Below are 288,358 nucleotides of genomic sequence, written 5' to 3' on the forward strand. Positions count from 1 at the left end.
AATATCTGCTGCTGAAAATATATATCGCTGGCAATCGGGCCAGAGTGACCAAGACACAGACCCCCGAGGATAAGTATTTGAAACGCGTATTTTGATTTAGGGATTTTTTGCATAGGGAATAATAGCATTGTGTTATACCCAGCACTGGGAGTTTCCGGTGTGTCTATCTCGGACTCTGGTGTGTACCTGGGATTCAAACTATTGTTGTGCCCAATATTAATGCTGATCCCGAATGTATATCTGCAAAAACACTGTGCTATGTTCATGAAACTTAACAGTGTTCAATGTTTAATACGTTTTTAATACACACGGTGGGGCTTTTCACAGTGGTGATTTACCCCTGTTTTTAGTGAGTTACAAATAAAAGGTATTTTTTACTCTATTGTCACTTCAGTGAATTTACTGAAATTCCTATATTGTGGGAGCACAATTATATTTATCCAAATTAATACAGTGATGGCATAGTGCTGACAAATTCTACTTACGTTCAATTCACTATATGAACACTCCTCCTGCAGCGATAGTTACCAATTAGTGTTGTCCAATCACCAACACTTCGTAATTACCAACGATGCATATCAAGTAGGCAAAACACAAAGGGCACTCACATTTTCTGCCATGACTAAGAGCACTGCACGTGCTCGAAACGCGTAGGCTTGGGCTATCAGCCTGCTACTACACTCCATCTTGAGACTGCGTCTCCTTTCCGTTTTTTAATCATATCTCCAATAAAATTGGGAATTGCATTTCCATTTTAAAATCCGACAGCGCTGGATCGTCCTTTCCTCTTTTCAGCCCTGGGATCCTTCGATGGACCCTGGACTGTCTGGCCGTACAAGTTATGGGCTTTGATGGCATCACAGTTATTTTCTGTGACGCGATCAAAGTGCAGTCCCCCCTCCTTGAACGACACGATCAGCTTTTATCACGGCATTCAAGGTGTTAACGGCGGAGAGAGGATGTTTCTCTTCTCTCCGCGGTTAGAGCGGGCCCGTGGCTGTGTATTACAGCCGTTGCCCCGCTCTCGATCGCGCGCACAGATGGCTGTCACACAGGACAAGAATGCTCGTCCTAATGCGCGAAGTACCCGCCGCTCAGGATGAGAATTTGTGTGGTTAAAGACGTGATTGAGAACACGAGGTCTAGGAAGAATAATCTAGCAATTTCATCAATAGACTTTGAGAAAGCATTTGACCGCGTCTCTCACTTTTAGTTGTTTAAGGTTTTAGAGAGTATGGGTATACCTGAAGGATTTTTATTATCCATCAAAGCCTTTTATAAGAATTCTACTAGTAAGATTTTAGTAAATGGTTTTAAGACACAGGACATATTTTTAAACTATGGGATGAAGCAGGGGTGCTTTTTATATGTGCACTAGAGCCTCTATTATGCGCAATTCGCCGAGACAAACACATATGTGGAGTCCCCCTGCCAGGGGGCGGCAGCATAGAGGCTAAAGCAGTGGGGTACATGGATGATGTAGCGGTTTTATGTAGGGACACCCTGTCGCTTCAGAAAGCCCTCAAGCAAATAGTTTTATTGCTGTGCTTCCGGTTTTAAGATAAACTTTAGCAAGAGTAGTATTTTAAGCATTGGTTGCATGGTTTTTAGAGACATACCTGTTCCTGTGTCGGATAATATTAAACCTTTAGGAGTCTGCGTCAGTGAGTACGACAATGGTTTTATCAGTTGGGACATGGTGGCGCAGAAAGTAAACAAGAAGATATCTATGTGGAATATGAGGAAGCTTACTGTGAAGGGAAACAATTTAAATTATTAAGATGGTAATTTTACCCCTGCTTTTATATCTAAGTATGGTTTTCCCTCCTCCCACGGTTTTACTGAGAAAAATAACTAAAGTTTGTTTTAGTTTCTTTTGGAGTTCCAGAATGGAGAAATTGAAATAGTGATGAAGTCCAAACCAAAGGGTAGCAAAGACTTTCCTAATTTTAATTGGTTTCTTTTACTAAAAATGTTTAGCTTCTGTTTTAATTCCCTTTTAAAAAAAAGCACTATTGGTCGTTTTAGTTACGTTTTAATACAGGATTTTTTCTGCGAAGGTGTGGGTGGTTTGAGATTTTTTTAACCTCACCATATGCTTTTAATTTACCCACACATTACATCATTTTAGAAAAAATAGTAGCTTTATTTAAATTAAAAGGAAAAAGTATTAATGAACTCAAAAACAGCAAGAAGCTCATAATAGACCTAAAAGGAGATGATGTGACCAGCAGAATAGACAATTTTAATGAAAAACACTGTTTTTAATTGGAAGATGTCGAACATGGTTTCTCTCTTTAACCCCTTCACGACCACCCCACGTAGATTAACGGGTTGCAAAGCTGGTCGTTGTGCCTGCAGCCCGTTAATCCACGTGTGCTCCTAACAGAGCACACAGACGCTCCCCGCAGCCCGGCATCTCCCAGTACAGGCTGCTACTAGCAGCCTTAGTACTGGGGGATAACATCGGGTCGGATCACAGCGGTGATCCGAACCGATTAACCCCTTAATTGCGGCAGTCAATAGTGACCGCCGCATTTAAGTTCTTATAGCAACATCGGCACCCCGCTATGCGATTGCGGGGGCCAATTGTTGCGGGGGGGCGATTGCTATGGCAAATGGAAGCCTAACAAAGGCTTCCTATCTACCATTACGTTAGCCGATTAGGCCCCGCCCGGAGGCGGAGCCTGATCGGCTTGCTGTCAGTGAACAACTGACAGTTCTAATACATTGCACTACATGGGTAGTGCAATGTATTAGAACATCAAACAAACAGTTGGACCTTCAAGTCCCCTAGTGGGACTAAAGAAAAGTGTAAAAAAAAAGTGTAAAAATAAAAGTTGTAAAAATACAATAAAAGTTTCAAATAATAACACAAAACACAATCGCCCTTTTTCCTTTATCAAGTCATTTATTATTGAAAAAAATAATAAAGCCATACATATTTGGTATCGCTGCGACCGTAACGACCTGAACTATAAAAATATAATGTTATTTATTCCGCACAGTGAACGCCGTAAAAAAAAACTAAAAAATACTGACATAATTGCTATTTTTTGGTCACTTTGTCTTCCAAAAATTGAAATAAAAAGTGATCAAAAAGTCGCATGTACCCAAAAATGGTACCTATAAAAACTATAACTCGTCTCGCTGAAAATAAGCCGTCATACAGCTCCGTCAACGAAAAAAATTAAAACCGTTATGGCTCTCACAACATGGCGACAGAAAAAATCCATTCTCTTTACAAAGGTTATTTTATTGTGCAAAAAGTTGTAAAACATAAAAAAGTTCTATAAATTAGGTATCACCGGAATCGGACTGACCCGCAGAATAAAGGTAACGTGTAATTTATAACGCATGGTGAACGCTGTATAAAAAGAATTAAAAAAATAATGTCAGAATTGCTGTTTTTTGGTCACCTGGCCTCCCAAAAAAAAAAAGGATAACGTGATCAAAAAGTCGCATGTACCCCAAAATGGTACCAATAAAAGCTACAGCTCGTCCCGCAAAAAAAACAGCCCTCATACCACTACGTCTATGAAAAAATAAAATTAGTTAAGGCTCCAATAAGCCAGGAAATAAAAATATGCAGTTGTGCCGGCCCGAGGGAAACATTTCTTCTGTTTCAAGTGGCGAATTATCAAGGCCCCTAAAATTAGGGAACCAGGAAGGGGAGGGCCCAAACATATCTGCTGAAAGCGAGGGTGCCCGTATTATACCAGGACAACACTTTTCAGCAAAATTCCTCAAACTGCAAAGGTGAGGAGTGTGGACCAAAAGGGGGATAAGAAAGGACACAGTTTATCAGTGCGACACCGGCCTGTGCAGAAAGGATTGTGTCACAGCGTAACACACATCTATGGATTATTTTATTGTTTTGTTTACCCCATTATTATACCACCTGACTATGCCCCTTATATACTCCGCCCGGCTTACATGTACCCCCACATTATAAACGGAAACACCAGTAAGACTCAATACAAGACTACTACAAGAAAAATCCACACTCCAAAAGCCAAATGGCGCTACCTCCCTTCTGAACCCTACAGTGTGCCCAAACAGCAGTTTACTTCCACATATATGGCATCGCCATACCCGGGAGAACCCTTTTAACAATTTTTGGGGTGTGTGTCTCCAGTGGCACAAGCTGGGCGCCACATATTGGCATATATATAGAAAAAAAATCCCATTTTCACTCTGCAACATCGAGTGCACACCAATTTCTGCCAATCACCTGTGGTGTTAATATGCTCACTACACCCCTAAGTGAATACCTTGAGGGATGTAGTTTCCAAAATGGGGTCACTTCTGGGGGGGATCCACTGTTTTGGTCCCACAGGGACTTTGCAAATGCGACATAGCGCCCAGAAACCAATCCAGCAAAATCTGTACTCCAAAAGCCAAATGGCGCTCCTTCCCTTCTGAGGCCTACTGTGTGCCCAAACAGCAGTTTATGACCACATATGTGGTATTGCCGTACACAGGAGAAGTTGCTTTACAAGTGTTGTGGTGCTTTTTTTCATTTATTTGTTGAGAAAATGAAACATTTTCAGCTAAAACTACGTCTTATTGAAGAAAAAGGATTTTTTTTAATTTTCACTGCCCAATTCTAATAAAATCTATGAAACACCTGTGGGGTCAAAATGCTCACTACACCCCTAGATGAATTCCTCAAGGGGTGTAGTTTTGTGAATGGAATCACTTTTGTTGAGTTTCCACTGTACTGCCACCTTAGGAGCTTTGCAATAGTGACATGGTGTCAAGAAACCAATCCAGCAAAATCTGTGCTCCAAAAGCCAAATGGCGCTCCTTCTCTTCAGATCCTTGCCGTGTGCCCAAACAGCAGTTTATGACCACAAATGGGGTATTGCCGTACTCCAGAGAAGTTGCTTTACAAATGTTGTGTTTTTTATTATTCCTTTATTTGTTGAGAAAATGAAAAATTTTGAGCTAAAGCTACGTCTTATTGGAAAAAAAGTATTTTTTTTATCTTCACTGCCCAATTCTAATAAAATCTATGAAACCCCTGTGGGTTCAAAATGCTCACTACACCCCTAGATGGATTCTTCAAGGGGTGTAGTTTTCTAAATGGAGTCACTTTTTTGGTGTTTTCACTGTTTTGGTCCCTTAGGGGCTTTGCAAATGCGACGTGGTCTCCGCAAACCATTCCTGCTAAATTTGAGCTGCAAAAACCAAATGTCGCTCTTTCCATTCTAAGCCCTGCCGTGTGTCCAAACAACCGTTTATTACCACATGTGGGGTACTGTTTTACTCGGGAGAAATTGCTTTCCAAATGTAGTGGTGCATTTTCTCCTTTTAGCCCTTGTGGAAATTAGAAAAAATTAGCTAAACCTACATTTTCTTTGAAAGAATGTAGATTTTCATTTTCACTGCCTACTTCCAATAATTTCTCCAAAAAACCTGCGGGGTCAAAATGCTCACTATACCCCTAGATAATATCCTCAAGGGGTATAGTTTCCGAAATGGGGTCACTTTTGGGGGATTTCCACTGTTTTGGCGCCGCAAGAGCCTTTCAGACCCGACATGGAGCCTAAAATATTTTCTAATAAAAAAGGAGGCCCCAAAATCCTCCAGGTGCTCCTTTGCTTCTGAGGCTGGTGCTGCAGTCAATAAGTGCACTAGGGCCACATGTGGGGTATTTCTAAAAACTGCAGAATCTGGGCAATAGATATTGAGTTGCGTTTCTCTGGTAAACCTTTCTGTGTTACAAAAAAAATAGATGAAAAATTAATTTCTGCAAAAAAAAAAAGAAATTTGAAAATTTCACATCTATGTTGCCTTAATTCCTGTGAAACATCTAAAGGGTTAAGAAACTTTCTAAATGCTGTTTTGAATACTTTGAGGGGTGAAGTTTTTAAAATGGGGTGACTTATCGAGGGTTTCTAATATATAAGGCCCTAAAATCCACTTCACAACTGAACTGGCCCCTGTAAAAATAGCCTTTTGAAATTTTCTTGAAAATGTGAGAAATTGCTGCTAAAGTTCTAAGCCTTGTGATGTCATAGAAAAATAAAAGGATGTTCAAAAAACAATGCCAATCTAAAGTAGACATATGGGGGATGTTAATTAGCAACAATTTTGTGTGGTATTACCATCTGTCTTACAAGCAGATACATATAAATTTAGAAAAATGCTAATTTTTGCAATTTTTCGCTAAATTTTGGTGTTTTTCACAATTAAATACTTAATGTATCGAGCAAATTTTGCCAGTAACATAAAGTCCAATGTGTCACGAGAAAACAATCTCAGAATCGCTTGGATAGGTAAAAGCATTCCGAAGTTATTACCACATAAAGTGAAACATGTCAGATTTGAAAAAATTGGCTGCGTCCTGAAGGCCAAAACAGGCTGTGTCCTGAAGGGGTTAATAAACAAAAGGACCTGGCCTGCAGCCGCATTCATTGTCTTGCATGCCGGGCATTCCAATACAGAAGAAGATTCGTGAGGTCTGCAGTCTGCCCGAGGGAAGGCTGCCAAGCGGAGGAGACAGTGCGTTACATTTTTTGGACTTGTGATTTTGCACAACGTTTTAGAAAAAGATATTCCCTCTAATGGAAAAGATGGCAGACCTAAAAGACTTATGATGATATTTTATATGGACTATTTGGGTACCCGACCGCGAATCAGAAGATTATGGCATGGAAGACTTTGAATTACGTACTGAATTACGCCAAAGAAGCTCTGTGGAAGGCCAGGAACATCCTTTTTAAACATGACGTTTTAGTTCTATGTTTTAGTGAAATGTTCAAAAATTGGCACAATGTGAATCTAAATGGATTTGGACTCTCAACACCATGCACCCACAGGGTTTGAATGAAGTTCTCAGTTTCGCGCCATTTCTCTGACCATGGATCTCCAGCGGATCCATTTTTTATCCGATTCCATAAAGCTATTTATGGATCTTTTTATATGTTTTTAACTCTTGTTTCACTAGTTAGATAGACAGACGGAGTTGAGATTACATTCTTTTTAACTGGAATTATGGATGTGGACATTGAGAGATGACCTTTCGGAAGAAAAACACGGACTCTGGATAGAATCTTCATAATACTTGACAATTATATAATATTAATTACTGCTCCTGTCCATGTGTGTGTGAATCAAATTTTCGTCCTATTTTGGATTCAAGTCCATACACTTTATTATAATATATACATGTTTCTTTACAATTTTTTACAGTGTTTATTGTAATTAAATTGAAGGTCATAACTCATATGATGTACCATGTGTGCTTATATATGTACATATGATAATGACAGTTGCTATATTCGTTATATACTATATAGTATTCACTTCATTTAAATATGTGCTATCACTCATTATTTATTATTCTTCCTATATCAGCAATCACTTTTTTTCTTTACGCACAGGTCCATTTCGGCGCCTGCATTTATCACTGATATATTTTCTTCCCACAAAAACACATTCCTATCCCATATTTTTGTATAATACATTCCACACACAATTATAGTTATATATTTATTTTTATTGTTTCTTTCATCATTAACCCCTTCCCGACATTTGACGTACATGTACGTCATGGAAAGCATTGACTTCCCGCAAAATGCCGTACATGTACGTCAAATGTTTGGCACCGGCTCAGAAACTGAGTCGGTGCCATCATCACCGGATCTCAGCTGTATCTTACAGCTGACATCCGACTGTAACGGCGGGGACCGAAATTAGCTTCGATCCCCGCCATTAACCCCTTAAGTGCAGCGCTCAAACGCGATCGCTGCACTTAAGGTGTTTGCAGCTCATCGGAGCCCCAGCAATGAAATTGCCGGGGTTCCGGTGGCTGCAATGGCAACCGGAGGCCTAATACTGGCCTCCCGGTCTGCCTAGCACCGAAGCCGGTCAAGATCCGCCCGGCGGCGGAGCCTGATCGGCTTCCGTAGCTGCCGGCAAGATGGCGCCGGGTCAGGAGCTGATCCGGCGTCATCAGCGGTGGATGTCAGCTGTACTGTACAGCTGACATCCACCTGTAACGGCAGGAACCGGAGCTAGCTCCGATCCCTGCCATTAACCCCTTCGATGCAGCAATCGAAAGCGATTGCTGCATCGTAGCGGTTACTAGCAGATCGCCAGCCCTGACAGGCAATCGGGACTGGCGACTGCTGTTATGGCAACAGGAGACACAATGGTCTCCTGCTCTGCCATTACGGAAGCCTATTAGGTCCCGCCGGGAGGCGAAGCCTAATCGGCTTGCTGTCAGTGAATGACTGACAGATCTAATACATTGCACTACATAGGTAGTGCAATGTATTAGAAAAAAAAAAATCTGACCGTTGGACCTTCAAGTCCCCTAGTGGGACTTGAAGAAAAGTGTAAAAAAAGTGTAAAAAAAAGTGCAAAAAATAAAAGTTTGAAAACAATAAAAGTTTCAAGTAATCAAATAAAACACAATCCCCCTTTTACTCTTATCAAGTCCTTTATTATTGAAAAATAATAATAAACCATATGTATTTGGTATCGCCACGACCGTAACGACCTGAGGTATCAAAATATTGTATTATTTATTGCACGCGGTGAACAGCGTAAAAAAAAACGTAAAAAACGTTACCAGAGTTTCTGTTTTTTAGTCACTTTGCCCTACAAATATTAGAATAAAAAGTGATCAAAAAGTCGCACGTATCCAAAAATGGTACCTATAAAAACTATAGCTCGTCCCGCAAAAAACAAGCCCTCATACACCTCCGTCGACAAAAAAATTAAAACGTTATGGTTCTCACAACTTTGCGACAGAAAAAAAATACATTCTTTTTACAAAAGTAATTTTATTGTGAAAAAAGTTGTAAAACATTAAAAAATGCTATAAATTAGGTATCGCCAGAATCGTACTGACCCGCAGAATAAAGTTAACATGTAGTTTATAACGCATGGTGAACGCTGTATAAAAAAACCGAAAGAAAGCTGTGCCAGAATTGCATTTTTTTGTTTACCTGGCATCCCAAAAAATAGGATAAAAGGTGATCAAAAAGTCACATGAACCCCAAAATGGTACCAATAATAACTACAGCTCATCCCGCAACAAACCAGCCCTCATACCGCTACGTCTATGAAAAATAAAATTAGTTATGGCTCCAATAAGTCAGGAAATAAAAAAATATGCAGTTGTGCCCGAGGGGAACATTTCTTCTGTTTGAAGAGGCGATTTATCAAGGACCTAAAATTAGGGAACCAGGAAAGGGAGGGCCCAAACATATCCGCTGGAAGCGACGGTGCCCGTATTATACCAGGACAACACTTCCCAGCAAAATTCCCCAAACTACAAAGGTGCGGTGTGTGGACCAAAAGGAGGATAAGAAATGACACCATTTATCAGTGCGACACCGGCCTGTGCGGAAAGGATTGCTTCACAGCGTAACACACATCTATGGATTATTATTATTTTTTCATACCACCTGACTATGCCCCTTATATACTCCGCCCCGCTTACATGTACCCCCACATTATAAAACACCAGCAATACTCAAACAAATTTAGTACCAAGCAAAATCCGCTCTCCAAAAGCCAAATGGTGCTCCCTCGGCTCTGAACCCTACAGCGTGCCCAAACAGCAGTTTCCTTCCACATATATGGCATCGTCATACCCGGGAGAACCCTTTTAGCAATTTTTGGGATGTGTGTCTCCAGTGGCATAAGCTTGGCATGACATATTTGCCACTGAATGGCATATCTAGGGAAAAATATAAATTTTTAATTTGCACCATCCGCAGTGCATTCATTTATGGAAAAGACCTGTTGGGTGAAAATGCTCACTACACCCCTTAATAAATGCCTTGACGGGTGCAGTTTCCATAATGGGGTCACTTCTCAGGGGTTTCTTTTTATTATTTCACATCTGAGCCTCTGCAGTTGTGAACCAACACTTTGTAAATCGCCAAATTAGGCCTCCACTCCGCATGGTCCTCTTCACTCCTGAGCCCTGTCTTATGTCCAGGCAAAAGATTAGGGCCACATGTAGGGTGTTTCTAAAACCGGGAAACACCGCATAATAATTAGAGGGCTGTCTTGTTATGGTGGCACAAGCCGGGCACCACATATTGGCATATCTATGGAAGAAAATCCCATTTTCACTCTGCAACATCGAGTGAACACTAATTTCTACAAAACACCTGCAGGGTTAAAATGCTTACTACACCCCTTGGTAAATGCATTGAGGGGTGTCGTTTCCAAAATGGGGTCACTTCTGGGGGGGTTTCCACTGTTTTGGGCCCACAGGCGCCCAGAAACCAATCCAGCAACATCTGCACTCCAAATTGCGGTCCTTTCCTTCTGAGCCCTGCCGTTTGCCCAAACAGCAGTTTATGACCACATATGGGGTATTGCCGTACTCGGGAGAAATTGCTTTACAAATTTTGGGTTCTTTTTTTCCTTTATTTGTTGAGAAAATGAAAAAATTTGCGCTAAAGCTACGTCTTATTGAAGAAAAAGGACTGTTTTTATTTTCACTGCCTAATTCTAATAAATTCTATGAAACGTCTGTGGGGTCAAAATGCTCACAATACACCTAGATGAATTCCTCAAGAGGTGTAGTTTCCTAAATGGAGTCCCTTTTTGGGCGTTTTCATTGTTTTGTCCCCTCAGGGGCTTTGCAAATGTGACATGGCCTCCGCAAACCATTCCTGCTAAATGTGATCTCAAAAAGCCAAATAGTGCTGTTTCCCTTCTAAGCCCTGCCGTGTGTCCAAACAGCCATTTATTACCACATGTGGGGTATTATTTTACTCGGGAGAAATTGCTTTACAAATTTTGTGGTGCTTTTTCTCCTTCAGTCCTTCTGGAAATGAGAAAAAATTAGCTAAACCTAGATTTTTTTTTAAAAAATGTAGATTATTATTTTCAGGGCCTACTTCCAATATTTTCTGCAAAAAAACTGTGGGGTCAAATCGCTCACTATACCCCTAGATAATTTCCTCAATGGGTGTAGTCTCCAAAATGGGGTCACTTGTGGGGGGTTTCCACTGTTTTGTCCCCTCAGGGGCTTCGTAAATGTGACATGGCCTCCGCAAACCATTCCTGCTAAATGTGGACTCCAAAAGCCAAATGGCGCTCTTTCCCTTCTAAGCCCTGCCGTGTGTCCAAACAACCGTTTATTACCACATGTGGGGTATTGTTTTACTCGGGAGAAATTGCTTTACAAATTTTGCGGTGCTTTTTCTCCTTCAGTCCTTGTGGAAATGAGAATAAATTAGCTAAACCTACATTTTCTTTGAAAAAATTTAGATGATCATTTTCACAGCCTACTTCCAATAATTTATGCAAAAAACCTGTGGGGTCAAAACGCTCACTATACCCCTAGATAATTTCCTCAATGGGTGTAGTTTCCGAAATGGGGTCACTTGTGGGGGGTTTCCACTGTTTTGTCCCCTCAGGGGCTTTGTAAATGTGACATGGCCTCTCAAACCATTCCTGCTAAATTTGAGCTCCAAAAGCCAAACGGCGCTCTTTCCCTTCTAAGCCCTGCCGTGTGTCCAAATATCCATTTATTACCACATGTGGGGTAGTGTTTTACTCGGGAGAAATTGCTTTACAAATTTTGTGATGCTTTTTCTCCTTTAGTCCTTGTGGAAATGAGAAAAAAAATCGCTAAACCTACATTTTCTTTGAAGAAATGTTGATTTTAATTTTCACGGCCTACTTCCAATAATTTCTGTAAAAAACCTGTGCGGTCAAAATGCTCACTACACCCCTAGATAATTTCCTTGAGGTGTCTAGTTTCCCAGATGGGGTCACTTTTGGGGGATTTTCACTGTTTTGGCACCGCAAGAGCCCTTCAAACCTGACATGGTGCCTAAAATATATTCTAACAAAAATAAGGCCCCAAAATCCACTAGGTGCTCCTTTGCTTCTGAGGCCGGTGCTTCATTCCAGTAGCACGCTACGGCCACATGTGGGATATTTCCAAAAACTGCAGAAACTGGGCAACAAATATTGAGTTGCATTTCTCTGGTAAAACCTTCTGTGTTATAAAAAAAATTGTATTAAAAATTAATTTCTGCCCAAAAATATGAAATTTGTAAATTTCACCTCTACTTTGCTTTAATTCCTGTGAAATGTGTAAAGGGTTAAGACATTTTCTAAATGCTGTTTTGAATACTTTGAGGGGTGAAGTTTTTAAAATGGGGTGACTTTTTGGGGGTTTCTAATATATAAGGCCCTCAAAGCCACTTCACAACTGAACTGGCCCCTGTAAAAATAGCCTTTTGAAATTTTCTTGAAAATGTGAGAAATTGCTGCTAAAGTTCTAAGCCTTGTGAGGTCATAGAAAAATAAAAGGATGTTCAAAAAACGATGTCAATCTAAAGTAGACATATGGGGGATGTTAATTAGCAACAATTTTGTGTGGGATTACTGCCTGTCTTACAAGCAGATACATTTAAATTGTGAAAAATGCTAATTTTTGCAATTTTTCACTATATTTTCGTGTTTTTCACAATTAAATACTGAATGTATCGACCAAATTTTACCACTATCTTAAAGTCCAATGTGTCACGAGAAAACAATCTCAGAATCGCCCGGATAGGTGAAAGCATTTCAACGTTATTACCACATAAAGTGAAACATGCCAGATTTGAAAAATGAGGCTCTGTCAGGAAGGTCAAAAGTGGCTAAAGAGGGAAGGGGTTAATTATTTCCTTACACAATTGAAATTTTCTTCTTTTTATCGCTATAACACAGTTCTATTTGCACACCTCACGCTGTATGCAATTCACTTTACACACTGACATTCTCTATATATCCATATCTCATATACTTTCTGTGCGATCTTTCCAGCCTAGTATAATAGTGAGAGCTCGTTTCTCCAGATCCGTCTCTACTCCAGTTCAATCCCTCCTAGCTGTATCTGTCCAATCGTGTTTGGGATAACATATGTTTTCTACCTCCAGGGATTAGCTGAGCGCTTATGGCCTCGTGGCTTTATGTGGATGGCCAGAGTTGGAGTGACCCCTCCGGATGACGTGGCGCCGGAAGTGCATCGCTGGACGTCTCTGTACCTTACGTATGTCGCCCTATAGAGGCTATTCCTGAATAATTAGCTTTTTACACCTCCCCACACATGATTGGATAATGGCCATTTAAATACCCGCTTCCGCTGGAGAGACACCACACCCGGACGAAGGTATTTCGCCGAAACGCGCATCGGGCTGGTGTCTCTGCAGTGCGGGAGTTACAACATGGGTAAGTGACCTGCTGGTTCTAATTGGCTACGAATAAATGGTTTAGCTGTACATATATTGTCACTAAGGTCTTTATACATTAGATGTATTGATCCATTGATGTGTTACCTATGACGACCACTGTGTTTTGACTTAAGCATATACACTACCGTTCAAAAGTTTAGGGTCACTTAGAAATTTCCTTATTTTTGAAAGAAAAGCACAGTTTTTTTCAATGAAGATAACATTAAATTAATCAGAAATACACGCTATACATTGTTAATGTGCTAAATGACTATTCTAGCTGCAAACGTCTGGTTTTTAATGCAATATCTACATAGGTGTATAGAGGCCCATTTCCAGCAATCACTCCAGTGTTCTAATGGTACATTGTGTTTGCGAACTGTGTTAGAAGGCTAATGGATGATTAGAAAACACTTGAAAACCCTTGTGCAATTATGTTAGCACCACTGTAAACAGTTTTGCTGTTTAGAGGAGCTATGAAACTGATCTTCCTTTGAGCTAGTTGAGAATCTGGAGCATTACATTTGTGGGTTCGATTAAACTCTCCAAATGGCTAGAAAAAGAGAGCTTTCATGTGAAACTCGACAGTCTATTCTTGTTCTTAGAAATGAAGGCTATTCCATGCGAGAAATTGCCAAGAAACTGAAGATTTCCTACAACGGTGTGTACTACTCCCTTCAGAGGACAGCACAAACAGGCTCTAACCAGAGTAGAAAGAGAAGTGGGAGGCCCCGCTGCACAACTGAGCAACAAGACAAGTACATTAGAGTCTCTAGTTTGAGAAATAGACGCCTCACAGGTCCTCAACTGGCAGCTTCATTAAATAGTACCCGCAAAACGCCAGTGTCAACATCTACAGTGAAGAGGCGACTCCGGGATGCTGGCCTTCAGGGCAGAGTGGCAAAGAAAAAGCCATACCTGAGACTTGGCTAATAAAAGGAAAAGATTAATATGGGCAAAAGCACACAGACATTGGACAGAGGAAGATTGGAAAAAAGTGTTATGGACAGACGAATCGAAGTTTGAGGCGTTTGGATCACACAGAAGAACATTTGTGAGACGCAGAACAACTGAAAAGATGCTGGAAGAGTGCCTGACGCCATCTGTCAAGCATGGTGGAGGTAATGTGATGGTCTGGGGTTGCTTTGGTGCTGGTAAAATGGGAGATTTGTACAAGGTAAAAGGGATTTTGAATAAGGAAGGCTATCACTCCATTTTGCAACGCCATGCCATACCCTGTGGACAGCGCTTGATTGGAGCCAATTTCATCCTACAACAGGACAATGACCCAAAGCACACCTCCAAATTATGCAAGAACTATTTAGGGAAGAAGCAGGCAGCTGCCATTCTATCTGTAATTGAGTGGCCAGCGCAGTCACCAGATCTTAACCCCATAGAGCAGTTGTGGGAGCAGCTTGACCGTATGGTACGCAAGAAGTGCCCATCAAGCCAATCCAACTTGTGGGAGGGGCTTCTGGAAGCATGGGGTGAAATTTCTCCCGATTACCTCAGCAAATTAACAGCTAGAATGCCAAAGATCTGCAATGCTGTAATTGCTGCAAATGGAGCATTCTTTGACGAAAGCAAAGCTTGAAGGAGAAAATTATTATTTCAAATATTTCTAACCTTGTCAATGTCTTGACTATATTTTCTAGTCATTTTGCAACTCATTTGATAAATATAAGTGTGAGTTTTCATGGAAAACACAAAATTGTCTGGGTGACCCCAAACTTTTGAACGGTAGTGTATTTGTGGGTGTTTCTGCCCACACAAAACAGCACACACGTGGTTACCACTACTCTTATGTGGCCCATACCTATCTTCATATGCATTGTATGTATACCCATGTGTCTCTTGCCTTGTAGGACACCGTGTTATTGCATTGTGTGTTTCATTTTTAAACTGTATTGTCTCATATTTGTTAATAATAAAGTATATATCTTTTACACTTTCTCTAAACAATTGTGTTAATAGCCTACAAAGAAGGTCAATATCTTGAATTTAAGAGGTCAATGCACCAAGTTTGTACTTGGCTATATACTAAATCTTTTGGTCTGATTTTCAGTCAACAAAAAAAGATTTGCTCCTGAATGTACCAATAGGTGATATTTCATAATTTATGCTGTGTTTCTCACAGATACAAGTGCACCTGGCGCTCCCAAATGGATCAGGTTTTTAATAATGAATTATCTTTGCATGTTTTTAATGGTCAGGGAAATATAAGCGAACTTCAAAATAAATATAAAAACCTACTCCACCGCAGAATGAAGATCTGGTGGAATAAAGTTTTTAGAGAACTATATACAAAGAAAACTTATCCCTAGAGGGTTGAGTGTCCAAATCTTTCCATCCTTTCAGATCAATGACGAAGTTTTTGTTACCCAATGGGAGGATGTGTGTAATAAGGGCTCGCAAAAATTTATGGAACTTCTTGTGGGACTTGATACAAAATTGTTGGCAGAATTAGATAATGAAATCGAACATATACAGTCACAATTGTCTTCTAAAATGTCAATAGAGAGTTGGGCATCGTTTAACCATACCCTCGACGAGCAGTTCCTTGACTAGGAAAAAGAGATCCAAGATATAAAATAAAAAAAACTCAGCAGAGATACAACTGATTTCACACACAAAAGGGTATATAGATGGAGCAAAAGCAAACACCCCACTTCTCTATATCGTTCCTCTTCTGTTCCTTCACTATCCTCCCAAAGTGAATCAGAGGGTATATCCTGCCAGCGATCATACCAACCATATAGCACGAGGTCAAAATGGAAAATGACGCAAAAACGGGACAAATAAGAGAAAACCTCAGAGGGAGGAACCCTCCAGCAGCCTCAAGGTAATCAATCTATCCATGTCATGAATTTTCCAAGTCTGATCTGGCGGTACTGAAAAAGGGGTTAACATTTTCCCCCTGTGCCAGATTTGACACTTTTACCACAATTAAAGATTTACACATTTTTGGTAGGCTGCTGATTTATAAGAAATTCTTCCATAGACCCGAATATGACAACATCTTTACCACCTTGGAAGAACAACAAACTATACATGCTTTGGAAGAACTTTTGAATGAAAAGGACACCCATACACTAGGTAAAGTACCCTTACCCCTGAGAATAAAATCAAAACGGTTTACATCATTGGCGTTATGTACAGCGGTGGATAGGTTTGTCAAGTCTGTAAGCAGGGAATTTGAGAAGATATCTAATAATGTCAAAGGTGATAATCTCACAAATCTTGAACGACAATGTCTCAAGAAAATGTAAAAAATGGATGATGTGGTCTTTAAAGCGGCCGATAAAGGTGGAAATATAGTTGTTTGGCCTTGTAATATGTACGAGGCTGAGGTCTACCGACAATTGCATAATGTAAATTGCTATAAAAAAATGACTTTCAATCCTTTGTCTGCTTACAGACTTGATTTACAGAAAATACTAAATGAAGTGGTGCAGAATAACACCATATAAAAAGAACTGAATGAAGCACTAACTGTATCTGAACCAACCATTCCAACTTTGTACCTTCTTCCTAAAATCCACAAAAACACCACAACTACACCTGGTCGACCAATCATTTCAGGTAGGGGAAGTCTAACGGAAAAAATCTGCTTGTTCATCGATTACCATCTTAAAAGGTATTGTTAAGAATCTACCATCGTATATACGAGATACAGCAGATCTTTTACAAAAGATCGACGGTATTAGCATTAATGAGGACATGTTACTAGTCACCTGTCATGTCGAATCACTATACACGAGTATTCGAGACACAGATGGCTTACGGGCAGTAGCCTACTTTATGACCATGGAGAACATGGAAACATGGCTTAGCAATCTAACGCTCAGTCTTTTAGAATATGTCCTAACGCATAATTTTTTCATATTCAATGGGTCTTTTTACCTGCAGCTCTAGGGAACAGCAATGGGGGCAGCATGCGCTCCCTCATATGCCAACCTGTTCCTGGGTCTGTGGGAGAGGGTCCTTTTGGATAATGGTCTGGATGTCTCAATGGACCAGGTCATATTTTGGGCCACGTACATCGATGACATCCTGATCATCTGGAAGGGCAACCCAGTATCTTTGGAGAATTTCATTAACAATCTAAATAAAAAACAATCTGAATGTTAAACTGACATACCAATACGACAAAAATCAAATAGATTTTTTGGAAGTCAGATTATTTAAGGATTCACAAGGCTTCCTTCAAACTGACGTTTTTAGAAAATCAACTGCAGTAAATGCATTTCTCCATGCGTCCTCCTCTCATCCTATACAGACGATACGAGCTGTACCCATGGGACAATTTCTCAGGATCAGAAGGATATGCTCTTCAGAAAAAAAAATTGAAAAACAAGCCCATGATCTCACAAATCGTTTTTTGAGCCGTGGATATAGTAAGAGATCCATAAAGAAGGCTTATCATCACGCAAAAACTACTCCAAGAGAAAACCTTCTATTCCCCAAGAATGAGAAATTAATGGACTCACGGGTAAGATTTACCACCAATTATCACTCACGGTGGTCCCAGATAAGTAAAATTTTGAGAGAGTTTTGGCCTATTCTTTCAGATCCCACCTTTGAAAGATACATCACCAAATTCCCATGCATCTCTGCCCGTCGTTCGCGTAATCTGAGAGATTACATTGTCAGAAGTCACTATCAATCTAAGAACTCGAAATTTCCCTTTGGGACGAAGGGCCCCAAATGGGGTTGTATCCCATGTGGACATTGCATTGCTTGTCCGAATATTGAAAGGGCAACCACCTTTGTGGATGCAAAAGGTGAGAAAACTTACGATATCACACATCATATTAACTGTTCCACAAAGGCGGTTGTATATTATGCCACATGTCCCTGCCCTAAAATATATATCGGCCTTACATCTAAGGAACTTAAGGTACGATATATTGTAGGAGCAGCTGAAGTTGAATCCATAGACAAATTGAAACCCATAGCTCGTCATTTCAAGACGCATCATGCCTGCAACCCCAAAAATTTAAAGGTAAGGGGGATTGATTGCATTAAGGTTGGCATTCGGATGGGTGACATTTGCCAAAAATTGGCACAATGTGAATCCAAATGGATTTGGATTCTCAACACCATGCATCCATAGGGTTTGAATGAAGTTCTCAGTTTCGCGCCATTTCTCTGACCATGGATCTCGAGCGTATCCATTTTTTATCTGATTCCATACAGCTATTTATTGATTTTTTTATATGTTTTTAACTCGTTTCTTTCTTTCTCCTTTTTTCACTAGTTAGATAGACAGACGGAGTTGAGATTACATTCTTTTTTACTGGAATGATGGATGTGGACATTGAGAGACGACCTTTCGGAAGAAAAACATGGACTCTGGATAGAATCTTCATAATACAATATTAATTACTGCTCCTGTCCATGAGTGTGATAATCAAATTTTCGTCCTATTTTGGATTCAAGTCCATACACTTTATTATAATATATACATGTTTCTTTACAATTTTTTACCGTGTTTATTGTAATTAAATTGAAGTTCATAACTCATATGATGTACCATGTGTGCTTATATATGCACATATGATAATGACACAGTTGCTATATTCGTTATATACTATATAGTATTCACTTCATTTAAATATGTGCTATCACTCATTATTTATTATTCGTCATATTATCAGCAATCACTTTTTTTCTTTACGCACAATTTTTTTCACATTTTTTCACATTGAAATTTTTTCTTTTCACATGACATAACAGGTCCATTTCGGCGCCTGCATTTATCACTGATATAATATTTTCTTCCCACAAAAACACATTCCTACCCCATATTTTTGTATAATACATTCCACACACAATTATAGTTATATATATATTATTATTGTTTCTTTCATCATTAATTATTTCCTTACACAATTGAAATTGTCTTCTCACTTTTTATCGCTATAACACAGTTATATTTGCACACCTCACGCTGTATACAATTCACTTTACACACTGACATTCTCTATATATCCATATCTCATATACTTTCTGTGTGATCTTTCCAGCCTGGTATAATAGTGAGAGTTCGTTTCTCCAGATCCATCTCTACTCCAGTTCTGTCTCTCCTAGCTGTATCTGTCCAATCGTGTTTGGGATAACATATGTTTTCTACCTCCAGGGATTAGCTGAACGCTTACGTCGGGGGGAAATGTTCGTGATGCCTTGCGGCCACGTGGCTTTATGTGGATGGGCGGAGTTGGAGTGACGTGTGCACTCCTGCTGTGACCCCTCCGGATGACGCGGCGCCGGAAGTGCATCGCTGGACGTCTATGTACCTTACGTATGTCGCCCTATAGAGGCTATTCCAGAATAATTTGCCTTTTACACCTCCCCATGATTGGATAACGGCCATTTAAATACCCGCTTCCGCTGGAGAGACACCACCCCCGGACGAAGGCATTTCACCGAAACACGCATCGGGCTGGCGTCTCTGCAGTGCAGGAGTTACAACATGGGTAAGAGACCTGCTGGTTCTAATTGGCTACGAATAAATGGTTTAGCTGTACATATATTGTCACGAAGGTCTTTATACATTAGATGTATTGATCCATTGATGTGTTACCTATGACGACCATTGTGTTTTGACGTAAGCATATATATGTGGGTGTTTCTGCCCACACAAAACAGCACACACCTGGTTACCGCTACTCTTATGTGGCCCATACCTATATTCATATGCATTGTATGTATACCCATGTGTCTCCTGCCTTGTAGGACACCATGTTATTGCATTGTGTGTTTCATTTTTAAACTGTATTGTTTCATATTTGTTAATAATAAAGTATATATATTTTACACTTTCTCTAAACAATTGTGTTAATAGCCTACAAAGAAGGTCAATATCCTGAATGTACCAATAGGTGATATTCCAATACAGAAGAAGATTCGTGAGGTCTGCAGACTGCCCGAGGGAAGGCTGCCAGGCCGAGGAGACAGTGTGTCACATTTTTTGGACTTGCGATTTTGCACAACATTTTGGAAAAAGATATTCCCTCTAATAGAAAAGATGGCAGACCTAAAAGACTTATGATGATATTTTATATGGACTATTTGGGTACCCGACCGCGAATCAGAAGATTATGGCATGGAAGACTATGAATTGTGCCAAAGAAACTCTGTGGAAGGCTAGGAACATCCTTCTTTTTAAACATGATGTTTTATCAACTGATGATGTTTTAGTTCTATGTTTTAGTGAAATGTATTTATATTATTTGACAGGAAAGCAAATGCCACCCTTCTAAGCAAATGGTTTGTGACTGTGTAGGCTGCGGCTTGGCAGGATGTTCTGTTTGTATGTTAACCTGATGTATTCTGACATTTACAGCACTGTGTTGGTTAATGTCTGGAAGAATGACCGCTTTCCGGTTTTGTCGGGGGTTAGACAAGGCTGTCCTCTTTCACCTCTCCTTTTTGTTTGTGTTATAGAGCTCTTCGCAGAGGCTATCCGGCAGAATGGAGAGATCAGAGGGATTACCGCACCAGGTCCAGGACACTTAGAGGTCAAGTGCTTGCTGTACATGGATGACCGTCTTCTGCGCTGACCAGCGTTCGGTGACTGCAAGTGTCCAGACCTGCGAGGAGTTCGGACAACTGCAGGAAGTCAGAAGCTATGCTCTTCGGGAACTGGTACCTGTCTTCTGCCACCTTCCCATTTACCATCAAGCCGGACTTCATCAAAATTCTGGGAGTCTGGTTCGGGAAGGAAGTTACAGCCCTAAAGTCGTGGGAAGAACGCTTGACCAAAGTCAATCAGAGAATCAGACTGTGGAGCCTCAGACAACTCACTATTGAGGGTGTTGTGGATAATTAAAAGTCAAACAGTTGCTCCAGATTCATTCATATTTATTTCCTCAAGAGAAGGTTTCCCAGCAGTGTCATAATGATGTCACTCAGCAAGTGATGGCAGACTGCATGTTCCATACATTATGAGTGGGTTTATATACAGATTTTTAGACTGAACTTTCACTACATAAGCTATAATATTTTCTCTTGATTTGCACAAAACAAATTACATTCACAATATTTTCCTATCAAGTCAGTAAATGGTAAGTCCTTATCATCTTCTGTATTCTGTAAGGAGCGCGTAGAGGGTGGGGTCTTGAGTCATCAATTTTCCCTCAGCCTTTATTCTTGCTGATTCAATTCCTTAACACAGCAAAAACAGAAATACATTCTCTCAAAACGTCATTCTTATATTTAAGTAAAAATGGCGGTATAGAATAGAAGACAAAATGGTGGAATTAGTTCATTTCTTTCACATTTCACCCTTTTGATATCATTATCACACATATATATTATTATTATTTTCACTAACTATCATCCTTCCTATCCTGGAAACCACCCCCGAGACAGTCCGTACTTCACAGAGTATACAGATAAGCTGCATAGACCATGAGATGTCAAACATCTATTCTTCACTGTTTCTTGGTAGCGATTTCCACTAAATCGTCCATACATTGACTTATCTCCACTCTTTACCCTGTCCTTTGTATGTGAAGGCTGCACTTGTATTAGGATATAACTATTCATCTGTATCATTAGACACTGTGCCCTTGTCTCATATTTTGGACCCAGATTATTTATTTACCTTGCCCTGGATTATTCCTGGGAGTTTCTCCTGTTGTGCTGTTTTGGAACTACAGAGTCCTTTTGTAATTTTTTTACATTTTATGTGTATTTATGTGTCAATAAAGATATTTAATTTTATTACAATTGTCTATTTAGCTCCTTCATCTCCTTTTGTTTATATATGTATCTATAGGAGTTGCCCTTTCTTGGTATTTAGGGAGGATGCTTTAACCATTTAGCACCTAGCCCCTTACTTCAGTTGCCATATGAGCCCCCTTTTTGTGTATTTAATATTGTATTCTGTGTTTCTCACAGCAACCGGCTGTCAGCAAAAGATGAACTTCAGAGCACGTGATGAATCATGGCTGATACAATTGGACCAAATATTTAATGAGGACCCTGCTTTAGTCCCAGTAATTGGTGGTAGGGATAGTAGAGAGCTTTTTAACAAACTAAAGCTCCTTTTGAATAAGAGAATAAAAATTTGGTGGAACAAAGCTTTCCTTGCCAAATATATTTCTAGGGGTTTGATTCCCAGAGGTTTGAGGGTTCAAGTGTTCCCTTCCTTTAATGTAGAACATGACGATATAAAAAAAAACCGTGGGAGTCCCTAGCCGACACCTGTTCTAGGGGTTTTATGGACCTCCTGGTTCAATCCAATATCAACACACCCTTTTTGAACTAGAAAAAGATATTGAAGATGTCCAGGCAATTTTGAAAAAAGACTTTTCAAATGAGATACAGACCAAGATACAAGAGGATGTAGATAGGGAACACGCTAAATGGGAGAAGGATATATGTACGACCAAATCAGGGAAATTCAAAAGAGACTTGCTGGACTATACATCCAATAAAGTCTATAGATGGCATATGAGACAAGGTCGTTCTAGATCTAGATCCTTTTCCCATTCTAGATCCTCATCTACATCATCTCGAATTTCAGGTGATGATAGCTACAAGATTAGGAACATTAATGTCAATACTAATGCTGGGACTAATCAGGGACTCCCCGTTTCAAGACGGCACTATGACAGAAATGCCAAACAAAAAAATATACGACAACACCAGCAGGATAAGAACCCAGCGAATAAATTGGAGGTAATTAACCTATCCTCTCACACTCTCTCTGATGCCCAAATTGAGGTCCTGAGCAAGGAATTGACTTTTTCACCTACCAACTCTTTCAACTTTTTTACAGCACTAAAAGATATTCACCTATTTGCGCGCAAATTGGTTCTAAAAAAAGCTATACAACAGGAGCTCAGACACCTTAACGATCACTAGTGAGATGGAAAGAGAGGCTTTACAAGCCTTAGAGGATTTGTTGCGTGAACAGACGGCAGAGGTAATGGGCTAATTTCCAAAATCTGTGCTGCCCAGGTCCACGAGGTTTCCCCCTTTGTCTCTGTGCCCTCAAGTGGAGATCTTTACCAAAGTGGTAATAAATGAATTAAAAAAACTATCCACAATTAGAGGAGTGGATAATCTTACACGCACGCAGAGGAAAGCATTGAGTGATTTACAATCCTTGGATGACGTTGTAATAAAACCAGCAGATAAAGGGGGGAACATCGTGATCTGGCCGGCACTTTAATACGAAAAAGAAGCTTTTAAACAACTACGTGACAAACAGACTTGCGTTAAACTTACACATAGCCCTCTGTCTGTTTTTTCCTCAGACCTAGTCAAGATCCTTGACAAAGCCCTGGATAGGGGAACTATCCCAAAGAAATATATGAGGGACTTGTCATAGAAGAGCCAAAGATCCCTACACTTTACCTCCTACCCAAAGTGCATAAGAATCTTTTGGACCCCCCGGGACGTCCGATCGTGTAAGGTATGGGTGGTCTCTGTGACCCAATTTGTTGATCACTATCTTAAACCTTTGGTCGCTGAGCTACCCTCATACGTAAAAGACACGACGGAGGTCCTGGGGAGGTCAGATGGAATTCAAATAGAGTCAGACATGCTATTGGTTACGGCTGACGTAGAGTCTTTGTATACATGCATACGGCATTGCGACGGTTTGGAGGCGGTCCGCTTTTTCCTGGAGATGAGCAACCGGGATGGCGATATGTCCAAATTCATCCTGGAACTTCTTCAGTACATTCTGACCCATAACTTTTTTGTATTTAAGGACCACTACTATTTACAAACTAGAGGCACTGCGATGGGCGCGGCCTGTGCGCCATCCTATGCGAACCTGTTTCTTGGCCTCTGGGAGAGGCAGGTTTTTCATGGGGATGGCGCTCGGGCCGCTGAACATGTACAGTGTTGGTTTCGATATATAGATGACATTCTATTTATTTGGCAGGGGTCAGAATGTAGTTTGGCTGAATTCATGTAGCAGTTAAATTCAAATTCTTACAACATCAAATTAACGTACAAATCCCATAGACAACAGATAGATTTTCTTGATATAGGGATTTTTGCTGATGGTGATGGTTTCCTCCAGACTGATGTCTTCCGGAAATCCACTGTTAGGGATCTGCCAGGTACTACGTCTAGGTATACTCCTGGGATTAATCAATCCACACCTGAGGCCAGACCTGTTAGACTGACACCGTCTCCCACCAACCAGGGTGGCAGGCACAGGAGTGGGAGAGCCTATTGCGGCCTGGTCAGTCGGAGTTAGCTCCGCCCCCTGTCCTTTATTACCTGCCGTGTTCTCTTCCTCAGTGCTTGTAATTCTTCTGGATTTCTGGCCCCACTGCTGCTTGCTCCAGCCTGCTTCTGCCGTGCTTCTGCCTTGCTGCAGTTCCGCTTAACCTGCTTCGCTTTGCCCCTGGCTTGCTTCCTTCTCCATGCTCACGTTGGTATACTCCACTTCATCCTGGTCCTGACTATTCATTTACCGCTCCGTTTCCTCGCGGCGTTCCGTGGGCTACTGCCCCTTCCCTTGCGTGTTCCCTGTTTGTTCTCCCGTGCACTTAGACAGCGTAGGGACCGCCGCCCTTCACCTCCTTCCTGCCATTACATAATTACAAGCCCATACCTAGTCTACCATTCTCCTACGCTGACGCTATCATGGACCCCCTTGAGACCCTGACCCAGCAGATGCAGGGCCTCTCCCTACAGGTCCAGCCCCTGGCCCAGAGGGTCAACCAGGGTGACGCTGCCTTAGTAGTACCCCTCACCTCTAGAACCCGACCTCCAGTTACCTGACCGATTCTCAGGGGACCGTAAGACGTTTCTCTCCTTCCGGGAGAGTTGCAGACTGTATTTCCGCCTAAAACCCCACTCCTCAGGTTCCGAGAACCAGCGGGTGGGTATCATCATATCCCGACTCCAGGAAGGGCCCCAAGAGTGGGCCTTCTCCTTGGCTCCTGACGCCCCTGAACTTTCCTCTGTTGATCGTTTTTTCTCTGCCCTCGGACTCATTTACGACGAGACTGACAGGACTGCTTTAGCCGAGAGTCAGCTGGTGACCTTACGTCAGGGTAGGAGACCGGTTGAGGAATACTGTTCTGATTTTAGAAAGTGGTGCGTAGCTTCTCGGTGGAACGATCCGGCCCTAAGGTGCCAGTTTAGGTTAGGATTATCTGACGCCCTGAAGGATCTGCTGGTTAGCTACCCCTCTTCTGACTCCCTTGGCCAGGTTATGGCCCTAGCACAGACATGGGCAAACTACGGCCCGCGGGCCACATACGGCCCGTTAGGCTTTTTAATCCGGCCCGCCGAACTTGTCCAAATAATAGTAAAAACCTCCTTTTTTTTCCCCTTTCCCTGCAATGCCCACGTTTTCCCAATAGATGGCGCACTCAAAACACATTGACCGTTGTTAACCCCTTAACGCCGAAGGACGGATATATCCGTCCTCAGCAGCTGCTAGTTCGCGCAGGAGGACGGATATATCCGTCCTGTGATCGCGCGGGTACTTACAGTTTACCCACGCGATCAGCGGCAGGAGCACGGCTGTTATACACAGCCTGGCTCCTGCTGCAACTGCCGGAATCGAAGCACGCGCCGATTCCGACAGTTTAACCCATTAAATGCCGCTGTCAACAGTGACAGCGGCATTTAATGTGTTTGACAGAGGGGGGAACTCCCTCTGTCTCCCGATCGGCGCCCCCGCAAACAAATCGCGGGTCGCCGTCGGGTTTCCATGACAGCCGGGGGTCTAACAAAGACCCCCAGGTCTGTCTTCAGCATCTGCCTGTTAGGCGATGCCAGAGGCATGACCTAACAGGTTGCCTGTCAGTTTTACACTGACAGGCAATAATGCTTTGGTATACGAAGTATACCAAAGCATTATATATGCGATCGGCATATCGCATAGTGAAGTCCCCTGGTGGGACTAAAAAAAAAAAAGTAAAACCGTTAAATAAAGTTTGTGAAAAAAAAAATAAAAAAAATTACAGTCAAAGTAAAATAAAACTACTTTTTTGCCCCAAAAAGTGGTTTTATTTAATAAAACGGTCAAAACAAATCACACATACACATATATGGTATCCCCGCGATCGTAACAACTTGACCAATAAAATCAACACATTAATTAAACCGCCGGATGAACGGCGTCCAAAGAAAACGCAAAAAACAACGGCAAAATTCTCTCTTTTCTCCCATTCCCCCCATAAAAAATAAAATAAAAGTTCATCTATAAGTCCTATGTACCCCAAAATAGTACTAATGAAAACTACACATTGTCCCGCAAAAATCAATCCCACGTACGGCCACATCGACGGAAAAATAAAAAAATTACGCCTCTTGGAACGCGGCGATGCAAAAACAAGTAATTTTTTTTCTAAAAGGGTTTTTATTGTGCAAACGTAGAAAAAACATATAAAACCTTTACACATTTGGTATCCCTGTAATCGTGCCGACCCATAGAATAAAGTTAACATGTTATTTACGCTGCATAGTAAACGGCGTAAATTTATAACGTGAAAATTAATGCTGGAATAGCTGCTTATTTTCAATTCTCTCCTAAAATAAAGTTAATAAAAGTTAATCAATATGTTATAAGCATCTAAAAATGGTACAATTACAAAATACAACTCGTCCCGGAAAAAACAAGCCCTTATACGGCTATGTCGACGGAATAAAAAAAGAGTTACGACTCTTGGAATGCGACCGTGGAAAAACAAAAAATAATCCTTGGTCATTAACGTGCAAAATGGCCCGGTCATTAAGGGGTTAATGTGGCGCGTATTTCTCTTTATTTCACTTTAATTTTCACTTCGTTTCATGTCACCATTAAGCCCTTCGGTTTTCAAAGAGTACAATATCAGCCGTCACTTTGCCACGAAGCATGCAAACTATGCTAGCAAGCAGTCAACACAAGAACGGGCGGCTACTGCTCAGAGGTTGGCAGCTAATTTACAGAGTCAACAGAACTTTTTTCTTGATAAATCACAGTGCGTATGTTATTTTAATCTATTTACATTTCCTTCTCCCAGTATCTGCGAAATAGTATGTAAATGCCATATCTTGCATATTCCTTGAGACAAATTTATTAACTGATAAGGGCTATTTTTCACATTTGAAAGACAGTTAATAAATTGGGTTGTAGTGTTCTTACTGTGCTATGAGGTTTGCACACACTACATTTAATGCTTTAGTATATCCGGCCCAAACACTCCCTCCAAATGCTCCTGGCCCGGCCCCTCTGTCAAATTTTAGAACCCATTGTGGCCCGCGAGTCAAAAAGTTTGCCCACCCCTGCCCTAGCAGTACGACTTGACCGACGTCTCAGGGAACGTCAGCTTGAACGTTTCTATGTGCTCCCCTCTGACTTTTCTGCGATCCCCCCCCCCCGAGGTCCCGTCTCCTCGCCCCTCCACGGAGGACTCGGAGGTACCTATGCAACTCGGGGCCTCCATGTCCCCTCGACAACGTAGGGAGTTTCGCAGAATGAATGGTCTCTGCTTCTACTGTGGGGACGACAAGCATCTACTGAACACCTGTCCCAGGCGCAAGAATAAGCAGCCGGAAAACTTCCGCGCCTAAGTGATCATCGGGGAGGTCACTTGGGCGCACAGGTATTTCCCGTTAATGTGAAACGCAATAAAATTTTGCTTCCCTTTCAGGTCTCGTTTGCTGGCCGGTCTGCCACGGGCAGTGCTTTCGTGGATTCTGGCTCATCTGCTAATATCATGTCTGTGGAATTTGCTATGTCTCTAAAGATGCCTTTTATTGATTTACCTTATCCTATCCCTGTAGTAGGTATCGACTCAACCCCCCTTGCTAATGGTTATTTTACTCAGCATACTCCTGTTTTTGAACTCCTGGTTGGCTCCATGCATTTGGAGCAGTGCTCTGTACTGGTGATGCAGGGATTATCGTCTGATCTGGTATTAGGTCTTCCCTGGTTGCAGTTGCATAATCCCACGTTTGATTGGAATACTGGGGAGCTTACCAAATGGGGTAATGAATGTCTTTTGTCATGTCTTTCTGTTAACTCTATTTCTCCCCGGGAGGAGGTAAACACGCTTCCTGAATTTGTTCAGGACTTCGCCGATGTGTTTTCTAAGGAGGCCTCCGAGGTGTTGCCCCCCCATAGAGATTACGATTGCGCCATCGATTTGGTGCCTGGTGCCAAGCTTCCTAAGGGTAGGATATTTAATCTTTCATGTCCTGAACGTGAAGCTATGAGGGTGTATATCCAAGAATGCCTGGCCAAGGGTTTCATTCGCCCCTCGACTTCTCCTGTAGGTGCTGGCTTCTTCTTCGTGGGGAAGAAGGATGGTGGTCTTAGGCCGTGCATTGATTATCGTAACCTGAATAAGGTCACCGTAAGGAACCAGTACCCACTTCCTTTGATTCCGGATCTTTTTAATCAGGTTCAGAGAGCCCAATGGTTTTCTAAGTTCGATCTACGGGGGGCATATAACCTTATCCGCATCAAAGAGGGGGATGAGTGGAAAACTGCGTTCAACACACCCGAGGGTCATTTAGAATACCTGGTCATGCCCTTTGGGTTGTGTAATGCCCCTGCTGTCTTCCAGAATTTTATTAATGAAATCCTGAGAGATTACCTGGGTAATTTTCTTGTTGTGTACCTTGATGACATACTGGTGTTTTCCAAGGACTGGTCCTCCCACGTGGAGCATGTCAGGAAGGTGCTCCAGGTCCTTCGGGAGAATAATCTGTTTGCTAAGACTGAAAAATGTGTCTTTGGGGTACAGGAGATACCATTTTTAGGGCAAATCCTCACTCCTCATGAATTCCGCATGGACCCTGCCAAGGTTCAAGCTGTGGCGGAATGGGTCCAACCTGCCTCCCTTAAGGCGTTACAGTGATTTTTAGGGTTCGCCAACTATTACAGGAGATTTATTGCCAACTTCTCGGTCGTCGCTAAGCCTCTTACGGACCTTACTCGCAAGGGTGCTGATGTCCTCCATTGGCCCCCTGAGGCCGTCCAGGCCTTTGAGACCCTCAAGAAGTGCTTTATCTCGGCCCCCGTGCTGATTCAGCCCAACCAAGAGGAGCCATTTATTGTGGAGGGTGACGCATCCGAGGTGGGAGTGGGGGCCGTCTTGTCCCAGGGTACCAGCTCCCTCACCCATCTCCGCCCCTGTGCTTACTTCTCTAGGAAGTTTTCGCCCACGGAGAGTAACTGTGATATCGGCAACCGCGAACTTCTAGCCATTAAATGGGCTTTTGAAGAGTGGCGACACTTCCTGGAGGGGGCCAGACACCAGGTAACGGTCCTTACGGATCACAAGAATCTGGTTTTCCTAGAATCGGCCCGGAGGCTTAATCCTAGACAAGCTCGGTGGGCACTATTCTTTACCAGATTTAATTTCTTGGTTACCTATAGGGCTGGGTCCAAGAATATTAAGGCTGATGCTCTGTCACGTAGTTTCATGGCCAATCCTCCTTCCGAGAAGGATCCTGCTTGTATTTTACCCCCTGGTATAATCGTTTCTGCCACGGATTCTGATTTAGCTTCTGATATTGCGGCTGATCAGGGTTCAGCTCCCGGGAACGTCCCTGGGGACAAACTGTTTGTTCCCCTGCAATACCGGCTAAGGGTACTCAGGGAAAACCATGACTCCGCTCTATCTGGTCATCCTGGCATCTTGGGCACCAAACACCTCATTACCAGAAACTATTGGTGGCCTGGGTTGCCTAAAGACGTTAGGGCTTACGTCGCCGCTTGTGAGGTTTGCGCTAGGTCCAAAACCCCTAGGTCCCGACCTGCGGGCCTACTACGTTCCTTGCCCATTCCCCAGAGACCTTGGACCCATATCTCCATGGATTTTATCACCGATTTGCCCCCATCTCAGTGCAAGTCGGTGGTGTGGGTGGTAGTAGACCGCTTCAGCAAGATGTGCCACTTTGTGCCCCTTAAGAAGCTACCTAACGCCAAGACGTTAGCTTCTTTGTTTGTTTAACACATCCTGCGTCTCCATGGGGCCCCAGTCAATATCGTTTCTGACAGAGGGGTACAATTTGTTTCCTTATTTTGGAGAGCTTTTTGTAAAAAGTTGGAGATTGATCTGTCCTCCTCCGCCTTCCATCCCGAAACTAATGGCCAAACGGAAAGGACTAACCAATCCCTGGAACAATATTTAAGGTGTTTCATCTCTGACTGTCAATTCGATTGGGTCTCATTCCTTCCCCTTGCTGAATTTTCCCTGAATAACCGGGTCAGTAACTCGTCAGGGGTCTCCCCGTTTTTCTGTAATTTCGGGTTTAACCCAAGGTTCTCCTCCGTTTCCCCTGGTTGTTCCAATAATCCTGAGGTAGAGGATGTTCATCGGGAACTGTGCACTGTCTGGGCCCAGGTTCAGAAGAACCTAGAGGCGTCCCAGAGCGCACAAAAGATTCAGGCTGATAGTAGACGTTCTGCTAACCCCCGGTTTGTCGTCGGGGATTTGGTCTGGTTGTCGTCCAGGAACTTGCGCCTTAAGGTCCCGTCCAGGAAGTTTGCTCCCCGATTTATTGGACCTTATAAGATCATTGAAGTCCTCAACCCTGTATCCTTCCGTCTGGAGCTGCCCCCATCCTTTCGCATACATGACGTCTTCCATGCCTCCCTCCTCAAACGCTGCTCCCCGTCCTGGTCCCCCTCGAGGAAACCTCCTGTTCCCGTTCTCACCCCTGAGAGGGTGGAATTCGAGGTGGCCAAGATTATGGACAGTAGGATGGTCCAGGGCTCCCTCCAGTACCTGGTCCATTGGAGAGGATACGGGCCGGAGGAGAGGACTTGGGTACCTGCCCGCGATGTTCACGCTGGGGTATTGATCAGGAGGTTCTACCTTCTCTTCCCTACTAAACCGGGTCCTCTTAGTAAGGGTCAGGTGGCCCCTCATAAAAGGGGGAGTAATGTTAGGGATCTGCCAGGTACTACGTCTAGGTATACTCCTGGGATTAATCAATCCACACCTGAGGCCAGACCTGTTAGACTGACACCGTCTCCCACCAACCAGGGTGGCAGGCTCAGGAGTGGGAGAGCCTATCGCGGCCTGGTCAGTCGGAGTTAGCTCCGCCCCCTGTCCTTTATTACCTGCCGTGTTCTCTTCCTCAGTGCTTGTAATTCTTCTGGATTCCTGGCCCCACTGCTGCTTGCTCCAGCCTGCTTCTGCCGTGCTTCTGCCTTGCTGCAGTTCCGCTTAACCTGCTTCGCTTTGCCCCTGGCTTGCTTCCTTCTCCATGCTCACGTTGGTATACTCCACTTCATCCTGGTCCTGACTATTCATTTACCGCTCCGTTTCCTCGCGGCGTTCCGTGGGCTACTGCCCCTTCCCTTGCGTGTTCCCTGTTTGTTCTCCCGTGCACTTAGACAGCGTAGGGACCGCCGCCCAGTTGTACCCCGTCGCCTAGGGCGGGTCGTTTCAAGTAGGCAGGGACAGGGCGGTGGGTAGATTAGGGCTCACTTTCCCTTCACCTCCTTCCTGCCATTACATCCACATCGGTAAATTCACTGCTGCATGCTACGTCTTTCCATACACGGTCTACTGTTAAAGCCATCCCGGTTGGGCAGTTCATCAGGATGAAGCGGATCTGCTCTACCAATAAGTTATTTGAAAAGCAGTCAGGCGATCTCAAAACCAGATTTGAGGATAGAGGGTATAGCACACGCCTTATCAATCAGGGTATAATCGAGCTAGAAAAACACCACGAATCGATCTATTGCGTACGAAAACACCCCCAATTGTAGATAACAATGTTCGATTTATCACAACGCACAATAGTCAATGGGATAAAATGAGGTCAATTCTCGGACAACATTGGCCCATTTTGAGATCGGAACCCGTTTTAGCACAATGCCTACCCTCAAAACCGATGATGACAGCAAAAAGAAGTAAAAACCTCAAAGATCTCCTCACCAAAAGCCATTATATACTGAAACACTTTAACCCTTTCAGTTCTCGCGAACCTAGAACCGGATGTTACCCATGTGGTGACTGCAGTGCATGCCCCAATACCAGTAGAGCCACCGATTTTTTGACTGCGGATGGTATGAGAACATTCAAAATTAGAGATTACATCTCTTGCAGCACTACACATGTAGTCTATTACGCACTTTGTGGATGTCCTAAAATTTATATAGGTTTAACGTCCAGACAGTTGCGGATACGCATCAGAGAACACGTACGCGATATCATCGGAGCTAAGAGAATAAGCGACTATACACAACATAAAACATTGCCTAGACATGTCAAACAATACCATGACTGTAATCCCAAGTCTCTTATGATTCGCGGAATTGACCGCATACACTGTGGCATCAGAGCGGGTGATCTGAGGAAGGTATTGGCTCAAAAAAAGTGTATGTGGATCGTGAAACTCGGAACTATGACCCCTAGTGGGCTTAATGAACAACTACATTTCGCCCCCTTTCTATAAATCTCTTTACCACCATTTGCTTTTAATGTAATTTTATTCTAATTGTTGTGTCTTGACTTTGCTACATAGGCATTTGATACATTAACTCTGTGACAGCATTTATCTCTGACGAGACCCTGAAATTCATCACTGGATCCTACTATCAAGATGAAAGAAGAAAACATTGTAATATCAGAAATACATGTACAGTGAAGGAAATAAGTATTTGATCCCTTGCTGATTTTGTAAGTTTGCCCACTGTCAAAGTCATGAACAGTCTAGAATTTTTAGGCTAGGTTAATTTTACCAGTGAGAGATAGATTATATATAAAAAAAAAAAAAAAAAGAAAATCACAGTCAAAATGATATATAATTATTTGCATTGTGCACAGAGAAATAAGTATTTGATCCCATACCAACCATTAAGAGTTCAGCCTCCTCCAGACCAGTTACACGCTCCAAATCAACTTGGTGCCTGCATTAAAGACAGCTGTCTTACATGGTCACCTGTATAAAAGACTCCTGTCCACAGACTCAATTAATCAGTCTGACTCTAACCTCTACAACATGGGCAAGACCAAAGAGCTATCTAAGGATGTCAGGGACAAGATCATAGACCTGCACAAAGCTGGAAAGGGCTACAAAACCATAAGTAAGACGCTGGGTGAGAAGGAGACAACTGTTGGTGCAATGGTAAGAAAATGGAAGACATAGAAAATGACTGTCAATCGACATAGATCTGGGGCTCCATGCAAAATCTCACCTCGTGGGGTATCCTTGATCCTGAGGAAGGTGAGAGCTCAGCCGAAAACTACACGGGGGGAACTTGTTAATGATCTCAAGGCAGCTGGGACCACAGTCACCAAGAAAACCATTGGTAACACATTACACCGTAATGGATTAAAATCCTGCAGTGCCCGCAAAGTCCCCCTGCTCAAGAAGGCACATGTACAGGCCCATCTGAAGTTTGCAAATGAACATCTGGATGATTCTGAGAGTGATTGGGAGAAGGTGCTGTGGTCAGATGAGTCTAAAATTGAGCTCTTTGGCATTAACTCAACTCGCCGTGATTGGAGGAAGAGAAATGCTGCCTATGACCCAAAGAACACCGTCCCCACTGTCAAGCATGGAGGTGGAAACATTATGTTTTGGGGGTGTTTCTCTGCTAAGGGCACAGGACTACTTCACCGCATCAATGGGAGAATGGATGGAGCCATGTACCGTCAAATCCTGGTTGACAACCTCCTTCCCTCCACCAGGACATTAAAAATGGCTCGTGGCTGGGTCTTCCAGCACGACAATGACCCGAAACATACAGCCAAGGCAACAAAGGAGTGGCTCAAAAAGAAGCACATTAAGGTCATGGAGTGGCCTAGCCAGTCTCCAGACCTTAATCCCATCGAAAACGTATGGAGGGAGCTGAAGATCCGAGTTGCCAAGCGACAGCCTCGAAATCTTCATGATTTACAGATGATCTGCAAAGAGGAGTGGGCCAAAATTCCAACTAACATGTGTGCAAACCTCATCATCAACTACAAAAAAAGTCTGACTGCTGTGCTTGCCAACAAGGGTTTTGCCACCAAGTATTAAGTCTTGTTTGGCAAAGGGATCAAATACTTATTTCTCTGTGCACAATGCAAATAAATATATATAATTTTGACAATGTGATTTTCTGTTTGTTTTTTTATATATAATCTATCTCTCACTGGTAAAATTAACCTAGCCTAAAAATTCTAGACTGTTCATGTCTTTGACAGTGGGCAAACTTACAAAATAAGCAAGGGATCAAATACTTATTTCCTTCACTGTATATGTCTTTCTGTATACTCTCTATCTATGTACTGACCACAATATATGTGTTTAAGACAGCAATAGCTTTGTATTTCACCTTGCTGTTCTCTTGTATTGTTAACACTTATCTTTCTGATCAGTGCCTATGGTTATATTTGGCTGACAGTTCGTTCCATGTCCTTTTTTTGAAAACTAACATTGTATACCCATATGTTAATTACGCTACTGCAATGTTTGCACTATATATACAGATATTGGTTTATGTGATTTTATCCCTGCATTTCTCCTTTTTTACCTATTTTCTTGTCACTCTCTTTAATATGAGACTTAGTGTCTCTCTTATATCTGCGGACATAGACTGTATCTTTCTGTGCCTTCAGTCTTAATTCAACTTCGTTCTTCTAACCACGACCAATGTTTAGGATTTCCTATACATAACCATATTTAAATGTTAATGTTACTATTTGAGTACTATATGTATTTTTCCAATTGCCAATTACTTATTTCAATGTTTTCGGTATCACACTCTCATTACCTATTTTTACCTATTTATCATTCCACATTGATGGCTTTGATCTACACGTTTTATATATGTCACTTACTTTCTCTGGCAGTGCATCGTTTCTTTTCTCTTCTCTCCACCTTCCAATGAGGTGCGCGCATCTCCTGTACGACTCCGCTGTGTGGCTTTACCTCGCTCCTGCCCCCCTTGGCGCACTGCACATGCTCGGGCTTCCTGTACGCGTCGGGGATTCAGGACGTGCGCTACAGCGCCGGGGGCTGGAAGTGGGGCAAGTCTCGCTTCCGGTTTTCGGCAGGGAATGCGCGCCGTTGTTCATTGGAGGGTGGTAATTGAACCAGTGAAGAACACCTGTTGCCTACTATATATAATGCTGTCTCATTCTTTGATACATCACACCGCTTGAGGAAGCAGACCGCGAAACACGCGTTGGGGTTCAACAGCACACTTGATCGATTCTCCCGGTCCATTTACTATGGGTAAGACAAGTTTTTTGAATAGAGGAGTGGTGACTGACTTTTCAGTCTGTGGACCTGTTTTTTCAGGTGACTTATCTCCACTCTTTACCCTGTCCTTTGTATGTGAAGGCTGCACTTGTATTAGGATATAACTATTCATCCGTATCATTAGACACTGTGCCCTTGTCTCATATTTTGGACCCAGATTCTTTATTTACCTTGCCCTGGATTATTCCTGGGAGTTTCTCCTGTTGTGCAGTTTTGGAACTACAGAGTCCTTTTGTCCTTTTGTAATTTTTTAATATTTTATGTGTATTTATGTGTCAATAAAGATATTTAATTTTATTACAATTGGCTATTTAGCTCCTTTATCTCCTTTTGTTTATGAATAAATGGTTTAGCTGTAGATATATTGTCACAAAGGTCTTTATACATTAGATGTATTGATCCATTGATGTGTTACCTATGACGACCACTGTGCTTTGACGTAAGCATATATATGTGGGTGTTTCTGCCAACACAAAACAGCACACACCTGGTTACCGCTACTCTTATGTGGCCCATACCTATCTTCATATGCATTGTATGTATACCCATGTGTCTCCTGCCTTGTAGGACACCATGTTATTGCATTGTGTGTTTCATTTTTAAACTGTATTGTCTCATATTTGTTAATAATAAAGTATATATCTTTTACACTTTCTCTAAACAATTGTGTTAATAGCCTACAAAGAAGGTCAATATCTTGGATTTAAGAGGTCAATGCACTAAGTTTGTACTTGGTTATATACTAAATCTTTTGGTCTGATTTTCAGTCAACAAAAAAAGATTTGCTCCTGAATGTACCAATAGGTGATATTCCAATACAGAAGAAGATTCATGAGGTCTGCAGACCGCCCGAGGGAAGGCTGCCAGGCCGAGGAGAGTGTGTCACATTTTTTGGACTTGCGATTTTGCACAACATTTTGGAAAAAGATATTCCCTCTAATGGAAAAGATGGCAGACCTAAAAGACTTATGATGATATTTTATATGGACTATTTGGGTACCCGACCGCGAATCAGAAGATTATGGCATGGAAGACTTTGAATTGTGCAGGAAAGCAAATGCCACCCTTCTAAGCAAATGGTTTGTGACTGTGTAGGCTGGGGCTTGGCAGGATGTTCTGTTTGTATGTTAACCTGATGTATTCTGACATTTACAGCACTGTGTTGGTTAATGTCTGGAAGAATGACCGCTTTCCGGTTTTGTCGGGGGTTAGACAAGGCTGTCCTCTTTCACCTCTCCTTTTTGTTTGTGTTATAGAGCTCTTCGCAGAGGCTATCCGGCAGAATGGAGAGATCAGAGGGATTACCGCACCAGGTCCAGGACACTTAGAGGTCAAGTGCTTGCTGTACATGGATGACCGTCTTCTGCGCTGACCAGCGTTCGGTGACTGCAAGTGTCCAGACCTGCGAGGAGTTCGGACAACTGCAGGAAGTCAGAAGCTATGCTCTTCGGGAACTGGTACCTGTCTTCTGCCACCTTCCCATTTACCATCAAGCCGGACTTCATCAAAATTCTGGGAGTCTGGTTCGGGAAGGAAGTTACAGCCCTAAAGTCGTGGGAAGAACGCTTGACCAAAGTCAATCAGAGAATCAGACTGTGGAGCCTCAGACAACTCACTATTGAGGGTGTTGTGGATAATTAAAAGTCAAACAGTTGCTCCAGATTCATTCATATTTATTTCCTCAAGAGAAGGTTTCCCAGCAGTGTCATAATGATGTCACTCAGCAAGTGATGGCAGACTGCATGTTCCATACATTATGAGTGGGTTTATATACAGATTTTTAGACTGAACTTTCACTACATTGAATCATCTTGAGTCATCAATTTTCCCTCAGCCTTTATTCTTGCTGATTCAATTCCTTAACACAGCAAAAACAGAAATACATTCTCTCAAAACGTCATTCTTATATTGAAGTTAAAATGGCGGTATAGAATAGAAGACAAAATGGTGGAATTAGTTAATTTCTTTCACATTTCACCCTTTTGATATCATTATCACACATATATATTATTATTATTTTCACTAACTATCATCCTTCCTATCCTGGAAACCACCCCCGAGACAGTCCGTACTTCACAGAGTATACAGATAAGCTGCATAGACCATGAGATGTCAAACATCTATTCTTCACTGTTTCTTGGTAGCGATTTCCACTAAATCATCCATACATTGACTTATCTCCACTCTTTACCCTGTCCTTTGTATGTGAAGGCTGCACTTGTATTAGGATATAACTATTCATCCGTATCATTAGACACTGTGCCCGTGTCTCATATTTTGGACCCAGATTATTTATTTACCTTGCCCTGGATTATTCCTGGGAGTTTCTCCTGTTGTGCTGTTTTGGAACTACAGAGTCCTTTTGTAATTTTTTAACATTTTATGTGTATTTATGTGTCAATAAAGATATTTAATTTTATTACAATTGTCTATTTAGCTCCTTTATCTCCTTTTGTTTATATATGTATCTATAGGAGTTGCCCTTTCTTGGTATTTAGGGAGGATGCTTTAACCATATAGCACCTAGCCCCTTACTTCAGTTGCCATATGAGCCCCCTTTTTGTGTATTTAATATTGTATTCTGTGTTTCTCACAGCAACCGGCTCTCAGCAAAAGATGAACTTCAGAGCATGTGATGAATCATGGCTCATACAATTGGACCAAATATTTAATGAGGACCCTGCTTTAGTCCCAGTAATTGGTGGTAGGGATAGTAGAGAGCTTTTTAACAAACTAAAGCTCCTTTTGAATAAGAGAATAAAAATTTGGTGGAACAAAGCTTTCCTTGCCAAATATATTTCTAGGAGTTTGATTCCCAGAGGTTTGAGGGTTCAAGTGTTCCCTTCCTTTAATGTAGAACATGAAGATTTAAAAAAAAAATATTATTATATATATTATTATTATTATTATTATTATTTTCACTAACTATCATCCTTCCTATCCTGGAAACCACCCCCGAGACAGTTCGTACTTCACAGAGTATACAGATAAGCTGCATAGACCATAAGATGTCAAACATCTATTCTTGACTGTTTCTTGGTAGAGATTTCCACTAAATCGTCCATACATTGTATCGATAGCAAACACACACACACACAAACTCTTTTCTAACTACTGTAGATGACAACAGCTCGCCAGAGATGCATCACATCACAAGGACCACCCCAGAGAAATCCCTGATGAAATCACTCTCAGAGCATTAACTCTTCTTTAAGGGTGGTGCTCAAACTGCTGGTGTGCATCTGTGGGACCCTCTTCTCAGAGATGATGTCCTCCACCCTACTCTCTAACAGCTGAGGGGTCTTCAGGAGAGACAGGTAGTTGATATGGGCTGTCAGACGATCAACTCTGTAGCTGTTTTGTCATCATGCTTAGAGAATAGTTGTATCCACATCTTTACTGCAACGAGAAACACAACACATTAATAATTTCCAGGCAATTAATAGCATTAAAATTAGTCCTATCACTATCACTATGGGTTTCAGCAATCCAGAAAGCATATTGTTAAACCAAACACCAATAGATCCCATCCAAGAAAAGGGATTCCATCCCTCCTTAGATATATCTCTAGCTTTTTTCTGCAATTCCTTTACTTTATTCATGTGTGCTTCTATGGGGTCATGTGAGTCTTCAATCCAGGTGCAACATTCTTCACCTATAACAGCACAAGTTCCACCTTCTATTGCTAACAGATAATCTAGAGCCGTTCTATTTTGGAGGGCGACTTTCCTAACTTGGGCCAACTCTTCATTGATAGCATGGATAGAATTGGAGGTCTCATTAATTATCCCATCCATAATACTATCATATTTGTTTAACTTATTCGCTAGTTCGATTCCCCAGCCTGTCCAAGAGGGGAACCACATCCAAGCTTTATCTGCTTCTGTAAACAACTCTCGGTTATATCTAGTCTCTTTAGAGTACATTTCATAAATGTCAGAAATTGAGATGTTTGGACGTTGTCTGATGTCTGGAACAACTCTTCCTTTAGCGCAATTTCCCCATGCTCGCATTGGAAGCCAAGAATAGGCTCAGTTACCACAAATATAATATAGCCCTGGTGTTATCACCCTAGGAACTATTTTACCATGATTCCCCAACCAACTTTGAAACTATCTCATATTGTCATGCACTTTAGTCTTACAGTCCCATTCGTCATCATCTCCTTTGTCAGGACAGGAACACCTGGGGGCACAAGACGCTGTCATAGTTGCACACCAACATTGGTTATTACATTTGCCGTGTACCTCATCACATTTTACATCATACTTCATATTGAACAGTAATGTGGCATTTTTACAATCTGTTTCTCCAACGTGTACCTTAGGTAAATTGACTTTGCGCCCATTAATTTTGGCTATGTGATCAGCATACATAGGCCCTATGCACAGATTGGGTGGATTTAGTAGGCCAGCAATTTCTAAGTATGTTCCTTGGTCTGAGAGAGCATTGTGAGCAGTGTGATTTACATCTATTTCAACATCATAGCTATAGTCTGTGAGATTGAGATCATTCATAGATATTGGCACACCAATTAAAGGGATTCCTTTATGATTTGCTGGAGCATGAGAACAGATCCAACAGTCAGTTATGTCGGGTTGCATGTTGATGTAGAAGCCAAATAGAGTTCTTCCGCCGTTCTCCATTCACCTGTGTACAATAGCATAAGATACAAAGGAACAGGCAAGACCGCAAATGTATTTTTTACATTTTCCTATAGTCAATCCTCCTTTCTCTGAGTGGCCTCACCCTTTTTACACAGATCTTCGTCACCTGACCTGAAAGTTCACCTTTTTACAGTGAGAAGCGTGAATCCAGTTGGGTTTCCCCTCTACTTTCACTGAGGTAGAAGTGGTCTGTAGTACTTGGTACGGACCATCAAATCTGGATTCCAGATGTTTCCTCACGTATCTTCTTATCACGACCCAATCTCCAGGTTGTAGGTGGTGAGTTCCAATTTTGTCTCGTGGGTCTGGTAAAGAAGAAAAGACTAAGCCATGCAAATTAGTCAGCTGCTTATGGAGCTGGACAACATAGTCAGTTAGAGAAGCATACTGTCCATGTAATTCCTGTGGAAAGAAAAGTCCTGTCAGCGGTGGCCTGCCAAACAGTACTTCGAACGGTGAAAGTCCAGGCGTTCCCTTTGGTGTATGCCTCATTGCAAATAGAGCTAATGGTAGGGCTTGTACCCAAGTCATTTTTGTTTGCTCACAGATTTTAGCTATCTTACTTTTTAAGATGCCATTCGCTCTCTCAACATTCCCTGATGACTGTGGGTGACATGGCGTATGTAGCGGTTGATTAATTTGCAACCCTTTCAACATTTCTGCAAATACCTGTCCCGTGAAATGTGTCCCACGGTCAGACTCTACCGTCTCAGGTAGGCCATATCTGCACACAATATCAGATATTATTTTCTTAGCTGTCACTACATCTGTTGCCTTAGCAACAGGCTATGCTTCTACCAAAGAGGAGAACATATCCACACATACTAAGACATACTCATAGACACCACATTTAGGTAGTTGAATGTAGTCTATCTGCAGTCTCTGGAATGGGTAGTCAGGTTTTACAAGGTGTTTCATCTGTACCCTAGTCATTTTGCCTGGATTGTGCTTGGCACATATCATGCATTTCTTGCACCATTGTGTTGCAACCCAAAATTTACTTACAATAGCAACCATTCCTCCTTTGGAAACATGAGATGGAAGATGAGATAAGTTTGTTAAAAACGGATATATAGCTGAAGGGGCACACAATCCACCATCCTCATGTTTCCAAACACCATTATCTGGCTTACAACCTGTCTTCCTCCATTTACTGTGTGTCTGGGGACCTGCCTGTTTTTGCAAGGTTATGAGAGTGTCCATTGTCAGATTTTGTTAGTCTTTTGGGGACTCTTGGAGGATCAGAAGAGCAGCCTTTTTAGCCGCTTCATCTGCCCTGTTATTACCCGTAGCGATAGGCTCTTTTGCTTGCTGATGTGCCTTGCATTTGATAACAGCTATGGATCGAGGTAGCTTTACCTTTCCCAGCAGCTCCTGTATGAGGTCAGCATGTTTCACAACCTTCCCACAAGAAGTTAAGAAACCTCTGTGCTCCCACAGAAAACCAAAATCATGTACAACTCCGTAAGCATAACGGGAGTCCGTATATATATTTACAGTCTTTCCCTCTGCCAGTTTACATGCCTTGATCATGGCAAGCAACTCTGCACTCTGGGCAGAATGTATGACAGGATCAAGGGTCTCAGAGTATAAAACAGCGGTGTCTGGTGGTTTGGCCGTGAAGGACTGCTTATACATTATTACATTTATCACTTTTCCTGATTCAATCTACAAATGACACAAAGTTGTTCTGCAATGTTAAACAAAATATCTGTATGAGCATTTAATGTTTGTGTCCATTCATTTAAAAAAAAATATTCAATTTCTTATCTCACTAGCAGCTGTTCTCCACCTCCCCCTTATCACACTAGTTGATTCTAAATTATACCATATGGGAATTTACTGTATGGTCATTTGTAACTTTAAAACAACTACTACTTCTATAACGTCCTCTGCTTTAACCTTTACTTTATAAAGTATGAATTTCCTCTGACAACCTCCTGCACTTTACTTCAGTGTATTAACATTACGTACATTTGTCACTAAAAGATGCTAGACAGTTCTATGAAGATAATGAATATACACAATAACTGAAATTATTAAAGTATATATTCTATACTGACTACTATAAAGATACCTTGGGCTCTTTTTTGCTTTCTAAAAGTAGCTACAATCCATCTACTCCAATCTGCTTTGTCATTTGACTGTCATTCTGGATTTACAATCCCCTAGTAAGCTTACACCATTTTAACAGGTGCTTGCTCACCCATATGCCATACCCCAAAATTCATCATCTCTGGTGGGATCAGAGAAGCCTGCGGACACCCTACTCTAATCTGGTGATTGGCCAGACCCTCGTTTGCCGTGACTGTTGCCCATAGCCCTGCTATGATGGAGGGGACTCACACCCTTCTCTCTCAGTTTTTATTTTCACTAACAAACTCTATGGCTATTGGCTGTTAGGGAAAGTCCCACACTACGTATCTCCTACGTACCCGTATACACTGCGTATACATTAAACAAATATTCCAATGGGGACAAATTACAACCAACTAAACAATAATCCCACAAAGGATCTGCTCATTATATCATCTATATCAAACAATCTAAGAAAGGTATCTTCTAAGCACTATGATTTTTCATGAGGGAGACAAGCCATGTGCAGCTTCAGGACACGCAAACTTTTTGTCCTTCTGCTGCTCAGCCAGTGGTTAAGAACAATTTACTTGACAAACACAGAAAAATAGAACAATCGTGTCTGAGGACGGTAGGGTAGGGCCTTCTCCGTAGAGGTGCGTCTTGAGGCAGTTTCAAATCACTCCGCTATAAAGGCCTCTTTCGCGCTGATGTGGCATGCACCAACATCCTCATTCATTCATTCACATACACTACCGTTCAAAAGTTTAGGGTCACTTAGAAATTTCCTTATTTTTGAAAGAAAAGCACAATTTTTTTCAATGAAGATAACATTACATTAATCAGAAATACACTCTATACATTGTTAATGTGCTAAATGACTATTCTAGCTGCAAACGTCTTGTTTTTAATGCAATATCTACATAGGTGTATAGAGGCCCATTTCCAGCAACCATCACTCCAGTGCTCTAATGGTACATTGTGTTTGCTAACTGTGTTAGAAGGCTAATGGATGATTAGAAAACACTTGAAAACCCTTGTGCAATTATGTTAGCACCGCTGTAAACAGTTTTGCTGTTTAGAGGAGCTATTAAACTGGCCTTCCTTTGAGCTAGTTGAGAATCTGGAGCATTACATTTGTGGGTTCGATTAAACTCTCAAAATGGCTAGAAAAAGAGAGATTTCATGTGAAACTCGACAGTTTATTCTTGTTCTTAGAAATGAAGGCTATTCCATGCGAGAAATTGCCAAGAAACTGAAGATTTCCTACAACGGTGTGTACTACTCCCTTCTGAGGACAGCACAAACAGGCTCTAACCAGAGTAGAAAGATAAGTGGGAGGCCCCGCTGCACAACTGAGCAACAAGACAAGTACATTAGAGTCTCTAGTTTGAGAAATAGACGCCTCACAGGTCCTCAACTGGCAGCTTCATTAAATAGTACCTGCAAAACCCCAGTGTCAACGTCTACAGCGAAGAGGCGACTCTGGGATGCTGGCCTTCAGGGCAGAGTGGCAAAGAGAAAGCCATATCTGAGACTGGCTACTAAAAGGAAAATATTAATTTGGGCAAAATCACACAGACATTGGACAGAGGAAGAGTGGAAAAAAGTGTTATGGACAGATGAATCGAAGTTTCAGGTGTTTGGATCACACAGAAGAACATTTGTGAGACGCAGAACAACTGAAAAGATGCTGGAAGAGTGCCTGACGCCATCTGTCAAGTATGGTGGAGGTAATGTGATGGTCTGGGGTTGCTTTGGTGCTGGTAAAGTGGGAGATTTGTACAAGGTAAAAAGGGATTTTGAATAAGGAAGGCTATCACTCCATTTTGCAACGCCATGCCATACCCTGTGGACAGCGCTTGATTGGAGCCAATTTCATCCTACAACAGGACAATGACCCAAAGAACACCTCCAAATTATGCAAGAACTATTTAGGGAAGAAGCAGGCAGCTGGTATTCTATCTGTAATGGAGTGGCCAGCGCAGTCACCAGATCTTAACCCCATAGAGCTGTTGTGGGAGCAGCTTGACTGTATGGTACGCAAGAAGTGTCCATCAAGCCAATTCAACTTGTGGGAAGGGCTTCTGGAAGCATGGGGTGAAATTTCTCCCGATTACCTCAGCAAATTAAGAGCTAGAATGCCAAAGGTCTGCAATGCTGTATTTGCTGCAAATGGAGCATTCTTTGACGAAAGCAAAGTTTGAAGGAGAAAATTATTATTTCAAATAAAAATCATTATTTCTAACCTTGTCAATGTCTTGACTATATTTTCTAGTCATTTTGCAACTCATTTGATAAATATAAGTGTGAGTTTTCATGGAAAACACAAAATTGTCTGGGTGACCCCAAACTTTTGAATGGTAGTGTACATATCAAAAAGAGGTTAGTACATTTAACTACTGTTTGAGGTTCTTGGTAACCGTACTCACGACAGAGAACAGAGGGACTGGGGACCAAAGGAAGAGAGAGCGAATGAGAAAAAACTTCTCACCGGTTTTATGGCGCCATTTCGGTCTCCTGTCCTTGGTTCCCATCCTGGTTCCGTTCGAGCCGCTTTCGGTTCCCGGGTTTCGGCACCAAAATTGTTGCGGATAATTAAAAGTCAAACAGTTGCTCCAGTTTCATTCATATTTATTTCCTCAAGAGAAGGTTTCACAGCAGTGTCATAATGATGTCACTCAGCAAGTGATGGCAGACTGCATTTTCCATACATTATGAGTGGGTTTATATACAGTTTTTAGACTGAACTTTCACTACATCAGCTATAATATTTTCTCTTGATCTGCACAAAACAAATTACATTTACAATTACAATAATCAAGTCAGTAAATGGTAAGTCCTTATCTTCTGTATTCTGTAAGGAGCGCGTAGAGGGTGGGGTCTTGAGTCATAAATTTTCCCTCAGCCTTTATTCTTGCTGTTTCAGTTCCTTAACACAGCAAAAACAGAAATACATTCTCTCAAAACTTCAAGTTAAAATGGAAGTATAGAAGTTAAAATGGAAGTATAGAATAGAAGACAAAATGGTGGAATTAGTTAATTTCTTTCACAAGGGCAAAGCACTGGTCCTGCGTAACTAAGTCTTGCCCGTGCTACAATACACTGCGGGGTATAGAGAAAAGACCACGGCGCCACATAGCGTAACTCAGTAGGGTAAACTGATGGAGGAAAACAATATCATGCTCACCAGATAGCTTTAGGATAAAAGCGGGTAAACCACGAGTGCTGCTGCCAGATCCAAACCGGTTGCCGAGGGAAACCGCTGATTTGATAGTAGGTTGGTGGAGAGAAAAACGGATCTATCACGGCGCTGCTGGGTGGTGCAAGACGATGGAGAAACAAGTAGTCTCTTGTAATATTTGCTGAAGGTTTTATTGCAGTAGCAACGCGTTTCGACGCCGAACTGGCGTCTTCATCAGGCATAAAATTGTTAAAAAACAGGACAGTATATATACACACCACTAAGTGGTGATTGGCCCAATTCAGATGAGGCAGAGGTTGACATAAAAAAACCGCCAAAACAACATTGGGGGTCAAAGTTCACAAATAAAAATAAAAATGAGCAAATAACAAAGAAAACAATATGCACTGAGGTTTAGGTGATAAACATAAAAGATACTGGAAAAACACATAGTTAAAATGTATAACAGAGGATAAGTCGAAAAGGAAAACGTGTCACATCTGGATTACGGGACTAATGAGAGATCGGTTTTTTATTAAAAAATATATATATGAAAAAGTATCTAAAACAGTGGTAAGACGCCAAGGATGGTTGTTTATTTTTATTTTTTACCTTTTACTTTTTTACTCCTCTCGGGATAGTTTGTCAGTTTCAGTTTTTTATTGTTTAAAACGTTGTCAAGGGGACCATGTAAACTACGGTGGCCGGTGGGGACCAAAGTTGAAAAGCATGAGGTGGAACGCATGTGGTGGAACGCACGATGGCCCGCACAATGACCCGCATAATCCGCATAAACCTCTGCCCTTGACTACACATATACTGCAACATCTTTTTTAGGTCTTCCCTCACAGCTAGTCGGCCCCCCTCTTACTCCCACAATCATGAGCGAGGAATCACTAATGCCATTCATCAGGAGCCCGAAAGCACAAACTATCACCAACCTATTTTCCATGCTACACAAAATCTCCACCAAAAGAAAGTTGGCTACAGACCTAGAGGACGGAGAGGAGGAAAAAATAGAAACAGAAACAAACAAACCTTCCCTCAGGAAAAAGAGGAACCTTGTCCCCCACCAGGAGTAACAAAAATATTCAACATTTCCTCTTATATTTTGAATTCTCATGAACAAAGCTTACTCAGTAAAGGCCTTTCATTTTGCCCAACCTCATCAATCGATTCCTTTGAACTATTCATGGACCTCAACAGATTCATACGTAAATTAACATTGACAAGACATTTTGCTATGGCTAAACATATTTCCACTCCTGTTGTTGTTCCTGAACAACCCCTAAACAATTCCGTTACCAACGCTATCCCGGTAGACGTTCACCCTAAGTCAACATTTTATCCAACTCATCACCAGGGTCCCCTTTTGGAAACTTTTTCCACCCTCGTCAATAATGATTTTAGATCAATTGAAACACCAACACACCACCCTGACAATCTAACCCCAAATGAAAGGAAAGCATTGAAAACTCTCCAAAAAAATGCCGACATTGTCATCCGTCCGGCAGATAAGGGAGGAGGCATAGTAATCCAAGATAAAACAAAATATCTCCACGAAACCACAAGAATTCTAAGTGACACGTCCTTCTACCATACACTTACCTCTAATCCATTATCCACGTACATATCTGAATACAAAAACCTCATAGATAATGCCGACACTGATGGTCTCCTCACTAAAAAAGAGAAAGCTTTTTTGTCCGTCTCTTTTCCGAACATGCCTTTCATTTATCACTTACCCAAAATTCATAAGTCACTTACTAACCCCCCAGGACGCCCGATTATATCCGGAATTGGCTCTCTCACCAGTAACTTGTCCCATTTCGTCGACCTTCACCTGCAACCACTAGTACTCAATCTACCATCATACCTCAAAGACTCAGCGCAATTAATCAGAGACCTGAACAACCTCAACTTTGATCCTCTCACATCTCAAATCAGTTTTTTGACAGCCGACGTCACCTCACTGTACAGCAACATACCACATAATAAAGGCATTGAAATAACAGAATCTTTCTTATCATCCAACACTACAATCCCTGAATCACAAGTCCAATTTATTATCAACTGTATTAGATTCATTCTACACCATAACACGTTCAGTTTTAATAATAAATTTTACAATCAAGTAAAAGGATGTGCCATGGGCACCCGGTTTGCACCAGCTTATGCAAACCTCTACATGGGTGCCTTCGAAAATACATATATCCATAGCTCACATCGGTTCAAGAATAACATATTACTTTACAGGCGTTATATAGACGACTTATTCATAGTCTGGAAAGGAAGCAACGAAGAAGCTTCCCAATTCATTGAAAACCTCAACAGTAACATTTTCGAACTAACCTTCACATACACATTTTCCCCTGTTTCCATTGACTTCCTTGATCTTACCCTCAGCCACGATAAAGTTAACAACCAATTCATCACACAAACCCATTTTAAACAGGTTGATGTTAACAGCTACATTGATTTCAGAAGCGCCCATTATCGCCCGTGGCTCCTAAACATACCCTTTGGACAGTTTAGGAGGATCAGAAAAAATTGCAGTACAGAGAAAATTTATCAAAAAGAATGTAATGTTCTAGAAAAACGGTTTATTGACAAACACTTTCCCCCAAAATTAATAGAAGGCGCAAGAACAAAAGCCACTGAATTAACACAATACTCCTGCCTAAATCCGTCCCTCAAAAAAACAGTACCTGTTAATGATTTCAAAAACAATTTCATTACCACCTTTAATAAAGGAAACAGAATTATCAGAGCAATTTTAGGCAAACATTGGCACATTATCAGGAGCGACCCCTTTCTAAAAGACCTGATCCCGGTTAAACCTAACATCACCTTTAGGCGGTCCCTAAACCTAAAAAATATTCTAGCCCCCAGTAGAATCAAAAAACAATTACCATCCAAAACACATTTTCTGTCCGATCTAAAAGGATCCTATAAATGCGGTCATTCCCGTTGCCTTTGTTGCAACATCATCTGTAATAAAAAACACACATATACATCCACGGCAACCAATGAATCTTTCCCTATCAGAACATTCCTTAATTGTGGGAGTTCATACGTGATTTATCTTATCGAATGCCCATGCCAACTACAATATATTGGTAGAACCACCCAATGCCTGAGAACCCGGGTTAATAACCACCGGTTCAACGTTAACACAGGGTTCGTAAAACATAGTGTGTCTCTGCATTTTGCCCAGATACATAAATGCCAATTTAACTTAATCAGCATCACTCCTATAGAACATATCCATCCAGATGTCCCAAATAGGTTCAATAAATTAAAACAACGGGAAAATTATTGGATTTTCAAAATGGACACACTACATCCAAGGGGCCTAAATGACATTTCGGAATCAAGCTTGGATTAACCATATCAATAGCCTCTAGCCCCTACGTTCCTATATTTTACTTGCCTGAATTACTACTAGTAACCATGTCCCGATATTCAAAACCCGGACATTTTAAGTTAAAAACAACATCCCCCATGTACATACATATTAATGTCTTACTACATTATGATTTAATCTCCTTACCTAGTTACCCACAGCAGAAGCCTTTTGTTTTTTTCCTATGGCGTCCACACGAACCAGCCGGATTATGCGGGTCATTGTGCGGGCCATCGTGCGTTCCACCACATGCGTTCCACCTCATGCTTTTCAACTTTGGTCCCCACCGGCCACCGTAGTTTACATGGTCCCCTTGACAACGTTTTAAACAATAAAAAACTGAAACTGACAAACTATCCCGAGAGGAGTAAAAAAGTAAAAGGTAAAAAATAAAAATAAACAACCATCCTTGGCGTCTTACCACTGTTTTAGATACTTTTTCATATATATATTTTTTAATAAAAAACCGATCTCTCATTAGTCCCGTAATCCAGATGTGACACGTTTTCCTTTTCGACTTATCCTCTGTTATACATTTTAACTATGTGTTTTTCCAGTATCTTTTATGTTTATCACCTAAACCTCAGTGCATATTGTTTTCTTTGTTATTTGCTCATTTTTATTTTTATTTGTGAACTTTGACCCCCAATGTTGTTTTGGCGGTTTTTTTTTTATGTCAACCTCTGCCTCATCTGAATTGGGCCAATCACCACTTAGTGGTGTGTATATATACTGTCCTGTTTTTTAACAATTTTATGCCTGATGAAGACGCCAGTTCGGCGTCGAAACGCGTTGCTACTGCAATAAAACCTTCAGCAAATATTACAAGAGACTACTTGTTTCTCCATCGTCTTGCACCACCCAGCAGCGCCGTGATAGATCCGTTTTTCTCTCCACCAACCTACTACAATACACTGCGCAGTCTTGAGGGCCATTTCCAGGACTGTGTTTCGCTTCATCTGGGGTTTGAAAATGGACAGAGTAAAGCGGACTGTTATGTACAAGGAGCCCCGCAAAGGTGGGACGGGTATACCAGACATCCGCACTCTGCTGCGGATTGCCTTTGTATGTTACATAGTTAGATAGTTAGTACGGCTGAAAAAAAGACACATGTCCATCAAGTTCAACCAAGGGACGGGAAAAGGGAAGTAAAAAATTACTACACATAGGAACGAATACTTTTTTGTTCTAGGAAATTATCTAACCCTTTTTTAAAGCCATCTACTGTCCCTGCTGTGACCAGCTCCTGCGGTAGGCTATTCCATAGATTCACAGTTCTCACAGTAAAGAAGGCTTGTCGCCTCTGCAGGTTGAACCTTTTTTTCTCCAGACGGAGGGAGTGCCCCCTTGTTTTTTGAGGGGGTTTTACATGGAACAGGATTTCACCATATTTTTTGTATGTGCCATTAATATATTTATATAAATTAATCATGTCCCCCCCTTAGTCGTCTTTTTTCAAGGCTAAATAGGTTTAATTCTTTTAATCTTTCCTCATAACTTAAATTCTCCATGCCCCTAATTAGCTTCGTTGCTCTTCTTTGTATTTTTTCCAACTCCAGGGCATCCTTTCTATGAACTGGAGCCCAGAACTGAACTGCATATTCTAGATGAGGCCTCACTAATGCTTTGTAAAGTGGCAATATTACATCCCTGTCCCGCGAGTCCATGCCTCTTTTAATACACGACAATATCCTGCTGGCCTTTAAAGCAGCTGATTGACACTGCATGCTATTATTTAGTTTATGATTTACAAGTACACCCAGATCCTTCTCAACAAGTGAATCCCCCAGGGTAGCTCCCCCTAGGACATATGATGCATGCAGGTTGTTCGTACCCAGATGCATAACTTTACATTTATCTACATTAAACTTCATCTGCCAAATGGATGCCCAAACACTTAGTTTGTTTAAATCCGTTTGCAATTCATGAACATCTTCCATAGACTGAACTATATTACATAGCTTGGTGTCATCTGCAAAAATAGAAATAGTGCTATTAATCCCATCCTCTATATCATTAATAAATAAGTTGAATAATAGTGGTCCCAGCACTGAACCCTGGGGTACACCACTTATAACCGGGGACCATTCAGAGTAGGAATCATTCACCACAACTCTCTGGATACGGTCCTTGAGCCAATTCTCAATCCAGTTACAAACTATATTTTCTAAACCTATAGTCCTTAATTTACCCATTAGACGTCTATGAGTGACAGTGTCAAATGCCTTTGCAAAGTCCAAAAACACTAAATCCACAGCGGCCCCTCTGTCTAGGCTTCTGCTCACCTCTTCATAAAAACAGATTAGGTTAGTTTGACAACTTCTGTCCTTAGTAAAACCGTGCTGGCTGTCACTTATAATGCTATTTATTGTCACATAATCCTGTATATAATCCCTCAATAGCCCCTCAAACATTTTCCCCACGATGGATGTTAAGCTTACTGGTCTATAATTACCCGGGGAAGACCTAGAGCCCTTTTTGAAAATAGGCACCACATTTGCCCTGCGCCAGTCCCTTGGCACTATTCCAGTCACTAGAGATTCTCTGAATATTATGAAAAGGGGGACAGAAATAACTGAACTAAACTCTAGGGTGTATCCCATCTTGTCCCGGGGCCTTGTGCACATTAATTTTATTTTATTTAGCTTGGACCATATCTACATTCATCCAATGCAGTATATCAACTGATATATTAACAGCACTGGCACCTGCTACATCAGCTGCTCTTTCTTCAGTTGTGTACACAGAGCTAAAGAACCCATTTAGTAACTCTGCCTTCTCTTGATCCCCTGTGACCAACTTCCCATTACCACTATCTAGGGGTCCTACATGTTCAGACCTTGGCTTTTTAGCATTTATATACTTGAAGAATTTTTTGGGATTTGTTTTACTATCCTTGGCCACCTGCCTTTCATTTTGTATTTTTGCTAATTTTATTACATTTTTACAGATTTTATTAAGCTCTTTATATTTTACAAAGGCTACAGATGTACCCTCGGATTTGTATTTCTTAAATGCCCTTTTTTTGTCATGTATTGCCCCTTTCACAGAAGGTGTAAGCCATGTGGGATTTAATTTTAGTCGTTTATACTTGTTACCTATAGGAATAAATTTTGCCCTATAATAACCCAAAGTAGATTTGAAAATCTCCCATTTATTATTTGTCCCATTATTTGACATTAGTTCTTCCCAGTCTATATCCTGAATTGCAGCCTTCATCCTGGGGAAATTGGCTTTCTTAAAATTAAATGTTTTTGCCCTCCAAGCCAGTGTTTGTTTTTTACAGTATAGGTAAAATGTAACTATATTGTGATCACTGTTACCGAGGTTTTCACGAACATTGACGTTCCCAAAAAGCTCTGCATTATTAGAAATGACCAGATCCAACAGAGCTTCACCTCTAGTTGGGTCTTCCACAAACTGGCCCATAAAATTTTCCTGCAACAGGTTGAGGAAATGTGTCCCCTTTGCAGTTGAAGCCGAACCATGACACCAATTAATATCCCGGAAATTAAAATCTCCCATTATCACTACAGTATCCGCCTGTGCAGCCTGCTCCATCTGTTTATATAGCTGACCTTCCATCTCCTCAGTTATATTGGGGAGTCTATAGATTACACCAAAAGTAATTTTTTCAGTATTTACCTCCCTTTGTAATTCCACCCACAAGGTTTCAACCGCCTCACAATCTTCACCCACTATTGTCTCTTTCACACTTGCCTTCATATCATTTCTCACATACAGACATACACCACCACCTTTGCTATGTGACTGTGTTCATAGGACTCTAAGGACAGCAAACAGGTCTGCGGACAAGGCCATGTCCCGTTTCTTCCGCCTTCCCCTCTGGCAAGATTTTGGCTGGGACAAGTGGGACAGCTTCTTCTCTTACAACTGGCACGCTCCCTGGTTCTGTGGAGATGTTGTCCGGTTTGTGAGGGAGCACCAACTGGAGGGTCTCAAGCCCGACTTGTTGAAACCTAAGACGATCCACAAGCACATCAGAGCAAAGGACTTGCTGGAGTCCGTTACAGGGATTCATGCTTACACGTTGAAGACTGTTTGGACTAACATGTCATCTGGCAGGTTGACCAATGGGCACAAGGACATTTCATGTATGGCCATCCATCGAGGACACCCTCTTAGGTCACTCATACATGCCCGCTACAGCCCCAGGTGCCCCTTCACGGAGGAAACATCTTTGCATATTTTCTGGCAGTGCACAGGGTCTGTTGAAGGCCTTGGAACACGAGCTCAAGGACTCAATTCCCAGGAACAGACTGTAATACCGCTCGGTACTTAATGGACTATTTCCTGGGATTAACACTGATGGAGCAATCCAGGAGGCCTGGCGCCTTATGAACTGTTTTAAGGATGCTATATGGTTTGCCAGGAATAGTTTAATTCTGCTGAGAGAGTGTGTGTCCGTCCAGGACTGCCGTGGACTGATCCATAGCCTGCTGAGAGACTATTACACCTGGGACAGCCCGGACGTCGATGAGGAAGAGGACTGACACTCCCCTTTCTCCCCACTCTCCTTTCTTGTGTGTCGTCCCTCAATAAAGCTTCGGGCCTGTGATTTCCCCTCCCTACTTCCTCTTTCCCAATTCCTCACTCCATCACTTGTCCGTAATGCTTTGTTGTTTGATTTTAGTGAATGCAAGAATGTTAGTGTAGCGTGTGGTGTGATGTATAGCATAGGTGTAATGTCTATGGCCACGGCCCGTCGTTCTGACTTACTCCTCGACGGCTGCGGCCATGGACATGTGAGTTCCCTGAAGTCATCCCCCTCTGAGGCGCCAGCACTCACTTCCTGGTATCGAGACTGTCTCCGGAGGGCGCGCGTGCCCAGTATTAAAGGGCCAATGCACGCATAATTGCAGGTAGTCTGCAATCAAACCCAGAATGCTACTGGACTTTAAAAAGGGCTCTACCCTCTTGTTCTTTGCCTGAGCGTTGTTTGTTACCCAAAGTTTGTCTTGGAAATGGTCTCCTAGTGTCTTCCAGTTCCAAGTGTTCCCTGTATCCTGTATCCCGTGCTGTCCTGGTCAAGTGCCGTGCTGAAGCTGTTGTCGTGTTCTGCTACTCCACGCCTGACGTCTACCTGCTGCCTGGTGGCAGCCGAGCCTGCCTTTCTACTGTCCGAGTTGCCACAGGTACCCTTTCTGGACTATAGACTCTGTACTATACCTGTTTGGCCAGCTGCCATCCCGCTACGCTGTACGGCCCAGTGGGTCCACACCCCACATCATGACAATAGGTTAGTCTGTACTGTGTGTCATACGGTCATGTTGTGTTTGGCGACTGTTATTATTTACTGCTTCATGGCCTTCGCTTCGTTGCAGTAATTTTTGTATGAGGACGATTGATTGTCAATAAAGAATTTTTCAATCAAAAAACATGCTCAAGCTGAGGTTAGTAATCATCCCTGCCGGTGGATATCACGCCATTGTAGAGGGATGACAGAACACCAAGGTGAGGGCAGGGAACCACAACGGTCATCGCTCTGGTGTACGCATTTGGTTTAAAGGTAGCATTTGTAGGTGACCAGGCGACCGCCGGATCGAGGTTAGGAGGTTGGGTAGTTTGTAAGCCCGAGTTGCTATGTGCCCCAGGGCTGGTAACCTTGGAGTGCCCTAACTCACTGGGGGTGGGATACCACTGAGTGAAGGCACATTTGTACGCACTCCCTTTCACACTATTTGAGCACACACCTTTATTCACCCGCTCTTCTGGCTGGGAGATGAGGAATTTTTATACCAGGCTGTATCACAGCGCACATCTACATATTTAATTTAGTTTTTTCACTGTGTGTTTTGTCACAAGGATTTTCGGGATGCAGTGCCCTTTTGGGACCCTTCTGAGGTGTAGGGGGAAAATATGTGGCCATCTGGTTCCGTTTTTTCCCTGCAACCCGACCTCCTTTCTTCGGAGGGGAGGTGCAATCTTGATGCAGGCTCCAAGGTGGACACTGGGGTGGCAGCCCAGGTAGAAGCCTTGGAGTGTGTTTGGGTCTCCCTAAGCTTCGGCTAGGGGGGGGATCATTGATCCTCAGTCCTCTAGGCCTATGGTTTGGAGGGTCAAGGAATGGTTATGCGGGGCCTCTCCCTTTTAAGAGAAGGGCTGCGATAGACCACATCCTTGTGAACTTTTTTTGTGGCACTCCCGCACTTTTTATGCACCAGGGTGAGAGAAAGCACGGCTCGGGCTTTAAAAAAAAAAAATCTTGTGTGTGTTGCAGGTGATAAATGGGTGTATGGTAGTACGATATGGTCGGGTAGTGTGTTAAATAAAAATGATGGGGTGGGAATATTAGTAAAGGGGAGGGAAGTATATTTAGTGAGCTATACAGTTATAGAAGAGGGGAGGTTATATATCTGCAGTATATTCCCCACAGATAAAGTAGAGAGGAAGTTATTGTTTGAAAAAATTTAATTGTTTATCCCAGGGAGAATGCCTTTAATTTTAGTGGGGGATTTAAATTGTGACATCACAAAAAGTAATGTGGACGTGTCTGGAAAAACATTTTTGGAGGTAGTTAGTGATTTTCATTTGTTAGATATGCAGAAACTATGTAAGATAGATTCTATGTTAAACACTTATTATGCGTAGAGAGGGAAAATTCATAGTCGTTTGGATTATTGTTTTGTTTAACAGAATGTTGCGCCTGTAAATTAAAAACAAAAAGGATCTCTATTGACCCCCAGACGAAGGCTTCCGGGCCGAAACGCGCGTCGGGGTGACGCCAGTGACGGTGACCTGTTCCAATGGGTATGAGCTGCGTTTCCAGCATATGTCTACCTTCAGCATTATGAGTCTTGTATTTTGATCATTACTAGGGGGAGTGGCTGTTGGCACTTGTGGCTGACAACACAGCCACAGCTCTGATTTTGTATTGTGCTCTTTACTTACGGGGTCCAGCTGAGCCATATAATTTGTGTGCATAGTATGGATACTGGTTTCTTTGTCTGGCTCTTATCAGGGGTACTCACATTGCAATACACGCTGTAATCTACATGTATTCTGATTCTACTTGTCTGTGTAGATAGATATACAGAGCTGTCCTGCTGCTGATTAGCCCCCCCCCTTTTTTCTGCTGCTATTTTTTCTGCTGCTATTTATTGTTCTTTCATGCTGGCTATGTAACAGAATATGCATATCATATAAATGTAATATACCACTGATGTATCTTTGCATTTCTGTAGCTTAACAGTGTCGCTTATTACCCACATATTTGGACATAATATTATATATTATATACGTGTGATCTGGTTGTCTTTTCTGCACTGTGGAATTCATCTCTGTTTTTTAATTCATGTTATTTTTTAAAATGTATTTAATAAAGATATTTTTGTTTTAAAATATTTTTGGTGTGTCAGACTCCGAATTTTAGGTTTGTCAAGGATCTCTATAGGTTTGTCAGGAAACTGACATTGGTCAGGCATTTTTCAATTTCAAAATCTTATCCTATATCTGATCCCAATACAGTTCATACAGCTGTTTCAGTAAATGTTCACCCCAAGTCCAATTTCTCCCCATTACACCATCAGGGCACCCTTCTGGACACTTTTTTTTACTTTGGTAGGGAATGAGTTCAGAACACTCGATAAACCATGTGCTATGCCTGATAATCTTACTTTCCATGAAAGAAGGGCAATTAAATCACTACATAAAAATGATATTGTTATCCGCTCCGCAGACAGAGGGGGCATTGTCATTCAGGAGAAACATAATTACCTTAGTGAAACATTTAAAATTTTAGCTGATAACACTTTATATTTTAAGTAATCTACCAATCCGCTTTCAACGTATATGTCTGAATACAAATCTCTGATAGACTTGAGATTTGAGGATGGGCTACTAACGAAAAAATAAAGACTTTTCCTTTTTGTTCCCTTCCCCAGTATGCCTTTTATTTATCACCTTCCTAAAACCCATAAATCACCTACCAACCCACCTGGCCGTCCCATTATCTCCGGTATTGGTTCCCTGACAAGTAATCTTTCCCATTTTGTTGATTTACACCTTCAACCGTTTGTCTTGAATTTACCATCATACCTAAGGGATTCTACCCAACTGATTAAAGATTTGCGTGATTTGAATATTGACCCCCTCAGCATCCTACATTTTCAGCTGATGTCACCTCTCTATATAGTAATATTCCCCATGATAAAGGTCTGGAAGTAGGAGGTAGTTTTATCGTCCTGTTCATATATATCAACTGCACAAATATTGTTTTTAACAAATTGTATTGAATTAATTTTAAAACATGTTTTTAGTTTTGGTAACAGTTTTTATAACCAGGTGAAAGGTTGTGCTATGGGATCCCGCTTTGCACCGGCTTACACTAATTTGTACATGGGGTCCTTTGAGGATAAATATATCCTGGGTGATCATCCTTTTAAAGAAAAAATCTTGATGTATCAACGCTTTATTGATGACCTATTTTTTGTATTGAAAGGTGAGGAAAATGAGGCTTCATTATTTATTGAAACACTAAATGATTTTTGATTATCATTCACCCTTACGTTTTCCACTAAATCTATAGAGTTTTTAGATCTTACAAACAGCATTGATATCAGTAATAACTTCGCCACAAAAACACATTTCAAATCTGTAGATGTTAATAGTTATATAGATTTTAGGAGTGCCCACTACCCACCTTGGATTAAAAACGTACCTTTTGGACAATTTAGAAGGGTGAGGAAAAATTGTTCCTCAGATAAAAACTTTTTAACTGAATGTAACATCCTGGAATAGAGATTTAAAGAAAAAAAAATTCCGACCAATCTGATTAAAGGGGCACGTTCCAGAGCCGCTACTCTGACTCAGGAATTTTGCATCAACCAAACAAAAAAAGACTAAACAAAATGTAAAAATAATTTCATTACTTCCTATAATAGTGGGAATAAATCTGTTAAATCCATTTTGTCAAAATATTGGCATATACTCAAGAATGACCCCTTCTTAAAGGACGAGTTAACTGAAAAGCCCACTATCACGTTTAGACGGTCACAATCATTAAGAAATATTCTCACTCCCAGTAGAATGCATAATTCGAAACCACCTGCTCCTAAAATGTTTCCCACATTACATGGCTCCTTCAAACCTGGCCACTCACGGTGCCTATGCTGTGCCAATATCACACATAGGAAAGATGTGTATACAGTGAAGGAAATAAGTATTTGATCCCTTGCTGATTTTGTACGTTTGCCCACTGTCAAAGACATGAACAGTCTAGAATTTTTAGGCTACGTTAATTTTACCAGTCAAAGATAGATTATATAAAATAAAAAAAAATAAAATCACATTGTCAAAATTATATATATTTATTTGCATTGTGCACAGAGAAATAAGTATTTGATCCCTTTGGCAAACAAGACTTAATACTTGGTGGCAAAACCCTTGTTGGCAAGCACAGCAGTCAGACGTTTTTAGTAGTTGATGATGAGGTTTGCACACATGTTAGATGGAATTTTGGCCCACTCCTCTTTGCAGATCATCTGTAAATCATTAAGATTTCGAGGCTGTCGCTTGGCAACTCGGATCTTCAGCTCCCTCCATAAGTTTTCGATGGGATTAAGGTCTGGAGACTGGCTAGGCCACTCCATGACCTTAATGTGCTTCTCTTTGAGCCACACCTTTGTTGCCTTGGCTGTATGTTTTGGGTCATTGTCGTGCTTGAAGACCCAGCCACGAACCATTTTTAATGTCCTGGTGGAGGGAAGGAGGTTGCCACTCAGGATTTGATGGTACATGGCTCCATCCATTCTCCCATTGATGTGAAGTAGTCCTGTGCCCTTAGCAGAGAAACACCCCCAAAACATAATGTTTCCACCTCCATGCTTGACAGTAGGGACGGTGTTCTTTGGGTCATAGGCAGCATTTCTCTTCCTCCAAACACGGCGAGTTGAGTTAATGCCAAAGAGCTCAATTTTAGTCTCATCTGACCACAGCACCTTCTCCCAATCACTCTCAGAATCATACAGATGTTCATTTGCAAACTTCAGACGGGGATGTACATGTGCCTTCTTGAGCAGGGGGACCTTGTGGGCACTGCAGGATTTTAATCCATTACGGCGTAATGTGTTACCAATGGTTTTCTTGGTGGCTGTGGTCCCAGCTGCCTTGAGATCATTAACAAGTTCCCCCCGTGTAGTTTTCGGCTGAGCTCTCACCTTCCTCAGGATCAAGGATACCCCACGAGGTGAGATTTTGCATGGAGCCCCAGATCGATGTCGATTGACAGTCATTTTGTATGTCTTCCATTTTCTTACTATTGCATCAAAGTTGTCTCCTTCTCACCCAGCGTCTTACTTATGGTTTTGTAGCCCATTCCAGCCTTGTGCAGGTCTATGATCTTGTCCCTGACATCCTTAGAAAGCTCTTTGGTCTTGCCCATGTTGTAGAGGTTAGAGTCAGACTGATTAATTGAGTCTGTGGACAGGAGTCTTTTATACAGGTGACCATTTAAGACAGCTGTCTTTAATGCAGGCACCAAGTTGATTTGGAGCGTGTAACTGGTCTGGAGGAGGCTGAACTCTTAATGGTTGGTAGGGGATCAAATACTTATTTCTCTGTGCACAATGCAAATAAATATATATAATTTTCACTATGTGATTTTCTTTTTTTTTTTTTTTATATATATATATAATCTCTCACTGGTAAAATTAACCTAGCCTAAAAATTCTAGATTGTTCATGACTTTGACAGTGGGCAAACTTACAAAATCAGCAAGGGATCAAATACTTATTTCCTCCACTGTACATCCACTGCCACCACTGAACCCTTCCCTATTAGATCTTTTCTTAATTGTGGAAGTACATATGTAGTATATCTTTTAAAATGTTCTTGCCACCTGCAATACATTGGCAGGACCACACAATCTCTACGTACCAGAATTAATAAGCATAGGTTTAACGTTAATAAGGGGTTTCTAAAGCACAGTGTTTCACGTCATAACTGCAAATTTGACAATTGCTATCACTTCTATTGAACAAATTTCCCCAGATGTTCCCAATAAATTCCCAGAAATTAAAATAACGAGAGAAGTATTGGATCTTTAAAATTTCCACCCTGCACTCAGATTAGAATGACATTTCAGAATCATCATTGGATTAATAAGTGTATTCCCCCTCCCCTTTTTTTCCATCTTAAATCTTGTCATTTGTTATGCATTTTTAAAACTTTCTGACATTCTATATGTATCAATGTACTTCTCTTCATTGTTTATGCCTTATTGCCATTTGGTAGAATTTATGATTATTTATTATCGTTGAAACTGCTGCAATGCATCGCTTTGATAATGTTTTCATCCTTTTTATAAAAAAAACCCTGTTATATTAATCCCTTTGTTACTCATCATCCTTGCAGCGCTCATATTCTTCTCTTGTCCTTTTTGGCCCTCTGCGGCTTCCGTAACTGCTCTTTGGTTGCCTTGACTCCAGGGACGCGTTTCAGCGTCGCCTGTGCGCCTGTGTGCCTGTGCAACCGGCGGCACGTTTACGGTCGTGGGTATTCTCGGGTCCCAAGCACTTTTTTTTTTTCATAACTAATTGTTGCAATTTTGTTTCAACCTTTTATCTCTGCTATAATGGTCTTGCGGACCATCTATTGTAGTCTTCTATTCGTGTGTAGTTATAATCTCCCTGTATAGTCTCTTGCTGTACTTTTCCCTTATAGTTTTGTTCCTTCATGATTTTTTTCCTTTTAATCGATTAAATTGCTAAAGCTTTATTCATTAATACGTTGCTATGCTGATGTTTTATCTCCTCATTGCAATGGTTGAACCAATTGTACATTGTGTGTTTTTTCTAACAATGACGTCACGGCTGGACTTTGACCTCTATACATTGGGATCCTTGAAAAAAGCCACCAATGTATTTAATGCGCAAATTTTTTGTGTGCTGTATGGCCTGAGGAAGATGCTTGTCCAGCGTCTAAACGCGTTGCCTATTCTATTATTGTTATTATCTTTATTAAATTAATCACTTCATTTTAAACTTTGCTTAATCTCCGTACACCTTCGATTTCTATTGTAGCAGCGCCGTTTATGGTCCATCTTTTTGCTGTTTATTTTCCTATTTGTTGCGGTGACCTCCTGGTCGAACGGTTTGGACCTTGGCAGCAGCACAACTTTTATCTACCATATTTTTAAATTACATCAGAGTTGCACCTGTTTTTTTAGCGCAACTGCTGTAGGTGAGCATGTAATTGTCTCTACCTAGATGTATTATCACCTTGGATTGACCTGCACTATGTGGTGCCATGCATTTTCTTTCTGTCTCTCTAACTTCCTTTGTAGGACTTTTATATGGGGAGGGAAAAAGTCACGTATAGCCTTCCACGTCCTAAAGCAGCTGAGAGCTAATGGTGGGATTAATTTCCCCAATATCAAACAATATAACCTGGCGGCATTGTTTCGTTTTGTGTCTGACTGGCTCCATGACACCTCATGTTACACTTCTACCCCTCTTGACTCTAGTCTCTTCCCGGGTCAGGCACTTGCAGCTCTTCTACACCTTCCTTACAATCAGTTATCAATTGACACTAGAAACAACCCTTTACTCTTTAACAACTGGCGGGCATGACTAAAAAATCAGAACGCATTTTCAGCTCTCCCCTTCGCTGTCTCTCCACTTGCCATTGATATGCAACCCTAACTTCCAGGGTGGCATCCCCCATGGTATCTTTCGTAGGTGGCATGCATTGGGTCTGACCTCAATAAATCACTTTGTTCACATATTGTAGAGGGGGATGCTTACGCTGTCTGAGATGCGGTTGAAGCTCCCGACCGTACCCATTGATCCCTTCCATTATTCACAAGCCAAAAGCTATATCACAAATGTCTTGAAACAATTGCCAGAGCGGGAATGGAACCCCCTATCTTCTCCAGGACTTCTCTAGACAAAACATACACAAACATCAAATAACCAGGAACTACCAGTTCTTACACCTACCACTGGATTATGCCGCAAATCAAACACCACTGACTAAATGGCAGATTGATGATCAATCACTCACCTACTCACATCATTTTGAGAGCTTTGGACCAAGTTCATAAATTTCTACCTTCGGCCCGATTTTTAGAGATGAGACTTAAAATAGCACATAGATCTTATCTAACTCCACTTGTAGGCCACAGAATAGGTTTATATCCCACCTCCCAATGTTTTAAATGCCACACCATGGAGGCCAATCTCCATCATTGTCTCTGGGACTGCCCTAATATTCAGACTTTTTGGTCCCGTATTCGATCATACACAACTCAGAACCTCACGAACTACACTCCTGACACGGCACTCTGGGCAAATTTTGGCTATTTGTACCCGGACATTATATGGCAGTGGCGGGTGCGAAGGCCATTTTATAAACCTGGCTACACGACCAGGCCCCACCATTTAAGCTTTTTCTGGACCAACTCTCTTACTTATTCAAGATGGATTGGATGGTGGCGTCTCTCCAGAAAGAACAGCAGTTCTTTGCAACATGGGAAACCTTCATCTCCCTACTTCCACAGAGAGTTAGGACGGATATTAGAAACTGCTTTCAGCACATTATTTGGTTTCAGGAACAAATACTTCTAGGAAACATACTAGTGTGAGGGTGTACAGGAGTCTGGAGTGGTTGAGGTGTTGGTGGCAGTCGTGCACTCAGTTTGCATGTTCTCTTCTCTGGGACGCCCCTGCGGCGTTTACGGTGATGTAGACGGAGATGGGCGGCTGGCTGGTCCCCATCCCACCTTTGTCCATGGTTGCATTAAGCCTTGATTAATGGGAGAGGAAGCATGCTTTCTACTTCCGTATGACATTAATGCAGCGGGAGATTTTGTTCTGAAGACAGGCTAACTTGTTTGTTCCCCCCACCCTTCCCCTGATAATACAAAATATCCTGATTGATTGCTGTGTATTCTATAAAATCTCTTGTAACCACTTTCGCTCCTGGGTATTCCCCCCCCCCCCCCCTTCTTTTATTTTTTTATGTTTTTATTTTCCCTCCCTTTTTATTCCTGTACCCTGTATTCAAAAAGTTTAATAAACAAAATTTGGAAAAAAAATAAAAAAGTGGCCGCCATCTCCCCAAAATTGAAGCCACCCTGCGGGGGTTTGGGTGTGTCATTTTGGAATTATTTCTTCTGGCGCAGCCGGTGTTGGATTTGTTCGTTCAACGCAGTCACAAAGACATAGTGAGTAGAAAAGATTTTTATTTAGTACAAGATACAACATCAAAGTGTTTTGAGACCGGACTGGTCTCTTCCTCAGGTAGTGTACAAATGATCCGAGTAGACAGGATCCATGTTATATAACCGAGAGAGGTGTCGGCTAAAATAGCGACTACCGGGTCAGGGTTATAGGTCATATTAACGGGTAAACACATAGAAAAAAAAATTAAAAATAAAAAAATAATATATATATATATATATATATATATATATATATATATATATATATATATATATATAGGCAATGGAGTTAGGGAATAAGTATACTATTTGCATCAAATTTTGTAGTATCTCTTATGTTAAAAATATAAGTTAATAAGTTAACATTTTATAAAATACGATCTGTATTAGCATAGAAATTCATGGATATATAAATATATATAAATACATATACATGATTGTATGTCAGAATAGAATGAGAACAATGATAAAATTGAATACAATTTAGGGAAATCTAGCTGCAAATTTTAGCTTTCACTGCGACACGTCACAGGTTGTCAGTGATATACCGCTATATTTCTAATAGGATTTTTTCGAGTCTTATTTAAGATGATTACCACAGTAAAAAAGGAATAATAAATAAGAAGGAAGTGAAGTTAAAAAGTAAGGTAAAAAAAGGGGAACAAGGATAAACATATATTAGCTACATAGATCATTATTTTGGTGGTTTAAGCAATAATACAAGCCCGAGTCTTTGTTAAATTCAAAAACGACAGTTCAGAAAAAGGGATTGAGGGTTTTCATGAACCTTCAATATAGGTAATAAAAGGGGTCGCTGGTTTTACAGAAGTATGCCTAGATACTGCCGCAAGTGCATGGAATTTGGATACGTTTCTGAGAATTGAACTGAGGAATTGGGGACTTGTAGGAAATGCTTAACGAAGGGATATACTACTGCTTGTTGTTCAAACCAAGGCACCTGTAACATCTGCCTTGTACCGGGACATGCATTTCAAGAGTTTTCATAGACCCGTGGGTGTACAATGAGGTACCCTCGCACACCTTGTACATTTTAATTCCATACCTCACCGTTTAAAATTTACATAGGACTCGCCTTTTGTAATGTTATTTTTTGGGGTGTAAGCTTGTTGAGATTTGGTTCAGAAATGATAAATGACTGGCCTGATTTTAAATAGAAGTTCATATGTGGGGTCATCCCGGGGCAGGCATTGTGCATTATCATTATAATACAGAAATTTCTGAATTATTTCCAAATGTGTCCTGGTCATTGCCAAGTGTGGTAAAATTGGGTGTTGTATAAAATATCCGTACTCCAGCATTGCCTATTGTTTGGCTCCTTTACTAGCCCGATATGTAGCACAGGGCCGCAAAATCTCCTTATCTCCACTGCATTTATGGGGTTCACTCAGCAAATGACAACGTGGGGCTTTGGAATAAAAATTGCTGGCCGTATAAATTAGTCTAGGCCACCATTACGTTTACAAAATCCTCAAAATAAAAGACTTTGAAAAAGTTAATTTCTGTGAGGCCTGAAGTCTCAAACGAAACTCCTGAGCTGCCAATGAAATCTGAGGCTCAAAATTCTCAAGAGGGCGGGTTCAACATGGTGTCACGTATCAGGGGGGGTTGCCTCAGCTGTTGTCCTGGGGCACCTTTGCGAGGTGTTCCTCATCCCTGGATGATGAGGAGGACAGGATGGCATATGCCTCCTCTGCTGCATAGACCCTGTGGGATGACGGACATTTTTATTAGGGGGGTATGTAACACTTGAACACGTGGAATACTAAATTTATTTTTACACAGGAGGTTGCGTGTGATGTGCACTCATTGAATTTAATGTGGTCCGTCGGGTACCCTTCAGTCTCAGTCATTCTACCACACAAATTTTTGTACCTCATTTTTAATTTGATCTTCCAAGGAGGCTACTGACGGAGCCTCAAATGCAGTTGTGAGCGGAATAGATCGCGTTCACGTATGTGTTGGTTTCCAATACCATTCAAAGTGTGCTATTTTGTCTGGTAAGATGACAGGCACCACGACAGAAACCCCACTAACCACAATATAGTCAACGTGGTCCGTCAGGCACCGCTGGTGTCCGTCACAAGGCAGATCCGTCACTAGTTATTTTCGTTGTTCTGCTCCTATGAGGGAGCGGAACAAAGGAAATGATGCGCAGACGTGAACAATGCGGCGGTGTACTCCTGTATGTACAGATGCAGCCAGCTTTATCTGGGCTTTTAACACATTAAGTACACAGCGGCAAGTCACTAGCTTGAGTATTTCAACGCATTTTCCCTGGCCCTTTGCTGTGTGATGTCACGATGCAGCAAGTAATCAGTCAAGATAAACTTGGCTACATCTGTATACCTCATACTGAAGCATATACGTATGGAGACGCACACTAGCATAAGGTAGCCCAAAAGAAAAGCTTTTCCGCTCATTTTACTAAACGGAAACCATCTCTACTGCACGCTGCGCTTGTGAACTACTTCAGTGTACAGCTCGTGTCCATAGGTAGCAGCTTAAATTATCTATAAGCCCTTCTTCCTCTGATAGAAGCCAAAGGAGTGTCCATTATCTCCCGCCTGACACTTCGGCATGGGCATATTCGATTTTCAACTATATCTAAAAGCAACGTAGAGCGCCCCCTCCTGTACACAGCAAGTAAATGGAAAAAGGAAAGCTGTGACAGAACCCACACGGTTCATTTTGAAGTATACAACACGGCCTTCATTTCTTGGTAGCGGCCGTGTGTAATAGAAAGTGGGGTCTGCTTTACGTTAATATACAGTTGGCGTAACAACACGCAGCCACCTACGTGTCTAAAAGAGTACAGGAGAACACTGCGCTGGCATCCCTTAAATACCCTACGTCTCCTCCCACCCCACACACGTAGCGCCGCTCTGTGCGTTTGTTCCCGCCCTTTTCTTCTCGGCATCGTTGCCATGGCAGCGGGGACGCTCCTCACGGTCTTCAAGTTCCTGTTAGAAGAATAATTACTTATTTATATATAAAACTTATACCAGGTGCGCACGCAGGGAGGGGGGTTTCCAGTTGCCCGGTAACCCACTAACCCCCCCCCCCGGCGCGCCTGGTACCGTTTTGTTGCAGACAGCGGGGAACAGGAAGGCCCTGAATAGCGTCTCCGTTGCCATGGCAGCGGTGCTCCACACGTAGGAGGCGGGAACAAACACTGCGCGGCGCTAGACTTCGTCGCTACGTGTGTCGGGCTGTGAGGACGCGGGGGTGCATACCGATAGATTCACTGGTGTATAAAATAATCCCAATACTTGGCGCACGTTTCCTGAGGTATACATGTTATGAAAAGCCCAGAGAAATACACCGCAGTGTAGACCTAGCGGTATTCACTCTTTATAAAGGCAACACGGCATGCTGTTTAATGATAGTCTAACGTCAAGGTATACATAGGGAATGTACTAAAGTGTGCTACATTTAACCCTGTACTGTGTAATATTACACCGTGACGCAGCCGCCATCTTTACGTGTCGCCCAGGGGGCCCTCACACCATTTTCTGTGTGCGCGCCTTGCATCAGAGGTAATTTTTTTTACGCTGTCAGTCCCCCCCCTCCATTTTTCTACCCACACAAAGTCCCCATGTGTGGCCGCTGAGCTCTGCACCATTATCACTGGTCGGCATTTGCAAATTTTTTGGCGCAGGTTTTATTTTTGGTGTTCTGCTTTAACTCTTCACCATCTACCTGTGCGCGCCCTGCGGCCACTGAGTCTGTAAGGGTATGTTCACACGCAAACTCAAAATACTGAAAATACGGAGCTGTTTTCAAGGGAAGACAGCTCCTGATTTTCAGACATTTTTTCCTGCCGTTTTTGGAGCTCTTTTCAATAGTCTATGAAAAACGGCTCCAAAAACGTCCCAAGAAGTGTCCTGCACTTCTTTTTCACGGCCGTTTCTTTTACGCGGCCGTCTTTCAAAACGGCCGCGGAAAAAAACGCCCCGTCGGAACAGTTTTTCCAATTGAAATCAATGGGCAGATGTTTGGAGGCGTTCTGCTTCCAATTTTTCAGCCGTTTTTCGGGAGTTTACGGGCTGAAGATAGGCCGTGTGAACATATCCTAATAAGCCTCAGTGGTAATTTGTTGACGCAGGTTTTTTTAGGGGCCATATATATCTACAGTGAAGGAAATAAGTATTTGATCCCTTGCTGATTTTGTAAGTTTGCCCACTGTCAAAGACATGAACAGTCTAGAATTTTTAGTCTAGGTTAATTTTACCAGTGAGAGATAGATTATATTTAAAAAAAAACAGAAAATCACATTGTCAAAATTATATATATTTATTTGCATTGTGCACAGAGAAATAAGTATTTGATCCCTTTGGCAAACAAGACTTTATACTTGGTGGCAAAACCCTTGATGGCAAGCACAGCAGTCAGACGTTTTTTGTAGTTGATGATGAGGTTTGCACACATGTTAGATGGAATTTTGGCCCACTCCTCTTTGCAGATCATCTGTAAATCATTAAGATTTCGAGGCTGTCGCTTGGCAACTCGGATCTTCAGCTCCCTCCATAAGTTTTCGATGGGATTAAGGTGTGGAGACTGGCTATGCCACTCCATGACCTTAATGTGCTTCTTTTTGAGCCACTCCTTTGTTGCCTTGGCTGTATGTTTCAGGTCATTGTCGTGCTGGAAGACCCAGCCACGAGCCATTTTTAATGTCCTGGTGGAGGGAAGGAGGTTGTCACTCAGGATTTGACGGTACATGGCTTCATCCATTCTCCCATTGATGCGGTGAAGTAGTCCTGTGCCCTTAGCAGAGAAACACCCTCAAAACATAATGTTTCCACCTCCATGCCTGACAGTGGGGACGGTGTTCTTTGGGTCATAGGCAGCATTTCTCTTCCTCCAAACACGGCGAGTTGAGTTAATGCCAAAGAGCTCAATTTTAGTCTCATCTGACCACAGCACCTTCTCCCAATCACTCTCAGAATCATCCAGATGTTAATTTGCAAACTTCAGACGGGCCTGTACATGTGCCTTCTTGAGCAGGGGGACCTTGCGGGCACTGCAGGATTTTAATCCATTACGGAGTAATGTGTTACCAATGGTTTTCTTGGTGACTGTGGTCCCAGCTGCCTTGAGATCATTAACAAGTTCCCCCCGTGTAGTTTTCGGCTGAGCTCTCACCTTCCTCAGGATCAAGGTTACCCCACGAGGTGAGATTTTGCATGGAGCCCCAGATCGATGTCGATTGACAGTTATTTTGTATGTCTTCCATTTTCTTACTATTGCACCAACAGTTGTCTCCTTCTGACCCAGCGTCTTACTTATGGTTTTGTAGCCCATTCCAGCCTTGTGCAGGTCTATGATCTTGTCCCTGACATCCTTAGAAAACTCTTTGGTCTTGCCCATGTTGTAGAGGTTAGAGTCAGACTGATTAATTGAGTCTGTGGACAGGAGTCTTTTATACAGGTGACCATGTAAGACAGCTGTCTTTAATGCAGGCACCAAGTTGATTTGGAGCGTGTAACTGGTCTGGAGGAGGCTGAACTCTTAATGGTTGGTAGGGGATCAAATACTTATTTCTCTGTGCACAATGCAAATAAATATATATAATTTTGACAATGTGATTTTCTGTTTTTTTTTAAATATAATCTATCTCTCACTGGTAAAATTAACCTAGCCTAAAAATTCTAGACTGTTCATGACTTTGACAGTGGGCAAACTTACAAAATCAGCAAGGGATCAAATACTTATTTCCTCCACTGTATATATAACTAAAAAAAAAAAAAAAAAATATGGTTATGTGAAATAGTGCCTGATTTGGTAGGGTGTTAGTGTAGCGGACTTCTAGGTTAGGCCCCATGCACACGACCGTAGCTTTCATCTGTAATTACGGATAAGGTGATTACGGATGAATTTGCTGACCCATTCATTCCATTAGCCACGGACAACCTTCCGTATATTTACTAATGTGTTTCCGGGCTGTAGAAATGATCCGCAAAATATAGAACATGTCCTATTCTTGTCCGTAATTGCTTGATTTTATTCTAAGAATTCTATGGGCGCTAATGCAATTACAGATGTGCATCTGTATTTGCGAACATTAAAAATCCTTACGGTCGTGTGCATAAGACCTTAGCTGAAGTCGATTTGTAAAAAAAATGATATAGCATAAGTTTTAGCTATACAATTGTGCTACAGTTTTAGGGCAAATTTACACAAACGTGATATACGTCCGTGCAACGTGCGCGATTTTCACGCGCCTCGCACGGACCTATGTTAATCTATGGGGCAGTGCAGACTGTTCGTGAGTTTCATTCAGCGTGTGTCCGCTGCGTAAAACTCACGACATGTCCTATGTTTCTGCGTTTCTCGCGCATCACGCACCCATTGAAGTCAATGGGTGCGTGAAAATCACGCGCAGCACACGGAAGCACTTCCGTGGGACGTGCGGGATTCGCGCAACAGCAGTAAGAAGCATGATTGAAAACCACGTGCTTTTCTGTTTACAAACATACAAACAGAGTGTCATAATGATGGCGGCTGCGCGAAAATCACGCAGCCGAGCATCATACGGGTCTGACACACAGAGCTGTTAAGTGCCTTTTGCGCGCGCAAAACGCACACGCTCGTGTAAATCCGCCCTAGCGTTGCTAGGCGACGTCAGTAAATAGTCACTGTCCAGGGTGCTGAAAGAGTTAAACGATCGGTAGTAACTGTTTCAGTAACTGTTTCAGCACCCTGGACAGTGACTACCGATCACAATATAGATAAAACTGTAAAAAAAACAAGACGTTCATACTTACCCAGAACTCCCTGCTTCTTCCTCCAGTCCGGCCTCCAGGGATGAAGTTACAGCCCATGTGACCGCTGCAGCCAATCACAGGCCAATCACTGGCTGCAGTGGTCACATGGACTGCCGCGTCATCCAGGGAGGTCGGACTGGATGTCAAGAGAGGGACGCGTAACCAAGACAACGGCCGGGTAAGTATGAATTTCTTTTACTTTTATTACAGAAAGGGCTGCCCATTCTCTTTTTCCAGTACATCCCTCATGACAGCACTACAGGAGGTTGCCCTATTGACCTCTGTAGGGACAGGAAGACAGAGGTTAAAAGGCCCCTCCCACCACCCACTTGCCAGTGTTCTTCCTGTCCCCACAGGGTCAGGAGCAGAGAGACGTCGCTCCTGTGTTACTGCAGGAAAGAAACTCGTGCAGGGGGCAAGATCGGGGGGTCCGTGCACTCCCCCTTCTCTTCCTCCTAAAGCCCAGGCTAACACCCCTCGAACAAGGGGTCCCTTAGCTCCCACCCTGAGACACCTACCGGAGGATTCCTAGTCAGGGTTCGGGTAGTGTGTGGGGGCTGGGGTTTCCCAAGCAGGCTTCGGCCTGTCCGCGGACCAGGCGGAGACCGGCAGCTCCATAAACGTGGACGCACCGGCATGGATCCTCGCTGCACCGCATAGCAAGCCTCAGTCGCCGGCTATGGCGGCTGCACTCCAAAGGAAAACATGCTGGAGACGAATAGCCGACCGGAAATTACGTCGGGCTACTTCCGTCCGCGGCCATCTTGGAAGGCGGGAAATTCAAAACGCCCGCATTTAATGGGACACGCACAGGTATGTAGTTAGAGCTGATAACTCTAACTTGGATTATTTTTGTGGATTGCATATTGCATTGCCTGTTACCTGTCGCGGTATGGAACTTCCTCGTCCTGATGGAACTCCAGATATGTCCCAGGGTCACGTGAGTCTTACCCTTGGGGAAGGGTTATGACCCCTTATGTATGTACACCATACTTTACCTACCTTCTGTTTTCTCTAGGAAAAAGATTCCTCTCGGAGACAAACTGATAAAAAGAAGGTTAAAAAAATGTGCGACTTGTGCAAAAAAATTGCCAGAGTCCCATAGGAAACAATTGTGTCAGGATTGTATTGCAATAATAATAATAATAATATAATAATAATAATAATACTAAAGGAGGAACAACCAACGTTCATGTCTGAACTTAGGGCTATGATTCGTGAAGAAGTGGGTCAGTCAGTAGCCTCCCTCGCCCCTCCGCAAGAAACTCCCTCACACTCCCGGGCAAAAAGACCACGGATTGAAGTGGATCAAAAATATTGTCCTCCTTCTCAGGGGTCTGACTCTGAGCAGGAGTGTTATTACCTATCGGAGGGTGAGTTAGAAGAAGGAGAGGAACTCTTGCCTTCAACTTCTTCCACTCAAGAGAAAAAATTATTCTTCTCTTCCGAGATGTCGGATATCTTAATTCAAGCAATACGGGAAACCATGGATATTCCCGAAGAAGACCAACCACATACCATCCAGGATGAGATGTTTGGAGGTCTAACGGAAAAGAAAACAAGGGTTTTTCCGGTAAACGAAAATCTCAAAAGAATGGTGACAACTGAATGGGAAGATTCAGAAAAAAGGCTCTTCATTTCAAGAGATTTTAAAAACAGACTTCTCTTTGGTCCAGAGGACACTAAGCCTTGGGATGAGATCCCAAAAGTAGATGTCCCAGTAGCCAGGGTTGCTAAAAAAAACGCAATCCCATTTGAAGATTCCTCGCAGTTGAGGGACGCCATGGACCGAAAGGCAGACGGACTACTGAAAAGAGCGTGGGAATCTTCCTCTGCCTTGATCTCAACTAATATCGCGGCCACATCAGTAGCAAGAGCAATGTTTATATGGCTAAACCAGCTAGAGACCCATTTGCTGATGAAGACATCACGACAAGATCTATTAGAATTTCTACCTTTACTAAAAATGGCAACCGGATTCTTGGTAGACGCTTCAGCAGAATCTATTAGCTAGAAGAGCATTATGGCTCAAAATGTGGTCAGGAGATACGAAGTCCAAGAACAAATTGTGTTCTATCCCGTTTACAGGGTCTCTGATGTTCGGTCCTCTCCTCGATAACATGCTGGAGAGTGCAACATATAGGAAAAAGGGGTTTCCTGAAGAGAAACCAAAAAAACCCCCTCAGTTTGGAAGATTTCGCCAACAGAGGGATCATACCTTACAGAACTACAGCGAGAAAGGGAAGTCCGGTCGCTGGAGTTACCCCAAAGGAAAAAGGTGTCGAGGATATCTCCTTAACCCAAATAATTCATTCCAGCCCTCAAAGCAATGACGCCAAGAGCATAGGAGGAAGACTCCTACAATTCTATCCCAAATGGTCGAGAATAACCCAGAACCCCTGGGTTCTAAAGATCATAGAAGAAGGGTACAAAATAGAATTTTCCTCCATTCCTCCGGAGAAATTTCTAATAACCCAGTACCAAGCAAAAGACCTTCATCAGATCCTTATCCAGGACGTCCAGAAACTACTCAAATTGAGAGCCATTTCTCCAGTTCCCCACAACAAAATATGCAAAGGCGACTATTCAAAAATCTTCTTAGTCAAAAAACCAAACGGTTCCTACAGGACAATAATCAACCTGAAGGTCCTAAACAAATGGGTGAAATATCGAAAATTCAAGATGGAGTCTATCAGATCAACGATTCCTCTAATAAGGGAAGAGGCATCAATGTGTACGATCGATTTAAAGGATGCGTATTATCACGTTCCTATCCACCCCGCGTACCAGAGATTCCTCAGATTCGCAATTCAGGACGGTCCTTCCATTCTCCACTTCCAGTTTGTCTGCCTCCCCTTCGCCATTTCATCCGCCCCCAGAATTTTTACAAAAATTATGGCAGAGATCATGGCATTCATAAGAAGTCAAGGTATAGTAATTATCCCATATCTAGACGACTTCTTGTTGACGGCAGATACTCCGGCTATCTTAGTCAGTCATCGGTCACAGGTTCTTTCCCTATTACAGGAATTGGGATGGATAATCAACTTTCAGAAGTCGAGTTTTCCTCCCCAGAAACAGAAGGTCTTCTTAGGAGTACTGCTAGACTCCTCCCTTCAACATTCCTTCCTCCCAAGAGAGAAACAAATACTCCTACTGGCAGAAGTAAGGAAATTTTGGGGGAAAGACACCTGTTCCATAAGGGAATGTATGCGGATGTTGGGAATGATGACGTCTTGCATCCAATCTATTCCATGGAGCCAATTTCACTCCAGACCCTTACAGAATCTGATCTTGTCCCAGTGGGATCGAAAACAAAACTGCCTGAATTCAAAAATTCAAATTTCCGAGACTGTGAAATCATCCCTCCTGTGGTGGCTCTGCACAAACAACATAGACAACGGAGTCCCCTGGAGAAATTCTCCTTATGTAGTGATTACCACAGATGCCAGCAAACACGGCTGGGGGTCGGTAATCCAAGACCAGCACTTTCAGGGCACATGGCCTGTGAAGATGATGTCCTCAAACTTCAAAGAACTAAGAGCCGTATGGGAGACACTTATAAGAGCTTCACCCATCATAAAAGGTAAGCATATAAGAATTTTATCGGACAACACGACAGCAGTGTCCTTTCTTCGCCATCAAGGGGGAACAAGACACACTCTTCTTCAGGCCCTCTCTACACAAATTTTCAGTTGGGCAGAAGAAAATGTCCTATCAGTCTCTGCAGTCCACCTAAAAGGCTCAGAGAACCTATCAGCAGATTTCCTGAGTCGGGAAAAAGTAGACCCTGGAGAATGGTCCCTAAACAGTCCCTAACCCGAACCCGAAATTGGGGTTATCCACAAATAGACCAGTTTGCCAAGAGGAAAAACTCTCAAGTAGAGACATTCTTCTCCCTAAATCTCAGAGACAACCCATTGGGAGTAGATGCATTGTCCCAACCCTGGGACATGGATCTGGCCTATGCCTTTCCTCCGTTTCCTCTAATACCAATGGTATTAAGAAAAATCCAGGAAGATTTGACAAAGCTCATCATTATTCTTCCCTATTGGCCAAAAAGAAGTTGGTTTCCAATCGTAAAATACCTAGCGTTGGAAGACCCTATCATGCTCCCAGTCAAGGAGAATCTTCTCTCCCAGGGTCCCTTATTCTTTCAGGGAATAGAAACTCTGAAATTGTCAGCCTGGATCCTGAAAGGCAGATCTTGAGGAACCACGGTCTGTCAGATGAGGTAATTTCAACTATCTTATCAAGTCATAAAGAAGTTACCTCAAAAATCTATCAAAAAATTTGGAAGAAATTCTGTTCCTGGCATGGAAACCCAGGACCAGACCCCTTTTCTCCCAACATTGCGAAAATCCTAGATTTTTTACAATCTGGATTCAAGAAAGGGCTTAGCCCTAGTACCTTAAAACTACAGATTTCAGCCTTAGGTAATTTTTTTAACACTCCTCTGGCTGAACATCGGTGGATCAGAAGATTCACCCAAGCGGTCTCTAAACTGAAACCTTCCCTAAAGAAATCAGTTCCTACCTGGGATTTGAATGTGGTGTTAACGACTCTTTGTGAGCCCCCCTTTGAGCCGCTCGACACAATTAGTATGCATTTTTTAACTCTAAAAGCTGCATTCTTAGTCGCTATTACTTCAGCAAGAAGGATTGGAGAAATCCAATCTCTGTCAGTCATAGAACCGTACCTAAAAGTACAAGAGGATAAGATCATCCTAAAGCTGGATCCTTCCTTTATTCCAAAGGTATCTACTGCTTTCCATAGAGAACAAGAAATAATTCTACCTTCCTTTTATCCAGATCCAAAAAACCAAGAAGAAGAAAAATTCCATTGCCTGGATGTCAGGCGAACAATTCTTCAGTATCTGGATAGAACCTCCTCCTGGAGACAAGATAAAAATCTATTTGTCCTGTTTGGGGGAAAGAATGGAGGAAAGAAAGCCTCAAAAGGCTCTCTAGCGAGATGGGTAAAAACCACCATACAAGAAGCCTACAAGTCCCAAGGACTATGTGCCCCACAAGGCATCAGAGCCCATTCAACGAGGGCAGTTTCGGCATCCTGGGCAGAAAGAAGAGAAGCCTCTATGGACCAAATCTGCAGAGCTGCCACTTGGTCAAGCCATCATACGTTTTGCAAACATTATAGGCACGATGTTCTGTCCGACACGGATTTAAGTTTTGGACGGAAAGTCCTTCAATCCATAGTCCCGCCCTGAGCATTATAATCTGGTATTGCTCCTGTAGTGCTGTCATGAGGGATGTACTGGAAAATAGCAATTAGACCTACGGATAATTGTATTTCCAGGAATCCATCATGACAGCACCATTACATCCCTCCCTTATTGAATTCTGATTTGTGCATTTAACATGTCAGTTATTATCCCTAGAAATAAAATAGGGTTGCATCCATCCTGGTGTAGTAATTGAAAAACACTGGCAAGTGGGTGGTGGGAGGGGCCTTTTAACCTCTCTGTCTTCCTGTCCCTACAGAGGTCAATAGGGCAACCTCCTGTAGTGCTGTCATGATGGATTCCTGGAAATACAATTACCGGTAGGTCTAATTGCTATTATCCTGCACTGATAGAGAGAAGGGCTGCCGATTAGTGCAGTGCAGTTTTGCAGCCAAAAACGTGCCCTTAAATACGGGTGACACCGGACCCGTATTTACGGGCACGGGTCCGTAAATACTGGTGCAATACGGCTCGAATACGTGTGACCAAGGACCCATATTTACGCCAGTATTTACGGGTAGACAAAAATACTGTCGTGTGCATGAGGCCTTAGTGTTAGGGTATGTTCACACAGCTTATTTTCGCCCGTTTTTCGGGCCGAAAAATCGGATCCAGAATGCCTCCAAACATCTGCCCATTGATTGCAATGGGAAAAACGGCGTTCTGTTTCGACAGGCTGTTTTTTTTATGCGCCCGTTTTTCAAAACGGCCGTGAAAAAGAAGTGCATGTCAATTCTTCAGCCATTTTTGGAGCTGTTTTTCATACTCTATAGAAAAACAGCTCCAAAAACACGACTTTGATTAAAAAACGTCTGAAAATCAGGAGCGGTTTTCCCTTGAAAACAGCTCCGTATTTTGAGAAGTTTTTAAGTTTGTGTATGCACACGACTGTAGCCATGTGTACGGCCGTGATTTTCGGGTCGCCCAGCAGCGGACTGTCAGTTGCGGGCCATGCGCATGGCCGCGGCCATTATTTTCAATGAGCCCGGACCGCAGAACACGGGCGTAATAAAAACTACGGTCGTTTGCATGGCCCCATAGAAATTATTCTAGATCATAGAATTCTCTCGTGGATTTTCGGGGGAATTGTGGCCGCAAAAGCACGTTCGTGTGCATGAGGCCTAACAGTTCGTGTCCGTGACTGACGTTCAGTTTTTACTGAAGTTCACTAGTCAATTTTTTAATACAGGTTTTTTTCCCCTAATATATAGCGTTAGGCCCCATGCACACGACCGTAAAAACTCCCGTAATTACAGCCCCATAGACTTCTATTGCCACGGGTACCTCCCCGTATGCTTACGGGAAGGTGCCCGTGCCATTGAAAAAGATAGCACATGTCCTATTTCAGGCCGTAATTACGGCACGGACAGCCCATAGAAGTCTGTGGGGCTCCCGTAATTACGGGTGCCTACGTGTGTGCACCCGTAATTACGGGAGCGTTGCTAGGCGACGTCAGTAAATAGTCACTGTCCAGGGTACTGAAAGAGTTAAACGATCGGCGGTAACTGTTTCAGCACCCTGGACAGTGCCTACCGATCACAATATAGATAAAGCTGTAAAAAAAAAAAGACGTTCATACTTACCCAGAACTCCCTGCTTCTTCCTCCAGTCCGGCCTCCTGGGATGACGTTACAGCCCATGTGACCGCTGCAGCCAATCACAGGCTGCAGCGGTCACACGGACAGCCGCGTCATCCAGGGAGGTCGGACTGGATGTCAAGAGAGGGACGCGTCACCAAGACAACGGCCGGGTAAGTATGAATTTCTTTTACTTTTATTACGGAAAGGGCTGTCCCTTCTCTCTATCCTGCACTGATAGAGAGAAGGGGCTGCCGATTAATGCAGTGCAGTTTTGCAGCCAAAAACGTGGCCATAAATACTGGTGGAATACGGGTGACACCGGACCCGTATTTACGGGCACGGGTCCGTAAATACGGGTGCAATACGGGTCGAATACGTGTGACCAAGGACCCGTATTTACGCCAGTATTTACGCGTGGATAAAAATACGGTCGTGTGCAAGAGGCTTACGGGTTATTTTTTTTACTGTCAGGTAGTCAGTAGTTTTTTACAGGTTTATATTGGACGTTTGTTCAGTAATTTTCTTTAAACTAAATTTTTCTCTTTTTTTCTTCTTCTGATTCTTCTCTTCTGCATTTTCTTTTCCCTTTGAAATGTTTATACATGTGTAAAAGCGCAAAACATGCAACCCCATGTGTAAAAATACATTTAGTATTACACACCCCCCTAATAAAAATATCCCAATCGTCCTCAAGTGCCTATTCAGCAGAGGAGGTATACGCCCTCCTGGCCTCTGACACTGATATGGCCAGCGAGGGCGATGAGGATTATTTGGCATTCCTCTTGTCCTTCTCATCACAAACCTTATTTAGTTATAAAGAACCCCTGCAACGGTGCCCCAGGACAGCAGCAGCTGGGGCACCCCCAGATAAGTAATACCATGTGTAAATGTAATGGCATCCCAGTCCAATTTTACGCCCGGCAATTTTTAGCCCAAAACTCCCAAGTCATCATTTGCTAGGTGGACTACCGTAGATGCAGCAGAGATACTGAAATTTTGCGGCCTTGTGATACATATGGGGCTAGTGAAGAAGCTATAGATGAGGCAATACTGAAATATGGATATTTTATACAACGCTCTATTTTGATGCATGGCAATTACCCAGACACGTTTTGAAATGGTTCAGATTTTCTTATTGCGTTATGATGATAATGCAAAGTGCCTGCTCCGTGATTACCCCAACATATGACTGACTGTTCCAAATCAGGTCTGTCATTGATAATATCTGTACCAAATTTCATCAAAGTTACACCTCCGAAAAAAACATTGCAATAGATGAGTTCTTTGTACATTTTTAAGGGAGGTTAAAGTTCCGCCAATACCTGCCCAGCAAGAGGGCGATGTATGGAATTAAAATGTACCAGCTGCGAGAGTACCTCAGGATACACCCAAAGGTTTAGGGCTAAGAAGTAAAGGACTCCATAACTTCTATACCAGCTTCGCACTATTTAAGTGCCTTTGCACGAGAAGAACTGCAGCATGTGGCACCATGTGCAAAAAAAACAGGCTTCTCTAAAACTCAGATTAAGCAACCACTAACAAAGGGCGAAAGCAGGGCACTAAACCGCGAGAAAATTTTGTTAGTCAAGTATAAGGACAAGAGGGATTTCCTTAGGGCTTATTTAGACGAACGTGATATACGTCCGTGTAACGCGCGTGATTTTAACGCGCCTCACATGGACCTATGTTAGTCAATGGGGCCGTTCAGACAGTCCGTGAGTTTCATGCAGTGTGTGTCCGCTGCGTAAAAGTCACGACATGTCCTATATTTGTGCGTTTCTTGTGCATCACACACCCATTGAAGTCAATGGGTGCGTGAAAATCACGCGCAGCACACAGAAGCACTTCCGTGTGCCGCGCGTGATTCGCGCAACAGCAGTAAAAACTATGAATGGAAACTGAAAAGCACCACGTGCTTTTCTGTTTACAAACAGAGTGTCATAATGATGGCGGCTGCGCAAAAATCACGCAGCCACGCATCATACGCTGCTGACACACGAAGCTGTTATGGACCTTTTGCGTGCGCAAAACGCAGCGTTTTTTGCTCGCGCAAAACGCACACGGTCGTGTGAATCCGGCCTTATGTTTACCACAATACACGTTAAACGGCTACACCCCTGTCCCTCTCCGAGGTGCCACTACAATGATCCCCAAGTCAGATTGCATCCTGGGCTATAATAAGTACATGGGAGGGGTTGACCTCTGATCAAGTACTGAAGCCATAAGGTGCCATATGAAAAACAAATTGTGGTACAAAAAGCTGGCCGTGCACAAAGATTGCATTGTTTAATGCTTACGTGCTATCCCAATGTGAAGGCCAGACGGGGACATTCAGTTTCAAGAGGTGGTTATCAAGGCCCTTGTATTGGAACCAGGAAGCGATGGTCCGCGTATTGTATATTTAGTAAGACCCGGCACGCTAATGATATTTCCACTTGAAGAAATATTTTTTTTATTGCAATCCACAGACAACGTATGTGACGTTTCGTTCAATTTTAGACCTTTTTCAAACAGTTTGTCAAACTATCAAAATTATATACACTACCGTTCAAAAGTTTAGGGTCACTTAGAAATTTCCTTATTTTTGAAAGAAAAGCACAGTTTTTTTCAATGAAGATAACATTAAATTAATCAGAAATACACTCTATACATTGTTAATGTGCTAAATGACTATTGTAGCTGCAAACATCTGGTTTTTAATGCAATATCTACATAGGTGTATAGAGGCCCATTTCCAGCAACCATCACTCCAGTGTTCTAATGGTACATTGTGTTTGCTAACTGTGTTAAAAGGCTAATGGATGATTAGAAAACAGTTGAAAACCCTTGTGCAATTATGTTAGCACCGCTGTAAACAGTTTTGCTGTTTAGAGGAGCTATAAAACTGACCTTCCTTTGAGCTAGTTGAGAATCTGGAGCATTACATTTGTGGGTTTGATTAAACTCTCAAAATGGCTAGAAAAAGAGAGCTTTCATGTGAAACTCGACAGTCTATTCTTGTTCTTAGAAATGAAGGCTATTCCATGCGAGAAATTGTCAAGAAACTGAAGATTTCCTACAGCGGTGTGTACTACACCCTTCAGAGGACAGCACAAACAGGCTCTAACCAGAGTAGAAAGAGAAGTTTCTAGTTTGAGAAATAGATGCCTCACAGGTCCTCAACTGGCAGCTTCATTAAATAGTACCCGCAAGAAAAAGCCATATCTGAGACTGGCTAATAAAAGGAAAAGATTAATATGGGCAAAAGCACACAGACATTGGACAGAGGAAGATTGGAAAAAAGCGTTATGGACAGACGAATCGAAGTTTGAGGTGTTTGGATCACACAGAAGAACATTTTTGAGACTCAGAACAACTGAAAAGATGCTGGAAGATTGCCTGACGCCATCTGTCAAGCATGGTGGAGGTAATGTGATGGTCTGGGGTTACTTTGGTGCTGGTAAAGTGGGAGATTTGTACAAGGTAAAAGGGATTTTGAATAAGGAAGGCTATCATTCCATTTTGAAACAAAATGCCATACCATGTAGACAGCGCTTGATTGGAGCCAATTTCATCCTACAACAGGACAATGACCCAAAGCACACCTCCAAATTATGCAAGAACTATTTAGGGAAGAAGCAGGCAGCTGGTATTCTATCTGTAATGGAGTGGCCAGCGCAGTCACCAGATCTCAACCCCATAGAGCTGTTGTGGGAGCAGCTTGACCGTATGGTACGCAAGAAGTGCCCATCAAGCCAATCCAACTTGTGGGAGGGGCTTCTGGAAGCATGGGGTGAAATTTCTCCCAATGACCTCAGCAAATTAACAGCTAGAATGCCAAAGGTCTGCAATGCTGTAATTGCTGCAAATGGAGCATTCTTTGACGAAAGCAAAGTTTGAAGGAGAAAATTATTATTTCAAATAAAAATCATTATTTCTAACCTTGTCAATGTCTTGACTATATTTTCTAGTCATCTTGCAACTCATTTGCTAAATATAAGTGTGAGTTTTCATGGAAAACACAAAATTGTCTGGGTGACCCCAAACTTTTGAACGGTAGTGTATATATATATATATATATATATATATATAATATATATTTTAGTTAAACAATCATTATTTGAGTGATTACACATTGTTTTAATTTTTTCACAAATCAGGAAATATTATAAATTAGATTCAGACGTCATACGCTGCAGTGAATGGAACGGCTCCCGTTCGCATTCTCTATGGGGATATATGTGCCGTATTCCATCTCTGTATGTGTCGTTAATCGACACATACAGAGATGAACAAAAAAAATGGCAGCTCCCATAGAGAAGTAAAAGAAAAAAATAAGTAGAACACAAGAACACAAATAAATAAAATGTATTTTAATATCACACTAAAAGGAATATTAGAAAAAAAAAAATCATGACACCTTCCCTAAGTCTTTCAATCCACAAGTCCATTTTAAAAGCACACCGACTTTCCTCCAGACTTCTTGGGCATAAGGGCAGTTCCAAAATAAATGTAGCACAGATTCATCGGTCACACAAGAGTCTCTTGGGAATTTTGCCCTTGCCACCAGGCCTTTCCTATGTTGCAAGTCTCTTGTTGGGAGGCACTAGTGGACCATCATCCAGGCAAGGTCCACATGTCCATTTGCAAGAAATTTCCCAAACACGTTCCGCCTACTTGTCTGGACCTTGCCTGGGAGTAGTTTGCCACTGGGATTACCTCCTCTTTCTCCTTTAAAATAGCAGACAGTTTCCTCTGGTCCTTTAAAATGTCGCTTTCTTGGTCCTTTAAATGAAATGTTTTTATAGTCTTTTCTAAAATCACATAATGCTTTGGGGGGCATAAAAGAACAGGGGAATTCTACGGAGGCATACACCATTTTATAAAAACCATACCAGCAGCATACTTTAAAAACACCATTGGAATTAAAACAGAAGCAGAAAAAAATTACATAAAAGAAAATATGCAAATTTGTGACAAATTTTCCACCATTCAACTTGCTTTTGTACATATGATCTACTTTTAATCATTCCATCTTTGAACCCCATAAAAACATGAATATAATTCTGGTTAGTCTTTTAATAAAAACAACCGAAAACCATTCCCACATATATCATTAGGGGCAGTAAAATAATTTTCATTAGTAATACCTTGCCCTCAAATCTCTCAGGTTCCAGAAAGAGATTTTTTTCCATTTTGCATAAAATCACATCCCAATGGTCAATCCCATCATTTGTTTCAATAAAAATTATACCAAGAATTTAAATTTTGTCTTGTTTTATGCTCATTTCCAGAGTCTTGGAGGCGTCCCAGACTCCAATGCTCAGACACTCACTTTTTGCAATGTTTAATTTAAAACCTGAAGCCTGGCAAATAAACTCTGTGCACCTTAGGGTTCTTTTGAGTGAAGCAGGGTCTGGGCATGCTACTGTTACGCCCTCCATATAGCTCAACGCTTTTACCTGGTTGCCGCCTCCTCCAGGAATAGGAACCCCTCTGATGACTTTGTCCTTGCGTATCTGACACAGTAGGGGCTCCATTGCACATATAAATAAAATCGGGGAGAGCGGACACCCCTGCTTCACTCCAGATTTTAAAATCACTTTTTCTGTTAAAAACCCATTAATAGAGATTTGACTAAAACAAGACTTATACAAAATCTTAATATGATTTAAAATCATCTCAGGAATTGCCCTTCTCTTTAAAACATTAAAAAGATACACATGTGAAACCCTGTCAAAAGCCTTCTACAAGTACAGCGCTAAAAATGCCAAACCTTGACTCCGGTCTTTTGAATACTATATGACATCTCGGATTATATTTAAAGTCTCAGTAATACTTCTTCCAGGAACTCCACAAACCTGATGCGGATGTATGATTTTGCTAATTACTGTTTTTAACCGATTTGCAATGATTTTGGCCATTACCTTTTATTCCATATTTAGGAGGGTGATAGGTCTCCAGTCCCCCAGCATGGTACAATCTCCTTTTTTAAAAATCACAGACACTACCCCCCTCCTCCAGGAAACAGTAAAAGCATCTTTAAATAACACTAAAAGGTCGTCCTTTAAAATGTCCCAAAATGTTAGATAAAATTCAATGGGAAGTCCATCTGTAGCAGGAGCTTTCCCATAAGAAAAACTTTTAAAAACAATAAAAAGTTCATCTAAGTTAATTTCATGTGATAAAACCTCTTGGTCTAAAACAGCTAACTTAAAGAGGCTCTGTCACCACATTATAAGTGGCCTATCTTCTACATAATGTGTTTGGCGCTGTAATGTAGATTACAGCAGTGTTTTTTTTATTTAGAAAAACCATCATTTTTGACGGAGTTATGACCTATTTTAGCTTTATGCTAATGAGTTTCTTAATGACCAACTGGGCGTGTTTTACTTTTTGACCAAGTGGGCGTTGTGGAGAAGTGTACGACACTGACCAATCAGTGACCAATCAGCGTCATACACTTCTCTCCATTCATTTACACAGTACATAGTGATCTTACTAGGTCACTATGTGCAGCCACATACACACACACTAACGTTACTCAAGTGTCTTGAGAGTTAATAGACATCACTACCAGTCGGGACGTGATGTCTATTCAGAATCCTGACACCTCAGTAACGTTTGTGTGTGACTTACACACACAGCACATCGAGATCACTCTCGGCTGTCATTTTCAGCGTCATCTCGCGAGATAACGCTGTGCTGTAAATCACACACAAACGTTAGCGAAGTGTCAGGATTCTGAATAGATATCATGTCCCGGCTGGACGTGATGTCTATTAACTCTCAGGACGCTTCAGTAACGTTAGTGTGTGAGTATGTGGCTGCACATAGTGAACAACACATAGTGAACAACGCAGGATCACTATGTGCTGTGTAAATGAATGGAGAGAAGTGTATGATGCTGATTGGTCAGCGTCATACACTTCTCTCCACAACGCCCACTTGGTCAAAAAGTAAAACATGCCCAGTTGGTCATTAAGAAAGTCATTAGCATAAAGCTAAAATAGGTCGTAACTCCGTCAAAAATTATAGTTTTTCTAAACACTGCTGTAATCTACTTTACAGCGTCGATCATATTATGTAAAAGATAGGGCATTTATAATGTGGTGATAGAGCCTCTTTAAAATCAAGGAGCATCTGTTAAAAAGGACATATCAACACACTTTTCATTAAAAAGGAGCAGGTAAAATTCATAAGCAGACTTTAAAATACCTTCCATAGAGGTTTCCCTTCCATGTTTAGAATCACATCTCTATTATCCGTAACTTTTTTAACCCCTTCGCGCTCAGCGACGTACTATTCCGTCGCGCTAACCAATACGTTCGGGCTCAGCGACGGAATAGTACGTCGTGGGAGTAACGGCCATTTCGGCCGTCCTCCCGACACATACAGGAGCTGTGACAGCTGCTGTCTCGTACAGCAGCTGCCGCAGCTCCTACAGCGCGGACCGATCGCTGTGTCCCCGCTGATTAACATCTGAAAAGCCGTGTTCAATAGTGATCACGGCTTTTTAGGGGTTAAGCTACAATCGCCAGCCTGCTATGGCAACCGGACACAAAACAATGGCGTCCGGCTCTGCCATCGACAGAAGCCTAGTGGGTCCTGACGAAGTCAGGACCCACTATGCTTGCTGTCAGTGAGTAGCTGACAGCTCTAATACACTGCACTACGCATGTAGTGCAGTGTATTAGAATAGCGATCAGGGCCTCCTGCCCTCATGTCCCCTAGTGGGACAAAGTAATAAAGTTAAAAAAAAGTTAAAAAAAGATGTGTAAAAATAAGAAAATAAAAGTTTTAAAAGTAATAAAAGTAAAAATCCCCCTTTTCCCTTATCTGTCCTTTATTATTAATAAAAATATATAAACAAACAAATAAACTATATATAATTGGTATCGCCGCGTCCGTAACGGCCTGAACTACAAAATTATTTTGTTATTTATCCCGCGCGGTGAACGCCTTAAAAGAAAATAATAATAAACTGTACCAGAATCACAATTGTTTGGTCACTTCACCTCCCAAAAAATTTAATAAAAAGAGATCAGAAAGTCGCATGTACCTAAAAATGGTACTGATGGAAACTACAGTTCATTACGCAAAAAGTCCTCGCACGGCTTTCTTGATGGAAAAATAAAAACGTTATGGCTATTAGAATAAGGTAACACAAAAAGTGAATGATTTTTTACAAAACGTATTTTATTGTGCAAACGCCATAGGACATTAAAAAAAACTATAAATATCTGGTATGGCCGTAATCGTATCGCCCCGCAGAATAAAGTGAATATGTAATTTATAGCGCACGGTGCACGCTGTAAAAAAAATTTCATGAAAAAACAATAGTAGAATTGCTGTTTTTTAGTCACCACACCACTTAAAAACAGAATAACACTTGATCAAAAAGTCACATGCACCCCATGAAAACTGCAATGAATTCCTCAAGGGGTCTAGTTTCCAAAATGGGGTCACTTTGGGGGTTTTCCACTGTTTTGGCACCACAAGACCTCTTCAAACCGGACATGGTGCCTAATAAAAAGGAGGCCTCAAAATCCACTAGGTGCTCCTTAGCTTCGGAGGCCGGTGCTTCAGTCCATTACCGCACTAGGGCCATATGTGGGATATTTCTCTAAACTGCAGAATCTGGGTAATAAGTATTAAGTTGCGTTTCTCTGATAAAACCTTTTGTGTTATAAAAAAAAATGGTATAAAAAGGATTTTCTGACAAAAAAATATATGTAAATTTCACCTCTACTTTGCTCTAAATTTCTGTGAAACACCTAAAGGGTTCATAAACTTTCTAAATGCTGTTGTGAATACTTTGAGGGGTCTAGTTTCTAAAATGGGGTGTTTTATAGGGGTTTCTAATATATGGGCCCCTTCAAAGCAACTTCAGAACTGAACTGTAACCTAAAAAAATAAATAAATTAGGCAATACTTCGCTTCTTACATTATACTGATAATGAGCCGTGCCCACCCCGAGATGACCCCAGTTTTGACCGTTTGTATAAATGGAGACCCCTATTAGACCGTTTCAGTGCCCGGTTTTCCCAAGCATTCACCCCCAGAGTCCTTGGTAGATTTTAAAGGGAGGCTTCAATTCCGCCAGTACCTGCCGGGTAGGAGGGCAAGGTATGGCGTGAAGATGTATAAGCTGCGAGAGTGCATCAGGGTATACCTACAAATTTAGGATATATAAAGGGAGGGACACCAGTATTCAACCCCCATAATGTCCGTCCCCCCCTTATTAGGAGTTGATGCAAAAATTGTGTGGGATTTGGTGCACCCACTTCTGGACCAGGGTTACCACCTCTAACTGGATAATTTTTATACCAGCGTCCCACTCTTCAACTGCCTCGCTTCCAGTCCTGTGGCATGCGGCACTGCTGGAAGAAACCTGAGAGGCCTCCCTAAGACTCTGCAGGGCAAACAAGAAGTGGTGAGTGCAGGGCACATTCTAGCAGCTGCATATTGTGTGTCACGTACAAGGACAAGAGAGATGCCACACCAGTACCCATGTACCTGTACGAGGTACCAGTACAGAGACCCCCAAACCAGATTGCATCCTGGGCTACAATAGGTACATGGGAGGAGTGGACTTGTCAGATCAAGTCCTGAAGCCCTACAGCGAAATGTGTTGTGGTATAAGAGGCTGCACATCATACCGATGGCTTTGTACAATGCGTACGTGCTACGTCGATGTACAGGCCAGAGGGGAACTTTCCTGGAATTTCAAGAGGTTGTTATCAAGAACCTAATCTTTAGGGACCAGGAGGGAGGGGCACCCAGTACTTCTGGAAGCGGGGCCACACGCATCGTACCAGGGCAACAGTTTCCAGGAGAAGTTCCCCAAACTGGCAAGAAGGGAAAAAGTCAAAAGAGGTGCAAAGTCTGCTATAAGAGGGGGATAAGGGAGGACACAATATATCAATGTAAGACGTGTCCCGAAAAACCAGAGCTCTGTATGAAAGAGTGTTTTAAAATATATCATACATCCCTTGGTTTATAATTTACCCCAATTTTACTTACCCTGATGCACTCTGCACAGCTTATCCCCCCTCGTCTTTCCCCTCTGGGTCCTGCTGGGTGCCTAGGCAGCTGATAACAGCCACATGTATGGTATTGCCGTACCCGTGAGAACCCACATTACAGTGTATGGGGTGTATGTCTCCGGTCAAAATGCACACTACACCTCTAGATGAATGCCTTAAGGGTGTAGTTTTTAAAACGGGGTCAACTGTACTGGTACCTCAGGGGCTTCTGCATACATGACTTCACACCAGAAAATCCCCAGTAGGCCAAATGGTGGTCCTCTCGTTCTGAGCCCTCCCATGGGCCCAAACGGCAGTTTATCACCACAAATGGGGTATTGCTGCACTCAGGACATATTGCGCAACAGAATGGGGTATTTTATTTCTTGTGAAAATAAGAAATTTTTAGCCAAAACTACATATTATTGGAAAAAATTAATTTTGTTTTAATTCCCAGCCCAATTCAAATAAGTTCTGTGAAAAACCTATGGGGTCAAAATGGTCACAACACCCATAAATGAATTCCTTGAGGGGTGTAGTTTCCAAAATGGGGTCATTTCTGGTGGGTTTCCATTGCTTTGATACCTCTGGGGCTCTGCAAATGCGACATGGCACCCGAAAAACAATCCAGCAAAATCTGGACTCCAAAGAACAAATAGCGCTCCTTTCCTTCTGAGCCCTCCCATGGGCCCAAACGGCAGTTTATCACCACAAATGGGGTATTGCAGCACTCAGGACAAATTCGGCAACAAAATGTAGTATTTTATTTCTTGTGAAAATAAGAATTTTTGAGCCAAAACTACATATTATTGGAAAAAAGTAATTTTGTTTTAATTCCCAGCCCAATTCAAAATATGGGGTCAAAATGGTCACAACACCCATAAATGAATTCCTTGAGGGGTGTCGTTTCCAAAATGGGGTCACTTCTGGTGGGTTTCCATTGCTTTGATACCTCTGGGGCTCTGCAAATGCGACATGGCACCCAAAAACCAAACCAGCAAAATCTGCACTCCAAAGAACACACAGCGCTCATTCACTTCTGAGGCCTCCCATGGGCCCAAACGGCAGTTTATCGCCACAAATGGGGTATTGCTGCACTCAGGAGAAATTGGGCAACAAAATGGGGTATTTTGTTCCCTGTGAAAATAAGAAATTTTGATAAAAAATGACATCTTATTGGAAAAAATGTCATTTTTTTCATTTCACAGCCCAATTCAAATAGGTGCTGTGAAAAAACTGTGCGGTCAAAATTGTAACAACAACCATATTTGAATTCCTTGAGGGGTGTAGTTTCCAAAATGTGGTCATTTCTGGTGGGTTTCCATTGCTTTGATACCTCTGGGGCTCTGCAAATGCGACATGGCACCAAAAAAACAATCCAGTAAGATCTGGACTCCAAAAAACACATAGCGCTCCTTTCATTCTGAGCCCTCCCATGGGCCCAAACGGCAGTTTATCACCACAAATGGGGTATTGCCGCACTAAGGACAAATTGGGCAACAAAATGGGGTATTTTGTTCCCTGTGAAAATAAGAAATTTTGATCACAAATGACATCTTATTGGAAAAAATTTAATTTTTTTAATTTCACAGCCCAATTCAAATAGGTTACATAGTTACATAGTTACATAGTTTGTACGGTTGAAAAAAGACACATGTCCATCAAGTTCAACCAAGGGAAGGGAAGGGGGAAGTAAAAAATTTCTACACATAGCACTTAATATTTTTTTGTTCTAGGAAATTATCTAAGCCTTTTTTAAAGCCATCTACTGTCCCTGCTGTGACCAGCTCCTGCGGTAGGCTATTCCATAGATTCACAGTTCTCACAGTAAAGAAGGCTTGTCGCCTCTGCAGGTTGAACCTTTTTTTCTCCAGACGGAGGGAGTGCCCCCTTGTTTTTTGAGGGGGTTTTACATGGAACAGGATTTCACCATATTTTTTGTATGCGCCATTCATATATTTATATAAGTTAATCATGTCCCCCCTTAGTCGTCTTTTCTCAAGGCTAAATAGGTTTAGTTCTTTTAATCTTTCCTCATAACTTAGATTCTCCATGCCCCTTATTAGCTTCGTTGCTCTTCTTTGTATTTTTTCCAACTCCAGGGCATCCTTTCTATGAACTGGAGCCCAGAACTGGACTGCATATTCTAGATGAGGCCTCACTAATGCTTTGTAAAGTGGTAATATTACCTCCCTGTCCCGCGAGTCCATGCCTCTTTTGATACACGACAATATTTTGCTGGCCTTTGAAGCAGCTGATTGACACTGCATGCTGAAATTTAGTTTATGATTTACAAGTACACCCAGATCCTTCTCAACAATTGACTCCCCCAGTGTAGCTCCCCCTAGGACATATGATGCATGCAGGTTGTTGGTACCCAGATGCATAACTTTACATTTATCTACATTAAACTTCATTTGCCAAGTGGACGCCCAAACACTTAGGGTATGTTCACACGGCCTATTTACGGACGTAAATCGGGCGTTTTTGCCCCGAATTACGCCCGAAAATAGCGCCTCAATAGCGCTGACAAACATCTGCCCATTGAAAGCAATGGGCAGACGTTTGTCTGTTCACACGAGGCGTATATTTACGCGCCGCTGTCAAATGACGGCGCGCAAATAGACGCCCGCGTCAAAGAAGTGACCTGTCACTTCTTTGGCCGTAATTGGAGCCGCTATTCATTGACTCCAATGAATAGCAGCGCTAATTACGTCCGTAATGGACGCGGCGTTCAAGCGCCTGCACATGCCGGTACGGCTGAAATTACGGGGATGTTTTCAGGCTGAAACATCCCCGTAATTTCAGCCGTTACGGACCCCCGCCGTGTGAACATACCCTTAGTTTGTTTAAATCTGCCTGCAATTCACAAACATCTTCCATAGTCTGAACTATATTACATAGCTTGGTGTCATCTGCAAAAATAGAAATAGTGCTATTAATCCCAACCTCTATATCATTAATAAATAAGTTGAATAATAGTGGTCCCAGCACTGAACCCTGGGGTACACCACTTATAACTGGGGACCATACAGAGTAGGAATCATTGACCACAACTCTCTGGATACGGTCCTTGAGCCAATTCTCAATCCAATTACAAACTATACTTTCTAAACCTATAGTCCTTAATTTACCCATTAGATGTCTATGAGGGACAGTGTCAAATGCCTTTGCAAAGTCCAAAAACACTATATCCACAGCGGCCCCTCGGTCTAGACTTCTGCTTACCTCTTCATAAAAACAAATCAGGTTGGTTTGACAGCTTCTGTCCTTTGTAAAACCATGCTGGCTGTCACTTATAATACTATTTATTGTCACATAATTCTGTATATAGTCCCTCAATAGCCCCTCAAACATTTTCCCCACAATTGATGTTAAGCTTACTGGTCTATAATTACCCGGCGAAGACCTAGTGCCCTTTTTGAAAATAGGCACCACATTTGCCCTGCCCCAGTCCCTTGGCACTATACCACTCATGAGAGACTCTCTAAATATTATGAAGAGGGGGACAGAAATAACTGAACTAAGCTCTTTAAGAACTCTAGGGTGTAACCCATCTGGTCCCGGAGCCTTGTGGACATTTATTTTATTTAATTTAGCTTGGACCATATCTACATTCATCCAATTCAGTATATCAACTGATATATTAACAGCACTGGCACCGGCTACATCAGCTGCTCCTTCTTCTGTTGTATATACAGAGCGGAAGAACCCATTTAGTAACTCTGCCTTCTCTTGATCCCCTGTGACCAACTCCCCATTACCATTATCTAGGGGTCCTACATGTTCAGACCTTGGCTTTTTTGCATTTATATGCTTGAAGAATTTTTTAGGATTTGTTTTACTATCCTTGGCCACCTGCCTTTCATTTTGTATTTTTGCTGATTTTATTAAGCTCTTTATATTTTACAAAGGCTACAGCTGTACCCTCAGATTTGTATTTTTTAAATGCCCTTTTTTTGTCATGTATTGCCCCTTTCACAGAAGGTGTAAGCCATGTGGGGTTTAATTTTAGTCGTTTATACTTGTTACCTGTAGGAATACATTTTGCACTATAATTACCCAAGGTAGATTTGAAAATCTCCCATTTATCATTTGTCCCATTATTTGACATTAGTTCTTCCCAGTCTATATCCTGAATTGCAGCCCTCATCCTGGGGAAATTGGCTTTCTTGAAATTAAATGTTTTTGCCCTCCCAGCCTGCGTTTGTTTTTTACAGTATAGGTAAAATGTAACTATATTATGATCACTGTTACCGAGGTTTTCACGAACATTGACATTCCCAACAAGCTCTGCATTATTAGAAATGACCAGATCCAACAGAGCTTCACCTCTAGTCGGGTCTTCCACAAACTGGCCCATAAAATTTTCCTGTAACAGGTTGAGGAAATGTCTCCCCTTTGCAGTTGAAGCCGAACCATGACACCAATTAATATCCCGGAAATTAAAATCTCCCATTATCACAACAGTACCCGCCTGTGCAGCCCGCTCCATCTGTTTATATATTTGACCTTCCATCTCCTCAGTTATATTGGGGGGTCTATAGATTACACCAAAAGTAATTTTTTCAGTGTTTACTTCCCTTTGTAATTCCACCCACAAGGTTTCAACCTCCTTACAGTATACAGGTGCTGTGAAAAAACTGTGCGGTCCAAATGGTAACAACACCCATAAATGAATTCCTTGAGGGGTGTAGTTTCAAAAATGTGGTCATTTCTGGTGGGTTTCCATTGCTTTGATACCTCTGGGGCTCTGCAATTGCGACATGGCACCCGAAAAACAATCCAGCAAAATCTGGACTCCAAAGAACAAATAGCGCTCCTTTCCTTCTGAGCCCTCCAATGGGCCCAAACGGCAGTTTATCACCACAAATGGGGTATTGCAGCACTCAGGACAAATTCGGCAACAAAATGTAGTATTTTATTTCTTGTGAAAATAAGAATTTTTGAGCCAAAACTACATATTATTGGAAAAAAGTAATTTTGTTTTAATTCCCAGCCCAATTCAAAATATGGGGTCAAAATGGTCACAACACCCATAAATGAATTCCTTGAGGGGTGTCGTTTCCAAAATGGGGTCACTTCTGGTGGGTTTCTATTGCTTTGATACCTCTGGGGCTCTGCAAATGCGACATGGCACCCGAAAACCAAACCAGCAAAATCTGCACTCCAAAGAACACACAGCGCTCATTCACTTCTGAGGCCTCCCATGGGCCCAAACGGCAGTTTATCGCCACAAATGGGGTATTGCTGCACTCAGGAGAAATTGGGCAACAAAATGGGGTATTTTGTTCCCTGTGAAAATAAGAAATTTTGATAAAAAATGACATCTTATTGGAAAAAATGTCATTTTTTTCATTTCACAGCCCAATTCAAATAGGTGCTGTGAAAAAACTGTGCGGTCAAAATTGTAACAACAACCATATTTGAATTCCTTGAGGGGTGTAGTTTCCAAAATGTGGTCATTTCTGGTGGGTTTCCATTGCTTTGATACCTCTGGGGCTCTGCAAATGCGACATGGCACCAAAAAAACAATCCAGTAAGATCTGGACTCCAAAAAACACATAGCGCTCCTTTCATTCTGAGCCCTCCCATGGGCCCAAACGGCAGTTTATCACCACAAATGGGGTATTGCCGCACTAAGGACAAATTGGGCAACAAAATGGGGTATTTTGTTCCCTGTGAAAATAAGAAATTTTGATCACAAATGACATCTTATTGGAAAAAATGTAATTTTTTTAATTTCACAGCCCAATTCAAATAGGTGCTGTGAAAAAACGGTGCCGTCAAAATGGTAACAACAACCATAAATTAATTCCTTGAGGGGTGTAGTTTCCAAAATGGGGTCACTATTCGGGGGATTCCTACTGTTTTGGCACCTCAACACCTCTTCAAACCTAGCATGCTACCTAAAATATATTCTAATAAAAAAAGAGGCCTCAAAATGCACTAGGTGCTTCTTTGCTTCTGGGGCTTGTGTTTTAGTCCACGAGCGCACTAGAGACACATGTGGGACATTTCTAAAAACTGCAGAATCTGGACAATACATATTTAGTAGTAGTTCTCTGGTAAAACCTTCTGTGTTACAGATTTTTTTTTTTATAAAATTGAAATTCAGCAAGAAAAATGACATTTGCAAATTTCACCTCCACTTTGCTTTAATTCTTGTGAAATGCCTGAAGGGTTAAAAAACTTTCTAAATGCTGTTTTGAATACTATGAGGGGTCTAGTTTTTAAAATGGGGTGTTTTATGGGGGTTTCTAATACATAGGCCTCTCAAAGCCACTTCAGAACTGAAGAGGTACCTTAAAAAAAAGGCTTTTGACATTTTCTTAAAAATATGAGAAATTGCTGTTTATGTTCTAAGCCTTGCAACGTCCAAGAAAAATAAAAGAATGTTCAAAACAATGCCAATCTAAAGTAGACATTTTGGAAATGTGAACTAGTAACTATTTTGGGTGGTATAACCATCTGTTTTACAAGCAGATGCATTTAAATTCTGAAAAATTTTATTTTTTCAAAGTTTTCTCAACATTTTGCAATTTTTCACCAATAAACACTGAATATATCGACCAAATTTTACCATGAACATGAAGCCCAATGTGTCACGAGAAAAATCTCTGAATCGCTTGGATAGGTTTAAGCATTCCGACGTTATTACCACATAAAGGGAAATATGTCAGATTTGAAAAATGGGCTCTGAGCCTTAAGGCCAAAACTAGGCTGCGTCCTTAAGGGGTTAAAGAAAAACCGGGAGCATTTTTCTCCTTCCTCTAGATGTATCCGGGATCTGAAAATAATTTGTTTATCTCTTTGCTCCAAACATTTCTTAATTTCTGCTTTCATATTTTCAATGTCTTCGTTCACATCTATCCCCAGCTCCTTGAATTGAAAAAGTGTTTGTAACCTTGTGTTAAAATGATAAAACCATTGTTTCTTTTCTTTTGCTTTTCTCTTACCTACTTTGATAAAAACAAAAATTAAGTATTTTTTTTTTTATTTCCTACCAGGTCAGCATTGGTATGTCTCAGTTTTTCTACTGCTGCCAACACTGGTAGGTCTAGCCAAATTCCAGTTCCAGTTAGAGGATCCTCCAGCAGGTGCATGCTCAACCTCCAGAGGCCCTTGTTTATCTTCAGTTCACCACTAAACTCTATCTTAGCCTGCAAGAGTTTGTGGTCAGAAAATGTTCGATAATAAAACAAATTTCACAGGGTCAAAATACTCTGTTAAAAATATAAAATCGATCCTAGAAGCCACTCTCCCATTGGACCATGTGTGGCCTAGGTCCGCCGGCGAGAGCAACTTCCAGGCATTTCTCAGCTTAAAATCACATAAAAAATTCTAAAGCAGGTAAGAGGTTCTTTCTAGTTTGTGGAGAGGGTCAACCCCCTGCAGGCATTCTCCTTCACAAATACAATTGAAATCTCCTCCTATTAGTAAGGGGGTTGAGCCACACAAAACAATGGTAAAATTTGCATTAACTCAGCCCTCTTCTGCTTGTCAGGAGAGGCATATACATTTAAAATACGAAACATAAAACCATTAAAATTCAGATGGACTATCATTGCTCTGCCGGGTAAAATCCCAGTCAAAGAATGTATAATCAGGAGATAGGGAGATAAAAAATGGAATATCCGAGGGCACAGCTGTACTGGAAATTGCTTTTATTTGTACAACAACAACAACAATGTGTTTCAAGGCCGTACCGGCCTCTTCGTCAGGTTAGGTACAAGTGTTAGGTCTATTCATGATGACTGCGCATTTATAGCTGGCCTAGGAATCAATACCGGGTTAGGTTACAGGTCAAAGGTCAAAGGTCAATTGTGTAAGCAAGGTACGGCAGTGAGGTATAAAAATTATTCATTTAAAAACAAAACAGTTTTTCATTCATATTAAAGGTATAGACAAAGATACAAAACAAGGATCGTAGGTTCAAAAATATGAATAAGCATTTTTACAGAATGATAATAATATAAAAATAATAATAATAAATAAAACAATGATTAAAAAACATTAATGACAATATGTATAAAAGTATGTATAAAAAGATCATAGATGCATTTCAAGTGGAATGTCTCCGCAGTGTGTTTATTCGTTAGTTGTAGTATGAAGTTTTTTATTATTGTTTTGTATTTTCAATTTAAAACATCGTTCATTCCAAACTGTCAGTGGTGTGTATCATCGTCATGGTGATATGACGCTCCTAGGTATGAGTCATATTAGCAAAGTGCGGTAATGAAGTGTGTAAGTTGTTCCCTATCAGAGAGCAGACCCGTTTTACATTAATATTCAAAATTTGTGCAAAAAGATAGAATAAGCATCTCATATATAATCATGGAAGAAGTGATTTAGAAACATGTAGAAATATATGTAGAAATATATACAAAAGCCTATTAGAGATGGAGCATCTTTGAAATGTGTATTTATTCAATGGGGGTGTTTATTTTTTGTTTATATGTACTTCAAATGTTTGGTGCTTATATTTTAGAGTATCGTTCTTTCAGAGCTGTCAGTGGTGTGTATCGTTGTCATGGTGATGTGAAGCTCCTGGGTATGAGTCATTCATGCAGAGAGTGCTGCTGCCGACTCAGAGAAGGGAGCCGTGCGGTTCGAGGAAGATTGATCGGAACAAGAATACACAGCAGCCACGGGTGAGAGAATTGCCTGTATTATAGCGCACAAATGTTGGTATATTCGTTTGTATATATATATATATATATATATATATATATATATATATATATATATATATATATATAGGATGATTCCTATATATGTTGCTCTTAGGGTTGTAAAAACGGAGTTACATAATGGTCTCTGTTACTTCATTGAGACCTGTTGGTTTTAATGTCTTGAGTTTATACATCCAGAAGATTTCTCTTCTGCAAAGAATATTATAACGGTCTCTTTGGTTTTCCTTAATGTGATCGATCGGGGTGATGGTGAAGCAGTTAAAATCACTATCATGTGCTAGTGTGCAATGTCTGGATATACTGTGGAGTAAAAATTTCTTTTTGCAGTTGGATCTATGTTTGTTTAATCGACAATGTAAGGGTTGGATTGTTCTTCCCACGTACTGAACTCCACATTTACAGTTTATGAGATAAATCACGAATTTTGACTGACAGTTTAAGTTTTCATTGATGTTAAATACTTTTCCTGTTTGTTGAGACCGGAAAGTGTGTGTTTTATCAGTAATCGATTGACAGCACAGGCACCTAGTTGTTCCGCATTTAAAGCTGCCTATTTCAGATGATTGATTCTGTTGTTGTATTTTCCGTTTAGAATTGTCTTTTATTCCTGAGAGGTTCACTCTACATGGGGCTAGGATGTTTTTAATAGTTCTCGCTCTTCTGAAAGTAGTTATAGCTTTTGCTGGTAGAATTTTCTGAAGAAAGGGATCAGTTTGGAGTACATGCCAGTGTTTGTTGAGAATGTCTCCTATTCTTTTGTATGATGTATTGTATTGTGTAATGAAGTTAAAACCAAAGTTCATAGTTGTTTTGCTATGTTCTTGTGTGGTTATTTGGTCACTAGTAGATGGTTGTGGAAGACAGTCCTCCTGGTTGAGAATTTCAGTTTTTTTATAGGCATCAGTTAAAAGTGTGTTTGGATAGCCTTTCTCCTTAAAGCGTTTGTATAATATTCGACTCTGTTTCTTGAAATCTGTTTTAAGTGTACAGTTTTTTCTTATTCTCTTGTATTGGCTATAAGGGATATTCTTGAGCCATTTTGGGTGGTGTCCACTGTTAAAATTCAGGTAGCTATTAGTATCCACTTTTTTAAAATGGGTACGTGTGATGAAATTATTCCCTGATGCAATTATTGATAAATCTAGAAAATCTATCTCTTTTTCTTGTATGTTGGATGTGAATGTGATACCCCAATTATTATCGTTAAGGGAGTGACAAAAATTTTTGGCACTTGTTTGGTCACCATTCCATATGATAAAGAGGTCGTCTATGTATCTTTTGTATAATAAAATGTGATCCATTGCCCAGGGGTGTTTCCAAATAAAATGATCTTCGAAAGCGCCCATAAAAATGTTGGCGTAGCTTGGTGCTACCCTAGTACCCATTGCCGTGCCCTTCACCTGGTGATATATAGTTTCGTCAAAGGAGAATACGTTGTTTTTAAGGATGAATTCCATACTTTTACAGAAGAAATGGATTTGAGGTGGTTGAAGGTCAATGTCCCTTTCCAGGGTGTTTCTAAGGTTTTTGAGACCTAGAGAGTGTTCAATGTTGCTGTACAAAGCACTTACATCTAGGGTGATGAGTAAATTGTTTTTAGAGGGTATCAGGCGGAGTTCACTAATAAGCTGAGTAGAGTCTTTTAGATAACTTGGTAAAGTTACTACATATTTTTGAAAGCACAGGTCTAGGTAGTGGGACAAGTGACAGGTGGGTGATTGCATTCCAGAAATAATTGGTCTGCCTGGGGGATTTTTGGGGTCTTTGTGGATTTTGGGTAGGTGATAGTAGAATGGTAGATTGATATTTTTAGGTGTGAGGTAGTTCTTTTCATTTTTGTTTAGGATTTTATCTGTGAATGCTTGGTCTATCAACACTTTTAGACGTTTAGAGGAATGCACAAGGGGGATGATGAGTAGATTGCTCACCAAAAGACAATGCATGTGCGAAACATTAACATGTAAAATAGAAACGACTATAAAGCTACTCAAACCCTTTTCTTTACACCATGATTTTCATATCATTAATCACAACATTACCAATCGAATTATCCGACTTGAGCAAGACCTTATTGAGAGAAAAGCTATCAAACTAAACCGAGATAGATTAGACTATCTATCAAACCAGATTAGAACCTGGAATAAACCAATACCACAACACCACCTTAAACGAGTTGACACCCCAAAAAACACCCAACAATGGCTAATGCCAATACATTCATCAAAAACAAATGAAGACCACAGAATGGCACACAACAAATCAAATAGACTTTTCTTAAACAGCAAATACATCAAAGCAAACAAAACGGTAAAACAGGTAATGAACGTTACTAATTTAGAAACACAAAAAATAAATACAAATTCCACCCCCATCCAAAAATCGAACACAATAAGGGAACAGGCAGCCATATCCTCACCAATTGACTCCCTAGACCTATCCATTTTTACAATACACAACACATCGAATGATTTATCCACCAATACAGTTATTAATATGTTGCTGTACAAAGCACTTACATCTAGGGTGATGAGTAAATTGTTTTTAGAGGGTATCAGGCGGAGTTCACTAATAAGCTGAGTAGAGTCTTTTAGATAACTTGGTAAAGTTACTACATATTTTTGAAAGCACAGGTCTAGGTAGTGGGACAAGTGACAGGTGGGTGATTGCATTCCAGAAATAATTGGTCTGCCTGGGGGATTTTTGGGGTCTTTGTGGATTTTGGGTAGGTGATAGTAGAATGGTAGATTGATATTTTTAGGTGTGAGGTAGTTCTTTTCATTTCTGTTTAGGATTTTATCTGTGAATGCTTGGTCTATCAACACTTTTAGACGTTTAGTAATGTCTTCAATGGGGTTAAAGTCAAGGTTGTTATAATAATTAGTGTCAGATAGGATTTTTTGTGCTTCAGAATAATAGTCAAGTGTGTTCTGGATCACTGTCCCTCCACCTTTGTCAGCAGATCTTATTACAATTAAATTGTTTTCTTTGAGGTTTTTCAGGGCTCGTTTTTCATTCGAGGTGAGGTTATTTTTATACGGAAATTTGTGTTGTTCGAGATTTTCCAAATCTCTACAAACTAAGTGATGAAAGGTGTTGATGAAATTACCCTGGTTGGCTATGGGATAAAATTTCGATGGGGGTTTTAGATTAGTATGTTTAAAAATTACAGGTGTTTCATTCTGTGAATCCACCTCAATAACTGTGTCGACGTTATTTTTTGTGTTATCAGCTTTATGGGTTGTCAGTTGGAAGTGTCTTTGGAGAGTAAGCTTTCTAGTGAAACGGTGTAGGTCAATAAATAAATTAAAACCATTTGTTCCAGTGGTTGGACAGAAAGAGAGACCTTTGTTAAGAAGAGATATTTCTGTTGTATTTAAAATGTGGTCAGAGAGGTTAAAAATGGACATATATGGTATCGGGGAAGTTAGTGGTATTCTCTTTTTCTTTTTGCCTCCCCGGGTTCCTCTATAACGTTTTTTCGTTTTTTTGGGCGGAAAAAATCGTTTATGGTCAATTGTAGGGGATTGGAGACTGGGGTAATTTCTAAAAAAGAGGAAGAAGCATTTCCTAATGAAGCAATATTTTCTACATCAGAGGAAGAGGCTGTTTCCTCTGGAATTGCGGTACATATAGCAGGGCTTAGAAATGGAACGGACATAGTGGAACCAACTTTTGTATTATCAATCGTGGTCATGGTACTTGGGGATAAAAGTAGATCCAGAACAAATGCTCGTTCATTGACAAGTGTACTATTATCGGATTCCATGTTGTTATCAGATTCCATATTAATAACTGTATTGGTGGATAAATCATTCGATGTGTTGTGTATTGTAAAAATGGATAGGTCTAGGGAGTCAATTGGTGAGGATATGGCTGCCTGTTCCCTTATTGTGTTCGATTTTTGGATGGGGGTGGAATTTGTATTTATTTTTTGTGTTTCTAAATTAGTAACGTTCATTACCTGTTTTACCGTTTTGTTTGCTTTGATGTATTTGCTGTTTAAGAAAAGTCTATTTGATTTGTTGTGTGCCATTCTGTGGTCTTCATTTGTTTTTGATGAATGTATTGGCATTAGCCATTGTTGGGTGTTTTTTGGGGTGTCAACTCGTTTAAGGTGGTGTTGTGGTATTGGTTTATTCCAGGTTCTAATCTGGTTTGATAGATAGTCTAATCTATCTCGGTTTAGTTTGATAGCTTTTCTCTCAATAAGGTCTTGCTCAAGTCGGATAATTCGATTGGTAATGTTGTGATTAATGATATGAAAATCATGGTGTAAAGAAAAGGGTTTGAGTAGCTTTATAGTCGTTTCTATTTTACATGTTAATGTTTCGCACATGCATTGTCTTTTGGTGAGCAATCTACTCATCATCCCCCTTGTGCATTCCTCTAAACGTCTAAAAGTGTTGATAGACCAAGCATTCACAGATAAAATCCTAAACAAAAATGAAAAGAACTACCTCACACCTAAAAATATCAATCTACCATTCTACTATCACCTACCCAAAATCCACAAAGACCCCAAAAATCCCCCAGGCAGACCAATTATTTCTGGAATGCAATCACCCACCTGTCACTTGTCCCACTACCTAGACCTGTGCTTTCAAAAATATGTAGTAACTTTACCAAGTTATCTAAAAGACTCTACTCAGCTTATTAGTGAACTCCGCCTGATACCCTCTAAAAACAATTTACTCATCACCCTAGATGTAAGTGCTTTGTACAGCAACATTGAACACTCTCTAGGTCTCAAAAACCTTAGAAACACCCTGGAAAGGGACATTGACCTTCAACCACCTCAAATCCATTTCTTCTGTAAAAGTATGGAATTCATCCTTAAAAACAACGTATTCTCCTTTGACGAAACTATATATCACCAGGTGAAGGGCACGGCAATGGGTACTAGGGTAGCACCAAGCTACGCCAACATTTTTATGGGCGCTTTCGAAGATCATTTTATTTGGAAACACCCCTGGGCAATGGATCACATTTTATTATACAAAAGATACATAGACGACCTCTTTATCATATTGAATGGTGACCAAACAAGTGCCAAAAATTTTTGTCACTCCCTTAACGATAATAATTGGGGTATCACATTCACATCCAACATACAAGAAAAAGAGATAGATTTTCTAGATTTATCAATAATTGCATCAGGGAATAATTTCATCACACGTACCCATTTTAAAAAAGTGGATACTAATAGCTACCTGAATTTTAACAGTGGACACCACCCAAAATGGCTCAAGAACATCCCTTATAGCCAATACAAGAGAATAAGAAAAAACTGTACACTTAAAACAGATTTCAAGAAACAGAGTCGAATATTATACAAACGCTTTAAGGAGAAAGGCTATCCAAACACACTTTTAACTGATGCCTATAAAAAAACTGAAATTCTCAACCAGGAGGACTGTCTTCCACAACCATCTACTAGTGACCAAATAACCACACAAGAACATAGCAAAACAACTATGAACTTTGGTTTTAACTTCATTACACAATACAATACATCATACAAAAGAATAGGAGACATTTTCAACAAACACTGGCATGTACTCCAAACTGATCCCTTTCTTCAGAAAATTCTACCAGCAAAAGCTATAACTACTTTCAGAAGAGCGAGAACTATTAACCCCTTAGTGACCAGCCCATTTTAGGCCCTAATGACCAAGCTATTTTATTCGTTTTTCTATAGTCGCATTCAAAGAGCTATAGATTTTTTATTTTTTCGTCTACATAGCTGTATGAGGACTTGTCTTTTGCGGGATTAGTTATGCTTTTTAATGGCACCATTTTTGGGTACATATAATTTTTATATTAACTTTTATTAACCTTTTTGGGGGTTATTATAAAAAAAAACTGAAATTCCGCCATTGTTCTATGCGTTTTTAAATTGACGCCGTTCACTGTGTGACGTAAATAACATGTTACCTTTATTCTATGGGTCGGTACGATTACGGCGATACCACATATGTAGAGGTTTTTTTATGTTTTACGACTTTTGCACAATAAAAACACTTTTGAACTAAAATTATTTGTTTTTGCATCGTCGCTTTCTAAGAGCCGTAATTTTTTTATTTTTCCATCAATGTAGTGATTTTTTGGGTTTGTTTTCTGCGGGACGAGACGTAGTTTTGATTGGTACTGTTTTGGGGTGCATGGGACTTATTGATTAATTTTTATTATGACTTTTTTGGGAGGCAATGGGAAAAAATTGCAATTTCGCCATGGTTTTTTGCGTTTTTTTTTTACGGTGTTCACTTTGCGGTTTAAATTACCTATTAACTTTATTAATGGAGTCATTATGGTCGCGGCGATACCACATATGTGTACTTTTTTTTTTTTTTACACTTTTACTAAATAAAACCACTTTTTATGGAAAAAAATGGTTTTATTTATTTTTTTACTGTACTTTTTATTAATAATCTTTATTTCACTTTGATGACTGATTTTATTAGTCCCACTAGGGGACTTTACTGTGCGATATTCCGATCGCTGCTATAATGCTCTGGTATACTTCGTATACCAGAGCATTATTGCCTGTCAGTGTAAATCTGACAGGCAATCTGTTAGGACGTGCCTCCGGCGCGTCCTAACAGGCATATGTCCAGGGCAGACCTGGGGGCTTTTATCAAGCCCCCGGCTGCCATGACACCCCATCGGAGACCCGCGATTTCATTCGCGGGCCGCCGATGGGTGACAGAGGGAGCGCACTCCCTCTGTAAACAAAGTTAAATGCTGCGGTCGCTATTGACGGCGGCATTTAACGGGTTAAACGGCCGCGATCGAAGTAAACTTCGATCGCGGGCGTTGGAGCAGGAGCTCAGCTGTCATCAGACAGCAGAGCCCCGGCTCCTGCCTGCACGGGAGACCCGTGCAGGACTTAGACTAGGCTGACGTAAAAAGGCGTCAGCCTAGCCTAAAGCCCATTAGTGAATCACGTAAAAAGGCGTATTGGTGGTCACTAAGGGGTTAAAAACATCCTAGCCCCAAGTAGAGTTAACCTCTCAGGAATAAAAGACAATTCTAAATGGAAAATACAACAACAGAATCAATCATCTGAAATAGGCAGCTTTAAATGCGGAACAACTAGGTGCCTGTGCTGTCAATCGATTACTGATAAAACACACACTTTCCGGTCTCAACAAACAGGAAAAGTATTTAACATCAATGAAAACTTAAACTGTCAGTCAAAATTCGTGATTTATCTCATAAACTGTAAATGTGGAGTTCAGTACGTGGGAAGAACAATCCAACCCTTACATTGTCGATTAAACAAACATAGATCCAACTGCAAAAAGAAATTTTTACTCCACAGTATATCCAAACATTGCACACTAGCACATGATAGTGATTTTAACTGCTTCACCATCACCCCGATCGATCACATTAAGGAAAACCAAAGAGACCGTTATAATATTCTTTGCAGAAGAGAAATCTTCTGGATGTATAAACTCAAGACATTAAAACCAACAGGTCTCAATGAAGTAACAGAGACCATTATGTAACTCCGTTTTTACAACCCTAAGAGCAACATATATAGGAATCATCCTATATATATATATATATATATATATATATATATATATATATACAAACGAATATACCAACATTTGTGCGCTATAATACAGGCAATTCTCTCACCCGTGGCTGCTGTGTATTCTTGTTCCGATCAATCTTCCTCGAACCGCACGGCTCCCTTCTCTGAGTCGGCAGCAGCACTCTCTGCATGAATGACTCATACCCAGGAGCTTCACATCACCATGACAACGATACACACCACTGACAGCTCTGAAAGAACGATACTCTAAAATATAAGCACCAAACATTTGAAGTACATATAAACAAAAAATAAACACCCCCATTGAATAAATACACATTTCAAAGATGCTCCATCTCTAATAGGCTTTTGTATATATTTCTACATATATTTCTACATGTTTCTAAATCACTTCTTCCATGATTATATATGAGATGCTTATTCTATCTTTTTGCACAAATTTTGAATATTAATGTAAAACGGGTCTGCTCTCTGATAGGGAACAACTTACACACTTCATTACCGCACTTTGCTAATATGACTCATACCTAGGAGCGTCATATCACCATGACGATGATACACACCACTGACAGTTTGGAATGAACGATGTTTTAAATTGAAAATACAAAACAATAATAAAAAACTTCATACTACAACTAACGAATAAACACACTGCGGAGACATTCCACTTGAAATGCATCTATGATCTTTTTATACATACTTTTATACATATTGTCATTAATGTTTTTTAACCCCTTAATGACCGGGCCATTTTGCACGTTAATGACCAAGGATTATTTTTTGTTTTTTCATGGTCACATTCCAAGAGTCGTAACTCTTTTTTTATTCCGTCGACATAGCCGTATAAGGTCTTGTTTTTTGCGGGACGAGTTGTATTTTGTAATTGCACCATTTTTAGATGCTTATAACATATTGATTAACTTTTATTAACTTTATTTTAGGAGAGAATTGAAAATAAGCAGCTATTCCAGCATTGATTTTCACGTTATAAATTTACGCCGTTTACTATGCAGCGTAAATAACATGTTAACTTTATTCTATGGGTCGGCACGATTACAGGGATACCAAATATGTAAAGGTTTTATATGTTTTTTCTACGTTTGCATAATAAAAACCCTTTTAGAAAAAAATTACTTGTTTTTGCATCGCCGCATTCCAAGAGCCGTAACGTTTTTATTTTTCCGTCGATGTGGCCGTACGTGGGCTTGATTTTTGAGGGCCAATGTGTAGTTTTCATTAGTACTATTTTGGGGTACATAGGACTTATAGATTAACTTTTATTTTATTTTTTATGGGGGGAATGGGAGAAAAGAGAGAATTTTGACGTTGTTTTTTGCGTTTTCTTTGGACGCCGTTCATCCGGCGGTTTAATTAATATGTTCATTTTATTGGTCAAGTTGTTACGAACGCGGGGATACCATATATGTGTATGTGTGATTTGTTTTGACCGTTTTACTAAATAAAACCACTTTTTGGGCCAAAAAAGTAGTTTTATTTGACTTTGACTGTAATTATTTTATTTATTTTTTTCACAAACTTTATTTAACTGTTTTACATTTTTTTTTTTTAGTCCCACCAGGGGACTTCACTATGCGATGTGCCGATCGCATATATAATGCTTTGGTATACTTCGTATACCAAAGCATTATTGCCTGTCAGTGTAAAACTGACAGGCAACCTGTTAGGTCATGCCTCCGGCATCGCCTAACAGGCAGATGCTGAAGGCAGACCTGGGGGTCTTTGTTAGACCCCCGGCTGTCATGGAAACCCGACGGCGACCCGCGATTTGTTTGCGGGGGCGCCGATCGGGTGACAGAGGGAGCTCCCCCCCTCTGTCAAACACATTAGATGCCGCTGTCACTATTGACAGCGGCATTTAATGGGTTAAACTGCCGGAATCGGCGCGCGCTTCGATTCCGGCAGTTGCAGCAGGAGCCAGGCTGTGTAGAACAGCCGTGCTCCTGCCGCTGATCGCGTGGGTACAGTCTCAGTACCCGCGCCATCACAGGACGGATATATCCGTCCTCCTGCGCGAACTAGCAGCTGCTGAGGACGGATATATCCGTCCTTCGGCGTTAAGGAGTTAATCATTGTTTTATTTATTATTATTATTTTTATATTATTATCATTCTGTAAAAATGCTTATTCATATTTTTGAACCTACGATCCTTGTTTTGTATCTTTGTCTATACCTTTAATATGAATGAAAAACTGTTTTGTTTTTAAATGAATAATTTTTATACCTCACTGCCGTACCTTGCTTACACAATTGACCTTTGACCTGTAACCTAACCCGGTATTGATTCCTAGGCCAGCTATAAATGCACAGTCATCATGAATAGACCTAACACTTGTACTAACCTGACGAAGAGGCCGGTACGGCCTTGAAACACGTTGTTGTTGTTGTTGTACAAATAAAAGCAATTTCCAGTACAGCTGCGCCCTCGGATATTCCATTTTTTATCTCCCTATCTCCTGGATCTACATAGTGGATTTTTACCAATCTTCAAACCGGAGTTTGGGCTGCAACTGTCTCTACCTAAGTCTAACTTGGACACGCACCTTGGGATGTTATGCTCCTGTTCGGGTACTAATCAGTCTCAACCGGCAGGGATAATACGCTGAGTTCGTACGAAAGGAATCACACCACACAGAGTCTGGTACAAAGCTCCTCACTCAGCATCAGGCGTCGCTGACTTATTTATTAGACACATTTGTTCTATATATCCCCTTTCTCCTGGGGGTGGGTACATGTTATCACACTTTTATAAAAGCACGTATCACTGTAAGCCTCTTGATACTTGTGTCATCCATGGATAGGTTCACCCTTATCTGGTCCTTTAGATATGTCTTCCTAGTTCATAGTTCGTTCATACCAGGAAGTGACTTGTTATTTTATTAGTGCGTAGTCCCTGTTCAGGGGCCATCTTGCCACGTATACTTATCTAATCCTATTACTATTGCTTCATCACAATTATGTACACAACTCTATAGTCTATATTTTATTAAAGAAAGAAAATTATTATAAACATTAACTTCTGTCCACTCCATCCTTCACAGTCCCCCCTTTTATCATTATTTTCTTCATTTCTTAACCTAAGTGTGTCCGTGCTCTGGGAAAGGGGAGTAAAAGGATTTTTTCACCAGTTTGAGACGAGCCTCCCCTATTAGGAGACCCCCCTTTGTAGCTGGACTTAAAGAGTCGGTGCACACCCTACACTATCTATTCATCTTCAGAACAATAGTCTCGATAAAGGGTGGTTGTTCTCATGGATGGAGTTGGTAAAAGTCCTTCAATTTCTGAAGAAAACATAAAAGTGGGAGTTACTTCAGTTATAGTTTTAGTCATTAATTTCTTTATACATGGTAATACACAACAAGCAATAACTGCGAAAAGCACTAGAAAGATTAAGATTACAATCCCAATTTGGGCCAGAATTTTCTGCCATCCGGTTAACCATGAGAAATACTGATCCCATGGGTCTGTGAAACCTGAATTTCGTTTTAATTCCTCGGATAAAGAAACAATCTGTTTGATTGCCATGGTTACTTTGCCGTTTGGTCCTGTGTTATCTGGAATAAAAGTACAACAGGTAGTACCTATCATGGCACAAACGCCTCCTTTTTCTGCTAGTATCATATCAAGGGCCATACGGTTCTGGAAAGTCATAGTAGATGTGGGTCCTAACTGGTCAGCTAGACCTTGTAAAGCGTCCCTAGTATAGTTAACAAACCGTTGCTGGTTGTAATAGATATAATTTATCCAATCTACATTTTTGTTAGCTGTGATCATAGGGATTAATGATTCAAATCAAGCTGCTACCTGATCCCGGGCCTTGAATTCATCTGGGACCCCCCTTGGGACTCCTATAGCATCTATATACACATGGGGGTCAAAACTTCCTTTCAGATCTCTTTTTTTCCCTTGTAAATATGTGACTATTTTGAGAGATGGTCTCTTGGGTCTCAGAGAGTATATGAAAAGGCATGATCGCTTTCGCCAGGGTGCATTCTCCCTTCCAGTTCCCTTCGATCCGCCGAACTGTTTCTAACTGTATACCATTCAATACTCCTAAATATCTCTTAAAATTGTTATCAAGAATACAAAATATCTTCTATTTCTTATTTGGCTATTATTCATACATAATATCATCCCATCAGTTTCTTTTATTACAATCGTAGAGTTGAGCCTCTCCTTGTTGCATCTTTCATAAATCTTATTTATCATTTTGTTTCTATTTTTACTGGTTGTATATTTCTGTAGATATTGTAAATCTGGTTCATAACAACAAAACCACAGTCCCAGTCTCTTCTTGTATGCTAATGTTGGCTGTTTTGTCTATGTGAAGGTACACAGTCCCTCCATGTGGCCCTTTTTTCCAAGTCCCTTCGGTTGTAGTCACATTTGTAGTATAACACGGGGCATTGGCCTTACAGGTGTAGTTACCCTGCTTTCTATCCACTGTGGCATTCGCCCACCCTGTCCTGAACTGTTCCAGTGATTCTGTACTGATTACGTGTACAGGAGTAGCAGTTCTGCCTTTTTGTATAAGAGCACACGCAACAACCGCCGCAACGACCGCAAAGATCTTCATTCTTCTGGCTGAAGAACCTTTTTACAATGACTGGCGTGAATCCAGCTTGCCTTTCCTTCGAGCTTCACTGAGGTGCTTGTAACGAGCAAAACTTGAAAAGGACCATCAAACCGTGGCTCAAGGCTCTTCCTCACGTGTCTTTTGACAATGACCCAATCTCCTGGTTCTAGCTTATACGTCCCTTCAACTGAATCAGGACCTGGAATGGAAGCAAATACTTGTGCATGCACCTTGGTCAATTGTTTGTTCAGTGTTGATACATAATCTGTTAGTCTACCATACTGCATTTGGAGCACCTGTGGAAAACAACATCCTAATCTGGGAGCCGACCCAAATAAGATCTCATATGGGCTGAGACCTGTTCTTTTTGTGGGCGTGTATCTTACTGAGAACAAGGCTAATGGTAGACACTCGGTCCATGGTTTCCCGTTTTCTACCATTGCTTTTTGGATTTTCAATTTGAGAGTCCCATTTAGTCTCTCAACCTTCCCACTGCTTTGTGGATGGTATAGTGTATGTAGGGCTTGACTTATGCCTAGAGCTGACAACACATGGTTCATGATTTCACCCGTAAAATGAGTTCCTCTGTCTCTCTCGATCATCTCTGGAACTCCATATCTGCACACCACCTCGTTGATCAGTTTCTTTGCTGTGGCTACGGCTGTAGCTTTGGTTACTGGAAAAGCTTCTGGCCATCCTGAAAAGAGATCAATACAAACAAGCACATACTCCTAGGTACCAACTTTGGGTAGTTGAATATAGTCTATCTGCAGTCTCTGGAACGGATATATAGGTCTGGGTGTGTGCTTCTGTGGTACTTTTACAGTTCTTCCAATATTATGTGTTGCACAGATCATGCATCCTTGTGTAAAACTGCTGGCCATCACACTAAACCCTGGAGCATACCACACCTTGTTTACCAAGTCCATCATTGCCGTTTTTGACTGGTGTGTCTCTCCATGTGTTATTTGGGCCATCATTGGGAACATTGTCTTAGGCAGGCACAGTTTATTCTGGCATTGCCAGAGGCCATCTTTTCGTAGCGTTGCTCCTTGGGCCGTCCACTTGTCTTTTTCTTCTTTTGTTGCTTGTCCTTGAAGTTTTTGCCGTAGTTCCGGGCTTACAGCTGGTCTTGTTTCCTCTGGATCTTTTATCTGACATACGGCTGCTAACACGGGTAGCTTCTGTGCTGCTTGCTTTTGCGGCTTGGTCTGCCAAAGCATTTCCTTTTGTCTCTGGTGAACTCACCTTAGTGTGAGCTTTTAATGTTTACTACTGTTAATTGAGAGTCAGTGTATATATTTGCTGTCTTTCCTTCTGCATGTTGGCATGCTGCTGCCAGGGCCTTAAGCTCCACTTCTTGTGCTGAGCGGGACGCTGGTAAGGAGGCTGCTTCTAGGACTACATCTTCGGTGGTTACTGCATATCCTGTAAGAAAAGATCCTTCTACAAAATACCTTGAACCATCCACAAAGAGTATTTAGGTCTGGGTTTTGGAGTGGGGTATCTTTCACATGTGCGAACACCACTGTTTCCTGGGCCATAAGGGCCATACAATCATGTTCATCAGTTTCAGACAAAAATTGTGACCATACTTTACCTACGTCTTCTCCCCCTTGCTCCAAAGGCAGTAAGGTAGCTGGGTTCAATGTAGTACAGCGGTGTAAAGTAACCTGCTCAGGGAGAAGAAGCGCACAGATTAATCTCAAATGTCTTGCAGTGGACAAATGCTTAGGTTGTACTTGAGTTAGAATAGCAGTAATATATATATCATGTGGTGGAAATGCCAGGACCAAATCTGAGGCCTTGTTTAACATTGAATTTACAGCAATGATAGCTTTCACACATGATGGGGAACCTCGGGCCACAGGGTCTAGTCTAGCTGAATAATATACTATCGGGCTCTGCTGTGGTCCATGACTTTGTGTGAGAACCGCAGTGTCATGTCCATTTTGTTCAGTACAGTACAAAGTATATGCTTGCGTAGAGGTACTCCATGGATTGGTGTCACAAGCCGCTACCAAACACAACTCCTCCTCATTCAGCTGATAATCCAGAATACTTTGAGAATCTCACTTTTATCAGGTTCTGCAAATACTTGATTAATACAAAAACAAATAAAAATAAAACATTCCCAAAAACTTTACATCAAGTTAACAATGTCCAGACAAGTTTTGTTTTGCCTTCTCCCTCATCTAAATCCATAAAGACTCGTGTGAGTGATGTCACATCCTCCTGTGTAACTTTGCTGGAGGTGGATGGTCTCTTACACATAAACCACAACTGTACCTGATCAGTTCCTTCACTCTTCCCCCCTTTGTGGACTCTGCGAGAGTGATGTAGCAGAGTTCAAAACTACATCTCAACATAACACTAATTTAACCCTCTGTAATGTACAACAGCCTGAAACAAAAATGACTTTTTCCTGACAAACATTTGATCTTTACAATGACATAACTCATGTGTGAAATCAAAAACAAAACAATTGTAGTTAGTTATTCAATAAAACAGAAAATATTATCTCTGATAACATTAATTACTGTAAACCAATAAACAGTATATATAAATAGGGAACGGTGGGGGCACATACATTTTCAAACCCCCGTGTCTCACAGTATCTGTAGTTTAATACATCTGAATTATCAAAACACATGAAATCTGATCACATCATAACACATAAATATCGTAACTTTTATAACCAACAGCGCTTGCGCAAAAGAGAAGAAATGTATTTAGGTTTGTAGACATTACTGATATATATATATATCTCAGCAGTGCATATTGAAATCCCTTGGTCTCATCAGCCCTGCAGACTGCACCCAGTCAGCCCCCCTCCTCCTCCTCCCAAACACAGCACACTTTAGGGGGGAGGGAGGTCACAAACTCCCAGCTTCTCACAACTTCTTCTCTCACCATCTTAACACTTTCAATGCCGGCAAAACAACATACGTATCTGCAATCATTTATCACACCATTGTACAGGAATTATCTACGTTAATGTTTAACAGTACAATCTGACGGCCACCATCTCTATATTATGATGATGTGTTGTTTCATCAGTGAACTAGACTGGAACTTCTGTAAATAGAAAAAACACTACAAATGACAAAATTAACAAGGTGATTACTTCATACTGATTTGGTTGGGCCGGGCGTGGCCACACCCTACGGAGGGGGCTTATAAAATCCACCTTCTTGTGTGAGTACCGGATATAACGGAACAACAGGTTTAGGTGTACCAAGATGGCCTCCTGGGGCGGGGAGTGGTGCCGAAGGCGTGGCATATATGGGAGGATCGGGGCGTGGAAAGTGACATGATACACAATATTCAGCTTGGGGCGGGTTCTGTTAACCACAACTGGGACACTCCCACGAAGTTAGAATTCCACCGTCGCCATTATAGGGCGGTGGCTGGACACGTACTTTGTAATACACATATCTGATGATTTTACCCTTTCTGTCTCGTATTTCTTGCTCAGTAAACTTGTCTTTAGTTATGGCTATGGCTGTTCTTTGCCAAGCTAATGCTTCATCTAACTTTCCTTCGTCACTTAATCTTCCCTTGTTTTCCCTAAGAGCTGCAGCCCATTCTTCCATCTATAAATATGCCACATATGTGCATAACTTTCTTACTATTTTCTACATTCTTCTTGCCTGTCTCTTTTTTTTTTTTTTTAAACACATTAAACATACTGTTCTATATTTAACACCGTCCTGAGAATGAAACCTTATTCTCGATGTTTCTGAACACAAAACACAATTTTTTTTTATATTTTTTTTTTTTTTTTTTAAACACAATTATAACTGACTGTCTGTCTCTGTCGTCTTAATGGTATCAAACTATACCCTGCGACCAATTAAATTAAATTATTACACTTACACCTGTCGTCTTAATGGTATCAACCTATACCCTGCGACCAATTAAATTATTACACTTACACCTGTCGTCTTAATGGTATCAACCTATACCCTGCGACCAATTAAATTATTACACTTACACCTGTCGTCTTAATGGTATCAACCTATACCCTGCGACCAATTAAATTATCACACTTATACTTATCACCTATGCCGGCGAGACGCGACTATCTATACTATGATTCTTGGAACCACACAGCGGGTTAACTCTCTGTCGCTGAGAGTGTGGCCGGGATCGACTCCAAATACCTCGGTATCTTATCACCTGCTCACTCTCCCACACGGATAAGAGCCAATATTCATAAACATGAACTTAACCTTACCGTGTTTTATTTGAAGCTGATCAGACTTCCTGGGAGCGTGGCTGGTGATTCGATGTTGAGGCGTCTGGGGGTCGTAGATCACGGACACGGCTTATCCCTCGAGTGTGGCCCCACGTCGAGCGCCAAAATGTTCGGGTACTAATCAGTCTCAACCGGCAGGGATAATACGCTGAGTTCGTACGAAAGGAATCACACCACACAGAGTCTGGTACAAAGCTCCTCACTCAGCATCAGGCGTCGCTGACTTATTTATTAGACACATTTGTTCTATATATCCCCTTTCTCCTGGGGGTGGGTACATGTTATCACACTTTTATAAAAGCACGTATCACTGTAAGCCTCTTGATACTTGTGTCATCCATGGATAGGTTCACCCTTATCTGGTCCTTTAGATATGTCTTCCTAGTTCATAGTTCGTTCATACCAGGAAGTGACTTGTTATTTTATTAGTGCGTAGTCCCTGTTCAGGGGCCATCTTGCCACGTATACTTATCTAATCCTATTACTATTGCTTCATCACAATTATGTACACAACTCTATAGTCTATATTTTATTAAAGAAAGAAAATTATTATAAACATTAACTTCTGTCCACTCCATCCTTCACACTCCGAGCATAACAACATCAGGTTCATCACAATTGACCACTTTTTTCCTTTTGTTCTCACCCAATACAGGCTCATGCACTATGTGCGCTTTGTTTCCTTTTTCCCTATAGCGTGAAAGAATGTATAATAGTAGAAAAGCCACGGCTGATCAGTCCTACCCCAGCAGATCTATTTTCATTGGAGCCGGACCACACGGAAGAGCCCAGCTTCCAATCTTTTTTAATGTCTGAGTAGTCTATTGCGTGCTGAAATCCACACTCGTGTAACAAGCAGAAATCAAAGTCCTCAGTCTCTAGGAACAAAAACAAAGCAGCCCTATGAGCGGTGCTCTTTATTAGTCTCACGTTCAATGAGACAACATTGACGAGAGGCATTATTCACATTACGGTGGCGGATCGTCCATGCTTGAGCCGCAACTAAAATCCTGGATGTCTTGTCCACCAAAGAACTCCAGTTCAGGAGACCTAGGCGACTTGATGTTCCGGGGGTCGGAAGCAGGTAACTGGTAGGTCACCCGCCCCAACCACTTGTCGTCATCGGCCAAACAAATATCCAGGGAATCAAGTTCCACTCCCCTGCGCCACTTCTTAACTGGTTCATTCTCCCTCTCGTCACTGTCATCTCCTCCCCGCTCCCTGGAGGCTGCTCTCTTACTCTCTTGGATACTTGACTCCATCACCTCCACGATGTTCAGATGGACCTCAGAGGATATTTCTGCTCAGACTTGCGGCTGGTATTTGGGGTCGTCATTGCAGGGCTCTCCACTGATGTTATGGAGACCCACTGATGGCAGCACCACGGGACTTACAATCAGAGGCCTGACCAGGAACTGTGCCAGGCCCCCGCTCTGTCCCAACAACATTCCTGCTGCTACAGGAGGTGCCCTTGACCTTCATCACCTGGTCTGCTGATAGAGATTCAGAAGACATAGGCTCCGGTCTTGAAATCACAGTCTCTCGTCTGGCGCCCTCGGCCATCATCACTCGATCCTCAGCAGACATTACTGAAGATCGCTTTAGCTCTGACCAGGTGTGGATTTCACAACATTCTTCACAGTGTCAGCGTAGGTACGATTCCTGGCTCTGCTGGGGCAATCCCTGAACATGTGGCCTTTGCCCCACATAAATTGCACAGTCTCTCTTTGGGGCAACTTCATTTGATGTCCATACAGACCACAATTATTGCACCTATCCACCTCTTCTTTACAAGTAACTTGGGTATGTCTAAAACATCCACACTGCCGGCAAAATATGTGGGCATACCTGGGTAAAAAATATAACCTCTGCTTTTCCCAATAATGTAGAGGGTGGGTGCTGCATACCTCCGATTCCCTCTGGGTCTTTTTTTAAGTGGACCAAGAATTTTCATTTGCCTCCCCAAAATCCAACAGCATTATTAATTTTGTTTATAACTCTCACATCGTTACAGTATCTCTGAAGGTAAGTTGTAATGTCATGTGTCACGGTTTGTGGGTATGACTGTCACGGTTTGTGGGTATGTGGACCCACCTGGCCGCACCGCCGTAGCAGGGAGGCAGCTGGCCAAACAACAGGGCATCCCAGAAATACAAAGTGCCGCACAAGGTTACCTGGATAGTCCAGACAGTGGCCGCAGCTCTGGCACGGCTGGAGGTGGGTGCAGCAGGTAACGCCAGACGTGGCGGATGACAGCAGGTGCCGCAGGTTGCGCCAGACGTGGTGAATCCCTCACGTCGTGGCAGAAGACACTGGACGTGGCATAAGACACTGGACATGGCAGAAGACACTGGACGTGGCAGAAAACTCTGGACGTGGCAGAAGACACTGGACGTGGCAAACGACAGCAGGTGCAGTGGACACGACTCCAACACTAGTAGGCACAGGAACAAGAACACAGCACGGGATACAGGTAACAGGAAACACTAACGGACTGTTTGCAAGACAGACTTGGGATAAACTAACAACGCTCAGGCAAGGATCAGACGGGCTGGGGCCTTCTTATAGTCCAGGAAATCATGTGTGTTGATGATAATTTCCTACATGTGCCCTTTGAGAGCGGGCACTAGCGTGCGCGCGCACCTTATGGGACACAGCGTACCGGAGCGGAACTGAGCGCTGGTGTCTCCTGGGAAGGAGATGGGGACCAGCACTCACAGATCCATGGCTGCGGGCGTCAGGAGGTGAGTGAACCCGACGGCCCGTGGCCATGGACGCTACAGTCTCTACATGGTTGTTGTAGAGATAGACTACCAGAGGGATCTCATCATAGGCAAAAAGTTTTATCAAACTCTAGTCCATCAAATTTTTTATAATATAAAAGTTTGTTTTCCTTCTTTACGACATTCTGGCAGCACCCAGGATCCTTGAAGCAAAAAATGAGAATGTGATGTAGTCCAAGAAAACCCAAGAGCACTTCTTTGGCGATAAATAAATAAAAAGTTCTTCTTCGGTCTGTGTCTTTCCTCCACCTCAATTCGAATGGTGTTCTTCATCCGGGCTTCACCCGATGATTAAGAAATCCTGGCCGCCATCTCTCCCATCTGGCAGGAAACAGGCCGATTGCCTGGGGGATCCCTTCCCGTTGCTTCCGGACTAGGTCTTTCTCCCAATAGCGACAGGGGCGGTGAAGTCTGGGCTATGAACCCAGACGATCCCCCCCCCCCAGGCCGAGAGAAAGGGTACCAGAAGCACCTCTTGACAAGTTTCCTGGATAAATCCACTTGATCTTGCCAAAAGGCCAAGAAGCGATAACCCAAAAGTGGGGCGCGTTGGCAAAGCCTGGGAATGCAACTGTTTACCCTTGCACAGATTTAGCCTAGGCACCTTCATGGGGACCATGCCAGCTCACATAGGCAGCCAGGCGGGTGGGAAAAAAGGGCGGAGAGGAAGCTACACATGCTTTGATTCTTTTGCTTGCACCACAATGCTCTGCAGAAAGCATACGAATCTACATAAAAACACCTTTCCGGCAAGTCCCGAACATCCTCCTAACGTGCAGACAAACACTAGTCAGCAGGTGCATGCCCACAGCCACCCCTTCTCCCTTCACGGCTTGGATCACCTGCAATACAGTGACTGCTGACCAACACTGCCTGGGCCCAAGATTGTCTGTCTGAGGTCCCTTTATGATGCCGTAAAGCTTTGTCTCACTGCTGAGACACTATGACACGCGCAAAGTTCTGTCACGACCTTCAACATAGGTTGCTACTCAGTGTTCCTTTTGATGTTGACTGAGCAACATGTGCTTGTCTTATCTGCACAGCTAGCTGCCTCCTAGAGGCCACAAGAGGGACATGGGACTGCAAAATGGCAAATAGGCATGAGTATGTTACTGCATGAAGAAGTATGTTGCTGCATAAGGAAAGTTACCAATTTTAAAAAACAGGGTAATGAAACTTTCAACAAGAGAAACTTCAGATCACATCAGGGCATGACAGTGTGGTGGCTTGGGGCTATGGAGTTAGCCGATGTTCCTGGGTTCGAAGCTTGCCGCTTGTGTGGTAGATGGCATTCTCATTGGTTATACAAGCTTACTGCCTGTGCTTGAAGATCAACATGTTTTTCCAACAATTTTGTCAAGCAGCTGACTTTCAAGAAGGAAATCCATTTCTCTTGTAAGAGTATGCCTTGCCTTGTGAGCCTACACTGGTGAAAGGCTTTCACTTCTAGAAAACACAAAGAGGAGATCCTGGGGATAGAACCTGCATGTTCCTGACTCCTCTAATTTATCAGCAGAGAACTTTACCAGTGTGCTACCTCTGCTGTAGAGAGCTGGCCACAAATTCTTCCAAAGATGACATGTTTTTATGCCTGCTGGAAGTGACGTTTGCAGTTCATCTTATGAGGACTATAAGAAAAACCAGAGGTTAACCTGAGCTGGTGGCATGGTGCTTAAGAAGTGTGTAAGTACTGAATGTTGTTGACTGGGGTTCAAGTCCTGATTTGTGCCAGTGTCCAAGAGGGTACCTTGCTGTGAGTTCTTTGTAGTGGTGTGGAGGCAATGCAGTGATTTGTTGCAGTGTCTGAAAGAATACCTTGCTATGTCTGCTTTGTAGTGGTGTGGAGGCAGTGCAATGGTGATGTGAGGCATTGTCTGAAATGATACCTTGCTATGTGTTGTGGAGGCAGCACAGTAAGTATGTTGCAGCATAAAGAAAGTTACTTATACAGCTGTCTCTTTTAAGACAGCTGTATTTTATATAGTACATTATTGCAAATTTTAGCAATATACTCATCACTCAAACAGGTATCAGAATCCATCACTCCATCACTCCATCACTCCATCACTCCATAGTTGGTGCTTTGGGAAAGGGGGAAGCTGCCCAAGGTCACCAGGAGGCCAACATGGGGATTGGAACCCACATTGTACAGAAGTGATCCCTGCGCTCAACTCAGATCACACAAGCTGTGAGCTAGCCACACGGTGGCTTCACCAGAACATGTTTTTCCACCTCTTTTAAAAATGGGGTGATCAAACTTTCAACAAGAGAAACTCTACTTCGCATCGGGGCATCACCTCAGGACTTGACAGCGTTGTGGCTTGGGGATTAAGTGCTTAGATTTAAGTAACGCTATGGAAATAGCCTACGTTCCTGGGTTTGAAGCCTGTCGCTTGTGTGTTAGATGGCATTCTCCTTGCTTATACAAGCTTGCTGCCTGTGCTTAAAGATCACCATGTTTTTCCAACTATTTTGTGAAGCTCTTGAAGCTCAACTGGGAAATGCATTTCTCTTGTAAAAGGATGCCTTGCGAGCCTACTCTGGTGAAATGCCTTCAAAGCTAGAAACACAAGGAGGAGATCATGGGGATAGAACCTGCATGTTCGTGACACCTTTAATTTATCAGCAGAAAACTTTACCAGTTTACTACCTCTGCTGTGGAGAGCTGCTGTAAATTCTTCCAAAGATGACATTTTTTTTCTTCCTGCTGGCAGTGACGTTTACTGTTCGTCTTATGAGGACAATAAGAAAAGGCAGAGATTGACCTGAGATGGTGGCATGGTGCTTAAGAAGTGTCTAAGTACAGAATGTCTTTGACCTGGGTTCATGTCCTGATTTGTAGCAGTGTTCAAAAGGATACCTTGCTGTGCGTTCTCTGTAGTGGTGTGGAGGCAGTGCAATGATGTGTGGCATTGTCTGAAAGGATACCTTGCTACATGGGCTTTACAGTGTTGTGGAGGCAGCACTGTGAGTATGTTGCTGCATGAAGGAGTATGTTGTAGCATAAAGAATGTTACTTATACAGCTGTCTCTTTTAAGACAGCTGTCTCTTTTAAGACAGCTGTATTTATAGAGTACATTATTGCAAATTTTAGCAATATACTCATCACTCAAACAGGTATCAGAATCCATCACTCCATAGTTGGTGCTTTGGGAAAGGGGGAAGCTGCCCAAGGTCACCAGGAGGCCAACATGGGGATTGGAACCCACATTGTGCAGAAGTGATCCCTATGCTCAACTCAGTTCACACAAGCTGTGAGCTAGCCACACAATGGCTCACCAGAACATGTTTTTCCACCTCTTTTAAAAATGGGGTGATCAAACTTTCAACAAGAGAAACTCTACTTCGCATCAGGGCATCACCTCAGGGCTTGACAGTGTTGTGGCTTGGGGATTACGTGCTTAGATTTAAGTAACGTTATGGAAATAGCCTACGTTCCTGGGTTTGAAGCCTGCCGCTTGTGTGTTAGATGGCATTCTCCTTGCTTATACAAGCTTGCTGCCTGTGCTTAAAGATGACCATGTTTTTCCAACTATTTTGTGAAGCTCTTTAAGGGCAACTGGGAAATGCATTTCTGTTGTAAAAGGATGCCTTGTGAGCCTACTCTGGTGAAATGCCTTCAAAGCTAGAAACACAAGGAGGAGATCATGGGGATAGAACCTGCATGAACCTGACACTTCTAACTTATCAGCAGAGAACTTTACCAGTGTGCTACCTCTGCAGTGGACAACTGCTGCAAATTCTTCCAAAGATGACAGTGAGGTTTGCAGTTCGTCTTATGAGGACAATAAGAAAAGCTAGAGTTTAACCTGAGCTGGTGGCATAGTGCATAAGAAGTGTCTAAGTACTGGAGGTTGTTGACTGGGGTTCAAGTCCTGATTTGTGGCAGTGTCTAAGAGGGGACCTTGTCCTTGACCTTGCTATGAGTTATTTGTAGTGGTGTGGAGGCAATGCAATACAGTGATGTGTGGCTGGCCTTGTCTGAAAGGTTACCTTGCTACATGGTCTTTATAGTGTTCTGGAGGCAACACCATAAGTATGTTGCAGCATGAAGAAGTATGTTGCAGCAAAAAGACTTATACAGCTGTCTCTTTTAAGACAGCTGTATTTATATAGTAGATTATTGCAAATTTTATCAATATACTCATCACTCAAACAGGTATCAGAATTCATCACTCCATAGGTAGTACTTTGGGAATAGGGGAAGCTGCCCAAAGTTACCAGGAGGCCAACATGGGGATAAGAACCCACATTGTACAGAAGTGATCCCTGCACTCAACTCAGATCACGCAAGCTGTGAGCTAGCCAGACAGTGGCTTCATCAGAACACATTTTTCACCTCTTTTAAAAATGGGGTAATCAAACTTTCAACAAGAGAAACTTTACATCGCATCGCATCGCATCGCATCGCATCGCATCGCATCGCATCGCATCGCATCGCATCGCATCGCATCGCATCGCATCGCATCGCAGCAGAGCTTGATAGCGTGGTGGCTTGGGGTTTAAGCTTGGAACGCTATGGAGTTAGCTCATTTTCCTGGGTTCAATGCTTGTGTGGTAGATGGCATTCTCTTTGCTTATACAAGCTTGCTGCCTGTGCTTAAAGATCAACATGTTTTTCCAACAATTTTGTCAAGCAGTTGACTTTCAAGAGTGAAATCCATTTCTCTTGTCAAAGGATGCCATGCCTCGTGAGCCTGCACTGGTGAAAGGCTTTCAATTCTAGAAAACACAAAGAGGAGATCCTGGGGATAGAACCTGCATGTTCCTGACTCCTCTAAGTTATCAGCAGAGAAATTTACCAGTGTGCTACCTCTGCTGTGGAGAGATGGCCACAAATTCTTCCAAAGATAACATGTTTTTATTCCTGCTGGAAGTGACGTTTGCAGTTCATCTTATGAGGACAATAAGAAAAACCAGAGGTTGTTCTGAGCTGGTGGCATGGTGCTTAAGAAGAGTCTAAGTACTGAATGTCTTTGACCTGGGTTCAAGTCCTGATTTGTAGCAGTGTCTGAAAGAATACCTTGCTATGTCTTCTTTGTAGTGGTGTGGAGGCATTGCAATGGTGATGTGAGGTATTGTCTGAAAGGATACCTTGCTATGGGTTGTGGAGGCAGCACAGGGAGTATGTTGCAGCATAAAGAATGTTACTTATACAGCTGTCTCTTTTAAGACAGCTGTATTTATATAGTACATTATTGCAAATTTTAGCAATATACTCATCACTCAAACAGGTATCAGAATCCATCACTCCATAGTTGGTGCTTTGGGAAAGGGGAAGCTGCCCAAGGTCACCAGGGGGCCAACATGGGGATTGGAACCCACATTGTACAGAAGTGATCGCTGCACTCAACTCAGATCACACAATCTGTGAGCTAGCCAGACGGTGGCTTCATCTGAACACATTTTTTTTTTTTTTTTTTTTTTCACCTCTTTTAAAAATGGGGTAATCAAACTTTCAACAAGAGAAACTTTACATCACATCGCATCGGATCGGAGCTTGACAGCGTGGTGCCTAGAGGTTTAAACCCGGAACGCTAGGGAGTTAGATCATGTTCCTGGGTTCGAAGCTTGCGTGGTAGATGGCATTCTCCTTGCTTATACAAGCTTGCTGCCTGTGCTTAAAGATCAACATGTTTTTCCAACAATTTTGTCAAGCAGTTGACTTTCAAGAGGGAAATCCATTTCTCTTGTAAAAGGATGCCTTGCCTTGTGAGGCTACACTGGTGAAAGGCTTTCAAGGCTACAAACACAAGGTGGAGATCCTGGGGATAGAACCTGCATGTTTCTGACTCCTCTAATTTATCAGCAGAGAACTTTACCAGTGTGCTACCTCTGCTGTGGAGAGCTGGCAACAAATTCTTCCAAAGATGACATGTTCTTATTCCTGCTGGACGTGACGTTTGCAGTTCATCTTATAATCGGCGGGTGCCCATCTTGGTCCCAGCGCATTACCAGCAGAGCCCGCAACTGTTGCTTACTGCTGCCCTGACCCCGGACGGGATAGCCCAGGTATGGGCCCACCCCTCAAGGACTGCATTCTTTTAGGACAGTCTTTTTTTTTTTTTATTGAAAAAGCTTTATTGACAATCAAGCGTCAACATACAAACATTACTGCGACGCAGCGCAAGCCATGAAGCAGTAAATAATAATATTCGCCAAACATGACAGTATAATACACAGTACAGGCTAGCCTATGCTATACATCACACCACATGCTACACTAACATTCTTGCATTCACTAAAGCCAAACATCAAAGCGTTACAGCCAAGTGATGGGGTGGGGGAGTGGGTAGGAAGGGGGAGTCACAGGCCCGAAGCTTTATTGAAAGACAACACACAAGAAGGGAGAGTAGGGGGGAGGGGAGTATCAGTCCTCTTCCTCATCGACGTCCAGGCGGCCCCAGATGGAATAGTCTCTGAGCAGGCTGTGCATCAGCCTGCGGCAGTCCTGGGCGGACACACTCTCCGCAAAATTAGACAATTCCTGGCAAACCATATAGCGTCCTTAAAACAGTTCATAAGGCGCGTGAAGGGGCACCTGGGGCTGTACCGGGTCTTGCACAGGTTGCGGGTATGCATGAATGACCTAAGAGGCAGTCCTCCCTGGATGGCCATCCATGAAATGTCCTTGTGCCCGTTGGTCAACCTGCCAGATGACACGTTAGTCCAAACAGTCTCCAACGTGTCGGCATGAAGCCCTGGAACAGACTCCGGCAAGTCCTTTGCTCTGATGTGCTTGTGGATCGTCTTAGGTTTCCACAAGTCGGGCTTAAGAACCCCCAGTTGATGCTCCCTCACAAACCGGACAACATCTCTGTAGAACCAGGGAGCGTGCCAGTTGTAAGGGAAGGAGCTGTCCCACTTGTCACAGCCAAAACCTCACCAGAGAGGAAGTAGATGGACATGGCCTTGCCCACAGAGCTGTTTGCTGTCCTTAGAGTCCTACGAACACAGTCACATACAAAAGCGATTCGCAGCAGAGTGGGGATGTCGGGTATACCCTTCCCACCTTTGTGGGGCTCCTTGTACATAACAGTCCGCTTTACTCTGTCCATTTTCGAGCCCCAGATGAAGGGAAAAATTAATAAAGACCCTAGCAACTGGCAGGGATGATTATAATAGACGAACAGATAAATGTGCAGAGCACAAAGAGTCCCCAATTTCCCAGCTGCTATAGAATTGTTGTATTAATTAAAATTTAACTTTTATTGTTTAAATTAGAAACAAGTTGCAGCAGATAAGGTAAATAGTTGTACAATAGTTGGTTAGATTAAAATTTCTTCAGAGCTGGTTAATCTAACGTTAGAGATCTAATGTGTGTTTAGATCTCAGTGTGTCAGGCTGGACAGCAGCTGCAGACTGCTCGGGCAGCCTCTAATATGACACAGTAGTGGAGTTCATTTGTTAGACCAGCAATGATTTTAAAAAAGCGCTAGCCCCCCTCGACATGTTTCACTGCTACAGCAGCGCCCTGAAATTATCCCCTGAGGACGCTGCTGTAGCAGTGAAACATGTCGGGGGGGGCTAGCGCTTTTTTAAAATTGCTGGTCTAACAAATGAACTCCACTACTGTGTCATATTAGAGGCTGCCCGAGCAGTCTGCAGCTGCCGTCCAGCCTGACACACTGAGATCTAAACACACATTAGATCTCTAACGTTAGACTAATCAGCTCTGAAGAAATTTTTATCTAACCAACTATTGTACAACTATTTACCTTATCTGCTGCAACTTGTTTCTAATTTAAACAATAAAAGTTAAATTTTAATTAATACAACAATTCTATAGCAGCTGGGAAATTGGGGACCCAGATGAAGGGAAACACAGTCCTGGTAATGGCCCTCGAGACAGTGGCAAGAGGGAGTCATGCCTGCGCAGTGTATTGTGGCACAGGCAAGACTTCGTTACGCAGGACCATTGCTTTGTCCTCAATAGTGAGTTGTCTGAGGCTCCACAGTCCGATTCTTTGGTTGACTTTGGCCAAGCGTTCTTCCTACGACTTTGGCTGCACCTTCCTTCCCGAACCAGACTCCCAGTATTTTGATGAAGTCTGGCTTGATGATAAATGGGAAAGAGGCAGGAGAAGGCAGGTACCATTTTTCGAACAGCATAGCTTCTGACTTCCCGCAGTTGACTTTTGCCCCTAAGGCGCGTCTGAACTCCTCGCAGGTCTGGACGAGTGCAGTCACCGAACTCTGGTCAGCGCAGAAGACGGTCACATCATCCATGTACAGCCAGCATTTGACCTCAAAGTGTCCTGGACCTGGTGCGGTGATCCCTCTGATCTCTCCATTCTGCCGGATAGCCTCTGCGAAGAGTTCTATAACACAAACAAAAAGGAGAGGTGAAAGAGGACAGCCTTGTCTAACCCCCGACAATATGGGAAAGGGGTCAGTCTTCCAGCCGTTCACCAGCACCGTGCTGTAAATGTTAGAATACATCAGGTTAACATACAAACAGAACATCCTGCCAAGCCGCAGCTTACACATAGCCTTACCCATAAATTTGTGAGAGACCCCGTCAAAAGCCTTCTCCTGATCAAGACTGTGTACGGCGGCTTTGCATGTAATGCACCGTGTCCCTCACTAGGGCAAGACTGTCGGCCACCTTACCGCCAGGAATGCCGCAGGTTTGGTCCACTCCGATGATCCGTCCGATGACAACCTTCGGTCTGTTGGCCAATACTTTGGCGAGGATCTTGTAGTCTACGTTCAGGAGAGAGATGGGACGCCAGTTTTTCAGGTCACATCTCTCCCCCTTCCGCTTATACAAGATCGTGATCATGCCTTCTCTCAAGGACGGTGCCATTCTGCCCTCCACCACCATCTCCTCATAGAGCTCCAGCAGGTCCGGACAGATCAGGTCATCCAACGCTACATAGAGCTCTGCTGGGAGACCGTCACTGCCCGGGGTCCTGCCGGGTCTGAAGGATTTAGCAGCACAGAGCAGTTCCTCCACCGTCAGGGGAACATCCATAGCCTCCGTATCTGCAGGATGAAGATGATTAGTGATACCTGACAGGAATTTATCGGCGGCTTTGGGGTCAGTGGTTTTCGGGGAGTAGAGGCTTCGGTAGTAGTCTGTGACGACTCCCATCACCTCCTTCTTCCCAGAATGCATGTTTCCGGTCTCATCTCAGAGTTCCTTCAGGGGCGTGTGGCTGGCGTGGAGTTTCCTGAAAAAGAACGAGTTACATTTCTCACCCTTCTCTAGGTTCTCCACCTTGGAACGAAAGACAATTCGCTTGGATTCCTACTCAAAGTGCCTTTTCAGGCCCTTTTTGGCTTCCTCTAGCTCCTTCCTGATGTTCCAGCCACATTGAAAAAAGGTCTTGCAGGGATCGCAGATGACGCTGCATCTCTAGGAAGTCTCTCTTCCTCTCACACGACTGTTGACGACTTTTTGCCTGAAAGAAACAACAAAATTCAACTTTAACATATTCCCCCACCAGTCACAGTTTTTGTCAAAGAAAACGTTATCATTCCTCCAAACAATATAGGCGTCTCTAAGTTCCGCCAGTGTAGCGCCCATGGCTGCGGGCCGTCGGGTTTACTCACCTCCCGATGCCCGCAGCCATGGATCTGTGAGCGCTGGTCCCCATCTCCTTCCTAGGAGATGCCAGCGCTCACTTCCGCTCCGTTCGGCTGTGTCCCGTAGTGTGCGCGCGCATGCTCGTGCCCGGCCTTAAAGGGCCAGCGTGCGCAAATAGGAGGAAGTCATCATCATCAACTGCCACGATTTCCTGGTCTATAAGAAGGCCCCTGGCCTTCTAATCCTTGCCTGAGCGTTGTTAGTTTTCCCAGTCTGTCTTGCAAATGGTCCCTTAGTGTTTCCCGTTCCTGTTATTACCCGTGCCTTGTTCCCCGTTCCGGTTTCCCGTGCTGTGCCTTAGTATCAAATCGTGCCACATCCTGTGTCTTCTGCCATGTCCGGAGGAATCCACCACTTCCTGTGTCATCTGCCACGTCCTGTGTCATCTGCCGCGTCCAGGGGAATCTGCCATGTCCTGTCATCTGCCACGTCCAGAGGAATCTGCCACGTCCTGTGTCATCTGCCACGTCCTGTGTCATCTGCCACGTCTGGAGGAATCTGCCACGTCCTGTCATCTGCCACGTCCAGAGGAATCTTCCACGTCCTGTGTCATCTGCCACGTCCTGTGTCATCTGCCACGTCTGGAGGAATCCGCCACGTCCGGAGGAATCAGCCACGTCCAGAGGAATCCGCCACGTCTGGCACAACTTGCGGCTCCTGTGTCATCCGGCACGTTTGGCGCTGTCTGCTGCAACCATCTCCATCTGTGCCAGAGCTGCGGCCACCGTCTGGACTATCCAGGTACCCTTGTGCGGGACATTGTATTTCTGGGGTTTCCTGTGGTTTGGCGGTACGGCCTAGTGGGTCCACTAACCCGCTTCGTGACAGTACGCTCAGGCCATGGACCCCGCTGGTCAACCTGAGACTTTGACGACACAAGCCATACTGACCGAGATGGCGGATCTCCAGTCACGACAAGACCTATGAACGCCATAGGCCATCGTTTACTTGCTCCAACCACAGTCGTCACCGCACCCGTTCCTGCGGTTCCTCCTGCTACACTTCCTGTCTATACCGGTACCAACCCCCTGTGTTTCTTGCCGCTACCTCCACGCTATGACGGAGATCCGAGGTCCTGCAGGGGATTTTTGAATCAGTGCCTGATCCATTTCAGACTACATGCCAGGTCCTTCTGTTTGGATAACGTCAGGATCGCCTTCATCATCTCTCTCCTTACTGGCAAAGCCCTGGCATGGGCTAATCCTCTGTGGGAACATCAGGGACCAGAGACCCGTGACTTGCAGTGCTTCCTACAGTCCTTCCGCTCAATCTTTGAGAAACCTGGGAGAGTTTCTTCGGCTGCTGCATCCTTGCTAACCCTACACCAGGGAGACCTCTCCGTGGGTGTGTATGCCATTCAGTTCCGTATCCTGGCTGCTGAATTGACCTGGAACAACGAGGCTTTGGTGGCTACATTCTGGCAGGACCTGTCTTCAGGGGTCAAGGACGAGCTGGCTCCTTGTGATCTGCCATCTACCCTTGACGATCTTATCCTACTCGCCTCCCGGGTTGACATGAGGATCCGGGAACGTTCCCAGTCCAATGGGCAAGTTGAAAGGATCAACCAGATCATGGAAAATTATCTCCGCCATTTCATCTCTTCACAGCAAGATAACTGGGTACAGCTTCTTCCATGGGCCGAGTTTTCATACAACCACACAAGTGAGTCCACCACTTCCACTCCGTTTCACATCGTGTACAGTCAACATCCCAGAGTCCCTCTTCCTGTGTCGACTTCATCTCAGGTACCCGCTGCTGACTCTGCATATGGGGACTTCCTGCAAATCTGGCAACAGACCCGGTCCTCTATTTTGCTGGCGGTAGATCGCATGAAGCGAAAAGGCAGATACTAGGAGAAGAGAGCCGCCTCAGTATCTTCCTGGGACTAAAGTCTGGCTGTCCTCTCGGAACATTCGCTTGAGGGTGCCTTCATACAAGTTTGGTCCTTTCGAGATCCTGCAACAAATCAACCCTGTCTCCTATAAGCTGCGGCTGCCTCCTACCCTCAGAATCCCTAACTCCTTCCATGTGTCCCTCCTGAAACCAGTGGTCCTGAACTGCTACAGCAAGACTTCTAGTTCCACAGTTGCTCCCAGAGGTCCTTGTGATGTATTCGAGGTAAAGGAGATCCTGGACTGCAAAAAGGTAGGAGGAAGGACTTTCTATTTGGTGGAGTGGAGAGGGTTTGGTCCTGAGGAGAGGTCCTGGGAGCCAAAAGAGAACCTCAGCGCTCCTGCTCTTATTAAAAAGTTCCTCTCTCACTCTGGCCCCAATAAGAGGGGGGATACTGTAGCGTCCATGGCCGCGGGCCGTCGGGTTTACTCACCTCCCGACGCCCGCAGCCATGGATCTGTGAGCGCTGGTCCCCATCTCCTTCCTAGGAGACGCCAGCGCTCACTTCCGCTCCGTTCGGCTGTGTCCCGTAGGGTGCGCGTCCACACTCGTGCCCGGCCTTAAAGGGCCAGTGCACGCAAATAGGAGGAAGTCATCATCTTCAACTGCCACGATTTCCTGGTCTATAAGAAGGCCCCTGGCCTTCTAATCCTTGCCTGAGCGTTGTTAGTTTTCCCAGTCTGTCTTGCAAATGGTCCCTTAGTGATTCCCGTTCCTGTTGTTACCCGTGCCTTGTTCCCCGTTCCTGTTTCCCGTGCTGTGCCTTAGTATCAAGTCGTTCCACGTCCTGTCTTCTGCCACGTCCGGAGGAATCCAGCACTTCCTGCGTCATCTGCCACGTCCTGTGTCATCTGCCACGTCCTGTGTCATCTGCCATGTCCAGAGGAATCTGCCACGTCCTGTGTCATCTGCCACGTCCGGAGGAATCCGCCACATCTGGCGAAAATTGCGGCTCCTGTGTCATCCGCCACGTTTGGCGCTGTCTGCTGCAACCATCTCGATCTGTGCCAGGGCTGCGGCCACCGTCTGGACTATCCAGGTACCCTTGTGCGGGACATTGTATTTCTGGGGTTTCCTGTGGTGTGGCCAGCTGCCTCCCCGCTACGGCGGTACGGCCTAGTGGGTCCACTAACCCGCTTCGTGACAGCCAGTACCTCCTCTCTTTCCAGCAGGGCGCAATTCAGCTTCCAGGAGCCAGGGCCGGGAGGAAAACCCTGGCCAATGGCACCCTGGAAGAAAATGGCCCCGTGGTAAGAGAATAAGCAGGGGACCATGGAGTGCCCATGCTGCTTGACTGCCCGGGAGGTGAACACAAAGTCAATCCGGAAACGAAGTGAGCCATTGGGTCTCCCGCCCAGGAGCCGTCTACGACCAACAAGCGGCCGCAGATGAGCTCCTGGACAGAGTCAACAGTGAACATGCTTCCCCCAATCAGGATGGCAACCCCTGCAGACTTACAGTCGCCCCCACCAGACCAGTAGGACGGGCCATGGGTCCACTGCCTGGCCAGATGGTAGTATGACCTGGGAGAGTACATTCCTGCAGCATAAAACATCACTCGACTGTCTGGAAAGAAAAGATAACACTATCTGACATCTAGTCCTATCTCTAACACTCCTCACATTGAGGCTAAAGATGTTAAGTTTAGCAGCCATGGGGGAGAATAAAGAAGGTTAGTGCAAATGATACACCTTAGTTACCAATCCGGTCGGGCGGATCCTCCTCTCTGGAGCCTGGCGGGTCCGGAAGATCCAGCAGGCGCTCTGCCAAATATTGTTCCAGGATTGAAGCCACCTGGATGTCTGTTGTGAAGTCGATGACCTCAGGTTCAGACACGAGTTCCTCCACCATCTGCTCTATTTCCTCCTGCTGTGCAAGGGAATCTTCGCAGATTTCCACAACTTTTCTCTTTGAGGAATCAGCAGCTGGGCTGTCCCTCACCTTTCTCTTCCTCTGGATGGCACCTGAGGAGACAAGAGGGGGAAAATCCTCCAAGGAAAGGACTCCAGCAGCTGGATGGGAAGATGTTAGTGCTGCTGGAGCTGGGGAGAAGGGAGGCTGGGTTGGGAGGAGTGCAGGTGACTGGACCACTATGTGACTGGGTGGCTAGGAGAAGGTGAGAGCCTCAGTGGGGGTGACAGGGGTTGGGGAGGGGAGGGACTGTCGTCTTACCATCCTTCTTATTCCCGGTCTTCTGCGCCGCTGGACCTCTGACTGGGGCGGGGTTCCCTCTGGCCGGAGCTTTCGCCGCTACGATTGCACAGGATCGCTCCCTTTTCGGGCAGTTCTTGTAGGAGTGGGCTGCTTGTCCGCAGAGGTTGCACATTGTCCGTTTTGGGCAGTCTTTGGTCTCGTGTCCTGTTACCCGGCAGTTCTTGCAGGCGTCCTCCTTGCAGTCCTTCATCGAATGACCCTTGCTGCATCTCCTGCAGATCTGCGGCATGTCCGGGTAGTAGATGAGGCCGTAGGAGTTGCCCAGCGAGAATGACTGGGGCAGGTGCTGGAAGCCGTCTTCCGCGCTTGAATCCTTGTTCAGTCGGACGATTACCGACCACTTGCCAGTCCAGAAGCAGAGTCCGTTCAGGATGTGGGTGGTTTCCCTCACCACTGTGCAGAACCGCTTCAGGAGCGTGGTGATGTCTTTGCCGGGGGTGTGTGGATTCCGCATTAAGACCGTCACCCGCCTTTCCTCTCTTTGGACAGGGCAGTTGCCCATAAAGCAAGAGAAAGGGGAATCAGGCCTCGCCGCTTTCCCCATCTCCCAGTACCTTCTGCAGATGTTAATCGATGCGAAGGTCACAAAGAAGATCCCGGTCATGAAGGCTTGAATACTCATGGTCTCCGGCTTAGTGAAGCCCTGGTCCAGGAGCATCTCCTGGCAGAACACTTCATTCGTCATGTCCGGCATTCTCGCGTCCACATCCTTCAGCTTCAGGGCCACCGTCTGCTTCATCCAGGGTTGAGGCAGCCTGGTTCGGGTTCCTAGTGGCCTGTTAGCCTGAGGAGGCTTCAGGAGGAGATGTTCTGGTCTGGGTCCGCTGGCCTGGTCCATCAGCCTTCTCCTTCTGGGTGGCAGGGTTGCTGGTTGAGGCCATGGCTTCATCCAGCTGTTCCTGTCGCTTAGAAAGGGTCTTCGCTAGCTATTTTCCCAAAGGGGGCGGAACTATGCAAATCTCCTTGCTGGCCGAGGTTCTTCCAAGGAATTTGTTCCTCGTCGAGCTTCTTCTTCTGCGGCCGAGCTTCTTCGAAGATCCCCTTCAGCAGCGGCTCTTCTCCGAAGGTCTCTGTCACAGTTCTCCTTCCTCTTCCCGGCAGCGATCTCCTGGAGCTTCTTCCCCGATGGCGATTTCTCCCTTCTGGATCGTCGTCTTCGCTGGTTCTTCTCCGGCTTCGTCAGAAATGCTCTTTGATCGCTAAGCTAGTGTTAATATCCCCCAGTGGTTCTCCGAGCTATCTGCCCTTACAAGGACTGATAAGAACAGATACTACACTTGATCTTAGCTAAAAGGCAGAGGATAGTCTTTTATACATGTGTCCTGCCTCCCCGCACTGGTTACACATGGCTCTGGAACTGCACTTGGAGGCCACGTACTGTAAAGGATTTGCCAGACACAGCTTCTGTGTCGACGCCCGTGGTTAATCAGTATGCATCTGCTCCTTGGTCTGATAGAGTGACTCGATCTGCTACCACTCAGGGTGGTAGGCTGAGGAGTGGGAGAACCTATCACAGCCTGGCCAGACAGTTCTAGCTCCCGCCCTCGGTCTATTTATACCTTAATTTGCTTCTTGTCTTTGCCTGTGACTCTCTCTTGTTTCCTGGCTCTGCTGTTCCTGCTATTACTGTGGACCCCCTTGAGACCCTGGCTCAGCAAATGCAGGGTCTCTCCCTACAGGTCCAATCCCTGGCTCAGAGGTGCGACCAGCGTGATGCTAACCAGCTAGTGCCCTCCACCTCACCTCTTGGACCCCATCTCAAGTTGCCTGACCGGTTCTCAGGGGACCGGAAGACTTTTTTCTCCTTTCGGGAGAGTTGTAGGCTCTATTTCCGTCTAAGGCCCCACTCCTCAGGTTCTGAGAGCTAGCGAGTGGGTATAATTGTCTCCCGGCTCCAGGACGGCCCCCAAGAATGGGCCTTCTCCTTGGCTGCTGACGCCCCTGAACTTTCCTCTGTTGACCTTTTTTTTTCCGCTCTCGGGCTCATTTATGACGAGACTGACAAGACTGCCTTTGCCGAGAGTCAGCTGGTGACCTTACGTCAGGGTGAGAGACCCATTGAAGAGTACTGTTCTGACTTTAGGAAGTGGTGTGTAGCTTCTCGCTGGAATGACCCTGCCTTGAGGTACCAGTTTAGATTGGGTCTGTCGAATGCCCTGAAAGACCTGTTAGTTAGCTATCCCTCTTCTGACTCTCTAGATCAGGTTATGGCTTTAGCGGTACGTCTTGACCGACGTCTCAAGGGACGACTTGAACGTTTTTGTGCCGTCTCCTCTGGCTCCACCATGATGGCTCCCGAGGTTCCGTTGCTTCGTTCTTCCACGGAAAACTCGGATGAACCAATGCAACTCGGGGCCTCCGTGTCTCCCCAACAACGTAGAGCGCTCCGCAGGAAGAATGGTCTCTGCTTCTACTGTGGGGATCACAAGCATCAAGTGAACAACTGTCCTAGGCGTAAGAATAAGCAGCCGGAAAACTGCCCCGCCTAAGTGACAATCGGGGAGGTCGCTTGGGCGCACAGGTATTTCCCGTAAATATGAAACCTAATAAGATCTTGCTTCCCTTTCAGGTCTCTTTTGAGGGTAGGTCTGCCACCGGCAGTGCCTTCGTGGATTCAGGGTCTTCTGCTAATATTATGTCTGTGGAATTTGCTAGGTCTCTAGCTATGCCATTTATTGATTTGCCTAAACCTGTCCCGGTAGTGGGTATCGACTCCACTCCACTTGCTAATGGTTATTTTACGCAGCATACCCCTGTTTTTGAACTCATTGTTGGCTCCATTGATTTGGAGCAGTGTTCTGTACTGGTGATGCAGGGATTATCGTCCGATTTGGTTTTAGGCCTTCCCTGGTTGCAGATGCATAATCCCACGTTTAACTGGAGTACTGGGGATCTTACTAAATGGGGTAATGAATGCATGACGTCCTGTTTTTCTGTTAATTTTATCTCTCTCCCTGAGGAGGTGAACACTCTACCTGAATTTATTCAGGACTTCGCTGATGTTTTTTTCTAAAAAGGCCTCCAAAGTGTTACCTCCTCATAGAGAATATGATTGCGCAATCGATTTGGTACCAGGAGCTAAGCTCCCTAAGGGTAGGATATTTAATCTCTCTTGTCCCGAACGTAAGGCCATGAGAGAATATATCCAGGAAAGCCTGGCCAAGGGTTACATTCGCCCCTCTACTTCTCTGGTAGGTGCTGGCTTCTTCTTCGTAGGGAAGAAGGATGGTGGTCTTAGGCCGTGCATCGATTACCGAAACTTGAATAAGGTCACTGTAAGGAACCAGTATCCCCTTCCTTTGATTCCTGATCTCTTCAATCAGGTTCAGGGGGCCCAGTGGTTCTCTAAGTTTGATTTTCGGGGGGCTTATAACCTTATCCGAGTCAGAGACGGGGATGAGTGGAAGACTGGGTTTAACTCGCCCGAAGGTCATTTCGAATACCTCGTCATGCCCTTTGGGTTGTGTAATGCTCCCGCGGTCTTCCAGAATTTCATAAATGAGATTTTACGAGACTACCTGGGGGTATTTCTTGTAGTGTACCTTGGTGACATACTTGTGTTTTCCAAAGACTGGTCCTTCCACATTGAGCATGTCAGGAAGGTGCTCCAGGCCCTTCGGAAAAACAAACCCTTTGCTAAATCCGAAAAATGTGTGTTTAGGGTGCTGGAGATACCATTTTTGGGTCAAATCCTCACTCCTAATGAATTCCGCATGGACCCTGCCAAGGTTCAGGCTGTGGCTGAATAGGTCCAACCTGCCTCCCTGAAGGCGTTACAGTGCTTCCTGGGGTTTGCTAATTATTACAGAAGATTTATTGCTAACTTCTCGGTCATCGCTCAGCCTCTTACGGATCTTACTCGCCAAGGTGCTGATTTCCTCCAGTGGCCTCCGGAGGCGGTCCAGGCTTTTGAGATCCTTAAAGGGAATGTGTCGCTAGAAAAATTTTTTTTTTTTTTTAGTTAAACAGTTAGTGTATAAATGATTAAACACTGTTCACATTTTTTTAATTTTTTCACGAGTCAGGAAATATTATAAATTAGATTCTAATTTATAACATTTCCCAGTGCTGGTCACTAGATGGAGCAATTCCCAAAATTGCTATATGCTGCAAAATTTGGGAATAATCACTCGCTCTAGTGAGCTCACAGAATCCCCCCTCCTTTATCCTGGCTAGTGCCAGGAGAAAGGAGGGGATTGAACGGTCAAACCTCCTACACTGTGTGTCGCCATTTTTTTAGTTACACACAGTGTAGTAGGTTTACATAAAGTAGTAAACACTAAAACACGTACATACACAGACCTAACTTACCTGCTCCTGCCGCTGCTGCTCCCTCCGGTCCGTCCGCTCCGGTCTGCTCCCTCCGCTCCTCGTGCTTGCTTCAGAACACAAGTCCGGAAGCCGCGACCGGAAGTAGTCATCTCACAGTCCGGCCGCGGCTTCCGGTCGACATGAACATGGCGCCGGATTTCGCTCCCTTTTGGTCTGTGTGGGAGCGGCGCATGCGCCGTTCCCACACAGACCGCGTACGCTATAGTGGATGGAACGGCTCCCGTTAGCATTCTCTATGGGGATGTGTGTGCCGTATTCCATCACTGTATGTGTCGTTAATCGACACATACAGAGATGGCAAAAAAAAATTCAGCCCCCATAGAGAAGAAAAAGTTAAAAAATATTAAAAAGTAAGACACAAATACACACATAAATAAAAGATTTTATAATAAAACACTAGATGCAAATTGATATCAAATTTTTTTTTTTCGTGACACTCGTCCTTTAAGAAGTGCTTTATCTCTGCCCCAGTGCTCATTCAGCCTAACCAAATGGAGCCATTCATCATGGAGGTTGATGCCTCCGAGGTGGGAGTGGGTGCTGTCTTGTCCCAGGTCCCTCGCCCATCTCCGTCCCTGTTCCTACTTCTCCAGGAAGTTCTCGCCCACTGAGAGTAACTATGACGTGGGCAACCGCAAACTCTTAGCCATTAAATGGGCATTTGAAGAGTGGCGCCACTTCTTGGAGGGGGCTAGGCACCAGGTAACTGTCCTTACCGACCACAAGAATCTGGTCTTCCTAGAATCTGCCCGGAGGCTAAACCCGAGACAAGCTCAATGGGCGTTTTTTACTATATTCAACTTTGTGGTCACCTATAGGGCTGGGTCTAAAAATATTAAAGCTGATGCACTGTCAAGTAGCTTCATGGCCAGCCCTCCTTCGGAGGAAGATCCTGCTTGTGTTTTGCCCCCAGGTATAATAATATCCTCTGTTGATTCTGACTTAGTCTCCGAAATTGCGGCTGATCAAGGTTCAGCTCCCAGGAACCTTCCTGAGAACAAGCTGTTTGTTCCCCTGCAATTCCGGCTAAGGGTACTCAGGGAAAATCATGACTGCACTATCTGGCCATCCAGGCATCCTGGGTACCAAGCACCTCATTGCTAGAAACTATTGGTGGCCTGGGTTGCCTAAAGACGTTAAGGCCTACGTCGCCGCTTGGGAAATTTGTGCTAGGTCCAAGACTCCCAGGTCCCGACCAGCGGGCTTACTATGTTCTTTGCCCATTCCCCAGAGACCTTGGACCCATATCTCCATGGATTTTATCAGCGATCTGCCTCCATCTCAAGGCAAGTCGGTGGTGTGGGTTGTAGTAGACCGCTTTAGTAAGATGTGCCACTTTATGACCCTCAAGAAACTACCCAATGCCAAGACGTTAGCTACCTTGTTTGTCAAACACATCCTGCATCTCCATTGGGTTCCTGTCAATATTGTTTCTGACAGAGGGGTACAATTTGTTTCATTGTTTTGGAGAGCTTTCTGTAAAAAGTTGGAGATTGATCTGTCCTTCTCCTCGGCCTTCCATCCTGAAACTAATGGCCAAACTGAGAGGACTAATCAGTCTCTAGAACAATATTTAAGGTGTTTTATCTCTGACTGTCAATATGATTGGGTCTCCTTCATTCCCCTCGCCAAATTTTCCCTTAATAACCGGGTCAGTAACTCGTCAGGGGTCTCCCTCTTTTTCTGTAATTTTGGGTTTAATCCACGGTTCTCCTCCGTTTCACCTGGTGGTTCCAACAATCCCGAGGTAGATGTCGTTCATCGGGAACTGTGCACAGTCTGGGCCCAGGTTCAGAAGAACCTAGAGGCGTCCCAGAGCATACAAAAGACTCAGGCAGATAGAAGACGTTCTGCTAACCCCTTGTTTGTGGTCGGGGATCTGGTGTGGCTGTCTTCAAAAAATTTGCGCCTTAAGGTTCCGTCCAAAAAATTTGCTCCCCGGTTTATAGGGCTGTAAAAGGTAATTGAGGTCCTTAACCCTGTCTCCTTCCGGCTGGAGTTACCCTCGTCTTTCCAAAAAGACGACGTGTTTCATGCCTCCCTCCTGAAACGCTGCTCCCCGTCCTTGGTTACCTCGAGGAAACCTCCGGTCCCTGTTCTCACCCCTGAAGGGGTAAAATTCGAGGTGGCCAAGATTGTGGACAGCAGGATGGTCCAAGGCTCCCTCCAGTACCTGGTCCATTGGAGAGGATACGGGCCTGAGGAGAGGACTTGGGTACCCGCCCGGGATGTTCACGCTGGGGTATTGCTCAGGAGGTTCCATCTTCGGTTCCCCAATAAGCCAGGTCCACCTAGGAAGGGTCCAGTGGCCCCTTATAAAAGGGGGGGGGTACTGTAAAGGATCTGCCAGACACAGCATCTGTGTCGACGCCCGTGGTTAATCAGTCTGCATCTGCTCCTAGGTCTGATAGAGTGACTCGATCTGCTACCACTCAGGCTGGTAGGCTGAGGAGTGGGAGAACCTATCACAGCCTGGCCAGACAGTTCTAGCTCCCGCCCTCGGTCTATTTATACCTTCATTTGCTTCTTGTCTTTGCCTGTGACTCTCTCTTGTTTCCTGGCTCTGCTGTTCCAGCTATTACTATTGACCTCTGCTTCATATTGACCCTGGCTTTACTACTACGCTCCTGCTCTGCGTTTGGTACCTCGTACACTCCTGGTTTGACTCGGCTCGTTCACTACTCTTGTTGCTCACGGTGTTGCCGTGGGCAACTGCCCCATTTCCCTTAGCTTCTGTGTACCCTTGTCTGTTTGTCTGTCGGGCACATATTGAGCGTAGGGACCGTCGCCCAGTTGTACGCCATCACCTAGGACGGGTCGTGCAAGTAGGCAGGGACTGAGTGGTGGGTAGATTAGGGCTCACCTGTCTGTCTCCCTACCCCGTCATTACACGTGCCCTAGGCCTCCACATTTGTTACAGCGAACAACGTGGCTTTCACTGCATGACTCTTTTGTGTGCCCATATGATTGGCAGTTCCAGCAAAACCGGTACATCTGGTGGTAAAACAGGTATCCCCGTTTCTTCCCAATGGCAAAATTCGCTGGAAGGTGCACAAAGCCAGGTATGCCATTGGGGTCAGGAAAGAACTTAATGAAGTACTTTCTCTTGCCCTTCCAAAATCTTTCTGCTTTTTTAACTTCATGCGAGAAGTGAATTTCTTTGCAATAGCGCCCTAGGAATGTGTCAATGTCCTTGGCAGGGACAAAGGGGTATGTATTTCCACGACCAGTGGAATAGACTTCTCCATAGAGAAGAGAAAAATATAGGCCACCTTGGCGCTCATCTGTCTGGTTGGCACCAGACAGGACTGCACAGATCGTATCACAGAAGGCCGCGGTGCAGAAGGAGATGGTATACAGACGGCGTCTTTCCTGGTCGTTTAGACACAGGATATTTTCCATTCTGAGGCCAAAGGAGCCAAGCAGGATTTCCCCATCTATGAATTTCAGGTTCTTCCGCTGGCGGTGTTCCTCTCCGACCTAAATAAGGATGGTTTGGCTAACTGGGTCTCCCCACTTACAAAGCCGTAGGTGAACGGCATTCCTGCTTATCCCAACAAGTTTTCCGCCCTTCTAGGCCGTCCAGCCCAACCTGGCCGCCTAGCGATCCCTTCCCGTTGCCTGAGGACTAGTCCGACTACCTAATAGCTGCAGGGGAGTGAAATCGAGGCGATAACCCTGCGACGATCCCCCCAAGCCAAGTAGCCAGGTACCCCAGGCACCTTCCGATTGAAACCTCCTGTACGAATACACTTGGTCTCAGCCAAAAGGCTGAGAAGCGATAACCTGAAAGTGGGGCGCGTTGGCAAAGCCTGGGCAATGCAGCTGTTCACCCCTTGTAGAGATTTAGCCTACTTCTAGGTACCTCCATGGGGACCTTGCCGGCACACACACTCATACAGGCAGCCAGGCGGGTGGGAAAAAAGGCCGGAGAGGAAGCTAGACATGCTTTGCTTCTTTCACTTGCACCACAATGCTGTGCAGAAAGCATACAAATCTACATAATAGCACCTTCCTGGCAACACCCAAACGCCCTCCAGCCGTGCAGACAAACGCTAGGCAGCAAGTGCATGCCCACAGCCGTCCCTCCTCCCTTCACGGGTTGGATCACCAGCAATACAGTGACTGCTGACCAACACTGCCTGGGCCCAGGCTTGTCTGTTTGAGGTCCCTTTATGCTGTCGTAAAGCTTTGTCTCACTGCGGAGGGCCCCCTCCCCACTATGACATGCACAAAGTTCCATCACAACCTTCAACATAGGTTGGATTTCAGTGTTCCTTTTGATGTTGACTGAGCAACATGTGCTTGTCTTGTCTGCACAGCTAGCTGCCTCCTGGAGGCCACAAGAGGGAGACAGGGGACTGTAAAATTGCAAATAGGCATCCCCAAACTTTGCTGACACCTTCTTCTCCTTCCTCCTTCACCATCCATGCATGCAAAGTTTGTTAGTCTTCCACGTAACATGGTAACAAATACAAATAGGTGGTCTCTTTGTAGGCGAGGGTTTGTTGCAACTTCAATGCTTAGGCAATACAGGGAGGAGAGCTAATTTCATCCCAGCCATACAGTGCACACAGGTCCATTCTGGCGGGTGCAATGGATGCTGCTGCTATAATATGCACTATTCCACTCCACTACCTGACTGTGGTGCAGCATCAATCAGTTGAATTAATCAGTGGCTGTGGGCTGGCTGACTGGCTCAGGTGCAGCTCGTTACCTGGGAGGAGGGGGAGGAAGGTGAAAGAGCAGCAGGTGAAAACTGAAATGCTGGAGACAGAGACACAGGAGGTGGCAATCAACTAATTAGGTAATTTAATAATTAGGTCATTATCAGACATGACAAGACACGCATAGTATAAAGGCATTGTACAACAGGGGAAATAATGGGATTACATAAGAGATACAATCAGCAAGAAACAATTCCAAAAAGAAAAAGTGCTTTTCAAATCTGCTTTTAGTCACTGGATTAGGAAGGGGTGCAGCGGTCCTGGAGGTCCTGCAATACCAGGTCAATGCGTGGAGTGGACAGAGCAAGCTCTATTTCCATAGCGGCGGTGACGATAACGGATACAAAATGGGGAGTCTATATATACACACAATAGACCAGGGGTCTCAAGCACGCGGCCCCTCGGGCTGTCATCTGCGGCCGTGGGAAACAGAGCTGCTAGTACAAGCTCTGCTCCGAGACTCTGGAATTCCCTGACCACATATGAACAGCGATGTCTGGGGCTTCCCCAGAGCGGAGTCCCCGGCAGAGCCCTAGTATCGGCTCTGCTCCGGGACTCTGCCAAATTCCCTGACATCGGTGTCCATATATGGACAGTGTGTCACGGTCTTCCCCAGAGCAGAGACCCAGGCAGAGCGCTAGTATCGGCTCTGTCCAGGACTCTGTTGAATTTCCTGACATCGGTGTCCATGTTTGGACACACGATGTCTGGGGCTTCCCCAGAGCCGGAGTCCTGGGCAGAGCGCTAGTATAGGCTCTGCTCTGGGACTTTGGGGAAGCCTCTGACATCGCTGTCCATACATCGACAATGATGTCAGGGGCTTCAGCAGAGCAGGAGTCCCAGTGATGTCAGGAGCACAGCTGGAGTCCCAGGAAGAGCCTACTAGTGCTCTGCCCGGGACTCCAGCTCTGGGGTTGCCCCTGACATCTCTGTCCATATATGGACAGTGATGTCAGGAACAGAGCTGGAATCCCAGGCAGAGTGCTAGAAGCGGCTCTGCTCCGGGACTCCAGCTCTGGGCAAGCCTCTGACATCACTATGGCAGCATCTGCGGAGGGTACTGTGGCAGTATCTACGGAGGGCACTGTGGCAGCATCTACGGAGGGCACTGTGGCAGCATCTACGGAGGGCACTGTGGCAGCATCTACGGAGGGCACTGTGGCAGCATCTACGGAGGGCACTGTGGCAGCATCTACAGAGGGCACTGTGGCAGCATCTACGGAGGGCACTGTGGCAGCATCTACGGAGGGCACTGCGGCAGCATCTGCAGAGGGGACTACGGCAGCATCTGCGGAGGGCACTGCGGCAGCATCTACGGAGGGCACTGCGGCAGCATCTACGGAGGGCACTGCGGCAGCATCTACGGAGGGCACTGCGGCAGCATCCACCGAGGGCACTGCGGCAGCATCCACCGAGGGCACTGCGGCAGCATCCACCGAGGGCACTACGGCAGCATCCACCGAGGGCACTGCGGCAGCATCCACCGAGGGCACTGCGGCAGCATTTACAGAGGGCACTGCGGCAGCATCCACCGAGGGCACTGCGGCAGGATCCACCGAGGGCACTGCGGCAGCATCCACCGAGGGCACTGCGGCAGCATCCACCGAGGGCACTGCGGCACCATCTAAAAAGGGGCTGCCCAATCTTAACATGTGTGTCTGCCAAACGCTGCTAACTGAGCCGCCGGACTGCATTTAGCGACACAAACTGGAAAACTGGATTGTTGAAATAAACACGTGGAGAAATATCTCAAATTTTAAACCTAGTGCTATTATAGTAATCTAGTAGTATTATTATTATAGTAATATAGTGTTATAGTAGTTCAAATAACTAATTGATTAACAATAATTTTGTATTGTATCAAATTTGAAAGTAATGCGGCCCGTTAACTTCCCATTTTTTCTATATGCGGCCCACTTACCCGGCCGAGTTTGAGATTCCTGCAGTAGACTGAGCATTGCCAGAAATTTTGTGACGGAAGTCCCAAGTAGAGAATTGACGGTTTGGTGGTAATCACCTCCACTAGCTTCACTACTTTTATATTGAGGAGAGTTTAACCTGTTAGTGACCGGCCCATAGTGTTTCTACGTCGGTCACTAACGGGCCTTTTTCCGATGCCATAGACTTTTTACGTCGCGGCATCGGAATAAGTAAACAGAGCAGGGAGCTGTCAAATCTCCCTGCTCTCAGCAGCCAGAGGTAGCTGAGGGCTGGGGGCGTCCCTGCTCTGCCGGGTGAGATCGATATTAGTATCGATCTCACCAGTTTAAACCCTCAGATGCGGTGCACAATAGCGTGCACCGCATCTGAGTGGTTTTGGAGAGAGGGAGGGAGCGCCCTCTCATCCAACTGACACCCGGCGATAAGATCGCCGAGTGTCTGTGTCTCCGATGGCAGCCGGGGGCCTAATAAAGGCATGACCTAGCAGATGCCTGTCCGTTTTACACGGACAGGCATAATACACTGCAATACAGAAGTATTGCAGTGTATTATAAATGCGATCGGATTATCGCATAGTGAAGTCCCCTAGTGGGACTAGTAAAAAAAGTGAAAAAAAATGTTTACTAAAAAGTGAAAAAAACAAACTGCTTTATTATTAACAAACAAAATAAAGTAAAAAAGTCACACATATTTGGTATCGCCGCGTCCGTAACGACCACACCTATATTATTACATCATTAAACCCGCACGTTGAACGTCGTAAAAAATAAAATAAAAAAACATGCAAAAATTGCTGTTTTCTTTGAATCCAGCCTTAAAACAAATGTGATAAAAAGTGATCAAAAAGTCACATCTACTCCAAAATGGTACCGATAAAAACTACAAGTCGTCCCGCAAAAAAAAAGCCTTCCTACAATTGCATCGGCGAAAAAATAAAAACGTTATGGCTCTTCAAATATGGGGACACAAAAACAAATAATTTTGAAAAAAAAGTGTTTTCACTGTGTAAAAGTAGTAAAACATACAAAAACGATACAAATTTGGTATCGTTGCAATCACAACAACCCGCTGAATAAAGTTATTGTGTTATTTATACCACATGGTAAACGGCGTAAATTTAGGATGCAAAAACGTGTGGCGAAATTGCTGTTTTTTTTCTATTCCCCCCCAAAAAAAGTTAATAAAAGTTAATCAATAAATTCTATGTACCCCAAAATGGTGCTATTAAAAAGTACAACTTGTCCCGCAAAAAACAAGACCTTATACAGCTATGTCGACGCAAAAATAAAAAGTGTATAGCTCTTTGAATGAGACGATGGAAAAACGTAAAAAATGGCTTGGTCATTAAGGTCTAAAATAGGCTGGTCATTAAGGGGTTAAATATAAACTTTGATTTTAGAGGTAAATTCATTAAAATGTATTTACATAACATGTTTATGCTAATATATGTAGGCCCAACAAAACTTCAATTTCCAGGATGCTCGCAATATAACATTTAGTCACAAAATGTTAAGACCATCTCAAAAGAAATTATCTACAGACACCCGGATGTTATTGTACACAAGGCCAAAAACCAAGCTGTTCTTACACAACCTTACACACAGCTCTGTGCCACTACAGATCACATTCATCCAATTATTAGAATTCACATATTAAGGGCGGATTTACATAAGCGTGTGCGTTTTGCGCACGCAAAAAATGCGGCGTTTTGCGCGCGCAAAAGGCACTTAACAGCTCCGTGTGTCATGATCATATGGTGCGCGGCTGCGTGCTTTTCGCGCAGCCGCCATCATTATAACACTGGATGTTTGTAAACAGAAAAGCATGTGGTGCTTTTCTGTTTGCAATCATAGTTTGCCTGTTGTTGCGCGAATCACGTACGTCCCACGGAGGTGCCTCCGTGTGGAATGCGTGATTTTCACACACCCATAGAGTTCAATGGGTGCGTTATGTGCGAAAAACGCAGAAATATAGGACTTGTCGTGAGTTTTACGCAGCGGACTCACGCTGCGCAAACATCACTGACAGTCTGCACGGCCCCATAGACTAGCATAGGTCCGTGCGACGCGCGTGAAAAGTAAAATGAAACACTTAGGGTATGTTCACACGACCTCTTTTCAGACGTAATGGAGGCGTTTTACGCCTCGAATTACGCCTGAAAAGACAGCTCCATTACGTCTGCAAACATCTGCCCATTGCTTGCAATGGGTTTCACGATGTTCTGTTCAGACGAGTTGTAATTTTACGCGTCGCTGTCAAAAGACGGCACGTAAAAATACGCCCGCGTCAAAGAAGTGCATGTCACTTCTTGGGACGTTTTTGGAGCCGGTTTTCATTGACTCCATTGAAAAACAGCTCCGATTATGTCCGTAATGGACGCCGCGAAAAACGTGAGTACTTGCAAAAAAGTCTGAAATTCAGGAGCTGTTTTCGCCTGAAAACAGATCCGTATTTTCAGACGTATTTTGTGTTTGCGTGTGAACATACCCTAATACATGAACTGATGCTGATTGAAGCATCTCCATAACCACACACAGCACTCCTCGCTCCTGACCTCTGACTGCAGCAGAGATATTGACTCTTCAGCGTCACAACATTGTGACGCTTCTCCAGTAGTGGCAACACTCTGGGTGTAGATTTCAACATGGGGAAAGAAGCGGATATCACCAGGTGACTGTCCTGAGGATGCAGATGAAGATGACAGCAGGACATGAGATGAATGGGACTATATGACAATCTAGGATGGTTGCAAGGTCTTCTAGACGGGCATCCATGCACAAATAAAAGGCAAATACAAGTCTTACCACAACACCGATGTACTGGACTGGGACTTTGGTCACTCCCCTGTTTTTATGGGAGTTGCACAAGATTCAACTGCTCAAAAGAGTAGCATTAAGGCCCTGTTCACAAGGAGTTTGTTTTGCAGGCAGAAAATTATGCATGGAAAAATCAGCTAGTATTTTTTTTAAAGTGGTTTTACACCACAGGCATTTTTTTGCAACGTTTTTTTTACTGAGTTTTTTTGGACGGCAATTTCAATTGTGCAACTGTTTTTAAACACTTTCTTCAACAGGCAAAAGAAAAATACTGCAAGCGGTTTTACAAAAAACAGGGACTAAGTCATTTAGTCCCCCCCCCACACAAGTCCTGAAGTTGATTAAACTTCAGCCAGCCCTTCTATTCCCTACCTCCCTTCCATTACCTTGACTATCATCCCATAATTCAAATTAGCACCTGCGTGTTCAGTTGCTGGCAAACACTACTTCTGTGTCTTTGACTTCTCCTCCGCTCCACCACCTTCTGAAACCTCATCCACCGCTTTGCTCTCTTTTCCCACTTACCTTCCCGCTTAAACGCTATCTGATCTCTGAACCCCAGAGGGACACCCACAGCAGTCACCCTACACATCCACTGCCCTAATAAACGCTCTAAGGCCCTGGAGCCTGGACAGCAAATATATAGGACAGGTCTTATTACGGCCGTACCAGGATCATAGAAATTAATGCACACGGCCATGTCAAAAATCGGCCAGCATGACACTCCGCGGCCATCAAAGCCGCAAATCACGGGCCGTGCACACCACTACAGTCGCGTGCGTGAGCCTTTAATCTTTTTAGTTTTCAAAATCATGTAAAACAACAACAACAACATGCTCATCTTCCTCCCTCTTGACTTCTTACGCTCTGTACAGATCAAAATGAAGAGTCATCATTTATATGTTTTTTAGATGGTACCTGTGCATAGGTCAAACTTCGCAGGATGGTCGTGGCATTCAAGAGACCAACAATTAGTCCATCTGACCTGCAATTTTGGTATTATAAATATAACCTATATAATAGAGAACAAAGAAGCCACAACACAAAACCGAGCTCAGTACATACATAAAGCACCACAACCAAGCTCAGAAATAACTAGTGAAACTACGACTCCCATATTGGCCCAAACAATGATAATGATATCTGATCTCTTCCTTCTCCACCAATGCGAAATTTACAAGCGTTCACTGCTCCACTTCCCAGTGATGACAGCAGGTTATTGCATCCCCCTGAAATGGAAGAAAACATGTCCTATAAACTGTATCCCTCTGGATTTTAAAAGTTAATGACATTATGCACATGGAAGACTTAACATCCTCTCTCAATAATTCCCATGACTAATTCCGTCAAACATGGTCTCAATCGATCGTATTTCAAGGATCAGTCTCCTACAGGGATATTCGCAGAGCAACTAGCCTTGCAGACCCTACCACCCAGGCCCCTTCCGCAATGCTATCGATCACCATATTCTATGATGTGATCTCTGCTCCAACTATAATTATCTGGAGTTACAAACTACCCCTGCCCCCCCTCCATCACTCCCCTCCCCCCCCCCATCTCTCCCCCCCATCTCTTCTCCCCCCCCCCCATCTCTCCCTGTCCACATTCTTGCACTATTAGTTTGTGTAGTATATTAAAGTGTATTTGATCCACATGCTATTTTGAGGATATTTTATCTTCTAATCGTTGAGCCCTCCTGACTCACCAAACTGCCATGAATGTTGTGAACTGTTCATCACATTAATCTTATGTTGCGCTGATTTGTTGTTTTTTTCTCTTCCTGTAAAATGTACCTTTTAGGGTCGCAAAAAATAAGAATATTAAAATAAAAGGATATGATATGCTGGGAGTTGCTGGATCACAAAACAAACACCCCCCCCCCCCCCAAAAAAAATATCTTGATGCAAATTATAGAGTAAGTGATTGACTGACTGACTGCAGTACTGATTCGAGGCAGAATAAACATTTACATTTAGTGACTCATAGGTGATGTCTTCTCATATAGGCTAGAGTCGTTATTTTGATATTTTCTTACACATCCAATTGGTCAAGATCTCATGAGGAAGCCCTCACTTCTCCCAGACACAACACATTATCAGATGACCACTTTTCAAACATTTAAAAACTTCTAAATGAAGATATAATGCTCATGGTGACACACACTACAACAAACCTAAATATAATAGTGCCACATAATACAGAACCCACATGAAGATACAGGATGTATCTTCATCCTATAGACGCCATCACAACAGTCCCGAATATCAAGATAAGGCGATTGATCAATCGATTGATCTACCTACAGACCGATTGTCCGTCCGACCGCAGAAATCAGTTACTATTTAGTTTTTTTTTAAATCGCTCTCATTTCTTTGTCTCAACACTCAATGACAACATTAAACATTGCACGCACTAACTAACTACTTTTGTTGTCAAAAAGGAACCCTTCTTCTACATGCAGCTAGTCTTCACCCGCATTTGGAAGATCTTGGACGGTCTATCCAAAAGACGCCTTATCAAATAAATTAACACATACTTGGGAATACACAAATGTTACATAGCCCTTAACCGCTTAAGGACGCAGACTAGTTTTGGCCTTAAGGCTCAGAGCCAAGTCTTCAAATAGGACATATTTCACTTTATGTAGTAATAACGTCGGAATGCTTAAACCTATCCAAGCGATTCTGAGATTGTTTTCTCGTGACACATTGGGCTTCATGTAGCATTTTTCAGAATTTAAATGCATCTGCTTGTAAAACAGACGGTTATACCACCCAAAATAGTTACTAGTTCACATTTCCCATATGTTTACTTTAGATTGGCATCGTTATTTGAACATTCTCTTATTTTTCTTGGACGTTACAAGGCTTAGAACATAAACAGCAATTTCTCATATTTTTAAGAAAATTTCAAAAGCCTTTTTTGAAGGTTCCTGTTCAGTTCTGACGTGGTTTTGAGGGGCCTATGTATTAGAAACCCCCATAAAACCCCCATAAAACACCCCATTTTAAAACCTCTAAAAGTATTCAAAACAGCATTTTGAAAGTTTTTTAACCCTTCAGGCATTTCACAGGAATTAAAGCAAAGTGGAGGTGAAATTTGCACATTTCATTTTTCTTGCTTAATTTCAATTATATTAAAAAAAAAATTCAGTAACACAGAAGGTTTTACCAGAGAAATACTACTAAATATGTATTGTCCAGATTCTGCAGTTTTTAGAAATGTTCCACATGTGGCTCTAGTGCGCTCGTGGACTAAAACACAAGCCTTAGAAGCAAAGAAGCACCTAGTACATTTTGAGGCCTCTTTTTTATTATAATATATTTTAGGCAGCATGCCAGGTTTGAAGAGGTGTTGAGGTGCCAAAACAGTAGGAATCCCCCAATAGTGACCCCATTTTGGAAACTACACCCCTCAAGGAATTCATTTATGGTTGTTGTTACCATTTTGACCGGACAGTTTTTTCACAGCACCTATTTGAATTGGGCTGTGAAATTAAAAAAATTAAATTTTTTCCAATAAGATGTCATTTGTGATCAAAATTTCTTATTTTCACACGGAACAAAATACCCCATTTTGTTGCCCAAGTTGTCCTGAGTGCAGCAATACCCCATTTGTGGCGATAAACTGCCGTTTGGGCCCATGGGAGGCCTCAGAAGGGAAGGAGCGCTGTGTGTTCTTTGGAGTGCAGATTTTGCTGGATTGGTTTTCGGGTGCCATGTCGCATTTGCAGAGCCCCAGAGGTATCAAAGCAATGGAAACCCACCAGAAGTGACCCCATTTTGGAAACTACACCCCTCAAGGAATTCATTTATGGTTGTTATTTTGACTGCACAGTTTTTTCACAGCACCTATTTGAATTGGGCTGTGAAATGAAAAAAAAAATTAATTTTTTCCAATAAGATGACATTTGTGATCAAAATTTCTTATTTTCACAGGGAACAAAATACCCCATTTTGTTGCCCAATTTGTCCTGAGTGCGGCAATACCCCATTTGTGGTGATAAACTGCCGTTTGGGCCCATGGGAGGGCTCAGAAGGAAAGGACCACCATTTGGCCTACTGGGGTTTTTCTGGTGCGAAGTCTTGTATGCAGAAGCCCCTGAGGTACCAGTACAGTTGAAACCCCCAAGACGTGACCCCGTTTTAAAAACTACACCCTTAAGGCATTCATCTAGAGGTGTAGTGAGCATTTTGACCGGAGACATACACCCCATAAACTGTAATGTGGGTTCTCACGGGTATGGCAATACCCTCAATGTGGCTGTTATCAGCTGACTGGGCACGCAGCAGGGCTCAGAAGGGAAAGATGAGGGGGGATAAGATGTGCGGAGTGCATCAGGGTAAGTAAAACTGGTGTCGATTAAAAATCAAGGGATGTATGATAAATTTTAAAACACTCTTTCATACAGAGCCCTTGTTTTTTGGGACAAGTGTCACATTGATATATTGTGTCCTCCCTTATCCCCCTCTTATAGCAGACTTTGCACCTCTTTTGACTTTTTCCCTTCTTGCCAGTTTGAGGAACTTCTCCTGGAAAGTGTTGCCCTGGTACGATGCGTGTGGCCTCGCTTCCAGAAGTACTGGGTGCCACCTCTTGAAATTCCAGGAAAGTTCCCGTCTGGCCTGTACATCGACGTAGCACGTACGCATTGTACAATGCCATCGGTATGATGTGCACGGCCAGCTTCTTATACCACACCTCATGGCGCTGTAGGGCTTCAGGGCTTGATCTGACAAGTCCACCCCTCCCATGTACCTATTGTAGTCCAGGATGCAGTCTGGTTTGGGGGTGTCTGTACTGGTACCTCATACAGGTACATGGGTACTGGTGTGGCCATGTATTGTTGTCAATACAAGGACATCTCTCTTGTCCTTGTACTTGACACACAATGTGTTGCTGCTAGATTGTGCCCTGCTCTCAGCCCTTCTTGTTTGCCCACGCAGAGTCTTAGGGAGGCCTCTCAGATTTCTTCTAGCAGTGCCTCATGCCGCAGTACTTCTGGAAGCGAGGCACTTGAAGAGTGGGACGCTGGTATAAAATTTATCCAGGTAGAGGTGGTAACCCTGGTCCAGCAGTGGGTGCACCAAATCCCACACAATTTTTGCATTAACTCCCAGTAAGGGGGGGGGGGGCATTCTGGGGGCTGAATACTGGTGTCCTTCCCTTTATATATCCTAAATTTGTAGGTATACCCTGATGCACTCTCACACAGCTTATACATCTTCACACCATACCTTGCCCTCTTACCCGGCAGGTACTGGCGGAATTGAAGCCTCCCTTTAAAATGTACCAAGGACTCAGCAATAGAAATACAATTCTCGGGGGTGTATGCTTGGGAAAACTGGGCACTGAAACGGTCTAATAGGAGTCTCCATTTATACAAACGGTCAAAACTGGGGTCATCTCGGGGTGGGCACGGCTCATTATCCCTATAATGTAAGAAGCGAAGTATTGCCTAATTTCTTTATTTTTTTAGGTTCCAGTTCAGTTCTGAAGTTGCTTTGAGGGGCCTATATATTAAAAACCCCTATGAAAGACCCCATTTTAGAAACTAGACCCCTCAAAGTATTCACAACAGCATATAGAAAGTTTATTAACCCTTTAGGTGTTTCACAGTAATTTAGAGCGAAATAGAGGTGAAATTTACATTTTTATTTTTTTTTGGTCAGAAAATCCTTTTGAAAATCCGTTTGAAGCGGTGTTGTGGTGCCAAAACAGTGGAAACCCCCAAAAGTGACCCCATTTTGGAAACTAGACCCCTTGAGGAATCCATTGTAGTTTTCTTGGGGTGCATGCGGCTTTTTGATCAGTTTTTATTCTATTTTTAGGTGGCGCGGTGACTAAAAAACAGCAATTCTACTATTGTTTTTTTATTCTATTTTTTTTACAGCGTTCACCGTGCGCTATAAATGACATTCACTCTATTCTGCAGGGCGATACGATTACGGCGATACCAGATGTTTATAGTTTTTTTTATGTCTTATGGCGTTTGCACAATAAAATACTTTTTGTAAAAAATCATTTACTTTTTGTGTTACCTTATTCTAAGAGCCATCATTTTTTTATTTTTTCATCAATAAAGCCGTGCGAGGACTTATTTTTTGCGTAACGAACTGTAGTTTCGATTAGCACAATTTTTAGGTACATGCGACTTTTTGATCTCTTTTTATTCCATTTTTTGGGAGGTGAAGTGACCAAACAATTGTGATTCTGTAGTTCAGGCCGTTACGGATGCGGCGATACCAATTATGTATAGTTTATTTATTTGTTTGTTTATATATTTTTATTAATAATAAAAGGACTGATAAGGGAAAAAGGGGAATTTTTACTTTTAAAACTTTTATTTTCTTATTTTTACACATCTTATTTTTACTTTTTTTTTTACTTTATTACTTTGTCCCACTAGGGGACTTGAGGGCAGGAGGCCCTGATCGCTATTCTAATACACTGCACTACATGTGTAGTGTATTAGAGCTGTCAGCTACTCACTGACAGCAAGCATAGTGGGTCCTGACTTTGTCAGGACCCATTAGGCTTCCGTCGATGGCATAGCCGGACGCCATTGTTAGGTGTCCAGTTGCCATAGTCACCATCGCCGGCCACTGTCATGTAGCAGGCCGACGATGGTAGCTTAACCGCTAAAAAGCCGCGATCTCTATTGAACGCGGCTTTTAAGTGGTTAATCAGCGGGGACACAGCGATGGGTCCCCGCTATAGGAGCTGCGGCAACCGCTATACAAGACCGCAGTTGTCAGAGCTCCTGCATGTGTCGGGAAGATGGCCGAAATGGCCGTTACTTCCGCAACGTAATATTCTGTCACTGAGCGCGAACGGGGCGGCCAGCGCGACGGAATATTACGCCGCCGAGCGTTAAGGGGTTAAAGAGACTCTGTCACCACATTATAAGTGCCCTATCTCCTATATAAGGAGATCGGTGCTGTAATGTAGGTGACAGTAATGCTTTTTATTTAGAAAAACTATCTATTTTTACCACGTTAGGAGCGATTTTAGCTTTATGCTAATTACTTTCTTAATGCCCAACTGGGCGTGTTTTTACTTTAGACCAAGTGGGCGTTGTACAGAGGAGTGATTGACGCTGACCAATCAGCGTCATACACTTTTCTCCATTCATTTAGTCAGCGCATAGGGATCCTGCTAGATCAGTATGTGCTGTCTTATACTTACACATTAACGATACTGAAGTGTTTAGACAGTGAATAGACATTCCTTCCAGCCAGGACACGATGTCTATTCACAATCCCAGCACTTCGTTAACGTTTGTGTGGTACTTACAGCAGAGCAAGCGTAATCTCGCTGTAACCTGTCATTTACAGTGTTATCTCACGAGATTACGCTTGCTCTGTTCTAAGTACCACACAAACGTTAACGAAGTGCTGGGATTGTGAATAGACATCCCGTCCTGTCTAGAAGGAATGTCTATTCACTGTCTAAACACTTCAGTAACGTTAATGTGTCAGTATAAGACAGCACATAGTGAACAACGCAGTGTCACTATGCGCTGACTAAATGAATGGGGAGAAGTGTATGACGCTGATTGGTCACTGATTGGTCAGCGTCATAGACCCCTCTGTACAACGCCCACTTGGTCTAAAGTAAAACACGCCCAGTTGGGCATTAAGAAAGTAATTAGCATAAAGCTAAAATCGCTAATAACATGGTGAAAATAGATCGTTTTTCTAAATAAAAAGCATTACTGTCACCTACATTACAGCGCCGATCTCCTTATGTAAGAGATAGGGCACTTATAATGTGGTGGCAGAGTCTCTTTGAAGGAAGGGTGCAGAACCTTTTCTTAGCATAAGGACAAATTGTCACATTGTACCACTCACTTGTATACTTTTTATGAAAGGTGTGAAAAGGGTTTGTGTTTACGGCCTTTGTTCAACCTAATTTAATACCTACAAACACATTTTCTGTCTGTAGTCTATTCTTTTGTCTTTAGTACAGAGCAGACATCTACAAGATGAGCACCTTGGGAAGATGTAGACTTGACAGAAATAATGAAGTATGTTATTAACCCATTAGTGACCGCCAATACGCCTTTTAACGGCGGCCACTAACAGGCTTTATTCTGATGCATATGCCTTTTTACGGCACTGCATCAGGATAAAGTAAACAGAGCAGGGAGCGTCAAATCTCCCTGCTCTCAGCTGCTAGAGGCAGCTGAGGGCTGGGGGCATCCCTGCTCTGCCGGGTGAGATCGATATAAGTATCGATCTCACCCGTTTAACACCTCCGATGCGGTGCACAATAGCGTGCACCGCATCTGAGTGGTTTTGGAGAGAGGGAGGGAGCTCCCTCTCTCTCCCACCGACACCCGGCGATACGATCGCCGAGTGTCTGTGTCTCCAATGGCAGCCGGGAGCCTAATAAAGGCCCCCAGGTCTGCCTGTAATGAATGCCTGCTAGATAATGCCGCAGGCATGACCTAGCAGATGCCTGTCCGTTTTAAACGGACAGGCAGTAATACACTGCAATACAAAAGTATTGCAGTGTATTATAATAGCGATCGCAGAATCGCATATTATAGTCCCCTAGTGGGGCTAGTAAAAAAGAAAAAAAAAAGTTTAATAAAGTTAATTTAAAAAAAAAATAAAAACCCAGCTTTTCCCCTTACAAAATGCTTTACTATTAAAAAAAACAAAATAAAGTTAAAAAGTTACACATATTTGGTATCGCCGCGTCCGTAACGACCCCAACTATAAATCTATTACATTATTTAACCCGCACGGTGAACGGCGTAAAATTTTTTTATAAAAAACTATGGAAAAATTGCTGTTTTCTGTGAATCCTGACTTTAAAAAAATGTGATAAAAAGTGATCAAAAAGTCGCATCTACTCCAAAATGGTACCAATAAAAACGACAAGTCTTCTCGCAAAAAAAAAGCCCTCACACAACCGCATCGGCGAAAAAATAAAAACGTTACGGCTCTTCAAATATGGAGACACAAAAACAAATAATTTTGAAAAAAAAGCGTTTTTACTGTGTAAAAGTAGTAAAACATACAAAAACTATACAAATTTGGTATCGTTACAATCGTAACAACCCGCTGAATAAAGTTATTGTGTTATTTATATCACACGGTAAACAGCGTAGATTTAAGACGCGAAAAAGAGTGGCGAAATTTCAGGTTTTTTTCTATTCCCCCCCAAAAAAAAGTTAATAAAAGTTAATCAATAAATAATATGTCCTCCAAAATGGTGCTATTAAAAAATACAACTTGTCCCGCAAAAAACAAGGCCTTATACAGCTATGTCGACGCAAAAATAAAAAGGTTATAGCTCTTGGAATGCGACGATGGAAAAACTTAAAAAATGGCTTGGTCATTAAGGTTTAAAATAGGCTCGTCATTAAAGAGGCTCTGTCACCAGATTTTGCAACCCCTATCTGCTATTGCAGCAGATAGGCGCTGCAATGTAGATTACAGTAACGTTTTTATTTTTAAAAAACGAGCATTTTTGGCCAAGTTATGACCATTTTTGTAATTATGCAAATGAGGCTTGCAAAAGTCCAAGTGGGTGTGTTTAAAAGTAAAAGTCCAAGTGGGTGTGTATTATGTGCGTACATCGGGGTGTTTTTAATACTTTTACTAGCTGGGCGCTGTGAAGAGAAGTAACATCCTCTTCTCTTCAGAACGCCCAGCTTGTGACAGTGCAGATCTGTGACGTCACTCACAGGTCCTGCATCGTGACGGCCACATCGGCAGCAGAGGCTACAGTTGATTCTGCAGCAGCATCAGCGTTTGCAGGTAAGATCGACTTACCTGCAAACGCTGTTGCTGCTGCAGAATCAACTGTAGCCTCTGGTGCCGATGTGGCCGTCACGATGCAGGACCTGTGAGTGACGTCACAGATCTGCACTGTCACAAGCTGGGCGTTCTGAAGAGAAGAGGATGTTACTTCTCATCAGAGCGCCCAGCTAGTGAAAGTATTAAAAACGCCCCGATGTACGCACATAATACACACCCACTTGGACTTTTACTTTTAAACACACCCACTTGGACTTTTGCAAGCCTCATTTGCATAACTACAAAAATGGTCATAACTTGGCCAAAAATGCTCGTTTTTTTAAAATAAAAACGTTACTGTAATCTACATTGCAGCGCCTATCTGCTGCAATAGCAGATAGGGGTTGCAAAATCTGGTGACAGAGCCTCTTTAAGGGGTTAAGATGCGAGCAGCAGCCTAAAAAGACCAAAACATGACAATTAAGGAGAAAGTAATGGCTTCGGCAAAGACACAAATTGTCTCACATTGCATCAGAGATTCACAAAAATAATCATGATGATTTTTGTTATTACTGGAGATTCAGACCAAACCGATCAAAATATGTATTGAATGCTGTGAAGCCTTTGATTGTTGAAAAAAACAAAACAAAAAAAAAAACATAACAAACACGAGTGAATAAATCCCAAACCACCCACCATGATGATCATGTACTATTTTTTACAATTGACCTTGCTGGTGCTTAAATAAAAATTCAGACGATACAATAAAATACTTTTATTGGAATTGTTAAACATGTACAAATTATAGAAAAGGTTTTGGCGTTCTGATTCTTAAAACACCTTTTCTTAAATATTACAAGAGGAGTAACTCCACTTTGTAAAGCCCGAATTATCATTTTAAAGTTAGTTTGTAAAAATGTTAAATTTGTGGTTCTTAAAGTTAATAGTGACATGTTAGAAGATTTCATCGGTGGCGGTCCGAGCACCGAGTCCCACACGATTACTAAAACGAAGCAGCAGTCGAGTGCGCGCTGAGCCGCTCAGTTTATGATCGGTTTTTCTCAGAAAGCGGAGTAGTTGTTTTACGGGCTCATACACTTTCTAATGAGCCTGTACATGCTCTGCTTTCCGAGAAAAAAGACAATCACAAATGAATCTTCTCAGCTCAGACCCCGAAAGCTTCTGCCACTTTGTTTTGGCAATAGGTAAGGGTCCCAGTGCTCACACCCCCACCAATCAAAACTTCTCACATGTCACTATTACATGAAATACGTTTTTGGAAAATGTAGTTACCTTTTAACATCTCTGACTACCTGTGATTTGTGCTCACTTTCTAGTACATGTAATGTAACATCTTGAAGATGCGAGACAGAAGGTACTAATATATCTGCAGTATTCAAAACTATCTTTTACAGAAGTTGACAACGTTTTCAGGAATGTAATCCTTTATAACCCATGTAACCTATTGTTTCTAGGTCTGATTTGAGTAAATGAATGGACATAGTATTAATTAAACTTCCCATATACCTCTGCCTTTGGAATACTTTTTCAAAACTATAGTTACATACCTTTCTCCATATTAACAATATGTTGTTTACATGGAGGATATCTAAATTTTAAAATCGAGGTTATTAAATGTGTTCGCTCAATCGTTCACTCACTCACATTTTTTGGAACATCCCTCAAAAGTGGTTTCACAGAAAATGGTTAATCTGGAAATGGATAGATGGAATTTTACTTCTATACTAGCACTTTCTGTAGGTGACCAAACAAGAACTTTAAATCTTGAACATTGTGTATATTAATTCGCAGTTCATGTACACCAGCGAGGGAGTGCCTGACTGATATTGGGTAGGAAATAGATTTCTATGCAACATTTGGAACCATAGCTAGCCCTTACCCAGATTTCCAGTGGTCCCTGGAATTGTCCTTAGTCCATCCATCCAGCAAGTCTTCTACGTTGAATCCTTTTGTCTTTCTTGGAAGTAATGTTTATTTCACTTGGTCACATATCTTGCTGGTAATTGCTTTATCATGACTGAATTCAGAATACATAGCAAGTAGAATAGTCATTACAAGAAGTAAAGCTCCCATGGTGTAGAAACTCCTTCTGTAAAAATACTTCCACACGGTATGGATCTCTGGAAAGTTTCATTCACCATGGACTCAAAGTTTTTGTTCATTTTTCTTCTAGATTCATTACCTACAAAATCAAAAATGCTGTATCATTATTTTGCAATAGAGTTTGGCTTGATCAATACATGTGATTCAACAATTGTTAGGACCAATGGGTTGTGGACACACTGTGCTACTCCACTGGTTTGAATTAGTCACCTATAAGTGCGTTATTTAAGTACACTCCACGGTCTTCACCCTTTAACCCTCATATGGGTAAATGGACTTTGCCGCAGGGAGACTACCAGGTCGCTCACTAGCTAGCTTTTGAGGTGGTGCCTGCTGCAGTTTGCCCACTAGACCAGGATACAACAGTGTAGTACAATGAGGGTACAGGCACAGCAGAGGATACCTTCACAGATGGGTGAGGATCACAAGTCACAGTTCATAACAGATAGAAAGCCTCAGGTTTAACTCAGGTAGGACACCGGTAGCGGATAGCTAGGACACAGGTTGCGGATAGCTGGACGCAGGCTGGTAGGGTGAGCAAGGGATGGAATCACAATGCAAATAAGAACCTTTGCAGGACACAGCTACTTTGTACCAAAGTTATGTAGTCCAGGAGCAACAGGGATTTGGGATTTAATTAGAAGATTTTTAAATTGCATGACCTAATGAGAACGCCGCCAAGAGCAGGAAGGAAGAGAGGCAGTATAAAGATGCCGGTAGCCAAGCAGAGCAGAAAAACCAGGCCATCGGCAACAAAGGTGAGGGACCCGGCGGCGGGGAGCGTCGGAAGGAACGGCACCTGCCAACAGTGTAATACAGATGCTCTGGCTGTAAGCATAATCTTTCTGAACAGCTAAGACTTAGTCATTATGAAAATAGATCTACTAAAACTTGGGTTTACAAATGAGACATGACTGGCCAATATTTTTCACAAGTAGAAAACTACTAAAATATAACCTTTAAAAAGCAAACAAAAATCAGTATAGGCACAAACAAACCTTTTAAATTTAACTCTTAAGACAGTTGTGAAAGCAACTATGAGGTATAATATACCAAGAATGCACCGGTAAAATTACGGCTTTTTACTGTTGGGAAGGCAGTACCAGGGAATGTCCCAGTTGTAAGGGTAGGAGTGGTCTCACGCCAGCCTCCTCCAGAGAGGCAGGAGAAAGCAGAATGAGGTTTTAAGAGTCCTGCAGATGTCACATGCAAAGCAAGGTGGGGATATTTTGCCACACTTGCAGGGCTCCTTGTACATAACTGTCCGCTTTACACTGTCCATTTTGGAGCCTCAAATCCATCCTTCCCTTCCTCCGTCCTGAAGCTCAGCTGAATTCCTCACAGGTCTGGAAAAGTGCAGTTACCGTGAAGATGATGGTATAGTCGTCCATGTACAGCTAGCACTTTGCCATTGGACGGTCTGGTTGTCCTGCGGTGGTGATCCCTCTGACTTCTGCGGGATTGACTCTGCAAAGAGCTCTATAACAAAGAAAAAGGTGCTAAAGGACAGCCTTGTCTGACCCCGGAGATGGGCCAGTCTTACAGCCATTCACCAGCACCATGCTGAAAATGTCAAGATACATCAGGTTAAAATAGGGATAGAATATTTCTCTCAGCCAGAACCTTTGAAGCGACTTGCTCATAAGGACGTGGGAAACACTATCAAACTCCTTTTCATGGTTAAGGCTGACCAGGGCGTGGACATAGAGCAAGCCTTCACATATAATAACGGTGTGTCTCATATAAGGGTAAGGCTGTCTGCAACCTTGCAGCCTGGAATGCCGCAGGTCTGGTCCGCCCGATGACAACATTCAACTGGTCGGCCAGCACCTTGGTGAGGATCTTGTAGTCCACATTCAGGAGGTCACCGGTGTTTAAAATAACATCTCTCTACCTTCCGCTTATACAAGATCGTGATCATTAATTCCCTCAACGACAGAGCCATTCTGCCTGCCACCACCATCATCTACCTGTACAGCTCCAGGCCAATGAGGTCCCACAGTGCTATGTATAGTTCCGCTGGGAGACCATCACTGTCTAGGGTCCTGCCGTGCCTGAGGGATGTACTGAGAGTACAGCTTCTTCATAGTAAGGGGGCATCCATTGCCAGCTCACCTGTAGGATCAAGGGGGTTAGTGATACCTGACAAGAATTTGTCAACAGCGTCTGGATCTGTGTTTTTTTGGGGAATAGAGGTTGCTGTAGAAGTCACTCCCTCCTTCCCCATCGTGAGGTTTCCCGTCTAGAAGCTCTGACAGGGGCGAGCAGTTTTAGTGGAGCTTCCTGAAACAAAGAGTAAGGGTACGTTCACACGCTTAACAACAAAACGGATTTCAAGAGAAAACAGCATCTGATTTTCAGACGTTTGATATGCATCAATTTTTTTATGTGTTTTTACGGCCGCTTTTTTCTATTGACCCAATGAAAAACTGCTCCAAAAAATGGCTCAAGAAGTGACATGCACTTCTTTTTAATAGATGTTTTTTTACTGGCCGTTTTTTCAAACGGCTGTGTAAAAAATGCCCCGACGGAACGCCGTTTTTCCAATTGAAATCAATGGGCAGATGTTTGGAGGCGTTTAGCCTACGAATTTTTAGCCGCTTTTAGGGGCATTTACGGACAGAAAAACGGCTAAAAATAGGCAGTGTGAAGATACCCTTACATTTCTCACCCTTCTGATGCGATTATACTCAAAGTGTCTTGCAGAGTTCTTTCCCTGCTTCTTGGTGGCTTCCGGGGGCCGGTGGTGCTGCAGGCTTTTCTCCCGCCGGTCCCTTGTCAACCGAAGCATAGGTTCCCACCCTCTTGGGTCAGTCATAAAGACACGTAAAAAAATTGGGACACAGAATATAATTAAAACCACAGAAAAGGCCATACTCACAAATTAGGAGGGTAAAAATCTGTTCCAAACAAGACACGGCCAGGTCAAAGAATGCTGCTGAAGGGAAGTTCCCAGGTGTGTTCAAATAATGATAGCCACTCCCACTAACCTTGAGGGGAGTGGGAGTGGCTATCATTATGTAAACACACCTGGGCACTTCCCTTCAGTAGCATTCTCTGACCTGGTTGTGTCCTGTTTGGAACGGGGTTTTACCCTCCTCCTAATTTGTGAGTATGGCCTTTTCTGTGATTTTAGTCATAAAGACACGGTCCACCTGGCCACAGAGGTTGCAGACAGTCTTTTTAGGACAGTACTTGGTTTTGTGCCCTGCAACACAACACAAACTGCAGGCGGACTTTGTACAGTGTCTCATTCTGTGACCCTTCACACGCATTTCCGGCAGCTCTGCGGCATGTTGGTGTAGAAAATCAGTCCTGAAGAGTTCCCTAAAGAAAATATTTGGGGCAGGTGCTGCACTCCATCTGTAGCGGATAAGCCCTTGTGCAAGCTGACAATGATGGACCATTTGCCTGTACAGAATCCATCTCCATCCATAATGTGGGTGGGGTTCCTTAGCATGGTGCAGACACGCTTTATGAAGGTAGTGATGTAGTTTCCTGGGATGTGTGGGTTCCACATTGAAACGATTACCATCCTCCCCTATCTCTCTGGATTGTGTAGTTACCCACAAATCAAGCAAAGGGGGATTCCGCTTTGCAGCTTTTACCATCTCCCAGTAGCGCTTGCAGATGAAGTTGCTGATGCTAGCAAAGGTAATGTAGAACACACCAGTGATGAAGGACTGGATGCTCACAGTATCTGCCTTGGAGAAGCCATAATCTAGGACCATCTTAGAACCTAACAGGTGATGTCCGGCACTCTCCCGACGACCTCCTTCAGCTTGAGGATAGCAGTCTGTGTCATCCAACGCTCCAGGAACTGGGCACCATGGCTTGGCTGGCTTCCTGCCAGACTCTTCCCTGTATGTCTGGAGACACGGCTAGGCAGCATTTCCAGGGGGGGAGGGAAGCGGTCAATGGCCCAGGTTGATTTTCTTCTATGGCTCCGCAGCTTGCTTCCTTGGAGCCATGGTCTTCTGGGGAAATGGCAGTAGACTGTGCTATTCATAGTCATTTTACAAAATTTGACTTATCAATGGCGCATATGGTGACCTTATCTCTTTTCTGATCTTACTCTGGAGGGGGAGCAGTGGTCACAGAGTCGAAGCCATTATCTTTGCCATCTTTTTCTTGTCAGCACGCCAGTGAGGAAGAGACAAGCTGGCCACACGTAAGCACGGTTCCATCCACTGTATTTTATGGCCATTCCGCTCAAACTGAAACGAAACACAGTCACCTCACTCACCTCCTTTTCTCTAGAGGAGGAACCACCAAATATAGGGGTGGGTGCCAGAGATGGCTGGGTGCCACACAGTACGGCATTGTGGGCCCCAGGATTTGCACCACTACGCTAGAGAGATGGCATATACGCCCCATCCCGTGCCATAGGTTGAAAACACCGTTTCTAATGCATTGGAAGAATGTTGTGGAAAAATATGGCTCCAGGCAACAGATTAGGCATGGATTGCCTTAGGGAAAGGCGTGGGCAGATTGTCCCTCAGAACAGGTATACCCAATAACTGAAAACCCAGCTACAACCCAATGTGCCTATATAGATCTTTACCAGCATTGTGTACCAGTCAGTATTTTTGCCCCACATCCCCATATAGACCCCCTGTATACCGTGGCACATATTTAGACCCCCTCCCCGCTGTAGATAATGCCACTCAGAGTTTTATTAGAAAAAAACGAAAAACTTTCCATACTCAAAAAATATTTGTGGGGTGAAATGTGCAAATTACCCCATGTTTTGGGGAGGTTTATTTTTACGGCGTCCATCATGCAGTTAAAACTACATGTTTAGGGGCGTGGCTTGGCTGTGGAGAGAGATGGACGTCTAACTGGTGAGCTCCTGCACCATAGCGACTTTAATAGCGGCTGTTAGCCTCACAACTGACCCTACCTTACCAAAAAGATTCCTGGTGATCCCGGGAATGCCGAGGAGGAAAAGACCAGTGATAAAACCGGGGAAACTCACAGACTTCTACCCTCTTCAGGCACATGGAGAAGGGGATGACGCGGACACCGGCTCCCATGCTGGATCTCTGGTGTCAGAGCCACCGCCGGATCTCACACCGGCCCAGCCGTTGGAGCTACCTGCTCACAAACGGCATAATTCCGACCCGCTGGTGTCTCCATCCTCATCTAAAAAGAAGAGGAACCGCCGGCAGACGGATTTCGGGCCTCGAGAAAGCCGACGCCCGACATCAACGCTCCACACCACGTGGGACGGCCATATCGGTGCCATCTTCTCCCTCGGCCAGAAGCCCTGAGAAGCAGAAACAAAGCGTTCTAAGCCCTGGACACTCTTCAGATGGGGTAAGACACCCCTCAATATCTGTGTTGTCTCCAGTACCCACTCCTATGGGAGATACATGTGATTTTCTGCGACATTTACCTTCATCTTCAAACACAGTCACTGAACTGATGATGAAGAATATGCTACAAGCTTTGCATCAGTCTCTGCATACCGGCCTGGCTAGCCTTATTAACCCTTTATCTGCATCTGTGCAAGAAGTGGAACACAGAGTTCATCATTTGGAAAGCAAAATGGGACAAGTTACTTCCTCTCATAATGATTTGATAGATGCACACTATGATATATCAGATGAACTGACCCAGGTCAAAGCTAAATTGGCAGACATAGAAGACAGATCAAGGCGCAACAAAACATTTTTGGGTATTCCTGAGGAAATTAACCCACAAGATCTCCACACTTACGCACAAGAATTTATTAAAAGCATTCTTCCAGAGTGTTCCCAGAGGGATCTGATTATTGATAAAAGCCCTGAAAAGCAGAAACAAAGCGTTCGAAGCCCTGGACACTCTTCAGATGGGGTAAGTCACCCCTCAATATCTGTTTTGTCTCCCCTACCCACTCCTATGGGAGATACATGTGATTTTCTGCGACATTTACCTTCATCTTCAAACACAGTCACTGAACTGATGATGAAGAATATGCTACAAGCTTTGCATCAGTCTCTGCATACCGGCCTGGCTAGCCTTATTAACCCTTTATCTGCATCTGTGCAAGAAGTGGAACACAGAGTTCATCATTTGGAAAGCAAAATGGGACAAGTTACTTCCTCTCATAATGATTTGATAGATGCACACTATGATATATCAGATGAACTGACCCAGGTCAAAGCTAAATTGGCAGACATAGAAGACAGATCAAGGCGCAACAAAACATTTTTGGGTATTCCTGAGGAAATTAACCCACAAGATCTCCACACTTACGCACAAGAATTTATTAAAAGCATTCTTCCAGTGTTCCCAGAGGGATCTGATTATTGATAAAAGCCCTGAAAAGCAGAAACAAAGCGTTCGAAGCCCTGGACACTCTTCAGATGGGGTAAGACACCCCTCAATATCTGTTTTGTCTCCCCTACCCACTCCTATGGGAGATACATGTGATTTTCTGCAACATTTACCTTCATCTTCAAACACAGTCACTGAACTGATGATGAAGAATATGCTACAAGCTTTGCATCAGTCTCTGCATACCGGCCTGGCTAGCCTTATTAACCCTTTATCTGCATCTGTGCAAGAAGTGGAACACAGAGTTCATCATTTGGAAAGCAAAATGGGACAAGTTACTTCCTCTCATAATGATTTGATAGATGCACACTATGATATATCAGATGAACTGACCCAGGTCAAAGCTAAATTGGCAGACAAAGAAGACAGATCAAGGCGCAACAAAAATTTTTGGGGTATTCCTGAGGAAATTAACCCACAAGATCTCCACACTTACGCACAAGAATTTATTAAAAGCATTCTTCCAGAGCGTTCCCAGAGGGATCTGATTATTGATAGAATCCATAGTTTACCCAGACCCAAACATCTAGCTACTGAGGTTTCAAGAGATGTTTTAGCACGTATCCATTTCTTTCATATCAAGGAACGCCTGATGGAAGCTACCAGAAAGAAAGATAGGATACCATCTCAATTTAGGATGATTTCAGTCTTCACGGATCTATCGGCAGTGACTTTACAAATACGTAGAAATTTGATTCCCATAACCACGGCACTGAGAGAAAGTCAAATCCTGTATAGATGGGGTTTCCCAGTCAAACTTCTGGTCAAAAGGCTTAATACCATGCATGTCATCAGATCATTGGAGGATGGATTGAAGCCGTTGCATCAATGGAACATTAAAGTTCATCCTCCGACCAAACCTGCAACACACCCGCCATCTCATTTGGCGGTAGAATGGCGCCAGACCTTACGTCAGTCTCCACCGCACCGTTGAAGATACGTAGAGGCATTTGTGGAGGATACGGTACAAAATTTTTTTTTCTGGGTGCACAAGACGTCCATCTTGAATCCACCTCATACTGACTTTTTTCCCCCCACTTACTTATGTTTTCCAGCTTTTGCTGCTTTCTTGTTTTCCATTTTGTGGTTTTATGTTATTTTTGTGTTGAAAACTGTGCTTTCTATGTGGCTTTCCATTATCGCAATTCTATGGGCAGCACCAATGTCCTTTTGAAATTCAGGATACCAATGTTTTCTCTTACATTCATACTTTTGTACTCCGGTATGGTAATAACTGATTTACTGGTTTACCCCCTCTGCATAGTGGTTGGGTCTGTACATGTCCTTTACAAATGGGATAGGAGAATGGGTCTGCAGCACTCCTTTACTGTATCCAATGACTCTTAAATTTGCATCTCTTAATGTTAATGGGCTTAACACTCCCCAAAAACGCACCTTTATGTGGAAAGAGGCTAAGTCCTTAGCGTGTCACGTCCTTTGCATACAAGAGACTCGCCTCCTCTCTAAAGACGCACACCGTCTGAAGTGCCGTGATTTCCCGCACATTTTTCATTCCCATTACAAGACAAAATCCAGGGGGGCTCTAATTGCTATTTTGAACGCGGTAGCGGTTCAATTGGTGCATTCACATGTAGACCCCAACGGCCGGTTTATCATGTTGGTATGTTTCATTAACAATGTCAAATATGCGTTCGTAAACTTATATGACCCAAACAAGCATCAAATAAAATTCCTGCATAGAATGTTTAGAACGCTTGATAAGCTTAGGGTAGGCAAATTGCTCATTTGTGGTGATTTTAATATGGTAATGGATACAGCTTTGGACTCCACTTCTAGTAGCAGAGTTGACCAACCCCTGCTGCGGTCCTTGTGTTGGAGTAAAGAGGTGTATGATAGCTGGAGGTTACACCATGGTACAGAAAAGGATTTCTCATTTTATTCTAGTCCACGCAATTGTTGTTCTAGAATAGATATGTTCCTCATTGATATAGAATTGTTACTCCTTCTGGTTAATTCCACTATTGAATGTATTACTTGGTCTGATCATGCGGCTATAACACTAACGCTCAAGGAACATAACACTAACCGCACCTATGTCTGGAGATGTAATCCTTTTCTCCTCGCCCATATTAAATATAAACAAGACATAGTGAGAGATCTTACTGAATACTTTTCATCTAATGATACTGGGGGGATACATATTAATTTCCTTTGGAATGCTCATAAAGCATATATAAGAGGGTCCCTGATTCGGCTGGGGCATATAGAAAAGAAACAAAGGGAGGCTATTACTAACCTTACGGAACAAATCTACCAGCTAGACAGGATAAATAAGGTCGCTCCATCAGCGCAACAAGCTGCGAGTTTGCAAAAAAAATTTCAAGACCTGTGATTAGCTATGGTTTCTGAATATGAGAAAAAAGTGCGTAAAACGAAAATACGTTATTACTCACAAAATAATAAAGCAGGGAAGTTACTGGCTTCTCGTCTCAAAAACTTTCAGCGTAAAAAAACTAGAATTACCTTTTTACTCAACTCTACCACACAAGAGCAAATCTCCCATCCGGTACTTATTGCTGATCGTTTTAAGGTTTTTTTTATGAAACTTTATACAATTTAAATGACGATCCGTTTGTGTCACATCCAACTGCAGAAAGCATTCAGGCTTTTCTGGAGAACATTCCCTTATCCACACTAACTGCTGATCAGTTACAGACTCTGAATATCCAGATCTTGGAATCTGAAATTGATAATATCATTCTTAAGATGCCCCCGGACAAAGCACCTGGCCCGGACGGCCTCACAAACGCGCACTATAAATCTCTTAGAGGAATTATTTCGCCATATTTATGTCGATTCTTCCAGGCGGCCCAAACTTCTGGTTCTTTCCCTAAAGAAAATCAGGAAGCTTTAATAATTACTTTACCGAAACCGGGCAAAGCTTCTGACCAACCTCAAAATTTTAGACCAATTTCCTTACTTTACATTGATCTGAAATGATATGCTAAAATAATTGCGAATAGACCTCTTTTGGAAATTTCTCGATTGAATCTTTGAATAAATATTGGTTAGCTTGGACAAGCTCCACTTTCTGCCCAAGTTCTTAATCACTAAAGTAATTTTAGGCTTGTTCACAGTAATTATACTGTTCGTGTTGTTGTTGCGGTTTCGTTGTACACTCCGTAATTGCATATTTAATGTTCACGGTCATGAAAATGCTTAGTCTAACGTAACATGATATGCTCCTTGTTTCCTATTTCACCGGATATTGGAATTATTGTCATGTAACTTTCATATGCTGTGTTTTTATGCTTTCTAATATCCAGAGTGACCTTGGCTTGTGACCATTCTAAAGGTTGATTTTGATGCTTCTTTTGTAGTCTTTGTCTGAAAACTTCAATTAAAACTACATGTTCACCTTATTCTATGGGTTGATATGATTATGGCAATAGAAAATATATATTTTTTTAATGTTTTTCCACTTTTATTTAAAAAAAACTATATATTTGCTTAAAAAAATTGTTTTGTGTAGCCATATTTTGAGAGTCATAACTTTTTTTATTTTTTTGTCATTTGAGCAATGTGGGGGCTTATTTTTTGCGGGGCGAGTTGTAGTTTTTACTAATACCATTTTGGGTACATGCGACTTTTTGTTCCATATTTTTAGAGAGCTAAGGTGACCAAAAAACAGCAATTTGGATGTTTTATATATATTTTATGGCGTTCACCGAGCGGGTTAAATAACACTATATTATGATAGTTTGGACTTTTACGGACGTCGCGATAGCAATTATGTTAACTTTTTTTTTAACATTGCTTTTGGGAAAAAAATGAGAAAAGGGGTGTAATTTGAACTTTAAAATTATTATTTTTTGGAACATTAAAAAAAAACTTTGACTGTATTTTACTTTTTTTTTTATTAGTCTGTCTAGGGGACTTGAACAAGCGATCGTTAGATCGCTTGCATGATATACAACAATACTAATGTATTGCAGTATATCTCTATACTGACAGTCTCCTTTGAAGCCCTGCCAGATGCAGGGCTACAAAGTAGTACAAAGATGGCAGACCTGGGGGGCCTTCATTAGGCCCCCAAATTTCTATGATGAACATCGAAACCCCAGCAATCGCGCCACAGGGGGGGGCGCCCCTTGATTCTAACGATTTACTTAATGGCTGTCACGTACAAACAAAGGCTGGACAAGCTCATTTACAGGATCCAAATCAGGCCAAAAGACATGTAAATGATCTACCTTTCTTCCATGAATTAAAATATAACATATTGAGCAACTTTTATGTGATGTTAATAATTATTAGACTCCTAGAACTGAGTGTAAAACATTAGATTTCTACATTTTGTTACAGAACATGGAGGCGCTTGCTTGGTATCTGTGTCTTTTTATTGTGATCTCTCTCCTAATTTCTACTTGGAGGATGTACCGGAGACGACTCTCTTTGCCCCCTGGACCGATTCCTCTGCCCTTTGTGGGAAACCTATTTCAAGGAAGCTTTGTGCTCTATCATTCTTACCTCAAGGTAACTCAATCTGCATCTTCACATATACTTTACTTATTCCCTGTGCACACTACACTTTGGCCCTACATTTAGCGTGTACTTTGGGAATGCTTCAGATGCACATGCTAAATTTGTCCTTATTGAACCAGTAGCAATAAGTGACCAAGAAAGTGCTATACGTCAGTACATCTTGTTTTGGAGGACGAAATAGCGCAGTAGACTACACTTTTGCATACTAAAGGATCCCACAAAAAAAAACATACTGCGCGGTATATATATATTTTTTTAACATGGGAGTCTATGGGTGACATATGCCACTGCATGGCATACGTCACAGGTATAAGTTTAGTGTATATACATGGGCTTTTCAATAGCGTTTCCTGATGTATACCTTAAACAAATACAATTATAGTCTATGTATAAGTTAAACGGATGCTTAACAGTGGCATCTGTCACCTATAGACTATAATGGTATCCGTTCAACATATGTCATGAGCGTTTGTGAAGTATGCGTTTAACAAATACCATTAAAACTCTGTGGTGACCGATGCCACTATTAAGGCATCCGTTACGGCCTATGTTTAACGTATACATCAGGAGCTTTTCCTGGCGCATATATTAAATGTACGCTAAAAACTCATTGTGCACTTAATCGGGATGAATACCAAGGCTAAATCCAAACCTTGTGGAAGAGGGTAGTTCATGAACATGTTAGTCCTGAGGTATTTGCAGGTTCAGTGGACACTGGTGGTTGTGTTGCGGAGTGTTCCTTGTTGATATAAAAAAGGAAGGAAATTCTAGTCATGAGGTTCACTGTAGTCTTTAGGGGCACAAATTATGGCACTGAGCTGAAGTTGCTTACAAGGAATCCACCCAAAAGACGCCAAGAGCATCATGAGGCTTGAGATGAAAGGATACCTCTTGGGGCAAATATAAAGCGTAAATGCGTAGTACCTATGGGACCTCCAGGTCCTGGCATTTATCTAGGTGAGTTTTGGAGAAAGGCCAAATACCCATATGTGTTTTTGTACAGGAAAATGTGGCGTTATTAAAAGCATTATGTCCTGTGCTTTATATTTTGTGGCAGAATGTTAATAGAGTTTGGCCAAACTTTTAAGCCTGTTTTTTCTTTTGTAACGATTTCTCCTCCATGTCCAACCTCATCAAGAATGAAAGTTTCAATGGACCTAAACATTTTGTTGGCCCATTCCCCTCTGTATTGTGTGAAATAACATATTAGCTTAACACATGGGAACGTCTTTCATACATGATGGGACCACCTCTTGACCACCAGGACTCTCCTCCTACATGATTGGACTATCTGCAGACACCAGCTTAGTTCTTTGTAGCTAGGGAAGAGTAGGTTGTTGACTGTGGCTTGTGCCATCTTGCGTGAAACAATTACAACATCATCTTCATTGTGTTCCTGTGGTCAGATTGTATAGAAGGAAGTGCATGCACATTTGGTCCCATTAACATGTCTGGTCTCAGGCGGTCTCTTACATATATTTTTTTTCTATGTTTTAACTATCATAAAGGGGTGGGGCTTAACTTAAGGGTGTGGCTACATTTTACTTTGTGTCTAATTAAGTAAAAATAAATTAGAGGAAGGTTCATTTTTTTTAGGCATTTTCCTTTTTTGGAAGCCAATAAAGATTTACATTTTAGGTTTCCTCTTACAGCTCTCCAAGCAGTATGGTCCGGTCTTCACCGTTTGGCTTGGTAACTCACCAGTGGTTGTACTCTGTGGATATTCAGTGGTTAAAGATGCCTTGGTAAATTATTCACATAGATTCAGTGATCGTGGACCCTTGCCAATATCAGAGAGATTGACTAAAGGATATGGTGAGCACTATAAAAGTGAAAATTTGACCTTTATTTTTGAACTTTTGTGACAAATTTCTGCATCAAATAGTATGTCCTATTTCTATGTTCTGCATAGATGAGAAGTTGCCCAATAACAAAACTGAAAATGGTGCCAAACCATCATGATAAAATAGATCCAGTTGTGTGGTGCCTCCCAACTCTCCCCTGATGGCAGGGAAAGATGGATTTCATCATAATAGATTTTAGTATGCCCTGGCAGCGGCCTATTTCCCTATATCCATTGAAATAAAGATGCACACTCGGCCAAGCTGAGTTTGTATGTTTATGGTGTAGTCGGCTGTATGGTTAAAGAAAGGGAACCTGTCACCAGCAATTCACTTGTTAAACCAGCAATACCTGGTGGAAGTGGGTGAAACTTAATTTTTATGTAACCTATAATTATCTTCTAAGTAGGCTCTGTACCTTTAGTATTTAGTTTTTTAGTGTTCTTGTACCATATGTTAATGAGCATAAGAGAGTCACATCCTCAGTCGAAAAGAGTCATATCTTCATTCGTTAAACCTTTCTTAGTTTACCCCACCTCCTTACTTTTGATTGACAGCTCTTTGCCTTCCCCAGCACACACTAAACTCAGCGCTTACGCATCGATGACCTGTTCTGGTGCGTACGCACAACGGAACACCATAGCGGCGCATGCTCAGTAACTAGATTTGAGGCCCGGACGAAGCAGGGAAGGGTGTCGGACCATACATTATTGGCCAGTTTTTGGCGGTGGGTGGGCATTTGAAGAGGAACGAACAAGATTGACTTTTTATTACCATAAAAGGCGCACAATGTTTGCAGACCGTTATTTACGGTTGGAGGAGTAGTTTAGGAGAGGGGATAACGGCAATGAAGCTTTAACAGCAGCGGCCAGTGAGGGTTGAGAAGAGTTTAATAGGTGAAATGCTGGTGACAGGTTCCCTTTCATTCCTGTGCATGGCAAGGTATTGTATCCTCCTTCTTTGATTCAATTTGGTCTCATATTGCATTCAAAACCGTTAGAAATTTAAAAAAAAACACTTTTACTATATATGTCTGAGGAAAAAGAATCAAGACTGTAGTTTGGTCGAGGTCCCAGGACTACAGTGCCCCGAGCTAGTCCGGTGTTTGGTTTCCTGGACACACTTTGACTCTTTTTTTTTTTTTTTTTACCACTCTCTACCATATCTTCATTTCATGATGTAGAATAACACTATAAATACTTCTGTTCTCAACTCATTCGCCCCTCTCACACACAATTGATGAAACAATAGACCGCACACCAACCGGACAAAAAAAATGGGGGCAAGCTTCCAGTGTTGTAGAAAGAAAACCCATTCCAAGGAAGACTTTTAATACATACAAACAAACCACTCTCCACTTCAAATCTGCTGAACAGGACTACCTCACTCATCATATCATCTGTCCCACAACCACAAAGCATTTTTTTTTAACAGTTTTGAGTTCCTACTTCGTGCCCCTTTGCCCTCTCCCACATCTCTCATATTAATCTACTACGAGTTTGTGAATATTAACAGGTTTTTTTCGGCGCTCGTTTAAAGGTCCTTAACACAGGCCAATGTTAACTGGATGGGGACGAAAGATCGCTAATATGATTTTTCGGTCTCCATACAGTTTACATATTGTCGGCAGCAATGGTGGACACAGATAGCTGAGGGCCCCTGTGAAAAATAGTATAAGGGCCCCTTGCTCTCCAATATTTCATCATAAATCACCCCCTTATGTATCTCTAACAATCCATCAGGAATTGTTAGCCATTAAATTCATAATCTCAGGCATTTACATGCAATCTAACAGACAAAAGAAGGTTGCTTTGAGGTGACAGTGGGCCCCCTTATCTACTGGGCCCCTGTGCAGCTGCACAGGTTGCACCAATGGTATGTCCGCCCGTAGTCGGCAGCAGATACCCTATGCTGCCAATAACGATAATTTTTAGGGCTACATAAAAGATGGAATCAGCCGACAAACAAGTGTTTGCTCATTTGTCATCTGATTGCTGCCCTGTTCACAAAGGGCAATGATCAAGAACGAGCGTTAGGCCCATGTAAATGGGCTGTTAGCTGAGGACTTTGCACATTGTTCAAACACAAGATTGCCAACATTAGAGAGAGCTTCAACTTACAGTCCCCAAAACCTATGTACACAGCTGCTTAGTGATCTTCCCCAAAACTACTTATCTGCCATTACTAATGAGGTTTCCACCCTACTTTCAAAATCACACCTGTGCACGAGCCAATTCTATCCCGCGTCATGCCTGACCTTAGTACTGTCTATCCCATCCCTAAACCATCTCCTCAACCTATTACCAACCACTGGCATCTTCTCTTCTTCATTTAAACATACAACCATCACTTTTTAAGAAGCATTCCTCGACCCGTCCTCTTTGTCCAGCTTTCTCCCCATCTTACTACTTCCCCTTGCATCAAATTTTCTTGAACATGTCCACCTTGAACTTTCATCCCACCTCTCATCTCGACCATCTACAATCTGGCTTTCGACCTCACCACGCTACCGAAACAGCCATAACCAAAGTTACTAATGATCTGTAAATTACCAAAACCTCCCGACATTACACTGTGCTCCTCTTTCTAGACCTGTGCTCTGCCTTTGACACAGTTGATCACTCATTGTTATAAATTCTCTCTTCTCTTGGCATCACAGACTTGGCCCTCTTCTGGATCTCTTCATACCTCAACAACCGAACATTTAGTGTTAAGTTGTTCAAGGCTCTGTCCTGAGACCCCTACTCTTCTCCATCTATATCTTTTGGCCTAGGACAGCTGATAGAATGCCATGGCTTTCAATACCACTTCTATGCTGATGACACTCAAATTCACCCTACTGACCCAGATGTTACCTCTTTCTGCTATCCATAGTACCAGAGTTTCTCTCCACTATCTCTTCCACCTTTTCCTTACGCTTTCTGAAACTCAACATATAGAAAACTGAATTCATCATATTTCATCACACTCAACCCCCTTTACTAGAACGATCACTCTCAGTTAATGGCTCCAAACTTTAACCAGTGTTTAAATTCCACTACCTCAGGATAACCTTTGATCACTGCCTCTTGCCGCCTCTACCTCAAAAACATTTCTTGAATTCACTCTTTCCTCATCCTCAAGTCAACAAAAATGCTTGTACATGCCATCATCATCTACATAGTGTTTAGAAACCGCTTAACGCATTGTCATGTACATGTATGTGAGAAGCATTAAGGGGAAGGATGGAGTGTGATCACAGGCTGAGCGCGCTCCATACTCAGAGGGTGTCGACTGTGTGATACAGCCGACACCTCACTGCAACAAGTGGAATCAAAGATCACTTTGTTTCCGCCCATTTAACCCCTTAGATGCCACAGTCAATCCGGACCGTGGCATCTAAGGCATTAGAAAGAGAGGGGCGGTCCACCGACAGCCCATCGCACCTCCCGCAACGTGATCGTGAGGTGACAGTTGTTATCGCAGCCTAACGAGGGCCCCCAGGTCTGCCATCTTTGTACTCTTATTAACCCCTTTGCGCACCCGGACGTGCCATTACGTCCTGGTGCGGGGGGTGAAGTTTGGAGAGCGCTCCTTATGCTGCAGGTGTCGGCTGTGTTTTATCACGCTCTTCTTGGCTGTTTAACCCTCAAATGCTGCGGTCGATCGCGACCGCAGCATCTGAGGCATTGAAAAGAGGGGGGCAGCCCCCTCCGACAGCTCATCGCCCCCTCCTGCAATGAGATCAGGGGGGTGATGACGGTTGTCATGGCAGCCCAGGGGCCTAATTAAGGCCCCCAGGACTGCCTTCACTCTGCCTCTGTTAAGCCCTGACAGAAGACTGTAAAAATTACAATAACACTGCAATACATTAGTATTACAGTGTATTGTACCAATTGTATCTAATGATTGCTGGCTCAAGTCCCCTAGGGGGGCTAATAAACGGTGTCAAAAAAAGTGAAATAACGTTTTTAGTAGTGAAAAAAAATAAAAATATTAAACACACAAATGGATAGAGACATCAAGCAAAGCTCTCCAGGAGCAGAATCCCCGGCTACACGGGGATTCCGCTCCTTCAGGCAGCTACAATGGCGCTAGAAGATTGCAGAGCAGGGAGATACCTCCCTGCTCTAGCTAAAGTGGTGTCACTACCGCTGTAGCAGCGGCTGCTAGCAGTGCCGCCAGCCATGGGGGGCCCGTTCCAACGGGCGGCAGAGGCGCCCTCATGCCCGGTGTCACCACGAGCAGCCGCTATGGCTGCTAAAGCGGTATCGATGCCACAGATTAAATAAGCGCCTGAGTGGAAAGGCTGCTGCTGAGTCGCGGGCCCGGGCGTTTCTGAAACAAGCAGGGGAAGAGAACCAGAGCAGCTCCCCCTTCCACCTGCTGAAGTGATGCGCCCTGTGCAAAGGCACAGGCTGCACACCCCTAAGGCCGGCCCTGTCCATTGTGACACTTATCCGTCACAGTATTGTGGCTTGTTACACAACGCAGATGTGAACAAAGTCTTATACAGTATATTACATATATTCTAATATTTACTTAGGCTTCGTTCACATCTGCGTCAGGGCTCCGTTCCGACGGAAAGCTCAGAAGGAACTTGCTCCCCATCAGTGTATATCAGGCTTTTGTATAAAAGACAACCTCTAACTTCTCCTGATACATCTGTTTTAGTAAATACTTGCATTTCCAATAATATAAAAATTCGGAAGCCTTTGTTCTAAGTACTCTGCATTGTGCAATTCCTCTGTTATTCCTCAGGGAAATATATGGACAATTTGGTTCTTTTACAGCAAAATTGTAAACAATTCAGTGAAAAACGTAATTGTCAGATTAACCCATTAACGACATGTCACGTACTGGTATGCGACAGCCATTAAGGGGAAGTATGGAGCGGGTCACGGGCTGAGCTCGCTCCATACGCAGCGGGTGACAGCTGTGTTATACAGTCAACACCTCACTGCAATGGGCGGAATCAAAGATAACTTTGAATCCACCCGTTTAACACCTTAAGTGCCGCGGTCAAACGCGACCGCGGTATTTAAATTATTAGAATCAGGGAGGCGCTCCCTTAAACACGCTATCGTGCCGCCGTGCCGCCGCCCCCCCCGTGGCACGATCGGTCATTTACAGTGATTGTTATGGCAGCCATGTCTGCCATCTTTGTACTCCTTTGAAGCCCGGCCTCCGGCAGAATCACGATATACTGCAATACATTAGTATTGCAGTATATCACGCTCACGCAAGCGATCGCTGGTTCAAGTCTCCTAGGGGGACTAATAAAAAAAAAAGAGTAAAAAACTGTTAAATAAAGACTCGTTTGTCGGATGATAACATCTTTTATATGGCCATAGAAATGGTTGCTTGCGGTAGCACATTTCCCTGAGTATCCTTCGTCCCCATTTTCCCAATCATTGCCCTGCAAACAAGCGCCGATTGGCAAGCTGTATTGTCGATCAGCACTCGTTAAAGGTGGTAAAACACGGGCGAATAACTGCCAATATAATGTTACCTTTAGGGTCTTTTTACACATGAAGATAATTTTTTAAAAAAGAGTGCCGATCAATATATTGAGTCCTTGACATTTAGAACACGTGCATTTTTATGTAACAATAATCATATATTTTTTGGTTAATTAGATCGCATTTGAGAGTTTGTTTTTCTGGCCAACAATTCCACACATTCTATCTCGCCTCGATGACTGTGTACACAAGAGGTTTTACCGCTGACGATGATCTTTAGGTCATCATAAAGGATTATATTATAGACAAACAACCAATTTCTTGATGACCTTGCAACTGATGTTTATATTTACACTGGGAAATGATTGTGAACTTTTATTAGATTTTACGATTTTATAAGTGATATTCGCTCCATGTAAAAGACCCTTAACAATTTGGTTGTGCTTCTGTAATAAACCCTGTCTGGACTTCAACTTCCTCCTCCCGGCTGTCGTACAAACTCTTGTGGTGGGTCAGTTAGGGACTGCTGTCTGGCACATGCACAGTGCACACAGCCATCCAATTCAACCAAATTTTAAAGGTGTGCTATTTGAAAGAGCACCGACCTTGGTGTCATTTATAGGTATTCTATTCCTGCTTGTGCGGTTATCTGCTGTTCTGTGAACTTAAATTTGGCAAGACTTGTGGTAAACCATTTGTATTTCACACTGTACCACGTAACTGATCTGTCTGAAGATCGTTATCTGATCTTCAGTTTGTAGGACTTCACTCCCGTCTGCTCCACAGAACCGTGTGACATGTCTGACCTCTGTTACTGACTTCTCCTAGGCTGAATATATCTGCTTACTACTATACCCCCAGCTCATTGTACTAACCTCACTGGTACATTATTACATTGACTTACGACTATCGTTGTTCCTAGCAACCATACCTCCAATCTGTCCCCATTTTTTTGGGTTCTATCTATGCTAGATACCATCCAGAGAATCAAACTTCACAAGTTTAGGGCACTGAAGTCCTGGGCCCATCTGAGTACTTCCACCCAAACCTCAGTTGTGGAAAAGTGGGGTCAGATAGATGAATTTTCCCATCTGGATAATCTGCCCAGGTGGGTCGGAAGTACCTAAAGAGTCTATTGTAGCAGTAAATGCCCTGTTGAAGGGCTATGGCTTTACTGCTCTCTGATTGCATCACTCTTGACTTCTTTATATTGATTTAGGTATCATATCTACCAATGGTGAGCACTGGAAACATTCAAGACGATTTGCTGTTGCCACTTTAAGGAATTTTGGAATGGGTAAAAGATCAATGGAGCAAAGAGTGCAAGAAGAAGCTGAGCATCTTCTCAAAGCCATAGAAGCTACATGCGGTAAGATTATTTTTGATCAAGCCCCTAAAGCTGGCCGAATGACAGATATTCCTTCCAATCCCCCCATACTCATGCCAAGCATGCATGTGTTCTCAATTAGGAAAGGGGTATGAGCCGCTGCCAGACACCTCTGACAGTGGCTTATCCCCCATGAGAACAAAAGGATCGGCATGTTGTAACCCAACATGCCCGATATTTTTTCCCCTATGATTATACCTTTTATGGTACATGTAAACTCAACAGAAAATTAATTTATCCCTACTATCTAACTTCTAGACACATTAGAGGTCACACACAGTATTATAAATCTGTATCAATTCTACATTTATAGAAATATTCCCAGTTATTCTTGTTCTGCCTTGAGTTCCTCTGGTTCACATCACAGGGCTTTAACATGTAGGTCAGACACAGGGGTGGACACAGACCACTAAGGACCCCTTTCCACCGGCAAACCTGCAACCTACATCGTCTCCAAAATGAATACATAAAATATCAGTGTACTATAGTCTTAATTTCCCCAGCAGTAATGGGTAACATTCCTGGTAATCTAGCATAGTGAAGGGGTTAATAGTATCATCCCTTGTGATCTAGGGTAGTAAAGAGGTTTATGGTGACATTCCTGATGGTCTTCAGCAGTAATGGGGTTAATGTTAAGATCCCTGGTAAAATATCTATCGAGGCTGGTAAATTTATATCTAAAGGCAAATTGGATAAATACACAAAATGTGTGGAATGTATGCTTCTATATTCAAAATATTTGGGAAATGAAATTGTGAGATTATTGAAATGTAATAATCACACAATTTCTTATTTTTTTTTAGAAGTCCCCCTAGAGGATTTTACCCAACGATCGTTGGATCGCTTAAATTATATACTGCAATACTATGGTATTGAAATATATTGTGTTTCTTTCAGTGACCTATGAAGCCTCTCTGGAGGCAGGGCTTCATAGTAGTACAAAGATGGCAGACCTGAGGGACTTCATTAGGCCCCCAGGCTGGCATTAGATGTCGTAATTGACCGTGGCATCTAAGGGGTTAAAGCGGTGGAATCAAAGTGTTCATTGATTCCGCCCGTTGCAGTGAGGTGTCAATTGTATTACACATCCGTCACCTGCTAATTATGGAGCGAACTCAGCCCTTGAGACCGCTCCAAATTTCCCCTTATCGGCTGTCACGTACATGTACGAGGCATGTCGCTAAGGGCCCTTTAAATAGGCCATTGTAAACTATATGGGGACGAAAGATGGTTAATACGATCGTTCTGTCCCCATACAGTTTACATATTTTCATATTTTGACAACTATGATTTTCAGGGCTGCATAAAATATTTTTCTCATTTGGCATCTGATTGCTGCCAAGTTTACACAGGACAATGATCGGGAACAAGCATGTGTCCGGTCATTGGCTTGTGTAACTGGGCAATGAGAACATCTCTGGTGGTCTACAGCAGTAAAGAGATTAATGATAACATCCCTGGCAGCCTAGCCATATGATAACTTTATAAGGATACTTTGTGTATACATGGAGTTTTGAGAAAGACTTCCCCAGACTGATAGATGATATATGACATTTTTGTTTTGTTTCCAGGTGAAGCATTCAACCCTTATACAGTTCTTGGACGTGCGGTGAACAATGTTATCAATTTGGTTGTGTTTGGCAGAAGATGGGACTTTGAGGATGAGACATTCCTGAAACTCCTGAACATAACAAATAATCTGTTTAACTTTGTCCGAGCTCCTCTAGGAATGGTCAGTGCCATTGTTTTTATTACTTTTCAAGCAGCAATACTGAATTTCAGGCAAAATGTTTCCAAAAAAGGTCCCTTTTCTGGAAGCTTTTTGGGTGAAGAATCTTCAGATGAGCAGTAATCTACTTTTAGTAAATCCATATCGATGTGTTTTGCTACAGTCCATTTTATGCCTATAAATGCATTCACAGTAACTGAGCCCTGCGGCTTTTTGGCTAAGATCAAGTGTAGTATCTGTTCTTATCAGTGGTTTGACGGAGCCGCTAAGATGGAGCCGGTACGCTATACACAAGTTCGTTTTGGGTCCTCTTACACGGCCCAACGTAGGCAGTGTAAACGAGCGCTGATCAACGAGACAGTTAGTTGAACAGCGCTCGTTTGCTCCTTTCACAGCACTCGTTATTACGATCACTCGTCCCCATACGTTTCTATCATGTCGGCAGCACACAGTTGTTTACACCGGGAGATGTGCTGCCGACAACGTTAATATTTTTGGCTGCATAAACAATACAATCAGCCGATGAATAAGCGCTTGCTCGTTCATTGGTATCGTCGTAATCATATTGACCCGCAGAATAATGTCAAAATGCAGTTTTTACCGGAAGGTAAATGCCGTAAAAATGAAATGGCTCGGCTGAGAGTGGGTCCTGCATGTCTCTGACACACAGGATGCTCCTAATATCGATCTTATCTAAATTACGGGATACTTAGTAACTGTATCGTAAATCATAAAAGAGAAAAATTGGAATAAAGTCAATTCGAAAGTTGCTTAAAAACACATTACATTGATTTAATTACCAAAAAAAAATATATATTTCCTTCCAAAGGTGTACATAGCTTATAACTCCAGAAGGGAGTTATGACCTTTCCTGGTTCTAATTGCCAGGTCACTGTCCCTCGAATAGTCACTGATTATGCTTCAATTCCTTCAGCAAATTTGCTGCCAGACAGAAACTAATCGTAGTCAGAGAACAGGTCAAGGGTCAGAACCAGGAGTAGGACAACAGGTACCAGGCAAGGAATCGAAGGGGCAATACAGAAACAAAATCCAAAAACAAAGCCAAGGTCAGGGTTAGGATCAGAAACTAAGAACAAAAGGTGTCCCTTCAGCTGCAGAAGAGGACTACAGGTCAGAGTCCCCTTTAAATAGACCGCCTGGGTCAACGTTATACAGAAGCGCCAGTTGCCATTGCAACCAGACGTAGACAGCAGCAGGAAGGAGGAGAGCTGCAGACTGGAGGAGCAGGCCTATGGCACACGCCGCTGTAACTGGGAGAGGTGAATAACAACTGTGTTCACTTTTACACATGTTTGCTGTCAGACTCGAGAGTCCTGCTATCTGGTTGAATTAAGCCAAGCGATTGTCCCAGGTCTATAGGGCCATTCACTCCTTCCTGATCCAGACCCCCAGGAACTTGATGAAGTCCAGTTAAATGGTTAAGGACCAGAAGAGGTCAGGATCAACTAAGCAAAGAGCATAGCCTCCGACCGCCCGCAAATGACCTTTGCCTCCAAAGAGCTATCATAGAATACTGATCTGCACATAAGACAGTCTTGTCGTCTATGTACCGTGAGTACTTGGCCATTTGACAGTCTTGGTGCGGAGATCCCTATGACCTTTGTATTTGGCCAAATAGACTCCACAAAGAGCTCAATAACACAATCAAAAAAGTGAAATAGGGGAGCCTTATTTGACCTCAGAGAGGACCATAAAGAGGTCAGTCTTCCAGACGTTTTGCAAGCTCTGTGCTTATGTCAAGGTACATAAGATTGGTTTGAACCTTCCCAGCAAACTGCCCATGGACACTTGTGAACACGATCAAATGCCTTTTCCTGGTCATGACTGACTAGGGCCATGGACACACGGTGGTCTTTGATGTATTGCACAGTCCCTAAGGGAAAGGCTGTCTGAGACCTTGCCACCAGGATTGTTTTTCCTATCACTGAGGGAAAGTTGAGCTCTTTAGATATAGATTGTAAGCAAATCTCGCCCAGCCAACAATCTCATGTCTATGGCCGAATTAATTGCTGTGAAGATTTCCCTACCACAGAGTTGAACTGAGAAACTACTTGGTTGAATGATACATTGTCCGAAAGATCATAAATAAGTCCAGGTGGTTTCAACTTGCCAATGCTAGATCGTATATATCATGACTTGTTGATTTGGGGAGGTTGCCACGTTTCTCTTATTTTTGCAGATGAGACATTTTTGCATTCATATAGGGAGATTAATACTACTGCAAAGGAAAAGTAGAGGATTTGCCCACCGCACCCTTAGCTTTTCTGTTCCATTTTACAGAGGATCTTAGAAGACGATACACTTTGATTATTGCTGTTGGCATTTCCTTCACTTGGGTCTCTTACAGTTTTGGTCTTTGTTTGGCTCTTAGAGAGCGGGTCCAATTTGGGGGATCCTCCTCTATGACATGCCCTAATACGACATATCGACAGGTTTTGTCTTCATGAGACAATCCCTTTAATATAAATTTGAGCTCTAATTTTTCTGATACCTACACATCTCCTTTCCACAGGCATATGTTGCATTTGAAAGGATAATGAAGCATCTGCCTGGTAGGCATCAAAAGGTCTTTCAAGATTGTGAACGCATGAAATCTTTCATAAAGGAAGAAATTGAATCTCATAGGAGGACACTGAACCCAGACTCACCACGAGATTTCATAGACTGCTTCCTCATTAGGGCAAACCAGGTAATAGAAATATGTGAAATAACAAGTGTTTCCACCCATTGGAAGTTCTACTTATCTCCTCCATCTACTCTCCAGGCCAGGAGAATAACTCCAGGCCTAGAACGATTGTAGGAGTTAGGCTATGTTCACATCTGCGTCCTGGCTTCCGAGCAGAATTTAAGCCACGACGCTATGCTGGATTCATCATACGACGGATCCCAACAGACCTCATTGACATATAATGGGGTCTCTTAGGCTTCCAAATTTTGATGGCAAGATAGGGCTGCATAGGGCACTATTCTAGCTGCCAAATCAGAGGAATTGCCACTAAAGGCTCCAGCAGTGTGTGCATATAGCCTAAATACTATTGCTCAGGTTACAGGGGAATTTGACAGGACAATTTACATATATTTCTTGAATTCCAGGAAAATGAAATAAATCGTGAAGAGTTCAGCCAGGATAATTTGGTTATTTTAGCTTTTGAGTTATTCATAGCTGGCACAGAGACCACATCGAATACACTCCAGTTCAGTCTTCTGTTGATGATACAATATCCAGAAATTCAAGGTAATTATTATATTTTGACATGTATGATCTCAACAACCATGCTACATTTCCATAGGAATGGCCGAATAGCCAATCAGAGCTGGCCTTATGTTGAATGGTGCCCGGTGTGGTAATTTCTGTTGGTGCTCCTGACCAAATAGCGTAAAGTATTATTGGCAGAGTATCCAAGAGGACAGCCCACAAGGAAGGGGTCAATATAAAGCTATGGTAAAGGACACCTGACCCAGAACAATCAATCCCAAGTAGGTCTACTCTCTGCCCCAAATAATCCCTCCTTCTTCGGACCCTGCAGCCAGAGGGGCCCCACCGATATGGTGTGGCACCTATCAGTCAGAGCAAAAGTTCATGTGCCACATGCTAGATTAAATTGCCTTGAATAGCTTTTTACTGAATTCATATATGTGAATGAGATTTCCAAAAAGGACAACCCTGAATGAACAGATTCAGTTAAAAAGCCCTCAAAAAGAAACCATACACCCTCGCTGGTGGCCGCACCTTTTATTAGATCAATGTGTTTTCACTTTTATTGAAAATTTTTTTACTTTTTACTATACAGTTTTTATGTATCCTGTATACATAGAAACTATCGTTCTCTCTCTCAGCTGATTCCGTCAGTTCAGCTGAACTTACGGCTTGTCTGAGAGCAGGAGGTTGATATTAGGTGGATTCTTCAATTTTTTTTTACGGTACATAAAAGCTGTATCGTAAAAAGTAATAAATCTCAAATTGGAAAAGTGATTCAAAACACAAAACACATTGATTTAATAAAGAAATGTAAAAATCCATTTAACCCTTCCCACCGCAGTCATTTTTCAGATCTTCATTTTTTTCCACCTCACCTTCCAAAAGCCATAACTTTTTTTTTCTTTTTCCGTTGATATAGCCCTACAAGTGCTTGAGTTTTGCGGGACGAGTTGTAGTTTTTCATGGCACCATTCATTGTACCATATAATGTACTAGGAAACGGGAAAAAATTATTTGTGGGGTAGAAAATGCAAAAAAACACAGATTCCTCCATTGTTTTTTGCACTTCGTTTTTACAGCATTCCCCGTGCAATTAAAATGACACGTTAACTTTATTCTGTGGGTCAATACGATTACGGCAATACCAAATTTTTTATGTTTTACTACTTTTACAAGGAAAAAACTGTAAAAAATAACATTTATTTGGTGTCGCCAAATTCTGAGAACCATAACTTCTTTATTTTTTCGTTAATTAAGCGGCATGCGGGCATATTTTGTGTGAGACAAGCTGCAGTTTTTAATGGTACAATTTTGGGCAACATGCAAGTTTTTGATTACTTTTTATTAAAAAAAAATTTGTGGGAGATAAGGTGACCAAAAAACAACGATTCTGCCGTTTTATTAATTTTTTTTTTACAGCGTTCACCGTGCGGGTTAAATAATGATATATTGTAATAGATCAGACTTTTACAGATGCGGCGATACCAGTTATGTTTATTTATTTATTTTTACAATGTTTTAGGGGGAAATGGGAAAAGGGGGGGGGGCTGATGGGCTGTTAAAGTGGGTCGCCTCCTTCTTTCTAACGATTTAAATGCCCGTCACTATTGAATGCAGCATTTTAAGCGTTAAACGAGCGGGATCACGTTCGAGAATGATTAAGCTCGTTACAGTAGAGTGTCGGCTGTAATATACAGCAGACATCCACTTTATATGGAGCGAGCTCAGCCCGTGAGCCCACTCCATTCTTCCACTACCCGGCTATGACGGAAGTATATTTCATATGTTGGGAAGGGGTTAAAGTTGTACATAGCTTTTTAAGGGGAATCCAGGCTGCCAAATTGAGGTACGTTTATGTTTTGTATTGTTCCTGACCTTGGCCTTCTTTCTGCATTGTGCTCTCATCTTGCTCCTTTGCACGATTTGTCACCTGGTACCTGTTCTTCTCCAAGTTCTGACCCTTCAACTGTGCTCTGACTACATGCTCGTTCATCCTTGTTCTCTGGCTTGTTGCATCCATACAACTATTCTGCGGACGACCCTTTGGTGTGTTCCTGACTGTGCTCCAGCTTAGCGCACCGGACACCAATCCATGACTACTCTGGGGACCGCGACCCGAGAATCCGACCAGGAAAGTCCTTACGTTCTTGCAGGGGTTAAGGGAGACGAATGGGAAGATTCCCTGCCCCACAGATTAGCCAGTGCCACACCGATCACAGCTCAAAGGGTCCACTTCTCTGGTGAGAAAAGTAACATTCAAATTACATCTAAATATTGGAGAAGACTGACTAAAGCGGACTGACTAAAATAATTACCAAATATCTCAAACATTTGCTTATACTATTATGAATACTGGTCAGCACTTCGTGCGGGAGAGTGTATGGATCACATTTATGGTTTACTGAATTTAAAGGAATTGTCCAGTATATATATATATATATATATATATATATATATATATATATATATATATATATATATATATATATATATATCCTATTAGTAAATACTGAGTTTATATAGAGGGGGTCCTCTGTTCAGGATCCTCATTTTGTGGCCAGAGTGGAGGGAAGCTACAAAGAACGTCTCTCTGGAGGAGCTGTCCTGTTTAACATTACAGATGAACAATTTTGCTTCTTTTCCAAAATGATCAGCTCATTGTCAGGTTCACAGGTGCCTCTCACAACTTTGTGTCATGCTGGATTTGGTATTAATTAATCATAAGTATGGCTAACTTGAGCCAGTAAGATACCTAAGACAGATGATATCTGAATGGTTGTTCGGGTGACAGTTATTTTTGTAATGTATTCATCACAACGCTATCCAGCGCCATCTTTGTCCTGCCAGTTGCCTGGCCAATCAAAGTGAAATGCGCCTGTTACGCCATTAGTGGTGCTCAAAACCGCAACACCAGACAATCGCCATCGCAAGGGTGAAGCACACATTAACACTGACCGAAAACTAAAGGCACAAGTAACCAGTGGAAAAGCGGCACTGAACACCGAAGACAGTAGAAGATGATGCACAAATGGAGTGGATGGCAGATGAATAGCATGCAAGCAGTTAATAGAAGAATAGACAGTGGACAAGAGTTACAGCACTCACTGACCCTATCTGAATACTATCCCACAGCAGGGTATGACAACAGCCTGGCAGCAGACCAAACGCACAGGAAAGGCAAACAAACCAGTAGAACTACTGATCACAAGTTGCACATAAAACCACTATACAAAAACTAGATCTCTCAGAGGACCAATAGGTCCCACAGTACAAACAAACACACAGACAAGGAATAAAGTCACAAACAAGAATCTGGAAAGAGTTAGCACATGCCAGAAACAGTATAACCAGCACCTGATTAATCCAGGCCTGGAGAATATATAAGCCCAAGAAATGTACTCTGCCCTAATAAACCAGGCAAAACTAAATGATGACCAAATCCAGATTCAGAGCAAAGGCATTGCCTAGCAATGCCCAAACATAGATAACAGAACCACTGATTAGCAGCAGTCCTGCTGCTAATCGTAACCGTGCCATATTTTAAACGTCAACTCAGTGCCAGTTATAGGTGATATTTTACTAGTAATGCTTAAAACTTGTGGACCCTAATGCACAATATGTAACAGGACTATTTACTATTATGTGTCATTTACAGTACTGGTGTCTTTATATGGCCAGTTGCACACGACCGAGTTTTCACGGCATCTGAGTTGGACCCGATAGTTTTCACAGACCAATTCACTTTGGCAGATGAATAGGGGTCCATGAAAACGGACCCGACTCTCTGATCCGTGGAAAGATAGGACATGTCCTATCTTTCCACGGATCATGGATGGTTGTGTGCATTAGGCCTGTGGGGCGGAGGGACCTTAAGTCTTCAAGCCCAGGTGTGATGACAACCTCTGCATGCCCTATAGGTATGACCCTGCCTGTATCAGCCTGAACCACATTGCCAACAATGACTACCTGACCACACTTCCCTAAGCAACTACTCCCATCAATCATTGGACCAGGTAGAGGCACCTAAGTCCTGGAGCCTGAATACCTTGTCCCTTACTAAAGTTGCAGGAAAGGGATAGGGGTGCTATAGGTCAAATTTTGCCCTTCAAATCTTGTTTTTCCTGAAAGAAGACAGTACACATGTGGTAACTACCAGGCCAACTTAGCCCTACCTGTTTTACCGTTATAGCTTCCTTGCTACTTGGGGCTCATTCAGGTGTGTTTCATTGGGTAGCAGTAGTCTATAGTTCTTGGATGTTCTTCTAGGAAGTCTCATGAGAAGTTATCTGTGAGCCCTTGCACTGATCTTGGAAGCTTTTATTTATAAAAGGTTTTTTACTGTTCCAAGTCAATTTGCTGGTATTGGCCACCACTAAGGGGGCTGTTATTTTTCAATATTGGTATTGTAATTGTTAATTTTACTGAATTTGCAGAAAAAGTTCAGAACGAAATAGATACGGTCATTGGTCCAACCAGAATGCCTGGAATTTCTGACAGGTCCCAGATGCCTTACACAAATGCTGTGATACATGAGGTTATGAGATATGTAGACATTGTACCAATGAGTCTCCCTCATAAGATGTCTGATGACACATTCTTTAAGGGTTTTATGATCCCCAAGGTAAGGAACTTTACTAATTTTCAGCCATACGTCATGACTTCAAGATCTCTACAACTTTCTAATATATATACAGAATTTTTCAAGATCTCTGTTTGCTGCCAATGAATGAAAACAAGCATACCTGCTTAGAAGGACAGGTTCCATCTGGACAACCATTTTTTTTAGATTGAAACCACTTTGGCGATCAATACATCACCCTGAAAAATCCATAAATTCAATAGTCAGTGGGGGGAATTTTATTAAGACTGTGCTTCATACGCCAGTCTTAATAAAAAAGAAAAGTTGGAGTAAGACGTGACACATGTATGAAGAGGATATCCATATCTTAATAAATGTCTTGCATCTTTTGGCTGGCTAGGACTGCATCCATACTAAATTCCTGCCCCCCCCCCCCCCCATTGGCCATAAAATAAAAAAAGTACACAAACTCACCTCACCGCTCCTCTTCTCCCCTCCGGGTCCCCCTAGCATGGGGTGAGCATAATGTAAATTTTTATTTTTTATTTATTTAACTGTCCTACGGGGTGGAGGGGAGGTAGTCTGATTGGGGGAGGAACGAGGCCAATCACGGGTCTCTACCTTGCTATGCCCCACAGAGTGAAATGTATGCCTGCTATGAGCCGGCGTAATTTTCTACTATAATTTAAGCCAGCTTTCTGGTGTAAAATTGTAATAAATTTGTCCCACTTTTTAGAAGCCGTGCCCACTTTCCACAAAAGAAAACTGGTGTAGAAAGGTGGATAAATTGCCCACAATGTGCCTTATAGTGACTGATTGCCGATTTACCATTTTTCAAAATACGTCACGATTGTAAGCATAGAGAGAAAATGTGCATTTGCAGAAACCAGCAGAAGGAAAGAAAATGAACCAATATACAGTATTCAAGTTAGGCTATGTTCACACTGCTGTCAAAGGCTCCGTCTGGAGCCTCCGTAAAAGTTTCCGTCAAAACTAAAAGTCAATGGATCTGTTAGGCGTTGTTGGTATTTGTAGTGCGATGGATCTGACACTGCGTCATAGCTTCCACTATAAACAGAAGACACAAGCAGATGTGAACAGAGCCTTAGGCTATGTTCACACTGCCGTCAGAATCTCTGGGCAGAGCCTCCGTTGGCAGATTTAATGGGTAGAATGCATGGCGATCCTTCCCTTCAAAACAACAGAAACCACGAGGGAACCCTACCGACCTCATTTTAAGTTAAGTGGTATCTGCTATGTGACGGACCCGGCTACATGTCATTGTTTTTTAATTAAAAATGGAAACCACAAAGCCAGCATGAACAGAGCCTTACAGTCAATAGTCCTGGCTGCACTACATCATACACATGAACACACCTACTGGATACACCGAGAAAAGCCGATCAGAAACAAAGCGGCACAGCGCTGATCCAAGCGATCTGATGCTTTGTTTTAGCAATTGTGCGGCTCTCAGTGCTCAGACCCCCACTGATAAAAACTTCTGACATGTCAAAGTTTTTTTTTAAAGTTTAGTTACCCTTTAAGTCTTAAGTGTATGAACATTAATGCTGGGTTCACACGAGCATGTTACGTCCGTAATGGACGGAACGTATTTCGGCCGCAAGTCCCGGACCGAACACACTGCAGGGAGCCGTCTCCTAGCATCATAGTTATGTCTGATGCTAGGTGTCCCTGCCTCTCCGTGGAACTACTGTCCCGTACTGAAAACATGATTACAGCCCAGCTCCCTGCAGTGTGTTCAGTCCGGGACTTGCGGCGAAATACATTCCGTCCATTACGGACCTAACATGCTCGTGTGAACCCAGCCTTACTGTGCCCCTTTAATGTTCCAACAGGGAACCACCATAATCCCGCTTATTGGCTCAGTCTTATCAGATCCAGACTGCTGGAAGACTCCTTATGATTTCGATCCAGAAAACTTCTTGGACCAGAATGGACTTTTCTGCCCTAAGGATGCCTGGATTCCTTTCTCAGCAGGTATATAAAATACTAGAGGGGAGACAACCCCTTTAAGATCTCCAGTGTTAAGGTGTCCATAAACATCCATCCATTTTTTTATGCTCCAACTAGTAAGGACAATTATTAAAAGGGGTTTTCGCAGTATTACAAGTGATGTCATATCGCCAATATATGCCAGCCGTCTCAAAAGTCCAGCCGCTCATTGTGTCTGCACTAAAGTCTTTAGACATTATGGAAATAATTGAGCAAGCGCCCTCACATGACCCTCGTTCTCACGATCCATTAAATAATTGTTTTTGATCTTTCATAGACACGTGAGGAAGGGCTCAAAGAACCTGACCCCTTCCTCAATTAACTAGGATGAGGGGGTTTAAAACAAAACAAGCATGCTGGGCGATCCTGGCATGTTCCTTTGTCTTTTGCCCTGTGCTCCAGGTGTCTTACACAGCGATCACCCCTTTGTATTTATATCTGCATACTTAGGACGTGGATACATTTGAAAACTACCAGTGGAAGCAGCCGTATCAGCATTGTGGCTGGCACAGAGGATATTGTGGCTTTCAAGGGCCATTGTGGCTGGAATCCTGGGGATTATGGCTGGCATTAGGGGCATTGTGAGGGCAATCAGCTCATTGTGGCTCTCATGGTATACGGTGGTAATAATTGGTCATGTTACGGCGGTATTCAGTACCTTCCAAGAGCTGTTTTATACTTAAAAGGGGTTGTCCAGGTGGGGGCTGTTTTTATACTGATCAGCTGTTCCGGCTGCCTATGGGCGCCGTAAGCTATGCAGGGGTCGGTGCTGGAAACAGAAGGCTCCAACTACTGTATAGCGGCAGTATAGCAGCCTGCTCCTATTCAAGTCAATAGGAACAGAGCTGCAGTAACCCAGCATGGGCGATATACACTGTACGGAACTTTCTGGTTCCAGCACCGGCCCTGCATAACTTCCGGTACCAGGAGGTAGCTGGAACAGCTGATCGGTATGGAGTTCGGGTGTCGGACCCCCACTGATCATATACGGATGACTTATCCCGTGGATAGGTCATCAGTATAAAAAACAGTCCACAACCTGGACAAATCCTTTAAAGGTATGCTATACATATATACCCCTCCCGGTAATCCAGTGCTCCAAGGTGCCCCACGTGTTTTCAGAGTCTAGAAAGACAGCTGGTACTGTACTTGGTGTACTTGGTTTGCAAAGCCACTTACACGATTCCTTAGAGTTTCTTCTGCTTCGTTGGAACAAGGGTTGCACACCTTAAACTTGAATCTGATCCCCAGAATGGGAATGACATTTTCAATTTGCCAAGTCACATATTAGATTATACTCTTATTCCGTGGATCAGGTTTTATAGAACTGCCCAGCCTTAAAGTAGTCCAGGCAGGGACAACTGATGACCTATCCACAGGATAGGTCATCAGTATATGATTGTGGGTGGCTGCCTCGGGTACCGGATGTCCAGACGGCTCTGGTCATAGAATAGCGGCTGAGCTGCAGTTCTGCAGCTATTCAAGTGAATCTGCTTCAGGCTCCAAATACTGCATACCCTGCATAACATCCGGTGCACGGAGGTAGACGGAGCAACTGATCGGTGTGGGGTCCGGGTGTTGGACATTGGTCATCAGTTGTTCGTGCCTAGACAACCCCTTTAAGAATCTATGTTTTCTCCAAGTTGCATTGCGGCTTCTATAGGGCGCATTGAGGTTTTTGTGGCAGGCATGAAGGCCTTCTGCCAGTCATGGAGGGCTTGGTGACTGTAATGGGAGTATTTCCATTGGCATAGGAGCATAGTGATGGTCATGGATCATTGTGGCTGGCATAGGGAGCATTGAAGATAATGTGGCTATTATGGGGGCATTGTGGCTGGCATAATTTCGCATTGAATAATTTGTGGCTGACATGGAGGGCATTATGGCTGTCATGATGCCTGATCAGTATGGTATTTACCTGTCCTTTATATGGTGGTAATAAAAAGTTATGTTACGATTTATATTTTTTATAGGTAGTAGACACTAGATACGTATGGCGGGGCAAATTTTTGGGGTGGTGTTGAAGCAGGACACATTTTTATGAGTAAAAATGTTTTATTCTTTCAGGGAAAAGGGTGTGTCCTGGAGAGGGACTGGCCCGTATGGAAATCTTCCTCTTCATCACTGCTCTTCTTCAGAAATTCACACTCAAACCTGGAAATCCGTCTGACACATTGGACGTGCGAACCATTAGAAAAGCCTTCCGAAAAAAAGGACTTGCGTATAATTTGAGAGCCTATCCCCGCACATAACAAAGGATGATGTATATTTTGCACACATATAAATCATCTACAGAAAATGTGATATTGTGTTTTACTAAGATGACACTGAGGGTTTTTTATGATTTCCCACATTCTGTTCACTTTTTTTGTGTTGATATGATTGAAGTAATAAAACTTACATAACATTATTAAAAATGTATTACTCAAGTAGTTACATAATAAAGAGACAATGCAATAATAGCTATGCACAAATATAATAAAAAGATTTATCATTTAGGGTTTTAATAAAGATTATGGTTTATTCATGATTAATTCTCTTATTAAACTTGTTTTTTTAAATGGGTTATCCGAAACTTGGTTCTGCTTAAATGCCTGCTTGTTTCCAGAAGCAGCGCCACTCTTGTCCATGGGTTGTGTCAGGTATTGCAGCTCAGCTCCTTTTAGGTGAATACGACACACACAGCCCATCGATAAGCCTCCCAGAGCTCTTAGACATTCCTTCACTCACACTTTTTTTGTGGTGTGTTTTGATAGAAAAAAATGCCACAAAAAAAACACATACTAGAAAATACTACATACATTGACTTTTTTGAAGAGGAAAAAAAAAACGATGGAAGTCTATGAGAGATAAGCACTACTAAATACTGAGGAAAAAAACACCAAAGCCAGCCTTGCTGCAATTTTGTAAAAATGCCACTGAGCCAAAAAACTACAAAATAAAAAAAAAAAATCCACAAAAAAAACTGCAAGATTTGTAGTGATTTTCGATTAACTTCAAACTAAAATCTCGCTGCTTTCTTCCAAACACAGGGTCCACAGGTTGTGTGTGGTATTGCAGCTTAGTCCAGTTCACTTCAATGGAGCTGAGCTGCAATACCAGACACAGCCCATGGACAGGTGTGGCGCTGTTCCTGGAAGAAACTAGCCGTGTTTTTCTAAGCTTTTAGAGCTGGACTTGAGTTCATAAGCTAATTACTTTTTTTAATTATTATATTTTTAGCATTTATTATAAAGATGATGTTGTCTCGGCGTCCAGTGAAACATTCTCGGAAACTCGTTCTAACGTGATGGCTGGGTTTATGTTGCATTTTTCAGTCGATAACAAGATAAATGCATGTGATAAAACGCATGCGGTTTTTAAATGTCTCACACTGTCCATTTTTGTTGCGTTTTTAACATGCATTGTTTTTTGTTTTGGTTGATGAACTCCCATTGAAAAACACAGAACTTTATCTCAAAAAATAAAAAACAAATATGTTATAAACTCACAGTGTGAACCCAGCCGAATGGTTATAGTCTTACAGCTCAAAGATGCAACAGTTTTTGTGGTGTTTCAAAATGGAACAAAGAAAGCACAATGTGAACCCAGCCTATAGTGTGTAGACAGACATGCATTTAAAACCGCATCCAAAACCCCAGGCGGTTTTAGCACGATTTGATGCTTTTCTTGATGTGGTTGCTGTAAGAAACACAATCTCAACCGCAACATCTTTATACACCCTTAGGCCAAATGCACACGAGGCATATTACGTGCAGATTTGCCGCGAATGTTTTCCTGTGGCGAATCCACAGCATAATACAGTGCTAGCAAAGTAAATGAGATTTCAAGTAATCTCATCTACACGTTGCAGAATATTTCCTCTGATAAATTGACCTGCGGTGCGTATTTTGAAATCCGCAGAATGTCCATTTATCTTGTTTCCGCCTCAGAATCGTATCTGACAGGTTTATAAAAACGCATAAAAATCCGCAGCATAATACCGCACCAAAATGCAAAAACCACACATAAAAACGCATCCAAAAAACGCACTACTAAATGCAGACTTTACCTGTGGAATATCCTCCATTTATCTGCGATTTTGCTGCGAATTTTCGGCACCAAATTATGCACCGTGTGCATGTAGCGTTAGCGTCTTTATGGTGGTAACCAACATAAGGGTCCGTTGCGGTTACAACTGCATCGAAAAACTGCATTTGAGAACCGCATTCGTTTTTTACCGTAGTCGCATAACCCCCCCCCCCCCCCCCCCCACACACACACACACAAAATAGCGGTAATAATGCATGCGGTTTTGGATGCAATTTTTTAATGCGGTTCAAACCGCAACAAACTCTTATGTTGGTTACCACAAGAAAGACCCTAAGGCTACATGCACACGTTGCGTAATTTGGTGCGCCTAAAACCTCTTTAAAAAAATATATATGAAATGTTAGGAAAGTTTTAAATTTATGATTACTTTATGTAATGAAGACTAAAAATGTGTATGCAAGCTTATCTGTAAAAGCTTTGACTAACACAATGTCTAATATGTTTTATTGTTAAGATAACTGATATTATATATGAGGAGGGGGTAGCTGAATTCCTAAAAAGGGAGATTATAATTTCCCGACAGAAATTCAACTTCCAATTAGTTTTGTTTTTAGGTGTCAAGTGTGATATATCAAGCAAAATGTTTTAAGAACTAGTCCAGACATGTCTTTCTCAGAATATGTATAAAAACCCATTGACATTTTGCCATATTTGTCTCCTTATCGATAGGAATAAAAGAAGATGAATCTATTTTACTAAGAATATAAAGTTCTTCTAACATTTTGGTCCTTTTAGCCGGAATCCAATACCTCCGGATCCTCGTTCTCTCAAAAGACTGTACACCGTGCACGGGGTGAGTTATTCAATGAACTCACTAAATCTAAAGACCTCCGGCTGAATTGCCGTCAAACTGAGGCAAGTCAGACAGAGACACGCGTTGGAGTGACGGATTCTAAAGAACGTAGAAAGGAGACTCGAGGATTCGCGTTTTCATCTGAATAAAGGGAATATAATTTTGTTTATATATGTTTTTATTATTTTTCATATTTAGATGTTATATGGTTAAGTGATAAAAACCTAAGGTGGATCTTAGGTACTAAGACAGGGTCTTAGTTATATTAAGCACAGGTCTTAATATAAAAACCTGAGAATAACGGTTCTCGAGGTTAAAAGTCCATAGCCTGTGTGAGAAGGCTACAGGTAATAAATACCTCTGTGCAGCATGTAAAAGATAAAGTCCTTGGAGATTTGGAGGATCTCCTATAGATTAAGGATTATAGAGGATTATAGAGTATTAAGATTATTTGTTCAAAAAAGTTGAATAAGGAATTGTGTATGGGCAAGTGTTAACTCCGTTAATTGGGCTACTTTAAATGACAAAGTAATTACAGGTGGTTACAGAATAAGTTGATATGAGAGAAAAAAATTGTTGAAAAGGCTGGCCGCCATAAGATGGTCGTTTGCATGTGATGAATAGAATGGTTTGTGGAAAGTTGAAAGAAATGATTGTTATAGATTAAACATATATGAGAAGTATACTTATAGAGTAAAATAATAGGATAATAAGTATTGAAAACCAGTTGAATCTGTTTATTTGTATGTTTTTTCTTCAATGCAAAAGTGAAAGTTGAGTGTAATGACGGGGGTGGGGAGACAGACAAGTGAGCCCTAATCTACCCGCCACTCAGTCCCTGCCTACTTGCAACGACCCGCCCTAGGCGACGGGGTACAACTGGGCGACGGTCCCTACGCTCAATAAGTGCACGACAGACAAACAGACAAGGGCACACAGAGCTAGGGGGAGAAAGGGCCGTTGCCGACGGCAACACCGTGAGCAACAAGAGAAGTGAACAAGCAGAGTCAAACCAGGAGAGTACGAGGTGCCAAACGCAGAGCAGGAGAGTAGTGAACAAGTCGAGTCAAAACAGGAGTGTACGAGGTACCAAACGCAGAGCAGGAGAGTAGTCAGCAAGCCGGGGTCAAAATGAAGCAAGGACAATAGTACAAGAAGCTGCAGCAGGGCCAGGAAACTACACGAGAAGAATCACAAGCAAAGGAGGAACAGGAAAGGCAGGTATAAATAGACAGAGGGCGGGAGCTAGCTCCGTCTGGCCAGGCTGTGATAGGTTCTCCCACTCCTAAGCCTGCCACCATGAGTGGTGGAAGATGGAGTCAGTCTCACAGACATAGAAACAGGTGCAGACTGATTATCTATGGGCGTTAACCCCGAAGCTGTGCCTGGCAGATCCTTTACATTGAGACAGTCTTTCACAAATCCTCATCGTGGTCACCTCGGGTGAGCGACACTACTGTCTTAGTACTGTGTTTTAGTAAGCGGCTCTATGCGTCTAGAGTGCATTGAGCACTGCAGTCCAGGGAGAATAAAGTTTTGGTAAGAGGCCTTATTTATAAGGTGCAGCGAGCACTGTTGTTCACAAATTATTTGTAGTTCACCCCAAACTATAACTAAAATCCACATGAGACTCCTTGACTGTGAAGAATGAATGTATAAGGGTTAAATAAATAAAACCCTGTGTGTATAAGGGAGTCCAATTAGGAATGGTCCCAAGTAAAATTGTTACTAGGACGAATTCGTAGGAAAAATGCTGTTAAAACACCCAGGAACATTAAGTATATGACTGATCAACATAATGCTTGTGAATGTTGTTGTAAGCGTTGTGTGTGTACTGTGACTTTGGTGCCTTGTGGTCACATATACTTAGATAATATACACTCAACAATATATCATAGACTTTCGATATACCACGAAGAGATAACCCACAATACATCTACTATGATGATTAGTATTGTGATAATGGTAATTATGAGAGAAGGCAATGATAGGAAAAACTTCTCTGTGTTTTACAGACTTACACCAGAACGTGGATCTAAGTTGAGACACTTTATTACAAACTCCGTGTGTGACGTGGCGCGTAACCACTCCCGTCCGCGAATCTGGACAGCACTCTTGCATGTCCACGTTGTGACTTTTATTGCGCACGTGGTCAGGAGTGAGTTAGCGAGTTAACAATTGAGAAAAGAAAGATAGAAGTGTATTTATGATTTGTTTTGTATACATAAGTTCTGCATTTCTTTTCTGTTGGGGTTATAAGCGTTTTCTACTATACATCTGTGTTGTGTTCTCTTGTGATGTGGATGTATGGACTGTTCTCTCACCAACAATACAGTGAATGGGTAATAGAAGGACCTTTGAAAGGTGTGTGAATGTATGAGGCAAGTGAAGGGTTACTCCTGAACTGTCTGCATGCTATGAGGGACGGTAAAAGTCTCTTAATCCCATAAAAGGTCTGCTGTCTAGTTTAATGCTCTGTGTTACACTCAGTAGCAGGAGTTGGTAGAGAGTGAAGCAGGGACTGTTTGTGTACTGACTGCTGGTTTGATCCTTTGTATCTATAAGAGTGTTTCTCTATTGTATATTTCTGTGCCTGTGCTTGAGTTACTAATCTTTGACTGCTATACTATAGAAGCAATATGTGACGTGTAGTAGTAAGGTTTAGTACGGTGATATTGCCTGTCTATTAAAGGTGGTCTGACAAGATCCATATTGTGTCCCTGTAGTTCGGGACATGGTGTGTGGCATATCCAGAAGGAAGCCGTATGATCATAATGATCTAGGCACATGGTAAGAAAGTATACAAAATGTGAAACGGGTGGAGAACTGTGCTTCCAGCTCTACCTTTGGAGGTTACTGTAGATATTAAAGTACTGAAAACTATTGCTCCGTATTGTAAGAATGATGTAGAAAAGAAAATGTATTATAAATGGTTGGATTTAGTTAACACAGATATTAGAGTGATGCTCTTACAGCAACTATAACCCCACATGGAGCACCAATGTATTATATGTCACCTAACAACATGATGATTATGATTATGATCTACTAACCATGATAAGCAGAATGCCAAAGCCTACAACAGGGGGAATATATCCAGTTAGTGAGTTACAGGAAGTAAAAGGAGGTTTGATGACTGATGGTTACACTAATGTAGATACCTCCAATGTGATTATAGAAAGCCTTGAACTTGTACTAAATTATTGTTGGAGTTGAAGTAACAAAGAGAAAGTGAATTATAATAAAATGTTGCCATTATATTGATCCTGCAGGCAACCTACGTGTTAAAGCTAGTTTAACAAAAATAGCTGATTTCAGAGAGAAGTGGCTACAAGGACAAGAGGTTAACAAAGACTCCTGGTGGAATAATACCTTTTCTTTCTTAAATCCAGCTAATTGATTTAAGGGAATAGCAGGATGGCTGATGGGTATACTTCAAACTGTGTTACAAATTATTTTGCTCTGCATACTTGGCTATATAGGCTTTCATTTGTTAATATGGCTAATGAACTGAAGTATAAGGTTGTGTAAAAAGACTTTTGTTGTTGTTTTTTATCTACCTTATCTATAAGGTTAAAATAATTAAAGTTATCGGTGTACAGTCAGGTTTTAGAGTTATAAATATAGCAGAAATTTAGTTTCCTTTCAGCATTTTGGCTCGCTGAAGTTTATAATTCTAAAAGAAAAGGGAAGAAAAGGCGGGGGTGGGGGCAGCAGCTGAACGCAGTGTATGAGCATGTTAGAAGGAATGTAAAATGCTGCTCGCTCTCGCAATTGAAATATTTAACAAGCATAGTCTGCATAAATGATAGATTGCTAAGTTATTAGGAAATAAACTGATAACTCCCATTGTGTCTCCCTATAATATCCAGTTTTTCTCTATCCTTCTGTCTCCGGATTGTTACTAATATTTTGCTTTACACACAGAGGCAAACAGTATGCCTGGATGGTGCTTCCTCAGGGTGCAGCATAAATCCGCTGATATTGTCATCTGTGCAATGAAAGAGCTGTTGGATAAGTGGTCCCCCCCAAACACTCCACCACTTGTCTATTGCAATATGTTGATAATTTGCTTTTGTATTGTATCTCTGTTGATATATGTGTCTAGGAAAGAGTCTCATTAATGTTATCATTTTCCCATATAGGTTTACTGCTATCCAAGACAAACCAGTCCCGCACAACCATCACTATGCCTATGGTTGTAGAGAAAGGAGGGGAAGGGGGGATGTCAGACCCTTAACGTACGAACTTGCAAATGACAATGATTTGTTTGATATGGAACATGAGCATGATTGTCCCAGTTTAATGCAACTTGAAGAGCAAGGGTTACCAGGTGTCACTGATGTACCTTTGACTAACTATGATGTTCAGTATTTTGTAGACGGATCTAGATAATGGAAGGAGCAGACAGGACATTTCACCACCGGGTATGCAGTAGTCCAGGCAGGTAAGACAATGCTGCAAAAGTCACTGCCCCCCAGCAGCTCTGCCCAAGCGGCAGAACTCATGGCCCTCGCAGAAGCATGTAAGTTGGGCACAGATAAAAGTGTGAACGTCTATACAGACTCAAGGTACGTCTTTGGAGTCGCACACGATTATGGCACAATATGGCGAGCAAGAGTTTTCTGACTTCAGCAGGCAAACCAATCAAAAATGCTGATGCAGTACAACAACTACTTGAGGCTCTAGCATTACCTACAGAGGTAGCCATAATTAAAGTGCAAGCGTACACAAGACTAGACACCCTCTGAAGCGAAAGGGAATGCACGGGCTAACCTACAAGAGTCCAAGAAGAGGGCCCAGTCACTGAGGAATTGCTGTGTGCTTTCCAGACCCAAGCACCGGCCCCTGAACAAAAATTGTGGCAGGAGGCAGGAGCTGTCAGAGGCGAAGGAGAGCCATGGCGTGTAAAGGGTAAAACATGCTTACCACGTAGTCCTTTTCCAATGATGTACTCCCTCAGGCATTCCCCAGTCCACAACTCAAAAGGAGCTATGAGTAGCACAGTGTTACAACACTGGTTTGCCTCTGGATTTCAGAATGCAGCTGCTCGACATGTAGACGGTTGCCTGACATGCGTCAGACACAACCCGGGTAAAATGACAAAAACACCCAGTAAGCACATGCCTCGTCCCGATTACCCCTTCCAGCGACTGCAGGTGGACTACATACAGCTACCCGAGGTAGGTGAATATGAATATGTCCTCGTATGTACTGACGTATTTTTAAACTGGCCTGAGGCATGGCCAGTAACCAAAGCCACAGCTAAAAAAAAAAAACACTGCTAGGAAAATGCTCAGTGAGGTAGTGTTCCGACATGGGGTCCCTGAAGTAATTGAGAGTGACAGAGGAACCCACTGTTTGTTTCTTTGTTTGATTTGCTGTACAGGACTTGTCAATGAACTGATGGGACCCAAACCTGAGGGGTGATAGCATGAGATTGGGGATAGTATTATTTTATTAGTTGAGACCCTATTGTCTGAGGTTTATAATTATAATGTATGTAAATATGCCACGGTATTGTGAAAAACAACTTGGTGTTTTATGTGGAGGTATGAGGTGAAGGTTATTGGTTGTTGTCACTCATAATTAAGAAGTACATGGCAGGAATGAGAGCCCTGAGGTTATGTTACCGGGGTGCCTTTAGGTTTGAGATAGATGCTGCCCACGACCTGTTATATCTGCAGGGGTAAAAGTCCCATTAGGGCAGTAAGTGACAGTGTAACACAATTATGACCAGTACACGTACCGTGGTAGGAGAAGTTTGGATTATTGCCAATATTTGTAGGTTTAGCAGTAAAGAATGCTCATAATATAGAGAAAGTGGCCGACAGATTGGACGCAGTTACAGATTATGTGTTTGATGTTTTGAATGCTGCCCAAGGGGACATTTGCCAAGTAGTTGGCCCAGCCTGTTGCCACTGTATAGACCTTTTTGGTATTATGCAGGACAAGTATGACCATAGAGCAAGCTAAGAAAATAAAGTCTGTAAGGGGGATAAGCCCTCTTTTAAGTACCTGGCTTGGGTACAAAATGTCCTCAAATAAACAAAAGGTGGGAAATGTGAAAGTGATTAAAATAATGTTTAAATTAATTCATTTTGTGCAGCAGCCATCTTGCCTGGAGACCCCATCTTATGCTTATGTAGTGAATAAAAAAGACATTGTTCCTTTAAGACAAGTATATTAATGCTGATTTTGTATGTTATTAAAATTAGTTATCTTTGACCTTGGTTCTCATGCGAAACGCAAAGGGATGAAATATTGCTTAGTGATTATTGATGTATTTACCAAATGGGTAAAAGTATTCCCCCACAGCAAGCCCAGATGCTATCACAGTCGCTAAAGCATTGGTAAAAGAGATAATACCTAGGTTTGGGATACCTGAGAAAATACACAGTGACAATGGATCTCACTTTGTGAATAATGTCATATCCTTACTAGCACAGAACTTACAAATAGAATTAAAATCAGCGGGATTGGTAGAAAGACACAATGGAATACTAAAAAATAAATTCAAGAAAACAATGGAAAAGACTGGGAAGAATTGGGTATATTGTTTACCATTAGTAGTCCTAAATATGCATGTGACTCCTACAGCATCAGGTTTGACACCTTTTGAAATGATGTATGGTAGACCATTTGTAATACCACAGTTAAATCCATTCTCTAGGATGGATGAAGAGTTTGATTTTACACTTGCTGAGTATTTGGCAAAAATGCTAACCAACAGGGAATTTCCTATCTCTAATTGTATTCCAGGTGACCCTGTACCTGAACCTAAACATGTGAAGCCAAGAAATTGGATCCTGATCAAAGTTATAAAAAGAAAACACTGACCATATCAGGTTCTACTTACCACAGCTGCATCCGTAAGGATAGCCGAACGTACATCTTGGATACACTTAGGGAATTGCCACTATCCTCCTAGGCTATAAAAGACTGATTACATAGGGTGGTCATTTGTTAGAAGTGAGTGGTCTCAAACTTCAGTGACGAAAACATCCAGAGCCTGGGAGGAGACAGGGCAAAATGTTATTAGTTATTCTAGGTATCCAATGGGGGGTCAAAGGTGTGTCAACCTAAAGTATGGGATCCCTGGGAAACAGGGTCAGGGGGTAGGATTCCCTAAAGACATAGCTTGGAGAGTTAAATATTTGAATTTCACTGAAGGTGAGATTGCAACATATGAAATAGATTTTTGTGTTGTGGTTAGAGACCAATGCATGGATAGAAACATAGCTTGCAAACTAGAATATTCAGATAAGTATATTTGTACTATGTAAAAACCCTAGGGAAAAGGAGATGTTCTCCATGGTCTTCGGCCAAATGGACCACAGCCCATAATGATTACGGAATTATTGATATTCCATGATGTCTGCCATTAATCCCTCTTTAAAAGAAAAGTTAATTATTATTGAGAAACCTACCTCTCCCTGTACAAGTTCCACCAACTGTAACTAGTTATTTTTGACCTTCTGAAATCCTAATAAAGGATAAGGGACTATATGCTATAGGAGTTGATTTTTCAGGTACAGACCCTATAGGGCATTTCTTTATTGAAGTTAAGGAAAATTATGCAACTGAACGTCCTTTAGAAGTAGATAAAGAAATATAGTTTTTGAAATTTTTGCGTTCAAGTAACTCAAAATAGAAGGTATCGCCTGGACAAGAACGCTTAAAAAATATTTTTATTAAATCCTTAAAATGGGCTACTCAAGCCAATAATTTCTATAGATACCCGGCTGACCAAATAGTTAAGACTAGATAAGGGTGCCAATATATTGATGTCAATTATTATAGAGCTGCTCCAAATATCCAGTTAAAACATGTAAATTCTGTCCCTACCTGGACTAAATAGCAAAGTGTGCATTCACACCGAATAAAGATCTGATACCTAGCAGCAAAGTGTGTGTGAACACTCAGTAATAAAAACGCAACACCTGCGACACAGTGTGCATTCACACTGAAATGAGCCACAGCACCTAAATTGAATGTGCATTAACGCCCATGACAAACAGTGCAGCACCTCAAGCAGTATTCTGCATTCACACTTACAAGGGACTGTATATTTAAACTAAAGTGTGCATTCTCACTAGACGAATATAATACAGGGTGGGCCATTTATATGGATACACCTAAATAAAATGGGAATGGCTGGTGATATTAACTTCCTGTTTGTGGCACATTAGTATATGGGAGGGGGGAAACTTTTCAAGCTGGGCGTTGACCATGGCGGCCATTTTGAAGTCGGCCATTTTGTATCCAACTTTTGTTTTTTCAATGGGAAGAGGGTCATGTGACATCAAATTTATCGAGAATTTCACAAGAAAAACAATGGTGTGCTTGGTTTTAACGTTACTTTATTCTTTCATGAGTTATTTATGTCATTATGGGTGTCAGGTCCGAGCATTCCTAGATGAACAGTTTCCTGGAAAGTGGATTGGTCGTCGTGGGCCAGTTGAATGGCCCCCTAGGTCTCCCGATCTGACCCCCTTAGACTTTTATCTTTGGGGTCATCTGAAGGCAATTTTCTATGCTGTGAAGATACGAGATGTGCAGCAACTGAAACTACGGATACTGGAAGCCTGTGCTAGCATTTCTTTTGCGGTGCTGCTATCAGTGTGTGAAGAGTGGGAGAAGAGGGTTGCATTGACAATCCAACACAATGGGTAGCACTTTGAACACGTTTTATAAGTGGTCAGAAACTTGTAAATAACTCATGAAAGAATAAAGTAACGTTAAAACCAGGCACATCATTGTTTTTCTTGTGAAATTCTCGATAAGTTTGATGTGTCACATGACCCTCTTCCCATTGAAAAAACTAAAGTTGGATACAAAATGGCCGACTTCAAAATGGTCAACACCCAGCTTGAAAAGTTTCCCCCCTCCCATATACTAATGTGCCACAAACAGGAAGTTAATATCACCAACCATTACCATTTTATTTAGGTGTATCCATATAAATGGCCCACCCTGTATATTAAGTGTGCATTCACACTAAGTGAATATGGTATATTAGGTGTGCATTCACACTAGTCAGCAATATCTACAACACAGAGTACTTTGTCGCTGAGATGAGCGCCAGAACGTGCAGGTAGTGTGTATTCACAGTCCTTAATTCAGTGTTACACCTATAGTGGTTGTGTGCATTCACACCTGATAAATATTGTCCACTTGATAACAAGAGTGTGCATTCACACTGAACAAAGATTAAACGCCTGACGCGTTTCCACGTCCTTATTTTGTCAGATACCAGAATCGTGCTGTTACGAGAAAAGCTCTAGCAGCCACAGGGCGGAAAGACAAAACTGATGTGCTATTCTGCCCTGTCTCAATATACATGCCTCTGAAGAAACGTTCTATACAAAATTAGGACGTGGAAACGCGTCAGGCGTTTAATCTTTGTTCAGTGTGAATGCACACTCTTGTTATCAGGTGGACAATATTTATCTGGTGTGAAGGCACACTATCACTATAGGTGTTACGCTGAATTGAGGAGTGTGAATGCACAATTACCTGCATGTGCTGATGCTCATCTCAGCGACAAAGTACTCTGTGTTGTAGATATTGCTGACTAGTGTGAATGCACACTTAATATATTATATTAGTATAGTGTAAATGCACACTTCTGTTTAAATATACAGTCCCTTGTAAGTGTAAATGCACAATACTGCTTGAGGTGCTACACGGTTTGTCAGGGGCGTTAATGCACAAGAAATTTAGGTGCTCTGGCTCATTTCAGTGTTCACGCACACTATGCTGCTAGGTATCAGATCTTTACTCGGTGTGAGTGCACACTTTGCTATTTAGTCCAGGTAGGGACAGAATTTATATGTTTTAACTGGATATTTGGAGTAGCTCTATAATAATTTAAATCAATATATTGGCACCCTTATCTAGTCTTACCTATCTGGTTAGCCTGGTATCTATAGCAATTATTGGCTTGAGTAGCCCATTTTAAATATTTAATAAAAAATAAAAATATTTTTTAAGCGTTCTTGTCCAGGCGATACCTACTATTGAAAGTCCTTTAGCCACGAAGATAGACCTACCCTCTATAGTTTATTTGGCCAACTTCAATTATGAAGATTAATTGGCATTAGAAACAGGTTACAGTGATAAAAATGAATGGTTAGCCTGGATAAGATACACTACAATACTAACTGTATCACTTGTGCAAAAGCTAGACCACATCTGGGTACTATACCTTTCAGGCTATCAGATAAGGAAAACCTACAAGGTCTGCAATGGGTGTTATCTTTATATAATGCATCATATAATCCAGGTGATAAATTATGTAAGACACTCTATTTATTGTACCCACCTGTGGGGAGAGATGAAATCCCTCCTTTAGTAGTTGCTTACCCAGGCAACTGCACCTGCTTTCTGAGGAATGGGCAAGGTAAGAAAGTAGGGAACCTCACTGAAGAGTGTTGCGAAACCACCATAGATATTGGTACCGATAATGGTAATTACTCCTCTAATTGGTTTACCAACCGGACAAGGGCAAGGACTGATCTCTGATGGCTATGTTGAAACAGGAAGCTGAGACCTAGGCTACTGGTCAAGTGGCGGGGAAGCTGTACTTTGGTTCAGCTTCTGATGCAATTCCACTTGTTTTAAGTACCTGTTTTTCAGAGAATGAAAAAAATAGCCCTGGAGACTATCTGAATCGCTATAAGCGGTCTATCCTTGGAGGTTCATTTGACCATAGAATATACATAGATGAAATAGGAGTACCCCGAGGGGTGCCAAATGTAAGGCCTGAAATCAGATTGCATCAGGCTTCGAGTATATACTTTTCTGGTGGTCTACGATAAATCAGAATGTCAACTGGATTAATTACATTTATTACAATCAACAGAGATTTGTTAATTATACCAGTGATGCAATAAAGGGCATTGCAGATCAGGTGGGACCTACATCTTTAATGACATGGCAAAAATAGAATGGCCCTGGATATGTTACTAGCAGAAAAAGGGGGTGTTTGCAAAATTTTTGGTATTTTCTGTTGTACTTTTATTCCTAATAATACAGCTCCTGATGGTAGAATTACCAAGGCATTGGACAGACTCAATTCCCTGTCCAAAGAGCTTGCGGAAACTCCGGAATAAATGACATCTTCACTAATTGGCTTGAAGGATGGTTTGGAAAATGGAGTAACCACATATCCAGTCTATTGATTTCCTTAGCAACAGTGGCAGCCATACTTGTAACTCGTGGGTTTTGTTGCATTTCTTGCATAATGGGACTAATTCAGAGACTCATTGACACTTCAAATACTAATACAATGTACCAAGAGATTCAAAATGAGGACATACACGATGACGACTGTCAAGATTTTGAAGTATGAAAAAATTTGTAAAAACTTAAGAAGAGAACCTATTTTGGATGGGTCACAGAACATTCGTTGATAAATTTACAACAGGGGGGAATGTTAGGAAAGTTTTACATTTATCATTACTTTACCTAATGAAGACTAAAAATGTGTATGCAAGCTAATCTGTAAAAGCCTTGACTAACACAATGTCTAATATGTTTTATTGTTAAGATAACTGATATTATATATGAGGAGGGGGTAGCTGAATTCCTAAAAAGAGATTAGAATTTCCCGACAGAAATTCAACTTCCAATTAGTTTTGTTTTTAGGTGTCAAGTGTGATATATGAAGCAAAATGTATTCAGAACTAGTCCGGACATGTCTTTCTCAGTATATGTATATGTAGAGTTATATATATATATATATGACAGAGTTTATATATATGACAGAGTTTATATATATATATATATATATATATATAAACTCTGTCATTCAGGGTGAAGGCAGACATTTTGCCATATTTATCTCCTTATCGATAAGAATAAAAGAAGCGCATCTCTATTCAGATGACTCCTCGATTCTATTTTGATAAGAATGGAAGGTTCTTCTAACACTGACTGAGTGTGTGTGAGTGAGCGAGCGGTAGATATTGGGTAGGAAATAGGTTTCTATGCAACATTATGAACCATAACTAGCCCTTACCCAGATTTTCAGTGGTCCCTGGAATTGTCCTTAGTCCATCCATCCAGCAAGTCTTCTACGTTGAATCCTTTTGTCTTTCTTGGAAGTAATGTTTATTTCACTTGGTCACTTATCTTACTGGTAATTGCTTTATCATGACTGAATTCAGAATACATACCAAGTAGAATAGTCATTACAAGAAGTAAAGCTCCCATGTTGTAGAAACTCCGTCTGTAAAAATGCTTTCACTCGGTATGGATCTCTGGAACGTTTCATTCACCATGGACTCAAAGTTTGCGGTCATCTTTCTTACAGTATTCATTACCTACAAAATCAAAAATGTAGGATCATTATTTTGCAATATAGTTTGGATTGATCAATACATGTGATTCAACAATTGTTAGGACCAGCGGATTGTGGACACACTGTGCTACTCCACTGGTTTGAATTACAGTCACCTATAAGTGAGTTATTTAAGTACACTCCACGGTCTTCACCCTTTAACCCCCATATGGGTATATGGACTTTGCCGCAGGGAGACTACCAGGTCGCTCACTAGCTAGCTAGCTTTTGAGGTGGTCCCGCCCGCTGTAGTTGCTCACTAGACCAGGATACAACAGTGTAGTACAACGAGGGTACAGGCAAAGCAGAGGATACCTTCACAGATGGGTGAGGATCACAAGTCACAGTTCATAACAGATGGAAAGCCTCAGGTTCAACTCAGGCAGGACACCGGTAGCGGATAGCTAGGACACAGGTTGCGGATAGCTGGACGCAGGCTGGTAGGGTTTGCAGCAGAGGGAATCAAAATGCAAACAAGAACCTTTGCAGGACACAGCTACGTTGAACCAAAGTTATGTAGTCCAGGAGCAACAGGGATTTGGGATTTAATTAGAAGATTTTTTAATTGCATGACCTAAGGAGAATGCCGCCCAGAGCAGGAAGGAAGAGAGGCAGTATAGAGATGCCGGCAGCCACGCAGAGCAGAAAAACCAGGCCACCGGCAACAAAGGTGAGGGACCCGGCGGCGCAGAGCGTCGGAAGGACTGGCACCTGCCAACAGTGTAATACAGATGCTCTGGCTGTAAACATAGTCTTTCTGAACAGCTAAGACTTAGTCATTTTGAAAATAGATCTACCACAACTTCGGTTTACAAACGAGACATGACTGGCCAATATTTTTCACATTATCCTCCAGTTTGAAATATCACTGAGAACGCAACATGTTTCACTTATTTTAGGTTTAGTGATAAACAGGAAAAAAATTAGTAAAATATAACCATTAAAAAGTAAGCAAAAAAAAAAAAAGTCATACAGAACACTGCGACCAATGCAAGCAGGATTGAGGTACAATAAATATCACACACGTTCGAAGTAGCACAACATACCACTATGCACTACATCAACATTCAAATAAAGCATCACATATCAATCAAAAAGACAACAAGCAAGTGATAAGGGATAGGGGGCGAAGGGGAAAGGGAGGGGAATCACAGGTCCAATGCGTTATTGAAACACCAACACAAGGGGGAGAAGGAGAAGGGTATACAATTCTCTTCTTCATCGACGTCAAGATTGTCCAAGATGGAATAGTCTCTGAGCAGGCTGCCGACCAGCCTGCAGCAGTCCTGGACAGACATCCTCTCTCAGTTCATGACCAGGTGGGTCATGGCAAGACACAAAGTGACCTTAACACAGTTCAATAAGCTCAAACCTTCCTGGATAGCCAGAATGCTATGGATACCAGGGAAAAGTCAATAGAGCACCGAAGTTTGCTACAAGCGGTTGCTGCCTGGGAACAGAATCTTTGAGTTCATATTCCAGGGTGTCCCACAGTGCCTGTGTAAACAGTCACTGCCAGAAGAGGTGCAAATGGATTTCCTCAGAAAATGGACAACTGGCGGGGTACCTGTTGCGGCATAGTTTGTGGCCATGAATGAAAGATATCAAAGTTAGTCCCCACACAATGGTCATCTATGCCAGGTCTTTGTGCCTGTTGGTTAACCTGCTAGAAGCCACATTCTTACAAACAGTCTCAGCGGTGGCAGCAGGGAGCCATGGAATAGACTCTGGTATGGATGGATGGATGGATGCATGTATGTCCTTGTGGATTGTCTTTGGTTTACACAAGTTGGGCTTGACTTCTCCAGATGGCGATACCTCACAATGTTGGGAAGGAGGTACCAGGGAATGTCCCAGTTGTAAGGGTAGGAGTTGTCTCACCCCAGCCTCCTCCAGAGAGGCAGGAGAAAGTAGCATGTGGTTTTAAGAGTCCTGCAGATGTCACATGCAAAGCAAGGTGGGGATATTTTGCCACACTTGCAGGGCTCCTTGTACATAACTGTCCCCTTTACTCTGTCCATTTTGGAGCCTCAAATCCATCCTTCCCTTCCTACTGTCACGAAGCGGGTTAGTGGACCAGCTAGGCCGTACCGCCATAGCGGGGAGGCAGCTGGCCAAACAACAGGAAACCCCAGCAATACAATGTCCCGTACAAGGGTACCTGGATAGTCCGGACAATGGCCGCAGCTCTGGCACTGATGGAGATGGGTGCAGCAGGTAAAGCCAAACGTGGCGGATGACACAGGAGCCACAGGTTGCGCCAGGCGTGGCGGGTTCCTCCGGACATGGCAGGTGACATAGAACGTGGCGGATTCCTCCGGACGTGGCAGATGACATAGGACGTGGCGGATTCCGCCGGACGTGGCAGATGACACAGGACGTGGCAGATACCTCCGGACGTGGCACGACTTGATACTAAGGCACAGCATGGGAAACAGGAACAGGGAACAAGGCACGGGTAACAACTGGAACGGGAAACACTAAGGGACCATTTGCAAGACAGACTGGGAAAACTAACAACGCTCAAGCAAGGATCAGAAGGCCTGGGGCCTTCTTATAGACCAGGAAATCGTGGCAGTTGATGATGATGACGATTTCCTATGTGCGCTGGCCCTTTAAGGCCGGGCACGAGCGTGCGCGCGCACCCTACGGGACACAGCAGAACGGAGCGGAAGTGAGCGCTGGCGTCTCCTAGGAGGGAGATGGGGACCAGCGCTCACGGATCCATGGCTGCGGGCGTCGGGAGGTGAGTGAACCCGACGGCCCGCGGCCATGGATGCTACACCTCCCTCCTGAAGCTCAGCTGAATTCCTCACGGGTCTGGAAGAGTGCAGTTACCGTGAAGAAGATTATATATTCGTCCATGTACAGCTAGCACTTTGCCATTGGACGGTCTGGTGGTCCTGGTGCGGTGATCCCTCTGACTTCTGGATTCTGCAGGATTGACTCTGAAAAGAGCTCTATAACAAACAAAAAGAAAAAGGTGCGAAAGGACAGCCTGGTCTAACCCCAGAGACAGGTCAGTCTTACAGCCATTCACCAGCACCATGCTGAAAATGTCAAGGTACATCAGGTTAAAATAGGGATAGAATATTTCTCTCAGCCAGAACCTTTGCAGCGACTTGTTCATAAGGACGTGGGAAACACTATCAAATTCCTTTTCATGGTCAAGGCTGACCATGGCCGCGGGCATAGAGCAAGCCTTCACATATAATAACGGTGTCTCTTATGAGGGCAAGGCTGTCTGAGGGTAAGGCTGAATGCAACCCTGCAGCCTGGAATGCCACAGGTCTGGTCCACCCGATGACAACATTCAACCTGTTAGCCAGTACCTTGGTGAGGATCTTGTAGTCCATGCAGTGGCGTAACTACCGCCGTAGCAGCCGTAGCGACTGCTACGGGGCCCGCGGCATGAGGGGGCCCGTGTCGCCCGCCGGCATGGGCCCCCACCATGGCCGCAGGCTCCGCTAGCAGCCACTATGGCTGCTACAGCGGGACGCCACTTAACACTATGGCAGAGCAGGGAGGTATCTCCCCGCTCTGCCATTAAACAAAATACATGTATCCCCTATCCACAGGATAGGGGATACATGTGTGATCGCTGGCATTGATAGGGAGAACGGGGGACTGAAAGTTCTCCATCACAAACCTCGGACTTCCGGGGTCTGTGTCGGCAGCTCCGTTGAAATGAATGGAGCGCCGGTCGCACTTGTGCGCATGCGTGACCAGTGCTCCTTTCATTTTTATTGAGCTGCCGACACAGACGCCGGAAGTCAGAGGTTAGTCATAGAGAACTTTAGGGGACTTTCAGTCCCCCGTTCTCCCTATCAATGCCAGCGATCACACATGTATCCCCTGTCCTGTGGATAGGGGATGCATGTTATTTGTAGGACACACTATAGGTCGCATTTTTTTGGGGGGGGCTGTATGGCGTTCCCTACAGGGGGGGGGGCGCTGTATGGCGTTCCCTGCAGGGGGGGGCGCTGTATGGCGTTCCCTGCATGGGGGGCGCTGTATGGCTTTACCTGCAGGGGGAGGCGCTGTATGGCGTTCCCTGCAGGGGGGGGCGCTGTATGGCGTTCCCTGCAGGGGGGGCTGTATGGCGTTCCCTGCAGGGGGGGGCGCTGTATGACTTTACCTGCAGGAGGAGGCGCTGTATGGCGTTCCCTGCATTGGGGGCGCTGTATGGCGTTCCCTACAGGGGGGGCGCTGTATGGCGTTCCCTACAGGGGGGGCGCTGTATGGCGTTCCCTACAGGGGGGGCGCTGTATGGCGTTCCCTACAGGGGGGGCGCTGTATGGCGTTCCCTACAGGGGGGGCGCTGTATGGCGTTCCCTACAGGGGGGGCTGTATGGCGTTCCCTACAGGGGGGGCTGTATGGCGTTCTCTACAGGGGGGGCTGTATGGCGTTCTCTACAGTGGGGGCTGTATGGCGTTAGCGCCATACAGCCCCCTCTGTAGAGAACGCCATACAGTCCCCCTGTAGATAACGCCATACAGTCCCCCTGTAGATAACGCCATACAGTCCCCCCTGTAGATACCGCCACACAGCCCCCCCTGTAGATAACGCCACACAATCCCCCCTGTAGATAACGCCACACAGCCCCCCTGTAGGTAGTGCCATACCGCGCTTCCCCCTGCAGGTAAAGCCATACAGCGTCCCCCCTGCAGGGAACGCCATACAGCCCCCTCTGTAAATAACGCCATACAGTCCCCCTGTAGATAACGCCATACAGTCCCCCTGTAGGTGACGCCACACAGTCCCCCCTGTAGGTGACGCCACACAGTCCCCCCTGTAGGTGACGCCACACAGTCCCCCCTGTAGATAACGCCACACAGTCCCCCCTGTAGATAACGCCACACAGTCCCCCCTGTAGATAACGCCACACAGTCCCCCCTGTAGATAACGCCACACAGTCCCCCTGTAGATAACGCCACACAGTCCCCCCTGTAGAGAACGCCACACAGTCCCCCCTGTAGAGAACGCCACACAGTCCCCCCTGTAGATAACGCCAAACAGTCCCCCCTGTAGATAACGCCACACAGTCCCCCCTGTAGATAACGCCACACAGTCCCCCCTGTAGATAACGCCACACAGTCCCCCTGTAGATAACGCCACACAGTCCCCCCTGTAGATAACGCCACACAGTCCCCCCTGTAGATAACGCCATACAGTCCCCCTCTGTAGATAACGCCATACAGTCCCCCCTGTAGATAACGCCATACAGTCTACAGGTGGGGCTGTATAGCGTTATCTAAAGGGGGGGCGCTGTATGGCGTTATCTACAGGGGGGACTGTATGGCGTTATCTACAGGGGGGCTGTAAAAAAGGCACTATCTACAAGGGGGGGTTGTGTGACACCCAGTGGAGGGGGGGACCCAGTCAAAAGTTTGCTATGGGGCCCAGTCTTTCCTAGTTACGCCCCTGAGTCCATGTCACAATGCAGGGTGTGGACCCACTGGGCCGTACCGCGTAGCGGGATGGCAGCTGGCCAAACAGGTAAAGTACAGAGTCTATAGTTCAGAGAGGATACCTGAGGCAATGTAGACAGTAGCAAGGCAGGCACGGCTGGGACCAGGCGGCAGGTAGACGTCAGGTGTGGCGTAGCAGAACAGGCGTGGAATGCAGCACAACACGGCAACAGCTCAGCACGGCACTAGATCAGGATAGCATGGAAACAGGATACAGGAACACTAGGAAACTGGGAGACACTAGGGGACCATTAGCAAGACAAACTTTGGGTAACGAACACCGCTCTGGCAAGGAACAAAAGGGCAGAGACCCTTTTATAGCCCAGAGCATCCTGGGCTAGATTGCAGACTTCCTGCAATTTTGAACGCCCTCCGGAGAGTCTCGATATCCGGAAGTGTCGGCGCCTCACAGGAGGACGACGTTGCAAGGAACTCGGATGTCCATGGACACGGCCGTCGAGGGGTAAGTCAGAACGACGGGCCGTGGCCATGGACGTTACAGTCCACATTCAGGAGGTCACTAGTTTTTAAAATAACATCTCTATACCTTCCGCTTATACAAGATCGTGATCATTCATGCACTCAACGACAGAGCCATTCTGCCTGCCACCACCATCATCTACCTGTAGAGCTCCAGGCCAATGAGGTCCCACAGTGCTATGTATAGTTCTGCTTGCAGACCATCACTGTCTAGGGTCCTGCCATGACTGAGGGATGTACTGAGAGTACAGCTTCTTCATAGTAAGGGGGCATCCATTGCCAGCTCACCTGCAGGATCAAGGGGGTTAGTGATACCTGACAGGAATTTGTCGGCAGCGTCTGGATCTGTGTTTTTTTGGGGAATAGAGGTTGCTGTAGAAGTCACTCCCTCCTTCCCCATCGTGATGTTTCCCGTCTAGCAGCTCTGACAGGGGCATGTAGTTTTCGTGGAGCTTCCTGAAACAGAAAGAGTAAGGGTATGTTCACACTCTTAACAAAAAAATACGTATTTCAAGAGAAAACAGCCTCTGATTTTGAGACTTTTTTTAATGCATCAGACTTATTAGATGCGTTTTTACGGCCGCTTTTTTTCTATTGACCCAATGAAAAACTGCTCCAAAAAATGGCTCAAGAAGTGACTTGCACTTCTTTTTAACAGGTGTTTTTTACTGGCCGTGTTTTCAAACGGCCGCGTAAAAAACGCCCCAACGGAACGCCGTTTTTCCAATTGAAATCAATGGGCAGATGTTTGGAGGCATTCCGCCTACGTATTTTTAGCGGCTTTTAGGGCGTTTATGTAGAGAAATATACTCAAAGTGTTTTGCAGACTTCTTGCCCTACTTCTTGGTGGCCGGTGGTGCTGCAGGCTTTTCTCCCGCCGGTCCCTTGTCAACTGAAGCATAGGTTCTCACTCTCTTGGGACATTCATAAAGACAAGGTCCACCTGGCCACAGAGGTTGCAGACAGTCTTTTTAGGACAGTACTTGGTTTTGTGCCCTGCAACACAACACATACTGCAGGCAGACTTTGTACAGTCATTCATTCTGTGACCCTTCACACGCATTTCCGGCAGCTCTGCGGCATGTTGGTGTAAAAAATCATTCCTGAAGAGTTCCCCAAAGAAAATATTTTGGGCAGGTGCTGCATTCCATCTGTAGCGGATAAGTCCTTGTGCAAGTGGACAATGATGGACAACTTGCCTGTACAGAATCCATCTCCATCCATAATGTGGGTGGGGTTCCTCACCATGGTGCAGTCACGCTTTAGGAAGGCAGTGATGTAGTTTCCTGGGATGTGTATTGAAATTATTACCCTCCTTTCTTATCTCTCTGGACTGTGTAGTTACCCACAAATCAAGCAAAGGTGATTTCCGCTTCGCAGCTTTTACCATCTCCCAGTAGCGCTTGCAGATGAAGTTGCTGATACTGGCAAAGGTAATGTATAACATACCAGTTATGAAGGACTGGATGCTCACATTATCTGCCTTGGAGAAGCCATAATCCAGGACCATCTTAGAACCTCACAGGTCATGTCTGGCACTCTCCCGTCGACCTTCTTCAGCTTGAGGATGGCAGTCTGTGTCATCCAAGGCTCCAGGAATGGGGGACCATGGCTGGGCTGGCTTCCTGACAGACTCTTCCCCGTAGGCCTGGAGACACGGCTAGGCAGCATCCCAGTGGGGGGGGGGGGAGCGGTCGATGGCCCGGGTTGACCTTCTTCCAGGGCTCTGCAGCTTGCTTCCTTGGAGCCATGGTCTTCTGGGGAAATGGCAGCAGACTGTGCTATTCATAGTCATTTTACATAAGTTGTCTTATCAATGGCGCATATGGTGACCTTATCTGATCTTGCTCTGGAGGAGCAGCAGTGGTCACAGAGTCAAATCCCTTATCTTTGCCCCTTTGACCTAATCATCTGCATATCATCTTTTTCTTGTCAGCACGCCAGTGAGGAAGAGACAAGCTGGCTACACGTAAGCACGGTTCCATCCACTGTAGTTTATGGCCATTCCTCTCAAACTGAAGTGGAAAGAGCCGCATTCATGCACACTCACCTCCCCACCTCATCGCCTTCTCCCTAGAGGAGGAGCCCCCAAATATAGGAGTGGGTGCCAGAGATGGCTGGGTGCCACACAGTACAGCATTGTGGGCCCCAGGTTTTGCACGATTACCCTATAGAGATGGCATATACCCCCCCCCCCCCTGTGCCATAGGTTGAAAACACAGTTTCTAATGTTTCGGAAGAATGTTGTGGGAATATATGGCTTCAGGCAACAGACTAGGCATGGATAGCCTGAGGGGAAGGCGTGGGCAGATTGTTTCTCAAAACATGTATACCCAATGAATGAAAACCCAGCTATAACCCAACGTGCCTATATAGATCTTTGCCAGCATTGTGTACCAGTCAGTATTTCTCAGGGTCCGTACGAACAGATTTATGGCGATAAAGAAGAATAATCATTATACATTTTTTATTTTTCTCCTGTTTCTCTGGAATGTCATGAGGTCTTGGTAAGACTAAGGCCGGATTCACACGAGCGTGTGCTTTTTGCGCACGCAAAAAATGCTGTGTTTTGCGTGCGCAAAAGACACTTAGCAGCTCCGTGTGTCAATATAATGCGCGGCTGCTTGCTTTTCGCGCAGCCGCCATCATTATGACACTCCATTTGGATGTTTGTAAACAGAAAAGTACGTGGTGCTTTTCTGTTTTCATTCATCCTTTTCACTGCTGTTGCGCAAATCACGCTCGACCCACGGAAGTGCTTCCGTGTGGTGCGCGTGATTTTCACGCACCCATTGACTTCAATGGGTGCGTGATGCGCGAAATAAGCGGAAAGAGTGGACATGTCGTGACTTTTTAGCAGCGGACTCACGCACCTGTCTGCACTGCCTCATAGACTAATATAGGTTCGTGCGACGCGCACGGAAATCACGCGTGTTGCACGGGCGTATATCCCGTTCGTCTGAATAAGCCCTAAGAAGGAATCTTTGCCAATTATGTCTGCTGGCCATCCCTCCTCAGGGGAGGATAGCAGTGGAGGTCATGCGGAGATAATATTTTCTTGTTTGCTGCAGATTGACTTGATGTTCTGGACAAAATGAACTTGTAAATAAGAATGATGTGTTATAAGTACACATTTCTGAACACACGCGGATACAATACGGATGTGTTTGCGGACTTACGGAATGGATGCAGAGGACACACTGATGACACACGGACGCAACAACGGTTCCATTGTTTACAGGCCCCAAAATACAAACGGTCGTGTGGATGTAGCCTAAGGCTGGGTTCACACGACCCATTTTCAGACGTAAACGAGGCGTATTATGCCTCGATTTACGCCTGAAAATACGCCTCCAATACGTCGGCAAACATCTGCCCATGCATTTCAATGGGTTTGCCGACGTATTGTGCAGACGACCTGTCATTTACGCGTCGCTGTCAAACGACGACGCGTAAAAAAGACGGCTCGTCAAAAGAAGTGCAGGACACTTCTTGAGACGTAATTTGAGGCGTTTTTCATTGATTCCAATGAAGAACAGCTCCAAATTACGGCCGTAATGGACGCCTCGCAAAAGGCGAGTACGAGCAATTACATCTGAAATTACGGAGCTGTTTTCTCCTGAAAAAAACTCCGTAATTTCAGACGTAAATGCAGTTAGCGTGTGCACATACCCTAAGGGTGCCTGCAGACATAGCTGTTGAGGAGTGGTAAGAATCACATAAAAAAATCTCAAGCGTGTTACTGCGATTTGGTGAATTTTTTATGCGGTTGTGTTGTGGTAAAAATGCATGCTTTTTTTTTTATCCAGCTTTTAACCACACCTCAATGTCTGAATACACCATGAGGCCGGATTCACACGAGCGTGTTCAGTCGGTGATATACGGTCCGTATGTCAGCCGCATTTCCCGGACCGAACACAGTGCAGGGAGCCGTGCTCTTATCGTTATCTATGACGCTAGGAGTCCCTGCCTTTCCGCGGAACTACTGTCCCGTACTGAAAACATGTTTGCAGCATAAAGCAATGAGGTTGCTTTACCACATTGCCAATGCTGCAATTTTGGGAATTGCTCCCTCTAGTGACCAGCACAGGGAAATGTTATAAATTACAATCTAATTTATAATATTTCCTGACTTAAATTTCCTGACTTAAATTTAAAAAATTAAAACAATGTTTAATCACTTATATACTAACTGTTTAACTGAAAAAAAAAAATTCTAGCGACACATTCCCTTTAAGGAAACTATACGGCTGGGATCACACACACAGTTTTCATGCAGTTATTGGTGCAGTTTTTGGCTCCATTTTTTGAGACAAACACACACATCTGTCATTTACCCCCATTGGAAAAACATATGTATGTTTGTATATAGCGCCAAGACATGTTACAACAGTCTATATGGTACTAAGGCTGGTATACCTAGGGGGGTCCACTCACGCTTTGCGGTTGATGTTATAACCACATGAAGATAACGCAATCTGGTAAATTTTTTGATGTGGTTGCGTTCGATTAAGCATGCATTTTCTGCAGTGTGAATGAGGCCTAATGTATATCTATTACAAAAATACATAAAAAACATTTTGTAATCGGTCAAACCAATATTCTTAGATGGATTTTTATCTATTAATCATATAGATATACATTTTTTTTGTATTATGGCAATTATATATGTAACGCATGATCCCATCAGACCTTGTACGAACTACAACGCTGTTCACGGCTGCTGAAGCCAAAATGCTGGAGGTGCATGGGGCATTATCGAAATTCATGCCAGAGGCATCGCCTAATACTCTTCCTGTAAAGTTTATATAAGTGATCAAAAGATCGTAAAGTTAAGTACCCCTAGTGGGACTAAAATAAGTAATCATGTCAAATAAAAATAATTTAAAAAGGTCAACAGTAAAACAAATATAAAACTATTTTTTCTTTAAGTGGTTTTATTTTATTGTCAAAGTTTTTAAAAAAAAAACAAAAAAAAAAAAACAGTGGTATCGCCGCAATCGTAGCGACCCGCACAATAAAGTTAACACATTATTTAAAGGACAAGGTGAACGGCATAAAAAGGAAAACACAAAAAGCAACAGAATTGGGGCAGGGCTTAACAGATGGCTGTAAAAATTAAGATATACTGCAATACGTTAGTATTGTACCTAAGGATCGCTGGTTCAAGTCCCCTAGGGGGGCTAATAAAGTGTGTGAAAAAAAGTTTTTAGTAGTAAAAAAAATATAGAAATATTAAAAGTAAAAAAAAAAAAAATTCTCCCTAAAGTAATGTAAAAAGTAAACAAAATTGGTATCGCTGCGTCCGTAAAAGTCTTCACTATTACAATATAGTTTTATTTAACGCGCACGGTGAACGCCGTAAAAAAATTAAAATGTAAAACAGCAAAATCAGGGTTTTTTTCAACTTTGCTCTAAAAAAAAAGAATATAACAAAAAGTGATCAAAAAGTTGTACGTACCAAAAATGGTACCGATAAAAACGACAGCTCGTCCCGCCAAAAATAAGCGCTCACACCGCTCAATCGGCGAAAAAATAAAAAAGTTCTGGCTCTCAGAATGTGGCGACACAAAACATTTTTCTTTTTTTAACAAAAAGTTTATGATCAATAAAAGTAGTAAAATATAAAAACACTATATAAATTTGGTATCACCGTAATCGTATTGAGCCACAGAATATAGATAAATTGTTGTTTTTACCGCACGGTGAAAGCCGTAAAACCGAAACCCAAAAACAAATTGAGGAATCACAGTTTTTCCCAACTTCAGCCCGCAAAGAATTTTTTTTCAGTTTCCCAGTACATTATATGAAGCTATAAATGGTACCAAACGAAACTACAACTCCTCCCGCAAAAAAATAAGTCCTCACACCGCTCTATAGACGGAAAAATAAAAAGTTATGGCTCTTGTAATGCGGGGAGTGAAAAACAACTCCAACTCATGTAGCGCAGCGCCATCTATTGGTCTTAGATTTTCTGTCACTAACTAGAAAGTGAGGAAGTGCGCCCTCTATAGGATTCATAGTGAACATTGACATATATTTCTGTTATGTGCAGCATTTTAGAAACACCGTAGGAAGTTTTTGTTTTTTTTTAACTGCTGGTTTTTAGGTTGAGCGATGTGATTTTTCAGTATTCCACACAATACAGCGCCATCTACCGGTTTTAGCCTTTTTTTTCTATAACTTTATGTAAAAGTTCTCGTCAAGCTTGCTGGTGTAAGGCGCCCTCTATTGGATTCGCAGAAAACGTTCGCAAACGTTTCTAAAAATGTGGCTTTCAATTCTAGGTCTCCGTCTCGTGAAGTAATACAATTCTCTGCGAGCACGGTGCTGCCTGACTACGAGAGCGGAGGATAATTGGCAATGACTGACGAGACTGAAAGTGACGTCACATGGTCCATTTTTGCCTGCAGTAACACGGAATAACCAGCAGAGGGAGCTATTTCCTCTCTGATCAAGTATTCAGCAGTAAGGCGTGTGTCATAAACGCTGATGTAACGCGCAGTTTTAGCAATGCGGAGAAGTGTGAACCGGTAATCATTATTGCCATGGAGGCTGCTGAAGAAGCCGAGAACCAAACGATGCATCAGGAGATGGTATTGTCATGGGAGAGGCAAGTGTTGCGACTTCCGGTACATGTTTTCTTGCAGGCATTGCTGCGGGCAGCCTTTCTAACCTGCTGTTGAGGACCTCCAGCATGTCTCTCCGCACACCACCCAACTTTTGAAGCGGTGCGTGTAGCAAATGTTTCCCCTGTTAAGCCACGCCTCTAACCCCGCCCATACACAACTGGTTCAGCCCACACAGTACAATGCTCCCATAGAACCCCCTACACAGTATAATGCCCCTATAGCTGATCCCCCCCACACACAGTATAATGCCCCTATAGCTGACCCCCCCACACAGTATGTCCCTATAGCTGACCCCCCCCACACAGTATAATGCCCCTATAGCTGACCCCCCCACACAGTATAATGCCCCTATAGCTGACCCCCCCACACAGTATGTCCCTATAGCTGACACCCCCACACAGTATAATGCCCCTATAGCTGACCCCCACACACAGTATAATGCCCCTATAGCTGACCCCCCACACACAGTATAATGCCCCTATAGCTGACCCCCCCCACACAGTATAATGCCCCTATAGCTGACCCCCCACACAGTATAATGCCCCTATAGCTGACCCCCCACACAGTATAATGCCCCTATAGCTGACCCCCACACTGTATAATGCCCCTATAGCTGACCCCCACACTCTATAATGCCCCTATAGCTGACCCCCCCACACTGTATAATGCTCCTATAGCTGACCCCCCCCCCCCCACTGTATAATGCCCCTATAGCTGACCCCCCCACACAGTATAATGCCCCCTATAGCTGACCCCCACACAGTATAATGCCCCTATAGCTGACCCCCCCCCCACACAGTATAATGCCCCTATAGCTGACCCCCCACACACAGTATTATGCCCCTATAGCTGACACCCCACACAGTAAGTACCCCTATAGATGACCCCCCACGCTGTATAATACCCCTATAGCTGACCCCCACGCTGTATAATACCCCTATAGCTGACCCCCACGCAGTATAATGCCCCTATAGCTGACCCCCACACTGTATAATACCCCTATAGCTGACCCCCACACTGTATAATACCCCTATAGCTGACCCCAACTGTATAATACCCCTATAGCTGACCCCCACACTGTATAATACCCCTATAGCTGACCCCCCACACTGTATAATGCCCCTATAGCTGACCCCCACACTGTATAATGCCCCTATAGCTGACCCCACACAGTATAATGCCCCTATAGCTGACACCCCCCACACAGTATGTCCCTATAGCTGACCCCCCACACAGTATAATGCCTCTATAGCTGACCCCCCACACAGTATAATGCCCCTATAGCTGACCCCCCACACAGTATAATGCCCCTATAGCTGACCCCACACACAGTATAATGCCCCTATAGCTGACCCCCACACTGTATAATGCCCCTATAGCTGACCCCCCACACTGTATAATGCCCCTATAGCTGACCCCCACACTGTATAATGCCCCTATAGCTGACCCCCACACAGTATAATGCCCCTATAGCTGACCCCCCCACACAGTATAATGCCCCTATAGCTGACCCCCTACACAGTATAATACCCCTATAGCTGACCCCCACGCTGTATAATACCCCTATAGCTGACCCCCACACTGTATAATACCCCTGTAGCTGACCCCCCCACACAGTATAAAGCCCCTATAGCTGACCCCCACACTGTATAATACCCCTATAGCTGACCCCCCACACTGTATAATACCCCTATAGCTGACCCCCCACACTGTATAATACCCCTATAGCTGACCCCACACTGTATAATACCCCTATAGCTGACCCCCCACACTGTATAATGCCCCTATAGCTGACCCCCACACTGTATAATGCCCCTATAGCTGACCCCGATAGTGCGTCCCATGCAGTATAATGCCCCATAGCTGCCCCCACACAATATAATGGCCCCATAGTGGCACTCGTACAGTATAATGCCCACACAGATGCCCCCATAGAGTATAGTGCTTCATAGCTGCAGTGAATCGCTGGCCTCCGCGGTCACGTGCCATACATGGCAGCATCACCACTGAGGCCAGCGATTGGCTGCAGCGGCACGTGACCAAATAAGGATCTGAAACATCATATATTACAAATTAAAGCGGTTTCCCCCACAAACATGTGTATCCCTAATCCACAGGATAAGGGGTTAAATGTGTGATCGCTGGGGGTCCAGCCACTTTGGCCCCTAGCGATGACGAGAACGGGCGACCAAAAGTCCCCCGATGTGCTAGATAAGAATGGACCGCTGGTGTTCATGCTCAGCCAGCGCTCCATTAATGGTCGAGCATGTGCACTAGTGCGCCATTCTTATGGAGCACTTGGAGGGGCTTTCGGTTCCCTTTACTCCTCATCGCTGGGGGTCCCAGTGGTCAGACCCCCAGCGACCACACATGTATCTCCTATCCATTTGAGATGCAGAATATTTTTTTCCTATGTAAGTCCCGCCCATGAGTACAAGCCACGCCCACACAAGACACCTGAAGTGCCCCAAAACTGTCAAAGTGCCCCACCATAAGCAGGGTGCTTCATAAACGCTGCCAGAAGAGTGCCCATCATAAATAATAAAGCCTGCATAACCGGGCAAGGACAAGGGTAGACTAAGTGGACAGCCGCCTTGGGCACAGGGGTAAAAAAAAAATAGTATTTGTACAATAAATTGGAGACCTGGGATAGGAGATGAGGTGGAGAGAGATGGGAAGTATGTCGTATAAATAAAAATGCTAGAGAATGGGTGTCAGGGCGCAATTAAATGAGCAATTGTCCATCCCTCAGCTACTGTGCTTTACGAACGGGACCAAGAGAGCTTGTCCAGCCCCTGAGCAGAGAGCCCCCATGATAATGAGCGCTCCTTTCACATAGTCATAGAATTCATTTAAATTGTCTTCCTCAAGCCACCACTAGGGGGAGCTATCCCTATTTATTTATACACTCCCATTGAAGTAAATTGAAGCAATATAAATACATATGCAGCTTGTTACCTCCGCAGCGTTTTGCATTAGTTCCTTTTTCAAGAGATGCCCAGGCGATCCAAGAGTAGACCAGAATGACGCATTCTTTGGTAATAAACAAGTTACAGGGGTTTAAACACCAGGTTATTTCCCACCACTTTTTGAATCCTTCAAATCACCGGGAGAGCAACTCTGAAGTCCCGGACACTTTTTTTAAAAATTTGCAGGTGCTCCAAACGGCATATTTTTTCAATGTTTATTGTCTCTATATTAGATCTTGTTACTTTTCGCCATTGACAGTCATGCAGCGGTGACATCATAGACAAGAAATTGTAATTTAAGACCATATAACATCCTAAAGGGGTTTTCCACCATAAACGTTGATGCATATTTGTAAGTCTGATCGGTGGGGTTCCAGCCCCTGGTAGGTAATTTTATCTGAATCTCTATCATTTCAGGGAGCAGAGCATTTTAAAAGACCAAGTGATCACCAGCAACACTGAAACATGGCAGAATATCCCTAATTTCCATGGCCTGCAGCGGGTTGGAGGGGTGGACTTGTCCTATGTAAAAGAAGACGATACAAGTGCATGTGCCTCGCTCATAGTCCTGAGTTACCCTGATCTGGAGGTAATGTTACCACAAACCAAAATGGCCCAGTCCAAAATGTGTGTATAGATAGCCAAAGCAGCGCTTCTCAAAAATGAAGGCGGGTTCGGCAGTCCGTGCCTGAAAAATTCAGGCTAAGCTGCGACAGCGGAGTCCTGCGCGTTCATGAGTTCGCAGTCCTTGGCTTTAGTATGACACCAAGATCTCCGTTCTAGCCCTTATATTCTTGTCGCAGCAATTGTTTAAAATCATGACATAATGCAGGGGTCAGCAACCCTCGGCACTCCAGTTGTTGTGATACTACAACTCCCAGCATGCCATGACAGGCAAATGCTTTATTATTCCAGCCAGGGTTGCCAGGGAATTGTAGTTTCACAACAGCTGGTGTGAAGGTTCCTGACCCCTGTCATAATACATACGTCTTTGGCATTGAAAGGGTTAACATGTTTTTTAAATGGCGCTAACATATACATTTAAAAAAATAAAACTATAAAATATTAATTGCAAATACCCTACTGTTTTGTGCCTGCAGCTTCTATGCCTATGTGTCTCCATAGTAACAGACGACAAACACATCCTGTGTAGTCTGGTCCTGCCGTCATACTCTATTCCAGGGGTCAGCAACCTTCAGCTGTGGTGAAACTACATTTACCAGCATACCCTGACAACCTTTTGGCTGGAACAATAAAGCATTTGGCTGTCATGGCATGATGGGAGTTGTAGTTTCACAACAGCTGAAGTGCTGACCCCTGCTCTATTCCATCTGTCCCCTACTTCTTGCTAACCTACCTGATGTACATATTCAAAAAGTAGTGGACAGATGGACTGGAGTATGACTGGGATCAGACTACACAGGGTTTCTTTTGTAGTCTGTAACTATGGAGACACACAGATCGGCATAAGAGCTGTAGACAAAAAACGGTAGGATATTTTTAATTAAGAATATTAAAAAAGTTGGCACATTTGTCAATTAAGATGACTAGGAGCAATGAACAAAAATAGTTTGTGAAGGTGAATACAGCCTATACTTTCTTATAGCTGTCAGTAGTGAACATTGTGTGCTCTAGGTTATCTACGAGGACTGTCAAATGGTGACCCTGGATGCCCCTTACATAGCCGGGTTCTTAGCCTTTCGAGAAGTACCATCACTGGTGGAAGCAGTGAAGAGGCTGCAGGAGAAGGATTCCAGTTTGATGCCCCAGGTGAGCTAGATCAGCGTTTAATAGGTCACTGGAAAAATACGCTATTCCTATGTGTATATGTCATCTCTGTTCTTGGGACATCCTTCTGATTGGGTCCAAAATCTGATACTGTAAATTCTGCCTTAAAGGGACTGTATGAGATTAAAAGAGAAGGTCTGCATGTTTTCCCCAGAAACAGTGACACTCCTGTTTATAGGCTGTGTTCGGTCTTGCAGCGCCGCCCCATTTTTATACTTTTACCATTGGGTTCTACGCGCTGGCATTGGGTTTTGTACATAGCGGCCAGCGCCGTATATATACGGTGCTGTGATTGACAGCCGCCACTCTTTGGCAACGGCCTGGATCGGAGAAATATTTTATCTTGTCCGTTAAACCCTTCTAATACCGTGATCTATAGCAATCGAGCACCACAAGGGAGAGGAGGATCTCTGGTACCTGATCGTCAGTCCTGGTGATTACAACTTTAAAGAGGAGCTCTCCTGACATGTCAATTTTAGTAAATAATTCCCCATAAAATAATTCTGAAGCAGCTTTTCTAGAACTCTGCGTTGTACCGTTCCTCTTTTATTCCTCTTAGACATTTATAAATAAATTGACAGCTGGGTGTTAACAGTTTGGGGTGTATCTCTACACAGACTGACACTGTCCAATCAGTGCTGACAGAGAGAGACTATAGGGACACACCCCAAACTGCTAATTCACTTTATTTTATTTCTAGGAGGAATAACAGAGGAATGACGAATAGCAGAGTTCTAAGAAAAGGTGTTCCAGAATTGTTATTTTAGGAGAAATACAAGTATTCACCAAAACAGACATGTCAGGCGAGCTGATAGGTCCTCTTTAAGGGACAGCCCTGGGCTTAACACAAGGCCACTGGACTCTCCTGAGGTTTTACATGCACATTCTTCTCCATTGATTTTTTTCTGAGCACTCGATGCTGCGTCGACTTTTAAACATCATTTTACATGTAGAATTTGTGAACACATTACATAAATTATCTGGCCGTAATATTGAGTTACAGTGTGTATCATAGTCCAGAGTTGCATTCACAATTCTGTTGGCTTCAGAGCTGAAATCTCCCAACATTCATTTGTTTTTCAACACCTTCTCATAGCTCGTGATTGGCAATCTGGGAAGTATTATCTTAACACCAGGCACTAAATATTAATCTGTTAGTTTAGCTAAACTGTTATGAATTTGTCTCATGGCAAGCTTGATGACTGTTTCCAATGACAACCAGCAGAATAATATACAGCTCTCGCCTATAATGCAGGATCAGTATTATAATGAAAAATTTATATCAAAACCGTAAAGTGGTGTTCCAAGCTGTAACTACATCAATTCTGACATTTTCCTATTTAACATCCTCACATTTGACAGGGGATATTTTTGTGTTCCAGGTGCTTCTTGTGGACGGTAATGGAGTCCTGCATCACAGGGGTAATTCATTTAGTCATTGTCTCTCCACTAGAGTGGGATCATCTTTTCTCTTTAAAAATGTGGGTTAAACGTTTTTTGAGATTCGGCTAAATTATTCTCTTTGGGCCTTTGAGGGGGCGGAGCATGACACGGATTTAAAAAAAACACCGGAGAAAATCCTTGTCATTTACTGCCCACTTCAGGCCCTGCACTAGGCATAACACATTGTATAAATCAGAAAAGTTGGTTACCATGGTGACTAGTGAAGCGACCCTGGCGACTGGGTTTTGCACCCTGCCATTCATGCATTTAGTAATAGAATCCAGCTCCATGTATTTAGCACCTACAACATTAAACGGGTTGCCCAGGATTAGAAAAACAAGGCTACTTTCTTTCATAAACAGCGCCACACAGCGTCTGGTATTGCAGTTCAGCTCCATTGAAGTGAATAGGACTGGGGACAGGTGCGGCACCAGGGTTGCCAACCTCCTCTTCAGAAATTTCTGGACAACTGAGCTAAAATTCACGGACAGACCAAAATTTTTACGGACACATTACAAAATCATTGCCTGTGCAGTGTGCTAGGAGTGACTCACCAATCACAGCTCCGCTCACTCAGTGCCCCAGATGGTAATAATGAACCCTCAGTGCTCAACACAATAAAAGTGCCCCATCAGTAACCGTTCCCCCTGCAGATAACACCACACACAGTCCCTCTTGTAGATAGGCACACAGCTCCCCTGTATATAGCGCCACACACAGCACCCCCCTGTATACAGCGCCACACACAGCCCCCCTGTAAATAGCGCCACTCACAGCTCCCCCCTTGTAGATAGCGCCCCCCCTCTTCCCTTGTAAGTAGCGCCACCCCCCTCCCTTACACTTTGTGCAAACAGATGGGAGAGCGGTAGTCTAATGCCACCACTCTCCACCCTGCCTGACACCACTCACCGTCAGGAGGAGGAGGAGGTCATGCGGTGGAGGATCACTTTGAATGGGGTCGGCGACGGCACAGGACTGGACAAGACCAGTCACCTGACCCGTCACCTGATCTCATGTCAGGTGACTGGATTGGTCCACTCCCAGCACCGACTTCACTTGGCAGCGGCCGGCCTGCATATTTTCAGGTTCCACAGAATCTGAAAATATGCCCGGCCGCGGCCTACTATTCCTTTGCACCGCGCATGTGAATTTTGGCGCATACGCAGTCCAAAGTTTCGGGAGACTGACGAAAATCCTGGACAGTGCGGAAAAAAAACAGTTTTTTGCGGACTGTCTGAAAATTTAAGGACGTTTGGCAACCCTGTGCGGCACTGGTTTTGGAAGAAAGCAGCCATGTTTATTTAATCCTGGTCAACCCTTCAAACTCCATTTCTGTCTTCAGAAGTGATCGCAGACCCCTCCTTCTGCATCGTCCACTGTTAGCAGAGTGCCACCAATGTGAGTTCATGGTTAACCTGCTTTGACTACTGGGGAAGTGAGGACAGCCTACTGTGACTACTGGGGGAAGCTAGGAAGGGTCTTCTTATGGCTACTGGGGAAGTGGTGGGGCCTGCTGTGCTTACTGCAGAAGTGGGGTCCTCTGATAACTGGCAAAGTGGAAAAGAGGGGAGATTTGTCCAGGGCTGGAGATGTCAATTCTGGGAAGAGACAGACAGACCCTAGTAATATTTGATGAACCTCAATGTATAAGGCCTCATTCACATGAGCGTGTGCGTATTGCGTGCGGAAAAAACGCTGCGTTTTGCGCGCGTAGCAGTGCTATGTGGCATCAGTATTTGGTGCGTGCCTGCGTGATTTTTGTGCATAGGGCATCGTTATGACACTCTGTTTTTATGTTTACAAACATATAAGCAGGAGGTGCTTTTATTTTTTCATTTATTTTACAACTGTAGCGCGAATCCCGCGCGGTACCCGGAAGTGCTTCCGTGTGCTGTCCGCGATTTTCACGCACCCATTGACTTCAATGGGTGCGTGCTGCGCGAAAAACGGGCAAGTATAGGACATGTCGTGAGTTTTACGCAGCGGACACACGCTGCGTGAAAATCACGGACAGTCTGAACATCCCCATTGCCTAACATAGGTCTGTGCGACGCACGTGATTTTCACGCGCGTATCACGGACGTAAAATACGTTCGTGTGAATAAGGCCTAAGACTGCATTCTTCCCTTTGATATTGATCTCTCCTTCCTTCCTCTCCAGGTTTCGGAGTAGCATGTCACCTTGGTATCCTCACAGGTCTACCCACCATTGGAGTTGCCAAAAACTTGCTCCAAGTCGATGGTATAGAAAATAATGAGTCACATAGAGAACAGGTAACTACAAGTACGCCAAAAAGGCTCTTTTGGTATACGTTCAGTCAATGGGACCCTATGGATATGTTGGCCGTCCATGTAAGGCCCTTTTAAGTCTAGTTTTTCCCGGACGTTTGACGTATTCGTCAGGATATCTCCGGGCACATACGTGAAACGTAATGACAGGCTCTCATTATACCGACCGTGTTCTTTGGGCCTCTGACGGGCGGTATGCATCGTGTATACAGTTTTTTGTTTTTTTTTGCTGAATATAATAGTAGACTACATTATTCTATTAAAAGGCATCAGGTAAAAAAACGTGTTGTTTTTGTAGCCTATGGTTGACAGATGTCACTCTATGGCATTCGTCTTAGGTATCTGTTCAATGTATATATCATGGGCTGTTCAATAGCTTTTCATTACGTATCCGTTAAACGGATACCATATTGTCTATGGGTTACGGATGCCTAATCGTGGCATCCATCACCTATTCGGGTATAAAAGTATCCGTTTAAAGGGGTTATCCAGTCGATAAAAATTGATGGACTATCAATAGTTGATGGGTCGGGGTCCCAACAAAATCAGCTGTTTTCTAGGGGGTGCATCATTTGCACGAGTGCTGCTTCCCCTTCATTTTCACTTGCTCACTGTAAATCGTCAACACGGATGTAGCGGCGATTCACAGGTATTGTAGCCTTCTTCTCCCATTGATGTGAATGGGAGAAGGCTGCAATACCTGTGAATCGCCGCTATATCCGTGTTGACAATTCACAGTGAACAAGAAGAAATTAAGGGGAAGCAGCGCTCGTATGAATGATGCACCCCCTTCAAAACAGCTGATGGGCGGGGGTCCCGGGAGTCGGTCCCTGACCCATCAGCTATTGATGGCCTATCCTGAGGATAGATCATCAATTTTTAGCGACTGGATAACCCTTTTAACGTATACGTAATGAAAAGGGTCATGAGAGTTCATGACACATCCATTAAACAGGTACCATTATAGTCTATGGGTGACAGATTCCACTGTTAGAGCTTGTTCACACTGTGGATTTTGCGTAGCAGGTCGCGCCGCGGAACTATTCCTGCCGATAGCAGGAGGCTCCTCCTTTTCATTGAAATCAATAGGAGGTCCTGGCAGAATCCACCAGAAGATCGAGCAGGATGTTTCTTTTTTCTGCTAGCTAAAATAATCAGCTAGCGGGAAAAATAAGCGTCCGACTCCCATTGAAATGAATAAGAGGTGGAATTTTTTGGCAGAATGTGCCACGAAATTCCTCCATGTAAACATACCCTTAGGCATTCATCATAGCCTACATTTAACGTATGCGTCGGGAGCTTTTCCAGGCGTATAAAATAAAGGTAGACCATTAAACGCGTGGGAAAAGCGCCTAATACATTAATATCGCGAGTCCGCCAGTGGGAAAGCCTATAGAACATGGGAATCCCCCATTGTATGCAACGCTGCTCGGCATCAGGAACTTTTATGAGCCACGACATGCTGAGGGGGAGAAGCAAGGAGGAGCGTTTAGGTGAGCATACATATTTATTATTTTATGCCCGATGGGGAAAGAGGGAATGGATGGCGCACACCGGCAGTTGTTTAGCCACGATTGTGGCGCACGGACAGCCGAAAGATGCAAAACATTTATTAATGGGCTACAAAAATACCAGGTAGCTCGTAGAAAGACAAGTATCAGCAAACACAGTATGAACGGGAAACAAATTGGGTGCCAGGCAACAGTAGGCTTCACGTCAGCCTGATACATCATCTATACTGCGCAAAACTGATCCTATAGAATCACGCAATGTGCTTAGGGACACTGTTCGCATAGTAAATTGGTAACTCTCATTCAATGTATGTGTTTTTGTAAATTTACAATTACACACAAAATAAAATTCCAATAATTCGGCATCCTCATGAATGCAAAACTATCAGATTATCTGACATATCCAACTATTGGCATATAAAAAAAAAACACAGACAAATCCACACCTGCCCTAAGGCGGTCCGGTCCATTGGGCCCTAATAATAAAGAATAGCAATGGCCCCCTATAGGTCACTGAAATGTTTTGGCGCCCCCTATAAGGCCTACGTGGACTGAGCGTTCGATTGTGCAGGATTTCCAGACTATTGGGTGCCAGATTAATGGGAATTTCACTGCATATACATGTGTATAGGAGTACTAAGCATATAAACGTGAAATGCAGAATACACAATTTGTCATTGAATATTTATACTAAACATGTTAAGCGGTTGTCTAGGATTAGAAAAACATGGTTGCTTTCTTCCAAAAACAGCACCACACCCGTCCTCAGGTTATGTGTGGTATTGTAGTTTAGCCATATGTACTTCAATAAAGCTGCAATTCCAGACACAACCCATGGGCAGGTGTGGCACCGTTTTATAAGACGAGATTTCTTGGAAATTACATTTTTCGGCCTCAGAGGTCAGTCTTGTTTATGAAGCGCTGAATTTTAGGGACTTAATTTCTTTGAATATTTACAACGTGTATAAAGCGCGCTATGTCTTTATGTCTTTGATCATCATTATAATGTAAGGAAATTCTGCTGGCTTCCTGTTAGCTCTCAGTTTAAAGAAGCACATACCGGTCTGCTGCCTCCTGCTGGATCAACATCTGTACTGTGCAGGCATTGTGGAAGATGTAGTGTTTACCCAACATCTAGTATCATTTCAAGAGAAACACTACGTCCGCAATGTCCAGCTTTGAGCACCATTTTACAGTGTATATATAGATATGTCCTTCAGAAAAGAGTTGAGCAACTTTGTAAAAACATTATAGTACTTATTTTGCACTGATCCTGAGTTACAGCCTGTAGTAAAAGAATGGTGGAATAACTGTTTCTGGTGCATCAGGGGTTAAACAGCTGGAATGAGCATTTTCTCCAAAACTTGATCGCGCGGGCACAGCAGTTGTGCCCGTGGGTTCACCTATGATGGTATCAAACAGCCTGTAGGAGTCATGTTATTTATACTTCTTCATAAGATGCTTCTTTCTTTTTGTCGCAGACTCCATCTACGTTTTACATATAATTTTTTTTAATTTTTCCAGGCAAAAGACCTACAAAATGGAGGAGACTTCTTCTTTCTAAAAGGCAGCTCAGGAAATATTCTGGGAGCAGTAAGTATACAGCTCAGATAATCTGCTATACCAAAATTCAAGCAAGGAAAAAAATGGTGTCATCCTATTATATCAAAAGCGTTCTCCGCCTGGGAAGGGTCCAGTGACAATAAGCAGATCACAAAGTGTCCCCCTGCTGGAAACCCAAGCAATCAACTGTTATCTGTGGGGAAACCTGGCAGTAAATGTTTAATTTCCCTGCAGCGCCACCACAGGGGAAATTAAGAATTACATAGTGCCAATTCAGATCAATGTGTTGTCTGTGTAATACAGGACAGGTCCTCCAGAGCAAGAAACTCTCTTTGTAGCCTCTCTCCACTAAACACTGATCAGAGGACCCCCCTTATTAACTCAGAATTCTCTAATCGGGGGATATGAAAATACGTTTTCTAAACTGAACAAGCCCTTTAAGAGTTTTCCAGATCATGCATTGAAGGTCTATTCTTAGGATAGGGGGGATCTTATTCTGAGGACCTCCACCGATCAGCAGAAGGGCTTCTACCCCAAGGAGGAGAAAAAACAAACATGGCGCCCCATGGTGCCACAGATCCCAGGATGTTTTCAGGAATAGTCCCGACTCCCAATGTCCCAAAGGATGAATGCTCACTTTGATTGGTTGTGCTGTTGTTGGCATCTAGGACACAACATCAGCTGCTGCCTCTCTTTTTGCTCTACCATAGGTAACTGCTACAGTAGTACAGTAATAAAATAAAAAATGGGTCTAGAAGCGCTGTAAACTGGTGTTGGTAAATTATTTGGATGATCAATGCATTGCGGTGTCGGACTGGCGCCTTTATCAGGCATAAAATATGTTCTGTTTACTACCTGATGAAGGTGGCAGTCCGGCATCACAATGCATTGTACTAGTTAAAAGGGGACGCGGTACCTACCTGCGCACAGGTGAAGCTAAAACATAATGGGACATTATAGCTGTGGTATCATAAGACCTCCATGGAAGCACTGTATTCTTCTATTGCTGCAGCCTACAGGGCAGGAAGAGGCAGCGCTACAAGACAACTGTGCTGATTACTGATGTAGGATCAATGGCTCAGCAAATAGGTGTAATGAGCATGAAAGGGTTAATTGCTTACAGAAGACCTTTCAGAAGAGAACTAAAATGGCCTTTGGGTACATTAAAATGTAAAATGTTTTTCATATATTCTATGCAGTTTGTTTTCTGTAACGGGCCCTAAGCCTGAGGCTGCACTACTGAGATATTCTGAAGCAACAATCTCCAAATTTCCTACTTGGCCGGAACAGTGGCAGTTATGAGTGTATATGTGGGGACGTCATTGTATTTGGTGATTCGGATTAGTTGTAAAGGTCTCCATGACAACAAGAATTGTAGCCATTAGAATCTCTCAGTGGTGCAGCCTCAGGTTTGGGCCTGTAACTTGAAATTATCATATCTCCGCATAGGAGTAAGATATTAAAAAACAGTTTTCACCATTATAATGTACATTAAAGGTCCTTTTTTACATTTTCACCTGCTAGGTCTCCTATGTTGTGTATATACACAGAAATTAAACGGTTTACCTTTTTAAATGAAAACCTTTTTTGCTTACACTGCCGGCTGCATTTAGAGAGCTGGAAAATTGTGCACAATAGAAATTAGGATTTATATTACAAACGGACTTGCATTCCTAAACAACTTTATGTATAAAAAGTATAGGACTCCTATGTTCCTGCATTTCTACTGTCTAGTTGAGCGCCAAAGCTCGGACTGTGAATCACCAGCCAAGTGGATGATTTTATTGATATCTGTCTCTGTGGGGCTTCAGTAACTTAAGAATTTGTTCTTCTTCCCTCAGGCCTTGAAGAGCAGCCAAAAAAGCTTTAAACCCATCTATATCTCAGTCGGCCACAAAATAAGCCTGGAGACTGCTGTGGAGCTGGTCCACTTCTGCTGCAAATATCGGGTGCCCGAGCCAACTAGACAGGTACATCATCAAATGTCAGCCCTTGTGCACAGGTAGCCAGGCTTATGGAAATAGCGTATCTCGCTGTGCTACGCGGTTTCCTTGCCTCCCATAGAATTGAATGGGAGTTAAGGAAATGGTGTAGCTGTTCCGGAAACAGAGTAGCTACGTTGTTTTCGTAAGCCCATACACCTCCACACAGTCTTCGCTTGAATATGTTGGCCAACGGCGGCTTCACCAGACTGGGTTAGAGGACCCCCGTTCTTGAGATAGGTGTGAGTCGCAGATTTGTGACCCACACCTATCAGACATTTATGACAAATCTACAGGATATGCCATAAATGTCCAAGATGGGAATACCCCTTTAGGAAAACCACTGTTCATAGTCTATAATGCAGTCTTTGGATTGTTCTGCCTTTGTACTTTTTACTGCATATGTAATCTATGGGGTAGATAACATTATTTAACTGGCAAATTAACCGACTTTTTATATTAAACACCTCCCCTGTTCTATTTGATGTAGAGGATTATTGGCTGTTTTTTATTGCCATCACTTTTTTACGCCCTTTTTTATTTATTTATTGGGAGGTGGATGTGTGGTCAGAGCTCTTAGCCTGCTGGGCGCCAGAATATTTGTGAGCTCTCCGGAAAGTAAGTGGGGGTCTAGGTGGCAGTGCTGGTGACAGGTAGGGGTCATTTTGTATGATGTCAGTGGTCCTGTAACATCTGGAGGCATAAGATGTACTGAAGATTGATTTTTTTGAATTTTTTTTTTTTTCACAATTTTTTTTCAGTCAACCTAAGGCCTTATTCACACTAACGTATTTCACGTCTGCGTTACGCGCGTTAAAACAACGGACATCACACGGACCTATGCAATTCAATGGGGCCTTACTGCATGTCCTATTCTTGTGTGCTATGACGATAAGAGTCCCTGCCTCGCTGCCAGAAAACTGTACCGTACTGTGTTTTCAGTACGGGACAGTATTTCCGCGGGGAGACCGTAACACCTAGCGTCATAGTTAACTATGATGCGAGGAGCCCTGCTCCCTGAAGTGTGTTCGGTCCGGGAAATGCGGCCGACATTCGGACCGTATATAACGGGCAGAACACGCTGGTGTGAATCCGGCCTAAAACAAAGTAAAAACATTGCTGGGAAGGACGACCCATACTGGGTAGGGTGGTGAATGGTCCTAATCGCTGGTGGCCTTTATTGTTTACCAGTCACAGCGCCCTATATTTGGTAGTGGCGGTGCCTGGTAATGCAGCTCAGTCCTATTCAAGTGAATGGGACTCAACTGCAATTCCAGGCACAGCCACTACCAAATGTAGGGCGCTGTGACTGGTAAACTATAAAAGGGGAGTCTGATCCCCAATCCGAAGGATAAATCTTCAATATCATAATTGTGGGAACCCCTTTAGAGGTACACACTGTATTATGCCTAGTGCAGGGACTGAGCGGCCTAACTCAGAATCTCTTTGTCATGTACCTCATCTTTAGGCCCTGCACTAGGCATAACACAGTGTATAATTTTTGCATGGAGTTTGGTTCCTTACAAGCTTTATCAATAGAATCCTGGGCGGTTTAGAGTGATGAAGGGGTTAATGGTACCATCTTTGTCCCTGGTGGTCTGGACTAGGGAGGGGTTAACTGATTCATACCTGGTGTCAAATGGGTTACCTACCTCTTCAGGCTCCTGTGCAGGGTCTAGTTGTGACAGGAGACTGAATTGTCGGCTTCTCTAGAGCTGATCGCCCTCAGCTTCCTCTTCTTGTCTTGCAGCAATCGTAGAGATCGGGACAGCAGCCACTTAATCCTCCCTGATCGGTCTGATCACTTCATGATCCTTCTTCATGATCACTAAGGAAGTTGTCTGGGGAGAATGATTGGTGCCGGGCCACTGTGCCCCCCACTCACATATACTCTGCCCCCTCTATGGACGTCTCTTCTCCCCCTCCTCCTTTCTCTGTAGCTCCTTCTGTTCGGTATTACGCAGAATAAATTGCAGTGCCTGATGTGGGAGTAAAAACCTAGAAAAATCAGGACAGCATTCTATCCCAAAACCAGTGATTTAAAGAGGACCTGTCACCTCTCCTGACATGTCTGTTTTAGTAAATATCTGTTTTCCCCATAAAATAACAATTCTGAATCATCTTTTTTTTAGAAATATGCATTGTGCCGTTCCTCTGTTATTCCCCCTGGAAATGTATGAATAAATTGACAACTGGGTGTTACTATTCCCCGTATCAAAGGGTTGTTTCTCTCCCTACACAGTCTCCCTCTGTCACCACTGATTGGACAGTGTCAGTCTGTGTAGTGACAAACCTCCATCTGAAAACGCCCAGTTGTCAATGTATTTATACAGGTGGAATAACAAAGGAACGACATAATGTAGAGTTCTAAAAAAAAAGATGCTCCAGAATTGTCATATTATAAAGAATAAAACAGATATGTAAGGAGAGGGGTCCTGAAGAAAGTGTTAAACATGAAGTGTTAAATTAGTCACTAAAGCTCCGATATACCCAATATATGATAAATGACACCACTAACTAAATGACCAGCAGATGGCAGCACAGGACAAAACGACCTACTCACCGGGTGGGCAGCCTATTCTATAGGATATAAACAGATGTTGCGGTTGTTCTGCAGTGAAAACTACATGTTTTTACCACTATTTGATGTGGTTGTGGTAAAAAAAAAACGCAATTGCATTGGAAAACGCTCCAAATTGCAAAAAAAAAAAAACGCGTGTTTTTTTGCGCTTTTAACCGAACTTCAAACGTAACGTCTAACTACACCCTAGGTCTACAGATGCATTGCGTATTGCATTGCTGTACCTGCGGGTCATAAGAAGATGAGGTATTATATCTTGTCATGTACGATTGAAAGGGGATAACCCCAGTTCATATTCCTTATATGAGCACTCTAGACCACCCCTCGATTAGCCAGAGTGAAGTGCTGCAAAGCGCTCCTTCCTCTCCGCTGGACTCTGCACAATTGCGTATTATATGGAGACCCATTGACAACGTGTGTAATGTAATGCCATGTTTCCATGCAGCCTCACGAGTCTACACCAGTTTTCTGGCATATAAATTTTCTGGCATATAAAAGTCGCAAACGTTGCAGTTTGCAGGAAGACGTACAACGGCTTCGCCGTTTGCGCGTCTTTTTTCTAAAAATTTCATGATATTGGTGTCAGTTCAGTCCGTTGTGGACAGTAGGATTAAAAAAAAAAAATGGACCAAATATACTAGGCGCTGCTGCTTTAAAGAAAGATTTAATAGAGGCTACGCGTTTCGACGCAGGACATGCGTCATCAGGCCATTGTGGACAGTGTACGGGATGGGCACAGCCGTCTTATTTGCTCCCTGAGGCCTCAGTATTGTCAGGTCCCCCGTCTATTCGAGCCAGGTTAGGCTTCGTTGACATCTGTGTCGGGACTCCGTTCATGGGTTACGTCGGACCTTTCCGTCAGGGGAACCCATGAACAGAATCCAAACTGAAACAAACGTAAACCGTAGGTCTCCGTTTGCATCACCATTGATTTCAATGGTGACTGATCCGGTGCAAATGGTTTCCGTTTGTCACCGTTGTTTAAGGGTTCCATCGTTTTGATGGAATCGGTACCGTAATAGACTGCACTATTCATTCTGTTAAAACGACGGAACCCTTACACAATGGTGACAAACGGAAACCATTTTCACCGAATTCGTCACCATTGAAATCAATGATGATGCAAATGGAAACCTATGCTTTCAGTTTGGATTCCGTTCATGAGTTCCCCTGACGGAAAGCTCAGACGGAACCCATGAACGGAGCCCTGAGACAGATGTGAACGAAGCCTAAGCGGGTCTGAAAATGTGAATTTTAATGCTGACAATTAGATGTAAATCTTTTAGATTTCGTTGGGCTTGGATATTGTCTGTACAGTAAAAGCAAGGGGTTGTCTTAGTGGGACAATAAAATCACAGAACCCATATTATTGAATGGTTTTGGGGGGACTGAAGCAAAAAAAAAAAAAAGACAAAAATGTAACTTTATTATTATTATTCAAACCACTGAAAAATGGCGGACAATGACTAAAAAACACTAATGTGCACATTTAGTCAACTCAGTTTGGGCTTTTAGCCTATCTTTGTATATTATCGTATAGTCTGGTGTGTTGTTGCTTTGTTTGTTTTGCTCAGGGTCCTGTCTTTTCTCCATCCTTCACCTTCGCCCTCTCCCCTTTCCTTTTTTCATCCTGATTTGGAGGACCTGCCCGTCTATGTGGACATGCATTCATATGAATGGCTGCCTTGTGTACTACATTTCATGGCCCTCATGGACACATACGCATAGTTTCGGCTACCCTCAGTATTAACAGCACCAGATCCTCAGAGATCAGCTAATTGTCAGGCCGGCTTCATCTCAAGAAGAGGTTGTCATGGTAAGAAAACTTTTTTAAATATTAAAAAGTAGATGACGTAAGTCCACTGATGGCTCACATTTGTGGCCACCTATGATCTCTACCATTTTGTTCAGTTTGGGTGTCAGAGATAAGAGGGGACTTGCGGTTGTCCTTTTTTTCTTCTGCCATCCCAAGCAACAGTCCAAGTGGTCTCCTTCAGTGAAAAAAGAGCGAGCAAATTTGTTACCATGATCCACAGCCTATTATTACAAAAGAAAGCCAGAATCCATTGAACGCTTGTAGGTAACAATCAAAAATGTAAGAGGTATTAAATATAATAGGTATGAATTTAGGGCAACTTTAATGATGCCAATGGACAACTATGCGTGTATTCCTATGTCTGCAGCAAATCTCTGGGTGGAGTTACCCTTCAGGCCTGGGCTACATGACAACTTTATTCCTCATAATGGCCCTACCTTTGTAGCCCAAGCTTCATGAAAAGCTTAATCTGTCCTATGTAATAAACCTACACCTGTCGCATTTTTATACTTTCTAGATGGGGAGGCTTCTATTTGAGATCTTCCCTCACTCTTGAGGACATGACAGGATGTACTACTACATTTAGCTCTGACGGCTTCGGGTGTGTTGCCTCAAGAAACTATTTTGCCCTAGTTGGGCAACCCTCTTTTATAAGGCATTTGGGTATTACAACCTTTGGAATGGGAGTTAATTATAACAACCAATAAGATCACCATTTTGGTTTTTCCATCCTGGACTAGAAAGCGACATCTAGAATCTGATTGGTATGTTGAGGGTCCGATGTGTTCGGGAATGGCCAAAGTTGAGATGAGTCACTTGGATTTGGAAGATAGAATCCAGGGCATGAAATTTCTTACTGCATGGGGACACTATCACCTCAGCCTTCCAATCTGAACCGATGACATGGAGAACCACCTTGTGTTGGTTTGAGATCTGGCTAGCCCCCCTGGCGGAAGGAATCAGGATAAGGACGTGGTCTTTGAAAATCTACTGAAGGACTTTATTGCATGGGACGAGCCCCTTCTACATATAGCAGTAATGTCAAAGCTCTGGCGCTTCCTTCTGATTTTATAGTCCGGAAATCAAGATCTACTCCTAAAATTCCTTGGAAGTTCAAAAACTCCAGCAAAAAATTTGTGGAAGTCATGAGGCTCAGTCTTAGTCAATGATGTATTCAGCCAAACTCCGGGTCATCAAAGAGAAATTTTCAAACAATTTTAAGATGTTCCCTCTTTTTTTCATTCCACTTGTGGTTTGTTTTATGCAACTTTGACTATCAACCTCCGTCTGTCTGGTTGCTATGGTCATCACCTCAACATTGTTTACATGGTTTTTATAAAGCATTGAAATAGAGCTTTATAACTTATTTTGGTTTATAAAACAAGAACTTAAAGAAGTTGTCAAGAACATCGCTGCTTTCTTCCAAAAACAGCGCCACACCTGTCCATAGGCTGTGTCTGGTATTGCAACTCTGCTCCATTAAAGCAGCCATTTTTTTCTAATCCTGGACAAACCCTTTAAAAAGTTGTGCAAAGTAAACCTACTTATGTTGGGTAATATAATCAGAATGTTCGAGTCTCTGGTGGTTTTCTGAATAACAGCAGTTGATTTAAAAAGCAAATGTTGTAACCTGGGCTTTAATAGAAATAAACAATGAAATCTTTGAGTATTCAATAAATGTTGAATTTTCACAACTCTTTACACCTGGTTCTTACGACACAGATTTGCTGAATCAAAAACCGGCATTGTGCTATCTCTTCATTCCTGCTACCTATTCAGTGCCATTGAAAGAGTGTATTCTTCTCGGAAGGTATAAACGTTATCATCCAGAGCAGACCCTTCACATTTATTCCATTTTCATGACCGACGTCACAATGGTCTATAACTCAAGTCTTTCTGTCTAAATGTTGGCTGTCTGACAGTCATGTTCTCAGTCGATTACAAATTGTGTATCTCAAGTGACACCTTGGACGAAATGAGTGGACTCGAAGAGCTTGGTGACCACCCCCACCATATAGAATATATTGCTGCTTTAATATTCAGTGGGCTACAAGACATTGTCGGAGTTCGGACTTGTTGGATTTTACCTCTTTTTTTCTTTTTGCTGTTTTGTACTCACTCCACCCCAGGAAACGGGTATCACACCATCATTTAATGTGTATAGTGTCGTATTATTTTTTTTTGGGGTCCACTAAATGGTGTTGTCCTTTGGTTGACCTCCGAGGTCTATTATTTCGTCAGAGCCTGAGCCCACCGGTGGAACTTATGGTATGCCAGTCTAACGCTGTGTGTATAGTCTCCAAATTGGGCAATCAATGGGTACCATATGACCAGGTGGATGATTGAATATTTTTGTGGGTACAGATGTAGTAGACTTTAGATCATCCAATTAGAGATCTACAGTAGACTGGTCTAAATTATACACTATGGCGCCCCTTCTAATTATTGAGTTTAAGTGTTCGCAACACCCATTGTAAACAGGTGCGTAAAATCAAGCACACAGCCATGCAATCTCCATAGACAAATATTGATAGTGGTATGGTTCGCACTAAATGGCACGGTCATGGCACTTCGCCACAAGTCAGTTTGTGGAATTTGTGTTCTACCTGGAAGTGCTATTATTGTGAAGTGGAGGCGTCTAGGAGTAACAACATCTCACCCGCGAAGCAGTAGACCACACAAACTCACAGAGCAGAGCCGTCAAGTGCTAAAACGTGCGACATAAAAATCCCCTATTCACTACAGAGCTCCACACCACCTCTGGAAGTGACATCAGCACCAAAACTGTATGTCGAACGCTTCATGAAATGCGTTTCCATGTTCGCTGCACACAAGATCACCATGCTCAATGCCAAGCATCAGCTGGAGTGGTGTAAAGCACGTCACCACTAGAGTAGCGTATTCTCTGGAGTGATGAATCACGTCTCACTATCCCGCCGTCCGATGGAGGAATCTGGGTTTGGCGGATGTCAGGATAACACAACCTACCAGAATGCATAGTGCCTACTGTAACATTTGGAAGGGGAGGGATAATAGACTGGGCTGTTTTTTTGGGTTTGGCACCTTATTTCCAGTGAAGTACAGTATACTAAATCATATTACACACTTGTCGATTCCAACTTTGTGGTATTAGTTTGGGGTTCGGCCCTTTCCTGTTCCAGCAAGACTGCTGCGCTCCTGTGCACATGGAGTGAGGAATTTGTTGTGGAGGAACATGAGTGGCTGCACAGACCCCTGACCTCAATCCAATCCAACACCTTTGGGATGAATTAGAACACCAATTGCGAACCAGACCCTCTCGTCCCCACAAACTCTCTTTTGGCTAAATGGGCACAAATTCCAACAGAGACACTCCAAAATCTTGTGGAAAGCCTTCCCATGTAACTGAGGGATGTTATAGCCTCAAAAGGAGCCCAACTCCATATTAACATCCATGGTTTTGAAATCGGATGTCCAACAAGCTCATGTATAATGTGATGGTCAGGTGTCCAGATACTTTTGGCCATATGCTGCATATCCATGTCTATGACTGATATCTTACTTTAGATGGATCCTGATAGAGTTGACTGTTCATCCATCCACATTTTGGAATACAAGTATATGGAGTTCAGGACTCTGATTTGGTATTTTTATGGAGATGTCCCTGACTTCTGGTCAGTGGCAGTCATACATGATGAATGAAGATCGCTGCTGCCTTTGGGATAAAAATGTTGTGTTGTAGAGAGCACATCGGGAGCCTACGTCAAGTTATGGTCACATCTAAAATAGAATCAATCTCCCAGGATTACAGAAGATTATTTCTGCACAAAGCCCCTCGTGCATAATAAGATATGTGTAATCTGCCTAAAGCGATTTTGCTGCATCCTCCATAGACGCTGTTGTAATATGTTTGGACGTAGACGACACGGATATTGGATGCTCTTTCTTTACAATGAGATGTGTATATAAAATATTATACGGATTATACCCAGGTTCCTACGTTTGACCGCACCAAGATTTTTTTTCTCTACAGTACTGTTGCAGCACTATGACATTTTACAATATTAATCTAAATCTAGCCCAATCGAAATGTTTCTCTTACGACCCCCCCCCCCCCGTAGGAAGGGAAATAGTTAACCCTATCAACTGAAGGGTATCTGAACAACCCCAGACCACACAAGGTAATGAGGACAAGCTGTGGTCATCTGATGTATACATGAAGCCAAATTCCTGCAGATTATATGGCAATCACAGAAAAAAAAGGATTCCTTAGTTCTTTGAGGGTCCCAATTATCCGCCATCTTATTTGGGCAACCCTACAGTCTGCCCTGTGTGGACTACAGGAAGAGACGGTGGAACCACAGTGAATTTCAAAGGTAAGTATATAACAATTTTTTTTTACCTTTGGAGACCCTTTCAAGGGATATTCCCCTTTCCCACTTTTTTGTATCATTAGGTTCCTATCCGCCCAATATATGTACTCAGCGAGTATTACCTTATTTAGTTATTCCTTTCAATCTGAATTCTTCTTTTTAGTTGGGTCATGTGACCTGATAAAATCTACAACAGTTAATGTAGAGGAGAGTCAGCCTCTTCACTTCCTGATTTATGGACTGTATCAAACAGGTTCTCCACAGAGGGGATACAGAAACCCATGCTTTTCTGTATCCCCTCTGTGGAGAACCTGTTTAGTACAGTCAATAAATCAGGAAGTGAAGAGGCTGACTCTCCTCTACATTAACTGCTATCGATTTTATCAGGTCACATGACCCAACTAAAGAGAAGAATTCATATAGAAAGCAATAACTAGATAAGGTAATACCCGCTGAGTGCAGTGGAAATGTAGTGTTAAGTGGCAGCCATTCTGGCTCATAGAGGTGCGTCCTGAGCAGGGAACTCCCATCTATCACATCCATATAGCATAGTAGGGCATATGGACAAACTTAGTCTTTATGGCACAACCCCTTCTAAAGGGATTGTTAGATCTGGACATCCCATAGGGCATATGGATGTCATAGAGGGTGATCACACGTTTGGGACCCTACTCTAGCCTTAGTAGAGCACTATTCCAAAGAGCTACTCCCTTTCTGGCAGACTCAACGTGACGATGTGTTACATGGTCGCTCATTTATTTAAATAGGCGCCATGTAATACTATAGAAACAGCACGTGGAGCTTTCCCAGCGATAACCTCTGAACTTCAGGGGTTAGAGAAGATTAAATCAACATTTTCCACAAAAAAACAACAACACAATAATAAAACTACTTTGTATAACCTACAAGTGGGGGAAGGGAAGTGACAACTGCTGTAAGTACATTTCCAACTCATAGAGTGGTTGTAACTTTTCAGGACCATTTAGTGATTTACCTAAAAAAGTAGAATATAAATTTTTTTTTACCACTATAATACTGCCCTCTATCGACAAGAACTAAAACCTGAATGAGTAGTAGAATTTTAGGATCGGGCTAGGATTGCCCTTTAAAAATCATTTTGGGAAATGTACAGGATTTCTTCCTACCAAATATATGATGTAATCTTGGCTGAAAGTGAATTCTGCTCTAGCATATGAGACTATATTAATACATTCCAATCAATTAGTCTGTGAGATTATATAACATCATAGGTTAAACCATGTGAGGTTACCGCACAGCACGGCCCATATGAATAGCTTGGAACAGTGTCCAACTGCTACACAGCACGGTCTGAATCCTGTCTGACCTTCCCTGGGAGAGTCAATGAGATCATAGCAGCGAGAGGACGGTGTGACCAGCACTGACGTATCCATCAGTCACTTCTCTGCCAAAAGGTCACGTTTCAGCTGGCAGAAATGCAAACATTTTATATTGCGGTCCCTCCATCCTATATCAGCATGCAGGAAATGTCATACAATATAGTTAAAGCATATGTACACCCCTGAACACTACATATAATGTTATATATAGAATCAATCTACAAAAATAGTTAAGTAACTATCTTGTACTGGTTTTAAATTATACTCCAGAGCTGCATTCACAATTCTGCAAACTTCATAATTGAAATCTCCCAGCATTCTTTGCTAGCTCAATATATGTACATTGTCTCCAATGGTGATTTAATACATAGGTATAGAGTAATCTGATTTAGGAAAAAATAATTGCAACACTGCCTCATAGAAGTTCAGGTAGGGGTGTGTCTGTCGACAGGCTTGACAACAAGTGGAACTGTGAGTGCAGCTCTGGAGTATAATACAAACTGTAGCTCGGAATTGGTGCAAAAGTAAGTAAATGTTTACAAAGTTATATACATTATATCTTCATATAAGGATATGTTTACACAGTAGTTTGGAGGCTCCGTCAGCAGTTCCGTCAGATTTGAAGGCAAGAATAGTGTAGCATGTAGCGGTATTCTTGCTGTTAACATGACGGAACCCTGACAGACCCCATTATAAGTCAGTGAGGTCCAACGTATTCAGCACAGTGTCATGACTTCCGTTATGAATGGTAGCCACAACGTATATGTGAACAGAGCCTAAGCTGCAAAATGGTTTTCAAATGGGGACTTACCCTTTAAAGGGAATGCATCTCCTATATTGTTTTTTTTATTAATTAAAAATATATACTGAAACGAAATATTTTCAGATATATTTGTTCTATTTTCATGGCATGATTATTGGAGTAGCCGTCTTGCCTGTGCTGTAAATAGAGATTTGCTTGTGGCATGTGGATATAATAAACCTCAGTCAGAAAACAGCCTATTAGAGAGTGTTGTGGGCATGCTCAGTGACCTGTGAAGGGAGGGGAGCTCTCCTTATCACCTATTGTCAATGATGTGATGCTGTGTTATATACCTCCAGATAAATGCCAATGGGCCACAGATTCTTATTTCTCTGGATCAGTGGGAACCCCAATAATCAGACCTCTATAGTGGGAAAATCTGTTTATTTTTTTGACCCTCTAACTTTTGTCATCTCTTAAACCTGCTATTTGCCCATAAAAGAGAACTTACATGTGCACATGGGTATTCTCTTCTCTTTCTCAAGTACAACAGGAGCTTCTGGATGTATTTAAGAGGGCTGCACGCTATTGGGTGAGGACTACACATTACAGATCTATTTATTATATACATCTCATATTTAGATTCTGTTGTCATCTGTCACATGGAAAGTTTAATAGCTGCCAGACCTCTCAATCAGTGGCTTATCTACCATGGGAACAAAGAATTAGGCATGTTGACATCCAGGCAGATGTTGGGGGAAGGTCAGGACACCCCCATATACATTAGTTGTCCGGTCCTACCGAAATCAGCAGGTTCGGTCGACTTTCATCTAATGTATTTGGGCATCCTGTCCCTTTAAAATAAGGTTATTTTCCATTTTAGCACCTCTAGTAATTGGGAGGGGCTGTGACAACCTATTGTTAATAAATAAGAGTGTGACATTGTTTTATAGACATGGTGGATCATTAACACATGATCTAAATATTCAAATTGGAAAAGCAAGCAATAGGGTAATCCTGTATTTTAAGTGGAGTTACTCTTTAAAATAAAGTCGTACTAATTCTGTCAAATAGATGTCTATGCATTTGTCTTTTGCATCTTGAAGCAGGATCACCTGCCATTGTTTGCAGTTGTCCATGACATGACTGAGATGATGATGCGCCATGTTGTTCTATGGTGGCATTGTATTTGTGTAGATTGCCCATCGGTCTAATACGGCCATTGACATTACTACTGACTACGCCATTTCAATACTCTTGCAAGCATTGTGCCGTCAGGACAACCCCCTGTCTATATAATCTACATAGAAGGAAGGAGGGTCCCCCCCGCTCATGTCCCCTCCCCTCCATTAGCTAGAGAAAATATGGAGGATTTCAATGGGCAACCTACACTATGTTTCCGTTGTAGAGGAGATGTGTAAGTGCCAGCAGCTTTCCTTGATGATGATCCCCAGGGGTTTCACACTAAAGTAAATTATGGCATATTATTAGGATATGCCATCACTAATTGAACGATAGGGGTCCGACTATCAAGACCCCAATCAATCCCTAGAATGAAGGGGATGCTAGCGTTTTGGCTCCTTCATTGATTTTTCCGGAAATAGCGATGCTCCCAGCCAGACGCCATGCAGGGAACTACAGCCCCATTCGCAGTGGGTGACTGGGAGTGCTGCTATGCAGGAGCAGTGCAAGAGGGACCTATGTCCCTTAGTTTTCTAGATTGGCGTGGGTCTCAGAGGTCGGACCCCCAATGATCATAATGTTATCGCATACATTCTAGTCGTCTACCAAAACATTCAAGAATGGGAATACCCATTTAAGGCCCCATACACAGAAGATACCTGATCCATTGTGTATGTAGACTTCCATAACCTGGAGGCCATGTTTGATTTTCATAGACCAACTCAATGTGTCATACCCCAGAAGGTAGGTTATGTGAATGTTCAGTCATTTATGTTTGCACCAGTAGGATAGAAATGTCCGGATGAGATCATATCGAAAGGGGGGGGGGGGCTGGAGATTGAGTGAATATCTTCATAAATGCAGCCATACGATCATCCAGCATAAGGTAGTGGACTATCTACTTCATTCGTCTTGGTCTAGAACATTTGACATGAAAGGTAAATGTTGTTCTTTGTCCTTCCACAGCGGGTCTCCCTTTGAAGCTTTTTTTTTTTTTTTAACACCTTGTCTGCTCTGTGATCTAAATTACCCAATTCAGCGTCCCTTTAATGTTTATTTCACGCTCCTCTCTGCCTTTATTCTGTGAATTCGATGAAGATGCAACATTACTCCAGATAAAGCTGTGCGATGTGGATGGGCTCATTAGTTAATCAACACTGACAAGTAGAGTGCTTCAAAGCACAGCCAGATGTACAGCGTTCCTCATCATCCTCATCACTAGATACTAAAAACATACGATTCCTCATACACCATCCATATCCAGAGGGGTATTCATAGTTCTGTTCATCTGGACACATCTGGATATATTAATAACCAGGCTAGTATAAAAGTCTTTCATAAGTCCCAACTTTGTAAAAAAAAAAAAAATCTTAATGATTACTTAAAAAAAAGAATTCTTCAGATGATGAGTAAAGCAGTCTAAATTCCTTAGTATGCTCAGTTACACATGGTATAACCAATAATGTTGTGGCTTTTTTTGGGTCCTGTTCCTTCGGGAAGCTGTAGCTGCTTTTCTCAGCCTGCGGGAGGGTCAGCTTGCTCGTCTGCCTGTTTCTAACCCTGCAGAAGCTGTAATGTTAACACGAACAGGACCATTCCACTCACAGACTTTGCACCTTCCTGTGCTATAAGGTTCGCAAAGGAAGATTTATTAACTCCTGCTTCCCCGGGCAATGATGTTTTACTCATCAGGACCGGTAGGTCCTGTAACAGGCACGTCATTCATGCTGTATTACGCTTGGTTAATACACATCCTAAAAATAACTTCAACTACTTGAACTTTTGAGTTCGAGCCAAACACCATATACTGTAGTATATATGTATATTTATTAATGGCAACAACGAGTCTTTTTTGAGATGGTAACAAATGGTTGTCACAGCTCAGCCACTCATATGAATATCACAGGATAGTAATTTAATCTTGTAAATAATCTTGACCTGTAATATTATATGATGTGTGATTAAAGAATAACTACGTCCACACCTGTGTCTCCTAGGTAGTCAGAATAGAGGATCAGGGTAAAGGCATATTGGTTATTTTACTTTTCTCAACTTTATCTAAAACTATATAAGATCTACTGCACATCAAGCTATAAATCTTGAAAAGCATTATTAGGGCATTTAGAGATTGGACCAAAGAGGGTCATATCCATTGAAGGTCCCGGAGACTTGTACTGGTCCTTAGTTACAACCTGTGCTAATTAATTTCTCCAGACTTCTGAGTTGGACTCTTCCAGTAATCCCTGATTGTTCAGTGTCTGGGAAGTGTAGTGATATTACCAGCTACTATACAATAATCTGACATAAGACTAACTGGTCCCCTGCATTATAGAAGCTCAGCTAAAGTTATAGGGGCGTGTCTGACAACAAGCTTGCTGACAGTTTATGAGCAACTCGTATTACAACTCGTTATATCCGAGATGAGTAATGTTTTACAAAGTTACATACATTTTCTGTACTGTAGTTTCTATATATATATATATATATATATATATATATATATATAGTGGGGTTCAAAGGTTATTAGTGCAACTCTTCAAGGGTTTGTCAGATATAAGCTTTTTATGTGTGTGATTTATATTACTGAGCAAAAACACCTTCAAAAATTGATCGTTTGATATTGATGCCATTTTAGCAGTTTTTTTTAAATTTCAGGCTGATATACGATCAAGGGAATTCTGTATTAAAGCCACCACTGAAAAGCCGAAACCTCAGCAATGACCCACTTGGTTGAAGGTTGTAAAGAGTTTCTTAAGATACCGGCCCGGCTTTATACATTTTATCATCTCAGGCAAGCTTGGTTTTGATGTACGTCTGAACTGGGATCTAATATATATTTTCTATAATGTTTTAAGATTTTAAATGTCCGAACACCTGCAGCTGCATTACTGAGAGATTTTGCTTTCTGGCAGGTGCAGTGTTGTCATGAAGATGTTCTGTAGATTAAAATTCTACCATTTGTTTTTTGCGGTTTTCCTTGCAATATAAAATGTGTTAACTTACGTTTATGGGAATACCAAATATACTGTTTTTAATTTTGATCACTTCTATTTAATAAACGCTATTTTTATGAAGGAAAAAAAAACCTCCACTAGGGGATTTTGACTTATGAATTTTACTTTGAACAAATAATGCATTGGAATATTTCCGTTTTTCACGGTCGGGTAATAATGCATTGAAATACAGACATGCACCTATTTAAGAAGCACTCCGTCAAGTTTTGTTTTTGCACATATTATGGTAACTCACCAGCAATATTCTAGTAGTGTCATTTGTTTTTTTCCAGCTCAGCTGCATCTATACATTTTTAACACTTTCAGCTGTGTCATGTGTTCTCAGTCTGACCACCAGAATAGACTATGCTCTCATGTGTAGACAGGAGGTCACTCTCTCCTGTGTGGCTGACTTCCTGTTAACTACAGGATCACGTAATCACCAATCATATCCCTACTGACAGCTCTGAGACCCCTCCCCACCCACATCCACCCTCCTTCTGCTGTATGTCACCCATGCATATAGTGTTGCTGAATAAATGATTTCTGCCCTACTGAAAGGAGGAGTTCAGCGATATAATAGGAGAGTCCATGCAATGATTAACTTCAGAATGATAAAACTCCCCTGCCTCAGACTAACGGTTTATACTATGTGAGTGCTGTGTGCCGAGAGACCAGTGTATTTCTATGAGAGTTCGCTCCTACACAGACTTTGCGGTGTGGGTTAGGGGACAGCACTTCTATAGTATGTCAGTAATCTATCGCTAGCAGGAGAGACAGGCTGAAGCTGCATCACATAGGATACACAGACTCAGATGAGTAACAGAAGTTCTGTACTCTCACTGCAATCACTTGCTGCACATGGATAAGACCCAGCAGAGTAAGTGCAGTGTGACAAGACTCCACTGCTTCTGCAAAGCCAGAGGCATGATGGGAAATGTAGGCTGCTTTTTTTCGATTTTAATAAAGTTTATTACAAAAAAGTAAATCAAATAAAAGAGTATTTTTTTATATACAAAGGAATTTTGTTTCCCATAGGTGGTAAAAAAAAAAAAAAAAAGACATATATGATATCGCTGCAATCGTAAGCACACATGTAATAAAGTTAAAAAGTTATTTAAACTGCAGGGTAAACTACGTTTAAAAAAATGCTAAAAAAAATATGGAAAAATTAGCATTTATTTGTATTCCCCCCTTTAAAAAAAGTGTATAAAAGTTAATCAACAATGTATATCTACCTGAAAATGTTTCTTTTTTTAAAATCAAACAAGTTTTTATTGATAATACATCTGTTATACAGCCTTTACATTTCCTACAGTACTTTACAGAAAACAAAGAAAATAGAAATAACATAACATCTCTTAAGTAATGCGAAATCTCTTCAAGTGCTTTATGGCATGTATACAGCATCTTTGGTTACATCTCCACCTACTTCCCCCCCCAACTGAACTACCCCCCTCCCTCGCAGTACCCCCTCTCTTTCCTGATTCTTCAAACCACTCCTCCTCCATGTCTCCTGCATAGTAAACTGATATTCCACCAGACCTTAAACATGTATGTGTGTCAGCCCCCCTCCAAATCTTATCTAGTGATCCGCATTGCCATAGGCGTGTACCCATTTACCCCATTGTTTCTCGTGTTTCTGAATTGTCCCTCTTTTCAGATATATCCGATGTTCCAGTGATACCGTGTGGTTAACATATCCAACCAGTTCAGCAACCTCCGGGGGATCCGCCTGCAGCCAATATTTTGCGATTAGCTTCCTAGCATGATACAAAATCTTTTTAATAGACAGTAGCTCCACTCCATCCCCTCCTTCCTCCCCAATACAGCCCAATAAGAATATTTTAGGTTCTATTGGGAAATCTCTCCCATATACTTTAGACACCATACTTTTAACTTCCTTCCAATAGCCATCTAGCAGCGGGCAGCTCCAAAACATATGTTTTATGTCCGCCCCATCAAACATGCACCTGGGACATTCCTTAGTTGATCTAATGCGCATTTGCCATAGCACCTTAGGCGTCCTATACACCCTATGTAATAGAAAAAGTTGTGACCTCCTGTGCGCTACACTAATAGAGAGTCTTTTAGATGATCCAAGTATCTCCTCCCATTCGTCATCCCCTATAAGCCCTACATCCTCTTCCCATTTACGTCTGATCTCCACCAGCGGATCTCCCAGAAATCTAGAGAGTAGCGTACTATATAGCACCGAAATAATCCCTTTAGTGTCTTTTGCCCCTAGTACTTGCTCCATCCCTCCCATGGTGGAACAACTCAAATCCACCAGTCTCTCTTGAGCCTGCGCCGCATGCCTTAATTGAAGATATTGGTAGAACAGCCGATGTGGGAGTCCAAACTCCTCCTGTATTTGAGCAAAGAGCTTAAAAATACCTCCGTCATACAGCTGGTGTACATATCTGATCCCTGCGTGTTCCCAATCCTGAAATCCTTCCAGCTAATTAAATTCCCATAGGTATGGATTGCCCCATAAAGGCATATAATTGGAGCATCCTGTAACCCCCAATAACTTCTTACTTTCCCACCAAACTCTATGTATTAATAGTAAAGTCGGCTTCCCTCTTGCCTCCCTCCATAATTTATGAGATTCCATGGCCTCTAATACATCCGTTCTCTGACCCAAATAATACACCAGTTTCCCACTAGAATCCCACTCCTCCCTATTCTTCCAGCCCTTAAAGTGTTGTAATTGAGCCGCTAGATAATATATCCATGCATTCGGAATAGCTAACCCTCCCTGTTCCACTGGTAGTTGTAGCTTTTCCAGTTTTATCCTGGGGATCCCCCTTTTCCACACCAAGTCCCTAAACAAGTTATGGATTCTCCTGAACCAGTATTTAGGCAACCACACTGGGGCATTATGCACCACATAAAGAACCTGGGGCATCAGAATCATTTTGATGAGATTTGCTCGACCCAATGCTGACAGTGGTAGCCCGAGCCATATTTTGGTCTTATCCGTGAGTTTGCTCAACAATGGTATCACATTCAACTCAATAAAGTCCTGCACCCTCGCCGATATCATGATTCCCAGGTACTTAAATTTCTGTACACACGGTACCTCAATTCCTCCAATCACCAACGGCGTATCCACTGGCTGGAGTGGCAACAACACCGACTTATTCCAATTAATTTTTAGTCCTGAGAATCTACCAAGTCGATCTTACCTGCAAACGCCGATGCTGCTGCAGAATCAACTGTAGCCTCTGGTGCCGATGTGGCCGACACGATGCAGGACCTGTGAGTGACGTCACAGATCTGCACTGTCAGAAGCTGGGCGTTCTGAAGAGAAGTGGATGATACTTCTCTTCAGAGCGCCCAGCTAGTAAAAGTATTAAAAACGCCCCGATGTACACACATAATACACGCCCACTTGGACTTTTACTTTTAAACACACCCACTTGGACTTTTGCAAGCCTCATTTGCATAACTACAAAAATGGTCATAACTTGGCCAAAAATGCTCGTTTTTTAAAAATAAAAACGTTACTGTAATCTACATTGCAGCGCCTATCTGCTGCAATAGCAGATAGGGGTTGCAAAATCTGGTGACAGAGCCTCTTTAACGCTTCCTGTATTTCCTCTAGCGTAATTGGCTCCTCCAATCCCTCTCTCTCCTCCTCCCCCAGGGTAACCCATGTCATTTCTGCCAGATATTCTGACAGCAGATCCTCCGAATAGTCCACCTTAGTGCGGTACAGTTCCATGTAGAATGTTGTTAACACCTCTAATATATCCCCTGTTTCTCCAACCAGAGTCCCGTGCGCTGTCCGCAACTGATGAATGAACGCACTTTCCCGCATCGGCCGTGCCATATTTGCTAACAGTCCGCCCGCCATTTCGCCCTCCTCATAGTATTTTTGTTGTAAAAATAATCTTTTATTAGCTGCTTGTTCCAGCTGATGTTCCCTAAGCAATTTTTGAGCAACCTTCCATTGGGCTAGTGTTTCCGCAGTGTTATTAGTGACGTGCCTCTCCTCTGTTACTGTGACCCTATCTGTCAGATGTTGACCCACTTGTCGTGACTTAGTTTTAATGAGCGAGATCTCCCGTATATACACTCCCCTTATATTCGCCTTCATAGCATCCCATAAAATATCCGTAGGGACCGTACCTTTATTGAACTCAAAGTATTCTCGCAGACTCATATTTATTATCTCCTCTCCCACCAATCGTATCCAGAACGGGTTCAACCTCCAGTGCATTCTCAAACCCCCCATCTCTGAACTTGTTCGGAGCTTAAGTAGCATCGGAGAGTGATCAGACAGTGCTCGTGGTAAGTATTCCACCCCTTCCACACATTCCATCCCCATTCCATTATTAAACATTAGGTCTATTCGTGATAATGATCCATATGTAGATGATACACACGAATATTGCATAGCAGAGGGCCATTTTGCCCGCCAAATATCCGTAAACCCAACTTCCATCATGTACTGTCCGAATCTCGTCAGGCCAGTATCCCCCACCCCTCCCCCTTTTGGAAATTTATCCCACCCTTTGTTCATTATGTTGTTGAAATCTCCCATCAATATAGTCGGTATCATAGGCCACCCAGCCAGTTTCTCCAGCACCTCTCTCATCGGACCCACAGAGTACGGGGGAGGCACATATAACACCACAATTATACATTCCCAGTTAAACAATTTACAGTGCACCCCAACATATCTACCTGCCCTATCTTTAAAGGAATCTATACAGCTAAAAGGCACATCCCTATGAACCAGGAGGCTAACCCCCCTTGAGTATGTAGAATGAAAGGAATGGAAACTATGTCGGATCCAAACCCTATGCGCCTGTTGCACCGTGTCAGTAGTAAGATGAGTTTCCTGCAAACCCATCACTCCAGCAGACTGTCCTTTCAGGTAGTCAAAGATAGCTCGCCTTTTTGTTACCTCCCCCATACCTCTCACATTCCAGGACAGAAGATTTACCCTACCCCCCATCTGAATCTTTCTTGCATTTGACAGTGGCTATTTCCGTTACTCCCAATGACAATCAGAGCGTACTGCGTTTCAAACTCCCTTTCCCTCCCAAACATCCCCCCTCCCACCACCCCCTCCCACTCAACTTTCCATAAACGTACCCTCCTCAGAGGGCCCGGGCTGGTGAAGAAAACTTCACCACTATGACCATACAGCTTCCCTTTCACATTGTAGAAATCCATCTGTTTCCACAATTTAACCTCAAAAACCAAGAACCTCCCGCCACCTTCTCCTCAATAAACAAGTAGCATTTTTATGACTCCTATATCCAATTCTGCCCTTAAACTGACAGCATCTTTCCTCTCCTCCCGCCAACAATGAGATATAGACTTCATCTTAACAAAAAAACATCATATAAATGCAGAAAATAATGCCTTATATTCCTGTGCGAGTCATCTTCCTCCCACCATAGCAGAGTCCCAACTTCATCCATCCACTTGTTGATCACGCCGCCGCTTCCTCCGGATCATGCCGTAAGCGAGCCTCGTGACTGTCCAGCCATCGTAACGCATCTTTCGGATTTTCGAAGAACTGTACGGATCCCAACGCCGCCACTCGGAGCTTAGCCGGATACAACATGGAGTACTGAACTCGAAGATTCCTCAGTCGTCTTTTAATGTCCAGGAATTGCATCCTCCGTTTCTGTATCTCCGCAGAGAAATCCGGATAGAACGACACTTTCACCCCGTTCACTCTTATGTCTTGCCTTTCTCGGGCCTGCCGAAGGATCAGATCTCTGTCCTTATAATGAAGCAATTTCACTAGCACCGGTCGCGGTGGCCTTCCAGGTGGGCCCGGTCGTGTGGGCACTCTATGGGCTCTTTCCACCGCAAACAATGGGGTTAGCGATTCCTTGCCAAAAACCTCCAATAGCCATTTTTCGAAGAAGGCATCTGAATTGGACCCCTCAACTTTTTCAGGAATGCCCACCATCCTGACATTGTTTCGACGTAAACGGTTCTCCAAGTCATCGGTTTTTGATAAAAGATACGTAACGTCCACCGCCACAGCATTCACCTCTCTTCTCATAGGCAGTATTCTGTCTTCTAATTCACTGACTCGACCCTCCACCGCTGTCGTACGTTCCGACACTTTCTGAAGATCATGACGTATTATGGACAAATCTTCCTTAATTCCTCCCACCTGGCAGGTAAGTTTAGCTAGTGTGCTATTGCTCAGGCTTACCGCCGAAAAAACATCTGCCAGCGTTGGGCCCGGTTTGTCCAGGGTCTGTACGCCCCGATTTAATCCTCCTCCTGAGTCATCTGAAACAGTCTCCCCATTCTCCTCCTCCTCTGCCTCCATTTGCGCTCGCAGCGGTTCAAATCTGGATCCTGAACGGCCAGCCTGCTCCTTCCCTCCATCCGCCATCCTTTCCCTCTTATCACCTTTCACAGGGGTTCTTCTGGCAAAGCGCTCCAGCCGCGATGCCGCCGCCCCTCTCACATCCCTGCTCACTGCGTATGAGCACATGTCAGCGCGATCTTGCGCCCCCAGCTCACCGTCCTCTGCCGTCTTAGATCTCCTGGACAGGGTCATCACAACCTCCGATGCGTCCAGAATTACGTCTCCCTGATCGCCACAGTTTCCCCTCTCTCCCCAGGTATGTCTCCGGTAGGAGAAGTGAGTCTTAGGATGATCTGTAGGATATCGGCAGCGGGAGCTCCGGTTTATGCCTCCACTCACATACGCCGCTAAGCCACGCCCCCCAAAATGTAGGCTGCTTTAGTGGAACCATATCAGAGGGGAAGAAGGAACCAAAATGGCGGACAACCCATTAATGACACATCAACTAAAACAGGTCTATACAATTGCCTCTACTTTTTTTTGTTTAATAATAGCCTATGCTGCACTCTATAGGCAAAAATAAAATTGGAGTGCTTCTTTAAGCTATGCTGAAGGCAAAACCCAATAGGCATTTGCTTTATGTCAGTTGTAGGGTCGACGATTGGAAGAGAAAGAGAGGCACCTCCCTCTGTTTTGATCACATAGATGCTGCCGTCATTATTGACCACGGCATATAAGGGGTTAAACAGCCGTTGCCACGGGTGATGTCATAGACCCAGCTGTTCCAGTGTCCCCACTCGTGTTGTACATTTACAGAACTGGTCCTTAACAGCAGGCTTCCAGCACCGTAAATGTAAAGAGTGTGGTGCCAACGGGGTAATCCAGGTAAAAAGTAGATATTGTTGTATTTGATCAATTTAATATACACAAGATAGATCTACATCTTCTAGACTTTGTCCCTGCTGTATGTAGCACTGTAGTTGAAACTAAGGGATTCCCAACATTTCTAAACTGAACACACCCAAGTTCAAGGATTTTGAACTAGCTATCCCGATTTTTACAAAAATTATATTATACTGCGATACAGTCATTACCACCATACAATACATAATCCCCCCAACTCTGTATTTAATGTCCCAATAAAGTGTTCAATTAATACCGCCATGCAGTGCTCCGTTAAAACACAAATACAGCGCTCAATAAATTTTAACGTTCGTGTCTAAATAATGCTCCCATAAAATAGTATATAAGCATACACACACGTATATATACACACTAGGGCATGGCAATTAATTGAAAAAAACCTGAAACCGAAATTCAGCGCAATTAACTGACGTCATCTTGCACATTTCCCGGTTTAAACTGTATCTGCATCTTCAGGACGCAGATACAGTTGAATTCGTGGCTGTAAGGTCCCTGCTTTACCATTCACTATGTATCGCAGACGCGGAGCAGTGACGTCATCGCCCCTTTCCGCGCCGAGCCACACAGACCAGAGTAGCAGAGATTAGGGGAGTATGTATATTGTTGTTTTTATGAGGCACTATTGGGGCAGCTATGGGGGCATTATACAGCGTGGGGGCAGCTATGGGGCATTATACTGTGTGGAAGTCCGTTTTAGGAGCATTATACTATGTGGGGGCAGTTATGAGGGGCATTACACTGTTGAGGGCAGTTATGGGGCATTATACTGTGTGAGCAGCTATAGGGGGCATTATACTGTGTGTAAGTCTGTTATAGGGGCATTATACTGTGTGGGGGCAGTTATGGGGGCATTATACTGTCTGGGGGCAGTTATGGGGGAATTATACTGTGTGATGGGCAGTGTGGGGGCTTTATACTGTGTGAAGGGCAACTATAGGGGAATTATACTGTGTAGAGGCATTTTACGCAACAAATTCCATTACGGAAAATCTGGAGTATTTACGCGACGTGTGAACTAACCCTTAAAGGGGTTGTCCAGGATTAGAAAAACATGGCTGCTTCTTACAAAAATAGTGCCACACTTTTCCACAGGTTATATGTGGCATTACAGCTCAACCTCATTCACTTCAATGGTGCTGAACTGCAATACAAGACACAAACTATGAACAAGTGTGGCACTGTTTTTGAAAAAAAACAGTCCTGTTTTTCTAATCCTGGGCTACCCCTTCAATGTCCACAAACACAGAAGTGCGCCAAATGCAACAGAATTGCGGACCAGGTAAGGATTCTGCTTTCTCCCTGATTCTGTGATCTATTGTGATCGGTAAGAAACTGCCGAATCCCAACCCTGAGATTATTTAAAGGGTTATTCCTACCGCAGACATTTATGGCATAGCCACAGGATATGCTATAATCGTCTAATAAATGCCAGTCCTAGCTCTGGTACCCACACCTATCTCCAGAAAGGGGTCACCCGACCCACATCCCGCATAGTGAGGCAACCAACGCATCCAGGTGCAGAATGAATGAAGAGGTGTCTGCACTTTGGACGCTCGATTGATTCCTATGGGAGTTCCAGAAACAGCTGAGCTCACTGGGACCCACATCATATCCCGTGCATATGCCATAGATGTTTAAGGTAGGAATACCCCTTTAATAGAACAAGACTGCAAGTCATTGCTTGCTTGCAGGTAGTATTCCCATTGAGTCCAGCACTCGGCAAAGAAAATGTATTTAGGAGTAGAATATAAATTTAGAGGCTATGTCCACTTTTACAATCATTGTTTTTTATTATTATTATTATTATTATTATTATTATCATCCCAATGCATTTAAGATGAAACATTAATCTACTTTTCAATAGGTCTTGATTAAAAATTTGCTGTTATTTTGTGTGTACAGCTCTGATGCAAACCTATGCGTCACTATGGAATCAGACAGCAATTAAACCCTGCGTAGTCTGATCCAGCTATCCTAGTCTATTCCCTATTTCTTCCTAATATACATTTGATTCTTTAGCAGGAGATAAGGGACCGATAGAGGGAAGTTTGACTGCAAGATCAGACTACACAGGGTTTGTTTGCTATGGAGACACATAGGTTTGCATAGGAGCTGTAAACCCAAAAAAACTATAGTATTTATTTCAATCCATAATTACTTTAAATGCATTGGGACAATAAAAAAATTTTTGCAAGGGTGGACACAGCCTTTAAGTAATTTTTTTAAAGATAAATAGAAAATAATGTGAAAATCCTACTACGCTCAATTCTATTGAAACCTTCAAAGGCTTTTTTTCCCTCATAAATAATGATATCCATTTTTATGCAGTAGTCAATAATCTGCTTTTATCTCGTCTCGCATTAATAAAAGATGCGCGGTGCTTGTGTACCGCTATCTGATGCTGACATTTCTCGTGCCGGCACAACCTGCAGAGCTTTGAGATACACAGTTGGCAGGTGAGCCGGAGAAATCAAGAGATTCCTACTCATTGACATTCCCAACTGGTCTCCTCTCCGCTCCATACTCCAGCAGTGTTTTCCCAGCCATCAAAACCCATTAGCTCAGCGGCGGGGCTGTTTGAGATGATACTCGATAAGGAGGGGGAGAGGTCTGAACACTCGGGAGCAGCTGTAGGAGTTTGTATTTGGGGAAATTACTAGCCGTGAATTCACTCGGGAGCTCAGGCATTGGAAACCGAGTGCTGAGTAAATAGATATAATCTCAATCAACACATCTATCTCCTCTCCTTGTGTGTAGGGTTCTAATAAGGATTCTGCTGGGACTGCAGAATCAGGGACCTCTATCAGTCACGTCTTCGGTTGTGGTAGATGACACATGGGGCAGCTGCCTGACCCTCGCGATGCCCATCATATTCATCATCCTGGGGTATTGTTGGCCCTGGCAGTAGAACAAACCTCTCCATAGAATATGGAGTAGGCGATTCTCAGTGTCCCATGTAAAGGATTCTCTGGGACTTTTGAGCCGCCTTATAATGCAAACCACCATACGTATTGGCAAGAAACTCGGATCAGTCTACAGAAGTGGTGCACAACTATTTTTGGGCCACAATAAGTATCTCCTATTTTATTACATTTCCTTCAAGTAGTACAACCTGATAAAGTAGATGTCGTTGAGTTAGGGTCTCTTGCACGCGCCCGAGTGCCACTCTGCCCATTTTTCACGGCATCCGATTAGCACCCGATAGTTTTCTCAGACCCATTCACTCCAGTGGGTGAAACGGGTCCGTGAGAACGGATCTGACTCCCCGATCCATGGAAAGATAGAATAAGTCCTATCTTTCCACGGATCACGGACGGGACTCGGACGGCACACGCGGTCTTGTGCAAGAGCCCTTAAGCCTTTCACCACCGCAATCATTTTCACACTTTTGAAATAAAACTCATATTATACCCCCATACCCATATATATTATGGAAGTAGACACTTGGTACATTGTAAAAATGCCACCCAACATTTTACACTGATGGACACCTTCATGCAACTTTGTAAAAAGCATAATGGGGTAGATTCATTAACTGGTTCAGGACCAGGCACTAGTTAAACGGCTATAACTTATTTGCTGGACTAGCGATGTGATTTTTGCGATGCTTTTTTCGTGATTAACGCAGGTTTCTTATTATTTTTATACACATCATTTTTGGCTTTTTTTTAGGATTTTTAGTTTTATGGTTTGAAAAAAATAGTAAAGAAATATGTTTTGTTACTTTTTAGCTATTATATTATGGTAAAAATATAGTTATACCCTAGAATAGACATTTAAAATATCAAAATTGACAGTAGACAACGACAATCCCAAATAAAAATTCTATTTTAGGGTAATTTGGACAAGGCAAGTGATACGACAGAGATTGGTGGGGGGAGCTTTTTCTTTTTGGTGCACGGGGCTCATTGAGTGCTGTGTAAATAAGTACAGAGAAGAGAGAAGCGGTGAAAACCATTTTAGTCTTCTCTCCCAGGTCCCTGGTAGTCCCTGACTGCTGGGCACCCGACATTCAGCTGCCCAATTGTTTAGGCAGCAAACTCAAACCCGTGACATCTGTGTTAGGGGCCTCCATTACAGTTCCCGGTGAAAAATGCGAAGGAAATATTACGCTATACAACAACGGCCTCCCTAACTGAAACCTGACGGAACCCATTAAAGCCAATAGGTTCCGGCTGGCGCTATTGGTGTCCATGAGGCAAAGCTCCGACACTTCCGTTTTTTCATTCTTCCGTTCCATTGCATAACAGACAATAACAACGCCTGATGGAATCTATTGACTTTAATGGGTCCATCTGGATTCCGTTAGGGGCCATTGTTTTGCCAGATGCTGAGCTATTTCCTCAGGTATTTTTCAACGAAAACGTGACGAAGGCCCCTAACGGAACAAAGCTGAACTATTACTTTAGTGGCTTGTAGAGGAAGAACCCCGCTCTATAATGTCTATATATGTTAATATAGTATCTGCACAGGGGCTGTTCAATATTTAAAGAGGTTCTCCCAGTGGCGTAGCTACCACTGTAGCAGCCGTAGCGGCTGCTACGGGGCCCGCGGCACGAAGGGGCCCGTCCTGCCCGGTGGCACCCTAGATGCCGTTATGGCTGCTACAGCGGTGGCGACGTCACTAGGGGGGGCAGCACAGGCACCCTCTTGCCCGGTGGTGTACCTAGCACCGGAGTGGGCCCTGGTGCTAGCGACAGCCACATTCATTTGTATCTGCTTCCTCAGGACACAGATACAAATGAATATTATAGGCTGCAAGCCACATTAGGCCTGCAGCCTATAAGGCACTGGGAAGACTCCCTCCGCAGGCCGGCGTGATGACATCACTGCGTCACCCTGGTCTGCGCATGTGTCCCGCGCAGGGGATGTGAAGCGCTCCGTCCGTCGCGGGAACAGGGTAAGGCAAGTACAATATATTAATTTTTTTGGGGGGGCTGTGTGGCAAAATACAGGGGCGGGAGCAGGGTGGCACTATATACAAAGAGGGGAGCAGGGTGGCATTATATACAAGGGGGGAGAAGGGTGGTATTATATACAAGGGGGTGAGCAGGGTGGCATTATATACAAGGAGGGGAGCAGGGTGGCATTATATACAAGGGGGGAGCAGGGTGGCATATACAAGGGGGAGCAGGGTGGCATTATATACAAAGGGGGAAGCAGCGTGGCTATATTTACAAGGGGGGAGGGCTGTGTGACACTATCTACAAGGGAGGAGGGCTGTGTGGCAAAATATACAAGGGGGGGCTTGTGGTACTATATACAAGGGTAGGACTGTGTGGCTATATTTACAAGGGGGGCTGTGGCACTATTTACTAGGGAGGCTGAATGGCACTTTACAAGGGGGAGGTCTGTGTGGCACAATCTACAGGGGTCTGTGTGTGGCACTATCTAGAAGGGAGGAGGGCTGTGTGGCACTATATACACAAGGGGGGCTGTGTGGCACTATATACAAGGGGGGCCAGTGTGGCATTATGTACAAGGGGGGCTGTCTGGCACTATCTACTAGGGGGGCTGTATGGCACTATTTACAAGGGGAGGGCTGTGTGGCGCTATCTACAGGGGGCTGTGTGGTGCAATATACGGGGGGCTGTGTGGCACTATATACAAGGGAGGGGGGCTGTGTAGCACTATATACAGGGGGAGATGTATGGCGATATCTACAGGGGGAAGTGGGGGCGCTAGCTACAAATGGGGTATGACACTCTACAGGGGGGGCTGTATAGCACAATCTACAGGGGGCAGTATCTCCAGGGGGCACTATCTATAAGGGGGCTGCATGTGGCACTTAGGGTTGCCCAAGTCAAAAGTTTTCTATGGGGCCCCGCCTTTCTTAGCTAAGTGTTCAATTTCCCTGCAGCGCCACAACAGGAGAAACTAAGCATTACACATTGCCGATTCATAACAATGGACAGAACAGGACAGGTCCTCCAGAGCAAGAGACGCTCTTTGTAACATCTATCCACTCTTGCCAAGAGATGAGGATCCTGAAGAGGGGACCCCCTCTATTCAGTCCAAATTCACTAATAAGCTATATGAAAATGTTTTTATCTTTTATACTGGATGACCCCTTTTAAAAAGGACAGATACATGACATTCAGCCTTTTCTTCTGCTTTCTCAATGACTACCAAATTCTGCAAGCGTTTCCATTGTGATATTATTTTTTTTACATTTCCAGTGTGTAAAATGGATGGTTAGATCTGCTGTGGTGTCTACGTTATTAGATTTCTGACATCCCTATTAATAAAGCTATGTCTTATTAATGTAAGCATAGCGGGATCTCTGCCAGCTCCATTCACGCCTTTTCTTATTAACAGTTGCATAACCGATAGTTACTATATTTGGGTAGACCAAAGGTTAGTTGTATTTATCTACTTGTTTTACTGGACAAATCAGTCTAGGCAAAAAAAAAATCTATTATTAGTGGACAAAATGTTTTAAAAAGGTCCAATATTCTGTGCGGAATAATTTTAGAATATGTCATTATAGGAACTGGAGCTCAGTGTTTATGATGCAGAGCTTCAAATCCACAGTGGAAGCCCAGGAGCTTACTGAAGATGGGGTGATCATTAAATTGAGCTCCCCCTAGTGGTGGCAGTAGACCACCAGAATGCGGTGCAAAGTAAAGCAGGGGATTTGGAGCTCTGTATCATAAAAACGAATCTCCCATACCTATAAAGCTATATCATGAAATGTATCAGAACAAAATTTTTGACCTGTATAGAAAACCTAAACAATAGGCAGACTTTAAGAAACATTACTATATTAGATATTACAAAAGATATTTACGGTGTAGATTTTCAACATGGAGTCAGCAGGTTTTACACACCATAGCTCCGCCTCATACATAGACCACACCCCTAAAACAACTCAATTTACATATTTATGAAATAGTGCCATACAATGACCGTAGCATAGTACCAGCTCTATTGCCCCTATAATATTACCAGGGGCCATATAATAATACTAGCTCCAGTGTCTATTTGGAGGTATTAAAGATTCTCCACTATGACTTCCACAACAGCTATTGTTTCACATGAGCAAGAAATAGGTTATCGCTATCCATCTCTGTCTTTGGTTTTAATGAGGACTTTTCACTTTTGGTGTATCTGACGTAGCGAGTCGAGGTAAAAGTGTGATTAAGACGAGTGAAACTATTCCCAAGAATAAACTGTGGAGGACACAAAGGAGACGTCAAGATTCAGACGAGTGGGTTGAAACTTCGAGACAGCAGGGGATGAAAAGAGATGGTGCATCAGGCAGAATGACGTAATCAGTTATTATACTGAATGAAAGGGGCACTATATAGAAGGTTGTATAGAAGGTTGATAGTTAAGACTTTGGTCTTGTTCACACAGCGCTCAAAAAAAAATGTTGTGTAAATAGCGCGTTTTTTGGTTGCGAAATTAGGACTTCCATTGACTATGGTAATTAGGCACGTTTTACGCGCCAAGAATTGACCTCACGCTTGTTTTTTTTACACGATGCATTTTTAAACATGCGAGCGTAAAAAAAAAAAAAAGTGTTGTATGCACCACAATGCGATTTCCCCATTGATGTCAATAGAAAGCTTAACGTATGCGTTTTTTACGCGTTTTTCGGCGTGTAAAACGCAGCAAAAAAGCGTTGAAGCGTTGAATACACACCATGTGAACAAGGCCAAATGAGTAATGATAACTCCACCCACACTGAGCTGAGTAATGATAACTCCGCCCACACTGAGCTGAGTAATGATAACTCCGCCCACACTGAGCTGAGTAATGATAACTCCGCCCACACTGAGCTGAGTAAGCAGTATCTGTTCAATGCTTCATGCAGGTCGACATTTGTTCTCTTTGGACAATACCTACTTCTTAGAAGGTCTCTTGACTATAAGCTGATCACAAAGTGTCTCCCTGCTGGGACCCCCAGCGATCAGCTATAACCGGTGGGGTAACCTGGCAATAAGTGTTCAATTTCCCTGCAGCACCACCAAAGGGGTAATTAAGCATTACACAGCGTCCATTCAAATCAATGTGTTGTCTGTGTAATACAGGACAGGTCCTCCAGAGAATGAGACGCTCTTTTCCAAAATAGGGCAGTTACAAAGAGATGAGGATTCTGAACAGAGGACCCCCCCCCCTCTATTTAAGGGGTAATGTGATGACCAAAAATGATTATCAGTGTAGTCACTGCAGTATGTGAGTACACTCGCTAATAAACATTCCGGTCCCTCGTCTTGCTGATTGAGATTTTCATAGATTTTTATAGCGCTGCCGGGGTACTGGAAGTCTAGTTGCACAGCCTTCTTTTATTGACGATATGACTTTTTGGCAAGTGACCGGCCCCGCTGTACTTTATGTAATCGATGTACTACTGCTCCTGCTTGTACATAGAGTACAGCGGGGCCAGTCACATGACGAAGAGTCGTATCGTCAAAGATGGCGGTGCAACTAGACTTCCAGTCCCCCAGCAGCTCTATAAAAATAAATGAAAAACTCAGAATCAGCGTGACGGGGGACCGGAATGTTTATTAGCGAGTGTACTCACATACTGCAGTGACTACACTGATAATTTTTGGTCCCCACATAACCCCTTTAACTCAGCATTCTCTAATAGGGAGTATAAAATATGTTTCTAAACTAGACAAGCCCATTAAGTTCATTTAAAAGGTCTGTAAAATGAATATACTTTGAATAACGGACTTCTTTGTCGATACTACAGATAACCCTTAACATATGAATATTCTCTAACAAGTTCAGATCTACATTCCTGTCCATAGGGGGCAGTAGTAGAATTGTGTAGTAGAAAAGATGTCTAGTGGCTGCAGTCATGTGATGGAAGAGTGTGAGAATGGGTTTGTTCGTAGTCTGTAACCATGGAGACAAACAGATCTGTATAGAAGCTGTATACACAAAACAGTAGGATTTTGTTTGAATTAAAACTATTAGCAAAACTTGCGGAATAATCCACTGCATCTGTCAATATAAAATATTACTCACAAGTTATTCCTTATAGTAATTCTACGTAACATCTTGAAGCCAGCCCTCATAAATCCACTGCCTTTATCATTCATACTGTATATCAATTACCATATTATTGTTACGCCGCTGGTGGTGCTAAAGACCGCAACACCAGACAATTGCTATCACACGGGTGAAGCACGCATTAACATTGACAGAAAACAAAAAGGCACAAGTAACTAACCAGTGGACGAGAGGAACCTATCACCGAAGGCAGTATTAGATGGAGACGATGCACAAATGGAGTGGTTGGCAGATGAATAGCAAGCGAACTGTTAACAGAAGAATAGACAGTGGACAAGAGTTACAGCACTCACTGACCCTATCTGAATACTATCCTGCAGCAGGGTAAGACAACAGCTTGGCAGCAGACCAAATGCACAGAAAAGGCAAACAAACCAGTGGAACTATTGATCCTAGGATACACATAAAACTAGATCTCTCAGAGGGCCAACAGGTCCCACAGTACAAACAAACACACAGAAAGGAAACAAAGTCACAAACAAAAATCTGGAAAGCGTTGGCACATGTCAGAAGCAGTATAACCAGCCCCTGAGTAATCCAGGCCTAAATTATATATAGGCCCAATACAAGTACTCCGCCCTAAACAACCAGGCAAAACTAAATGACGACCAAATCCAGATTCAGACCAAAAGGCATTGCCTAGCAACGCCCAAACACAGAGATAACAGAAATCATTGATTAGCAGCAGTCCTGCTGCTAATCATAACATCACATGATAAGATGGGAAGTTCCTGTAAATGGTATTGGCTGTCCTAGCAAATGAAATGAGAACCAAGAAATAGGTTTGGCAATGGATGTGGGAGGATATTCGAAAAAAAGGTATTACGTCAGGAGGAGGAGTTACAGGAGGAAGGAGGGGATAGAGAAGGAGGTTATAATTTGTGATGAGCTAGAAAGACTTTTTTTAGTTTTCTCATTAAGGGTTCACATAATTTTATGAAAAATTTAATACTGTCTTGTGTTACTTTACTTCAGTGGGGAACAAAGTGTATATAAAATATGCGCCTAATGGATTAAACCAACAGTTCTCCATAGTTTCCCTACTCATTATACCTGATAATTGTTTACAATTTTTTTTCCTGAACAAGCAGTGCTGCAGTGCAAAGCACAAGCCCAGCAAAAATTCAGGCATTCTTGACTAGTCTTTTTTCGAATCCTCCATCTGCCTTTGATATCCAGCTTGCGTGGGCTCTTCGGTGGAGAATTAATCTCAGTATTTGTAAAAAGAGGTCTTCCATTGTAGGTGGTCATAAGAAACATCAAATTCATGTACAGTGAAGAACAGCCCAAATGTAAAAGAATCATTCTATCATTTTACAGTCTGTTCATGATATCACATTGCCCTTTTTGTCATAGAACATTATTAAATCACAAGAACTTTGGTTTTGTCATAATAAAGGTCTTTGCGGTGTCATATACACTATATGGCCAAAAGTATGTGGACAGCCCTCCTAATTAGTTCAGGTGTTTCAGCCACACCCACTGCAAACAGGTACATAAAATCAAGAACACCGTCCATAGAGATTGCATGACTAACTAGATCTGCCCCGCTCAACTTTGAGTGCTATTATTGTGCAGTGGAAACGTCTAGGAGTAACAACAGCTCAGCCACAAAGTGGTAGACCACCCAAACTCACAGAGCGTATTCCTAAAATGTTCTGCTGTTTTGAGAACCCAATAAATGACAAAGCAGAAACTATAAATATCCCAGCAGTCCGCACACATGGTTTGGTAGACATACACATTGGAAATCCACTTACTGCATACTGTTTTATTGCTGAATTCAATGTGTATGCCGTTAGCTCCCCCTAGTGGTGGCTGCAGGCAACCAGAATATTATATTTTAACACTATCTATGTAGGAGATTTGGAGCTCTGTAAGGGTATGTTCACACACTAGACTAAAAATGTCTGAACATACGGAGCGGTTTTCAAGGGAAAACAGTTCCTGATTTTCAGAGGTTTTTTAAGCCACTCGCGATTTTCGCAGATTTTTTTTACGGCCGTTTTTGGAGCTTTTTTCAATGGAGTCAATGAAAAACGCCTCCAAAAACGTCCCAAGAAGTGACATGCACTCCTTTTGAAGAGCCGTCATTTTACACGCCATATTTTGACAGCGACGCGTAAAATAAAGGCTCATGGGAACAGAACATCGTAATTCCCATTGAAAGCAATGGGCAGATGTTTGTAGGCGTATTAGGGGCGTTTTTTCAAACACCCGAATTACGTCTGAAAACAGTGCGTGTGAACATACCCTATCAGAAAAACGGAGTTCCGACTGCTATAAAGAAGATCATTTAAACCTATTTAGATATTGGGCAGGGCTATATCCGTCTGTACGCCTGCTACTTTTATGAATTGTAAACTACTATATACAGAATAATAGTTTTACAGTTTAAATATAGAATTAATCTGCATGAAAAGTGGAGTTCCAGCCTGTATTATACTCCACACAGCAGTGACTCCTGGCAGCGTCTATTTTCCTCTCACAAGTCTACGCTGATCCTTTAATGCTCTCAATATGGGTCACCTTTTCGCTCACAGGGGAACTGCTGCAGATTCTGCCCCGATTTTTCATCTATTGCTGAATATTTATGAGCTGCAGATTTCTTTCCTAGAAGAAAGGGATGTTGTCCTGAACATGTTGTGGTCAGAGAACAAACACTTGGGACATCTTGCTCAGGTTCTCATGTCGATAATAGTCATTAGGGCCGTTGTATCTAAGCCGTGCTAAATAGCCTGAGTATGTCAGGGGGCTTTGGTACCTCTGCCAACCACATAGGGGGAATTTATTAAGACTGGCGTTTCACCCTTAGAGGGAACTTATGGTTCATGCATACTGTATGACAATACTAGGCAGCAGGAACCGATAGGCAGCATGTCCCTAACTCCGACTACAGACCTCAAAGTCGAACTACCACTAAACTAAGGGCAGAAAAAAAATTCTTAGCTCCAGTGGCCATCAGCGAGGAATAGGCCCGCACTGCCACAAGAGGAGCCGCTTTGACTTAGTGGCTCTCTGTTCAGTACCATATCTGGTGCAAACATTACATTTACAACTGTTCACCACAACACTCTTTACCAACACTGAACAAGCAGGGACTGCAGTCTGGTGGCCAGTCATGTAGCCTGACAACTAACAGGAAACCAGCAGAAAGTGGCAGTATTTTTTTTATTTTGCAGAAACACCGCCACTCTTTTTTAAAGGTTGTGTCTGGTATTGCAGATCAGACTCATTCAAAGGGAATAAGTCTGAGCTGAAACACCAGATGTGACACTCTTTCTGTAAGCAAAGCAGACCCTTTTTTAACATCTTAGTCAACCAAAAACAAATTCCTATGAGCTCAGCAAGACCCAGGAGTGAGAGTTTTTTTCCCTTTAAGATTCTAATAGTCCAGAAAATCGAATCGTTTGGCATCGAAGTTCTCAGGCACTGGATTAATGAGATTGTTCACCTCGTACTCAATCCCATGACATAATGTTTCTATTCTGATCTTTTTTCATTCATAATTCAGTAAATTTATGTCAGTGCCACTACTTGAATGGTAAGAAGAGATTTGGAGATCTAGCATCAAGACATTGATTTAAATAAAAAATATAAAGGGCTTGTTGCTGCAGATGACCCAATTTCTACTGCATGTTACATAAAGGAACAGAATCTATTGCTAGCAGCCGGAGTGCAGATGGCGAGAAGACTAGAGGTTGTGCCGGATGGGGGTCATAGCAGTGCCAGATAGCAGAAGACGTGTCTCAGGGGTAATAATTAGTCAGAGAGGATGAGGTAATGCATGGAATATAGCCATAGCATAGGAACATAGGAAAAGGGATTTTTCCTGAACAGAAATAGGTGTGAAATGATGCAGTGTGATTACCTCAACGTGTGATACATCGCCAGGGTTCACTTATATATCTCACACAATATAAACACAGCCCGTCAGTAAATGACATAGCTTGGTTTTATGTAAATAAGGTCTAAAGAGGACCTGTCACCTCTCCTGACAGATCTATTTTTAGTAAATAATTGTATTCCTCATGAAATTACAATTTAGGAACATCTATTCTTACTTTGTGCCGTTCCTCTATTATTCCGCCTAGAAATGTATGAATAAATTAACAGGGTGGGGGTGTGTCTCTGCTCAGACTGACAATGTCCAATCAGTGCGGACAAAGTGAGACTGTTGGGACACACCCATTTGACAAAAGGAATGGTAACACCCAATTTATTCATAAATTTCCGGGAGGAATATCAGAGGAATGGCACAATGCAGAGTTCTAAGAAAACATGTTTCAGAATTGTTATTTCATAATATTTATTAACACTCACAGGTCCTATTTAATAAGCGAGTGTAGAAAAGATCTGCAAATTTCTAATAATTGTATCGATTCCTTAAAATGTTCTTGTTTAGATCTAGAGGCTGCACACCCCATGCAGACATAATACTTCAAACAGCTGAAGGTTTGCTACATTTGTAGCAAACCTCCAGACAAAAATGTTTTGTGCTGCTGATATGTTTAGCTCACAGATTGCCCAAACTGGAGACATTGTAGCACTTATTTTAGTTGACACATTTGGTTTATTGGCCCCACATTTTTACGGGTAGGGCACTGCATAGCAGATGTGGTTGGGTTGGGCCAATATAGGCAACATTATGCGGCCTTACCCATATTAGCATTATAATGATTATTTTCTACAACCATTTTTGAAACTGGTCATGAAACGCTCAGGGCATAATGTTAAACATATGCCATAATAGACTATGGATGGCGGAAGCTGAGCATCCATCATGGCCTCCGTTTAACGTATATGTCGGGAAATTTTAACGGCGAATATGCTAAACATAGGGAAAAAACAAGATGTGAACGCGGCCGTAGAGCTAAGCGGTCAGGTCACGTCTGGCAATAGAGTAGAGCTAAACCAATGTCTGTTTCCAAGGGCAACCAGAAGAATTTTGAAAGCACAAAAAAGAGTAACGTTTTTGCAAACGTACTCAACTTTATTACTTTAACCGTTCTTAAAACAGTTTGATAAACATTTAGTTGTCTGAGCTTTCCCCCAAAAAACAAACTCAGTCTTAGCAATGAGCTACACTTGGTATTACAGTGAGCTGCAATACCAGACACAGCCTATATACAAGAGTGGAGCTGTTTCTGGGGAAAAAAACTAGATCTTTATTTCTAATCTCAAACTACCCCTTTAAATTCTCCATCCCTGTGTTTCTTGCAGTGTATAGGAGACAATGGTCAGTTCTATACCTACAGCACCTACGCCCGGCTGTTCTCTTCTCAGCCACTGTTACAGCATCTCCAGGTGCAATTAGTTTCAGCATGAAGTCAGCGGCTGAGTAACGGAGCCATATATGAACATCAGACATGTCATATACAATAAGTTCCTGTGCGCCGGGGTGACATTTCTCTACAGTCTTGTCTTCTATGCAACAGCTCATTAGTTCTATATAAAATAAATGGCGCAGCCTTGAATACATCCTGCCAAGATGTCCTGTGGGTTGTGCGTCTTCTACATTAACGCTGCCTTGTTTCTGCCTATTAAACTTGAGTATTCTTAAGAAAGAGCTGATAGGTTGAACTGGCCATGGAGGTCTCCGGATTAATTACCCGGGAAATTAATTAGAACTAAAGCAAATCGACGAGCGGTCACTTTGCTTTAGTCTATAAGAATGTGAAGGACAGAGCTTTGTATAATCCACTCACAAAGAAGAATATATTTGCACAGCGGATGTTAGAAGTAGCTGGAATGAGAATGTAATTATGAAACGGTGGTCAGATAGTAACTCTAGACGTGGTGCCCAGGCCGGCTGCAACACAGGCAGTCAAATGTGTTTTTAATCTAAGGCCCTGTTCACACACGTAATTTTCATGCTTAGTCCGGCGCGGAATCAGCATGATTTCCACCAGTAACAAGGCTCCTATGTCAATGGAATATCATCCCGTTGTTTAAACGTGGTAGAATTTTCAGCAGGGAATGGGAATAATCTGCGTACGGAAAACGTGGCTATAAACTGCTAAACCGCGATAGAAGTCCTCGGATTTCTGCTGCGTAATATCGGAATAATACACGTCTGATTTTTCTACTGCAAAAATTTGTTGTGTGAACAAGGCCTAAAGAGGTCTAAACTCATGTTCTGATTAATTTCCTATTATATCTTTATGGTGGTTAAAGCATTTCTGATACAGAGCTCCAAATCCCCTGCACAGAGTTGAGGGGAGGCTCTCGACACTTTTCTAAAGGCAGATAGAACTAGTTGGAAGGGGCGGAGCCACCCGTTGCCCCGACGCATTTACAAGAATTAACGTAAAAAACGTTTTTACCCTTCCTTTAGCGTGTACGTTGGGAAAACTACTAACATACACGCTAAACTAGTCCATAGGGTTCGATTAGCACGACGGAGGCCAAAAGAGTGTCCTTTTGGCCTCCGTCAGGCTGGTATATGTCGGTATACCTTATTTTTGGACGATGGAATTACGTAGTAGACTTTGCTATTCCATCCTGAAGGACCCAACTAAAAAAAGTATACCATGCAATTCACTGTATGGCATCCATCAAAAGTAGACGTTAGACATATACCTAGAGGGGCTTTCCCAGAGTCGGAGTCCTTGGGCAGAGCATCAGGTAGCGCTCGGTCCGGGGACTCCGGCCCTGGTAAAGCCCCTGACATCACTGTCCATATATGGACAGTGACGTCAGGGGTCCATTAGGAGTGAAAACCTCGGCCAGAGCGTTGCCAATGCTCTGGCAGTGGATTCTAGCATCGCAAAGTTCCTAACGTCAGCTGTCCATATATGGACAGTTACATCAGGGGCACCTTCCAGAAGCAAAATCTCCGGCCAGAGCGTTGCCAACTCTTAGGGCGGGAATTCCGGAATCTCAAAGATCCTAACGACACTGTCCATATATGGACATTGATGTGAAGGGCTTTCCCAAGACAGGAGTCCCCCCAGCCAGAGCGCTTGCGATGTAGTTGAAAGCCCCTGACAACATTATCCATATATGGTCAGGGACTTCCCCCGGGTGCAACATTTCAAGTAGCGCTGTGCCCGTGACGTTTGGGGCGACTTATTCCACTGTATGCCAAAGTCTTTGCAGGGAAAAACAGCTTCAACTGCTATAAAAGATAAATGAAGCATTCAATCACCACAGAATCTTGGACCCCCAAAAAAAGTTCTTACATTTTACCTGCACTGGTACATTGTAGCATGTATCAGCCTGGAGCCCAGGCTCATTTATCTCACAAGGTATTGTTTAGATTGTATACACTGTTACGTACCCACAACTGTGAGACATCTTAAACTGTATGGGTTTTTATCCACTGTATGTAAACAGTATTATTTCCATTCTCTGACAGCAAGAAGAGATCTAGAAAATAGTTGGAAATTGACACAAAAAGTATAAAGGAAAATTACAGAACTTTTCATTATAAGAGGATTTAAGAAGAGTGTCTTCTTAAATATTAGTTTCTTCTGTTATTAAGGTGAGGGCTCCACCACAGAGGTTACAGCTTATTCGTTGGTCCTGCTCCACCTCAGGTCAAGTGCAGAGAAGTTTCCTCCAGGCTTTACATTGATTATGAAGGTTGAAGGTGACTTCAATATATACTAGTCCTTTCTACCTTCAAATGACTTTGGTTTATTGACTCGTTCGTTGTCTCTCTGAATAATAGTGCTGCCAGGTCCTGCAGACGTATGATCATTATGCACGCTGCACATCAGCTCAGCAATTAAGTAAAACGCTGACTATATAAATATGGGGGTTATCTGTGTCTGCAAGGAACATGTATGAGAATCCATGCAGCAACCTAAATATAGGAATATATCCATCTCTCCATCTACCTCATATCTATCTCTCTATCTATCTAATATCAATATATCTATCCATTATCTATCTAGAAAAGAAGGTAGAAAATGGATCCAGCGCTGAGTTTTGTATATCTGTTAAAACGGGAAACTTCTTCCAAGTTTTATTTCAAAAAGTTAAAACAGTGAAAAAAATGTATACACGGGTATCTATCTAATATCTATCTATCTATCTATCTATCTATCTAATATCTATCTATCTATCTAATATCTATCTATCTAATATCTATCTATCTATCTAATATCTATCTATCTAATATCTATCTATCTATCTATCTATCTATCTATCTACAGTATCACATATCTATCTATCTAATATCTATCTCATATCTATCTATCTAATATCTATCTATCTAATATCTATCTATCTATCTATCTAATATCTATCTATCTATCTAATATCTATCTAATATCTATCTATCTACCTAATATCTATCTATCTAATATCTATCTACCTATCTATCTATCATCTATCTAATATCTATCTATCTAATATCCATCTACCTAATATCTATCTATCTATCTAATATCTATCTACCTATCTATCTATCTATCTAATATCTATCTATCTAATATCTATCTATCTATCTAATATCTATCTATCTATCTAATATCTATCTAATATCTATCTATCTATCTAATATCTATCTATCTAATATCTATCTATCTATCTATCTATCTAATATCTATCTATCTACAGTATCACATATCTATCTATCTAATATCTATCTCATATCTATCTATCTAATATCTATCTATCTATCTAATATCTATCTAATATCTATCTATCTATCTATCTAATATCTATCTATCTATCTAATTATCTATCTATCTAATATCTATCTAATATCTATCTATCTAATATCTATCTACCTATCTATCTATCTAATATCTATCTAATATCTATCTATCTAATATCTATCTATCTAATATCTATCTAATATCTATCTATCTACAGTATCACATATCTATCTATCTAATATCTATCTCATATCTATCTATCTAATATCTATCTATCTAATATCTATCTAATATCTATCTATCTATCTCATATCTATCATCTATCTATCTATCTATCTAATATCTATCTATCTAATATCTATCTATCTATCTACCTAATATCTATCTATCTAATATCTATCTACCTATCTATCTAATATCTATCTATCTTAAAAGTAGAGTGAAAAAACACGGCGCCACATGTGTGTATCAATTGTGAATTTGATGGGCAAAAGATCGTAACTGCTCACCTGTAAAGTTGAAAGTAATCTGCGAGTACAAAGCTGCTGCCGATCCCAACGCAAAACTCCAAAGAGATGCCAAAATTAATTGATAAAGAATAAAAAACGGGTTACTGAGGCGCTGCTTGATAAAGAGTTAATACATTTAATTAAGGTAGTATAAATAGACAATTCCTCAGGCAAGTTAAGATGACCATAATGGTCATTTTGGTAGGAAAAAATACAGGTATTGTCTGGAGTGCTGATGAAATAAGAAAATACAAGAAAAAACTGGACACCTCCTCTATAATAAAAGAATAAAATATTAAAATGAAAAAGAATTAAGCAATATTAATATTAATAAGAAGAAGCTCATATGTAAAAATGCTTTAAAAGGTGCATTTTTTAAAATTAGTAAAGGATATCAGTCCAATCTAGATTCTGCGATGTCATTGAGGCCATTTGGATACAAGGTCCCCAGTTTGTAGATCCAAAAGTTTTCCCTTTGTTTTAACCTAATGAACCTATTGGATATATCTACAGGAATATACTCAATAGGGGTCACAGTTATGAGATCAAAGTTACATTTGTGCTTTAAAGCAAAATGACGTGATACACTATGTTTGGTGTATCCACTTTTAACATTGAACCTGTGTTTGTTGATCCTGTTTTGGCGGTTTTTTCAGGACTCTGGTCTGAATTAGGCTCAATTAGCCCTGCATTCCATATGTGTATAAATATGTGCCTCCTTGCTGTCATCTTAACTTGCCTGAGGAAGACGCCAGTCCGACGTTGAAATGCGTAGCAATTGTCTATTTATACTATCTTAATTAAATGTATTAACTCTTTATCAAGCAGCGCCTCAGTATCCCGTTTTTTATTCTCTATCTATCTATCTATCTACCTAATATCTATCTATCTATCTATCTAATATCTATCTATCTCATATCTATCTATCTATCTATCTACCTAATATCTATCTATCTCATATCTACCTAATATCTATCTATCTAATATCTATCTATCTATCTATCTAATATCTATCTATCTATCTATTATCTATCTATCTAATATCTATCTATCTACCTAATATCTATCTTCCTAATATCTATCTATCTAATATCTATCTCATATCTATCTATCTAATATCTATCCCATATCTACCTATCTATCTATCTATCTATCTAATATCTATCCCATATCTATCTATCTATCTACCTAATATCTATCTATCTATCTAATATCTATCTATCTAATATCTATCTATCTATCTATCTAATATCTATCTATGTATCTATCTATCTATCTATCTAATATCTATGTCATATCTATCTATCTATCTATCTATCTATCTAATATCTATCTCCCTAATATCTATCTACCTAATATCTATCTCCCTAATATCTATCTACCTAATATCTATCTCATATCTATCTACCTAATATCTATCTCTATCTATCTACCTAATATCTATCTATCTAATATCTATCTATCTACCTAATATCTATCTCATATCTATCTAATATCTATCTATCTATCTAATATCTATCTAATATCTATCTATCTACCTAATATCTATCTATCTATCTATCTACCTAATATCTATCTCCCTAATATCTATCTATCTATCTCATATCTAGCTATCTATCTAATATCCATCTCATATCTATCTAATATCTATCTATCTATCTATCTACCTAATATCTATCTATCTATCTACCTAATATCTATCTTCCTAATATCTATCTATCTATCTAATATCTATCTCATATCTATCTATCTATCTAATATCTATCTCCCTAATATCTATCTATCTACCTAATATCTATCTACCTAATATCTATCTATCTACCTAATATCTATCTGTCTATCTAATATTTATCCAATATCTATCTCATATCTATCTACCTACCTAATATCTATCCCCCTAATATCTATCTATCTATCTAATATCTATCTCATATCTATCTAATATCTCTCGTATCTATCTATCTAATATCTATCTCCCTAATATCTATCTATCTATCTATCTACCTAATATCTATCTACCTAATATCTATCTATCTGTCTATCTACCTAATATCTATCTCATATCTATCTATCTATCTACCTAATATCTATCTATCTATCTAATATCTATCCAATATCTATCTCATATCTATCTATCTACATAATATCTATCTCTATCTATCTATCTACCTAATATCTATCTCTATCTATCTACCTAATATCTATCTCATATCTATCTATCTACCTAATATCTATCTATCTATCTAATATCTATCTATCTATCTAATATCTATCTATCTAATATCTATCTATCTATCTAATATCTATCTATCTAATATCTATCTCTCTATCTATCTATCTATCTCATATCTATCTATCTATCTATCTATCTATCTATCTAATATCTATCTATCTATCTACCTAATATCTATCTTCCTAATATCTATCTATCTAATATCTATCTCATATCTATCTATCTATCTATCTATCTAATATCTATCTCCCTAATATCTATCTATCTATCTACCTAATATCTATCTACCTAATATCTATCTATCTACCTAATATCTATCTGTCTATCTAATATCTATCCAATATCTATCTCATATCTATCTACCTACCTAATATCTATCCCCCTAATATCTATCTATCTATCTAATATCTATCTCATATCTATCTAATATCTCTCGTATCTATCTATCTATCTATCTATCTATCTATCTATCTATCTATCTATCTATCTATCTATCTATCTATCTATCTGTATCTCATATCTATCTACCTATCTCCTGAAAGTAATTCCTATCTATCTCCTTTATCTCATATCTATCTTTCGATCTATCACCATATTCCAGAGCCATCATTTAGATATTTTCCATCTAACCTTTTTTCTCAGTGATGAATGAGTCTTAGACTTGATGAGGCCGCTCCTCCCACCTTACATAAAATCAGCTAATGCCAGAATGAAAGAATTCTAACACCAGTCCCCAGAGACATTGTGCAAGGTCAAAAGGAAAAAAATAAGTCTTTCTAAGAATAATTAAGACTGGATGTTATGTCACTGCGTAAAGCCAGAATCATCTTAGAATCCACGTGACCTGAAGGGCGAAGGAGGCGATAAAAGCAGAGAGACCAGGACGTTCAAGATGCTTCTAAATGAAAGTTCTAATGGAATAGTCGGCAGGGATTTCTCAGGAAAGCATTACCCATATTACAAAACCTTCCGTCCACTAAAAATAAAGCAACTTTTAAAAAATAAAAAAAATCTCTTCCCGTTTTGTGTATACAGCACCTATGTGTCTCCTTAAAGTTCACAAGCAATCTGTGTGTCCAATCTGCCTCCTCTTTTTGGCAACCAAAAGATGGATCTACATAGGAGCTGCATACACAAAACGGTAGGAACAGTATAGACACCTAGAAGCTGACTATATATTGATGTTACCACGGAGATAGAACAGAACAATTTTTATGGGGGCTTCCTACTGCTTCTATCCCCTATAAGTAAGGAATCCTCCAGTCTCAGGTGACACTCTATATATTTTTCATACCAGGTGGTCTAGAAGGTTCCTTGCTAAATTATAAGTGGTTTAATAATAATGCCACTACTATGGGGCACATGCTGAAAAGCAGGCCAGACCCTGAACGCTCCAGATGCCCCCTTCACAATTAAATTCTGTTTACCTGCAGCCACCCCTAGAGGGAGCTCACTGTATACAGATTAATACAGCACCCAATGATTTCAATGGCAGCTGTATTAATCCATATGCAATGAGCTCCCCCTATGGCAGCTGCAGGCATTTTATTATGTCTGTGTGATCGAAAGCAGAAGATTAGAAGCTCTGCTTCACAAAAAGGGAGCTCCAACAGCTTTAAAGGTATTTTATGCAACTAATTAGCACAGAAAATACATTGTTATATAGGTAGGTATGATGTATCCAGGAGTAAATTTCTGTACCCACATCCTCCACCACTTACCTTTCTTAAAAGTTTTTTTTCCAGAAACAGCGCCACTCTTGTTCATGGGATGTGTCTGGTATTGCAATATTCATGTGAATGGGGCTAAGCTGCAATACCAGATACAGTCCATGCACAAATGTGGAAAAAGCGCAGGCCTTTATTTCTAAGCCTGGACTGCTTGATCAACAACAATCAGGGAATACTTCTTATCCTTTGACCGTCCATCTTCCTGCAGTCTTTTTTTACTAATATTTTAATAGGTCCCAAAAAAACAAGTAATAAAGTCAGATTGCTTCTTCTCTTTTTATTGTGTAAAAATAAAGTCAACAATTTCAGCAGTGAAACTGAACATAAAAGCAGAATGGGGGGGGGGGGCATAAACAGAATAAACAAATGGTGGTCATAAGAGGCCCATTCAAATCCAAAAGAACAAAATAGATATAGAGGATGACACCGAGGTTCATGGGAAATTTACAGCTTTGGTTTGCAAAAACATGGAATAATACTTAGTATGTGAGCCGATATAGTAGTCACTCGATCCCGTTATCGATTCTAGGGCTGGTATATTACATTGAATAAAAATCTTGTTTTGCGCTTGGATCTCGTTCAGTTGTACAGTATTCCCTATACCACAGTGATGCAGGACAGTTGATAAGAAATCTTATTGAGACGGAGGAGGTATACATACAGTTCCTTGAAGTTGCCTCGGTCTATTACTTTGCCCTGGTGTCTACAAATGATTAAAGGGTCACTAAACCAGTAACAGAAGGTCAAGTTTTTGGAAAATTCTTATGTAACAACCTCCGGGCGGCAATAGCCAGGCGGAACCTCATTGACATATGTCATCATCACACCCATTATGTGCCACCAGTAAGACCTCATAGATCTGTTAACATAATCCAACTCCTTGTCTCACCTCGTTGGCTTTGGAATGGGGCGATATATGGTCAGCTATGGTTGTCAGAGGGACAACTACAAACAACTTTAAATTTACTACATTGTACAAGGTTCCTTCGAACTACTTCAATACGTGGATTTGCATTGTTTTAACTGAGAAATTCGTTTTTGGTTGCCCTATTAGCTCTGCTGGGTTTCTCATGCAAAGCAGTGCAGTAACCAAACACGACCAAGATAAAAACAGCCTAGACCAGCACTCTCCATCCTCTTGCCCTCCATTTGATTCGGAACTATAACATCTGGATTGCCCTGACAGGGCACGATGGGCATTGTCGTTTCGCGATGGCTGGAGAGCCAAAGTTTGGAGTAGGTCCCCTTTTAGTTATCCCGGTCTCGATGTTACCGTACTAACTATATCGTACTTGGGAATATAACAACATTTCTGCATCAGGACTGTATTCCCTATATACAAGCATATAGAAATCTAAAAGTAATGACCCCCTTTCAAAATATCCAGCAGCACATTGGCATTGAGAAACAACTTCTGCTTACAATATCAAGAGCAAAAGAAATCATACTGTATAATATCAACTATGAGGTTGTCATATCATTTAGATAGGGTATAACCTGGGTAAAGGCTGAAGAAGTCACAACCTCTATAACTGGGGCTATGAGGATTTGTTGCCCCCCAAACTAGTTGAAGGGGAAGCAAAGAATGTCCATATGCCCTATTAGAGAGGGCACCATGTAAAACTATATTTCCCTGCTTCGGTCTAATTGACTTTGCATGAGTCCTTAGTCGAACTAGACTACATAAAACTTACATATTGGGAGTAGTGGTCCTCCAGTTCAAGGGTTATACATAGAATTCAGATTCCTGAAATACTCTGTTCTGCTCAGACAGAGGCCAGCACAAAGCCAATTGTAAATTTCTTACCCCAAATGAGTGGTCTGCCACTCATATCTGTCAAGGGCATGCTGGATGATGAAGTCCACTTTAAGCCTGAGGTCCACCAGTTGCAGACCCCTGCTCTAAAGAACTCAATAAGATTTCATATGACTATAGTCCTTCTCCAAATAGTTTAAACAAGCCATAGAAAACATAGAAATTCTGTGAAAATAAGTGCTTTTCTCTATATTTCTCTTTTTTTACATCATTTGAGGGAGGGTAGCCCAAGTCTGAATGCACCTTTTCATATATATATATATTTATGTATAGATCTTTTCATAGTTTTTTTTTATACAACATCACATATAATAAACTTCCTTTCTGAATCGGATACAGAACACGGAGTTATCAAAACTAGGAAGGCTTGTGGGGGCATCACACCCGCCGGAGGCAATAAACAGGAACTACCACCCCGATAGCTACATCATAAATTATGGCCTGGGGGGGAGGGGTGTTTACACAGTAATTAGGTAAAAATACAATTCAAACAGCATCCATTATAAAATGGTGTGTACCTGAGAGGAATATTAGATTCAGTGCAAGTCTGAAATACAATAAGGAAAATTCTGTTTTGACATCTTTAGTCTTAGGGATTGTCTATGGCTACATTGACAGAAGGGGGCGCTATTGACTCCGCTAACAACATCTCGGAGGCTGCAAGGTTAAAGTCATATATATAGGCAGGGGAGTACGTACTATAGAGGGAGCCCCTGTGTGAGCAAAAGTGGAGAAAGGGCCCTAGCCCAAATTGGCCCCTTCGAAACTCCAAAGAACGCCCTTCTCTGATAGGACAGGGGTTATGGAGAAAAAGAGACGGGCCCTCCTGTCCTGGTGGCATGAACCAGCCTTTTCCATTGCAATAAGTTCCCCCTTTTCTTTTATGTACGTCCCTCTTTACTGGGCTTTAAAATAATTTTTGCTTGATCAATCCCTCCTCCCATCCACTGCTTCTTCCATATATAAAGCAAAAATATAGAAAGCTTTTTTTTCCCCCCTTAAATTCCATTAAGGCGAGATCTTCCTGCAGGACAAACTATGGCAAAAAAGTGTCTCTTCCGACCTTGTAGAACTAGAAATCCCAACCGAAGAGGTTTTAATAACGCGGCAATAAAGCTACAGCGAAGATAGCAGAGAGGGCCGGCCATTGGATTTTGTAAGGAGGGCCTTAAAGGGGTTATTCAGGATTACAAAAACAGCACTACAGCTGTCCACAGGCTGTGTGTGGTATTACAGCTCTGCCCCATTCACCTTAATGGAGCGTAGCTGCAATACCAGACACAACCCATAGACAGGTGTGGCGCTGTTTTTGTAAGAAAGAAGCCGTGTTTCTCTAATTCCGGTCCCCCAAAAAACCCTAAGAGCAGCATCTTGCCAACCTCTCCTTTCCATAAGCCCTAGATACACTTTAAGACAGGCTATGCGAATATTTGCCTGGGAAAATTAACCCCATAAAGTCCCATTTACACTAATCACGGCTAGTAGTGAAAGTGCTTTAAACCATAAGAAGAATATCCCAGCATATGAAAATTCCATTTTTCTTTTTTCAATTTTTTCTTCTTTTTTTTTTTTTACAAAGGGTTAAAATATATTCGAACTAATGCCTGCAAAAGTAGACGATTCCTCGTAATAAAGCCGGAACGTTATCAAATCACGGTAGTGTCCTTGCAAAGTTCATAATGTATCAACCCTAACTTTTCCGGAAATAATCACAGACCGAAACGCATTTAACGAAGGGGGGGGGGGTGAAAGCAAACGCGAGAGGACGTTCATCATGCACGCATGAGGCGTTAACAGAAAAACAAGCGAAACATCATGTGCTGAGAAATAAAATATTTACAAAAAATAGATATTTCCAAAAAACAAATGCTACTGTGTGTCGAAACCCTCCTCCAATGGAGGGCTGCTGTATTGTCTGCCATGCTCATAGAATCTGCTGGAGTTAGTCGGTCCCCAAACCCTGACTGTGTGAAGCTTTTCACTGACAGCAATCAAGAAATAAAAAAATAAAAAAAAGAGAAGAATGAGCTGGAGATGGGCCGAACGGCCTCAAACAAACATCTATAAGAACCATTTCAAGAAGAAAAGTTTAAAAAAGGATGAAAAACCAACAAAAAATGTGCTGAGTATTGGTACCAGCGCAAGGCACTCAAGATTAACCCCGTCCCTGCTGGAGACACTTGGGACTGATCACTGTACAGACCCCTCCAGCAGCGAAGTGGTTAAACCCAGTTGGCAATGTGAAAACCAAAACCTTCGAAGTGAAATCTCCCTTAAAAAAAACAAAAAAAAAAAAAAAACTCCTTCCGACTGAAATCTCCTTGCGTGCCTACAAATTGCTGAAGGTTCGCTCCAAGATGCAAAGTGTTAAAACAAGAGAAAAGATCTGGAATAAGTTTTTGTTCTTTTTTTCTCCCGAAAAAAATGCAATGAAAAACACCCTTGCGACTGATGAGCCCTAGAAAGGCAGGTGCAGGATGACGCTGATGATATCTTTTAGAAGCTAAAAAAGGAAATCCAAGGGGCAATCTGTTCAGTTGATCTGACGACATGCATCAAATGTCCACTTGGTGGCGCCACCAAAGATCTCAATGTTAGTCTCTGCCCAACTAATGACATTACCAGTCAGTGCTTTGTTGCTGCAAGTTGCCAGGTTATAGACTTCTCCGACTGTGAGTTTTCTATCCCACATATTGAAATGGGCCAGTTCCCCAACAAAAGCCTGGGTGGCATCAAACCCACCTCCGAGGGTGTCCTTTTGGAATGCAAGAAAAGTAATAAATAGAAAATGAAGAATTGATGTGTCACGTCAGATTGCAGCACACAATTGTTCAGTGCATTATACTGATATCCCTGTGAAATATTGAACACCAATAGAATTATCCGGGGCATTGAGTATTAAAGGGCAGTTCCATTGACTTCTGATATTAATGTCAGTGATACTCTAGACACTCCTAAGATAAATGGTAATGAATTTTCCCATAAAATAGGCCCTGCTAAATACAATTTCTATTCTGAATATCACTCCCATCATGCCTGAGGAAGAACAGATTTAATATTTTCTTGAATATGGGAGGAGCTTTCTCCTGAATCTGGGAGGAGCTTTCTCCTGTGCTATTTGTCGCCCCCTGTTGAGTAAAGAAATATTTAAAAGGGATATTCCCAAATTTTCCCACTTGGTCAGATCCAAGTATTCCCTTAACTATTGCTGTCAGGTTCAGGCTAATGACAGCAGTTGTCCTTTTAAAAGGGATTTTCTAATTTGAAGCATTTATGGCATATCCTTTGGGTCCACCTGTGGGACCCCACTTATTAGGAGAATGGAGACCGTTGACTCCTTTGCCAATGAAAAGAGGCAATGTCGCTTCATTGAGAAGCGGCCACGCTTCTATGCAGCTCTCTCTATTGAAGAGTATGGGACTTCAATAAAGAGAGCAGCGTGCAGGTGCGAACACCTCTCCTTTGAAACCAATGCAACAAGTGCTCGCTGGGGGCTGGTTTCCTGTTGGATGGGGTCCCAGAGGTTGACCCAAAGGATATGCCCTTTAAAAAACACTCAATGGACAATGGGTCTGCCAATTCAGCCATTGACCTGAATGTGCCAGCATTAGCTAAGGCAATACTGCCCCCTATAGACAAGGATATGGATCTGACCCAGTTAAAATATTTTCATATCTGAGAAGAATTGCTTTTCAAATTGCCAGTTTTCCGCTTACGCAGAGCTCTGATTTACACGCCCCTTTTGGGTGACAATTTTTTAATGACGCTTCACCAAGTGTAAGTGTAAAATCCAGTGGAAAAATCCGCTATGTGAGAATGGCGTTATATAAAACTCCATTCACTACGTACTGTAAATAGTTTGTGAATTTAAGATGCGGAATCCACGATAAATCCGCCATGTCTGAACATGGCCTTTGAAGTCATGTCGTTAAGGGATTCTTTCCTTTTCTCAAGCCGACATATGGACATGTATGGCCAGCACAATAAAAAATAACAGATCTTTACTGAACGCTGCCCCCGCATGGGCAGTTGTATTACCTGCATTGAACCTACTCCATACTAATCTCTCATTAATGATAACTTTCAAGATAAATCATGTGATTTTGCTATTACTACCTCCTGTGTTAATACATTCCAAAATATGACATCTTTTACCGCAAAGAATCCTTTCCTAATTTAACAATGGAACTGCCTTACGTCTACATACAACTGATGCCCTCAAGTCCGTTATACAGTTCCTATTAATATTTCATATATCAAATCTTTATATTGACCCTGTTAATAAAATCTATTTTCCAAACACTTTTACTTTTAAGAACTCGCATGCATTGAAATAATCACACATCTTACACCTTCTACACCTTTTTGCCATGAGGTTCCCAAAAAAGCTGAACAACATTTTTTAGTAGCAAGTCGACAAAAAGAGAGTAGTAATTACCTGCTCTTGACCAATGACCAGCACTCCCTGATGTTTGATAGGGTGATAAGGAGCCAGATTTTCCCCATTTCCCCTTAATACCCCATCCTGATAGGCTTCCCACACTCCATCTCTTGTGGTCCAGGCGATACATATGTGATGCCATTTGCCATCGTTGATCACAAAGGGCAGTTTTGCCACCTGTAGGACAGAAGACACATTCTGAGAAGTGCAACTTACAGATAATATAAGCAGAAGCCTAAACTTTATAATGAATGAGTTCTGATCACATTAGAAAAGCTTAAGTTCTCCCAATCAATGAGAACATTAGACAATACCCTAGATTTCTGTAACATGTATACGCCATCGTTGGTTGTTTGGCTTCTAATGCCCTTATAAATTTACCGCCTATGAATACATCATCCTATATATGTTATCTAGAATACACACAGTACTGCAAAAACACGATTGGGTTCATATTCCCAACTTTTTTGTTTTATAACCATCAGAAACAATTTAATTTTATTGGCTGTAGTACACCCCTATGGCCTCTAGGTGGGGATAGAAATGTTACATTATTACATGACAGTAGTATTAGTAGTAATTACAAGTAACAAATACGTACCTTGTCATTAATTAGTATTTCCATTGGGTTGTTCCCCCACTCAATGAGTACCAGTTCGTTGGCTTGGCCAGGGACTGCGTAAGAAAATGGGGTGCCAACGCCTGGGGAAGCATTGGATTTTAGCCACATGCAGACAGTGAACGCATACATTTCTGGTAGACTCTTTTTCACTTTGGCATACATGTAGTTAGTCCTCAGAGGAAATGTGAGCTGGAACTTGTCTGCAGGTCTGCTCTCCTTTTGACCTGAAAAAAAATAAAAAACATATATATTTTATTATTGGAAACCATATGAAATTGCTGCCTATGTCCTATGAGATCACTCCATGTCACCTCCCTTACAAACAGCAGGGGGCGCCAAAGCAACAGCCCCGATCAAGATTACATTTAATACTAGTCAGGATGAAAGTGCTTTGGGTACTTGTAGCTCTTACAATGCTGTAAAACAACGGATGGCAAACACCGATCAATATTCTGCTGGCATCCTGTGGCAAAACCGGCTTGAATGGACGCAAATTATAAAGCAAACTGTGGTCTGGCAGGATAAAAATGCTGAGCGAGCTGAAACCTTCATAGGTCACCTAGACCTGAGAACACATCTGCAATGAGAATACCACCCCCGTCATGCTCTATGCAGGTAGAGACCAGTGCACAGGAGATGTGGGACATGGCAAATCCTATCTGTGTTGCGTAACAAACTGCGAGACGGAAATCAGACACAGGTGAACATCAGGCAATTTTGGCACTTGTAGTCCTTTCACACATGGCTGCTCTTTATAACACCGATGACGTCATCAGGGGACCATTATAAGGAATGTGATTACTATATTGCAGATGGTTCTATGGCACCGTCTTACCAGCCATCTGTCCTCCAAGACACCGGTGGGTTTTGAGCCTTTATAAAGGGATTCGTTATTACGTGGATGGTCCTTGAAAACAATCTATGCATTCAAACCACCTAGACTATGTCTGGAAGACTATATGTGAAAGGTTATAAATATCTGTAAAATGTGCCCCCTCCTTGGCATCATCATCTACAAGAATGAATGGTCCATTGGTGAACACAATGGCCCTTTGTATCTCTAGACCAGGTAAGTTTATCTCATCACCTTTCTCCAAGTCTGTGATCCTCTGCTGGAGGGAGGTCAAAGCACTCTCAATCTTTCCTCTCAGCTCGGTCTCATTCTTCAGGTTCACCTTGCCCTCTTCTAGGTTGTTCACCCTGGAAAGGACTTGCTTCTCCAAGTCATCTATCTTGGTTTGCAGTAAATCTTTCAGGCTGGTGGCTTGGGCAGAAGCATTGCCTCGGCTGTACTGCTGCAAGGAGCAACATCAAGGAATCAGTAAGTGGATTGTCACGAGCATCAATAACATGGCACTTACTTAATGAAAACAGCTCATTACCAGCTTATTGACTTGAGTAGCTATGGACGGCACCGAAGTTCACATAAGAATATCAAGGCGACAAGGTTTTGGTGTAAAAGTGGCAGCATACCCAATGCAAGCCCCGGTATATTAGACAAGGTTGCACTGCACACATACAATCCAATAGATTTCGCCTATCATTCATTGACCAATCAATCAAATTCTCAAGAATAGTAGAGCTAGACTCACCTCCAAGTTCTCCAGCCTGGTCTTCAGACTTTGTAGAGTCTGCCCAAGCTGAGTGAGTGTCTCAGCCGTAGGGGTCCTGGACAAATCTCCCATTGTGTTTTTGGTAGTCCCCGTCTCTTTTTTCCTGGAACCTGGGGCGCCAACTTTGGGTTCACTAGGAGGTATCTCCAGGATTGTTTGCCCCTCACACCTTGCCAGTTTTCCAGTCAGGTCCCTGATAGTATCTTTTTGATTCATGATAGTCTCTTTTTGCTGGATGACCGTCTCTCTTAGCTGTAAGATGGTGGTCTTCAGGTCTTCGGTAGGACCACTGTTCTGCATTGACGAAGTGCACATATCCATGTCAACAGGCACTGAAGTGCAGATAAACCTCGTTTGTGCAAAATTCTGTGCGGACCCTCTTAGAAAAAAGAAGGAGAGGAGAAAACATCTCCAACAAGCTCCGGGGATCATGGCTTTGTCTTCGGTGAAGTCCTTTACTTGAGTAAGTGTAGTGCTGGAGCACTGATGGCTTTGTTGGACGTGAAGCTCCTAGTCTGTGTTCAGTTCAGCACCAGGAGCTGTCCACTGAGTGATTACCCTGCTGCAGTGCCAGCCCCTTATATAATGTGGGGAGGAGGCTCAGCCTCACACCGGGAGGAAGGAATTCCTTTATAATTGTGTTGTGACACACACACACACCTTTAACCCCATATTGACCATAATGCGTTTTTGGCAGGGACAGGAGCACAGCAGCGGTGCCAGAGACGGACTCAGGAACCATCAAAAACTCCTTACTTGCGTTCTGCATGCCGTTCAATGATAAAAAAAAAAACTGCCATAGGGCTTACACATCTTATTATAGTTAAAAATAAAAAATGCGCATCTGGCCAGTAAATAGTTAAGGGATACCAGGAGAAAGCAGCTTGCAAACATGTGTACTGTATAATAGCTTGCAATGCTAGAGTACTCTAAAAAAAAAAAGCCGCAATACAGAACGGAGCGTAAAGTTTATCCCGGAGACGTTTGAGCGCTCAGTCAAGAATGTATAGGTGCAGTCAAACGCAGCAGATTTTGTGGCAGAAATGACTGCGACTAAAAATCTGGTTTCTTCATTGAAATGGACCTTGGAGAATCGGTGCAGCTGCAGCAGAAACAACCCGGATCACATGAATGAAACTGATTTACAGTCGCAGAAATTTCTGCAACACAATCTGCCGTGTGTGACTGCACCCTTACAGATGTAATAGAAAAACAAAGTTGTGGCTGGTTGAATAGCTCCAGTTTGTGATCAGCGATATAATACGAGGACATTTAATTCCCACTGCTAATACAGCACTGACATATGCAGCAGCGCTGTACAGAATCAGTCATGCCACCCACTGGGGCTCACAATCTAATTTCACTCACACTAGGGATGTCATAAAAAAGCCAAGTATAATTTCTGGAATATGGGAAAACACGCAAGTGAAGCCAAGGAGAACATACAATCTTCATGCACTAGTTAGATTCATGGCCTCAGTGCTGCCAACCAGTAGTGCTTGCCAACATGATACCCATATAGTGCCAATTCACCCTGTGGGGGGGGGGGGGATTACAGAAAAAAATCCATAGGTTGAACTCCTCTTAATCCTCCAAAGATATTCTGTTCCTTTATTATCATCTGCTAGATGTCTATACATGGGTTCACCGGAACGAGGGAGGTGTAATAGCAGCTGATGAGTCAATGGCCATAGGGCCACTCCTTAGGGCATTCAGTACAGGTTTAGATCAAAGGCCTTAATTTCGCTGGAATATCCCAAGGACGTGAGTGTGATTCATTCAGTGATATATACTGCAGGAACGGGAACAGAATAAAAATTGATTCATTGGATTTATCACCACTATACAGCCTGATTATCACCTAATCGCCGTTTTTTTGGGCACTGAACAATAAAAGCGTAAGTGCAATTGAATCGGGATTCATATTCATTCATTGGATTTACCCTTTATACACCACGATTTGTAAAAAATACAATTGTCACAAATAGTTTCAACGAATTAATAAATCCAATATTTATTCATTGGATCTACCCTCCCCCCTCCCCATACAAGTCAATTCTCTGCCATTTAGCAAATTTTAGGTACAGAACAATAAATGTATAAGTGCAAGTGAATCAGGATTCATTCATTCATTGGATTTACCCTTTATACACCACGATTTGTAAAAAATACAATTGTTACAAATGGTTAAAATGAATGAATGAATACGAAATTCTTTAATTGGATCTACCCCCCTCCTCCCCATACAAACTCATTCTCAGCCATTTGTTAGCTTTTAGGAACAGAACATTACAACTATAACGTGTAATAAGAACAAAATAGATAAAATCAGGAATGGATTCATTCATTTTATTGACTCACCCCCCCCCCCCCATACAGCCTCACTTCTCACCCAATTGTCAGATTTCAAGTGCTGAACAATGAATCAAGTATTATTTAATTCATTAAATCTGTGTCCTATACCACCCATACAAACAAATTCTCAGCCAATTGTCAAATTTCAAGAACTTGAACAATACAATCCTCACAAATGGTTAACATGATTGAATAATGAATGAGGAATTTGTTCGTTCATTGGATCCCAGACAGACTCTCGCCCAATATTCAGATTTCAGATACTTAAAAATTACATTTCTACAAATGGTTAACATGAATGAATGAATGAAGACTTAACCACTTGCAACAATTGTATTGTTCAGCATGTGAAATATGGAGACTGGGTAAAAATCAGGCTATATAGATGGGGTGGGGCATACATGAATGAATGAATGAATGAATGAATGAAAAAGGACTTCACCACTTGCAACCACTGTATTTTTTAGCATGTGAAATATGGAGACTGGGTAGGAATCAGGCTATTTAGGCGGGGTGGGGTGTAAATGAATGAATGAATGAATGAATACCAAATCAATTGATGTTAATAATTTGTAACAATTGTATTTTTCAGTGCCTGATGATTGGCTGAGAATTAGGTTGTATAAAGGAGGGGTGTGATTAAATCTAATGATCTCTCTATATGATGCAAATGTATCAGGTAGCAGTGTCAGTGCAACCCCTGCCCCTAAATCAGGAGCACGCTTCACCGATATCACAACATGAAGTAAAATAAGCATACAGTCACTCCAGTATTTGTAAGATAAAATAAAACCCTTCCAGATGGTGCATGAATTTACAACCCTCAACCCTCCCCCTCCTGCACCCACATCATCATCATCAACCAAAGATGAGGGATCTTGGCTGCCACTGGGTTTGACTCATTTAGAATACAGTGGAGTAAAAATACAAACCGTCTGCTGCTTCTATATCAACAGTGACTCTCTGTCTTTTCCTCAGCGGTGGGAGGGTGTTGTGAGAATGACGGTTGTACGGAGATGTGAGCTGGGGATGGGGGTTTGATGCATGACAGACCTGGAGGTAGGGGGGCTCTATAATGAGGCCGTCTGAGTCAGTTATCTCACGCAGGTGAACTGGAAACCATAGGAAGTCGAGTTATAAAATATAAATTTCATAGATACAAAGTAAACTAGAGTAGATTCTGCCTTGGTGGTGGATATCATGATAATGGAGAAGATGATGATGAAGGACTTTTTAGAGAAGGTAAGCCCCCGCCACCCCCTGTTGGTGCCACCAAACGCCTACATCTGAAAAAATATAATAAATAAAAAAAAAACATGATCCATCACAAGGGAAGGGAACCATTTACTGGATTTGCTTACGTACACTATATGGCCAAACGTATGTGGACACCTGACCATCCCACCTATAGGAGCTTGTTGGACATCCCATTCCAAAACCATGGCCGTTAACGTTAAAGGAACAGTGTCATGGCAAATAATTTTTTTTATATGTTAAAGATGTTAGTGCTTTAATAAAAACGTTTTTATTCATTTGTGTGTTTGTGTTTTACTTTTTCTTATTTTTACACTTTTTCTTCCCTATGGGGGCTGCCATTTTTTGTTCCATTTCTGTGTGTGTCGATTAACGACACACACAGACATGGAGTACGGCAGCCACAGTCCCATAGGGACTGTGAACGGCTCCCGTCCCATTCACGTCCGTGTACGGCGTCTGTGTGGGAACTGCGCATGCGCCGCTCCCACACAGTCCTATTCGAAATTGGCGCCGTCCGGCGCCATTTTCCTGTGGACCGGAAGTCGCGGCCGGACTGTAATATTACTACTTCCGGTCGCGGCTTCCGGACTTGTGCACATGGAACAGCGGCAGCAAACGGAGCGGACGGGCCAGAGGGAGCCGCGGCGGCAGGAGCAGGTAAGAGATTTCAATGTATGTTAGTGTTTGTGTGTGTTTACTACTATATGTAAACCTACTACACTGTGGGTTACCTCAAAAAATGGCGACACGCAGTGTAGCAGGTTAAACCTTTCAAACCCCTCGTTTATCCCGGCACTAGCCAGGATAAAGGAGGGGGGGATGCTGAGAGCTCACTAGAGCGAGGGCTTTTAACCCAATGTTGCAATGCTGCAATTTTGGGAACAGCCCCATCTAGTGGCCAAAAATGGGTAGTATTATAAATTAGAAATAATTTATAATATTACATGGCTCGTGCCAAAAAAAAAATAAAAAATTTGAACAATGTTTAATCACCCACACACTAAATGTTTAATTTTTTTAAAAAAAACATGTTTTTAGGGCAACACCATGCCTTTAAGGGAGTTGCATCCTTTTGTGGCTACAACAGCCTCCACTCGTCTGGAAAGGATTTCCACAAGATATTGGGGTGTGTCTTCGAGAATTTGTGTCAAAAGAGCATTTGTAAAGTCAGGCACGGATGTTGGATAGGGTTGAGGTAAGAATTCTGTGCAGCCACTCGAGTTCCTCCAAAACAAAGTCCTCATCCCATGTCTTTATGGAGCTTGCAGTGCTCCCAGGGGCGCAGTCAAGCTGGAACAGGAACAGGCATTGTGTAAAATCTCTTTGTATGTTCTAGTATTAAAGAGGCTCTGTCACCAGATTTTGCAACCCCTATCTGCTATTGCAGCAGATCGGCGCTGCAATGTAGATTACAGTAATGTTTTTATTTTTAAAAAACGAGCATTTTTGGCCAAGTTATGACCATTTTTGTATTTATGCAAATGAGGCTTGCAAAAGTACAACTGGGCGTGTTGAAAAGTAAAAGTCCAACTGGGCGTGTATTATGTGCGTACATCGGGGCGTTTTTACTTCTTTTACTAGCTGGGCGTTCTGACGAGAAGTATCATCCACTTCTCTTCAGAACGCCCAGCTTCTGGCAATGCAGACACAGCGTGTTCTCGAGAGATCACGCTGTGACGTCACTCACTTCCTGCCCCAGGTCCTGCATCGTGTCGGACGAGCGAGGACACATCGGCACCAGAGGCTACAGTTGATTCTGCAGCAGCATCGGCGTTTGCAGGTAAGTCGATGTAGCTACTTACCTGCAAACGCTGATGCTGCTGCAGAATCAACTGTAGCCTCTGGTGCCGATGTGGCCGACACGATGCAGGACCTGGGCAGGAAGTGAGTGACGTCACAGCGTGATCTCTCGAGAACACGCTGTGTGTCTGACCTGCCAGAAGCTGGGTGTTAACGAACAGAAGTGGATGATGCTGATTCGTCAGCATCATACACTCCCATTCCTAACGCCCAGCTAGTAAAAGAAGTAAAAACGCCCCGATGTACGCACATAATACACGCCCAGTTGTACTTTTACTGTAAACACGCCCAGTTGTACTTTTGCAAGCCTCATTTGCATAAATACAAAAATGGTCATAACTTGGCCAAAAATGCTCGTTTTTTAAAAATAAAAATGTTACTGTAATCTACATTGCAGCGCCTATCTGCTGCAATAGCAGATAGGGGTTGCAAAATCTGGTGACAGAGCCTCTTTAACATTACCCTTCAGTGGAAACAATGAGCCAAACACTAAACAAGCTCCAGACCATTACCCCTCCTCCACCATATGCTACAGTAGGCACTATGCATATCGGTAGGTAGTGTTCTCCTGGCATCCACTAAACCCAGATTCCTCCATCAGGCTGCTAGATAGTGAACATGCTGCTAAAAAGTCCAGAGACGATGTGCTTTACACCACTCCAGCAGCCGCCTGGCATTGTGCATAGTGATTAGACTGGTGTGCAGCGACCATGGAAACCTCTTTCATGAAGCTTCAGATTCACAGTTCTGGTGCTGATGTCACTTTCAGAGGCAGCAGGAATCTGTAGTGAGCGATACAAATGAGAATAGACTATTTATATGTGCCACACACTTCAGCAGTTGGCGGCCCTGCTCTGTAAATTTGCGTGGTCTACCGATTCGTGGCTGAGCTGTTACTCCTAAATGCTTCCACGTCACAATAATAGCCCTTACAGGTGACCGTGGCAAATTTAGAAGATCAAAAACTTTGCCAACTAACTTGTGGCATCCTATAACAGTGCCATATGTAAAATCACTCAGATCTACAGTATGACCCGCACTACTAGCAACGTTTGTCTATGGAAATTGTATGGCTGTGTGCTGAAATGTATGCACCTGTTTGCAATGGGTGTGGTTGAAACACCTGAACTAATGAGGGGTGTCCACATACTTTTGGCCTTATAGTGTATATGCACCAGTCTTTCCCCAGTATAGTGGGTGCAGTTTTCTTAAGAAGATGTGTCACCAGTGTCACATGAGGGACTCCCAAATGGATCATTACAATGGTCACACTTCCTTCTACGCTGCAACTTCATAGGAAACTTGTCATTTATCATTTAACTCCCTGTACACTGTGGGTTTAGGAGTCCAGTGGGCAGTCCTACTCAGTGATTGACAGCTGTGCACACTAATGAGTAGGACCGCCCACTGGACTCATAGGTCCAGTGAGCGGGAAGGTAAATTAAAAAATTAAAATTTATACTGAATCTTTTCCCATAAGTCTATATATCAATCCGCTCAGCTCCTCCTGCTCTATAACCTGATGTCGGCAGGTAGGGAGCCATGAACAACTAGACAGGTTCACTTTAACAACCAATTTTGTTTTAAGTGCTTCAATGCATCTAAAATAAAAATTGAAGCAACAATGCAGTCTTGATAAAAAAAAAAATCCCCTATTGTTTTGTGTATGCAGCACCTACAGCATGCAGATATATGCGTCTCCAAATAAGTGTAGTCTGATCCTGCAGTCATGTGGCAGTTAAAGGGGGCAGATGTAAGGGAGTAACGCATGACTGCAGGATCAGATTAAAAACAGGCTTTGTTTGTAGTCTGTAACCATAGAGACACGTAGGTGTCCATGATAGCTGTATACACAAAAAACAGCAAGCTATTTTTAAACTAGACTAATTGC

At 42.6% G+C, this 288,358-nt stretch overlaps 4 protein-coding genes, 1 long non-coding RNA gene, 1 other non-coding gene and 2 pseudogenes across 8 annotated transcripts; 3 read left to right on the top strand and 5 right to left on the bottom strand.

Moving 5' to 3' along the window:
- Positions 1-66,051: 66,051 nt before the first annotated feature.
- On the top strand, positions 66,052-187,383 carry LOC142665994 (cytochrome P450 2A13-like). 2 transcript variants are annotated; one of them, XM_075845839.1, is made up of 11 exons: positions 66,052-66,217; positions 75,198-75,258; positions 164,464-164,634; positions 166,296-166,458; positions 173,145-173,294; positions 174,884-175,044; positions 177,575-177,751; positions 178,156-178,297; positions 182,695-182,882; positions 184,697-184,838; positions 186,921-187,383. In XM_075845839.1, the coding sequence occupies exons 3-11, from the start codon at positions 164,467-164,469 to the stop codon at positions 187,103-187,105; spliced, it is 1,476 nt and encodes a 491-aa protein (XP_075701954.1). In that variant the 5' UTR covers positions 66,052-66,217; positions 75,198-75,258; positions 164,464-164,466; the 3' UTR covers positions 187,106-187,383. The 2 variants fall into 2 exon arrangements, with proteins under 2 accessions (XP_075701954.1, XP_075701955.1); XM_075845840.1 differs by lacking the exons at positions 66,052-66,217; positions 75,198-75,258 and adding an exon at positions 93,649-93,878.
- LOC142665536 (uncharacterized) lies at positions 121,995-128,962 on the bottom strand. The gene is made up of 3 exons (XM_075845243.1): positions 128,126-128,962; positions 122,144-122,164; positions 121,995-122,060 (listed from the first exon to the last, which is right to left on the bottom strand). Exons 1-3 carry the CDS (start codon positions 128,960-128,962, stop codon positions 121,995-121,997), a joined length of 924 nt encoding a protein of 307 aa, XP_075701358.1.
- LOC142666853 (U2 spliceosomal RNA) lies at positions 129,308-129,429 on the bottom strand (annotated as a pseudogene).
- Positions 152,495-230,062, bottom strand: LOC142665997 (uncharacterized). Of its 2 annotated transcripts, none has more exons than XR_012851619.1 (7): positions 229,865-230,062; positions 207,619-208,492; positions 204,923-205,044; positions 201,921-202,067; positions 201,764-201,841; positions 196,598-196,750; positions 152,495-153,895 (listed from the first exon to the last, which is right to left on the bottom strand). It is a non-coding gene; the product is annotated as an uncharacterized LOC142665997 (long non-coding RNA). The 2 variants fall into 2 exon arrangements; XR_012851620.1 differs by lacking the exon at positions 152,495-153,895 and adding an exon at positions 179,742-180,498.
- Positions 175,241-175,426, top strand: LOC142666874 (U2 spliceosomal RNA). The gene has a single exon (XR_012851762.1). It is a non-coding gene; the product is annotated as a U2 spliceosomal RNA (small nuclear RNA).
- Positions 208,873-209,707, bottom strand: LOC142666207 (uncharacterized; annotated as a pseudogene).
- On the top strand, positions 214,475-243,313 carry ENDOV (endonuclease V). Its single transcript, XM_075845841.1, has 8 exons — positions 214,475-214,653; positions 218,059-218,226; positions 219,273-219,407; positions 220,808-220,847; positions 223,029-223,141; positions 226,192-226,260; positions 228,072-228,200; positions 242,899-243,313. The coding sequence occupies exons 1-8, from the start codon at positions 214,585-214,587 to the stop codon at positions 242,962-242,964; spliced, it is 789 nt and encodes a 262-aa protein (XP_075701956.1). The 5' UTR covers positions 214,475-214,584; the 3' UTR covers positions 242,965-243,313.
- Positions 243,314-272,832: 29,519 nt separating this feature from the next.
- NPTX1 (neuronal pentraxin 1) lies at positions 272,833-281,687 on the bottom strand. Its single transcript, XM_075846172.1, has 5 exons — positions 281,035-281,687; positions 280,530-280,737; positions 279,422-279,666; positions 278,818-278,997; positions 272,833-277,134 (listed from the first exon to the last, which is right to left on the bottom strand). The coding sequence occupies exons 1-5, from the start codon at positions 281,485-281,487 to the stop codon at positions 276,913-276,915; spliced, it is 1,308 nt and encodes a 435-aa protein (XP_075702287.1). The 5' UTR covers positions 281,488-281,687; the 3' UTR covers positions 272,833-276,912.
- Between the last annotated feature and the right edge of the window lie 6,671 nt (positions 281,688-288,358).

Source organism: Rhinoderma darwinii, chromosome 13, assembly GCF_050947455.1.
Source record: "Rhinoderma darwinii isolate aRhiDar2 chromosome 13, aRhiDar2.hap1, whole genome shotgun sequence".
Lineage (NCBI taxonomy): Eukaryota > Metazoa > Chordata > Amphibia > Anura > Rhinodermatidae > Rhinoderma > Rhinoderma darwinii.

Coding starts and splice junctions, on each gene's coding strand:
- LOC142665536 (XM_075845243.1), bottom strand. CDS start 128,962: ATGGACCAGGCCAGCGGACCCAGACCAGAACATCTCCTCCTGAAGCCT. Junction 122,165..128,125: donor CCAGAGGGAACCCCGCCCCA/GTCAGAGGTCCA, acceptor TGTTTAAATTAG/AAACAAGTTGCAGCAGATAA. Junction 122,061..122,143: donor AACAAGTTGCAGCAGATAAG/GTAAATAGTTGT, acceptor ATGTGTGTTTAG/ATCTCAGTGTGTCAGGCTGG.
- LOC142665994 (XM_075845839.1), top strand. CDS start 164,467: ATGGAGGCGCTTGCTTGGTATCTGTGTCTTTTTATTGTGATCTCTCTC. Junction 166,459..173,144: donor GAGATTGACTAAAGGATATG/GTGAGCACTATA, acceptor ATATTGATTTAG/GTATCATATCTACCAATGGT. Junction 182,883..184,696: donor AGGGTTTTATGATCCCCAAG/GTAAGGAACTTT, acceptor ATGTTCCAACAG/GGAACCACCATAATCCCGCT.
- ENDOV (XM_075845841.1), top strand. CDS start 214,585: ATGGAGGCTGCTGAAGAAGCCGAGAACCAAACGATGCATCAGGAGATG. Junction 214,654..218,058: donor TATTGTCATGGGAGAGGCAA/GTGTTGCGACTT, acceptor CATTTCAGGGAG/CAGAGCATTTTAAAAGACCA. Junction 219,408..220,807: donor ATTCCAGTTTGATGCCCCAG/GTGAGCTAGATC, acceptor TTTGTGTTCCAG/GTGCTTCTTGTGGACGGTAA.
- NPTX1 (XM_075846172.1), bottom strand. CDS start 281,487: ATGATCCCCGGAGCTTGTTGGAGATGTTTTCTCCTCTCCTTCTTTTTT. Junction 279,667..280,529: donor GATCACAGACTTGGAGAAAG/GTGATGAGATAA, acceptor ATTTTTTTTCAG/GTCAAAAGGAGAGCAGACCT. Junction 277,135..278,817: donor TGGTCATTGGTCAAGAGCAG/GTAATTACTACT, acceptor GCATTCCAAAAG/GACACCCTCGGAGGTGGGTT.